The sequence below is a fragment of the Tachyglossus aculeatus genome, chromosome 17 (genome assembly GCF_015852505.1).
Source record: "Tachyglossus aculeatus isolate mTacAcu1 chromosome 17, mTacAcu1.pri, whole genome shotgun sequence".
NCBI lineage: Eukaryota > Metazoa > Chordata > Mammalia > Monotremata > Tachyglossidae > Tachyglossus > Tachyglossus aculeatus.
In genome coordinates, this window is record NC_052082.1 from 43,545,558 (window position 1) to 43,810,302 (window position 264,745).

Sequence of the window (264,745 nt, forward strand, 5' to 3'; positions counted from 1 at the left end):
CCAGGCTGCTCCTGTTGTTAGCAGGGACCAAGGAGAGAATGTGGTGACTTTGGATCCAAGCCAGGGATGTCAGAAAAGCTCTAGACTCAAGCAGACTCTGATAGCATCCCTACATTAAGCGGTGGGCTCAGGGTAACGCGCAGCTTCTCATGTGTCTGGGTGTCCAGTGTCATTATGTGGGGAGAGCCGGATATTTTTTTTTCTCATCAGAGTGGCCAACTGCACTTTCCCCATTCCGGGGGGTTTCGGGGGCTCAGCCTGAGCTCCCCGGCTCCAGATTGTCGGACCTGCTGTCCTGGAAATCCTCCCGACTGTGACCCCCACGCTCCGGCCTGACCTTTGCGGGAGTTGCAGTCGTCAAACCTTGCAGAGGGAGTCTTGAGACCTCAAGGTTGGCCCGGGCCTTGCCCTTCCTCCTTTCTCTCACATTTACCTCATCACTCCCTGCCATTCCCCTGGAGCCACTAGGTCAGAGAATCACCGACGACGGCTCTCCCTGAAGGGGGGACAGGAGAAGAGGGAAGCTGAGGAGGAGAACGGGCAAGCTGGGGTGAGGCGAGGAGGGAGGCCGAAGGGTGTGAAGAAGGGGCAAAATGAGGGGCAAGAAAAGGGAGGAGTTTGAGGGGCAAGGAGAAGAGCAAGGTGAGGGATCATCATCATCATCAATCGTATTTATTGAGTGCTTACTATGTGCAGAGCACTGTACTAAGAGCTTGGGAAGTACAAATTGGCAACATATAGAGACAGTCCCTATCCAACAGTGGGCTCACAGTCTAAAAGGGGGAGACAGAGAACAAAACCAAACATACTAACAAAATAAATAGAATAGATATGTACAGGTAAAATAAATAAATAAATAGGGTAATAAATATGTACAAACATATATACATATATACAGGTGCTGTGGGGAAGGGAAGGAGGTAAGATGGGGGGATGAGGAGAGGAAGGGATCTGACAGGCAAAGAGAAGGGACAGTGAGGAGAAAAGGAAATAAGGGGCAGGCTGAGGGGTGAAGATAACGGGTCTGAGGGATGAGGGAGAAAGAGGAGCTAAGGGATGAGGAAAGGAGGGAAACGGAGGGATGAGGAGAAGAGAAAGAGGAGCTAAGGGATGAGGAAAGGAGGGAAACGGAGGGATGAGGAGAAGAGGGCGATAAGAAATGAGGAAAAGAAGAAAACTGAGGGACGAGGAGAAAGGGGAGTTGAGGGGAGGAAAGGAGAGGAGCTGACGGGCAAGAAGAAGAGGAAACTGAGGGGTTAGAGGAGCGGGGAACTGAAGGATAATAATAATAATAATAATTGTGACACCTGTTAAGCTCTATGTGCTGGGCACTGTTCTAAGCACTGGGGGTAGATACAAGATAAATGGGTTGGCCACAGTCCAACTGTGGACTGAGGGGGAAACGGAGGGGCGAGGAGAAGGGGCAAGATGACTGCAGTCCTCAGCTGCCCAGATTTGAACTCCAGCTTGGTGCTTGAGATGGGGAACCTCCCCCAGGAGAGTGAACACTCCAGGCCGGGAAGGAACCCCAAGCCCAGAGAGGGCAGGGACATGCCCAGGGTCTCCGCTGGGCCCAGGCAGGACTCCCTGGATGGTTCCAGCCCCTTCCCCTCCGCAGCCATCTGTCCAAGCCCCAGACGTGAGTTCAGATTCCGTGTCTGGCCCGGGCGCAGCTAAAAATACCCAAGGCCCAGCCCAGTCTGCTTAGATGTTTCTTGGAAAATAAACTTCCTGCTCGCTTCCAGCTCTTGGTCTCCACACAAGCCCCCATTTCCTGATGATGAAGAGGGCCAGCTCAGGCCTCTCTGGTTGGGCCTGACTTCACTCTAGCCATCTGTGTGGTGGGGAGACCCAGGGACAACAGACCCAGTGACTCCATGGATCCTCTCCTCATTCTCAAGCCCAGCAGGATTTCATGGGAGGGGGCTCCAAAAGGGAGAATTATTATTAGTAATATAACAGAATATTACACTATCAATATAACACTTGTTAAGTTCTTACTGTATGCCAAGCACTGCATTACGCACGGGGGTAGATTCAAGATAAGTAGCTTGGACACAAACCTAAGGCTCAGAGTCTACATATCTATTCTATTTATTTTATTTTGTTAGTATGTTTGGTTTTGGTTCTCTGTCTCCCCCTTTTAGACTGTGAGCCCACTGTTGGGTAGGGACTGTCTTTATATATTGCCAACTTGTACTTCCCAAGTGCTCAGTACAGTGCTCTGCACACAGTAAGCGCTCAATAAATACAATTGATTGATTAAGGAGGAGGGAGAATGGGTGTTTAATTTCCAACGGATTAACCGGCGAAACAATGTGGCCTAATGGATAGAGAAGGCCCTGGGAGTCAGAAGGAGCTGGGGTCTAATTCTGGCTCCACCACTTGTCTGCTGTTTGACCTTGGGCAAGTCGCTTAACTTCTCTGTGCCTCTGTTACCTCATCTGTCAAATGAGGATTAAGACTGTGAAGCCTCATATGTGGGATGTGGACTGTGTCCAACCTGATCATCTTGTATTTACCCCAGAGCTTAGCATGGTGCCCGGTGCACAGTAAGCGCTTAACAAATATTGTTATTATGACTAACAGCAATAAATATAATTATTAGTTATATATTAATTATACTTATATAGTAATAGTAATAACACGTAAGGATAAACTTGGAGTGGACGAAGTTGGCCTGATATCTAGATTTCTGCGAGCGGCGGAAAAACACCCAGGCCAAGAGATTAAACCTGAGCCAGTTTCCCAGGGCTGAAAGGCCCCAACCCAGGCACCGCCTGGCCAAACTCCAGGCAAAGAGTGGGGAGGAGGGGAGGGTAGAGGTTATGGCTCCTCGCCGTCTGTCCGTCCGTCCCTCTGCACCCCATCCTCCAGCCTCAGCCCCTTCATCGCCTCTCCCTGAGGGAGGAGTGGGGCACACCACCTCAATCTCATCCATCTAAATAATAATGGTATTTATTAAGCGCTTACTACGTGCCAAGCTCTGTTCTAAGCACTGGGGGCGAAACAAGGTAATCAGGTTGTCTCTGGTGGGGCTTACAGTCATAATCACCATTTTACAGATGAGGTAACAAGCACAGAGAAGTGAAGTGACTTGCCCAAAGTCACATAGCTGACAAGTGGCGGTATCTCGCTACCAACCTCTCACCCACATCCTGTCTCTGGCCTGGCACACTCTCCCTTCTCATATCTGACAGAGAATTGCTCTCCCCAGCCCTTAAAGCCTTACTGGAAGCTCTTCTCCTCCAAGAGGCCTTCTCTAAGCCCTCCTTTTCTCTTCTCCCACTCCTTCTGCATCATCTTGAACTTGTTCCCTTTATTTATGCCCCTCCCAGCCACTCAGCACTTATAATAATAATAATAATAATAATAATGGCATTTATTAAGCACTCACTATGTGCAAACCACTGTTCTAAGTGCTGGGGAGGTTACAAAGTGATCAGGTTGTCCCATGGGGGGCTCACAGTCTTCATCCCCATTTTACAGATGAGGTAACTGAGGCCCAGAGAAGTGACTTGCCCAAAGTCACACAGCTGACAATTGGCGGAGCCGGGGTTTGAACCCATGACCTCTGACTCCAAAGCCCGGACTCTTTCCACTGAGCCACGGGATTGAGACTTGCGAGCCCCATGTGGAACACGGACTGCGTCCAGTCCAGTGAACTTGAATCTACGCAGTGCTTAGTACAGTGCCTGGCACATAGTATGCTTTTAACAAATATCTTAAAAAGTTAAAAAAAACTACGCAACTCATCCCGAGAAATGCAGGTGGACGGGGAGCCCAGGGCAGAGCTAGCAGGGAGGCTGAATTCCCGGAAGAGCTTCAAGGATCTGGCAGCTTCCCACCTGGTACTAACAGGAACGAGCCTCTGGCCTGTCTCTCTCACCTTCTCACTCTCCCTTCTTCTCCCGGGCTATGGCTGCTTTCCTAGGAATCACTGGGAGCAGGGGCGGGACGGGGAGAGAGGAAGTTGGGAGAGGGTGACTGACCCCGTTTGACAGAGCTCTGAGAGTATGAGTGACAGTGAGGGCAGGGCAGGACTGTATATGTTGCCAACTTGTACTTCCCAAGAGCTTAGTACAGTGCTCTGCACACAGTAAGCGCTCAATAAATACGACTGATTGATTGACTCCACGAAAGTGGTTCCCAGCCTTGGGCTCTTCCTGGGAAGGGTAACAGTCTCCCAGCTTTCTTTCCTTCCCCAGTCACCTGCCAGGCTGCACAGTTTTTTTTTTTTATGATATTTTTTCTGGCATTTGTTAAGCGCTTACTAAGTGCCAGGCACGTACTGAGAACTAGGGGAGTTACAAGCCAATCACATTGGACATAGGGCTCACCGCTTGAATCCCCATTTTACAGATGAGGGAACTGAGACCCACAGATGTTAAATGACTTGCCCAAAGTCACACAGCACACGGGGGGCAGAGACGGGATAAAAACCCAGGGCCTTCTGACCTCCAGTCCCATGCTCCATGTGAAGCGCTTACCATGTACTAAACACTGGGGTAGTTACAGGGTCATCAGGTTGGGCACAGTCCCTGGCCCACAGGGGCTCACTGTCTTAATCCCCATTTTTCAGAAGAGGTAACTGAGGCACAGAAATGTTAACAACTTGCCTAAGGTTATTCATTCAATCATATTTATTGAGCGCTTACTGTGTGCTGTGCTTACTGTGTGCTGTACTAAGCACTTGGGAAGTACAAGTCAGCAACATAGAGAGACGGTCCCTACCCAACGACGGGCTCACAGTCTAGAAGGTTACGCAAGCGCTTAGTACAGTGCTCTGCACACAATAAGCGCTCAATAAATACGATGGAATGAATGAACAGACAAGTGACAGAGCAGGAATTAGAACCCTGGTCCTTCCGACTCCCAGGATCGTGCTCTGTCCATTACTCCACGCCGCTTGGAACAGGCTTGCAGAGTAACACTAGCCCAAGCTCAAGCTTGGAAGGAGAGGAGAGTGGCTCTGCACAGAATAAGCGCTCAATAAATATGATCAATGATGATGATGATGATGGGACTCTCCCCATCCCCACCTGGGAATCAGCCAGAGGGAGAGGTTTCCGGAACCGGGATCTCGCATCTGGGCTCGATCTTGACGGGGATTTGCCGAAAGGGCTCGATCTGGGCCCCTGCTTCTAAAAACCGTGAGCTCAGTGTTGGCAGGGAATGTGTCTGTTACTGCATTGCACTCTTCCAAGCGCTTAGTACGTTGCTTTGAACCCAGTAAAAGCTCAATAAATACGATCGAACGAAAGAAATAAGAAAACCTGGGCTGAGAGCAGGCCCGGGGCCAAGATACTTGGCTTCTATTTCTTTCCCTGCCCTACCTCCCTGTCCCAAGGCTTCACTGTGAGTTTTACTCGGAGCAAAGCCCTTCCAATCTGCAAAACGGACGCAGGGAGCGAGCAACAAGACTGGAGCTTGTTAGGACTGTTCAAAAACCAAAGTAACTCAATCCGCCATCCGTCCTTTCCCCCAGGGGACACTTCTCTTTCTCTCTCCCGCAACCGGCTCTTTTAAAAGGAGAGACGCGCGCAGTATAGTGCTTTGCACACTGTAAAGCACTCGTTCATTCATCATTCATTCGTATTTATTAAGTGCTTACTCTGTGCAGAGCGCCGTACTAAGCACTTGGGAAAGTAGGCTATAACAACAAACTGATACATTCCTGCCCACAACAAGCTCACAGTCTAGAGGGAGAGACAGACATTAATATAAACAAATCGATAGATAAATAAATAAATTGCAGATACATAGAGGGCAAGTCACTTAATAATAATAATTATGGCATTTATTAAGCGCTTACTATAATAATAATGATGATGGCATTTATTAAGCGCTTACTATGTGCAAAGCACTGTTCTAAGCGCTGGGGGGGGGTTACAAGGTGATCAGGTTGCCCCACTGGGGGCTCACAGTCTTAATCCCCATTTTACAGATGAGGGAACTGAGGCCCAGAGAAGTTCAGTGACTTGCCCAAAGTCACACAGCTGACGATTGGCGGAGCCGGGATTTGAACCCATGACCTCTGACTCCAAAGCCCGGGCTCTTTCCACTGAGCCGCTTCTCCGAGCCTCAGTTACCTCATCTGTAAGACTGTGAGTCCCCCATGGGACAACGCGATCACCTTGTATCCCCCCCCAGCACTTCGAACAGTGCTTTGCACATAGTAGGCGCTTAACAAATGCCATTATTATTATTATTATTATTATTAGATATAACAAATATGTTTCAAGAATGCCTGAATGAGGGGGTGAGAGGGCAGAGAAGCTGGGAAACCCCGGCTCTCCAGCGAGACGGGAGCAGAGCTGCAAAGAGCTGAGATCGGGTCTGTGCAGCCCATTAATTTTTTGCAATTTTTTGCACCTGCTTGCCCCCACCCCAAGCCCTGGCGCTCTAAGTCTTTGCCCCTTTCTGTCCTACATCCCCAGTGGAGCATGGGCACCTCTGCCAGGCTTCGGGGGGCAGCAAGGCCCAAGAAGTGCCAGCCCAGGGCCCTGCCGCTACCGGAAACATGCTGTTCATTCATTCAATCGTATTGATTGAGCGCTTACTGGGTGCAGAGCACTGGACTAAGTGCTTGGGAAGTACAGGTTGGCAACATGTAGAGACAGTCCCTACCCAACAGTGGGCTCACAGTCTAGTATGTTTGTACATATTTATTACTCTATTTATTTATTTATTTTACTTGTACATATCTATTCTATTTATTTTATTTTGTTGGTATGTTTGGTTTTGTTCTCTGTCTCCCCCTTTTAGACTGCGAGCCCACTGTTGGGTAGGGACCGTCTCTATATGTTGCCAACTTGGACTTCCCTAGCGCTTAGTACAGTGCTCTGCACACAGTAAGTGCTCAATAAATACGATTGATGAATGCCATTATTATTATTATTCATGCCTGGCAGAGTTCAGGTGAAGCAAAATATAATAATTATGATAATAATAATAATAATAGTATTTGTTAAGCGTATGTGCCAAGCACAGTTCTAAGCTCTGGGGTAGATACAAAGTAACCAGGTTTGTACGCATTTATTACTCTATTTATTTATTTTACTTGTACATATCTATTCTATTTATTTTATTTTGTTGGTATGTTTGGTTTTGTTCTCTGTCTCCCCTTTTTAGACTGTGAGCCCACTGTTGGGTAGGGACTGTCTCTATATGTTGCCAACTTGGACTTCCCAAGAGCTTAGTACAGTGTTCTGCACACAGTAAGCGCTCAATAAATACGACTGATGAATAAACGCCATTATTATTATTATTCATAACTGGCAGAGTTCAGGTGAAGCAAAATGTAATAATTATGATAATAATAATAATAATAATAGTATTTGTTAAGCGTATGTGCCAAGCACAATTCTAAGCTCTGGGGTAGATACAAAGTAATCAGGTTTGTACGTATTTATTACTCTATTTATTTTACTTGTACATATTTATTCTATTTATTTTATTTTGTTAATATGTTTTCTTTTGTTCTCTGTCTCCCCCTTCTAGACTGTGAGCCCACTGTTGGGTAGGGACCGTCCCTATATGTTGCCAACTTGTACTTCCCAAGCACTTAGTACAGTGCTCTGCACACAGTAAGCGCTCAATAAATATGATTGAATGAATGAATGAATGAATGGACCTGCCTTCTGTCAGTCTGGGCACACGCCACCAAGTGAGTGAATGTCTAAGGGCGCAGGTTCTAAAGGTGAGAAAAACGAACGAGTGAAATAATAACGATGCTGTTAAGCGCTTACTGTGGCCTAAATGCTGTTCTAAATGTAATCAGGTTGGACACTGTCCACGTCCCATATGGGGCTCACAGTCTTAATTCCCGCTTTACCGATGAGGTAACTGAGGCCCAGAGCAGTGAAGTGACTTGCTCAAGGTCGCACAGCGGACAAGTGGTGGAGCTGGGATTAGAACTCACGTCCTCTGACTCCCGAACCGGTGCTCTGGCAGCTCGGCCGTGCTGATTAACAATCAACAAGGGGCCCGTCTCTCCTGTCTTCTTGGCCCGTGGCGGGGCTGGGGATGTGCCAGGGCTGGGCGGGAGGGACCGGTGGGGAAGATGGGAGGGAGAGGCCTCCGTCCCGATATTGTGGTCCCGCTCCCGGATGGACATGTGGCGTTTGGTTTAGAGAGTGCCGGGGAGATGCAGACACCTGCGGAGATTAAGGGCTGGGCTCAATTGTTCTGCAGGGCTGAGGAGGAGGAGGCAGGAAGGAAACCGCACAGCATGGCTAGGGACCGTTATTGTGCTGACCAGGGTCAGTGCGATCAGGTAGCCCCGGTCTGGCTGGGAGCCCACTGAGCACAGGGACTAGTCCTCTGAGAGGAGAATGATAATGATAATTGTGGTATTTGTTAAGCGTTTACTATGTGTCAGGCACTGTACTGAGCCCTGGGGTGGATACAAGCAAATCGGGTTGGAAACAGTCCCTGTCCCACGTGGGGCTTGCAGTCTCAACCCCGATTTTGCAGATGAGGTAACTGAGGCCCAGAGGAGAGAAGTGAGTTGCCCAAGGTCACACAGCAAGCAACTCCTCACCCTGGGCTTCAAGGCTGTCCAACCCCTCGCCCCCTCCTACCTCACCTCCCTTCTGTCCTTCTCCAGCCCAGCCCGCACCCTCCGCTCCTCTGCCGCTAACCTCCTCACCGGGCCTCGTTCTCACCTGTCCCGCTGTCGACCCCCGGCCCACGTCCTCCCCCTGGCCCGGAATGCCCTCCCTCTCCACATCCGCCAAGTTAGCTCTCTTCCTCCAGGAGGCCTTCCCAGACTGATCCCCCTCCTTCCCCTCCCCCTCCTCATCCCCCCCGCCTTATCTCCTTCCCCTCCCCACACCACCTGTATAGATGTATATATGTTTGTACGTATTTATTACTCTATTTTATTTGTACATATTTATTCTATTTATTTTATTTTGTTAATATGTTTTGTTTTGTCGTCCGTCTCCCCCTTCTAGACTGTGAGCCCGCTGTTGGGTGGGGACCGTCTCTAGATGTTGCCAACTTGTACTTCCCAAGTGCTCTGAACACAGTAAGCGCTCAATCAATACGACTGAATGAATGAATGAAAAGTGGCGGAGCCGGGATTAGAACCCAGGTCCTTCCGGCTCCCAGGCCCGGGCTCCGTCCACTACGCCGTGCTGCTTCAGCCCACTTCCCTCTCAGGCCCGCCCCAGGGGAACTAACCTAAACCTCGACTGGGCAACTCCTCCGCCGTGTTCCAGGGCCAGATCCGTGATAAGATACGCTCAGAAACCCCATCCGCAGCCCAGAGCCGGGACGTGAGCCTGTACACGCTCACCGTCTCCTAGTCTGGACCCTCCGTCCAGCAACGGAACCGCCCTTAATGATAACAATAAAATAATAAAAACGCTACGCACTGGGACAGACAGGAGATCAATCAGGTCGGACACTGTCACCGCCCCATGTGAGGTTCGCAGTTTGAATCTGCACTGCAGTTCAGTGACTCGTCCAAGGTCATACGACAGATAAGCGACGCAGCCGGGATTACCCCGGCAGCCTCCTCTTTCCCTTCTGCACCACCCTTGCACTTGGGTTTGTACCCTTTGGCACTTGATATTCGCCACACTGCACTTGGGTACATAGCCATAATTTATTTTAGCGTCTGACTCCCCATCGAGACTTTAAGCTCCTTGTGGGCAGGGAATGTTTCCATCAACATTGTACTGCTGATGTACTGTTGTACTGTACTCTCCCAAGCGCTGGGTACAGTGTTCTGCACTAAGTAAGCGCTAATTAAATACAATTGATTGATTATTCCCCCCTTACAAACCTAGAAATCTAATTTGGTGCTTCTTACACTAATTAAATACAACTGATTGTATTTCCCGGCAAGGGCCGGGAGGACAGGGGCAGGGCAGAGGGATGGGGAAGAGGAACCGGGAAGCTTCTTTCTTTTTCCCGAATGCCACCCCCATCTATCTAAATCTTATCCGTCGTGGAGTCAAGCCCGGCGGGTCAAGGCCGCTTCTAACCCTTTCCCTCCTTCCCTTTCCTCCCTTCTGTCGTGAGGTGAGGCAATGTTTGGCCACCGCTTGGAGCCTGGTGCGGGCCGCCATAGGGGACTCGGCAAACACGCTGCTCCCTGCCAGCTGGCACCGTTCTCTGGAAGACACTTCAGGCCGGGCCTCCGGTCAGGTTTGGAAGTGGGCAGCTTGGCTGGGGGCTCGGAGTGGTGGCGGGCCGGCCACTTGTCCTGCCCCAAGAGACGAAGCAGCCCCTCTCCCTAAGGCCCAGGGAGCTGAGCCACCCAACTTGGTCCTTCTCCTCCATCAGTCCTGCGTCTGTCGGCCGGGCAACTTGTGAAGCTGCCCACTCCCTGACACCCGGGGCGGGATCTGTCTCTCCACCTTCTCCCGAACTGCTTTTTTGCTAGGGTCCTTCGAAAAAAATCCTTGGGGTATGGGCTACGCATTGGGGCAGACCCACTACAAGCAGACCAGATGCGGCTCCCGTCCGACATGGGGCTCACAGTCCAAGGTGGGGGGAGGAGATGATAATAATAATAATAATAATTGTGGTATTTGTCGAGCACTTACTACGTGCCAGGCACCGAGCTAAGCGCTGGGGTGGCTACGAGCAAATCAGGTTGGACACGGTCCCTGCCCCATGTGGGACTCACCGTTTCAATTCCCATTTTACAGATAACTGAGGCACAGAGAAGTAAAATGACTTGCCCACGGTCACACAGCAGACAAGTGGCGCAGCAGGAATCAGAACCCATGACCTCCTGACTTCCGGGCCCGGGCTTTATCCACTACGTCATGCTGCTTCTCGTGAGGTGAGATTTAATTCCCATTTCACTCCGACCCCACCATTTGTCTGCTGTGGGACCTCGAACGAGTCACTTCATTTCCCCAGGCCTCAGTTACCTCATCTGGAAAATGGGGATTGCGACAGCACCCCACTTGGGAAAGTGACTGTGTCCAATCCAATTACCTTGTATCTACCCAGTGCTCAGTACAGTGTCTGGCACAAAGTAAGCACTTAACAAATACCATAAATCTTAATAAACTTAATATGGCTAAAACCGAACTCCTTATTTTCCCACCCAAACCCTGCCCTCTCACTCACTTTCCCATCACTGCTGATGGTACCACCATCCTTCCCGGCTCACAAGCCCATTACCTTGACATTATCCTCCAATCCACTCTCATTCCACCCACATATTCAAGCTATCGTTAAATCCTGTCAGTTCTACCTTCACAACATCACCAAAATCCACCCCTTCCTCTCCGTCCAAACTGCTACCACTTTAATACAGGCACTTATCCTATCCCGCCTTGATTATTGTATCAGCCTCCTTGCTGACCTCCCTGCCTCCTGCCTCTCCCCACTCCAGTTCATACTCCATTCTGCTGCCTGAATAATTTTCTTTCAAAAACATTCAGACCATGTTTCCCCACTCAAGAAATGCCACCTCCGCATCAAACAAAAACTCCCCGCTGTTGGGTTTAAAACACGTAATCACCTTGCCCCCTCCTACCTCACCTCACTACTCTCCTATGACAACCCAGCCCACACACTCTCTCCTCTAACCTTCTCACCGTACCTCAATCTTGTCTATCTCCCCGCCAATTTTTCACCAACATCCTACCCTTGGCCTGGGATGCCTTCCCTCCTCATATCAAACAGATAATTGCTCTCCTCCACTTCAAAGCCTTATCGAAGACACATCTCCTCCAAGAAGTCTTCCCTAAGCCCTCCTCTCCCCCCCGCCGCTCTTACTTGCTCCTTCATTCATCCTCCCTCCCATCCCCACAGCACGTATGTATAGATCTGTAAGGTATTTATTTAATCTATTTATTTATATTAACGTCTGCCTCCCCCTCTAGACTGTGAGTTCGTTGTGGGCAGGAATGTGTCTGCTTGTTGTTATACTGTACTCTCCCAAGTTGCTAAGTACTGTGGTTTGCACGCAGTAAACACTGAATAAATATAATTGAATGAATGAATAAAAAAATATAACAGAAGACTTGATTCTTGCCCACAAGGAGGTGTGTGTGTGTATGTGTGTGTGTCCTTTTGAGCTCTTAGTACCATCCTCCATCTGCCAGATCAACGGTATTTATTAAGTGATTACTGTGTGCAAACCACTGTACTTAGCAGTTGGGAAAGGACAACAAAATTGGAAGATATGATCCCTGCCCAAAAAGAGAGGTGTGGGTATGTGTGGTGAGGGGGAGTGTGTGTGTGTGTGTGTGTATCCATCTGAGCTCTCAACCCCTTCTCCATCTGTCAGGTCATCTGACTTCCTCGCCCCCTCCTACCTCACCTCCCTTCTCTCCTTCTCCAGCCCAGCCCGCACCCTCCGCTCCTCTGCCGCTAATCTTCCCAGACTGAGCCCCCTCCTCCCTCTCCCCCTCGTCCCCCTCTCCATCCCCCCCGTCTGACCTCCTTCCCTTCCCCACAGCACCTGTATATGTTTGTACATATTTATTACTCTATTTATTTATTTGACTTGTACCTATCTATTCTCTTTATTTTATTTTGTTACTACGTTTGGTTTTGTTCTCTGTCTCCCCCTTCTAGACTGTGAGCCCACTGTTGGGTAGGGACTGTCTCTATATGTTGCCAACTTGTACTTCCCAAGCGGTTAGTACAGTGCTCTGCACACAGTAAGCGCTCAATAAATACGCTTGATTGATTGATTGATTCCTGCCCATAATCCACAGCATCCACCCAGAACAATCTTGGGAAAGACCCTGCGGGACCCCAGATTTTCTGGGCCTCCTGAGGCCCCCCGGGACTCCACTCTCAGCTTGCGGACGGACAGCTCTCTCTCTCTTTCTGGCTTTTTAGTGAACCCAGGAGACCCAAGCACTTAGTACAGTGCTCTGCATACAGTAAGCGCTCAATAAATACGCTTGATTGATTGATTGATTCCTGCCCATAATCCACAGCATCCACCCAGAACAATCTTGGGAAAGACCCTGAGGGACCCCAGATTTTCTGGGCCTCCTGAGGCCCCCCGGGACTCCACTCTCAGCTTGCGGACTGACAGCTCTCTCTCTCTCTTTCTGGCTTTTTAGTGAACCCAGGCGACCCAAGCGCTTAGTACAGTGCTCTGCACACAGTAAGCGCTCAATAAATCCGATTGAATGAATGCACGACCCCAATGTTTTCCTGCTGCAACCAAGCTGGAGAGAAGCCCTAAAGGCAGGGAACGGCGCCACCATGTGGCCTGTACCGCCAGCTTGTCCTTCCCAAGCGCTTAGTACAGTGCTCTGCACAAAGTAAGCGCTCAATAAATACGATTGATTGATTGTACCGCCTCCCAGAAGGACAAAGTGGAACTAGGTTAGATGTAAATTCTCTTACTTTTCGGTGCCATTCAGAGGCTATAAATAAAGCAGTCGTCAACTCTTCAAACCTGTCCTTCTCAAGGTTGCCGTTCAAAGGCACTCGCGTGAGCCTTGGGACGCCGAGGGGAGCGTCATTTTATTAGTTTTTTGCCTTTTCAGAGTCTGTTCCTACTTTAGCTTCGTTTTATTCCATTCGTTTCTAACGTCCAGTACCTTTTTCTCAGCAGGTTTTGATATTTAGTATTCTCGCAACATCACAGTCAACAAAGCAACCTACTGACCCCAGTTTTCCCTGAATCAAGGCTGAATCTCCCCGTCTCCATCCCTTCCCTACAGCACCTGTATATATGTATATATGTTTGTACGTACTTATTACTCTATTTATTTTACTTGTACATATCTATTCTATTTTTATTTTGTTAACATGTTTGGTTTTGTTCTCTGTCTCCCCCTTCTAGACTGTGAGCCCACTGTTGGGTACGGACCGTCTCTATATGTTGCCAACTTGTACTTCCCAAGCGCTTAGTACAGTGCTCTGCACACAGTAAGCGCTCAATAAATACAATTGATTGATTGATACGATTGAGTCCACAGACCCTCCTGAGACTGACAGGGAAGGTAACTCTCAGATCCCCTCTCTCCCAGGGTCCCTGCCACTTGAAAGGGACTCCTACTGCAACCCAGTCGGCATGCTCTAACCTTCTCACTGTGCCTCATCATCATCAATCGTATTTATTGAGCGCTTACTGTGTGCAGAGCACTGTACTAAGCGCTTGATCTCATCTATCTCATCGCCAACCTCTTGCCCAGGAGAGTTTCCAGTCCTCTACCAGTCTCGGCTATGGGAGGGAGCGTCAAGCAGAGGCCTACCCATTCCATTCCTAGCTTGGGCGGTGGCTAGCGAGCGGAAGGCCATCGGCTACAAGTCAAAACTCACCTGTGCTGGACAGCCGCGGCACGGGAGAGAGTCGAGGGTGGAGACTCAAGTTTAACCGCGTTGTCAACCACTTCTGGATTTTTACCAAGGAAACTCCACGGATCCACCACCGGAACGGCTGCCGATGGAAGGAGAGACGTGTCCATGGAGTCGCCATGGGTCGGAGACGACTCGACAACGTAAGACAAAACAATGTGCCAAGCATGCTAAGCGCTGGCACAGATACAAGGTCATCAGGTTGGGTACAGTCCCTGTCCCGCATGGGGCTCGGTGTCAGAGGGGAAAGAGAAAAGAAATCAAATCCTCATTTTAGAGGTAAAGAGCCTGAGGCCCAGAGGATTAAATTGAACCTTCCAAGCGCTTAGTACAGGGCTCTGCACAAAGTAAGCGCTCAATAAATACGACTGAATGAATGAATGAAGTGACTTACCCAAGGTCACACAGCAGACAAGGGGCAGAGCTGGGTTGGGCACCCAGGGCGTCTGACTCAGAGGCAACTAGTCCAATTCAGCAGCATCACCTAGGCACCTGTGGGGAACAGTTTACAGGCCATTATTAATCAATTAATAACTGAAACAGAAGGCAGGGAATTCTGACTTCATACCTTCCCGTCAATCGAGGACACGGCTCACAGATGCATCCACAGTATTTAATTGGTTTGACTAATAGTTAAACAGGTTCACTCCATATACAATTACTGATACCTTTTTTTTATACAGCTCGTATTTCAATACATCAACACTATTTTATTTACACCGTATTTATGTACATACACATTTCTAGTCAGTGCATTGTCCATGAGTTTTATACAATAATTTACAAAGTGAATATAGTTAAGAGTTAATTTAATAAATTTCCTGTTAATCCATGAATTAATTTAATTAAAAAATTCATTACAACCGATATAACAAACACAGAGGAACAACATTAGTAGATTGTGCTACCTTCTTAAATAAAACACTTGTATGCAAATCATTTGAAAATCTTTCACTTTTCCACGGGGCTTGTTCAGGTAGGACAAATTTGTGGATTGCAAAATGCCAAAGCCAGAAATTCTGCATTTCATCATCATCAAAACTCAGCTCCAGGCGCTCTATTGCTCTTTCTAGAAGAGATACCTTACTACATAAGGAACCTCGCTTTTTTAGGTGGGAAACGACGTTAGCGCCTCTGTTTTCTTAGCAAAACATTCATCCTTGTCTGAGAGGAGTCCTCTCTCAGTGGCTCTTTAGCTATCACTGCAAAAACACGGCAAAAGGAAACTGGACCTTAATCAGTCCCAGAAATGAATACACAAATGAGCACTTTGAAGTTCTTTCATTAGCTGTTCCTCTACCTCAAGTGATGGGATGGGGTAGTTTGGGAGTCACTGGTCAGCATGGCAGGGTCTATCTGAACAAGAAATGGCTGAAAGAGTGAAACCGTAACCTCAATATAATAAAAAAAATTCACATTGGAAAAATAAAAAAAAAAGCCTCAAATAAATAATCCACATATCTTCGTCCCATCCCTGAATGATTCATGTAGAAGAATAACCAAGGGGGAACAAAGAAGTCTCAAAATCGGATGACTGGACTGTTAAAAAAAAATTAAAACATACAAATCAATGCCAAAACACGCACAGCAAGGAAATGGATGGAAAATACAGACCAAATAAAAGAAATAATCATAACCCAGTAGCGAAAGATAAAAATCATTGACAGGTATCAGAGCTACTTTAGCAAACATCAACGTTGAGTGGTGCCCATCTGCTGCCTTAAGATTCCATATGAAGGGAGAAAATGAAACACAAAAAAGCCACACCACCCAGTCCCCAGAGAGCCCTTACATCCCCCCAAACAGGTGAATTTTCCTTCTTAAAAAGTGCAAAATTACAAAATAACACTAATCATGAAACACATCCTAGATTTGCTGCTACTGTCCTTTCCAGGAACTCCATGTGCAATCTTTGCATGGTAAGACACATACAGATCATCACAAACCCATTTCAGCAACCCACCCCCACCCCCCGGTCCTAGCTTTATCCGTCTCTTTTCCTCATCTCGACACCGTTTTGGGTGTCTTCAAGTCCAAGACCCCTCAGCCCAGCGAGCCTTCTCCTCCTCAGTGGCAAGGTGTTGCTTGGAAGGCAAACACAACAAGAATCGACTCCTGAACAAGAAGACAACCTGCCCTGGCCACAGACAACTTGGCTGTGCTTCGAACGCAAGACAAAAAGAACGACACACGCAGTGGCAAAATGATTAAAAAAAAAAAAACAAAACCCACAACAAAAAAAAAAAAACACCCGACAACCTCGATGTCTGTCCCGTCCAGGTTGCCTGATCTCTCCAGATCTTACTTTCCCAGCCTTGCTAATAAAATGGAATAAAACTTCAGGAAAAAGGAGGTAGCATATCGTGTCGTCCCCTGACGACACTATCTTTTTTTTTTTTTAATTTTGACTTTAAGGAGACCCTAAGTATTGTTAGGATAATTGGTAAACTCTAGTTTTACTGCTCAGCTCTTGGCTGGGCTCCTGGCGTTTCAGCTCTTATTTGGTCCTAGTCAGCTCACGCCAAGCCGTTGGTTTGGCGGGCCGATGACAGCCTCTGTCCGGCAAGTCACAACAGAGCACTTTGAGAGCTTGTAGTGAGATATTTCACACGATAACAATACTATCTTTATGTTAATTGCTATTTAATTAGGCTTTTCACTTTGTGCTTCGGGGTCACAAGATCAAGTAACTCCATCCGGCTCGCACTGGTCACTCTCCGGCGACGCTTTTAGCCGAACGGCAGCCGCGCGGTGTCTCCTCCGCCTCGGCCCCAGAGACAGCCTGGGCTTCACTGTAACACGCAGTACTTTTTATAGTCGGACTCAAAGTCTTCGTCCATGCTGCTCGTGTCTGCCATCTTTTTGCCGTCGATCTTTGGCAGAAATTGTGCATAGTCTATCCCCTGCTGCTCATAGAAAAGAATGTAGGCAGAGTCGGTGTCAATTTCGTCCGGGTGGAGTTCCTGGGAAGCAACAGGGACATTCCCGTTAGGCTGAAAGTTCCTCCAGGGCTGTGAAACGTCTTTAGCATCTCTGAAATGTTCCTCAAGTGCTCGGTACTCACTCATTCAAGCGTATTTATTGAGCGCTTACTGTGTGCACAGCACTGTACTAAGCGCTTGGGGAGTCCAAGTTGGCAACATATAGAGGCGGTCCCTACCCAACAACGGGCTCACAGTCTAGGAGGGGGAGACGGACAACGTAACAAAACATGTCGACAGGTGTCAAGTCATCAGAACAAACGGAATTAAAGCTAAATGCACATCATTAACAAAATAAACAGAATAGTAACTGTGTACAAGTAAAATAAACAGAGTAATAAATCTGTCCGAACATATATCCAGGTGCTGTGGGGAGGGGAAGGAGGTAGGGCGGGGGAATGGGGAGGGGGAGAGGAAAAAGGGGGCTCAGTCTGGGAAGGCCTCTTGGAGGAGGTGAGCTCTCAGTAGGGCTTTGAAGGGAGGAAGAGAGTCACAGTGCTCTAAAAAAGAAGCCGATGATGACGATCCCAACATTTGGACCATAATGATAATAATGGAAGCAATAGTTCAAGCATTTACTATGTGACAAGCACTGTTCTAAGCACTGGGGTTGATCAAAAAATAGTATTTACTGAAGGCTGTGTGCTGAACCCCCTCTCAGGGTCCCGCTTGGAGAGTTCCCAGTACCCTGCCAGTCTCGACTACGGGAGGGAGAGTGAGGCAGAGGGCTACCCATTCCATTCCTAGCTAGGGCAGTGGCTAGCAAGTGGAAGGCAATCTCCTGCACCTCAAAACTCACCTGTGCTGGGCAGCAGCATGGGAGAGAATCAAGGGTGAAGACTCAAATTTATTATTATTATTACTATTAATAATAATGGTATTTGTTAAGTGCTTATTATGTGCCAAGCACTGTTCTAAGCGCTGGGGTAGATACAAGGTAATCAGGTTGTCCCACGTGGGGCTCACAGTCTTAATCCCCATTTTACAGATTAGGTGACGGAGGCTCGGAGAAATTAAGTGGCTTGCTCAAGATGACACAGCAGACAAGAGGCAGAGCTGGGATTAGAACTCATGCCCTCTGACTTCCAAGCCCGTGTTCTTTCCCACTAAGCCACGCTGCTTTGGAGGCAGTGGTAAACCACTTCCATATTTTTACCACGAAAACTCTCTGGTAGTGGTACCAGAACGACTGCAGATGGAGGTGGGGCGTTCTGGGAGAGATGTGTCCATGGCGTCGCTAAGGGTCGAAGATGACTCAATGGCATAAAACAAGTGGGCTGAACACTAAGCGCTTGGGAGGGCACAATATAACAACAGTTGGTATATGTGTTCCCTGCCCACAATGAGCTTACAGTCTACAGTTAATAAGACTGGACACAGTCCCTGTCCTTTGTGGGTCTCATGGCATAAAAAGGAGGGAAGTCAGTCCATCGTATTTACCGTGTGCTTCCTGTGTGCAGAACGACGTACTAAATGCTTGGGAAAGTACAATATACCAATATAACAGACGCATTCCCTGTCCACAATGAACTTACAGTCTAGAAGGGGAGATTGAATGTAAATAAATAAATTACAGACTAAGTAGAGGAAGTATGTCTGCTCTGACCATAGCCAGGCAGACATACTCCCCGTGAAGGCCTGCTGCTTGTCCTAGTTGGCCTGGCATTTTTGTAAAACGAGGGTATGGAATTCAAGGAGGAAATGCGGAGAGTTTTTAGAAAAGACCCTCGAGAGATTCAACAAGACCCTCGAGAGAACAGGAACCCAGCAGTCACATGACTGGAAGCCAGAAAACCTTTCTCCTCGCTAACGGGTAAAGAAAACGAACGGTCACACCTGCCTGGGCCCCGCTGGGAGTGATGGAGAATGGCGGGGTGGGTCAGAGGGCGGAACCACCGAGGCCTTGGCCCCTCGAACCCCCTCTCTCCAGACTGGACTAAGGAGGTGCTGGTTCTGGGGTTCGATACCTCTCCGGGCTCACTCTGACTTGGGGGAGGTGTAAAGAGTGGAACTACCGGGGCAGCAGGTTGTTCTGCTGTTTACATCCCTCCCACCCCATGCCAATCCCAGAGTCACCTCATTAGTCACCTGGGTAATTAGGTGCTGACATTGGTGGTCCCTTTCGTGGTCACCTTGAAAATCGGCCCTCAGTAAATGTGACCCAAATCTGGTGGCTGGTTCCCTGCTCTGCCCTGGGGGACCGTCCACTTCACCCATCCTTTCAGCCAGCTCTGCTCCCAACAGTAATAATGATAATAATAATAATAATGATGACATTTGTTAAGCGCTTACTATGTGCAAAGCACTGTTCTGAGCGCTGGGGGGGATACAAGGTGATCAGGTTGTTCCACGTGGGGCTCACAGTCATCATCCCCATTTTACAGATGAGGGAACTGAGGCTCAGAGAAGTTAAGTGACTTGCCCAAGGTCACACAGCAGACAGGTGGCGGAGCCGGGATTCAAACCCATGACCTCAGACTCCAAAGCCCGTGCTCGTTCCACTGAGCCACGCTGCTTCTCCGTTAGTGATAGTGGCGTTTGTTAAGCACTTACTAAATGCCACGCACTCTAAGCTCTGGAATAGACACAAGATAGGTCAGACATAGTCCCTGTCCCACATGGGGCTCACACTCTAAGAAGGATGGAGAACAGGTACTGAATCCCCATTCTGCAGATAAGGAAACTGAGGTACAGAGAAGTAACTTGCTCAAGGTCACCCAGCAATCAAGTGGCAGGAGCAGGACTAGAACCCAGGTCCTCTCTCAGACCCGGGCTCTTTCCACTGGGCCACACTGCCCTTCCTCTCTCATTCTGAAGGTAGTTATATAGCTGTCAACAGGAGTTTCCATTTCAGTGAGGGAAAGAGCTCATCATTTGAGTTTCCTTCCTTTATGGTACTTGTTAAGCGCTTACTATGTTGGAGGCACTGTACTAAGCGCTGGGGTAGATACAAGATAATCAGGTTGGACACAGTAGGGCTCACAGTCTTAATCCCCATTTTACAAATGAGGTAGCAAGCACAGAGAGGTGAGGTGACTTGCCCAAAGGTCACCCAGCAGACAAGCGGTTGAGCCAGGATTAGACACCAGGTCCTTCTGACTCAGGCCCACGTTCCATCCGCTAAGCCACGCTGCTTCTCATAAATAGGGATGTGTTTAAACGCACTTTCTGCCTCTCTCACACAAATCCATTTCCCCCGGATACTTACCTTACAGCTGCTGTCGTTGTAGCAGTACCACTTATTGTTTGGGTTTTTGGCATAAGTGACGTAATGACCCCCGCCCAAAATTCCTGAATGGCACTAAAAACAAGAAGATAAGAAGCATGTTAAGATGGACTCCTACAGGAAACCGAACCCCCTAGTCCCCAGATGAGACTCGGCGACGGCTGGGAATATGACCTTTAAAGAGACTATATTCTTCAGAGAAGTTGAAGGCTTCTCTAGAGACCTGTGTTTCCTGGCTTTGTCTGAGTGGAATCCCACCCGTTCCATGATTCTGCGGAACAGTCAGGGCCATGAGGCAGTGATCTTAAAAGAAGGACTTGGAAAGTAATTAACCAATCAATGGTATTCGTTCATTCACTCACTCACTCGTGTTTATTGAGCGCTTACTGTGTGCAGAGCACTTCACTAAGTGCTTGGGAGAATAAAACAGTAAACAGACATATTCCCTGCCCACAACGAGCTTACAGCCCAGAAGGGGAGACAGACATTAATAAATAAATGTATTACAGGTATATACGTAAGTGGTGTGGGGCTGGGAGGGAGGATGAAAGAAGGGAGCAAGTCGGGGCGATGCAGAAGGCTGAAGAAAAGGATAAGAGACCTTAGTCAGGGAAGGCCTCCTGGAGGAGATGTGCCTTCAATAAGGCTTGGAAGGGGGAGAGAGTAACTGTCAGTTTTGAGGAGGGAGGGTGTTCCAGGACCTGAACCGCCATCACAAAAGGACCAGTAAACGCTTCTGGGCCCTCAGAGATCGAGGGGGAATATGGCCAACCTGCTGAGAAGATTCCTCTTTCTAGCTCTTGATTCCCGAAAGTGTTGGCTTCAGCTCTGGGCAAGGAGTCTCAACCCAAACCGTCTATAGCCCACCCGGATCTCCTGAAACATTCCCAATACCCGCCACTTAACTCCGGTTAAAAAAATAAGATTAAATAAAAAGAAAGGTACAAGACATGGAAATGGTGGGAGGTTCCAAAAGAGGCCGACACAGATTATGTAACGGCTGGTAAACGGAAACAGGATTGTTTAACCGAAAGAGACCGCTGTGAGACAGAGAGAAGGTTAAGACTTCAGTTACATGAATATGGAGGAGAGTGATCTATTGATCTTTATTTCCACAAAGAAACCAAAGAAGATGGATGAAGTCTAGCAGACGGGACTGAGAATGACCTGAGCCGAGAGCCTTGTGTCAGCGTTGAGAGACCCTGGGAGAAGTGACCAAGGAATGGTGGAGATTCTTGTGTCCTGGTTCTACTGACCTAAAGGCAGACCCTTATCTTTTTGGGCTGGATTAACCCCAGAGGTTCCTTCAAAGTCAAGGACTCTCTCTCTCACTTACCGAAATTGCATATAGGTTGTAAATAGGCTTAACGCAGGCGTCTTCTCTTTGGTCATCGGTGATGTCTTCCTCACTGTAGCTTTCCATCTGACCGTTACTACAGCTGTTGGTGCATGCGTCCTGTCCCCAAAAGAATCCATTGGATACGGGCCCCTCGTTGTCCTGAGGCGTGAACAACTCCGGCTGGCTCTCCCCCAACACGTGCCCTCTGCTCGTGCCGTCGGCCAACTCAGAAGACCGCTCGGCACCGTTCTCCTTACTGGGGTCCAGGTTCTCCTTGCTCCCGGACAGTTTACTTCTGCTGCCGATCTGGGGTAGGCGGAGTCGCCCTTTACTCCTTCCTAAAGTTCGAGGGCTGCCATTTGGGCTGCTGTTTTTGCTCGAGGGGCAGCTGCTTCCGCTTCTTCTTGCTGAAGATGGAGAGCCTGAGAGAAGGAAACACATGACCGAGGCCAAAGTGAAGATTCCATTCAGTTGCTGGAAACCCACCTGAACGAGCGCCACACTCCAGCTACAAAATACAGGACGAGATTTGCTGCCATTTCCTTTAGAGGCACTACCTCAACTCCAGGACAGCTGAGTGGGGCTTGGACTCACTCGGTGGCCACAAGGGCCCCTCCAGGCAATGTTCCTGGCAAATGACTACTGTCACCCCGACACTAACCCGGAAAACGGTGGGAAAGGAACCTCTTTCTGCCACCGTTTAGAGGGAGAAACAACACCCATCTCCCAGAAGAAGCGGCAGAGGCCATCCCGCCATCGACCCCCAGCCCACGTCATCCCCCGGGCCTGGAATGCCCTCCCTCCGCCCATCCGCCAAGCTAGCTCTCTTCCTCCCTTCAAGGCCCTGCTGAGAGCTCACCTCCTCCAGGAGGCCTTCCCAGACTGAGCCCCTTCCTTCCTCTCCCCCTCGTCCCCCTCTCCATCCCCCCATCTTACCTCCCTCCCTTCCCCACAGCACCTGTATATATGTATATATGTTTGTACATATTTTTTTTACTCTATTTATTTAATTTATTTCTACATATCTATTCTATTTTATTTTGTTAGTACGTTTGCTTTTGTTCTCTGTCTCCCCCTTTTAGACTGTGAGCCCACTGTTGGGTAGGGACTGTCTCTATATGTTGCCAATTTGTACTTCCCAAGCGCTTAGTACAGTGCTCTGCACATAGTAGGTGCTCAATAAATACGATTGATGATGATCCCCACTCCACTGTCTTGCAAGTTGATGCCAAAAGCCCCCATGAAGAGAGCTGGGAAGATGACTGTCCCGGGCCAGTTCCTCCACACTCTCCGTACCTTTCGTATTATTGACAGTGTTGGTACTGAGCGAGGAAGGGCTCTTGCACAATGCGTCCCCTTCCCCGGGCGTGAACCCGTTCTGGGACTCCGCTTTCTTCAATTCTCCCGGAGGAGGTCGAGGCTCACAGGAGTCATCCCCTTGGGGCGGGAGGGTCTTGCGCTGGCAGAGTGCCGGGTCTCTGGGTACCAGAAAAGCACCGGGGTTGAAGTTTTCACGAGGGAACTTTACGATTTTTTGAGATTTGATCCAGCGGCCGTTCACAAACTGAAATCGTTTGAGGTGAATTATCTATGGAGAAAAACAGCAGAAAAGCACGTTAGCACCTTAAGTCGAAGGGGTGTGAGTGAGGGAACTGTCTACATAAATGGGATTTTCTAGGACCTGACATTTAGAAGTGACATTTTCTCTCTAAATACCCCGAAAGCATGAGGGGAATTTGGTTTTCGGTAATGGCCTTTATTACAAAGTATGTCTGCCACTGAATCTCAAAGCTGCTGTTTCCTGGACTATCTTTCAAAAGTTATTTTCAAGTACAGATTTAAGATCTGATTTTTTCCTCATTCCATGTTACAAGAGTCCTCTAGGTATAGATGAATGTGAACACTTAAAATTATTATTGTTGTGGTACTGGTTACACACTTACTATGCATAAGGAAATGTACTAAGCGGTGGGGTGGATATATGAGCAAATTGAGTTGGACACAATTTCTCTCTCATGTGGGGCTCACAATCTCAATCCCCATTTTTGAGATGAGGGAATTGAGGCCCAGAGAAGTGAAGTGCCTTGCCCAAGGTCACACAGCAGACAAGTGGCAGAGCCAGGATTAGAACCCACGACCTTCTGATTCCCAGGCCCTTGCTCTATCCACTACACCGTGCTGCTTCTCAACGCTGAATACCAGGTACCATAACCGCTTCTTTGGCACTATCCAATTTGTCTACTTAAGTTATTAATGAGATTATCATTCACCTTTAAGAGGGATAAATGTGGGATTAAGATGTCTGCTTTCACTTTAAACTCCAGCATCCTATAGCTCAGTTTCAAATGGGAATCTGATTGAAAAAATCATACACGACCCAATAAACAGTAGAGAGGCCTGCTTTGAAGTTTTCTGACTCACACGACCTTCAGCTGTTAGCGTGCAGGGAAGGGAGAACGCAGTGGAAGGAATAAATGTCATGTCAGTGTAGGAGAAATAGACAACCATCAGTCTCTCAGTGGACTGTGAAACAAAGGCTTCTGGTACACGAATCGGTAAACGCCCTTCTTCGGCAGTGTTGGCTGGCAACCGGCGGCGAGGGCAAGGCTCCACGCGTGGCCCAGGGCCAGCCATGCATCCGGCTGCCACTCGAATAGTTACTAACAATTAACCAAGGAGGAAGGAGAGTGAGCCAAGCGTGACAGAGGTGAGACAAGAAGTACGTGGTGAAGTATCCCAGAGTATCCTGAACCTCTGCAGCGGAACTCTAAAAATGGAAAGATCCATCCACCCAAATTCCAGTGGCAGCGAATTAAATCAGTCACGAATGCACAAGATGAAAAGGTGGCTTTCTAGATTGCATCAGAAAGATGAGCCATAAATTGCTCCCAGGCACTTTCTACCCCTTTACCACAGATAGTACCTTTTACAAAGTACCTTTACCTTTACCACATCCTTACTTGAACTTGAAGAAGTCTCAGAGTAGCAACAGTTCAGAGAGCCTGGGAGTGGAGTGGTAACTTGCTGCTGGATAGTTTGGGAAGAAAAAGGGCATCTCGGCCCAACCTACCAGGATGGGGGGGAGTCTCCAGAGATCCAGCTTCTTGGTGGCTAAACAATGGGTCTTGCACTTGGAACAATAATACATTTCGTCCTCGCCCAGCTCCTCCTCGTTGGTGAAGGCCCGCAGACAGTTGTCCAGGTTGATGGGTTCTGCCTGGGCCCTCCGGCTCTGCTCCACACTTTCGTGCTCTTCAACAATCTGCCCAAAGGTACAGCAAGGGAAGATGGATGCAGTTCAGTTGGCCACCCACCAGTGCTCTAACAATTTCCCCAGATTCCCAGGACTGCTCATGACTTGAAGTTACCTCTTGGAATGATCTGGGGGCAAGGGGTGTGAACTCAAGAGTTGGTGGGGGGGGAGCGTGGAGCAGTGGAATTTCATCAATTCTGGCTTCACGCTCAGTGCAGCTACCATTTGGTCAGTCAATCATATTTACTGAGCGCTTACTGTGTGCAGAGCGCTGTACTAAGCGCTCGGGAGAGTGCAATGTAACAGACACATTCCCTGCCCACAGTGAGTTTACGGTCTAGAGACTGGTCAAAAGCCCTGGGTTCAATGCTCTCAATTACATAGAAGAGAGTTGCAAATTGGCTTGAACTGACTCACGGGTGAAGTGAGAATGTAATCACACTTTCAAGGGAAAGCTGGCCACAATAGCCGAATGCCCGTCCGGCCTGGAATGCACCCAATAAAATAGCCAGGTCAATGTTTTTTGAAACCAAAAAATTAGAGACTGAAAATTTCCAGCCTTCCTCCTACCAGTGCTTGATCTTTTCCTCCTCTCCATTTTCCAGTTCAAAGAGTTCTGGCCATACATTTGGTCCTGGGTTCCACTGAAGCAGTCTCCTTAGAGGGTTATGCCTTCCCAGACTGAGCCCCTTCTTTCCTCTCCCCCTCGTCCCCCTCTCCATCCCCCCGCCTTACCTCCTTCCCTTCCCCACAGCACCTGTATATATGTATATATGGTTGTACATATTTATTACTCTATTTATTTATTTATTTATTTATTTTACTTGTACATTTCTATCCTACTTATTTTATTTTGTTGGTATGTTTGGTTCTGTTCTCTGTCTCCCCCTTTTAGACTGTGAGCCCACTGTTGGGTAGGGACTGTCTCTATGTGATGCCAATTTGTACTTCCCAAGCGCTTAGTACAGTGCTCTGTACATAGTAAGCGCTCAATAAATACGATTGATTGATTGACTGATTGATTGATTATGCAACAATCGCTTCTGGTAAGCGAATCAGTAAATATCTGGCTGTGAGAACCGCCCCCCTCTCTCTCTGGCAGTGTTGGCTGGCAACCAGTAGAGAGGAAAACCTCTTCTCCATTCTCAAAAATCCCAGGAAGGAGATGTCCCAGCGTTACCATTTTATAGATAGACAAAGGTTAAGTGGCTTGTTTGGTGTTAAGGTTCAAGACAGTTGCTCTTTACCCACTCTTCTGGTTAAACTCATACACCTAAAAAATCTTTCATTTCTGTGCCCAGGCTATGTTAGAGAAGCGGTGGGACCTAGAGGAAAGAGCAAAAGACTGCGACTCAGAAAAATGGGGTTCTAATCCCGGCTCAGCCATTTGCCCGCTGTGTTAATCTGGGGTAAATCATGTAAATTCTTTGTGCCTCAGTTTCCTCATCAACAAAATGGGGATTAAACTCCTGGCCTCCTTCACCCTTAGACTGTGAGCCCCACATGGGACAGGGGCTGTGTCTGCTCTGATCGCACTGCATCTGCCCCGGTGCTTAGCAGAGAGCTTGGCCTGGAGTAAGTGCCAAACAATCACTGCAGTAATTATGTTTTATTGCAAAAAGCACTCAGAGATGGTTGAACAGACACATTCATGTCCAGTGTCATGTCTATTAAGTCCTTTCCCAGCTCATTTTTAAACTTCTGTCATCTTTATAAAAGAACAACAGAGGACGGCTTCGCTGTATTTCTAAGTTCTGTTGCAAACGCAACAATGAAGCACGTTAGAAAGGAGGAGACTCTACATTTCACGACTGACATTTTCAGAGCAGCCCAATTGTTTGTTCCAGACAGAGAATTAGTATGCTACAGGCTTTCCACAGGCCAGAGGGGAAATAATATCGCTGCCGCGCAGAATCGAGATTTGAATTAAGCAGGAAAAGAAGCAGACACGATCAAAATGGGAAGGCAGCCATCGAGCCTCGGACCGCACAAGATAAGCCGAATATGCTCATCTGTTTCTTGAAACGCAGAGTTACCAGAAGGCCACCCGGAGTTTTGCCTGTTTCGTGGGGACTCCATTGGAAATCGCAGTAAAAAGTACGGGGGGCACCCTGAGAAAAGGCAAGCTGCCTTTGTTGAAAAGGTTACTACTATCTCTGCCTCTAGGCTTTGTTAACCAGTAAGATACCTGAGGACATTTCATTCTGTCCTTAAGCTGCTACTTCATACCTTGCTGCTGCCAGAAAGGCAAGTCAAGGAAGGGAGACCCTTAAAGGGGACTAGCCATCACTTTACCACATCAGTGAGAAGCGGCATGGCCCAGAGGATAGAACACAAGTCTGGGAGTCAGAAGGACCTGGGCTCTAATCCTGGCTCCGCCACATCTGCTGTGTGACCTCAGGCAGGTCAGTTAGCTTCTCTGGGCCTCAGTTCCCTCATCTGTAAAATGGGAATTAAGAGTATGAGCCCCACGTGGGACAGGGACTATGTCCCAACCTGATTAATATCTACCCCAGCACTCAGAACAGTGCTTGGCCCATAGTAAGTGCTTAATGAGTACCATTATTATCATCATCAATACCCAGGGTTATTTTATTCTGAAGGCAGAACCTCAATCAATTACCCTGAGGATGATTCCTCTCTTCTGGCAAAAGTCAGGCTCATTCCAGAAAACCTTCTATTATCCCTACAAACTATGCTGTCTTCACCAACTGAACAAGTTCCCTTTCCCAGAAAGGAGCCCAATTCATTCCCATCGATCCTCCCCACGGCACCCTTCCTACAAGCACGTTCCCCTCACGGGGCTCCCTCATATTCTGATTTATTTAGTGGGAAAGAGCATGTGGGACAGTGGGTCCTGCTCCCCTTGTGAGAATGCATTCTTTCTCCCTCTTGCTCTAAGACTTTTACCCTCCGTGGATGGGGGGGTGGAGTGCCCGGCTAACCTTTATCTTTCCTCATTTTAAAGTCTGACCTGCCAATGACGGGTTTATCATGCAATTAGGTCTCTTCATATTTCACCATTGCTCTGGGCTAAATAACCTTACTTGAAGGGAGAACTTTGGAATGAAACCAAAAATAAAAAAGGAAATTTGTCTTACCTTGGCAACTGTAACATTTTTTTTTACTGAACATATGGAACCTACAATAAACTGATTTCTGCTTTTATTAGTTTGGAGCTGGTTACCCACCTCAAAAGTTATGAGTTTCAAGACAGTTCGTGTCATCCCACACGCCTTGCTAACTTCTGGGTGGAGCTGGGGGAAAATCACTCACTGAAAACCTTCCACTCTCACCAGATTAGTGTAAGAGTGTCCATTTACTCTTTCCTTTTTTTAAGAATGGTATCAGGTGGATTTCAGGTCAATGATTCCTAGAAAAGGTTTAGGCCTATTGATTATTTCAGACCATCGACTTTCTTTGGAAGCCTCTGTATCCCCACCTCTAACCCTGGACCGTTTCACAGACTATTCTTGTTAACAAGGCAGAGACCCACTAAGCCCAAATGTCACCTTCCTAATATTCTCTTCTCTCCTACGAAACAACACCTTATCGTGGCAGGAGAGTTTGCAACCGCTGAAGAAGCTTAGAGCTCTGCCATATAAGGTTACCAGTAATGGCAAGGTCCAAGCTGAAGTGCCAGACAAAGTCGATTCACCTGTGCTGGGCAGCAGCGGCACGGGAGAGAGTCAAAGGCGGATGATCAAGTGATCAAAGAGTTGATCAAAGACAATGGCAGAGACTCAAGTTATTACTGCATGGAAGAAGACAAGGGGAAACCCCTTCTGTAGCTACACCAAGAAAACTCTATGGATAAACATACCAGAACGACTTTATGCTAGAAGATGGGATGTTCCGAAGAGGGTGTGTCCATGGAGTTGCTATGGGTTGGAAACGACTAGATGACATTTGAAGAAGAAAATCTCTTACTCTCATATTAACAATTTCCTCATTCACACTGTTGTCCCAAGAAGAGATCTTCTACTGCCTCTAAATCGAGTTCCTCTACCTGGGCCTCGGGATCCTACCCACTCCCGTCTCCTAAAAATATTTGATCCCTCTTACTGTGCTGAAGTACTCACCCTCCTCCGGTTCTATCCCTTCTGCCTTTTGACACACCCAACCTTCAACTCAAATACACTCACCAGCTCCTTTTTAATGGTACTTGTTAAGGGCCCTTGTACTAATCACTGTACTAATCACAGTCAATTAAGCTGGATAAAGTCCCTGTCCACCATGAGGCTCATAGTTTAATTGGAGGGAGGAGGATTTATTCCCCATTTCACAGTTGAGTTAACTCAGGCACAGAAAAGTGAAACGAGTTGGCCAAGGTCACAAGCAGACAAGTGGCAGAGCCGGGACTAGACCCCAGGTCCTCTGACTTGAAAGAGCCTTTGTTCTTTCCATTCCTTCCCAAACTGTCCAAACTTCCTGAATCATCATCATCATCAATCGTATTTACTGAGCGCTTACTATGTGCAGAGCACTGTACTAAGCGCTTGGGAAGTACAAATTGGCAACATATAGAGACAGTCCCTACCCGACAGTGGGCTCACAGTCTAAAAGAATGGACTGCCTGCATGTACCTGCTGCTTCCACTTCCTCACTCCCAATTCTCTCAAAGCCCTCTAGACCGTAAGCCCATTGTGGGCAGGGAACGTGTCACCCAACTCTGTTGTATTGTACTCTCCCAAGTGCTTAGTACAGTGCTCTGCACACTAAGTGCTCAATTAAGGCCAACGATTGATTGAACCACCACAACCTGGATTTTACCTTCTAGTGAGACCATGTTCATTAGAAGGCCTCCAATAACCTCCTCCTGGCAAAAATCTAATACACTCTACTCTGTCCTAATCCCCTTTGGCCCCTTGCCGCCATCAAAACTACCAACACCCTCTCCTCCTAGAAGTTCATTTAGACTGTGGTTTCACTGACTCCTTTGTCTCATGGTTCTCCTCCTAACTCTCTGATCGCTTCTCAGAAGTTTCTGATAGCTCTTCTTTCTCTCCTCACTCTGTAACTGTGTGTGTCCCCTAGAACTTTGTCTGAAGTCCTCTATCTTCTCCCTACATTCTCATTCTCTCTGGGAGCTCATGTTATGATGCGGTTTCACCTTATCTCACTCTCACCTCACCAACCCTGATCTCTCCTGTTTTAAAATCTTTAATCTCTTCTTGACTCCGGTAGAATTTTTCCAAATAAAACTCAAGGGCGCTTTAAATTTGATATGTCAACAATTAACTCATCTTCCCACTTCAAACTTCTCCACTTCCTAAATTTCTCAATGCTACTGATAACAGCATAATCCTCCCTGTTCCACAATCACGCAATTTTGGGTGTTATCTTTGACTCATCTCTGCAATTTCCCTCCCACATTCGGTCTGTCTCTAAATCCTGCTAGCTCTTCCTCTATTTCTCAACTCCACCCTTTCTCTCGCATACACCACCCTGGTTCAAACTCTCATTATCCCAGGGTGGTCTATGTCCTTACTGGTTTCGCTGCCAAGTTTGTTTTTTTTTTTCCCATGGCATTTGTTATGTACTTATTATGTGTCAGGCACTGTTCTCCGTGCTGGAGTGGATATAAATCAGGCTGGATACAATCTCTGTTGCACGTGGGACAAGTAGGAGGGAGAACTGGTACTTAATCCCCCCTCTGCAGTTGAAGAAACTAAGGCACAAAGAAGTTAAATGACTTGCTCAAGGCCACACGGCAGAGCCCGGGATTAGAACTCAGGTCCTCTGGCTCCCAAGCCCATGGTTTATTCACTAGGCCATGCTTGCTTCCTTTTTCCGACTCCCTCATCCTTGGGTTTTTCCCACCTTAGAGCCACCTATGCTACCTTTTGCAAATGACATTCGGCACACAGCATTTACATACAAATGTAAAACATGGAACCCATACCAGAAGTAAAAGGCTTAGTTCCTGATCTCCATGTGCTGACAATTAAATGAGGGAAGACAACCAGTCACAAATTGCAAATATACAATGAAAATGCAAAATTGCAAAAGCAATTGCACAGTGAAAATGGCAAAAGCAAATGTACAAAGGCTCGTGGCTTAGTGGAAAGAGCCCGGGCTTGGGAGTCAGAGGTCGTGGGTTCTAATCCCAGCTCCGCCACTTATCAGCTGTGTGACTTTGGGTAAGTCACTTCACTTCTCTGTGCCTCAATTACCTCATCTGTAAAATGGGGATTAAGACTGACCATGAGCCTCACTTGGGACACCTGATTACCTTGTATCTACCCCAGAGCTTAGAACAGTGCTTGGCACATAGTAAATGCTTAACAAATACCATTATTATTATTATTGTTAATAAAAACCTAATTAACTTGGCATTTATTAAGTGCTTATTATGTGCCAAGCACGAAACTAAGAGCTGGGGGTAATAATAACAATAATAATGATGGCATTTGTTAAGCGCTTACTATGTGCAAAGTAATGTTCTAAGAACTGGGGAGGTTACAAGGTGATCAGGTTGTCCCACGGGGGGCTCACAGTCTTAATCCCCATTTTACGGATGAGGTAACTGAGGCACAGAGAAGTTAAGTGACTTGCCCAAAGTCACACAGCTGACAGTAGGTGGTGCCAGAATTTGAACCCATGACCTCTGACTCTAAAGCCCGTGCTCTTTCCACTGAGCCACGCAGAAGATCATCAGGTTGGACACAGTCCCTGTCCCACATGGGGCTCACAGTCTTAAATCCCCACTTTACAGATGAAGTATCTGAGGTCCAGAGAAGTGACTTGTCCAAGGTCATGCAGCAGACAACTGGTGGAGCTGGGATTAGAACGCAGGTCCTTCTGACTCCCGTCCTGGGCTCAATCCACAAGGCCATGCTGCTTCAACAAAGGCCACTATTATTATATGAAGGCTAAGAAGATTGATGGGATGATATGACCAAGAAGGTGGGGATTAATCTGAGACTGCCTCTTGGGAAGAAGTGGGCTTTTAGGAGGGTTTTGAAGATAAGGAAGGAATCCCCCATATGGGTAAAAGCAGAGATTATGGGTTGGGCATAAGTGTCTGGAAGGAGGTAAACTAAGAGGGTTAGCTTTGGAAGAATGAAGAGTGCCCACTGTGGTGTAGCAGGAGAAGAGAATGGACAGACCAGAAGGAGAGATCTCCAGGAATATTATTAATATTATTATTATTATGCAATAATAATCCTGGTACTTGTTAAGTGCTTACTATGTGCCAAGCACTGTTCTAAGCGCTGGGGTAGATACGAGATAATCAGGTCGGTCACAGTCGGTATCCCCATTTTACAGATAAGGTAAAGAGAAATGGGTAAAAGCAGAGATTATGGGTTGGGCATAAGTGTCTGGAAGGAGGTAAACTAAGAGGGTTAGCTTTGGAAGAATGAAGAGTGCCCACTGTGGTGTAGCAGGAGAAGAGAATGGACAGACCAGAAGGAGAGATCTCCAGGAATATTATTAATATTATTATTATTATGCAATAATAATCCTGGTACTTGTTAAGTGCTTACTATGTGCCAAGCACTGTTCTAAGCGCTGGGGTAGATACGAGATAATCAGGTCGGTCACAGTCGGCATCCCCATTTTACAGATAAGGTAAAGAGAAATGGGTAAAAGCAGAGATTATGGGTTGGGCATAAGTGTCTGGAAGGAGGTAGACTAAGAGGGCTAGCTTTGGAAGAATGAAGAGTGCCCACTGTGGTGTAGCAGGAGAAGAGAATGGACAGACCAGAAGGAGAGAGCTCCAGGAATATTATTAGTATTATTATTATTATGTAATAATAATCCTGATACTTAAGTGCTTACTATGTACCAAGCACTGTTCTAAGCGCTGGGGTAGATACAAGATAATCAGGTCGGTCACAGTCGGCATCCCCATTTTACAGATAAGGTAAAGAGAAATGGGTAAAAGCAGAGATTATGGGTTGGGCATAAGTGTCTGGAAGGAGGTAGACTAAGAGGGCTAGCTTTGGAAGAATGAAGAGTGCCCACTGTGGTGTAGCAGGAGAAGAGAATGGACAGACCAGAAGGAGAGAGCTCCACGAATATTATTAGTATTATTATTATTATGTAATAATAATCCTGGTACTTGTTAAGTGCTTACGATGTGCCAAGCACTGTTCTAAGCGCTGGGGTAGATACAAGATAATCAGGTCGGTCACAGTCGGAATCCCCATTTTACAGATAAGGCACAGAGAAACAAAGTAAATTGCCCAAAGTCACGTAGCAGACAAGTGATGGAGCCAGGGTTACAACCCTGGTCCTTCTGACTCCCGGCTTGTGCTCTATCTATTACGCCACACCGTTTCTCATAAATCCATCAGGAACGTTTGTTGAAAGTGCAATGAAACGGGGAAGGGAATCAGCTGCTCTGAGTAGCATTTTATGAAGATGACTGAAGCAGCCCTATCTGGAGTAGGGGAGAGGTCTGGGTGGGGAGAGTCAGCAGGGAAGCTGTTGCAATAACTTAGCCTTGTGGGCAGGAGGATGGTTTGAACCTGAGTGGTTGGTGGCTGTAAAGGTGGTGAGGAAGGGTTGGATACGTGAAATACTGCAGAGGGAGAATTGGCAGGATCTGGACGCTTGATGTGGGAGGAAAAAAAATAAAAGTGAGGAGTTAAAAATAGTACCAAGGCTGTGAGTATCCAGGAGAGGAAAAATGGTGGTACTGTCAATGGCAATGGCAAAATTAGGAAGTTTCAGTATTAAGAGATGGGATGATGATTCCATTTTGGACAGACTGAATTGAAGGTGGTTGGGGGAGGTCATCTGGGAGAAATGTCTTGATGGTAAGAGGAGATAAAGAGATTGAACAGCAGGTGAGGGGTAGGACAAGGTTGGCGTGGTGAGATTTGTGGTTTAAAGATTTAAAGCATTCTATCGCCTTGTCCCCTCTTATCATATCTCCCTGATTTAGCTCTTTATAGGCAGGAAACCTGTCTGTTAATTCTGTTGTTTTGTACTCTGGAGCTTAGTACAGTATAATAAGCGTGCAATAAATACCACTGACTGATTGATTTCCTCCTACAACTCAGCCCACACACTTCACTCCTCAATGTCACCCCTACTCACTGGACCTCGATTTCATCTGTCTCGCTGCTGACTTCTCGCCCACGCCCTGCCTTTGGGCTGGAATGCCCTCCCTCTTCATAGTCGACTGACAATTATACTCTTCGCCTTCAAAGCCCTATTGAAGGCACATCTTTTCAAGAGGCCTTCTCTCTGATTAAGCCCTCATTTCCTCTTTGCCCACTCCCTTCTGTGTCCTCCTTGGATTTCAGTTTGCACCTTTTACTCACCCCTCTCTTGGCTCCATATCCGGTACATATCGATCATTAATTTATTTATATTGCCTGTACCCTCGACCCCAGACCGTAAGCTCACTGGGAGCAGGGAACGGGTCTTCGAACTTTGTTATACGATATACAATACTCTCCCAAGCGCTTATACATGTACGTAAGTACTGCAGGGCCGGGGGTGAAGTGTATACTAAATGCCCAAAGGACATAGATCCAAGTACACAGACCATGTAGAATGGAGAGGGAGTTGGGGATAAAAGGGCTTAGATAGACAGAAGGTGCAGTGGGGTTATTCCTCCACCAAATCCTCCCCCCCCACAAAAAAACCCTCTAATGGCTATCCATTTCTCCTCAGAAAGCAGAATCTCCTAATTTTGATTTCAAGGTCATTCAACTGTTATCTCCTTCTTATCTATTCACTCCCTTCCCTTGCCACACTCCAGCGCAAGTTATTTGCTCCCCCAAGCAAACTTTCCAACTGATCCACACAACTCCCCAGGTTCCAAGTCACTATGCACATCTTTTCCCTTGCCTAGAAAGCCTTCCCACTCGGTTTCGCCAAACCACACCCTTCCCACTTCAAATTCCTCTTAAGAAGTTCCTCTTCCGAGACTAATCCAACTTCCACTCCTTCAGCCAACTGTCATCGTGACTCCTCTCTGTTTTCTAATACTAAAATTACAGTATTTACAAAGGGTTAAGGGCTGGGGTGGGTACTAAATCTTGCTGGTTCCTAACTCATGCTGAGACGGCACTCTGCAAGGTTTCCTAGTATCACATCGGACACAGTCCCTCTTCTACATGGCGCGCCCAATTTTCCACTTTGGGGAAATTGCGACCATTCTTATCTTAAGTGTATTTGTATACACCTGTATTTGTTTCCGTGTATTCTAAGTGTCCTTCTCTGAGGGTGCATACCCTTATGGGTATTTGTCTCTGTCAGTAATAAGCATTAATATAAAGCATATTACTGGGTGCTGGAAGGTTGAAGACAAAATCCTGGGCTAGTTGGACTAAAGTTTGACCAATATGTATTGATCTGTATTTTTTTATGCTATTTGGTAAGTGCTTACTATGTGTCAGGCACTGTATTAAGTACTGGGATAGATAAAAGTTCACAGTCTCTGTCCCATGCAGGGCTCACAGTCCTAATCCCCATTTTACAGAAGAGGTAATTAGGGCACAGAGAAATGAAGTGTTTTGCCCAAGGCCACACAGCCGACAAACACAGCTGACGAGTGGTGGAGTTGGGATTAGAACTCAGGCCCTTCTGACTCCCACTGCTCCATCCATTAGGGCCAGTATTTTCTAAGTATTAATGATCTCAAGCTTTCAAAAACCTATTCATCTGTAGGTCACACTAAGAACTTGGGAAGTGCCAAATACAAGAATCCCTAACAAAGGTGTGTCTGTAAGCTCCCCGTGGACAGGGAACATGTCTACCAATTCGGTTGTACTATACCCTCCCAAGCACTTAATACAGCGTTCTGCACGCAGTAAGTGCTCAATCAATACGACTGACTGAGTGAGGGGTGGAGGAAAACCCGGATCCATTTTCTGGGACGTTGGTCAGCACCATGCTCACTTTTTCCCTCTGCATCAAGCAGAAGATCTAGACCACTGGCTGAAAAATTCTCCACTGGCTCTCTGACATCTCTGCTCCCTTCACCATTACTTCCTGGCTCATGCCTTTCACTCCGGCCAGGCTACTCTTTTTATCGTGCTTCCTTCTCATCTCTCCTGCTTCTGACCCCTTGCTCATAACTTTCCCCACTATTTGGGAATCCATCTTATTGGACTCCTTTCGTACGCTCTAATGGCAATTCCTTGGTGTTAACAGTCATGACTTTTTTCTTTTAAAGCACCCCAGAACAAGGAAGTACTACAGCATACTACCTCATTTCCTCACAAATGAGGAAATTCCTTATTTGCAAGTGATAATGGACTTTACCCACATCACGAGAGGACACGAAAAGACGTGCTTGGTCAATAGTCCAACTCACTGAATGACAGGTCCATAAAGGGTTTCCCTCTAAGAGGGAAAAGACAGGGGGCACTGAAGACTGAAGACAAAATCCTGGGCAAGTTGCCCTTGACCAATTGGTATCGGTCTGTATTTTCTTAGCATTTACAGTCTCCTGCTCTCAAAAAGCCACTTGTCTGAAATATCTAGAGCCACCCCACCTCCTCTGCCCTGATCCTCGTCCTGAGATACATCTTGGCCCATTTTGAAACCGTGGGACAAATGAGTTTTCTCTTTGAGGTTCCGTTTTCCCAACACTAAAGCTGCATTGATGAGGCATTGGGGAAGCAGTCAACATCAGCCTCCACCCCTCACTCTTCTAATATCAACCTCCTCACTGTACCTCGATCTCATCTATCTCCAGCCCACGTCCTACCACTGCCCTGGAAAAACACCCTCTCTCTCGATATCCGACAGCTGATCTCCCCGTCTTCAAAACCTTACTAAAGTCACGTCTTCTCCACGAGGCCTTTCTTGACTACGCCCTCATTTCCTCTTCTCCCACACCCTTCTGCTTCACCCTCATTTTCTCCCTTTATTCACCACCCTCCCCAACCCCCACAACATTTACGTACCTATCCTTAATGTATTTAGTTATATCAATGTCTGTCTACCCCTCTACACTGTAAGCTTGTTGTGGGCAGGGAACATGTCTACCAACTCTATTATACTGTACTCTCCCAAGCGCTCAGTACAGTGCTCTGCTCACCTTAAGCGCTCAATAAATACGATCAATCGATTGATTCTCAGAGGGGCCGGAGGGTTTGCTGCTTGCCTTTCTGAGCATGTGTCATTTAAGCTTACAGCTCTTATACATTAAATTCTCTTGGGGGCGGTTCTCTTCTTAGCAGTTCAATCAACTCAGAGGTTTGGAGTGTATTTGGTCCACAGGAAACTACTGTGCCTGTTACTGTGGGGGTGATACCGTGGTAAATGAGAGTAGGAAGGTGTAAGGGAATGATTGCTCCCCACCTTTGCATTTGGAAAAAAAAAACAATTAGCAGGGGAGCCAAGATGGAAGCTCCACCTTTTAATAATGATAATGGTATATGTAATAATAATAATGTGGTATTTGTTAAGAACTTACTCTGTGCCACGCACTAAGAGCTATTGCCCCGGGACAACTGGGACTGGAGTCCTCACTGATGCCACGGGGGCTGGGATCCTCATGGCAGAAACAAAGGCTGGAAAGTCCGTGGTGTGAATGTTTTTAGGTTTTTAGGGCGCAGGTTGGTGTCTCCCCAGTATGAGTGGGACGTCAGTCGATCGTATTTACTGAGCGCTTGCTGAGTGCAGAGCACTGTACTAAGCGCTTGGGAGAGTCCAGCGTAACAATGAACAGGCACGTTCTCTGCCCAAAAGGAGCATAGAGTCTAGAGAATTCTAGAGGGATGTGAGCACGGGCTTGCAATCCAGAACTGCGGCTATGGTGACGGGACTGGCACGGTCCTGTGACCTGGGGCATTTGGGGGGTGTGAGACCAGCTGGCGTGGGCCAAAATAGCTGCTCGGTCTGGCCCTGGTGAGGAGTGGGGTATGAGATGGGGGAGACTGATTCTTTCATTCACTCATTCCATCACATTCATTGAGCGCTTACTGTGTGCAGAGCTCTCTACAAAGCGCTTGGAAAGTACAATTTGGCAACAAAGAGGCACTCCTCCCTTCCCACTTTTTGTTTCCTCTTCCTTCTTGTCTCTTCCTTCCTATTTCCTGCTTTCCTTCCCCTCCACATTTCCCTTTCCTGTTCCCTCAAATCCCTGCCCCCTCAAATGGAAAAATCACCCCCCAACAAAAAAGAATTGGGGAGGGGGGGCTCAGTGATTTTTGAGGCCATCAAAGGCTGCAGTTCCACACTAACATTTACTCATTAGGCAGAATGCACTTATTTCTTAGCATAAGCCACCGCCATGAGCATTATCCCTTAATTACACCCATAGTTTTAGCTCGGGCTTTTTAAAAATTATTGATTTTTTTGTGGTCTTTAACAATTACTCTAACTGAGAAAGAACAGAAAACCCCACAGCAATTACAACACAAAGGCTTAAGTACCGGGAAGAATATCATCCGAATGGCCTCTCTGCTGAAGAGAAGGAGTGCTTAGCCCTGAAAAGGCACAGTATAGTTGCAATGAAATATATTTCAAAGCTAGTAAAAATTCAACCCAACCCAACGCTGTGCCGAGTGGGTTTGGCAGAGCGATTTATTTTACCCGTTCTTGTGACGTCTGGTAACGAAGGTGAAGGGCTGTGGGGTCCCAATCCACAGCAATGTAAGCATTTCCAATGTACGCGCTGTCTTCTCCACAGTCGATTTTACAGCCTCTGCAGAACCTAAAGGGAGAGAAGAGCGGCAAGAATGGATGAGGGGAAATGAGTTGTGAAAGAAACCAGTTTTGAGTTAATCTGAAAAACTCTACTTTTTCCATCCAGCTCCAACTCCCTCCCTTAAACACCCCAATTTCATCAGGCAAAAACTCCTCACCCTCGGCTTCAAGGCTGTCCATCACCTCGCCCCCTCCTACCTCACCTCTCTTCTCTCCTTCTCCAGCCCAGCCCGCACCCTCCGCTCCTCGGCTGCTAACCTCCTCACCGGGCCTCGTTCTCGCCTGTCCCGTCGTCGACCCCCAGCCCACGTCCTCCCCCTGGCCTGGAATGCCCTCCCTCCGCACATCTGCCAAGCTAGCTCTCTTCCTGCCTTCAAGGCCCTATTGAGAGCTCATCTCCTCCAGGAGGCCTTCCCAGACAGAGCCCCCTCCTTCCTCTCCCCCTCCTCCCCATCCTCAACCTCCCCGCCTTACCTCCTTACCCTCCCCACAGCACCTGTATATATGTTTGTACGTATTTATTACTCTATTCATTTTACTTGTACCTATTTATTCTATTTATTTTATTTGGTTTATATGTTTTGTTTTGTTGCCTGTCTCCCCCTTCTAGACTGTGAGCCCGCTGCTGGGTAGGGACCGTCTCTATATGTTGCCAACTTGTACTTCCCAAGCGCTAAGTACAGTGCTCTGCACACAGTAAGCGCTCAATAAATATGATTGATTGAATGAATGAATGAATGAATTCCCTCCCCTGCCCCAACTCTTGGGGCCCTGTAGCTTGTGAGCCCACTGTTGGGTAGGGACTGTCTCTATGTGGTGCCAACTTGTACTTCCCAAGCGCTTAGTACAGTGCTCTGCACACAGTAAGCGCTCAATAAATACGATTGATTGATTGATTGATGGGTATCTGACTTTGCAAGTGGTTATAAACACAAAATCAATTTGTAGGGTGCATGTCACGTGAAAAATGCGAGCTGTACAGGGCAGAAACGCGACAGGATTTGGTTTGGAATAACTGAGGTGGAATGGCCCTAGAGAATTGTAAAGTCAGTTGCTTAATACTCTGAAATACTGGGAACAAGAGGGGAAGAGCGGCTCGAGTTCAATTCGCCGTTCTCTTATTTGATCTTTTACCTCCGAGGCGCTGAAACCACTCCCCATACGATTCTCCCAGGTTGCAATTATGCTAAAGATTCTCCTTCGTGGGGTAACAGAAAAGACAATTACCTGTACCACGGGCACCATGCACAGGAATTCCCATCCTTCTGAACAACCCTTAGTGTAAATGGATACTGATAGCCCATGCTGTCGTCACTAAAACAGAAGAGCACACAAACCAAGCAGCGTGAGAACCATATTCACTTCCTGCTGCCTCCATCCATCTTCCTTTGGGCTGAGAACTGAGGGGGACTTTTGTTACTGAAAAGGAAAGTGCTGAAATTCAGTGAATTCAGGCATGGTGATGCACGTAGCTCACTGCTTAATGGGGCTTCCGCGACCCCATCAACCACAGTGTCAGAGGCTAAGGAGTTGCAGTCCTATGTAGATAACGAGGCTGTAATGTTCATGATGAGTTAGCTCAGCAGGGCAGTCATATTCGGCTGAGAAGCGGCACCGCCTAACGGATAGAGCCTGGGAGTCAGAAGGACCTGGGTTCTAATCCCAGCCCTGCCAATTGTCTGCTGTGTGACCTTGAGCAAGTCACTTCACTTCTCTGCGCCTCCGTTACCTCACCTCTAAATTGGGGAATAAGAATGGGAGCTCCATGTGGGACAGGGACTGTGTCCAACCTACTTTACTTCTACCTATCCCAGTGCATAGAACAGTGCTAGGCACACAGTAAGCTCTTAAAAATTACCATAACTGTTATTATTATTAGGCCAAAAGGCATTATCTCCAAAAGAGGCCAAGGAGGTAAATATTACAAGAAAAGTCCCCCAGATATACAGCTACTACACTGTTAGAATCTCAATCACATTTACTGACCGCTTTCCGTGCAGAACACAGTTCTAAGAGCTTGGGAGAGCACAGGAGTTGGTACACCAATCACTCAGTACAGTGTTCTGCACCTAGTAAGTGCTCAATAAAAACCACTGATTGACAGATGATTGGTGACCTCGAGGAGCTTACGGTTTAGTGAAGATGTTAAAATAATTTAGATAGAAAGAAGGAAAGGTGAGTGCTTAAATAATAGAATATGTAGAAAAGCGTTACAGATGGTTGTGAGAAAATGTGTGCGGCTGGTGCAAGCTTTCGGGATGGTAGTTGAGGGAGAATAACGACAGGGACCCCCGTGCTTAGGACAGTGCTCTGTACACATTAAGCGCTCAATAAATCCCACTGATGGCAGGAAATAAATCAGGGAAGGTCTCTGGCAGGAGATGTGATTTCAGAAGGGCTTTAGAGTCAGGGAGAGGATGTGATTCACGTTCAGCCAAAGTTATCACACTTTTCCACTAAAAGACCGTTGACACCGGACAAGAGGCCCAGAATCCGTAATGATTTTTCAAGATCTGGTTTGCTTGGTCACTAGGCAACCCTCCAAATAAAATACCTTAAGTGCCTCCAGGATACAGAAATATCCCAGTTAAGTCATCCCGGCTTCCAGAGCACCACAGCAAACATCTCCCTGGAGGGATTTGGTTTTGCCTGCCCTAAGCTACCAGACTTCGGCAGTCTTGTGATTAGGGAGCAAAGGTGGGCCAGTCCACTATATTTTAATACATGTGATCTCCCCGTGGGAATAAAAAACACCCAGAATCTTTTCTACTTACTAGATAAAGGCAGGTGGTAGTTTCCAAGGCTATTTTAAGAGCAAGCTTGCTACCAAGTGGAGAAAAGCTAACACTACAATGACTTTGGTTATGACGCTTAACCTCGTCACCCACTGGATGATGAGCCACAGTTCATTCATTCATTCATTCAGTCAGTCGCATTTATTGAGCGCTTACTGTGTGCAGGGCTCATGGTACCAGACAAAGCTGACCGGGCCATTTACAGCTCAACCCAGGATAACTGGGTAGCTGAAAGGAAAATGAAAGGGAGCTTGACGAAGGGACCAGTTTCTACGGTCGTGTCCCTGGAAGAGCAGATAAACTTCTAAAAGGGAGCAAAGGGATAATAATAATAATAGTAATAATGATGATGGTCGTTGTTAGGGCTTACTATGTGCAAAGCAATGCCAATGGTGGAGCTGTGACTTTGGACAATGCCTCTGAAATCGATTTTGTTCTGAGATGCGGCTAGCTTTGTGGCCAGTGATTTTCGGCCCTCACAATCATCCCACTCAGGTGGACATTGGGCCCAGGGGAAAGAAACACATTGTGCTCTGTCGAAAAGCTGAGCTGGACCAGCTCTTTTGAGTTCATGTTACTGGCTGACACTGTGCAGGTGATGTGAATCAAAAGGCTATGTCTTTTCTAGCTTCTTTGGGAAGGTAGATGAGCAAACGGAATTGGAAGAGGGAGATTTATTATAAAGAGGGGGTTTGATTGCAGAAAAATCTTTACCACGGGGAGGGAGGTTAGATGTTGCTACAGATGGCTACGGGGATCATCATCATCATCAATCGTATTTATTGAGCGCTTACTGTGTGCAGAGCACTGTACTAAGTGCTTGGGAAGTACAAGTTGGCAACATATAGAGACAGTCCCTACCCAACAGTGGGCTCACAGTCTAAAAGGGGGAGACAGAGAACAAAACCAAACATACTAACAAAATAAAATAAATAGAATAGATTAGATTAGAAAGTCACTATGCCTAGGTACCTAGGAGACAGAAGTTTGGCTGATGACCCCAGGTTGGTCCCTCAAGGAAGTCATTATGACAAAGGAGGGTACCATATTCATTCTGCAGACTTCAGGAAACCACCTGTCCCGGGAAACAACCCATCATCAAGTTTTGATGATAATAATAATAATAATTACTATGGTATTTGTTAAGCACTTACTATGTTCCAGGCACTGTACTAAGTGCTGCCGTGAACACAAGCAAATCGGGTTGGACAAAGTCCCTACCATTCATTCACTCATTCAATCGCATTTATTGAGCACTTACCGTGTGCAGAGCACTGTACTAAGCTCTTGGAAAGCATAGTACAGCAATAGACAGACAATCCCTGCCCACAACAGGCTTACAGTCTAAAGTGGGGGGAACCACGTGGGGCTCACAGTCTCAATCCCTATTTTGCAGACGAGGTAACTGAGAGCCAAAGAAGCGAAGGGACTTGCCCAAGGTCCTGCAGCAGACAAGTGGCAGCTATCCCCCATGCCACGCTGCTTCTCACGGGGTGGTCAGAACCCAGGAACATTCCCCAGACTCACCAGTCCTGGGCGTGATTACTGGCTTCCTGAGGAGGGAGTGGGCTGGCCAGTCGGGACACCTGAATCCATACTGCATCGTACAGGTCTTTTTTCCGGGTGTGCACCGTACACGGAACGATCAATGGCATTCCGAAGAGGCTGGGGCGATTCTTCTGAGATGATAGGAAGTACAGTTCTGTTCTCATCTGCATGGGCAGAAGCAATTAGAAGGGAAAGCTAGTTAGCACCATTCATTCATTCATTCATTGGTATTTACTGAGCATCCAATATGCACAGAACACTTGCCTTAAGCATTTGGGGGAGTACAAGTGAGAGAGAGAGAGGGAGTCCCTGCCCTTAAGAACTTTACAATCTAATGTAAGAAGTTGAGTGACTTGCCCAGGGTCACTGTGCTAAAAGGTGGTTTTGGACCACAGAGTTCTGGAATTACTTTCCAAGCTGGGTCAGGAATTTCCTCTCCGCTCTCCAGCTGGACTGTAGCCTCAGCTTACTGACTCCTTAAAGAGATAGGATTTATTTTTTTAGAACAGCCCTAGGGTCAGAAGGACCAGTACCATATTTAGTACAATGATGGAATAATGTCTCCAAACTCCCGAGGAACGTCAAGAAGAAAAACACATCTGACTGACAGTCAGAATCTGTTCTTCTAGAAGGGCGAGACAGATGCTCCTCCGCCCGCCTGCCACACAGTATTATTTCACTTCCTGACTGTCAGACGGCCTAAATCCCGACAAAGTGGTATCATAACTGTGGCATGTGTTGAGCGCTTACTATGTGCCAGGCACTGTACTAAGCACTGGGGTGGATACAAGCATATCAGGTTGAATACAGTCCCTGTCCCTCATGGGGCTTATAGTCTTAATCCCCATTTTACAGATGAGGGAACTGAGGCACAGAGCATTGAAGTGACTTGCCCAAGGTCATACGGCAGACAAGTGGTGGACCCGGCATTAGTACCCAGAACCTTCTGACTCCTAGGCCAGTGTTCTAACCACTAGACAACAGTGTAACAGCGATGGCTCATTTCGGAATTTGGAATTCATTTTGGAACGCTCACGGAGCTTCCTAAGGGAAGAGGTGAGAACCTGTGCAGGAGCCAAGACATTAAGCATGGAGATGACCCGTCAAGGATCTAACCAACCATTTTCCTGTGGACCGCAATGATGTAGCCTATGAAGGGGCTTCCGGGAAGCATTGTCGCGTGACCATTCACCATCCCGTTAGAGAAAGTCTTCTCAGTTCCACATGGCACGACGGTGTTTGGCATTCCATTGGGGAGGAGCGTCGGGCGGGGCAGGTCCCCACTGGTTGGGCCATTGAGGATTCCAGTTGCCGATGGGCTGGTGGCTAAGTCTGGGAATTCAAAGAGCGGTACGTAGTCAGTGGGATGCTGGTCCCATGTCTTTCAAGATCGGGACTGGAACTATGCTCCAGCGCAGTCCCTTGTCAAAAATGACTTGGCTGGGTGGCAAACGAAAGCTGAGTCAAGGGTCCCGAGGGAACTATACATACCAAATTACCCTGAGCTAACAGTTGCTGGGAATGGGGGAATCTAACGGTATCACCATCACACTACAACCCCTGGGCAGAGTCACTGGTTTATCGTTTTATCATTGAGGGCCTAACAAAAAGCAAAACCGATCAACTCCCGAGCCAATGTGCCTTGTAAATTCCATAAGGAAACCTCACTATCAGCTGGGTCATCTTCGAGTAACAAGGCAACTCTACATAAGCACCAGTGGAGAGGTATTTCTTCATCATTCAGAAAGAGCCGACTGCTTTTGGTGCAACCACTTGTGGTCAGCAGCACGATGAGGCCCAAGGGAAGTGACACGATGGCATGCTGCTCTGGCCATGCCACATTACCGCATCTAAAAATCATTACTTTGGTTGACAAATTACTCCCATTTCTTTTACTTGGGCACTTGGCCTTCAATTCTTGGGGTTTTGCTCGGCTATTCCTTGTTTGTTTTGCTATCCTTGTCTGATTCCTTATCCGGATTGACTAAGGAATTCCCAATGGACTTTTTTAAAAATAATATTTAAGCATTTACTATGCCAGGCACTGTTCTAAGCCCTGGGGTAAACAGCAGGTAATGAGGTTGGATACAGTTCATGTCCCAGACGGGGCTCAAAATCTTAATCCCCATTTTACAGATGAGGTAACTTGGGGCACGGAGAAGTTAAGTGACTAACCCAAGGTCACGCAGCAGACAAGTGGAGGAGCCAGGATTATTATTGTTATTAATAAGAATAATGATAATCATCATCATCAATCGTATTTATTGAGCGCTTACTATGTGCTGAGCACTGTACTAAGCGCTTGGGAAGTACAAATTGGCAACATATAGAGACAGTCCCTACCCAACAGTGGGCTCACAGTCTAAAAGACTGTGATGATAATGATGATGAAGGTATTTATTAAGCACTTCCTATGTGCCAAGCACTATTCTAAGCACTGGGGTACATAAAACGTAGTCAGGTTGTCCACGTGGGGCTCACAGTCTTAATCCCCATTTTACAGATGAGGTAACTGAGGCACAGAGAAGTTAAGTGACTTGCCCAAAGTCACACAGCTGACAAGTGCCGGAGCCAGGATTAGAGCACGCGACCTCTGACTCTCAAGCCCATGCTCTTTCCACTAAGCCACGCTACTTCTCGAACCCAGGTCCTTTTGACTCCTAGGCCACTAGGCCATGCTGCTTCCACCTCTTCTGAAGTATCTCCATGGGATCCTCTAGCTACAGTAACAAGCTCCAGAGACAAATACAAATCAAAGGCAGCACTACTGATTAATATGAAAAACAGAAATACTTAGCAGACCTGTTCATTTTATTTACCTGTCTGGACAGGGCTGGATGCCGAAGTTGGGGACCCTGGGGTGGGGATCTCAAACGCACACAAAAAGCCATTCACAGAAAGCCGTACCTTCTGGTTGTCCTGAGGAAAGTTCTAGGGGAAAAAGGAGAAAAACAAAGTCACAGACAGATGGCAAAAGCCTTTATCTGACTGCTACGTTAAATCAGTTCCCACACTGGTATCTTAGACTCGGCAGAAAGAAATAAACCAATCGACGCAATGACTATTTCCTTTCCCATTTCGTCTACCCAAAGATGAATCTGATAGAGATGACAGAGAGGATTCCCAACAAGATATGGCAGAATTCTGACTGTGGCGATTGAAAGAGAGAGGAGAGTCAATGATACTGTCAAGGTTATAGCCTTGAGGACTAGAAGGGAGATGACATTTTCAACTTAGGAAAGGTAAGTGAAGAAGAGGATTTAGGATGGATGGTGAGGAGTTCAGTTTTGGACCTTATCTTCACTAGGCTGAAGGAAAAATGTATTTACAAGGGTCAGTACTAGATTTTCTTCCAGGCATTTAAATCTTAACATGCCACCACCTTTTGGGAAAAGACAGATTTTCCCAGGTCTCTGTGATTCTTATACAGGTTGGGAGCCTTTGGCACTTCTTGGAATCATCTGTGGCTCTCAAGGACAGATGTCCCTGAGTGTACTTTGAGGGTGATGCCATTACCTTTGCCTCCGCAGTGAAAAGGCTATGCAGCAAACCAAGATGGGGGTCCTACTCCACCACACAACAGTGGGAGCAGGAGGTGCTTTTGCCTTCTTCCTTCTGGGATCAATCATATTTATTGAGCGCTTACTGTGTGCAGAGCACTGTACTAAGCGCTAGGGAAGTACAAGTTGGCAACATATAGAGACAGTCCCTACCCAACAGTGGGCTCACAGTCTAGAAGAGTGGGCTCACAGTCTAGAAGTGGGTGGGATGAACCTACCCACTACCACCAGGAGCAAGAAGCAGCAGCACTACTAGCAAGACGGTCAGTCATGCCAGGCAGGGAAGGAGACTGTTCACCTCCACCCAGAACACCGGGGGCAAGAGCAGTTCCCACTTCAGACAATTACTCTCCCCACTTTCAAAGCCTTGTTGAGGGCACATCTCCCTAAGCCACAATTTCTTCTTCTTCCTCTCCCTTCTGTGTCACCCTGACTTGTTCCCTTTGTTCTTCCCCAGCTCCCTCCCAGGCCCATGAAAGCATGAAAAGAGTTGAGAATCCAGAACTGATTCTTGAAGAACGTGGTCAGTTATTAAAAATTTTTTTAATGGTATTTATTAAGCGCTTACTATGTGCTTTAGGACTATCCTGAGTGCTGGGGGGTAGATACAAGTTTATTAGGTTGGACACAGTCCACGTCTCACATGGAGCTCAGTCTTCATCTCCATTTTACAGATGAGGTGGCTGAGGCCCAGAGAAGTGAAGTGACTTGTGCAAGGTCATGCAGCTGATCGGTGGTGGAGCCGGGATTAAAACCCAGGTCCTTTGATTCCCAGGCCTGTGCTCTTTCCACGTCTCAGTCAGAAGGTGAGGGGACAACGTAGAGCCAGTGAAGGAAAGAAAAAGAGTTGTTAGGAGAAATTTGTGTTGGTAAAACCAAACCCAGAGAGAGGTTCTAGGAGGAGAGTTTGGTCCAGAATAGACCTCTTTAGTTTTTGCCGGAAAGGCAGCAAGAGGACATAGAGGAAGAGATGGGGGTGATGATGGTAGCTACTACTCAACTGCCTTTTTCACTTCTTCAGTGGCAACAGCTGATGCCTTTGCTATAGCCATAACGGCCTTAGATAGGGCCGTGAAGAGACCGTGGTCAGAAATTCCTACTCATTAGAAATATGCCAAGTCCATTAATGCAATCCCAAGATTCAAAAATTGACCAACACATAAAAGATAGTTACACGATCAAACAGCAATGTCAATAAATACTAATAAAAGATTTTGAAATAGGTTATGTGTGCATATGTAAAAATGTAATTTTCCAAGTGTTCTTTCATGAACCAATCGTATTTATTGAGCACTTAGGTGCAGAGCACTTCCTTTGTGCAGAGCATGCTTGGGAGAGTACAATGTAACAGAGTTGGTAGACATGTTCCCTGTCCATAACCAACTTACAGTGTAGAGGGGTGGACAGACACTGATACAAATAAGTCAATTATGGGTATGTGCTCTAGGGCTGAGGGAGGGGCGAAAAAAGAGTGCAAAGCCGGGTGATGCAGAAGAGAGTGGGAGAAAAGGAAATGAAGGCTTAGTCGGGGAAGGTTTCTTGGAGAGGTGCTTTTAATAAGGTTTTGAAACTGGGGAGAGTGATTGTCTGTCAGATATGAGGAGGGAGGGCATTTCTGGCCAGAGGCAGGATGCGGATGAGAGGTTGGTGGTGACACAGATGAGATCGAAGTACAGTGAGTAGGTTGGCAGAGGAGTGAAGTGTGCAGGCTGGGTTATAGTAGGAAAGCAGAAAGGTAAGGTGCAAGGGGGCAAGGTGATTTGAGTGCTTTAAAACTGATGGTAAAGAGCTACTGTTTGATGCCGAGATGGAGGACCAGCCCTGGAGGTTCTTGAGGAGCGAGGAAACACGGACTGAACGGTTGTGTAGAAAAACGATCTGGGTAGCAGAGGGAAGTGAGGACTGGAGTGGGGTGAGATAGGAGGCACACAGTCCTTTGAGGAGGCTAGTGCAGTAGCCTATGGGCTATTCAGCAAAGAGGCAGGTAGTGTTAACAGACTAGAAATCTAGGCTAGTCATTACCTAAAGCTAAATTGAAATAGGCTTTCATCACTCAATTCGTCAAAATACTTTAAAGGGAGAAGGGGAAGGGGTGCTTATGCCAAAATGAACTATACAGTGTTACCTCTAAGCAAGAAAACCTGCTGGAAGATATACATGTGTTACAATGCAATAGGTTACTGCAAAAGAGAACTCAAAAGAGGGCTATATGGTATGGCTGAGCAGCGCTTTGCGCACAGTAGACGCTCAAATACCGTTGCCGGTATCACAGCACGTAAAGAATCCCGGCACAAGTCAACTCCGGTTACCTTTATGTTGGAGCCGTGCACTTCGGCAAGAAGAATCTGTTCTGGCTTCAGTCCACACAGATCGCTCAGCTGCTTTTTCAAGCCTGTGTACTTCTCATCCATATTCAGCCTCAGTCCATATCGAACAGGGGTAGTGCCATCTAGCTTAATAACTAAGAGAGGGAAGGGTTTTAATCAATAAAACGAGGGCCCCTCTTGAAAGCCGATAGACGTCTCCAACGTTCATTAAAGCGGTCTTGCAAATGAGGAGAAAAATTTCCCCAGGTTACCCTACCCTAGAAATCGCACAGGGAACGGATAATGAAATCATCATTCTTTACCACTGGCCTGACAGAAATCGCTGCTCGCCGAGTGAGTCACTTTCTTCAAGGCTGGTGCGAACTTTCTCATATGAGAAGCAGCATGGCCTAGTGGATAGAGCATGGGCCTGGGAGTTGAAAGAATGTGGGTTCTAATCCTGGCTCTGCCACTTGTCTGCCGTGGGACCTTGGGCAAGTCACTTCATTTCTCTGTACCTCAGTTCCCTCATCTGTAAAATGGGGATTAAGATGGTGAGCCCTATGTGGGCCAGGGACTGTGTCCAGCCTGATTATCTTTTATCTACCCTAGGGCCTAGAACAGTGCCTGGCATATTGTGCTTAACAAATACCACAATTATTATTTTCACATTCTCATGAATTGAGGGGGCAACAAGCAGGCGCACAAGGGCATTCCCCACAACAGGTGAGGGCCAAGGGCACAATGACACACAAAATATGTGTCGAGGACCACCTGCGTGTCCAAGGTGACACCAGTAAGCAGCTTGGGCTTAGCCTACTTTAACATTCGGCTTTTTCGGACCCGGTCTTCAATCTCGTACCTCCCACTATGAGGCAATAAACTGGGTCCGGAGCTCTTGGCCAAACAGGAGACTACATATTTCCATTAGAATTATGGAAGTGATTTTTCTTTCCCAAGGCCCTCTAATTTATTTGTTTAGAGTAATGTCTAGCTCCTCCCCTAGACTCAAAACTCGTTGTGGACAGGGAACTCTCTTCTAGTGAACTCTCCCAAGCACTTAGTACAATGTTCTGCACAATAAATATAGTTCACTGCCAGGATGCTTCGCTGATTAAAATGACCCCTGAGGGTAAACTATTTCCTGCAACTCACCTGTTATTTCTAAATGCATGTAGCTGTCCATGGGTAGTGGCAAAGAGAGAAAATTGAAAGGGTCGAAACGAACACTTATATGTCTGCAGGTTTTGCATCTGACTTGCGATCTTAGCTGGCCGTGGAACAAATCCACAACAATTGACCGGTTTCTTCTCAGATGGTTTTCCCAGGCCTGGGGAAGAGAGAGGGGAGAGCAAGCTATGAAGAATTATCTTCTCTACTTCGGAGAAATTAGCTAACTCTTTTAGAGTCTAGCAAGAAAACTAAAAACCATATAACCTTTGAACTCCCCCCCCCCCAAAAAATATCAAGAAAACTCTACGTCTAACAAAACTTTACTGAGTCAATAAATGTACTGTAAAGTTTAGCAAGGAAGCTGAGGCAATAGAAAAACGAGCTACTGAAAGAAGAATGATCCTCTTCATTCAAATGCTTTTACAATGATAAATATTGACAATAAAATTCATGTTTCTCTTGGCTTGTTCTGCTCCAGCATTATCTATAGGTTTTTAGTGTCTTTCTTCAGCAAATGCCAGGTGAAGCTTCTTATTCCCCTTTAGAGGCAAATATTTTTCTGGAAATGTTTCTAAGGAACCCTGCAAAAAAAGGTAAGAGTACCCCAGAACTACACATTCTATTTTTTCATGCTCACGAAAGAATCAAGTGGGAAAAAACCTCCTTTTCCTTGATTCCATATGGGATTTGACTGCAGCAGGTTGATTTGTCACTCTAAAGGAATGACCATAATATCAATCAATATTATTTGTCCATATTTATTCTATTTATTTTATTTTGTTAATATGTTTTGTTTTGTTCTCTGTCTCCCCCTTCTAGACTGTGAGCCCACTGTTGGGTAGGGACTGTCTCTATATGTTGCCAACTTGTACTTCCCAAGCGTTTAGTACAGTGCTCTGCACACAGTAAGTGCTCAATAAATACGATTGAATGAACGAATGAATCAAACGGTGACAATAATATCCAACCAACCTCGGCTGCTACCTCCCAATCTGGGCGACCGTCACTATCCTTCAGCTCCACGTACGGCTTCTCATGAACTCGATTGAGATCCTCGTGAAGACCATCCAAGAGAAAAGCCAGAAGCTCCTGGGAATCCTGCTGCTGGAAACCATTGAACCTAGGAGCGTACTTGGCTATTGTCCACTGTAAAATAAATTGAAACCAAAAATCACGAACAGGATAATCTCACTAAAACCCGTGAGAAGTAGCGTGGCTTGGTGGAAAGAGCACAGGCTTGGGAGTCAGAGGACGTGGGTTCTAATCCCACCTCCGCCACTTGTCTGCTGTGTGACCTTGGGCAAGTCACTTAACTTCTCTGGGCCTCAGTTACCTCAACTGTAAAATGGGGATTAAAAGTGTGAACCCCACATGGGATAACCTGATCACCCTGTATCTACCCCAGTGCTTAGAACAGTGCTTGGCACATAGTAAGCGCTTAACAAATACCATCATTATTATTATTTGGAGAAGCAGCATGGCTCAGTGGAAAGGGCACCGGATTTGGTTCAAATCTAGGCTCCACCAATTGTTAGCTGTGAGCGTTTGGGCAAATCACTTAACTTCTCTGTGCCTCAGTTACCTCATCTGTCAAATGGGGATTAAGACTGTGAGCCTCCCGTGGGACAACCTGATCACCTTGTAACCTCCCCAGTGCTTAGAACAGTGTTTGGCACATAGTAAGTGCTTAATAAATGCCATCATTATTATTATTACACTCACCCCATTCAACCAATATATATATTTTTAATGGTGCTTATTATGTACTTATTATGTGTCAAACACTCATCTAAGTGCTGGGGTAGGTCTCAGATAATCAGGTTGGAAACATTCCCTGTCCCAATATGGGGCTCCCAATCTAAATCAGAGGGAAGGGGATTTAATCCCCTTTTTACAGATGCCATGACTGAGGCACAGAGAAGTTAAGTGACTTGTCCAAGGTCACACAGCAGACAAATGGGGGAGCTAACCCAGATCCTCTGAATCCCAGGCCCATGCGCTTTCCCCTAAGGCATGGTTTGACTCAATGCCACTAGACCAGGCTTCATCACATAGTAGTGAAAAGGGAAATGTCTTTTACAGGAATCATCAAATCCTCCTGGTGTGAAAAATCATTGGATTGTGGACCAGGTATTTTTGCCACTCATGTGCATCAAGTACAGTATCACCCAGAAAAGCATAATTTAGTTTATGATAGTCATAATGAAAATTATGTTTAACTGCATACTGAATTTTCCACTCTACTTACCCTGTTCTAGGCTGAGACTACAGGTAAAATTCCCCTTTAACCATGCTGGAGAACCAATAATCCAATTCCTATTTGATTTCAATCACTGGTAACTGACCCAAATTATACAAACAGAACTATTAATTAAACCTATAGAAATAAAAAGTTCTCTCTTTTTTGGCTCTGTTATGGGTTGAGATTTTTACCTTCCATGTTTACACCCAGAGACTAGGGCTGTACCACAGTTTCTGATAACAAAGCAAATTCACGCATGAGCTCTTCATAAAGTGAAAAAATTAACATGTGAACGACGTGCCTTGTAAAGTGTCCTATTTAAGTCACAGTAGATATTATCAACTGAGAGGTTTAAATCATAGAAACCAAAAATTTGAATCTACTATGAATAAACAAAAAAGTACAAGGAACACAAAAAAAAGATCCCTGAGGGACAGCAATCATGACTAATTCCCACCTTTATATTCGGCATACTCTAAGCACTCAATAAATAATATTATTGCTACTACAAAGACAAAAACAACAAAAATCTAAAAAATCAAGGAACTGCCACAACGACTAGTCGACGGTATTAAGTGCCTATGTACAGAGCACTGTGTTGAGTGCTTGGGAGAGTATAATAGAATTAGAATTAGTAGACACCGTCTTTGACCTCAAAGAGCTGACGATCTAGCAATGGCGATTAAGGAGAAAAAAAAAGAAAAGGAAAGAAATATTAGGAAAAAAGGAAAAGGGGATAAGTAATGGGGTGCACGAGATAGTTATGTAAGGGCTAAAGGAGGTTGAGAGTACTTAAATGCTTTACAGGAGCAGTTGGGGGAATATAAACTGGAGAGATGAGAAATTCAACGGGGATGGGGGAGTCCTCCTGAAAGTTATGCAGTTTCAGAAAGACTACGAAGATGAGCCGAACTGTGGACTGTCATAGCAATCAATCAGTCGTATTTATTGAATGCTTACTGTGTGCAGAGCACTGAACTAAGCACCTGGAAAGTACAATTTAGCGATATTGTGAGACGATCCCTGCCCACACCGGGCTTACGGCTTAGAAGAGGGAGCATTTCCAGGCAAGGGAGAGGACGTGAACAAGAAGTTGGCCACGGGGGAGACAAGGATGAGCAACAGTGAGTGGAAAGAGTCCGAGCTTTGGAGTCAGAGGTCATGGGTTCAAATCCCGGCTCCGCCACTTGTCAGCTGTGTGACTTTGGGCAAGTCACTTAACTTCTCTGTGCCTCAGTTACCTCATCTGAAAAAAATGGGGATTAAGATTGTGAGCCCCCCCGTGGGACAACCTGATCACCCTTGTAACCTCCTCAGTGCTTAGAACAGTGCTTTGCACATAGTAAGCACTTAATAAATGCCATTATTATTATTATTATTAGTTGAGAAGGATGAATAGTGCTTGCTAAGGGGGTAACGGGAGAAGAGTGAGTAAGTAGGAGGGACAGAGCTGACAGTGCCTTAAAGCCAATGGTTCATTCATTCAATCATATTTATTCACTCATTCAATCGTATTTATTGAGCGCTTACTGAGTGCAGAGGCCTGTACTAAGCGCTTGGGAAGTACAAGTCAGCAACATATAGAGACGGTGAGAGCTTACTGCGTACAAAGCACTGTACTAAGCATTGGGAGAGTACAGTACAATAATAAACAGACACATTCCCTGCTCACAATGACCTTACAGTCTACAGGGGGAAAGAGGCATTAATATAAATAAATAAATTACAGATATGCAAATTACAGATATGGTCAAGGTCTGGAATGACAATACTACGCAACAAAAAACAATCCAGTGCTAAGCGCATGGTACAGTGCTCTGCACATAGTAAGAGCTCAATGAATATCACTGATTTCTTGACTGATTGATAGATGACGCAACGAATTTGGAAGCGAAGACCTGCGCATTGAGATGTTCTACAGAAAGGTTGTGGCTAAGCCGAATTTTATAAAGACATTACAGAATTGTTTGGGGTGTTGCGACTTGCTTACCCGTAGCTTTAGGGGAGCCACGTTCTTCTGAGTTCCACTCCACAACTCCTGAACCAGATCCCCGTAGCATTTGGCCATGTGGCCCTTCATCCCAATGGGATTTGTCCTGAAGTTTAGAGAGAAGATTCTTACCCAAAGGCTTTTCAGCAAAAGATTCCACAGACACTTGGACCCTTTTTTAGTTAACATCAACGCATCCCCCTCACTAGTCTGTAAGCTCACTGAGGACAGGGAATGTGTCTACCTACTCTGTTGCATAGTAGTCTCCCAAGTGCTTAGTTCAGTGTTCTGCACAGAGTAAGCTCTCAATAAATACCACTGTTTGATCCATCATTTGATCACCTGTCCAGTAGAAGAATGTAGAGTACCACCATCTGCTGATCATTCCAAGGGATCAAGTCATTAATATTGGGAGTGAGTGGGAGGTTGAGGTGGAAGAAGAATAAAAGGCATTCTGGTTCCGCCTTCCAAATCCTGAAACAATCTCTATTCCTTCTACACACCCCTTCCCACTGCTTTCTGTCCCTTGTCCTGAGCCTCATGCCACCTCCCAGTTCTACTCTCTTTTCTCTGCTGCAACCCCCTCCTTCCCTGTTTCAACCCCCTCATTTCTAAAGTAGAACTTTTCGCTTCCTTGTCCCATTTTCTTTCCCCACAAAGCCTCACTATTTTCCAACCCCTTGCCAATTCCGTACCTCTGTTCCACACGGATGAAAAAGTCTTCCTATTCTCTCCACTTCACCTTCTCGTTCTTCCCCACCCACTATCCACCTCTTATTCTCCTGGTTCCCAAAACAGTTTTGCTGTCACTACCCCCCATCCCAATTCCCAGCACCACTCCACTTCCTCACTGCCAAAATACATTTCATTCTCTTTCCCAGGTCTCAAAAGAGTCTTGCTTGCTCTCTCTTCTCAGTCTTAAAAATCCCAAATCCTTCCTTCCCTTGCCCCAACCCCGCTTCCTGATCCGTCTCCCTATTTACGAAATAATCCCACGTCAGCTCCTGTCTGTTCTGTCATCTTGTGCCATCCCACCCATCTTTGTGGGTTCACTTCATTCAGGTCTAAGTGCTGTTAAGGAAGATGCTATACTTCTTGTGTCCTATGGTTAAGGTAACTTGAACAAATATCCCATCCCTTCTAGCCTAATTGACATCCCAAGAGGGGAGAGTTATAATCAGGTCGATGAGCCCCATGTGCGACAGGGATTCTGCCTCTTCTTATTATCTTGCATCTACCCCAGTGCTTGGCACATCCTCTAGACTGTAAGCTCGTCATGGGCAGGGAATGTGCCTACCAACTGTCGCATCATACTGTCCTAAGTGTTTAGTTCAGTGCTTTTGCACACAGTAAGCGCTTAATAAATACCATCGCTGATAATACGTTCTCATGCGCCTTTTGGGAATCGCTGATATTTCAAACCACTTCAGGTGTTGTTAGGCTTGTGTTACAGACTACTATCAAAAGGCCTACCCAAAGTAGTAAAACACAGGAGACAACTGGGCCACTGGTGGATTACCTGTTGAGTTCGTAGAGGTGTCTTCCTGAGATGAAGTACTGAGTTAGTGGCTGGGTATTACTAACGCACTGGATGCTGGAGTTCATGAAGCACGTATTTCCCAGGTTACTCAGCCCTGTGGCACCCTTCTCAGTGGGAACTGGGACAGACACAAAATCAGAATGCTAGCTTTAGCTGTTTCACAGAGCTAACGACATCCCCCACTCAATACAACGGTTCTCATGATGTAGGAAGGAATTTCTGTGAACTCCAAAAGCCCCTGGGGTCTTTTCTTCCCCCGTACCTCCTCCTATCGCTTAAATTGTGTGAGGGTTCTACGTGCAACCTCCAAAAATGCCTTTTACAACCAGAACAATCCGCGTCATTCTGTGCTTCAGAAGCAGCGATCTTATTCTTGTAATTACCTTTGCAAATGCTTCCATATGTAATTCATTCAAATACAATTCTTGCCCCTCAATAATGTATGATTTTAGGAGTGAACAACAAATGAATGATAAAGTACTCATTTCAGAGGTAGAAGTAAACTGATTTTCAAAAGCTGTGATTCAAATCGCAGGATGCGCTCAATATCGCCTCTGAAGTACTAGCACATGATTACTTATAAATGGGAAACCTAAAACCTTTGGGAGCAATACAACCGAAAAGAAAGACGTACGATGAAAATTTAAAAAAGGAAGACACCCATTTTAAATTTCTACTTTTAAAATGCATTGTTTCCTACAAATATAGACTTACCCTTGTGTCTGTCTATTTTACTACTGTTGGCTATAAATGACATCTCCTCTGGCCAGCTCATGTCTTTGTTTCGAACTAGAAAGAGATACCACACCAGGTTAATTCTAGTAATGCTATTTAGTAGCTCCAACAGGTTTTTTTAATTTTTTTTTTTAAATTGAATCCCTAATTACCCATCAGCTTGTTGTTTAGAGACTGAAGGACAAGCTAATTTAGGTAATGAGCACTTATTCTTTCCTTACTGTAACCATTACCAAGGGAATAGTTAGGCTTCTTGAGTCAAATGGACTTTCCATTAGCCAAGTCTGTTACCGTGTTTATATACGAACCTCTAAGACAAATGCAACTTTGTTGCTGAGTTAAGTCTAGACACAATGCTTTCTCTTTGGCTTTGTGAAGCTCATCTCTAAAACATCACATCCCCCTCTTAAATCAATACTTTGAAAGGGTAATGTGTCTATAAAGAAAGGTAGGCACGGACCTTTCACGAATGAAGCTAGAGTACTGCTAATTTCATTAGAGTCAAAACTTTCCTAGGAGGTAGCCATTGTCAATGCTACCCCAAGATGCTAAAACGGGCTCCCCCACTTCCCAATTCGGGAGCAAATCTGGAAACTCCAGCTGCCCAAATAGTTGAAAAGTAATTAATCTATCCCAACCACCACCACCCCCCAACTTATCTAGGCTCCTCTGATGTCTTTTTCCAATTAAAACGTAGAATGAGTTTATTACCGGGACCGCACGAACTTGGCTTTAAAAATGAAATTTTCCATGCCTCTTTTTTTTCCAAATATAAGAAGCGGAATATTCCAGAAATACTGTGCAATTGCAGGGGCTTTTCCACTTTGTTAGCATAAAATAGTAATCTTCATGTTTAAATCTACTGTTTCAGGAACAACATAAGGGTTACTCTGAGGTATGTGATTCCAAATTTCACTTCATTTCCCATCCTCATCCTAGTCGGTATATCGGCATAGTCTAAGGATCTACCTTCAATTACTAAGTGCTGTTCATCCTGGATTTTCAGGTATTCTAACATATGGTCTTCATCATCCAGAAGAGTAAGGTAGTTCTGCAAGGAGATGGAAATGTTTTTGTTGCCATTGTGTTTACTTTAAAGGTAAAACAATCAACAAACTTAAACTTGGAGGGACAATAAGGCCTCATTCAATCAGCTCCCAGAATACAAGTTGTGTAGAGGTATGGTTAGGAACAAACATTAAATGTCAAGAATTAGCTAAAAAAATTATCTTTGCCCCTAAAACAAAAGCTACCCAGGGATCTTAGGCTGGACAATAACACAGCCCTGGCCAATTACTATATCGGAAGCAAAAACTAAGTACTAGATTTCAGGTGTTTGGAGACAAATTGGTAGACACAAGATTTCTGCGATGTGAACTGAGTGGAGAAGCAAGCAGTGGTATAGTGGAAAGAGCATGGGACTGGGAGTAGGTCGACCTGGGTTCTAGTCCTGGCTCCACCACCTGTCTGCTGTGTGACCTTGGACATATCACTTAACTTCTCTGTGTCTCAGTTACCTCATCTGTAAAATGGCGATAAGGACGGTGAGCCCTATGTGGGACAGGGACTCCAGCACTTAGTACAGTGACTGCCATATAGTAAGTGCTTAACAAATACCATTGAAAAAAAAAGAATTGAAAATCAAAACCAAACTCAACTGTCATGAGGTAAGATCTGAGGTAACAACAAAAATAATGTGAGCGTTTTATAATTGAAGCTTCTTGCAAACAGGGACTAGATTTTTTCACATTTTTTGCACATAGTTAAATACATACGTAACCATCGTTATTTAATGATAACAATATTAAAATGGAGATGTTCACTCCTACGTGTCTATTATCCACAAGTTTGTTATACGGCGAAAACAAAAGGTCCTAGAGAAAAAAGATCTTATTAAAAATTAATAATTATGGTAAAATTGTTAAACCCTCTATGTCACGCACTGTACTATGCATTGGAATAGACACAAGATCAATCGGGGTGTTTAATACAGTGCTCTGCACAGAGGAAGCACTCAATAAATACAATTGGACTGACAAAGTCCTTCTCCCACATGGAGCTCAGAGTCCAAGGAGGAAGAAGGACAAGTATTTAACCTCATTTTACAGATGAGGAAACTGGGCCATAGAGAAGTCGAGTGACTTGCCCAAGGTCACACAACAGGCAAATGGTGGAGCTGGGATTAGCACTCAGGTTCCCTTACCTGTGCCCTTTCCACTAGGCCACATTGCATTCTATTCCATTTAGCAGAGTTAGCCGCGAACCTAGGAATTTTAATTTTGCCTAGTTTGATACTGAGGGTCTGAGGGACTCCGAAACAGAGTTAATTGCTCATTCAGGCCCTACGATCCTTAGATCTGAAACCACTTGGGTAATTTAGTAAGCACTTAATAAATACCGTCATTAATATCTGTAGGCTGAGCATCGGGCTAAGAGCTTTAATAACCTGATCTGGGCCTAAACCTTCAATTGCTTTCAGCACTTCATTCCCCCTTGAGACTGTATGCTCCCTGTGGGTGGGACACATGCCTACCGACTCTGTTATATTGTATTCTCCCAAGCGCTCAGGACAGTGCTCTGCACACAGTAAGCGCTCAATCCATACCCCTGACACACCCTTACCTCACTGTTGTATAACCACAGGCGCATATCTTCTTCTTTGATGCGCAACCTCTGGGACAGATACTCATGAATTTCCTTGATGGTCTGCATGCGACTAAAGCAGCCCGTATACGCTAACACCCTCTTTAGAGGTGCATTTGGAGAAGGCACATTCCCTGCAGTGACAGTAATCACAGTAAGACAAAAATGACCCATGTCAAAAGAACAACAACGATAATCCTTATCTGAGGAGACAGTGCTCCAGAGAGGAGAGACGGTAATGGCTGCAGTAATTCTACTCGGGAAATCAAAGCCTCGAGGTGATGCCAAAATGCAAGGGAACATTCTACCTCCAAGCAAGTGGGTCAGAAATCCGGTTCCGTCTCTGGAAGTGAGAAGAGTGAAAGAGACCGAAGAGGCTCAAAGCTTTGCCAGGACTTGATCCCACTAGATGGAGGACGGCAGCTGGCATTAGCTACATGCCACCTACTGCTATCTGCCATAAAATAGTAGAATTCGGGGAAAAAAAACTGAATGAGAGGAATAGGAATAGCCACCTATGATAGGAAAAGAGCCCGAGACTTGCGCGAACCAAATTTTTAATCTGCCCTCAAAGAAACGCCTCCCCATCCTCGCCTCAATCACATTGCTGCTGTCCTCGCTAACCACCACCGCATAATGGGGTAGGAAGACTCTTGAGTTGGTGATGCACCCGGCCTCAAGAGGAGCGGGCACTCTCTCGGTGCCGTACACCAGTGCCTCAGTGCTCCTCCGAAGGTGAGATCCCATCCAGTGTCCGTCACTTCAAAAGGCAGCGGCTGAGATTCGGGGCTGCAGAGGCAGAAGGTGGAAGAGATAGTTTGGGGGACACTGCAGAATAAAAAGGAGGGGAAACTGCAGAATGTCGTAACTCCAGCCAGAGCCTGAAACAGTCAGGAAAGAGAGGGTGGAACGACAGGTGGGGCTTGCCAACAGGTTATAGAGACCAAACCGCTGAAAACATTTCCAGGAATGAAAGTCGTTCCCTTTCCAAATCAAAGACTTTTTTGTCTTTTGACTTTTCTGACACCAACAAAACGGTCACGGTCTTGTTTCTGTCTCACTGCCGGGATGAAAAGTTCACCTTGCATAATTAGGCATCTTTGATACAGTAAAACAAAAATCTAACTTTAATACACCAATACTGTCTCTCGATGCGGACAACACATTCCATACAATTTCTCACCATTCTCCTCATCATGTGCGCATCATTATCGTTCTTTATGCCAAGCATTTAGCTGTGGCTCAATTTACCTTGCCTTCACAGGTTGGTGAAGGCTGCCACCAGCAAGGTCCTATTTGGAAATTCTTAAAAAAATTAACTTGCAAAAATAATTGCTAAAAAATACAATTAAGGCAAAACTTTACTGGAACAGTCTTGCCTCTGCAGGAAGGTCTAAGCACTCTTATTTTTACATCTCTGTCACCTCAATGGGAAGAGCAACAAGGAGTGATGAAAAATTGAATGTTATGGCTACAGCAGAGCAAAACTGAACCGAAATGTTTTACGAATTGCAAAGAAAATGTTTTACTTTCAGAAGGCAAAAACAGAGCAAATCTCTACAACTGCACGAGAGAGGATTAATTGTAAGATTACAGCAAGAAAGCATACACTCGTAAACTTCAAATAATTAGTGCGGAGTAAAATTTCGAATCAAAACAATTTGGCATATTTGAAAACACATTCATCTGAATTAGAAGCATTTGCAAGTGCCCACACCAAACCATCTTTATTGTCTAAAGTCGAGTAAGAAAAATGTCTTGGACTCTAGACAGATTTTAAAGTCTAACTTGATCAAGCAAGCGGCCACTGATTATTCATAATTTTGTACTCAATTGTCATTGAGTAATTATGTGGAAATTTTGGAAGAGGCAAGAATCTACGATCAGCACAAGAATTGGAAATATTTATATACTGAAGAATGCCATGTACTTTTAACTTTCACTCAAATGGTGGCCAAGACAAAAAAAAAAGGGTCACTGTGTGGTTGGTAATAAAAATGTTAATAACTTTGGCATTTGTTAAGGGCTTACTGTGTGCCAAGCACTGTGTTAAGCTCTGGGGTAGATACAGAATACTCAGAATACTCAGAGCAGACCTAATGGAGAGTTAAATGAGATCACAAATTGTTGAGAAAGTCTGGCAGATAGTAGGTTGGTGAGGTTGCTTCCCTTCATTTTATATGTTTTCCTCGGTAATAACAGAAGCTCGGTAAAAAATTGGAGTCTTTGGTTTCAATCAAATTTACTGAGTGCTTACTGTGTGAGGAGCTCTGTACTAAGTGCTTAGGAGAGTACAATTTAAAAGAGTCGGTAGTTATGTTCCCTGCCCACAATGACCTTAAAGTCTAGAGGGAATTGACTGGCTGTAATTCGCTAGAAAAGGGTCTCTCCAAAGCACCAGGAGGTAAAAAACCTGGGAGCTTGACCAAGCTTGATGAATTATGTGGTCTGGCTGCATCGGGATGGGTGGCGTTCTGAAGTTTACGATATACAGAATCGGCGTACAGCGATGCGCTGAACTCCTCTGTTTTGTTTCATATGAAGGTTGGCTTCAAATATACTATTGGCAGGAGCCACTTAGAACAAGTCAAGCTTGATACTCCCCCCAAAAATTCAATATAACTACACATGGACACAAGGACTCATAAAAACCTCTCCCAACAGGGCAGAGAAGAGTTCTGGGGTAAGACAATCTAACACAAATTGATGATCACCAATCCAGTGCTTAGAACAGTGCTTGGCACATAGTAAGCGCTTAACAAATACCATTATTGCTATTATTATTACCAATATATTATTTTTAAAAGGAAGCTGTTTTACTGTGTTTCTCACACAGCATCACTATTCCTCACAGGTAGAACTTCATAGATGGTACTTGTGTTTTGGAAAAAATTAGGCACCGTGAGGTACAAGCACTGCTTTTTCAAAGCAAATGCACCTTCCTACTTTTACGAATATATGCCTGATGTCACCTATTGCAAGTTCATTTTTCCTGAACTACCCTTCAATTAATTCCTACCTGTTACAGTTATATATAAAGAGATTCTATTAGGGATAGATATAGTCTAAGAAAATGCATTAGCTTTTAGTTACCAAAACCCACACTGCGCATTTTGGGTTCTTTACTATGGACATGATCACAGAAAACCTGGAACCTGCCACTGATCTTTTATACACCACATATCCGTTGATGGAAAGAATGATCTCAGTGCAATGTGAAGAGCTGTCACCATAATTGTTTATATTTGTACAGATTTATTTCTCTATTTTACTTGTACATATTTCCTATTCTATTTACTTTGTTAATGACATGCATATAGCTATAATTCTATTTGTTCTGCTGATTTTGACACCTGTCTACATGTTTTGTTTTGTTGTCTGTTTCCCCCTTGTTGGGGAGACAGACATTGTTGGGTAGGGACCGTCTTTATATGTTGCTGACTTGTACTTCTCAAGCACTTAGTACAGTGCTCTGCACACAGTGAGCGCTCAATAAATACGATTGAATGAATGATGCCTAAAATGCAAATGGGAAGAAGAGCCTAATGTTTTATTAGAGATTTTTAATAGATTTATTCCTTTCAACAGTGACCCTGTCAATAGTGTTGATTGTTGAGAAGCAGCATGGCGTAGTGGATAGTGCCCGGGCCTGGGAATCAGAAGGTTGTGGGTTCTAATCCCGGCTTGTGTGCTGTGTGACCTCGGGCAAGTCACTTCATTTCTCTGTGCCTCAGTTATCTCATCTGTAAAATGGGGATTAAGAGTGTGAGCCCCAAGTGGGACAGGGATGTGTATAACTCGATTTGCTTGTGTCCACCCCAGCGCTTAGTACAGTGCCTGGCACACAGTAAGTGCTTAAATACCACAATTATTATTATCATGATTATGAGCAAGTGTTGGGAAACCACTGTAGGCAATAATGAAGCGGTTGCACCCTGCTTGATCCCAGGGTTATTACAGTGAATTTTCCACGATACCATCCGGTAAAGATACCAGGCTTTGGGGGTCCCTTCTCCTGAAAGATCCCGCATGTTGGGGTCAGAAACGTGGTCATAACAAGCTGCTTCTCTAGCCCTCCCCATTTGTACTTGCATCTGATCATAGATAAGAGCCCCCCCAAAACCAAGACATTTTACTGATCCTGCGTGAAAGCAGGGGGGGGGAAAAGAGCACAAGAAGTTTGGGCTTTTCTTAGAAATTGCAACGCTGAATTCTTGCTGCATTCTTAAGTTACCTCTCGGTAAATGTGGAGGGAACATTCTCAGTCTCATCATACCCATATTCACCCAGATGTTCGACTGCTGTGTCCGCGTGGCAGGCTGCTGTCTAAGGAAGAGGAGGTGGCGAGGAAACAACTCCAACTCTGGGATGTTTGTTTTGCTATTCTTGATCACCTGGGGAAGATAGGGGTTTCAAGGGTTAGAGCAAGTAACCACCCCAGAGGAAGTTCTTCACGTGACAAACCTTTTTTAAGCTATCGAGATTTAGCCCAAGGTACTGAATGATTGTTTCCCTGACATTCAACCTTTTAAAATGTCTAATTAAGTTAGTACCCGCTTGGGGGTAGAGCACAAGCAGCCATCTTCTATGTAATAGGAGTTCTTCACGTTCCTGTCTTCCAAATAAATAAGAATTATGGTATTTGTTGCATGCTTACTATGTGCCAAGCACTGTTCTAAGCGCTGGGTTAGATACAAGTTAATCAGGCAAGACAATGTCTGATTCACATGGAGCTCTCAGATTAGATTGTTGGAAGGAGAACAGGTATCGAAATCCCATTTCACCGATGATGAAACTGAGGAACACAGAAGTGAAGTGACTTCCCCAAGGTCACATACAGGCAAGTGGTAGAGCCAGGGGATTAGAACCCAGGTCCTCCATCTCCTAGGTTCGTCCACTTTTCCTCAAGGGGAAAGGTAAATACCTGATGGACGCTTGCAGATTTCTACCAGGTTGATGATGACTAAATCAATCACTGCTACTTACTGAGTGCTTACTGTGTGCAGAGCACTATACAAAGTGCCTGGAAGAGTGCAAAACAACAGAACTGGTAGACAAAGTCCCTGTCCCGCATGGGGCTCACTAACTACAAGGAAGAACGGTTAATAAAGATAAAATTGGGTAATAATAAGTATGGTATTCAGGTGTGCCAAGCATTGTACTGAACACTGGCGTGGACATAAAACCACCAGACTGGACCGTGCCCCTATCTCCCCCTTTTAGACTGTGAGCCCACTGTTGGGTAGGGACTGTCTCTATATGTTGCCAATTTGTACTTCCCAAGCGCTTAGTACAGTGCTCTGCACATAGTAAGCGCTCAATAAATACGATTGATGATGATGATGATGTGGGTCTCACAAGCTAAGTAGGAGGGAGTAGGATTTAATCCCCATTTTACAGATGAGGAGCCTGAGGCACTGAGAAGTTAAGTGACTTGCCCAAGGTCATCCAGCACGTAAGTGGCGGAGCCGGGATTAGAACCCAGGTCCTCTGATTCCCAGGCCTGTGCTCTTTCCACCTGTTTAGGGATTCCAAAACACCGGAGGAGTGGGGCAGATAATAAACCCGAGGACAGAAGAGAGATGGGAGAAGGGATGAGGTAGAGAAGACAGAGTAAAGAGCCCTTGAGGCACACACATTAAATCCTGGAGGGTAGAGATTGTTCTACATGAGCAAAATCTTCTCTGTCACCCTTTGTCTCTCTGTCTATCAGGTTTAGGCTTGTCGCCATCTATTCCATTCCCCCAGTTTGGGAATCCCAAACTCTAATGGAGGCTTAAGGTGCTTCCTTCAATTCAGACACCCCTGACACGCCAGCAGTGTATTCTAAAGCGCTGTGACGTGCCATTTGTTTGTTTTAATGGCATTTATTAAGCACTTACTATGTGCAAAGCACTGTTCTAGGTGCTGGGGAGGTTACAAAGTGATCCGGTTGTCCCACGGGGGGCTCACGGTCTTAATCCCCATTTTACAGATGAGGGAACTGAGGCCCAGAGAAGTGACTTGCCCAAAGTCACACAGCTGACAATTGGCGGAGCCGGGATTTGAACCCATGACCTCTGACTCCAAAGCCCGCGCTCTTTCCATTGAGCCACGCTGCTTCTCAATGCCATTTGAAGCACTTCTGGTGGGCAGGGGACACGCCTACCACTTCTGTTACATTGTACTTGCCCAAATCCTTTGTATGGTTCACTCCACACACTAAGAGCTCAACAAATATGACTGACTGATTCAATTTATAAGCCTTTCAACTTGTTCTCAAGTATCCACAGGAAATTCAGGCTAGAATTCATCCAACCCCAGATAGTAACCAATTGATGAAATGAAACAATACAATACAAACAATACAATTGAAACAATACAAATAAACAACACAAGTGGCTCTGCTACTTGTCAGCTGTGTGACTTTGGGCAAGTCACTTAACTTTTCTGGGCCTCAGTTACTTCATCCGTAAAATGGGGATTAAGACTGTGAGCCCCACATGGGACAACCTGATCACCATGTAACCTTCCCAGCGCTTAGAACAGTGCTTTGCACATAGTAAGCGCTTAATAAATGCCATTATTATTATTATTATTATTATTAAGAAATGAAACAATGAAAAAGAACTGCCTGGGGGAAACATGCACACCTGTAAAACAAACTAATTTCCTTTTATCAGAGTTTAAGATTATTTTTTTGGATAAAAACTTGTTAGGAATTTGGCAAATGCTGAACCAAAACTACATAATATGTCTCTGACAGAACAGACAGCACTAAGCAAATAGTTTTGTAATAAAATGTGTGTATTATGTGACAAGATACCTTATGAGCAAATGCATACTTATTAATGAATACCCATATATATATAAATTTCTCTTTTAGATAATCTTCGTTTTATCCATCCGTTTACCAACGATAAAGATACTCTTATCAACCTAGTCAGGGCAATAACTGCAATTCAAAAGGTTCCTGTGCAGCCAACCTCTTTACTTCCTAGGAACAAGAATTTAAAACACTCTTTGGTAAGCCTCTTGTACACTTTCATAAAGAAAAGCCACAGAAAGGCACCTTTAACTTCACCATGAATTTCCCCCATTGCGTCTACTGGTTGAATAGAATTATATAGAGCCAAAGAAAGAGTCTAGTGGGAATAAAGTCTGAGTCAGGGAGCTGAAAATACACCTGCCAATATTTGGAGGGGAAAGTAGAGGCTATTTCTATGACTGACATTCGCCCAACAGTGGAAGACTACTGACACCCCACCTTGACTCTGGCCTGTTGTGTGACCATGGCAAGCCATTTAATTTTTAAGGACCTCGGTTCCCTCATCTGTAAAAGCTTCTTCGCACCTCATGGGATGTTGTGAAGATGAAATGAGATAACTGACGTGGAAGGGCTATTATTAGATGATGGCTATACTTACTGGTCTGGGTAAGGCCAAGTTTGCTCCATACCAGTGATATAGAGCTCTCCATACTGGTTCTGGCACCATTTCATAGTCTCTCCCGTGAATTAGCTGTGGAATTCGTTTCAACCGTCCGCCTTCCAGGGTTAATGAAGTTGCCTTGGGAGAAATGGAATGTGATTGCCTGAGGATGACTGAAGCCTTGGATTTGGAAAAGCCAGCTCTACCAACACTGGAACTGAGGTGTCGCTGCCTGGATTTGCAGTTCACTTAATTTCATTTTCTTAATGAAAAGGGAGGGATTACTACACGTGGTTGACTGTCTTGAAAAGACGCAAGTTTTTTGGGGAAAGCTCTGGCTTCCAAAATAAACTACCAAGGAAAGTTATTGGGAAAAAATTATGTAAACTTGAATTTCTGGAAACCAGAGATATCATTTTGGCTAGGATCACTTTCTTTCTTACTAGACCATAAAATTACGTGATTCCTTTTTCCTAACACCGAACTATAAAGGGTATTCCCCTTTCCACTTCCCAAAGGTTGCAGCTATGTCCTGGGATCACTATATTGTACGTGGCTGAGAATATTAGAAATTCTACTGTCTTTCCCGGAAGGTTAAGTCATGAAAAGCACGTTAAGCATCTCGAGAACCGGGCAAGTCAACCTTTCTTGCTTGTTCCCTCCCAAACGCTTAACAGCCCATTGTTGGCAGGGATTGTCTCTGTTGCTGAATTGTACTATTATTTCCAAGCGCTTAGTACAGTGCTCTGCACCAGTAAACGCTCAATACGAGTGAATGAACGAACGAATGAATGAACAGTTGCAGTGCTTTGCACTCAATAAGTGGTCCACTGATCGACTAAGCATACACTTCCCAAGATATCTAGGCCTAGTAATTTATTGAGTCCTATGCACTAGCATTTTAAAATACAAATTTAGACAGTTTGAGAGGACAAATGTTTTCAGGTAAAATGTAAAAACTCTAATTTACCTTCACTGGTTCTTGGGTTACCAAAGGCTGGTTATCGATGGCCCCTGGTTTTTGTGGGTTGAATGGTAGTAAAATGTTTCCATTGGCTCCGAGCAAACACTGATTGTTGTTGTCAGAAGTGTTATGTTGCCTAGCAAAACACATATCTGCCGCAGGAGTGCTGGAATAAAGGAAAGCTGTGGAGGAAAAGAAAGTATTCATTCTCTATCTGGAATTCATTTTGGGAGGATTAGCATCTCAGAAGGACAGATGACTATTACTGAATGAGGGCTACCTATTGCTTCCTTCTGCCCCAAGGGAAACTTGAGCTGGCATTTCCCCTTCACTCTTCCTATCCCGATCCATCAATCAATCAATCAATCGTATTTATTGAGCGCTTACTGTGTGCAGAGCACTGTACTAAGCGCTTGGGAAGTACTCCTGCTCTGATTCTCTAGTGGAAAGGCTCTAGGGGAAGGGTCTTGGGGAAGCACTGGGGCCTAGTGGTTAAAGCACGGGCTGGGAGCCAGAGGATCTGTGTTCTAATTCCAGCTCCACCACTTGCCTGTTGTGTGACCTTGGGCAAACCACTTCACTGGGCTTCAGTTTCCTACATTACAAAATGAGGATTCAATACCTGTTCTCCCTCCTACACAGAATGTGAGCCCCATGTGGGACAGGGACTGAATCTGGTCTGATTGCCTTGTATCTACCCCAGGGCTTAGAACAGAGCCTGAAACATAGTAAGTGCTTAACAAATATCATAAAAAAGGGGAGAGGGGAGGACCGGAGATTACAAACAGGTCTAAGTTGGAGAAAATTTATATGTTTCAGTTTCATGGTGGTGGATTTTAAAGGATGTCATCCTGTAAGAGCATTTATTAAGCGGGAGCAAAAATAGGACCCTTATTGCAGGAGCATCCATCATCTCTGCTGCTGACCTAGAGCAATGAAATGAAGGGCAGAGACATCCTGCGGTTGAGAGGTGCAGTTCCAAACAAAATTCTTTTATTTGGAATGACCATCAGGTGTTCTGAGGGTGCCTTCATTCATTCAATCGCATTTATTGAGCGCCTTTCGCGTGCAGAGCAATGCAGTAATACTAACAACAATAATTGTATTTGTTAAGCACTTACTATGTGCCAAGCACTTTACTAATCTTCCCTGTTGTCACCCCAGGGCCATGAGGCTCCTAGTTGCTTGGCTCTCTCCTCCCCCAAGCCCTAGCCCTACTTCCTCCCTAATTTCTGCACCACCACTAAGCTATTTCAACACAACATGCCTTGAATTGCTTTTTACATCCCGGCTTTGGTGTCATACAAGAGGATAAAATAGTGTTGAAAGCGTTTAAAGGCATCTTTGCGCCTCTCAGCTTAAAAAGAGAAAGCCAAGTGAACGTACATGATCACAAAAGTTGACCAAATTTTACTGAGGTGGTCACCGACATTTTCGAGATTTCAGACTGGTCCTTCTCTGCCATATTTGAATGCTGTGGTGGCTTGGGTCAGCAAAGTAGTCGTACAAAATGTGTTCGAAAGAAAAAGGCATTCTCTACCACTGGAAATGGCACTCAAATGGCCATTTCTTCCTCGAGATTAATGACTCCTTGGAGTTAATGAACCTTCAGAGTAACACAAGCTATCAACTCCTCCTTAGCAGTCATTAATCTTATGAAAATACCCTGCCCCTCAATCCTTGAATAAAGGCCTGAACTATTCCTATTGCACCACTGGAACACTATTCCCCCTCTCCATCCCCTCATCTTACCTCCTTCCCTTCCCCACAGCACCTGTATATATGTATATATGTTTGTACATATTTATTACTCTATTTATTTATTTATTTTACTTGTACATATCTATTCTATTTATTTTATTTTGTTAATGTGTTTGGTTTTGTTCTCTGTCTCCCCCTTTTAGACTGTGAGCCCACTGCTGGGTAGGGACTGTCTCTATATGTTGCCAACTTGTACTTCCCAAGCGCTTAGTACAGTGCTCTGCACACAGTAAGTGCTCAATAAATATGATTGATTGATTGGATTGATTGGAACACTCATCAAAAACCAGGGAAAACAAACACCTGGAAGGTCTTTAAGGGGCATGAGAACATCCTTGGATTGATTTATGGGAAACTCAAACGATTTGCAATTGTCAGAGAACCAGAAGGAGAGGCATGGGCTGCAAATGAGGAAAGAATTTAGAAAAAGACTGAGTTTACATTTCCTCTAGGCTTTAAGTTCATTATGGGCAGGGAACGTGACTGCTAATTCTGTTGTATTACAGTCTCCCGAGCGCTTAGTACAGTACTCTGCACACGGGTAAGTGCTCAATAAATACCACTGATGGATTGACTACAGGTAGTGGAAATCTCAAAGCCAAAGGAAAAACAGCGTGGATCAGTGGAAAGAGCCCAGGCTTTGGAGTCAGAGTTCATGGATTCAAATTCCAGCTCTGCCAACTGTCAGCTGTGTGACTTTGGGCAAGTCACTTCACTTCTCTGTGCCTCAGTTCCCTCATCTGTAAAAGGGGGATTAAGACTGTGAGCACCCCGTTGGACAACCTGATCACCTAGTAACCTCCCCAGCGCTTAAAACAGTGCTTTGCACATAGTAAGTGCTTTATAAATGCTATCATTATTATTATTATTATTGTTAAAGGGGAAGGAAAAGCCACAGACCAGAATCTCCCACTGATAGTCCAAAGTACAATAGAGAAGCAGCCTGGTCTAATGGATAGCACACAGGCCAGGGACTCAAAGGACCTGGGTTCTAATCCCGCTTCTCTCCATGTCTGCTGTGTGACCTCGGCAAAGCCAATTCCTTCTCTGTGCCTCAGTTATCTCATCTGTAAAATGGGCATTAAGACTACGAGCCCCATGTGGAACATGGACTGTGTCCAACCTGATTAGTCTGGATCGACCTCAGCGCTTAGTACAGTGCTTGGCACATAGTACATGCTTAATAAATATCATTGAAAAACACAAACAAAACTAGGGCTGCTGCTAAAGAAAGCCCACCCACAGAGACCCCAACAGAATCTATTCCAACCCCTCCTGGCCGCCCAGAAGAAATGAGTTTCCCCAACTGGGATTAATGGCATCGATTCGAAAAGACCATAAAAATGGACTTTTTTCTTTAGATATGGAAAGAAGAAAGTTGGCAGATCTTGGCCCAAACCTCAGTAAAACAAGAGTAAATACAATTTTACCAAATACTTATTCTGAATATTAGTGCACTTCATCTTCACGATCACACATGAAAGCATTACCTTTTCTCCACCGTACTCCCTCACAATAATGAGCCACAGTTTTTTATATTATGGTTTACTTGTCATCCCCCTGCCCCCCCGCAAAAAGTCCCTGTTTTTCAAGGGGCTTCTGAACCTAAAGGTCAGTTGTGCGTCCTTATGCTTATATATATTACTTCAGTGGAAATAAACAGGAAGGTGAAGTGGAATCTAGTATACTAGTGGCCCCCCAAATGGCGGGTTTTTGTTGGAGTCTCAAAAGGAAAGAACAGACCTCAAATTGGGAGAGGAATCAAGTTGGACTAGAAAAATACATTTTTTCCAATGAAACCCTCAAACCTATTTAAAGCAGTGAGGCCGAGTGGATCGAGAACAGGCCTGGAGGTCAAAAGGACCTGGTTCTAATCCCAGTGCCGCCACTTGTCTGCTGTGTGACCTTGGATAAGTCACTTCACTTCTCTGTACCTCAGTTCCCATATCTGTAAAATGGGGACTAAGACTGTGAGCCCCATTTAATCAATCAATCAATCAATCGTATTTATTGAGGGCTTACTATGTGCAGAGCACTGTACTAAGCGCTTGGGAAGTACAAATTGGCAACACATAGAGACAGTCCCTACCCAACAGTGGGCTCACAGTCTAAAAGGGGGAGACAGAGAACAGAACCAAACATACCAACAAAATAAAATAAATAGGATAGAAATGTACAAGTAAAATAAATAAATAAATAAATAAATAGAGTAATAAATATGCACAACCATATATACATATATACAGGTGCTGTGGGGAAGGGAAGGAGGTAAGATGGGGGGATGGAGGGGGGACGACGGGGAGAGGAAGGAAGGGGCTCAGTCTGGGAAGGCCTCCTGGAGGAGGTGAGCTCTCAGCAGGGCATTTAGGACACGGACTGCGTCCAACCTGATTAGCTTGCATCTGTCCCAGCACTTAGTACAGCGCTTAGCAGAGAATAAGCGCTTCACAAATAGCATTATACTAATTCCATTATTTCATCTATGTCTCACCAGCGATTTCACTACGAATGCTCCTTATTTCAGCGCTTTCCAGCTACAGATGTTCTGGAGATTCAACCTAAACAATACTTCGATGGAAATAAAAGAATCTGCTTACTGCTGCTAGCTGATTCTGAGGCTTCAGACGCAGAAGAAATATCGTCGGAAAACTTCTCTTCCGTAGTACTCAAACAATCAAGGCCAGCACCGCCTGTTTTGTCTTCACCCGGTTCCACAGAGTGAGCTGTTGTGGGGAGTGGGTTTTTCCCCCCCATCAAAAGAGATGAAGGCTCGATCACAACAGGGTTAGCATCCTAAAACCACAAGAAGTTGTTGGGGTGGTAGAATGAAACACAAATTACGGTCAGGAAATGGACATTCCTACTTTTGCAAAGGAGGATGCCAAAAGCTAGAAAAGATCATAGTAATGAAATTAGCCAGGATTGATAACCCATCCCTTTGGGTGACGGATCTCAGCCCAATGCAACGCAGAGAAGCAGTGTGGCCTAGTGGATAGGCACGGCCCGGGGAGTCAGATAGACCTGACTTCTAGTCCTGGCTCTGCCACATGTCTGCTGTGTGACAGACATGTGCTTAGTACAGTGCTAAGCGCTAAGTACAGTGCTCTGCACACAGTAAGCGCTCAATAAATACGACTGATTGACTGATTGTGACCTCGGACAATTCCCTGGGCCTCTTTACTACCGATTCACTTCTCTGGGCCTCATCTGTAAAATGGGGATTAGGACTGTGAGTCCCATGAGACACAGGGATTACCTTGTATCCACCCCAGCGCTTAGATCAGTGCCTGGCACATACTAAGCTCTTAACAAATCCCATTAAACAAGGTCAAAGCATCACTATAGGAGCAATAACTCTAATTCCAACTCCTAAACTCAACACTTCACAGTGTCTCCAAGAGGTGAGTGACAATGCCAAGGACGACTCCGAGAAAATAGGTGTTGCGGAAGTATTTTCCCAGAACTGAGTTTCCTTCAACTTCCCGAGCAAATGGGATGGTTTCTCTATTGGGTTCTGGCTCTTCAGAACAATTTATTAACTCGGTGTGGAAGGCAAGTAGAAATTGCTGGCTCACAATTTTAGTAAAAGCAAGCATGCAATGCATTATGAAATTACGCTTGGGCTCAACAGGATGTTGAATATTTTTGACCATTTGCTCAAGCGGTCCAGGCCATGAGGACAATGAAATGACAAGCCTGGTCAATACGATGGAAAACGTCAGTTGGATTAGATAAGTTTCTATAAGACCGTAAGCTCCTCTGTGGATTGTGAGTTCCTCAATAATGATAATAATAATGGTACTTGTTATGCACTTACTATGTGTCATGCACTGTTCTAAGCACTGGGGTAAATACAATTTAATCAGGTTGGACACAGCCCCTGTCCCCCGAGGGGGCTCACACTCAGTCCCCATTTTACGGATGAGGTAACTGAGGCGCAGAGAAATGAAAGGACCTGCCTAAGGTCAAACAGCACACAAATGGCAGAGCCAGGATTAGAAATTAGGTCCTTCTGATTCCCCAGCCTGGGCTCTATCCTTTAAGCCAAGCGTCTTTATTCTGGGCACGGAACCTCGCTCCCAACTTTACTAGACCGTACTTTCCTGAAGCGCTTAGTGCTCTACCAGTAATAAATGTGCAATAAACTCCATTGATCGATTGATCATATTAGGGACTGGCAACCTCTGGTTTGTGTGCCACATGGCTACCCGCCCTCTCAGTTGGCATCACAAAAGTGATGCGTTGCATCCCACTGTGCAGGAAGCTGGGCAGAAAGTAGTGTGCACCTTTGTCTCCCTGAGGTAGAAAGGAGCTAAATGGCAAAAATGGCAGCTTCCTCTCCCATTTACCCCTTCACTGACTCCTACCTCTCCTTCACTCCCACATAAAGTCTGCTGCAGCATCTCACTGATTTTTCTTCCACAACATTTCCTGGCTCTGACCCTTTTTCTCCATCCAAATTCATTCATTCAATCGTATTTATTGAGCGCTTACTGTGTGCAGAGCACTTGGGAAGTACAAGTTGGCAACATCTAGAGACGGTCCCTACCCAACAGTGGGCTCACAGTTTAGAAGTCCAAACGCCCAACACCTCTAGACCATTAGTTCGTTGTGGGCGGGGAAAGTGTTTGTTTATCGTTGTATTGTACTCTCCGAAGCGCTTAGAACAGTGCTCCACACACAGTAAATGCTCGATAAATATGACTGAGTGAACTCTGTCCATTCATCTGTCACATCCCCTGCCTCCTGATTATATTGATCCTGCCCAGGCCCTTAGTACACTGCTCTCCTCACAGTAGGTGTTCAAAAAATATGACTGACTGATTGATGGCTTCCATTCTGAGGGGAGCTGGTCTTCTTACTAGAATGCAAATTGCCCATGGTTTGTCGGGTTCAAAATTTAAGTTTCCCAGGAAACAAAAAAGAAATCATTTTTTATATATTTTTTAAAATGGCATTTATTAAGCGCTTACTATGTGCAAAGCACTGTTCTAAGCGCTTGGGAGGTTACAAGGTGATCAGGTTGTCCCACAGGGGCTCACAGTCAATCCCCATTTTACAGATGAGGGAACTGAGGCACAGAGAAGTTAAGTGACTTGCCCAAAGTCACACAGCTGACAAGTGGTGGAGCCATTTCTTCACAGTTTTTCCTTTACTGTGCTTTTCTAAATGTACTGTCTTTCTGCCCAGCTCGAGTCTGGAAGCTCGTGTGGGCGGGGAATGTGTCTGTTTATTGTTGTACTGTACTCTCCCAAGCACTTAGTACAGTGTTCTGCACATAGTAAGCACTCAATAAATATGACTAAATGAGTGAAAAGACTCATTAGTATAGAAAATGTTCATAAACCGTGTTCAAATCTAAACCCTCAGTGTTTCAGCTTCAGTCTTTTCTGGAGGACTTAGTATGAGTTACCTAAATATCTCAAGGAATGTCATTTTCATATTCTAACATGTGAAACGGAAATTAGGCGAGATGTTAGTCGAAATCCCTGCTGATACAAAGAAATACTTTGCTACAGTTTTCAAACAGAAGGGAAAACACACACAGAGCACAATGGAGCAGAACAAAAGAGATTTCTCCAATCCTCCCCTTTTTATAATTCAACAGGGAGATTTCACCGGGCCAAAAAAAGCCTGAATTGTTATAAAAGGAAAACAACAATTAGAGCCCTATGAGCAGTGAAACAATCAAGTATTCAAGTCTGAGTGGATCTCAGCAAGCCTGGGATAAATGTACTTCTTAAACAGGAATCACCTGACTGCCAACTTAAAAGCGCAGGCTGTCCCGATCTGCTTTCTTTCCACCCAATTCCCCCTCCAAATACTATGCCACTCTGTGAATCCTAAAATTTCCCTCCGGCAAACGAATGACTCATATAGGTCACAATAAAGTTAATAAGCAAAATTCTCGATTGGTAAGGTACCCGTTGGCTCAATAAGTAAGGACAAGATGAGAAACTTTAATTATCCAGAATCTCAAGCCAGTCTAAATACCTATTAACCCAACCATTCCTAAGTTACTGAGCCAACAGGAAAGCTACGCTAAATTCACTAATTAATGGTGCATCCATTTTGATGGTCTTAGTAGAGGGAAATCACTATCTTAAGTTATCCCCTTTTTCTAATTAGTATGGTTCTTCAAATAGGATTATAATGGAATTTACCACTGAACAAACCCTCCTGAACAAGTTCTCACACTTTATTTTCCAGGAAGAGAAGCTAGTTTATCATTTACCTAGGCCTTCCCAGACTGAGCCCCTTCCTTCCTCTCCCCCTCGTCCCCCTCTCCATCCCCGCCATCTTACCTCCTTCCCTTCCCCACAGCACCTGTATATATGTATATATGTTTGTACATATTTATTACTCTATTTATTTATTTATTTATTTTACTTGTACATATCTATTCTATTTATTTTATTTTGTTAGTATGTTTGGTTTTGTTCTCTGTCTCCCCCTTTTAGACTGTGAGCCCACTGTTGGGTAGGGACTGTCTCTATATGTTGCCAATTTGTACTTCCCAAGCGCTTAGTACAGTGCTCTGCACATGGTAAGTGCTCAATAAATACGATTGATGATGATGATGATGATGATTTACCTGCGCTCTAGTCCCAGCTCTGCAACTTGCATGGTGTGTGACTTTAAGCAAGTCACTTAACTTCTCTGCGCTTCAATACCTGATCTCCTTCCCATTTAATCTGAGATCTCTATGTAGGACAGGGGCTGTGTTTCACCTTACTATCTTATATCTACCCCAGAGCTTAATAAAGTGCTCGACATACTAAGCGCTTTAAAAAATACCATCATTATTATCATTTAGCCTCTAACTTGCAAGGACAACCACATAAGCAGACTTCGAAGTTTTCACCCAGGCAGCCAATACTTCACTCTGCTACCTGGATCATTTTTCTAAAAACATCATTCTGCACACATCTCTCTACCCCTCAAAACCTCAAACGTTTCCCTTCCTCCCCAAATCAAACAGACAATCAATCAATCAATCATATTTATTGAGTGCTTACTGTGTGCGGAGCACTGTACTAAGCGCTTGGGCAGTACAAGTTGGCAACAGCGTGGCTCAGTGGAAAGAGCCCGGGCTTTGGAGTCAGAGGTCATGGGTCCGAATCCCACCTCCGCCACATGTCTGCTGTGTGATCTTGGGCAAGTCACTTAACTGCTCTGGGCCTCGGTTACCTCATCTGTAAAACGGGGATTAAGACTGCGAGCCCCACGTGGGACAATCTGATCAGCCTGTATCCTCCCCAGCGCTTAGAACAGTGCTTTGCACATAGTAAGCGCTTAACAAATGCCAATTATTATTATTATTAGAACATGTAGAGACGGTCCCTACCCAACAGTGGGCTCACAGTCTAGAAGCGGGAGACAGAGAAGAAAACAAAACGTATTAACAGAATAAAATAAATAGAATAGATATGTACAAGTAAAATAGAGTAATAAATAGAGTAATATTTATCCGCTGTCCATTCTCCTGCCTCTCCATTCTTCTCCTACCATACCCAATTTGCGCTCTTCATTCCTCTCAAGCTAATCAACTCACACTCCCTCCTTCTTATCTCTTCCACCATCCTCTTGCTCCCAATCTTCCCTCCTGCCTGGAATTTCCTTCTCCCTTCACGTCTGACAGATTACTGCTCTGCCAATCTTCAAAGCCCTCCTGAAATCACATCTGTGACCAGTGCTTGGCACATAGTGAGTCCTTAACAAATATAAAAATGGTAATCTCTACCAGGGGGCCTTCCCTGATTAATTTCTACTCTCCTCACATTATATCCCTCAACTGCCACACCATCATCATCATGACCAGAGATGTTTATTGAGTGCTTACTTCATGTACACCACCTGAATACTCAATCACATTTATTGAGCACTTACTATGTGCAGAGCACTGTACTAAGCACTTGGGAGCGTACAATACAACAGAATTAGGAGACATATTCCCTGCCTGTAACAAGTATACATTCTAGAGCCCTCAAGTAGAAAAGCAGCATGACATAGTGGATAGAGGACAGACCTGGGAGCCAGAAGGTCATGGGTTCTAATTCTGGCTCCGCAATGTGCCTGTTGTGTGAGCTTGGGCAAGTGACTTCACTTCTCTGGGCCTCAGTTATCTCCTCTATAAAATGGGGATTGAGATTGTGAGCCCCATGTGGGACAGGGACCGTGCCCAACCCGATTTGCTCGTATCCACACCAGCGCTTAGTACAGTGCTTGGCCCACAGTAAGTGCTTATCAAATACCATTATAAATTATAAGGACTCAGAGCCCTCACAGAACTTGTAAACAAATATATCCTTACTCTATTACATCGCACTTCGGTTCATCTCTTCACACAATTACTCCGCCACCTGTCAGCTGTGTGACCTTGGGCAAGCCACTTAACTTCTCTGTGCCTCAGTTCCCTCATCTGTAAAATGGGGATTACGACTGTGAGCCCCAAGTGGGACAACCTGATCACCTTGTAAGCCACCCAGCGCTTAGAACAGTGCTTTGCCCATAGTAAGCGCTTAACAAATACCACCATTATTATTATTATTATTTCTCCTAGAGGTAATTTATTTTAGGGTGTCTCTTCCTCATTCGACTGTGCAAAATTACTGATGGCAGGGATTATGTCTACTAATTCCTTAGTACTCTCCCAAGTGATAAATAGAGTGCTCTTCACAAGACAGGCACTCGATAAATATCGACTGACTGACTGAGCATTACAGATGGGCATGTAGTCTGACATCTCCATCCTCTTATCTCCTGCCTCTAAAGGTAGGAATCCCGCGAGGGCACAGGATGCAACGCGGAACCGAAGACCAACGTGTCAGAGGAGAGTAGTAACAGCCTGGCCCAACTGCTTATTACAGTGCCTGGCATACAGTAAGCACTCAATAAATATGACTGATTGATTGTCAGGCTCTTAAGAGCACGGTTTAGGTTCCTTCTCCCCGGAGTTAATTCAGCATGCTGTACTGGCGAACCTGTCCTCAATGGAGGCTTTCTGACGAGCCAAGTATCATCATCAACATCAATCGTATTTAGTGAGCGCTTACTGTGTGCAGCGCACTGTACTAAGCGCTTGGGAAGTACAAATTGGCAACATATAGAGACAGTCCCTACCCAACAGTGGGCTCACAGTCTAAAAGGGGGAGACAGAGAACAAAACCAAACATACTAACAAAATAAAATAAATATGTATGAGAAGGGTAGCCCTGAGGGGAGGCATTTTTGCAACTGCCTCAGATTCTGGAAGATGGCAGACCCCATCGGGTCTGGCTCTGCTCCACTAGGTTGGCCGGAGTTGGCCGTCGCAAGCTGGTGGTCGCCTGGTGACGTGTATTTTGCGGCACGATAAATCCAAACTAACTTTCAGTACTCTGAAGGCATCCTCTGGCTTTTTCTTCATCCGTTCTCCCAGTCACTGCTCGCTCCATTGCCACAATATTTGTCCTCTGATGAGTTCTCACTTTCGGTCAATCCAGTGACCCCAACTAATCCATTATGTACAGAGGCAGTGTGGCCTAGTGGAAACAGCTTGGGCCTGGGAGTTAGGAGACACAGGTTCTTAATGCTGCTCTGTATTGTGGCTGCTTTGTGACCTTGGGCAGGTTGCTTAACTTCTCTGTGCCTCCGTTTCCTCATCTCCTTCCCTTAGACTGTGGGCCCCTTGTGGACCAAGGGTTATATCATCATCAATCGTATTTACTGAGCGCTTACTATGTGCAGAGCACTGTACTAAGCGCTTGGGAAGTACAAATTGGCAACATATAGAGACAGTCCCTACCCAACAGTGGGCTCACAGTCTAAAAGGGGGATACAGTATAGTATCCTGTATCTTTCCCCTTGTGTCAAATCCGATTAGCCTGTATGTACGCCAGCACTTACTACAGTGCCCGGCACATAGTAAGTTCTTAACAAATGCCATTATAATTATTATTACTTGGAACATCAGTGCTTAATAAATGACATCATTACTATTGAGTAAGAGTCATATTAACCTGGGAAACCAAAAAATCTGGGTTTTGGCATTAAGGTCAGGTCTCCCATAAATGCAAGATTTACTGTCGATTTTGGAAAAAAAGGCTTGGTTCTTGTGAAAATGTGATGCCGGAGGAAAGAGCTGGGAGTATGTGCAGGGCGTTCATGGGGTGAATTCTCTAAGGTGAGCTTTCCTTAATGCTAGGGCCTTCGGAAATGCAACCTCTGCCTTGATGGTACTAACTCAGGGAGGATGATGACGTCTTAGTAGCGGTAACATTTATTGCAGCATGGACTAGTGGGTAGAGCTCAAGCTTGGGAGTCAGAAGGATCTGGGGTCTAATCCCACCTCTGTCTGCTCTGTGATATTGGGCAAGTCACTTAACTTCTCTGTGCCTCTGTTACCTCATCTGTAAAATGGGGATTAAGACTGTGAGCCCGAGGTGGGATAGAGACCGTGTCCAATCCAATTAGCTTGTATCTATCCTAGTTCTTAGAATAGTACTTGACACACAGAACTTGCTTAACAAATACCATTATTATTATTATTATATGCGAAGAGAGAACTGCACAATCCAGATGCCTGCTGCCACTTGGAAACGGTTCTATAAATCAACTGGGTCTTTCAAAAGAGAGGATATTCATTCCTAACACTATTCTTGAGATTTCCTTTTTTCAAAAATTCAGAAAAAAGTTTTCCACTCTTCCAGTTCTTGAAATCTACGTAGGCTCAAGTAGCATAATATCCAAAACATAAAAATTTGCTTATCCAATGAAGGGGAGACACTAAGGAATTCATCATGTCTGAGGTTTCGGGTCGTACTCACATATTTGACATATTCTTTCCACTGCTGCCACCACTGCATAGAGATGATAAACCAGTTGTGTCCTGGCTGCAGGCCGTACCTACTCTCTCGTTCGAGCCAACCCCTACGTGAACAAATACAAGCAAACGTTTTGTGTCCGTTAGAACGCAGGGAACTACAATAGCAATAAACCAATAAGTGCTGAAAGGTGGAAAAGAATGCGGTTAATTGATTTTTTTTTTCATATTTCTCTTTAGGCGGGAGTTTTCTAGTTCCATTATCATTAATGGGACACCACTGTTACCACCAGGAATCTGGGCCAGATACTCAATTATCAACACTCGCTTAGAAATGAAAACTGTAAATTTCACACCCCCTAGTTCAGGAAGCAATTCTTTCTACATGTAACTTGACCTAGTATTAACTGGACTCTTCCTCTTAGAGGAATTTTTCCATTCATTCACTCAATTGTACTTATTGAGCACTTACTGTGTGCAAAGCACCGTACTAAGAACTCAGGAGAGTACAATATTACAATAAACACACATTCCCTGCCAAAAAGGAGAAATCCCTCAGCCACTGGGATGTTCAGGAATCAGAAGTGGTAATACACAATTATATTAGGATTTTTTAATATTTATATTATATTAGGATTTTTTCTAAGATAGCTAGCAGGTAAATTAGGTAACATGCTGTGAGCACTTGTAGGAAAATTACAGCAAAAGTACAATAAATAGACTAAACAACATATAACTAAACATACAAACAAATATTTTACGCATCATTATGGTTTGTTATAATAATAATAATAATAATGGCATTTAGTAAGCGCTTACTATGTGCTGGGGATTACAAGGTGATCAGGTTGTCCCACATGGGGCTCACAGTCTTCATCCCCATTTTACAGATGAGGTAACTGAGGCCCAGAGAAGTGAAGTGACTTGCCCAAAGTCACACAGCTGAAAATTGGCAGAGCCGGGATTTGAACCCATGACCTCTGACTCCCAAGCCCGGGCTCCTTCCACTGAGCCACATATAATGGGTTCTAATGGAATACAGTGCCATAAGGAATATGCCATATTATAAGAAATAAGCCACAAAAACTCCAGGTGACAATCACTTTACAATATCTCATTCTTGCATATTCTGAGTTTAATTTTATTTTGTTTACTGAGAATTAAAATCAGAGATCATACTAGTCAGGCACCACGTGTTACCATTTGAAAGCTACAAATAGGGAGATTCAGAAAGAGAAAATAAGAGACAGTAGCCAGGGAGAACAGGGAGTTGAAAGGTTTAGAGAAAGACAGTCTAGGAATGGGTAACACTGTGCTTAAAATAAGAAGAGGAGTTTATTTTTTTAATAGCACAGTTGAACCACTTGTCCAGAAAAATCACCTGCAAGAACAGACTTCAAAGCTGATTCTCAAAGGTTCACCCCTGTTACTTAGTGTTCAAATGTGCCATGAAAACAACTGAACAACATTCACGTTTTCCCCAAATCTATTTGCTACTATTCTACTCTGGAGTTTTAAAATGATTTAAAATGATAGAAATTTCCGTTTCAGAAAAAACAATGCAAAGAGCCACTTCAAAATTGCTTTCCGATACTCAAGTCACTGGTGCATAAATACTCCAGATCAGAAAGTATGCAGGATGACACTGGGCATTTTAAATGGAGGATTCTTTTAGAATCTTAAGATATAACTGACACTGCATATTTTTAGTATAAGCTCACCTGATTATTTGTCCTTCTTCTTCTGGAGTAGCTGGTCTTAAACCCAAGACTATATGGCACACCTAGAGGAAAATAAGGAAAAGGAAAACCGTTATAATCAGGTTAAACTATCTATCTAATGGGGCAAAAGAATGGAGACCACGTCTGACACAAAGCTATGGATCTGAAGTGACTTTGGCCAAATAGATCACACAGAAAAACTTTAGAAAGGCAACTGGGGTGGAAATTTTGGCCTTGGTTCTAGTCAAGCGAGCAAGTCAAATGGAAACTAACGTCGAAACTCACCCTGTGAAATGGGGAAAAACATACCTCTTTCAGAGTGCTTAATTAATTTGCAAACTCAAAATTGGCTTATATTACTCTTTCCCTTTCAATCTAAAACTATCTTGACCTAAAAGCTTGCAATTCTCTCAACAAATCGAGAGCTACTGATAATAATGCTGCATAGCACTTAGTACAGAGCTCTGCACATGGTAAGCATTCAATACCACTGATTGATTGATATTTATCCTGGGGCTCAGATGTGCTTTATACGTATTAACTTAATAAACTTCTCTCATTTTCCAGCTAAGGTATGTGGCGAATGTCAAACACTCAGCCGACGTGCTCAGATCCTCCCGTGCTGTTACCTCTTTTCCAAAAATCTGCCTTCTATATTGATGAAAGTATACATAAAGCAGGGAGAAAGATGATGCAAAGTAAAGACTGCCTTCCAGTGAAAGGTTGGAGGGGTGGGGCGGGGGTGGTGGTGTTGTCTTCAGGATATTGTTCTTACGAAAGGTTGATTGACAGATTATAATATTATATAATAATAAACAGGGTCAAGATTAGGACCTTGAAAATAAAGTAATGCCTCAAGCCACTCATTTCAGAAAGTACATACAGAAAATTTTCAACCGTTCCTGACCCCTGGAGGAACTCAGGTGGTTCGGTAGGAAATTGTAGGAAAATTACATCATATTACATACATCAAAAAATACCTAAATGGAACGGTATCTTTCACCACTCACTCATCTGGCACTGAAAAGCAATGTGGCCTAGTGGAAAGTACTCTATTTAACTACTCTATTTATTTATTTACTCTATTTATTTATTTTACTTGTACATATCTATTCTATTTATTTTATTTCCACTCACTCATCTGGCACTGAAAAGGCATGTGGCCTAGTGGAAAGTACTCTATTTATCTACTCTATTTATTTACTCTATTTATTTATTTTACTTGTACATATCTATTCTATTTATTTTATTTTCTTAGTGTGTTTGGTTTTGTTCTCTTCTCTGTCTCCCCCTTTTAGACTGTGAGCCCACTGTTGGGTAGGGACTGTCTCTATGTGTTGCCAACTTGTACTTCCCAAGCGCTTAGTACAGTGCTCTGCACACAGTAAGCGCTCAATAAATACGATTGATTGATTGATTGAAAGAGCATAAACCTGGGAATCAGGAGACCTGGGTTCTACTCCTCGCTCTGCCACCCGCTGCGAAAAGCCACTGAACTGCTGTGTGCCTCAGTTTCCTCATCTACCCGTTCTCTCGCCCCCTTAGATCGCGAGCCTCGTGTGGGGCAGGTACTATGCCTGATTTAGTTGCACTCTATCTTCTCCAGTGTTTAGCACAGTGCTTGGCACTTGGTAACTGCTTAACAAATAGTTATCGTTCAGTTCTTATTTGTCCAGGAAAACTAGACCAGTGGCTGGTTTTTACAGGTAGAGCAATGCTTGTCCAGGTAAAAGATGCAGCCAGTATCAGAGAATTTCCACATAATACCAGCAGTTTACACCTGTTAAAGGGATTTGTAGTACTGGAAAGTGTTGCAACTGCTAAAGAGGATGGGAAATGAGAAGTTGAGGGGAGAACGTCAACCAGCTGTGTTACATTATAAGGCCGGGATGATCCACAGGCTGAAATATAAACCGAAGGACGGAAACTACTTAATATAAGGGGCGAAGCAGTCGATTACATAGACCGACACATACATATATGTTCCACTAATGATATGACTGTAAATGAGATTAAACTGGCAGACGAATGGTCAGTTCAAAGCATTTCTCTGACTGGTGGTGATTTACAACATTTTTTGTATAGTTTTATGAAGCCATAAATTTGAATTCCAGCTGGAGATTTTAACCACATTTAGGGTAACTGATTGATTTAAATTGATATTACAGGCTTGTGAGATTTTATTCTTTGTTCTGAATAAGAGCTAATCAGTCATTAACTGCCAGGAAGGGCCTGATTTTGCATTTATCCTAGCGCAGCTGTTTCAGTCAAGTTGCAACCTAAAAAAAAAAGGCGGTATTGTTAGCAAACCTCAGTCTCAAATTCTTCAAAAATAGGAGATCCTGATGGGTATTAAACCACTCTTACAGTCATTGATCTTCTCAGAGACTGCACTTCAGATGAATATAAATTTTAATCCTAGCAGTTTTTGGTTTCTTATGCCAGAGAAAAGAGAAGAAAAAGAAATACCGGATGCTAACAAGTCATACCTGCTAGCATACCTGTTTAGACCAATGCGGGGAAAAAAACTCCACAGCAGTGTGGCCTAGTAGAAAGAGCAGGGGCCCGGGACTCAGAAGTTCTGGGTTCTAATTCTGGCTCTGCCACTTCTTTGCTGTGTGACCTGGGCCTTAGTCCCCTAATCTTCAAAATGGGGATTAAGACTGTAAGACCCAGATCATCATCATCATCATCATCATCAATCGTATTTACTGAGCGCTTACTATGTGCAGAGCACTGTACTAAGCGCTTGGGAAGTACAAATTGGCAACATATAGAGACAGTCCCTACCCAACAGTGGGCTCACAGTCTAAAAGGGGGAGACAGAGAACAAAACCAAACATACTAACAAAATAAAATAAATAGAATAGATATGTACAAATAAAATAAATAAATAAATAAATAAATAGAGTAAAAAATATGTACAAACATATATACATATATAAAGGTGCTGTGGGGAAGGGAAGGAGGTAAGATGGGGAGGATGGAGAGGGGGACGAGGGGAAGAGGAAGGAAGGGGCTCAGTCTGGGAAGGCCTCCTGGAGGAGGTGCGCTCTCAGCAGGGCCTTGAAGGGAGGAAGAGAGCTAGCTTGGCGGATGGGCAGAGGGAGGGCATTCCAGGCCCGGGGGATGACGTGGGCCGGGGGTCGATGGCGGGACAGGCGAGAGCGAGGTACGGTGAGGAGATCAGCGGTGGAGGAGCGGAGGGTGCGGGCTGGGCAGTAGAAGGAGAGAAGGGAGGTGAGGTAGGAGGGGGCAAGGACTCTGTAACCAACCTGATTAGCTTGAATTTACCCCAGCGCTTAGTTCAGTGCCTAGCACACAGTAAGTGCTTAACAAACACAGTTACCGAAACAAACAATGCCCCAACCACAGTCCTACAAGAGCAAGGGAACTAATTTTCCACATGGAAACCACAGAAAATATGCCCATCAATGGCAATGGTAGCAGATTTGGCCTACTGATAAGTGAGGCTCTGCAGGGCAAGAGCAGCTGTGGGAATTTCTCCATTTGTGCCCTTGTGGTTGAGCAACTGATGACAGCACCTGTATATATGTATATATGTTAGTACATATTTATTACTCTATTTATTTATTTTACTTGTACATATCTATTCTATTTATTTTATTTTGTTAATATGTTTGGTTTTGTTCTCTGTCTCCCCCTTCTAGACTGTGAGCCCACTGTTGGGTAGGGACTGTCTCTATATGGTGCCAACTTGTACTTCTCAAGCGCTTAGTACAGTGCTCTGCACGCAGTAAGCGCTCAATAAATACGATTGATTGATTGATTGATTGACTGAAAAACAAAAGAGAGGATTGGAGAAGTGGGGCATTGGGCAACTTCAGGCAAGAATAATAATAAGTTATGTTAAGCACTTACTATGTGTCAGACACTGTAGTAAGCGCTGGGCTGGATACGAGCCAATCAGGTTGGACACAGTCCCTGTCCCACATGGGGCTCACAGACTTGAGCTCCGTTTTACCGATGGGATAAATGAGGCTCAGAGAAGTGAAGTGACTTGCCCAAAATCACACAGCAGGCAAGTGGCAGGGCCGGGATTAGAACCCATGACCTTCTGACTCCTGGGCCCGTGCTCTGTCCACTAGGCCATGCTGCTTCTTGCATGTCTTGCCTACAGAGAAGCAGCGTGGCTCAGTGGAAAGAGCCCGGGTTTTGGAGTCAGAGGTCATGGGTTCAAATCCCGGCTCCGCCAACTGTCAGCTGTGTGACTTTGGGCATGTCACTTCACTTCTCTGGGCCTTAGTTACCTCATCTGTAAAATGGGGATTAAGACTGTGAGCCCCCCGTGGGACAACCTGATCACCCTGTAACCTCCCCAGTGCTTAAACAGTGCTTTGCACATAGTAAGCACTTAATAAATGCCATCATTATTATTATTATGCCTTGCATCTTTCCAAGCTGGTGCACCCGTGTAAATTACACAGTGGGCTATGCAATAAGATGATGCTAATGTGAGATGAATAAAGAAAAATATTTCGCGTGGACTTTCTTAAATTCTATTACTCCCTCTTTAGTAAACCCAACTTCTAAAGAAAGGTTGAAGAACTATGGAGACAAAAGGCCTGATGCATTATGTTTTCAGGAAAGAAGAGAGTTCATCGTGGCTCAATGGAAAGAGCAGGGGCTTGGGAGTCAGAGGTCATGGGTTCAAATCCCGGCTCCCCCACTTGTCAACTGTGTGACTTTGGGCAAGTGACTTCACTTCTCTGTGCCTCAGTTACCTCATCTGTAAAATGGGGATTAAGGCTGAGCCCCACATGGGACAACCTGATCACCTTTTATCCTCCCCAGCACTTAGAACAGTGCTTTGCACATAGTAAGCACTTAAACACCAAAATTATTATTATTATTATTATTATTATTATCTCCTCCAGGAGGCCTTCCCAGACTGAGCCCCCATTTTCCTCTCCTCCTCCCCATCCCCACCCGCCCTACATACCTCCTTCCCCTCCCCACAGCACTTGTATATATTTGTACAGATTTATTACTCTATTTATTTTACTTGTACATATTTACTACTCTATTTTGCTAATGATGTGCACAGAGCTATAATTCTTTATATTCTGACAGTTTTGACATCTGTCTACATGTTTTGTTGTCCATCTCCCCCTTCTAGACTGTGAGTCTGTTGTTGGGTAGGGACCGTCTCTATATGTTGCCGACTTGTACTTCCCAAGCGCTTAGTAGAGTGCTCTGCACGCAGTAAGCGCTCAGTAAATACGATTGAATGAATGAATGAAAGAAAATACCTGGAAAAGGAGGTTTAAGAATTCATTGGCAAGAACATTCTTCACACTCCAGATCTGATAGTCCTCTAGAGTGAGATGCCCCATCTGTGAAAAAAAAAGAGGAGGAAATGAAAAATGAGCTGTTTCTAGTGGGCTCTCACTTTTTTTTTTGGAAAAACAGCACAACTGGATTAGAAAACCTATAAAACCCTTGTTCCCAAAGGGAAAATAAGTAATTAACCGTGAGCACTGAAAGCTTTTTCTTAACAAAAATACTGAATATCAAACAATGAATAATAGGCCATGCAGCCTGCATTAAGCCCCATTTAAAATATGAAAAGATACGGTGTTTATCGGGTATTACAACTATTTCAGTGTGGGCACGAATCATTTCCTTTTTCTATTTCAAGCTAAAAAACATCATTTTAAAACATTTCCAGTGAGGGACTATATATCAAAAACCGCATTATGCCAAAGACAAAGTATTTAACTGGTTAGAGACGCAAATGCAGTCATCTCCAAATTACACTCTTTTTTTTAAACGCAAAATTTCCTTAGAAGAACATACTGAAAGCATCAAAGTAGTAGTCATGTTGCCAACTTGTACTTCCCAAGCGCTTAGTACAGTGCTCTGCACACAGTAAGGGCTCAGTAAATACGATTGATTGATTTGGAAGCCGAAACTAGTAGGGACGATTTACAACGCAGAGGTAGGTGTCACATGAGGGGTTGTTTAAACCTTTGCTGTCAGCGAAAATACTGACATTTGCCTCAATAATTATACTGCAAAAAGTCCGTCTGTCTGTCTGTCCGTCCTAAAGCTTGTCTGTCCGTCCGTCCATCTGTCTGTCCTAATGTCCATCTGCCTGTCCGTCCGTCTGTCCTAAGGTCTGTCTTCCGTCCATCTGTCTGTCCTAATGTCCATCTGTCTGTCTGTCCGTCCGTCCGTCCTAAGGTCTGTCTTTCCATCCATCTGTCCGCCCGGCCGCCCAGGGCAAAGGGATGCTGTGCGATCTTAGGCGGATCACTGCACTTCTCTGTGCCTCAGCTGCCTCATCTGTGGAGTGGGGATTGAGACTGTGAGCCCCACAGGGGACAGGAACTTTGTCCAACTCGATTTGCTTGTATCTACCCTAGCGCTCAGGACACTGCCTAGTACATAGTAAGCACTTAAATATCACAATTACCATTATTATTATAAATAAAATTACAGATACATACACAGCAATCATGATAACAATGATTATAATCCCAACAACATCAATAATAATTACAGTGATAACCACTGCCACCTCCTCCCTCCCCTCCCTTCTCCCCTTCTCCAGCCCAGCCCGCACCCTCCGCTCCTCTGCCGCCGCTAACGTCCTCACTGGGCCTCGTTCTCGCCTGTCCTACCGTCCACCCCTGGCCCATGTACTACTTAGAGAAGCAGCGTGGCTCAGTGGAGAAGAGCCCGGGCTTTGGAGTCAGAGGTCATGGGTTCAAATCCCGGCTCTGCCAACTGTCAGCTGTGTGACTTTGGGCAAGTCACTTCACTTCTCTGTACCTCAGTTACCTCATCTGTAAAATGGGGATGAAGACTGTGTGTCCCACGTGGGACAATCTGATCACCTTGTAACCTCCCCAGCGCTTAGAACAGTGCTTTGCACATAGTAAGTGCTTAATAAATGCCATTATTAATTAATTACTTCTGGCCTGGAATGCCCGCTCTCTTCTCCCCTTCAAAGTCCAACTGAGAGCTCACCTCCTCCAAGAGGCCTTCCCAGACTTAGCCCCCCTTTTCCTCTGCTCTTCCTCCTCTCCTCATCACCCCCACTCCGTCCCTCTGCCCTAGCCTCCTGCCCCACAGCACTTGTGTATGTATGTATGTTCCTTATCTATAATTCTATTTATTTATATTAACACCTGTTTTACTTATTCTGATGTGAACATATCTCCCTAATTCTATTTATATTAATGCTAACGATGCCTGTTTACTTGTTTTGATGTCTGTCTCCCTCCTTCTAGACTGTGAGCCCACTGTGGGCAGGGACTGTCTCTGTTGCTGAACTGTACTTTCCAGGCGCTTAGTACAGTGCTCTGCATACAGTAAGAGTGCAATAAATACAATAGAACGCATGAATGAATAAAGGAGGGTGAGAGAGACATCGATACAAACAAAACCGTTGTTGGGTACAGATTGTCTCTGTCTTTTGCTGAATTGTACTTTCCAAGCACTTAGTACAGTGCTCTGCACACAGTAAGCGCTCAATTCTCATAAGTACCATCAATCGTATTTATTGAGCGCTTACTGTGTGCAGAGCACTGTACTAAGTGCTTGGGAAGTACAAATTGGCAACATATAGAGACAGTCCCTACCCAACAGTGGGCTCACAGTCTAAAAGGGGGAGACAGAGAACAAAACCAAACATACCAACAAAATAAAATAAATAGAATAGATATGTACAAGTAAAATAAATAAATAGAGTAATAAATATGTACAAACATATATACATATATACAGGTGAAGTGGGGAAGGAAAGGAGGTAAGATGGGGGGGATGGAGAGGGGGAAAATAATCATTCGATAAATATGATCGAATGAACTAGCCGACTAAAATTCACTCATTCTGATCATTTCCCAAAGTGTCAGTTACGTAGCTTGAAGCCTTGACTGACGAAGGGATTTTCTGGAAGCACAGAACAGACAACCTCTCCCTCTACCCCCAGATACTCAGGAGGTTAACTAGGTACAAATTTACAAAGTGCACTGATCGCTAGAGGGATTGTGTGGCTCATATTTACTATAAATACGTGAACGCTTATGGGGTGCAATTTCGTGGTATTTCCACCATATGTGCAAATGTACAAGCATCAGTGTATTTGGTCGCCTACAGGGAAAATGTATTCATGGTCGCTATCTCTAACTCCCCTATTATTCTCCATCATCTGTAAACTCCTTCCATTAAATTGTAAACTCCTTGATGGCAGAAAATCATATCTATAACAGTGCCCAGTGCTTGCAACAGTTCTTTGTACATAGTAAGCGCTTAATAAGTGCCATTATTATTATTATTATTATATAATTATTATTATTATTATCATCTAGCAAGCACTTAGTATAGTACTATACACGCAATAATAATGAGTAGAGAAGCAACGTGGCTCAGTGGAAAGAGCACGGGCTTTGGAGTCAGGGGTCATGGGTTCGAATCCCAGCTCTGCCAATTGTCAGCTGTGTGACCTTGGGCAAGTCACTTCACTTCTCTGGGCCTCACTTCCCTCATCTGTAAAATGGGGATTAAGACTGTGAGCCTCCCGTGTGAGCCCACTGTTGGGTAGGGACTGTCTCTATATGTTGCCAATTTGTACTTCCCAAGCGCTTAGTACAGTGCTCTGCACACAGTAAGCGCTCAATAAATATGATTGATGATGATGATGACAACCTGATTTCCTTGTAACCTCCCCAGCACTTAGAACCATGCTTTGCACATAGTAAACGCTTAATAAATGCCATCATTATTATTATTTTCCCCCTTCTAGACTGTGAGCCCATTGCTGGGTAGGGACCGTCTCTATATATTGCCAACTTGTACTTCCCAAGCGCTTAGTTCAGTGCTCTGCACACAGTAAGCGCTCAATAAATACGATTGAAAGAATAATAATAATGGTGGAAATTTTTAGGCACTTCCCCCTGTACTAAGGGCTGGGATGGATACAAGCAAATCAGGTTGGACACAGTCCCTGTCCCACATGGGGCTCAGTCTCAACCCCCATTTTACAGATGAGGGAACTGAGGCCCAGAGAAGTTTAGTGACTTGCCCAAAGTCACACAGCAGACAAGTGGCAGAGCTGGGATTAGAACTCACGTCCTTCTGACTCCCACGGTCCAGGCTCTCTCCACTGCTCCATGTTGCCTCTCTAGCATATACCAAGAGCTCAATAAATGCCAATGATTGATTACTTTGAATTTTATCTATTTATCTAAATAGATTTATAGATATCCATATAGATACACGGAGATCTATTCATTCATTCATTCAATTGTATTTATTGAGCGCTTACTGTGTGCAGAGCACTGTACTAAGCACTTGGGAAGTACAAGTTGGCAACATATAGAGATGGTCCCTACCCAACAGCGGGCTCACAGTCTATGTATCTGTAAGCCAAGCGCTTAGTACAGTGCTCCCTCTGCCCATCCGCCAAGCTAGCTCTCTTCCTCCCTTCAAGGCCCTACTGAGAGCTCACCTCCCCCAGGAGGCCTCCCCAGACTGAGCCCCTTCCTTCCTCTCCCCCTCGCCCCCCTCTCCATCCCCCCCCATCTTACCTCCTTCCCTTCCCCACAGCACCTGTATATATGGATATATGTTTGTACATATTTATTACTCTACTTATTTATTTATTTTACTTGTACATATCTATCCTATTTATTTTACTTTGTTAGTATCTTTGTTTTTGTTCTCTGTCTCCCCCTTTTAGACTGTGAGCCCACTGTTGGGTAGGGACTGTCTCTATATGTTGCCAACTTGGACTTCCCAAGCGCTTAGTACAGTGCTCTGCACACAGTAAGCACTCAATAAATACGATTGATTGATGTATCTGTAGATACATAGTTTATAACTTGGGTACATGGTTTTATGAGAAGCACCTTGGCCTAGTGGATAAAGCATTGGCCTAGGAGGCAGAGGACCTGGGTTCTAATTTTGGCTCCATAACTTACCTCCTGTGTGACTTCGGGCAAGTCACTTCACTTCTCTGTGCCTCAGTGACCTCACCTATAAAATGGGGATTGAGACTGTGAGCCCCATTGTGGGACAGGGACTGTGTCCAACCTGATTTGCTTGTATCCACCCCAGCACTCAGTACAGTGCCGGGCACATAGTAAGTGCTTAACAAATACCACAATTACTACTATTATTATTTTAGAAATGGTCTCTTTTCCCCATAAGAATCTGCTCTCTGCTTCAGGGGTTCAAATAACTGCCACTAATCTCTTTCTTTAGTATTTTTTTTCATCTTTATATATAGCAGAGCTTTCTTATGGACAATGATTTAATCTAAAAGATACTTCAGTATTGGCCTCATTCAGTCATTTTTGATGGTTTAGTAAAAGTGCCTCCGTAGACAAATGGCAGGAGAGATTTTCCTTCTTCCTACTTTAAAAATGTCTCATTTTTTTCCCCTGAAAAACCAAAAGAAACTGATTTCTGACACTGCACAAAACTATGATTCCTGGAGAGAATAAATGAGAAAATTAATCATCACATGATAGTCTAATGGGTCTTCAGGCAATACATGCTCTGATTAATTTCAGTTTATTATGTAAATAATAAACTCAGTGGAATGAGTTTTAATATCCAAAAGACCTGTGTAGGAAATATTGGTTAACAACAGAAAAAGGACATGTCTTTCCAAACCGCCTCGTGCCATGTAACAAACCTTCCTGTCTTGAAGAATCAATTTATAAATACTGTTAGAAGTTTAGTATCGATTGAAAAGGTTAACAGCTATTTAAAACTCGCAATTCTACTGTATTTAACATTTGGTACAACAGATGAACATTTTGGACTGCAGCAAACATAATGAGCAACAAGAGGGTAATCAATTACCCTTTTAATATCACACAAATTCGACCACTGACTTTATATACGTACATACAAAAATGGACATAGTGTTGCTTAAGAATCACTTAGCATGTGTGTTTAGTAAGTTTCTTGGATGAGAACCACTTATAGCAAGATACTTAAGAAAGCTCATGCCTCGAAATGAGATGCAGATTCATTATTTGACCGAATGTTTAAATTTACAGAGGGAAAAATAAATCGGGAGAGGGGACATGGATATGAATGCAGTACAGCAGAGATGCTGTTTGAAAGGGTTTTATTTAGAAAAGGAATACAAAATAACACCCCGTGTTTCTGTGACCATGGTGTCTGTTTGATGAACTGTTTCGCTAATTTGAAGGCCTTTATTTTCTGATGGCAAATTTTTCACACCATCATTGTTCAGCCTAAGACGACTGCCTATCCAGGAAGCTCTTGGCCTTTATTTTAGCTCTTCCCCTCAGAATGGTTCCATGCCATTAAAAGGTATCAGAACTATTTTGCTCTGGGTTATCACTTTGCAAAGCTATTCAAACTTTCCATTTTTCTACGGTGACAACATGCAAAAACTCATTAAGGGTTTATAGCCACACTGGAGTCCCTTGGGTTCTGTCCTGAGGTATATACCTAGGTTTATCTTGCAGATGAAATGTCTGTAGCAACAGCCCGTTGAGAGGAGGCTTTGTGTACTGGCCCCCGAGATGTCACCAGCTGATAATTCTCGAACACAAAACTCATCCTGGGAATTTATACAACGATAGCTTCTAAAAATGGAAGTAGCACTATCTGAATGTAGATTTAAAAAAAGAAGAGAGAGCCCCTGGGGAATTTCTCCCTGTTGAATTAGAGAATGAATGTGTGTCCTGGATATGAACAGAAGGGATGGAAGCTCCCTGGCGTTAGTAACGAACAGTGGCAAGACTTAAATAAATAATGATGGCATTGGTTAAGTGCTTACTATGTGCCGAGCACTGTTCTAAGCGCTGGGGAGATATAAGGTAATCCAGGTTGTCCCACGTGGGGCTCACGGTCTTAATCCCCATTTTTTACAGATAACTGAGGCACAGAGAAGTTAAGCAGCTTGCCCAGGGTCACACAGCAACCAAATAGTGGAGCTGGGATTAGAACCCACATCCTCTGATTCCCAAGCCCGGGCTCTTGCCACTGAGCCACATGTCTACATTCCTAATGATCACATAGGATGCCTCCTGACCTTTATTCTTTCATTATCACTCAGAGGCTTCTCTATCACCCTAAGAATTTTAATTATAACATGCTGTACCTTTTCCATGCCTGAACTGCCCTTATTATTCCAGGTCGTGACAGAACAAACGATGCTTTGCTTTTCTCCACCCTTCCTGGATAACAATAAGAGCATTTATTAAGATGTCTACAATTCCGCTGGGCTCTCTGATGATTTGAGGGTATACTCTACGAAGAGCTTCAAGATTCAGTTCCTCAGTTGGGACCAGGAACTCAAAGGAGTAGCTCTTTTTGAGCAGAAGCTATGAGAGAGGCCTGTTAGAAGTCAAAATGAAAACAGCGCCGAGCCCTACAAATAGCACGGGGGGACTATTTTTATGCACACCATCAGCTCTGCGTCAGCCTTTTCAGTTGCTTTCACACCTACAGATCAATTGCTCTGTCAGTGGTGTCATCTTGAATACGGACAACTTCATAGTTTGGATTATTTTTCCAGAGGTGTAATCTCTAACACTTGCTCACTGGGAGGTGATGAGCTAGAAAACACATTTTCTGAGATGGAAAACGTTGGATGGTTTCCAGTAAAACTGTTTATTTATAGGGGAAGCTGTATGGCAGAGTAGAGGGATTCTTAAGCCTTCGACGCAAGGACTTGGAAGCCTTGACAAATCATTTTTAAACCACCTCTCTCAAGTTCTCCACTTCTGCCATGATACAGTTAAGAGTTTAGCACCTGTCCCCTCTCCAATACTGTGAGAAGTGGGGGTAAAATCAAAATAAATGATTACATACCCAATATACAGGTATCAATATCTGTATATACGCCTGTATAATACATAAGGGTGTAAAGCATTCTGAGATTGGTGGGAGAAAGGCACTAGAGTGAAAAACAAGGAACTATTATTGTTTTAAACCATTTTAAACAACTAACTTCTACGCAGGACTCCCTCTTTGGGGAAGCTCTTTTCCATTTTAGCTGGGCCAGCATCCCTATTCCCTTTGGTTTCATTCCAGATCCCCATAACACCCTGATAATGTGAAAGACGGCAGATGGCTTTTTATCCCCAGTTTTTAATGCAGTCACGAAGAATTAACCCCCCAGAAAGTCTCACCTTCGTGGTGTCGTGGGCATTCAAAATGCTGTCAACGATGTCAGACAATTTCATGTGCAATTCCTTTAAGACAATAACAAAAAAAATTAGAAAACAGTGAGTGATCTTCAATTGTACTATTTTTTTTCGTGGGCCCATAAGGGAGGAGGAGGGAGAGGGAACACCCATATGGATTGTACATCCTTAACTGCAAACACAGAGAAGAATCAAAATGCTTCAGGGGAGGCAGCAAGGCCCAGTGGATAGAGCATGGTCTGGGGAGTCAGAAGGACTTGAGTTCTAATCCTGACTCCAACATTTGTCTGCTATGTGACCTTGGGAAAGTCACTTCTCTTCTCTGTGCCTTCGTTACCTCATCCGTAAAAGGGGGATTAAGACGGTGAGTCCCACATAGAACAGAGACTGTGTTCAACCTGATGAGCTTGTATCTACCCCAGCGCTTAGAACAGTGTTTGACACATAGTAAGCGCTTAACAAATACATTATCATTTATAATAATAAAATACCAGGGTGGATTCCTTTACTCCAGACCCCATTATTCACAACTCTGCTCTCAACTGGAATATTGCGGCAGCAGATTAGGGAAAGAGAACTTACAGGGATATCATCAGTGCGGTTATCCTTCCAGACCTCCAAAAGCGCAACCACCATATCTCTCAGTTCAGTGTGAGAGAGAACTCCATCACGATCAACATCGAATACTTTGAAGCAAACTGATGAAAAACAAAATTAGAGCAAGAATTAGTTTTCTTTAGAATCGACAATATACGCTTTGTTCCATGGGGCTGTTACTGAATAGTCAATCTAGCACTCTACTGTGAAGAAAGGTGGTCTTAACAGATTTTTTTTTTTTAAATACATCACCGTCTCAGGCCTAGTTCATTATTTTAAGATTTGGTTTGTTCTTTCTTGCTTAAGCTAACTCTTCCTTGCAAAGTGAAAGAGTTGAATCCTACTTCCACAACACAAGTTTGTTATTTTTAACAATTGTAATAATAATGATGATACTTGTTAGGTGTTTATTATGTGCCAGGCACTGTTTGAACTGCTATGGTAGAAAAAAGGGTTATCAGGGTGGACTGAGTCTCTGTATGGGGCTTACAATCTAGGAGCCAACAGCAGCTATAACTTCGATGATGCTGATTTTTAAAGTTCTTCATTGGACAATTGTTCAGAAAGTTGTAATGCTCCAATCCAGTTGCGACTGGGGCAAACAGCCTGAAATACCCAAGTTAGAAGAAAATTCATCCAGCTTCAGCAATGTCTCCAATGAGGAACTTTATTTTCCCATTATACCTGTATAAACTTTGTTTTGTAAACCTTGTTTTCCTATCACTCCTATGCCTGGACACAGGAGAGTTGTCAAAAACAGTTTCCGCTTCAGCACATGAAAATTCATAGGCTTTGTGCCTATGCCATTGGTATTTTTGTTAATTGCTGTCTCCAAGTCATTTATTCTAGTAAATGGGTTTCATAAACGCTTTACTAAAATTAAGACCAGAAGAGGCTTTCCTTAAGGAACGAAGAAATGAATTCTCCCAATAGAAAGGGAGGTGCTCTCCTGGAAATTACTAAATTAGCCTCGTTTGTTAAAGATGGAAAAAATAATTCAGTAGAATATTGAATAAAGTGTCCTGCCAGGATCTGGGTTAATCCCTAAACAAGGGTACCAAAAAGCTAAATTGTAGCAATGAATCCCTGCTCTGAAAACGTGATAAAGACTCAAGTGACCAAGTTAAAAGAATTCTTTCATCCTCACTTCCAAATCATGAATCAGTTACTAAATCAATTGTATTTATCATCATTGATATTATTTAAATTGAAGATCCACCCAGCGCTACACAAAATTTGTAAAACTGCTGTTTATAAGGCACAGAAATAATCTGAGTTAGGTTCAAATGAAACACAAATAGATGTGGTTTCTTAAAGAGGGTTAAGATTTAGTAATGTAATGTATTCTTACTAATAAAATATATTCAAATAAGCTTTTCTGCTAATCCTGCTGGTTAAATACATCTCATTTTAATCTGCAATAAAACTGCTTCGATTATAAAGTTTATTTTCCCAATAGGACATTATTCATGCAAGGAATATAAGCATTTCTAGGTCTTATGCTTAACTCAGATGTTTATCCTACAGATTAACCAAGAAATACTACCCTAACGTTTCGAAATTTTGAAATCCATCAAGGCAATATAACCCAGTGATGCTAGCCATTTAAAATCAAATTCCGTTACAAAAATCAACCTTACTGAAAAAATTTCAAACTGCTCCATAATAAAAAGGAATATGTGAATGAAAAGAAATTGGTTAAAAAATACCTTGTAGAAACAATTCCTATAACCTGAGCAATGCCATCCATGACAATTTGCAAGCCGCTTTCCATCATTATTATTCTATCAAAACCCAAATATACGTATTTCAGCTTCATCATCAATAGCATGTATTAACTGCCTTCTGTTTGCACATCTTCTCAAGAAAATCAACGGAGAGCTGGTTTCACCTGACAAGCTTCTTGAAATTCAAGTAAAAGGAAAAATCATATGACTTTTCAAATGGAGCAAAGTCAGCTTTCTCCTCAATTTGTGGACTTCACACACTCACATTTTTGTCTTTCGGCCAAGGGTCCCCTGCAACATGCTGATAACCCACAGGAGATCTCCTTAAAGTCTATGTGATTGTCACGGTTTTCATCAAAGGCATTAAACAAACCTGTAAGATACGAAAGCATCACGACATACCATGTCTAGCCGGTCAGATTTCGTGATATTCAACAGACATGTATGTGCATGATTAGAAACGTGTCACCTCGCTTTCCAATTTCCTACTGACTAGCCCGTCGTAGTTTTGAAGATGATGTGCTGGCCCAGGATGCAAAACTCTCCCGTGTAATGGCTTCTTTGGGTCTTTGCTGAACTTGGTCCATCAGAATGGTCTAATTATGGAGCTCCCCAATCTGGTGTAGATTTAAGAACTCTTTTTTTTTTTTTAAATGGTATTTGCTAAGCACTTACTATGTGTCAGGCACTGGTCTAAGCACTGGGATAGATACCAGCTAATCAGGTTGGACACTGTCCATGTCCCATGTGGGACTTATAGTCTCAATCCCCATTTTACATGTGAGGGAACTGAAGCCCAGAGAAGTTAAGCGACTTGTCCAGGTTCACACAGCAGACAAGTGACAGAGCTGGGATTGGGACCGAGGTCCTTCTGAGTCCCCTAGATCATGCTGCTTCTCAAGAGTGGGGTGGAGTCCATTTTTAAGTGGATTCCAAAACTTCTGGGGCACCATCTTGGAATGTGCAATACATGTACAAGTTTGTTCCTCAGCTAAGCAAATGTGCAATAATTGATTGTACTGCAATAATTGTACTGATTGGTAGTACCCAGCTAAATAACGTTTCAGACTTTTCTAGTGTGGCTTAAACCTAAATAGTAATTCCTAACGCTAATTCCTTGGAGAAAGCAAGAACTAACAGTAAGGGTACTAGTGTAGTAGCATCCGAGATGTCCAGGTGAGGTTAAAATGAAGGAGAATCACAGGACCTTTCTTCCGGATCAGTCCTTACACTTTCATTCACAACCCCTTTCTCCAGGGCAATGGAGAAAAGTGGGGAGAAAATAAGAGAAAAAGTTCAATTCAGCTGCTTACTGGATGAAGATTCACAGAATGTTATGTTACCAAAATACTGAGGTACTGTCAAACTATGGTGGGAGCCATGTGAAGAACTGCATTTCACACACAGATGAGTCCAAGTAGAGCAATGCAACTTCTTCACTCCTGCCTGAAAAAATCCGTCACATAGGAGGGTATTTTCCTAGTGTTCTTTTGAGATTGTCTCTACCCTCAACTTCTGTTGTACTCAGCAGTGGGGAAAAACAAAAGTTATCATCCAAAAAGTAAGAGTATGGTATTTCTTTTGGCAGGTTTTTAGAGTTATGAAGCCTCCGTTAGAAATGAGGTTAATAAAAAGCCTTTTCGAGGATGCCGATGGGGCAGGAACAGAGCAAGTCTGGCTGTAAATGGAGGGTCGCTTACCTTCACTCAGCGACGGATGAATAGGCGGTGAAACCAAAGGGCTAAATGTCTCCAGATCGAAGCGGCCGGTCCGGGACTGAGCCTTCAGCAGCCAGTAGCGCTTCTCGAGATCGATGATGTCAGATTCTTCTACTGCGAAAGAGACAGATTGAATATCGTCAGCTCCTCAGGACTAACATCTAAGCAGGAAAACACCACCTAAAGGAAACATTCTGTTCTCCCCACACCTGAAAATGGGACCTTAAAAACCTTCCAATTCATTGCGTCCAAAAACCACACAATGAAATGAAACCAATTACCCCCAATGTTATAAGAAAAGAGATTCTGAAAGATGAAACGTTCAAGTGCAGACAAAAGCTTGAAATTGAGACGTTGAGAAGGCTGCCGCCCCACTAATAAAGCTCTTTTAATATGACGTAGAAAACGTTATCACATTTGTAGCAGGCATTTTAATCTTATACTTTGCTGTCATAAGTGTGAAATAAAGTATTCCAGGCTACACTAAGAAAAAAAAAAAGCCATGATAGATGGTAAATTCACGTTTACTCAACACAAATACAGAGTGCCATCCTCCCATAAAAGAGGAGGAAGAGAGAGCTAGGCAGAACAATGATACATTTTTGGCCTTAGATGCATTAAATTTCACACGTATTTTCCTCTTCAAGTGGAAAAATATGGAAGTATGGGAGTACCCATACAAGGCATTTAGTGTTATGGATGCATAAGTAGCTGAGATGCCAAAGCAGAATCCACAGTCCTGACTACACAATGCACACACAAGGAATTTGGAAAAGCAATTGTTGTGCTGACGTTTGAAGTTTGCAGCCCCTGGTGCCCTGTTAACTTCTTCCTGCTCTCTCTCAATCCTTATGATGTATCTGCCCCAAACAGGCTCTCCTGTTTTGATTTGTAGCTTGCCATGCTGGTCTTTCTATAGATCAATCAATCAACGGTATTTATTGAGCGCTATGTGCAGAGCACTGGACTGAGTGTTTGGGAGCGTACAATACGAAAATAATAATTCTGGTATTTGTTATGTGATTACTGTATGCCAGGCACCATAGTAAGCGCTGTGGTGGGTACGAACAAATCAGGTTGGGCACGGTCACTGTCCCACACGGGGCTCACAGTCTTAAATCCTGTGAGGCAACTGAGGCACGGAGAAGTCAAATGACTTGCCCAAGGCCACAGAGCAGACAAGTGCTAGAGGTGGGATTTTGATATTTGTTAAGCGCTTACTATGTGCGAAGCACTGTTCTAAGCGCTGGGGAGGTGGCAACATATGTGGCCAACTTGCCCTTCCCGAGCTCTTAGTAGAGTGCTCAGCACACTAAGCGCTCAATAAATACGATTGAATGAATGAATGAATAATAATAATGATGATGATATTTGTTAAGCGCTTACTATGTGCAAAGCCAACATTATCATTATTATTATTACATTATTATCACCTGTATATATGTATATATGTTTGTACATATTTATTACTCTATTTATTTATTTTACTTGTACGTATCTATTCTATTTTATTTTGTTAGTATGTTTGGTTTTGTTCTCTGTCTCCCCCTTTTAGACTGTGAGCCCACTGTTGGGTAGGGACTGTCTCTATATGTTGCCAACTTGTACTTCCCAAGCGCTTAGTACAGTGCTCTGCACACAGTAAGCGCTCAATAAATACGACTGATGATGATGATTAGAACTTAGGTCCTCTGATTCCCAGGTCCAGGCTCTTTCCACTAGGCCGTGCAGCTTGCCGTATAGTTTGCATCTGACTTGCTTATATATCCCTTTTACCAATGTAGCAGAATCTAATACAGTGGAATTTCAGAAATGGTGCAACGACGATTGTGTCTGTGTGTCCGGAATTGGCGGGGACGAAGGTGCCAATTAGTGGGTGCAATAAAGGGAGAGTTTGGCTCTTCCACTCAGAGAAGGTTGGACATCACCGCTGAGCTGTAGGTCTTTAGTTGGGTCTGGAACCTAATACTGCACTGCAAAAATGATCCTTAAAATCCCCTCTCCAAGAAGGCCAGCAGCCTGGAGACTGGAAAAGTAAGACTTTCAAGCTCAACTTCTCTGTGCAGTTTAGTGGAAACAACACCAAATCATTGCTTACTTGATAATAATAATAATAATGGCATTTGTTAAGCGCTTACTATGTGCAAAGCACTGTTCTAAGCACTGGGGGGGGATACAAGGTGATCAAGTTGTCCCACGTGGGGCTCACAGTCTTAATCCCCATTTTTACAGATGAGGTAACTGAGGCTCAGAGAAGTTAAGTGACTTGCCCAAGGTCACACAGCAGACTTGTGGTGGAGTCGGAATTCGAACCCATGACCTCTGACTCCAAAGCCCGGGCTCTTTCTACTGAGCCACGCTGCTTCTCGATGCTAGTGGGTCCCCAAGTCACAATGCTCTGATGTGTACAGGTGGCCTGGTGTCTCATTTTAGGGACGTGAAAATTAATTTCAAAAAATCCTCTCAATTCCCTAGTATTTCAGTGAACAATAATAATAATAATTATTATTACTGTAGCATTTTGTTAAGTGCTTGCTATATGCCAGGCACTGTACTAAACGCCGGGGTAGATACAAGATAATTGGATTGAACACAGTCCCGGCACCACATAGGGCTCACAGTCTTAATCCTAATTTTACAGATAACGCAGGCACAGAGAAGTGAACTGAATTGCCCAAGGTCACACAGCAGCAGACAGGGTTGCAGAGCCGGGAGAAGAACCCAGGTCTTCTGACTCCCGGGCACGTGCTCTTTCCATGAGGCCATGTTGCTTCTCAAGATGAGATGTAGGAAATCTGGTGGCTCCTCTAATCAATCAATCATATTTATTGAGCGCTTACTGTGTGCAGAGCACCGTACTAAGCGCTTGGGAAGTACAAGTTGGCAACATATAGAGACAGTCCCTACCCAACAGTGGGCTCACAGTCTAAAATGTGGAAGTACATGAACTATGAGCATTAAGTCAATCGCATTTTGGACTTTCCAAAAATGAAGGGGCTACGTAAATAGCATTTACATTTTATTGTTACTTCAGATCACTCAGTTTAGCTTTTTAAAGTACAACATATCCAAAAAAAAAAAAAAAAGGAATCTTCAAGTAAATCACAGAACAGAATACTAACCAGATCTGTGCCTCTCGGTTATTGCAAAACCATCTTTTCTGTTCTAAATTAGTGGCAACTGCTAAAAGGAAGTTTTGAGTTTTTCTGAAAAGACAGAGCAATAACTCAATCTTAAGCTCATTTAAGGCAAACATTTTGACAAACTTGATAGCCTCAAAAAGAGGTAACAGGGTACATTTTTATCCCCTTCACATTACTATATGAGTAACAATTTACATGCAACTAGGACTTAGATTACAGTGAAGTGAGTGTTTCACAAATACCTATTTGATAAGAAAGCTTTCTATATTAAGCAGAGCCACGGGTGATCTTATTTTCCAGATGCTCTGAGCCTTTAAATCTACGCCAGCTTCCTAATCGGATTTAGCTTCAGCTACTTGGACCCAGGTGGACTTCAGAAGCAAATTGCATGAGATTCCAAGGATCGCCAGCATTACTCTGGGAAAATCCATACATAATCAACCAATTTAGTTTATTAATTCCTGTTATCCTTCATTTCTTAGTCTAAGTTCCACATGAAAATGAAGTATCTTTTTTTTTATATAAACAGAGGTGAAACAGTCTAGAACTAGACCAACTGTCTTTGAGTGCTTAGTCTGTGCACAGCACTCTACTAAGCGCAAGGGAGACTATTTAAGACTGTGACCCCTATGTGGGATGGGGACTGTGTCCAATCTGATTAACTCATATCTACCCCAGAGCTCAGAACAATGCCGAACATATAATAAGTACTTAAAGACAAGTGCCTTTGTCTTTACAGTCTACAGAATTTCTGAATTGAGTACCTTTTTTAAAATGACTCTTTATGTTTTTGGTTTGGGGGCCTTCAGGATTGGCCATTCCTGTCCTCTTGACACCAAATAAAGACTACCTTCAAGGATGTGATCCTGCAAAATTGATGTTTGGCTCCCTTTTTAATCAATTAATGGCTCCAGACTTATTTAAATGGACATATCCCTCAGCTGTGGTGAGAAATGGCATTTTGACTTGGGGGCTAAAGGCCACAGCTATCAGAAAATACTATCAATCCCAGCTTCAAATAAATGTGATCCGATCCAAGAGTACATGTTGCAGTGTCAAATGTGTCTATTTGGTGCATAGCACTGCACTATCCATTCATTCAATCGTATTTATTGAGCGCTTACTGTGTGCGGAGCACTGTACTAAGCGCTTGGGAAGTACAAGTCGGCAACATATAGAGACGGTCCCTACCCAGCAACGGGCTCACAGTCTAGAAGGGGGGGAAGGACAACAACACAGAACAAGTAGACAAGTGTCAATACCATCAGAATAAATAGTATTATAGCTATATACATATCATTAATAAAATAAATAGACTAATAAATATGTACAAATATACACAAGTGCTGTGGGGACTATGTGAGCACTATGTGCTCAGGGAACAGACAAGAGAAATAAAAGGGGTGACTTCCTGCCCTTAAGGAGTTCAACTGGAGGTAGTTAATATAAGCAGATGAATACACATACCAGAAAATGATAGATACAAGCGAATAAATATAAGTAGCTAAATTGCGATTATAATATATAGTAATTTATATAATATAAATATAAGTAGTTAAATTGTGAGCCCTCGGATGACGGGGACCATGTCTGATTCCCACCTGCATATTCTCTCCTAGTGCTTCGTACTTTGAACAGTTTAAGCGCTTAATGCAATTACTAGTAAATACATGAGTGTTGAGGGGACTGATGAGATTGCAATACTGGGAAGATTCATCAGAGACACCAGACTTTCTGAGGTGGGGGCCACTACATCCCCTTGATATTCTGTTGGCACATAGTAAGCACTTAATGAGTACCATAATTATTATTATTATTACTTAAAAAGCCTTCCCTTACTACTTTTTCTCCCTTCTGTGTCACCCTTGCGCTTGGATTTGCTCCCTTTATTCACCCCTCCTTCAGCCCCACAGCACTTATGTATATATCCATAAGAAGCAGCGTGGCTCAGTGGAAAGAGCACCGGCTTTGGAGTCAGAAGTCATGGGTTCAAATCCTACAACTGTCAGCTGTGTGACTTCGGGCAAGTCACATAACTTCTCTGTGCCTCAGTTCCCTCATCTGTAAAATGGGAATTAAAACTGTGAGCCCCCTGTGGGACAACCTGATCACCTTGTAACCTCCCCATTGCTTAGAACAGAGCTTTGCACATAGTAAGCGCTTAATACCATTATTATTATTATTATATCCATAATTATTTATATTAATGTCTGTCTCTTCCTCTAGACTTTAAGCTCATTGTGGGCAGGGAATACCAACTCTGTTGTATTCTACTCTCCCGAGTGCTTAGCACAGTGCTCTGCACATAGTAAGCACTCAAATACCATTGATTTAAAAATACAAACAAACAGGTCTGAAAGATCTACCAAGGTTTTAGATGCTGAAGCTACGTTTACAAGAGAGAAGATAAAACCTCTACCTTTCGCTCTTCAGCTCTAAGTATCTTCTAAATCTGAGTGTACCCTAGTGAATCCTCGGGAGAAGGAGCAGTAAAATGCCACATTAGTTATTTTGACTAATTCTATTTAAAAAAAAGAAAGATAAATCAGTCACAAGGATTGCCAAAACAAGTTATTTTGCTCTGGATGCTGATGGGTTGGCCTAGTAGGACCAAAGCACCCGCTAGACTGTAAGCTCATTGTAGGCAGGGAATGTGCCTGTTCATTGTTATATCGCACTCTCCCAACTGCTTAATACAGTGCTCTGCACAAAGTAAGTGCTTACTGAATACAGTTGACTGACTGACTTCCTACTATTGACTCAATGAAGAGGAGACCTGAGTCTTGATTGCCACAAGATTGATTGCCTCAAGGCTGCACGCTTGTTTTAGGCAGGGAATGCCTCCACCAACTTGGCTGTACTAGACTCTCCCAAGCGCTTAGTACAGTAAGCGCTCAGTAGATACCACTATTTATTTTATTTTGTTAGTATGTTTGGTTTTGTTCTCTGTCTCCCCCTTTTAGACTGTGAACCCACTGTTGGGTAGGGACTGTCTCTATATGCTGCCAATTTGTACTTCCCAAGCGCTTAGTATAGTGCTCTGCACATAGTAAGCGCTCAATAAATACGATTGATGATGACTGATTGAATGAATGACAATGTTTTTGGTCTGGTCAAGACCTGGGCATTACCGTGGGCACTTCCTCTCTCAGAACCTCTCATCCTCTAGGATCTCGGCTGTAGTTCTAAGCGCCTGAACTGATTTTGGGTAAAAGGTGAGAAGACAGTAAGCTCACTGAGGGCAGGGAATTTGCTTCTTGTTTTATTGCACTCTCCCAAGTGTTTAGTATAGTGCTCTGCATGTAGTAAGCACTCAATAAATAAGAATAGACTGTGAGCCCACTGTTGGGTAGGGACTGTCTCTATATGTTGCCAATTTGTACTTCCCAAGCGCTTAGTACAGTGCTCTGCAAATAGTAAACACTCAATAAATACGATTGATGATGATGATGATGAATGAATGAATCAGCACACAAATATACACATTGCTGTTTTGGAGCTCCCTCCCCCTGTACCACGGAGTCGTCCCAAAAATTCAAACCCAAAGATAATAATGATGGCATTTATTAAGCATTTACTGTGTGCAAGGCACTGTTCTAAGCGCTCGGGAGGTTACAAGGTGATCAGGTTGTCCCACGTGGGGCTCACAGTCTTAACCCCCGTTTTACAGATGAGGTAACTGAGGCCCAGAGAAGCTGAGTGGCTTGCCCAAAGTCACACAGCTGACAATTGGCGGAGCTGGGATTTGAACCCATGAACTCTGTCTCCAAAGCCCGGGCTCTTTCCAGTGAGCCACGCTGCTCCTCAAAGATGGTATGCTTGTTATGGGCAGGGAATGTGTCTGCTACTTCTGTGGTACTGTACTCTCCCAAGCGCTTAGTACAGTGTTCTGCAAATAGTGAGCGCTCAATAAATATCACTGATTGCTTTCACACAGGGTTGATGGCCTCAGTGTCATGTGGTTATAAAGTGGGAAAAGATCCATGTGTGAATTTAAAGGGTTAATAGCAATAATTAATCCCTAAGAGTAATTAAGGAGATCAAACCTACATGAAGTTATGAAATGGGTATTTAGTATTAGGCTTCTCTTGTAGCATCTTAATTGCTTGTGTTACTTTGGCCTTCAAAAGAACTATTTTCACCTGATATTTATTCTGCCTTTTGCGAACTTGTGTTGTGAAAATCAAGGATACTGAAATAAATGAATTGTTTCCTTTTCATCACTTCTAGAAGAATAAAAAAGGCATACGTATGAAGCTGACAAACGGTGTATATTTTGTTTCTATCACAATCTCCAAATTAATACTTCACATTTCTACCTTTAGAAAGCTCTGGCTCATTCATTCTATGATGTAGTTTTCAACAGGCAACATCTTACATTCACGTTTCATTTTTTCAACGTGTGGGTCACTATTTCTTTTCTGAAATTTCTTTGGAATTCCCAGGGAATTGATTACCCTGGAAGCTGTGCAGCCCCAAAATATCAACGGGTTCAAGAAAAGATTGGATCAATTCACAGTACAGGGAAGGAAGGAGGAATGTGTCAGGATTATTATCCTTACTATTTGTTAAGCACTGTCCTAAACACTGGGGTAGATACAAGTGGAGGTCACATCCTTTGGTGCCACGATTTGAGAGAGGTCACTAAGAACGATGGACTGACCCAATAAGGAATTTTGATTGTTCTTTAGCTATTAATTGTATATTGAATGGGAAATGATTCAAAATTTTAGAACTGGTAAAACAGCAAATAATGGTAGTTTTAACCCTGAAACATTCAATTCAATCATATTTATTGAGTGCTTACTTGTGCACAGCACTGTACTAAATGCCTGGGAGGGTACACTACAACAACAAACATTTTCCTCACCCACAACGGGCTTACAGTCTTGGGGAGGTAGGGGGGAGAGAGACAGACAGGAATATAAATTAAAAAATGACAGATATGTACGTAAATGCTGTTGGGCTGGGAACGGGGAAGAGTAAAGGGAGCAAGTCAGGGCGATGCAGAAGGGAGTGGAAGAAGAGGAAAAGGGGGGGCTTAGTCAGGGAAGGTCTCTTAGAGGAGGAGATGTGCCCTCAATAAAGCTTTGTAGGAGGGGAAAGCAACCCTACGACCACATGAACACACTCAGACTCCCAGCCTTGCAATGCAAATTTAGGAATAACGACTGCGACCTTTGGTTCCATAAGCCCAACTGAAAGTAATTATCTCTCAAGTACAGGGGTCCCTGCAGAATGTACTACTGCAATTCTTTTGGGTTTGTAATGTAAACTGAACGGCATCTTCTATCCGAAAAACAGGTGTATAGTACCAGAAAAACCTGACCTAAAGTAGCTGTAAATAAAAGATAGACAATATTCATTAATGCTTCAACAGCAAAACTGCAGGAAAAAAAAATGATGATTTTCCATTTGGTAAAAACATCCAAATCATAATCGAGTTCTTTAAGTACGAACTTATTTATAACACTGCAAACTCTCAACGCATCTATCCTTCGGAGCTACGGTAGAGGACTATAATGTTACTTGCTTTTATTATGAGTGGCAGTCAAGGTAAAATTGCTTTTTGAATTGGACCCATTCTATAAGTAGACAGCCATCTATTTAAGCATGTTTTACTTCATCTAATTGAAGTGTCCACCTCAACTAAGATTATTGGAATTTATTAGATAGGGAGAAAGGTATTTTGAAATGACAGCATTAGGGACACAGTTTAGAAAAGCTGCACTATCTAAACAGTGTGCTAGTAATGACAGTTTCCCTAATTCCTCCATGGTATAGACATGTAGCTTTTTGGATAGCATTTTCAAACAAACTATTACTGTTGCCCCAAACGTTTACCCTCTTAAATCCTTCGAGTCCACTTCTCTAAAGCACCCCTGTTTTCTAGTTCAAGAAATGGAGACAGAGGGAAGAGATTTTCCAAACACTGAGCCATGAATTACACTGTGAGGAGAAAAGACAAGTCTGATTACCATGCTGTGCCATCATGGTAAAATCCCCCAACTGCACATCAAATACCTGGAGTTGGGAGAGCAAAAACTAATGGTACTATTACTTGAGCACCCACTTGGTGCAAAGCACTGTGCTAAACAAAAGCAAAATAATGTCAGGGTCCTTGCCCCCAAGGGGTTTACCCCCTAATGGGGCAGTTTAGGATAGTTTCAGAAGAAAATCAGTACTGTACTCTCAGAACTGAGAGTCCATTAAAAATCAATGGAAATACACTTTCCAGGCGCTTACTACAGTGCTCTGCACAAAGCAAGCACTGAATAAATCCGACTGAATGAACACTATGAAAAGGACTTTGGGATTATGAGAATGATTATGTGAGGATGGCAGATTCCTTACAGGTGAAGGGGTTTGCTGAAATTTTTTAAGAGCAATAGTTAATCAAGTCATAGCTCAATGCCACTCTTGCTGCCCCACAATTGAAAATGAATTTGGAAAAGGAAATAACTTTATCTTCATTTAAAGAAAATCTACCAGTCAAGAGGCCCCGACTGTTGAATTTTCAATTGTACTTAAGTGGCTTTAAACTGGAAATCTAGCGACAAACACTTAACTGCATACTCTGTTAGGAAAAAAAAAAAGAGGATTTCACCCACCTATAGGTACAATTCTCTCAGGTTCACAACAGAAGAAGCATACCATATTCTTAACATTGTACCTACCACTTGGCTAGAACTTTCTTCTACCATCATCAAGTCCCACCTTACATCTGTCCCTGCTACACAAAATGCTCTTCAACTCCACAGGGTCGGGCCACTACCAAAAAATAATCCAGTCACGAAATCAGAGTACTTTGTACAAATCGCAGCTCTCGAGCCCTCTGAAGTAAACAGCAGGGCTCCCGATGACCTTCTCAGAACTGCTTAAAGCAAGCAAGACCCAGCCTCCGTAAGAGGATTTGGAAATAGTGAAATGCAGATTTAGCCTCAGAAGACAAGCTTACTGGGCAGGTACTCTATTAAAATACACGACTATGAGGGGAGAGTGTGAACTTTAATGTGCAAAGTCTCGAAACTACAAAAATACTCTTGCCCAGGACATGACAGTACTGCAAGATGGTAGCATGGGTACAGAACGCAAGTATATAGAAAAATACCCAAATTTCCCTCATAAAACACCACAGAACGGGAACTGCTCGGAATGATACAGATTGTCTTAAGAAAAAAAAAAGCAGATGAAATGGTAAGACTTCCCACTTCCAGGAAAACAGAAAACAAAAACAGATTCCTGTTGATAAACCTCCCAAAAGACAAACATGAGACTATGGCAAAGTTCCAACCAACCCAGTGGTCTGCCTGTGGCAGTGGGAAAAGGAAACACAGAAAAAGTGGGATAGTAGCTCTCCTGGCCATCTGACCTATTGGTTATGAAGAATAATTATAGGACTTGTAAAGCAGTTACTTTGTGCCACGCGCTGTACTAAGTGCACGGTTAGTGTACTAAGTGAACAGTTCCTGTTCTTCATGGGTTCATAAATGGATGATCAAAGCAATATCAACTTCTCTGTCTATGGATGAACTGCATATACAATTGGGCATTCATACTTGGGCCACACACTTAAAAAGATGCAAATGGAAAGTAATTAACCGGTTCAATTATCAGTATCCTAGTGCAGTCATTGATAAATAGAACAGAGAAGCAGCGTAATTCCGGCTCTGCCACTTGTCTGTTGTGAGACCTTGGGCAAGTCACTTAACTTCTCTGGGCCACAGTTACCTTACCAGTGAAATGGGGATTAAGACTGTGAGCCTCATGTGGGACAGGGACTTTGTCCAAGTTGAGTATCATGCATATGCCCTAGCCCTTAGAATAGTGCTTGACACACAGTAAGTGCTTAATGCATTCATTCATTCAGTCATTTATTGAGTGCTTACTGTTTGCAAAGCACTTTATTAAGCACTCGGGAGAGTACAACAGACACATTCTTACATCAGTAGAAAATTGTGTCACAGTCTTCGCATAACCCAAGAACAAATCACAAATGTCCAACTTTTTCTTCTCCATTTCTAACTTCCCCACTAGTAACCTGTTACTAGGCTATGCATATTTAGGCTTTAACCTGATTCTTCTCCCATACATATATATATATATATATATATATATATATATACATACAAATTTATGCATACACACATACATATATACATACATATATACATGCATACATATATATGCATATATACATACACATATGTGCATACACACATACATATATACACACATACATAGATACATCTATACACACACATGCACATATATATACATACACATATTTACATATATACATACATATATACATGCATATATACATGCATATATGCTTATATATGTATGCATATATATATGCATGCATACACACATATATGCATATATACACACATATATGCATATACACACACGCATATATACATATACACACATATATACATATATACACACATATATATACATATACACACACATATATATACATATACACACACATATATATACATATATACACACACATATATATACACACATATATATACATATATATATTAAATGAAGGTTGAAGTTGAAGTTTTCCTTATTATTTGCATTGCCAAAATGTACTTGTCACTTCCTGAACCCACTCGACTTCTGCCATGGTAAATTACACTGATTTAGCCGAGTTGCGCAATGAATTGTCAATATTTCCACTTGATGTCAACAGAATAAAAATGTACTTAGCAATTTGGTCACAATGTCACAATTTCTTTTCCCCCGGAGGATAGGCGTTTTTCCATTTTATAAAGTGTCTGGGGGTTCCCTTGAGTAACTGGCAGTCGTTTTTCTTTCTTTCTTCCTTTTCTTTTTAATTCTATCCCTCTCCTCGCTCCTGATCTCGACTGAGATTGATGCCGGAGTCCAACGGGCAGAGTTGCCTTAATATTGCTCCGAGCGTCCATGGGGAGCTGCGACAGGAACAGCCATTTAGCCATTTGTTTCCTTGCAAACCACAGAAAGGAGTAATGGCACCCAAGTAACACTTGTCACACAGACGTTGCTGCATATGAATCATAAAAACCAAAACCAAAATAGAAACCAAGATTCTTAACATCGAAAACCCAGTTCTTATCTGAATTGAAAAATGAATAACACCGGATAATTACCCACAGAATTATACAAGTTCTTAAACCTGAAAAATGCATCTCATGTTCATCTGGGGCCTTTCATCCATGAATTTATTTATACTTCCCTTAAGCCTAATGATATTTTCAGCTTGCACAAGCTCCTGTGATAAAGGACTCCGCATCCTGACCATCTGCTGTGTGAAGAACTGTTTCCTTTCATTTGTTTTGGACCTACCAGCTTCAAGCTTCAATGGTCAGCTTCAAGCTTCAATGGTTGCCCCTCGTCCTGGTGGTGTGAGATACAGAGAACAATTCTGGGTTCGTTCTGCCCACTCTCCTTAAATCTAGACTCCTAACAAAATAATAATAATGATGACAATGATAATAATGGTATTTGTTAAGGGCTGGGCACCTAAACAAGGTTAGAAATAATGGGTACAGACATAATAATAATAGGATTGGGCAAGTGCTCACTATGTGCCAGTCGCTGTATTGAGCTGTACGGTAGATACCAGCTAATCAGGTTGGACACAGTCCCTGTCCCACATGAGACTCGTAGTCTTAAACCCCATTTTACAGATGAGGTAACTGAGGGCACAGAGAAGTGAAGTGCCTTGCTCAAGGTCACACAGCAAACAAGTGACAGAGCCGGGATGAGAACCCAGGTCCTTCCGACTCCCAGGCGCAGGCTCTATCCACTAGACCACTCCGCTTCCCCGTTCGGTGTTTTTCCATATACACGGTTGATTCTGGGAAAGACGATTAAGATTCAACTTTTGGGTTAAATCCCCACCAGAAAAATCCCTAGAGCACAATGGTTTCAGTTTCTTGCTGACTATTTCTTGTTAAGCTCATTTTACTGTTTGTGCTTACGCAGCTGCATAATAATTCTTCTTGGAAACTCAGGAAAAGTATGATAAAAAAGTAATCATTTGAAGTAGCCTGGGGGACAAAAGGGAAATTGGAAAAGCGAATTTGTGACAGACAAAAGGCAGAGGATGATGGCACACCCGTGCCACAATACCTCTGGACTTGTTTTCGCTCTCAATTTGATGGTTGCACACATCAGATACTTTAAGATATATTGGTATACATGGATGAAATCTCACCAGTGACTTCATCTTGGAATCTGAAGGACAGCAATGTGAAACAGTGCCCACCCCCAACCCGCCGGTACACACATAAAATTTGCTTCTAAAAGACAAAATGACCAAAATTGCCTGCGCCCAAAATAAACCCCTCTTCCTCGGGGTCCTTGTAGAAAATGCCACTGTCAGAACCAGCTCCCTAAAATATGTAGACATTATTTTTTTTACCAAAAGCGTATCTAAAATGTTAATTATTTTCATATCCTATTTTTGATACCTAGGTGCCTGAAGAGTGCTCCTTGAAATTCTCTAGGCTATTTGAATATCAAATGTAAATAAGCAATATCCCATACATAACATTTATGTTGCGTGCAGACGGCTTTAATTATCGCAGCATCAAAAACAGTCAGTATCTGCCAAATAAATAAGTCATATAGAGCATCCCATTTGACATAATTAAAAAACAAATTAAAACATAATCTAAGTCAATTCTCAAACAATCCCAACGACGCTCCTCTTACGATTAAGTCCTGAGAAGTTCTGGCTTGAGTTAGTGCCTTGTACAGTTACCCAAAAAGCTAAAACTAACCGCAGCACTGAATTCACAAGAATATATATATAGTGTCAGAGTAAAACCTAAATTCCCAGCAAATCAAGCCAGTAAATTATTCTCCTAAAATTAGACTGAAATAGCTATCACTGAACTATATTTATAATGAAATGAAATGGAACACCATTTGATTAAAAATGGCAACGCGTGCAACTTGCTGTGACTTCCAAATGCATTTTATAATTGTGTGTAGGAAAGTAATTAAAGGCATCTGCACTCTAACGTAAATGTCATTTACGAGTGAAAAATTAGAATTCTCTCATATTGCCTGGATATCTTGGCTCATTTAACTAATTTAAATGGAGGTGCTGAGGCTTCACAATGAATGTTTCCTGTCCATTTTAAAAACCAACGTGAATATCTTTCACTGTGTTAATCACAGGGAACTTTCACTTTCGACGTCCCATTTGAAAAGTTTAATGTACCAAATGTTTCTGAATCTAGCACACAGCAGAACAGGGCAGCAGCAGAAAAAAGCAGAAGCCAAGCATGGGTTTGCAAGTGACGGATTATGGTATTTAATTATGGTATTTGTTAAGCACTTACTATGTGCCAGGCACTGTACTAAGGGCTGGGGTGGATACAAATAAACTGAGTTGGACACAGTCTCTGTCCCACGTGGGGCTCACAGTCTCAATCCCCACTGTACTAATGAGGAAACTGAGGCACAGAGAAGAGAAGTGACATCCCCAAGGTCACACGGCAGATAAATGGGAGAGCTGGGATTAGAACCCATGACCATGACCCAGGCCTTTGTCCTATCCACCGTGCTGTGATGTTTCTCCCATTGATAAGACACCAATAGGTTACATTTTGGGGTTTTTTTTTAGGAATATGATTCAAAACAAAATGCCAAATGAGCAAGACCTTTTGATTTGAAGCGGCATTTTTTGGCTTCCTAGTTAAAGGATTATTTTTAAGCAGATATTTACATAGTTTGGGCCAGCAATTCTTAAGCACGGTAGTAATAAGTTACCCTGATCTTTTTTTTTCCTCTTGTCTATTACCATAACAGAAGTCAATCTAGTTGTTTTGTGTTTTTAAATTGTTTTGGAGTGTGTGGAGCTGTTGCTTTTTTTATTTTGGATGGACTTACCATGGATTCACATGAAAAATCTTGCTTGATGAAATTCAACAGCCCTTCAAGAAAACGCCTATCAGAGTCCAGAAACTCCTCAACTCTGGCTTTAAGGCACTCGATCACCTTGCCCCGTCCTACCTCATCTCTCTACTCTCTTACGACAACCCAGCCCACACACTGCAATCCTCTAAGGCTAACCTTCTCACTGTACCACATTCCCATCTATCTCGCCACCGACCTCTTGCCCACAACCTGCCTCCCTCCTCATATCCGATGTACAATTACTCTCCCCTCCTTCAGAGCCTTATTATAAGCCCACCTCCTCCAAGTGGCCTTCCCTAAGTCTTCCTTTCCTCTTCTCCCACTTCCTTTTGGGTCACCCTGACTGGCTCCCTTTATTCATCCCCCCTCCCAGTCCCACAGCACTTATGTCCATATCTGTAATTTATTTATTTCTATTAATAGCGGTCTCCACCTCCAGACTGTAAGCTCGTTGTGGGCAGGGAATGTGTCTGTTCATTGCTATAGTGTCCTCTCCCAAGCGCCTAGTACACACAGTGCACACAGTGAGCGCTCAATAAATGTGACAGTGGCTACTTTAGGGAGTTCTCATAGTGGCGGCTTATATTGGTTAGTATGTCATTAAGCTCTGCAAGTTCATTTCTTAATTTTAATTAAGGAGTTAATAGTGATGGGGAGAGGGAATGTTAAGTAGGACTGCCGGCCCTGGAGGTGGGACCCAGTGCGAAGGGGCAAGTGACTGCATCTAGCAACTCTACTGTACTAATCTCCCAAATGCTCAGCACAGTGTTCTGCACAAAGTAAGTGCTAGTTAACTACCACTGACTGATGATGAATTTGGTTGGGTTCCACGGCCATTAGAAAGCAGAGGAGATTTTTTTTAAGTTTCACAGTACACTTTCTTAAAACTGCGGCAGTCCAACACCAACGGAACCAACGTCCCGGTGACATTGTGAAGACATGAGAGGATAGGCAAAACGTCTGTGGGAAGATCGAAAGAAGGCCACTGATCCTCATGAATTACACTTGCTTTCCTGCTCTGCCAGAAGAAAATCGTTCTATTGTGTATTACTTCAATGCTGCTGGGTTTACTGATCAAACAAAAGACACTTTAAGTCCTCTACGGTACAAAAAAGGTCAACAAGTTCATCTTATAGGATAAGAAATACTGCAGAATAGGGAGGACCATTTATCCATTTTTCAGCCCGTCTGCCCCGTGTCCAGTACTGATTCAGCACCAGACACCTGGGAGTGAGAAGGTCATGGGTTCTAATTCTGGCTCTGCCACTTGTCTGCTGCGTGAACTTGGGCAAGTCGCTTCACGTCTCTGGGCCTCAGTTCCCTCCATCCATAAAATGGGGATTAAGATTGAGAGCCCTATGTGAGACAGGGACTGTGTCCAACCTGATAACCTTCGATCTACCCCAGTGCTTAAAACAGAGTCTGGCACATAGTAAGCGCTTAAATACCATAATTATTGTTATGATCATTATCACTGCAGCTGGTACTTTGATTTTTAAATGGCCAGCCTCCCTCCACCTTGGCCCCTGTGGCTGAATCTCACGGCTTAGAAATGGTAACTGTTTTCTCAGGGACCTGGGAAGGGCACATACAAGGCTCTGGAGCAAGGAAGAACACATCTAGACTGCTGGCTCGTCCCTAGATTGTAAGGTCATTGTGGGCAGGGAATGTGTCTGTTTATTGGCGTATTGTACTCTCCCAAGTAAGCACTCAATACAATTGAATGAATGAACAGGCGCTCCATAAATATGACTGAATGAATGATCGCCTGCTGAAATCCTCAGCCACTCTAGAGATTTTGCCAATTTCCTGAGTCCTTTTGGTACCGTTACTAATGTAATATAAATTCCATTAAGGCATCGGCAGGGAGGTGCCCGGAATTATTTAGTGAAGCTCGTTGTCACTCTAGTGACAAACAGACAGCAGCTATTTTTCCATCTATTTTATTCACGTTGTTTTCTGTCATAAGGAAATTCTCATCATCCACCTTCCGTATTTCATTTCAGCCACCTAACTTAGCTCTGATTTTACATGCCAGGTACAACTCATTCCCAATCCCCTCACCTGCTTTTATAAATAACAAAAACACTTTATTTAACATATTCCTTATACGGCTATTCAGATAATTTAAAGGAATATATAAATTTAGCAAACTCCCTTTACTAGCTTTCCCAATTAATGAGGTTGCCCAGGTTCCTTCTAGTATTCTGCTTCAGATGGGCCTGTATTATTAGTCGGAATCATTTTGTTCAACTTTTTAAAGGAATCGGTGTTTCGTTTTACAGAGAAACAGGTATCTAAGAGCCTACCAATAATTCAGGGGTTTTTTATGGTATTTGTTAAGCGCTTTCTCTGTGCCAGGCACTGTTCTAAGCGCTGGGGTAGATTCAACAAAATGAGGTGGACGCAGTCTATGTCCCACTTGGGGCTCACAGTCTTAACCCCCATTTTACAGATGAGGTAACAGGCACAGAGTGAACTGACTTACCCAAGGTCATGCAGCAGACATGTTTATTAATAAACCATCACCACTATGGACACAGAATCAGTTCTCCCCTTTGAGGCGTTTTCACTCTGCAGTCAGTTCTCCTATTTAAGGTGTTTTCCCGCTGAGCTTTGGCTAGGATACCTTCGGGGAATTATGGCAGCACTTCCGACAACATACATATGCCTGGAGAGACTGTGATGCAATGATGGAAAAAAAGAAAAACTATCGGTAGTAAGCATCAGTCGGTAGGCTTACTACGAAGCTACTTCTCCCTAAAATGGGGATCCTGAAGGATGTAACTCCCACACCGTTTGGAGACCGGGCTACAGGGATTTATCAATTACAGTGAAGAGAGAACAAAAAAGCCCCATCTTCCCTGAGACATTATCATTAACAATCTCTAAAACAGAAATGTAATTCAAAAATCAGTCCTCACCTAGGAAACAGAACTATGCGATGGAATTCCAAATGGGGTCCACCACACTGAACATTGCTCAAAGGCAAATGTGAAGAAGTCTATTAACTACAAATGATTTAAAAGTGTGGCGAGTCTATGGGCTGACACCACAACAGGAAACGCCCTTTGTGAGTGCACAATATGACCAGGACAGTGGATTCCACATTGGCCTTTTCAGTCAAACCTCACCCAGAGGTGAATTTCCCCGGCAATCCCATTTTTGAATATTTGGGATTATCACTATTTAGCATATTTGCCTGCATCCATGTGTCTGTTTTAAGGGGAAGGCTAGATTTAACAGCGATCCAGAATACTCTACTAATAAAAAGAAAAATATTTATCGATAAATAGCTCTTGGTACCAAGCGGCAAAGAAGAACTCTTCTTTACACTTCTTCATCATCATCAATCATATTTATTGAGCGCTTACTGTATGCACAGCACTGTACTAAGCGCTTGGGAAGTACAAGTTGGCAACATATAGAGACAGTCCCTACCCAACAGTGGGCTCACAGTCTAAAAGGGGGAGACAGAGCACAAAACCAAACATACTAACAAAATAAAATAAATAGAATAGATATGTAATAAATAGAATAGATATTCTTCACCGTTTCTTCTTTAACTTCTACATGCTATTCAGCTGAGCGAAATGCCCTCAGTCCCCAACCACTGTGGCTGAGGGCAGCTTTATCTGCCCCTGGCTTCTCCGTGCCCGCCGGGCCAGGAGATAAAAGCCAATGCTCTGTCATCTCGGCCCTTCGTCGCCTCTGGAGCCGAAGCGAAACCCGCGGCATTTGCAGCCTGGCCTCCTCGGGTGCTCTCGGACTCTCCCAGGTGCTTAGCACACAGTAAGCACTCAATAAAGCGCTTAGTACAGTGCTCTGCACATAGTTAGTGCTCAATAAATACGACTGATGATGAATAAATACTGCTGATTGATTGATCGAGCCAACTGCCTTCCCTTCCCGCCACCCGGGGCCCACCCATCAAGGTGACCCCTATCCCATCCTGCTCTCTATCATCCCAGTGGGGATTCATTCATTCATTCATTCAATCGCATTTATTGAGTGCTTACTGTGTGCACAGCACTGTACTAAGCACTTGGGAGAGTACGATACAACAATATACAGACACATTTCCTGCCCACAATGAGCTTACAATCTAGAGGAAGAAGGACGAACTTACAGCCTAAGAATTATATTGGGAACCCCTCAAGGGACAGGTTCATGTCTAATTGTCAACTGTTACGCTTTCCCAGTGCTTAGTGAGGTGCTCTGCTCATACTAAACACTTAATAGATACTTCTGCTACTACTGAGAAACAAATTTAATGCATAAATCCTTTGCCCAATTATTAGAATGCGCTCCTTCTAGACTGTCTGCTCACTGTGGGTAGGGAATGGGTCTACCAACTCTGTTATACTGTACTTTTCCAAGCATTAAGTACAGTGCTCTGCACACAGTAAACACTCGATAAATAAGGTTGATTGATCTTGATTTTTCAGAAAAGAAAAAAAAAGTCCACAAAAGATGATAAATTCCTTAACTACAAAGACTATACCAAAAACATCACATGATATGTTCCTGGTTTATAGCATTAAATAGAAGCAACTATCACAGTCAGTTCTGTTTTAACATGTTTTAGCAATATCTTCGATGGAATCAATCAATCAATTGTATTTATTGAGCGCTTACTGTGTGCAGAGCACTGCACTAAGCGCTTGGGAAGTCCAAGCTGGCAACACATAGAGACAGTCCCTACCCAACAGCAGGCTCACAGTCTAAAAGGGGGGAGACAGACAACAAAACCAAACATACTAACAAAATAAAATAAATAGTATGGATATGTACAAGTAAAATAAATAGAGTAATAAATATGTACAAACATATATACATATATACAGGTATGCAATGCAATTTTAGAGTTCGGGAATGTTTCCAGGCAACACATGCCTGCAAAGGGATGTAGTAGTGGAAGAAACTATTACGCACAATCACGTGGTGTCGGACCGGGCAAGAGAATTACGAGGCAATATTTGGTGAACCTGAGGTTCTTCAGGAATACAAGGCTCGTGTGAACTGACTGAACTGTGTGCTCAGAAACCGTCCCCAACTCGGATGTTGTCTACATCCAAAGTGTCACCACTAAGGCAATTTTGAATCCCATTACAAATAGTGAAATTTGAAAATAATCAACTTGAAACATTTCCCAAAATGAAAGAGACCCACTCGAAAAAAAAGCATGGAATGGATTTTCAGAAGAAGAGAGTCATAAAACAGTAACATTTTTGAGCCATTTTCAATGGTAACTGGCTAGTTTCCAGACCTATCTTCTCTGTCTTTATTTATAAAATCAAGACTTTTTCCAGACGGAATGGCAAGTACTCATAAGGCACATGCAGACAAGACGTTTATCTTAGCAAACCAGCTAACTTCTCATTCTCAGAGAGTAATTACAATTACAATCAACAGTAGCAGTGACTAATTCACTATATACTCATAGGAGGAGACTGGATTTCCAATTTCTCCCAGCTCTCCAGTTTACCAAAGATGCTGAATGGGTAGTAAGAAATGAGATCGCACCAATAGTGGATTGAGACAGGACATAAATGGCTACTAATCACTCCCTTTATTCGAGAAGGGGCACAGGGAGTTTTGCACGATGGAAATCAGTTAGATGAATCCATGCTGAAACTCACATTCCCACAACTTATTTGATTTCTGAAGCGGGGTCAATTAAGCAAGTCATTGTTGAGAACTCCATTACTCCCTCCCAAGAGTGAACGAAAAAACTGACACATAAAAACACACACACACACACAAGTGTACAATTTTGGTTGTGCTACATCTCCAAACAACTATCCAAATGTATCAACAGCCCCACTCATTCCCTAGCAGAAGTCATTCCTGAGAAGCAGCGTGGCTCAGTGGAAAGAGCACGGGCTTTGGAGTCAGGGGTCACGGGTTCGAATCCCAGCTCTGCCACATCTCTGCTGTGTGACCTTGGGCAAGTCACTTAACTTCTCTGAGCCTCAGGTCCCTCATCTGTAAAATGGGGATTAAGACTGTGAGCCCCACGTGGGACAACCTGATCACCATGTATCCCCCCCAGCACTTAGAAGAGTGCTTGGCACATAGTAAGCGCTTAACAAATGCCAACATTATTATTCCTCCAATCACTCCTTCATTCAATTGTATTTATTGAGTGCTTACTGTGTGCAGAGCACTGTACTAAGCGCTTGGAAAGTACAGTTCAGCAACAGAGAGACAATCCCTGCCCAAAACAGGCTCACAGTCTAGAAGGGGGTGGGGGGAGAGACATATCAAAACAAGTAAACAGGCATCCACAGCATCAATATAAATTGATAAGCAGCGTGGCTTCTCATTGAGAAGCAGCGTGGCTCAGTGGAAAGAGCATGGGCTTTGGAGTCAGAGGTCATGGGTTCAAATCCCGGCTCCGCCACTTGTCAGCTGTGTGACTTTGGGCAAGTCACTTCACTTCTCTGGGCCTCAGTTCCCTCATCTGTAAAATGGGGATTAAGACTGTGAGCCCCACATGGGACAGCCTCATCACCCTGTAACCTCCCCAGTGCTTACAACAGTGCTTTGCACATAGTAAGCGCTTAATAAATGCCATCATTATAAATAAATAGAATTATACATATTCACCAAAGCAAGTAAACAGGCATTAATATAAACAGAATTACAGATATGTACATATATACGCAAGTGCTGTGGGCTGGGGGGCGGGAGGGGTAGAGAAAAAGGAGCAAATTGGGACGATGGGTTGCAGGGTGGGGGGAAGCTGAGGAAAAGGGGGGCTTAGTCTGAGAGTCTTAGTCTTCACTATCCTTCCTAATAAGAAGATCACAATGAAACTACATTTTTACTTACAGTGGGTGACTCCAGCCAGAGTCTGGTAGAAAGTTGGGGTATCACTATCATCTGTGAGTGTTACATATACACCTCCAGAGAGGAGCCATCGGGAGAAAGTGAAAGCGTCTTTGTTTAGAAGTAACCAGTTTCTAAACTTCTCATAGTTCACCTTTTCACCCTGAAAATAAAACAAAGGAAGAGTAAGCAGGGTAGCCTACATTTTTTTTTTTGCCGCTGAATGTGCCAAGTCTTCCTCGTCTCAGACGTGCTTTTACCTACAGATCACCGTTTCCAATGCCAACGATGGGCTCAGCATCCACATTCAATTTCTGTCTACCAGAGTACAGAGTTTTCGGTAGCCCTGATTTTATGAAGGACGTTACCTGCTGTTTCGAGCCGGTTGGGCTTTCCCTGGCTACCTCTGGAACTTGGATAGCATCGCACGTCTTCATTTACGGATAAGTAGCTCATAGACTATAGGTCACACTTATTAACTGGTGGCTGTTCAATCATGCTGTGGAGTAACTGTGTCCTTCCCTTGCAGCAGAGGTGGGGAGAGGTGTGTGGTGGACATGGAAGGGTGGCATATCCAAATCGCGGGCTTCCAGACTCTCGTGGCAAAAGTTAGAGGTTTTTCCAAACTCAAGGGAGGGAAATGTGGTTCCCCGACCGTCCACTTGCAATGAAAAAGGTGGAAGTCCCTCCTCCCAACTGGCTGCATGGCTGCTCTGTTGACTCACCAGGTAGTGAGTCATGGATGGCAGACATATGGCCTATCAGGAGGAACAGTGTTCAGCGCTTAGTACAGAGCCTGGCCCACAGTAAGTGCTTAAATACCACCATCATTATTATTAAGGACTCCCAAGAATGATATGGCACAGATGAGAGATTTTTCATCTTGGGAATGCCACCGTCATCTTGGGAATGCCACCGTGTCAACTGGTCAGATGGGAAGCAGTTCAGGTAGCACGGGTATTTAAGCATTAGGTTTTTCTCCTTAATGCTCGCTTTCGTGTAGGAATGCCATCAGATCCAAGTACTTTTCCACTGTTCAAGGCTTTGCAGAAGTAACTTCAAAAGGTGACGCTAAAGGCATTTTGGGCTAGTTTTCTGGGTTTCAAAGGACTTCTCCCTCACAACTGTTGCTATTCCCAGCAGGAAGCCAAAGGTAGTAAGTATGGAAACTGGGAACTGCTTATTAGGGTTCCAAAGTGACTATGCTGAGGGATGTGGCTTTGGCCAAGAGAAACTGGGAAAGGCATTTTGAAATTTAGGAAGAAACTGAAAGACATAGGACTCACTAGAATCAATCAATCAATAGTACTGATTGAACACTTACTACGGAAAGGGCACTGTCCTAAGCGCCTGGGAGAGGACAATACAACTAAATTAGCAGGTACGTCCCCTGGCCACAACGAGCCTACAGTCCAGAGGATTAATGTGTAACCACCCCAGCACTTAGAACAGTGCTTGTCACTAAGTGCTTAAGTCATAATTTAAAAAATAGGATCAATAGTAAATATTTTATTGAGTGCTTACTCTGTGCAGAACACTGAACTACGCTCTTGGGAGAGTACACTACAGTTAGTAGACACAATCCCGGCTCTGAGATGGCTTATAGACTATCGAGGCAAGTGGCCTAAAATAAATTACAGGTAGGGGGATGCAGAAGCGTTTAAAGATGACAGTGATGATGGTATTTGTTAAGTGCTTACTATGTGCCAGGCACTGTACTAACTGCTGGGATAGATTCAAGCTAATCAGGATGGACACGGTCCCCTTCCCACATGGGGCTCCCAATCTTACTCCCCATTTTCCAAATGAGGTAACTGAGGCCCAAAGAAGAGTGGTGACTAGTTCTGGGGTCTGTGACAGGGCTGGACCAGTGTTCGCCACCTTCCTCCTCTCACCCTCAAAGAAACAGAGGAGACCATTAGGGGATAATAATGTATTAAGTGTTTACTATGTGCTAAACACTGTACTAAGCGCTACGGTAGATACACGACACAGTCCACACAGGGCTCACTGTCTTAATCCCCATTTTACAGATGAGGTAACTGAGGGCACAGAAAAGTTAGATAAGTTGTCCCAGGTCATACAGCAGAGAAGTGGTGGAGCCAGGAAGAAGCCAGGTACTTCTACTCCCAGGCCCATGCTCTAGTCACTAAGCCACACAGCTTCTTAGATGGAGGGGGTAAGGGGTCCCGGGGACCATTATTTTGTGTCTGAATCCTCCATTAAAGGGTGAGCTTCTCGTTGGCAAGGACTGCCTCTCATTCAACTCTCCCAAGGTGATCTAATATGATGATCAGTTAGTTCCCTGTACATCAGTCCAAAGAAAGATTTATTTCAATAAACCCCATCTAGGTGGGGTCTACAGTTCACCCAAAAGTAGAATCAACTGGAGGGTACGAAGTTCAGATCTTGACAGTGAGTAGACGTCCCGGGGGCCGCGTGGAAAGAAATACCTCAGAGAAACATCTCCTGAGTGAATCTGGGACTTTTCCATCCACCAAGTGGAGCATTCTCTCCATTTCTTCCCGGATGACATAGCTTCCAGATTCGTTAGAAAACAGACTAAAAATGTCTACAAGAAAAAAAAGAGAGATTTGAATTTGTTATGCAATTGCTGCACTATTCCAAAGGCTCTAATTTTTAAGTAATTCGTAATCTCTGAATGGCAAATTAAGAGTCAGAGTGTGACCTATTTTTTGCTAAGCACTGGCATCTTTGAGACTAAAGTGGGTTAAGAAGCCGAGGTCATATGTTTGCCAAAGGAGCATCTTTCAATTCAGATTTTCTTCCCATTACACTGCAACTAATTAAAGAAGGTATTTTGGAAAGCTTTTCAATTTGCACTGTTCTAAGCGCTGGCGTAGATGCAAGCTAATCAAGTTGGACACAGTCCCTGTCCCATATGGGGCTCATAATCTTAATCCCCATTTTACAGGTGAGGTAACTAAGGTGAAGAGAAATTGAGTGACTTGCCCAAGGTCATACAGCAAATGACGGAACGGGGATTAGAACCCAGGTCCTTCTGATTCCCAGGCCTATGCTCTCTATCCACTCGGCCACAATGCTTTTCATAACGCTTTAGTATTCTATAACTACCATTCTTACTCTCCACAATTTTGGCCAGCTGTGATGAAAAAGGTTTCAATACCGATTTTCAAACAATCACAATTGAAAACCACTTGCCGAGAATGCTCAAGATATTTATTTAATACAACAACGTACATTTCTTAATTCGTGTTTATGTTGTAAAGCAAAGATCAAGTGATTCAACTTTCACAGACACTGTAAAAATGTTCATCATAGAGTTGGGGAACTGTTGGCAAAGCAATAGTGGTACTTACATTTTGCTTTCTCTTCATCTCTGCCTCTTGTTAGGAGGACAAGTCCAACAATTAAATTATTGAAGTGTAGCCCTTTAGATGTTCCACCAAATGAACAGTAAATCACCTAGGTGTAAGGGAAGGAAGAGATGAGAATGGTAAACCAATTTGTGAAAGCAAGTGTGACAACAGAAATAGCTCACTTTCCTGCATCTTTTTAAGTTGGGGTTATTCTGTTAGTTTCTTCTAGCAGAATACACTTGTTGTTAATGCAATGTCACATCTACCCTGAAACAGAAAACTAACTGCATAGCCATTTCCTCTTCCATGTTTGAAGTACAGAGATGGTTGTCAGATCTTCGGGAAAATCAACTCCTCCCTTTCACCTTGAGTGGTACTAAGAAGGAAAAAGTTCCTTTCAGAGAACTGCTGCTGCTTGTAAAAAGGCTTTAGGTCAAGAGGAACTGACTCTGGAATCAAAAAGGCAATTGAGATCTGGCAATTGAGTCTTCTACTTCAGTGACAAAGAAAAACAAGACAGATATTTCTCTAAACTCTCAAAAATGAAAAGGTGTTAGATAAGAAACTAAGAAGAATAACCGCAGTACAATGAGGTTTTTGATTCAGTATATTTCCCAACTATTTACATGCAAATTTTATATCATCTGATAATTTGATGAGAATATACCATCATAGTTCAGATCATTTAATAAACAATAAGTAATATGATAACTGCCTCATTTATTTATATTAATGTCTGTCTCCCCTTCTAGACTGTAAGTTCATTGGGGGCAGGGAACATATCTGCTAATTTGGTTGTACTCTCCCAAACGCTTATTTCAGTGGTTTGCATATGTGGGCAGGCTATGTGTCTGTTCTTTGGTGCATTATACTCCCCAAGTGCTTAGTACAGTGCTCAGTACAGAGTAAGCACTCAATAAATACGACTGATTGAATGAATGAATAAATACCACTGATTGACTGATTTAAAGAACCAGCTCCAGGACACAACTCCAGCTCTGACAGATACAACCTGTCACAAGATCATAAGACTCAAACCCCGAAACCTTGCTGATCGAAATCCATCCTTTTTTTCCCTTTTAGTCTTCGACTACTTCTTTCCTTCTAATTTATTCCAGTTCAAGTTCAAAGAACTTTCCCTCATAACCCGTATTGCGTAGATTATAAACACACACACTTCTTCATAGCTACATAGAAGGACAGATGCCTGAAACAGCCAAATGAAACAGTTTCATCCTAGCATATGGATTTATTCAAGACTAATTGATACCTGTAAAATATTCATGTACTTTTTGTGTGTGCCCCTCCACCTCTTCCTCTCTTCCTAAGCTCCTCTGTACATGCACTCTGCATAAACAAAGACTGGACAGTAATTATACAAAACCTCTAATAAATCTTTGTTCCAAGCATCAAAGTCTATTGGGTTAATGTCGTTCTTCACAGCTTAAAAGCCAGCCAATGGAGGGACTAGATTTCTCTTTTGAGAAAAGATGGGATTAGAATGTATTGTATCTGCAACATTTCTAAGATCAATGGCTACACAAAATGCCCTGTTAATTTTATAGGTCAGTAAGTGCTTAACCCATGGTAAACTCTGCAGCTATAATCTATCACAATATTTGGCCCTATAGCCAAAGAGTGCTAGAAGAAGAGCATAATAATCAATTACAAAGGCTGAATTCAAATGTTTGGGATACCTGCTTGCTCACCAGAAAGTCAGTAGGGAAAGAAAAGCTTCCTGGAAAACAGAATAATCCTGTGCCCTAATAACTTGGGTTACTTATCTTCTTTGGTTTTGCTCTATCACAAAAGAGTAGATGTTTACACTAATTCTAGCAAAGGCAGCAATGTTTACAAGATTAAAGTCAGTTTTTCTACTCAAGTGTTTTTCCTTCATATTTTCACCAGGATTCTGTTAAGGAATTAGGAAACAATCTTCAAAGAACAAGCATACAGAAAACAGAATGTGATGGGATGTTGGAAGAAATGTTTGTGCGCATGCATTGTGGCTCAAATGATGACACGGCTCTCCTTACTGAAAACTGTGTCATTTGCCAAGCCCTGCAATCAATCAATCAATCGATTGTATTTATTGAGCGCTTACTGTGTGCAGAGCACTGTACTAAGCACTTGGGAAGTACAAGCTGGCAACATAACTGGGGTAGATAGAAGATAACCGGGCACAGTCCCTGCCCAACACGGGGCTCACAGTCTAAGTTTGCAGAACAGCAAAGAATCCCCATTTTTACAGATGAGGAAACTGAGGCACAGAGAAATTACGTGACTTGCCCAAGGTCACACAGCAGGCAAGTGGCTTGGCAAGGATGAGAACCCAGGTCTAGCATCTTCTGGGTCTGTGCTCCTTCTTCTAGGTTGTACTGTTCCCCTTACTGTGTCTTTGTTCTAGACTATAACTGCCCTCTAATTGGAGAATTGACTATTTGGCACAATCAATAACAGTTTTTCCTCTCAGAGAAAATCCACATAGTTGCTAATGATCTGGTCAAAACTGACCTGAGAAAAAGTTTTAGCAATCTGAGGATTGGAGAAGTACATATACTTCAGAAACAGATACAGGTTTTTGGATGAGAACATGAGATATCCGCTATCTATACCCAAGTTTATGGGTCCCCCCCAACCCACAAGGAAGGACCTTCCCTTCAAGGTTCTCTTCTGCCGTTTTCCAAAATATGCACAGAATATCTTAATGGGGGCCCAAACTGTTGAACAAATGTCAGAAATGAGTAAAAAGAAACAAACATCACAGATGTGTTTTTGAGGGCTCAGTCTCAATCTGTGAATATTTAATCACAGGTGTGAAACTAAGCAAGAGGTGAAAAAGCCATCCGATAAACTCAAAACCCACGTATAGATTCAAAATTGCAACGAAAATGATAACCACAGAAGGAAGGGACATTTTGGACCTTTTCCAAATCTTTTGGATGTCATTTATTTTGTTAGTATGTTTGGTTTTGTTCTCTGTCTCCCCCTTTTAGACTGTGAGCCCACTGTTGGGTAGGGACCATCTCTATATGTTGCCAACTTGTACTTCCCAAGCGCTTAGTACAGTGCTTTGCACACAGTAAGCACTCAATAAATACGATTGATTTGATTGATTGATTGATTGATTCAGGAAGCAGTGTGGCTCAGTGGAAAGAGCACGGGCTTTGGAGTCAGAGGTCATGGGTTCAAATCCCAGCTTTGCCAATTGTCAGTTGTGTGACTTTGGGCAAGTCACTTCACTTCTCTATGCCTCAGTTACCTCAACTGCAAAATGGGGATGAAGACCGTGAGCCCCACTTGGGACAACCTGATCACCTTGTAACCTCCCCAGCGCTTAGAAAGGTGCTTTGCACATAGTATGCGCTTAATAAATGCCATCATTATTATGCTCATTTCACATGGCTCACATCACATTTCACAACAGAAAATATACACAGTGCTTTGCACATAGTAAGCGCTTAACAAAATACCATCATTATTATTATACACAGTAGTTTTTTTAGACATCTTTTCCAACTACCACCTGAATAATGAATTTCCCTGAAATCCGTAACACTTGACCTGGGTGGCTTTAACTGTGACAAATCAGTGCACCATTGCTCTGAATAGGGAGCTCTGCCCAACTGATCAGTGGTATTTACCACTTTTAGACTGCGAGCCCACTGTTGGGTAGGGACTGTCTCTATATGATGCCAATTTGTACTTCCCAAGCGCTTAGTACAGTGCTCTGCACATAGTAAGCGCTCAACAAATACGATTGATGATTTACTGAGGGCTTACCGTGTGCATTTCACTGTACCGAGCGCTTGGGAGAGTACAACAGAATTAGCAGACACGTCCCCTCCTCATTATGTGCTGAGCTATTTGATCTGATCTTCAAATCTTTATCTTCTCCGCCCATGAAACAACGTATCAGTGTACCAATGCACATATCTGAGAATTTGTGACAGTTTTCTGGAGTTTTATAACAAAAATCCCATTACATTCTGAAGGCACTCGTGTGAACCTAGGATTAATTTCCTTTGCCCATGCATCTATGAGGCAATGCAACGTTGAGTGTTATTGTCAGTGAAAGCATTGCTGCACTTAGCACATTGTCTTTTTTGATTTCTCAATCCAATAGCTCAATACTGGAAAACAAAACCAAAAACAGATTAGGCTGTTGAATTTCTCTTTAAAAGCCAACCAAACACTCTTCTGGAAAATGCTGGCATAGAATAAGGCGGCTCAGATTTAGCAAGTTTGGCTCTAATGAAATCTATTCTAGCAATTGTGAATACAAAAAGGGGGGGGGGGTGTTGAGAGAAAGGTGTGGTAGCAAAGGGAGTTTCTGACAACACAACAACCCTGTTGCAACAGAATTCATAATTACTGCAGTGTCTTGAAACAGCTCCTTGCAAAATGAACTTTTTAACTAACATAAAATAGTATCTCCTCTCATACAATAATAATTATCAATCAATCAATCAATCAATCGTATTTATTGAGCGCTTACTGAGTGCAGAGCACTGTACTAAGTGCTTGGGAAATACAAGCTGGCAACATATAGAGACAGTCCCTACCCAACAGTGGGCTCACAGTCTAGAAGGGGGAGACAGAGAACAAAACCAAACATACTAACAAAATAAAATTAAATTAAATTAAAAATAAAATAAAATAAAATAAAATATTATTATTACAGTACCTATTTTAGTGCTTACTAGGTGCCAAGTGCCGTTCTAAGCACTGGGGAAGATACAAGTCACGTTGGACACAGTCCCTATCCCACATAGGGCTCACACTCAGAATTTTTCCCAGTCACAGATTATCCACAGGGATAAACTGTGAGCCGTGAACTTTGGAGTTAGAAAAGGCACTATGAATAACAAAAAGAGCAAGAGGACAGCATTTCTAAAAGGTCCACATTCTAAACGAAGATGTGAGGAGGAACTATGTGTGAAATCATGGGGAAGCATGCTACGAATCAAAGATGTGACCGTCGAGGTACACGGTGAGATTGTCGGACAAATGATGAGAAGCAGTGTGGCCTAGTGGAAAGAGCCTGAGAGTCTCCATCCCCCCCATCTTACCCCCTTCCCTTCCCCACAGCACCTGTATATATGTATATATGTTTGTACATATTTATTACTCTCTTTATTTATTTATTTATCTTACTTGTACATATCTACTCTATTTTATTTTGTTAGTATGTTTGGTTTTGTTCTCTGTCTCCCCCTTCTAGACTGTGAGCCCACTGTTGGGTAGGGACTGTCTCTATGTGTTGCCGACTTGTACTTCCCAAGCGCTTAGTCCAGTGCTCTGCACACAATAAGCGCTCAATAAATACGATTGATTGATTGATTGATTGATTGATTGAAGGACCTGGGGTCTGATCCTTGTTCTGCCACTTGCCTGATGCTTTTATGTGACTCTGCTCAACAGCATCAGAGTTATAGCTGAAGAGAAATCAAATCAATGCCTGCTTCTGTGATGCTTTCTCCCAAACTGTATACGTCCATAAACAGATACATACACCCAGTTCAAAAGGAGAGTGGCTTCATCCAATAAGCCTACATCAGATGGCTGCCCAGAAGGACGAATAACCTCTGGAACATTAAAATATTATGTATACAATACACATCGAAGAAGCAGCGTGGCTCAGCGGAAAGAGCAAGGGCTTTGGAGTCAGAGGTCGTGGGTTCAGCTGTGTGACTTTGGGCAAGTCACTTCACTTCTCTGTGCCTCAGTTACCTCATCTGTAAAATGGGGATAAAGACTGTGAGCCCCCTGAGGGACAACCTGGTCACCTTGTTGACTGTGAGCCCAATGTTGGGTAGGGACTGTCTCTATATGTTGCCAATTTGTACTTCCCAAGCGCTTAGTACAGTGCTCTGCACATAGTAAGTGCTCAATAAATATGATTGATTGATTGTAACCTCCCCAGTGCTTAGAACAGTGCTTTGCACATAGTAAGCACTTAATAAATGCCATTATTATTATTATCATTATTATTATCTAGCTTCCCATTAAGTTAAGTCGCAAAGCAAAACATCCAACGCAGAAGTAGTGGATCTGTGGCATCAAAACTCTTCCTGGAAAATCACTGCTAGGAATTGCTTAAAGAACTATTTTTAAAGCTTCATATAAAGCTCAGCACCACTGTGTTAAAATTCACGCCACGCCAAATGGCACTGCTTACTCAGGACACGTTTACTCTGGTGCTTTGCACAAAGTAATGCTCAATAAATACAACTGCAGGAAATACGACTGAAGGACCCTCGCAGTGAATCCCAGGCTCAACCTGCCTTCCCTCGTCTGGAAACCTTGGACAGAGAATGTGACCCACACACCTTAGGCCCACAGAAGCAAGGAGTTAAACTACAACTCTCCCTGGTCAACTAAATCTCCCAAACCCAAACACAGACATTATAAAGGCTTTCAAGCAAAGACAAACCAATGTTTAGGTAATGAATGCACTCAGGACAGGAAAGCAATTTCCCCTGCCTCCTTTGATATATTTTAAAAAAAACAACAGTCACAATTGGGCTGCATTCCTAATTTGAATAGAAATTTGATAAGCAAAGAAATATATTCTCCCAGCAGACCCTTACCAAGATTTTCAAACATGTGAAAACAGGAGGAGGAAAATATTTTTAACTGCTATGTTTTAAAGGCTAAATAATTAGGAGTATTTGCTCACTAAATCTGTCCCCCCCAAAAATCAGTTATTCGGTCAAAAAGCAGGTTTAAATAGCTCTGCTTACAAGATCATTTTTCTTTAAGCTTTTTTCAGTTGGACTGAAAAAGTACGCAGGGTTGGGTTCATCCTCAATAGATACTTACACCAAGTTGGTTTTTCAATTGGGCAGTCACAGACAACTGCCATGTTTTATAAATCCTATTACTGCATCTCACACTGGATGATATTGGGAAAGTTTACAAGCTTCAATCTAAATCAATCAATCAATCAACCATATTTATTGAGCGCTTACTACGTGCAGAGCACTGTACTAAGCGCTTGGGAAGTGCAAATTGGCAACATATAGAGACAGTCCCTACCCAACATTGGGCTCACAGTCTAAAAGTCTAAAACCTAAACTGAAGGGCACTCATTACAAGGAGGACAGAAATAAGAAGATAATAGTTCTTCTGGTCATACTGGTTTGTTATTTCACGTGACATGATGTAGAAAGGCAGAAGGGCAACACAGAACAAGGAATAACTTGGAGGTGAGGAAACTAAACTGACAAACTCAACTGTGGAAGCTATTTCTATGCCTATTCCTATTAAAAAGCACTTTAGATATTGCTTTCTTTTGTGTGGCTTTTGTCCAAATGCTTGGTGCACGTAGAAAAAGGTGCCCACAGAGAGAGCTCCATCTTCCTCTCCTTGGTTCCAAGGAAAGGAATGAAAAGGATTAAGTTGTTGATTGTGACCTTTGGAGAGGTCACCCCTCCATCCATTATTTCTCCACTGACGAGAGAGAAAACAAGATGTCGCTGCCATGCGTTATGTCTATGTGACAGAAGTTCATTAGGGATAAACTCTTCCTACTTCACAAGACACAAGAGTGCCCTAACCCCCCCACAAAAAAACCTGGCATGAGTTAGGGAATGGAAGGGAGAGGGAAAGAAGGAAAATGGGAAGAGATATGGAGGAAAAGATTTTCAAAAAGGCAAAAATAGAACAGAAATACAGGAACCATACTGGGTGACAGAGAAGGAATAGAGCGAAGGCTGAGGAGTCACAAGGGCTGGTGGGGAGTCAGAAGGACCTGGGTTCTAATCCCGGCTCTGCCATAGGTCCGCTGGGTGACCGTGAGCAAGTCACTTAACTTCTCTGGGCCTCGGTTACCTCATCTGTAAAATGGGGATTAAAGCTGTGAGCCCCACGTAGGACGTATGGGACAGGGACTGTGCCCAATCTGATTAGCTTGTACCTACCCCAACGCTTAGTACAGTATCTGGCACATAGCAGGCTCTTACATACCATAAAAAAACGTTTTTGCCTTTTGTGAAATCCTCCAATTTATTCTGTAAGAAGATCGATAAAGATATTTATTGAGTGCCTGCTGGGCCTTTGGGAAAGATTGAGTAATACTGATATTCAATGGGTGTTTTCTGAGGGTAATGCACTGTACTAAGCTCTTGGGAAAGCACAGGGGATGCAAGCAAGAAACAGATTTTCTGCCTACAAGGAGCTTCCAGTTTAATGGACAAAGATCACTATCAAATCTTTAAAAAGAATGTGAGCAGGAGGATGAGTAGAACGAATATGCAAGATGAAATACTGGAAAAGGTAAACGTACAGCTGAATTATACATACACAAATAAGTGCTGAGGGTGCCTATAAATGGGCATAAATGCATAACTGCTTAACTCCTAGGAGTGGTCAGCATGAGCAAGGACTTTCTCAAGCAATATTCAAGAAAAGGATTCAGAATTAAAAGGTCACTGTGAAAATGTACAGACGCTAAATTCAATCAGAACCAGGAACCAAGGAAAATTTGTCACGTGAACAGAGATTGATGGTCAGCAGTAAAGGACATTTCATTTAGGTGCCATCTTCCAGACTTATAAACTCGGAGGAATCAAAATATCAAGAAAACCAGGGTCTGCTGATTCTACAATGTTTTGATGACTTCATTTTTCTTTTTCATGGTATTTGTTAAGTGCTTACCATGTGCCAGGGACTGTTCTGAGAGCTGGGGTGGATACAAGCTAATCATGCTGGAAACGGGCCATTTCTTATGAGGGACTCAAAGTCTCAACCCTGAGCAGCGTGGCTCAATGGAAAGAGCCTCGGCTTGGGAGTCAGAGGTCATAGGTTCAAATCCCGGCTCCACCAATTGTCAGCTGTGTGACCTTGGGCAAGTCACTTAACTTCTCTGGGCCTCAGTTACCTCATCTGTAAAATGGGGGTTAAGACTGTGAGCCCCCCGTGGGACAACCTGATCACCTTGTATCCTCCCCAGCGCTTAGAACAGTGCTTTGCACATAGTAAGTGCTTAACAAATGTCATAATTATTATTATTATTTTACAGGTGAGGTAACTGAGGTCCAGAGAAGTGAAGTGACTTGCCCAAGGTCACACAGTAGATGAGTGGCAGAGCAGGCATTAGAACCCAGGCCATTTAGCCCACTCATTCTAATTTTTCTACCGTTACCCTGGTTTAGCCTTCTCTTCTTCCCTACCCTTTCAATGAGAAAATCCCACTTCCCACTCATAGCTCCTTTAAATCTCACAGTCATTTTCAAATCAATACCTAACATCCTTCAAATCCTTCGGGGAAATACATTCAGATTAAAAAAATACGGTTTATTCTTCCAGCTGCACTTTCAACAGGCCACCATGAATGAACATCCCAAGAGTGGAGTATAGTCAAACCTGGAAGAAAATATTGGTGCAATTCAGTGAAGTCTGTCGACCACGCCGCACAGACAGCAGAAGAAACTAAACTTGATTATTTTGGACACTTGCTTTTTGGAACTGCCTGCTCGCTCAACCGATCAATGAATTGTTTCTCACACCGCCTAGAAGTCCACAGTACAAAAGGAGGAAAGATAAAGGCGGGTCATAAATACAACACAGAGATTTGATTGAACCAACAGGTTTTTCTCTCAGTTACCTTGCTTCACAAGATTAGAACCCAGGCCATTTAGCCCACTCATTCTAATTTTTCTACCGTTACCCTGGTTTAGCCTTCTCTTCTTCCCTACCCTTTCAATGAGAAAATCCCACTTCCCACTCATCCCTCCGTTAAATCTCACAGTCATTTTCAAATCAATACCTAAAATCCTTCAAATCCTCTGGGGAAATACATTCAAATTAAAAAAATACGGTTTATTCTTCCAGCTGCACTGTCAACAGGCCACCATGAATGAACATCCCAAGAGAGGAGTACAGTCAGACCTGGAAGAAAATATTGGTGCAATTCAGTGAAGTCTGTCGACCACGCCGCACAGACAGCAGAAGAAACTAAACTTGATTATTTTGGACACTTGCTTTTCGGAACTGCCTGCTCGCTCAACCGATCAATGAATTGTTTCTCACACCGCCTGGAAGTCCACAGTACAAAAGGAGGAAAGATAAAGGCGGGTCATAAATACAACGCAGAGATTTGATTGAACCAACAGGTTTTTCTCTCAGTTACCTTGCTTCACAAGATTAGAACCCAGGCCATTTAGCCCACTCATTCTAATTTTTCTACCGTTACCCTGGTTTAGCCTTCTCTTCTTCCCTACACTTTCAATGAGAAAATCCCACTTCCCATTCATCCCTCCTTTAAATCTCACAGTCATTTTCAAATCAATACCTAAAATCCTTCAAATCCTTTGGGGAAATACATTCAGATTAAAAAAATACGGTTTATTCTTCCAGCTACACTGTCAACAGGCCACCATGAATTAACATCCCAAGGCAGGAGTATAGTCAGACCTGGAAGAAAATATTGGTGCAATTCAGTGAAGTCTGTCAACCACGCCGCACAGACAGCAGAAGAAACTAAACTTGATTATTTTGGACACTTGCTTTTTGGAACTGCCTGCTCGCTCAACCGATCAATGAATTGTTCCTCACACCGCCTAAAAGTCCACAGTACAAAAGGAGGAAAGATAAAGGCGGGTCATAAATACAACGCAGAGATTTGATTGAACCAACAGTTTTTTCTCTCAGTTACCTTGCTTCACAAGATCCATCTCTGAACATGGCCATTTAGGCAACTGAGGATCAATTATCAAAGAGGAGTCGAGACACCTTCGAAAGCACAGACCGGGCAGTCTCGAGAAAGAAGCCAAAGGTAAGCAGCAGCGTGGCTAGTGGAAAGAGCTCGGGAGTCAGAGGACCTGGGTTCTAATCCCGGCTCTGCCGCGGGAACTTGAGCACGTCACTTCACTTCTCTGTGTCTCAGTTGCCTCGTCTGTAAAATGGGGATTGAGACTGTGAGTTCCATGAGGGACCTGGACGAGATCTAACCTGACTAGCTTGTAGCTACTGCAGCACTTCGTACAACGCCTGACACAAAATAACCCCTTAACTAATACTATTTTTAAAAAAGGAAGGGTAATGACAAGGAAAGGAAAACCACGCATGGGCGAAAAAAATTACAACCAAACCACAAAGATCTTACCTAACAAAATATCAAAATGGCACAAAACTGATTTCAGACATGGCCCTGAATGAGATATTTTCTGTGGTATTTGTTAAGCGTTTACTATGTGCCGGGCAGTGTGCTAAGAGCTGGGGGCAGATACAAGATAATCGGGTTGGACACAGTTCTTGTTTCTCATAGGGCTCACAGTCTAAATCTTCATTTTACAGACGAGGCAGAGCAGAAATTAGAACCCAGATCCTTTGATTCCCAGGCCTCTGCTCTTTCCACTAAGCCACGCTCCAGTACATATCAAGAGCAAGCAGGAAAATTGAACAGTTCACACGTAGAAACAGGATTCTTCCCAGCAGTCTACCTTGGAACAAAGTTAAGACCGATAAGGAAAGAGAGGGGATGCACTCAATAGCCTAATATGGTCTTGTAAGATTAACCAGAGATTATAAAATCTCCTATGGAGATTAGTATTTTCACATTTTCATATATTAATTTTTCATCTGTCGCCTTGCTCAGTATAATCTCCAACTATACAATTCACCATCCCCACTCTGCAATCCAATCTGGTTGCAACACATGATTCAACAGTGTTAAATTAGCTCCATCACAGCACAAGTGAAGTTAAGCTAACCACACCTTGGTGCATTGGAAACAAATATTCATATTGAGGGAAGGTGGAAGTGAATTTTAAAATATAAACTTGGTTCCTCTTGGGGATGAATCCCTGGCTTCAAATTGGGAGGAGCAGAGAGAAGAGTGATGCAGAAACAAAGTCTTGTCAACATAATGTAGACTTAGTTAAAAGTGCACTTAAGCATATTCCAGGGGTGAATTAATCCAAATGGTCCCATAATTAAATTTCTCACCCTTGGTCACACTCTAACACTTTTTACCTTATTCTTGGATCCTCTGATGACAAGAAACAAACATTAATTCAGTACAGTGTGTAAAGTGGTTGAGTGTGTAGGGGGAACGGGGGGGGGGGGTGTGTATAGGCATTGACATTTTTAGAATTCAGCAAAATTTTCTTTTAGCATAATAAACCATTCCCTTCACCTAAACCCTTTGAGGATGAACCCCGAAAGGGCAGTAGGATGCTGAGTTTGAAGATGTCTAATTACGAGTGAAGGGAGAGGGAGGGAATAAAATCCTCTGTCGCTTCTTTTCCTGTTAAATGCTCCAAGGTGAACTGTTATGACATTAGACATTCTAAATTAACAATTCTACTGAATGGAAACATTTTTTAATGTAAGCGTCAGCTCTCAATTCCCTTCCAGGACAGCATGAGTGGATTAAGAAAATGCCATCTGAATCCAAATGCAAGGAGCATTTAAAATTAGGCCACTAGGCAGTTGTTTGATGCAGTTTAAATAACCTTTCAATTGAAAAAGCACCAGAATTAAAATTCGAGGCAAGAGTTGCGATAATAAACATTATAAATAAAAATGATCGTACGTGGGCTTCCGTTGTGGTAGCCACATGCTTCTCATAAACTAGCCTTCATCTTGCAGTTATATATCACCTCAATATCCACAGTTTCTCCCCCAACCAATTGTCCTGAAGTCATTTATCATAAATTCCATGAGAGGAATGATGATGTAAAGATACGTTGCCTGATGGGGCTCTCAAGTAATAAAAGCTCATTGCTTTGAAGTGGTGTGTTAGGTGGCTAAATATGTTAGTACTAAATTGGAGTCCCAATCACACATTAGCCCTCATCTGGGTGTCTTGTAATGAAATAATACCAAAATGGTGACATGCAGGCCCATATTTGAATGGACGTTTATCGCTCTTAAAATGATTTTTTTATGGTATTTGTTAAGCACTTTTACTCTGCTCCAGGCACTGTACTATGCACTGGAGTAGATACAAGCTAATCAGGCTAGACACAGTCCATGTCCCACCTGGGGCTCACAGTCTTAGTTCCCATTTTACAGATGAGATAACTGAGGCACAGAGAAGTGAAGTGACTTGCCCAAAGGTCCCACCCAGGCCCGGGCTTTATCCACTAGGCCACACTGCCGACTCTGTCGCAAACTTCTAAGAATTAACTACTTTATAAAATGAGCCTTCCTGTTCATCTCTCCGCCTTCAAAGCAATGCTTAGAACAGTGCGTGGCTCACAGTAAGCGCTTAACAAATACCATGATTATTATTATTATTCTTAAGATCACATTTTCTCCAAGGGGCCTTACCCAATTAAGCCCTCTTTCCCCCACCTGCTCTCCCTTCAACAGTGCTTTGCACATAGTAAGCGCTTAATAAACGCCATCATCATTATTATTATTATTATTATTATTCAGCGTCCTCTGTGCGCTTGGATCTGTGACCTATGGACATATGAAGTTTACCCCACCACCAGAGCACTTATGTACATATCTGTGGCTCAGTGGAGAGAGCACGGGCTTTGGAGTCAGAGGTCATGGGTTCAAATCCCGGCTCCACCAGTTGTCAGCTGTGTGACTTTGGGCAAGTCACTTAACTTCTCTGGGCCTCAGTTACCTCATCTGTAAAACGGGGATTGAGACTGTGAGCCCTGTGTGGGCAGTGACTTTGTCTTGCCTGATTGGCATGTATCTACCCCAGTGCTCAATACAGTGCTTTGCACATAGTAAGTGCTCAATAAATACGATTGATTGAATGAATGAATAAATACAAATTCCTCCAAAAATGACAGGTGTCCCCTTGCCAAATACTGAAGACCATCTCCATGGCTACATAATCAGTTTAGGATTCTACACTCAGCTACAGTTAAACTTTCTCACGTACCATATCCCAGACAGGAATGATTACCTCAAGTCTTTCAAAGCGCGTTAAGATATGTTCCTTGTTCCAAATCGGAGCTTGGTTTTTCCATGATTAGCACTCCTTCTCTTCAAGTAAATACACTTTGAGGATTCCCTTCCTTTGCAAGATTACTTAACCATTTCTAAGCTAGGCTCAAGTCATCCTACTAGGCAAATCCACTATGAGCGAATGAGATTATTTAAATGGACAATCGATACCCTGAAATGGTTCCATTAAATGCCGAGATCAGAGGCCAGATACCACCACAGTTACAAGGAGTTTTTTGAGCTCTAAGGGGAAATTGTTATCAAAATAGCTTTTAAGAGTAAAAAAAATCCCAAAGCATTACAATTTATATTTTTAAAAGGGAAAAATTGAACCTGAATAATATGACTGTCCGGATATGGCTTGAAAAACCAAATTTCAAAGTGGTATTTAATTTCCTCCATCTGGGTCACATATAACAACTCAATAATGATCACTGCGCTGTTCCACTAAAGTAAATTTGGGAGTAAAAGCTTCTCGTATCTACATTAAGGTAAACCGAACCTCTGTTTTTTTGTTCATATTAAACAAACCGAAACCAAAAATTAGGACTGCTTTTTCAGTCAATGCTTTCTCTTAGTAGTGCTGGCATTAAAGTACTTTGCTGGAATTTTGTGTCAGTAATCAAACTCAAAAAAGTAGAAAAGACCTTAATCATTTTCAGTATCCTTGCATTAGTCATGTATTTACCACCACCCAGTTGCACAGATATTGTTTTCTGACTGTGACCCTATCCAAAGACTTTTTTAAAAAAAAGTCTCCATCAATAATTACATTAATAATTCTTTTCTCTTGCAAGAAAAAATCCCAACTCGCACAAAACAGAGTTGACTGCACCTAGCACTTGACTTCACCTAATGGAGCCAGGCAGGAAACTTAACTTTTCGGAAAGTGAAAAATCAATAGCTGTTAGCATATAGAGATGATCCGGTGAACTGGAATTATTGTTTTAAGATGGCCACCAAAATTCACTTTTGGGGTTTAAAAAAAATCCTTTCAAGGATCACCCCAATTACTTGGCAGTACACGATCCTGAATGTTTCCTATGTACGCCCGTTGTTGGGTAGGGACCATCTCTACATGTTGCTGACTTGTAATAATAATAATAATGATGATGGCATTTGTTAAGCACTTTGTGCAAAGCACTGTTCTAAGCACTGGGGAGGATACAAGGCCATCAGGTTGTCCCACGTAGGGCTCACAGTCTTCATACCCATTTTACAGATGAGGAAACTGAGGCACAGAGAAGTGAAGTGACTTGCCCAAAGTCACACAGCTGACAATTGGCAGAGCTGGGATGTGAACCCATGACTTCTGACTCCCAAGCCATACTCTTTCCACTGAGCCACGCTGCTTCTCTTTACCTTTGTACATATTTATTTTTCTGTTTATTGTATTAATGATGTTCATATATCTATAATTCTATTTATCTATTTTGATGTTATTGCTTCGTTTTGTTGTCTGTCTCCCCCTTCTAGACTGTGAGCCCGTTGTTGGGTAGGGATTGTCTCTGTTGCCGAACTGAACTTTTCAAACGCTTAGTACAGTGCTCTGCACACAGTAAGCGCTCAATAAATACGACTGAATGACTGAATACATAACAGAAACACAACTCAAGGTGGATCAGTGGAATTTACTGAGTCCCTTCTTTGTGCAGAGTACTGCACTAAGCACTTGGGAGATTACAATTCGATGGGTACTTCCCAAGCGCTTAGTACAGTGCTCTGCAAACAGTAAGCGCTCAATAAATACGATTGATTGATTGATTGATAACAGCCCTCAAGGCTCAGGCTCCTTCTACTAGGCCTCATCCACAGGCATTAGTTTCCATTTCTTGCCCACTTGTGATAATAATAATAATAGTTATTATTATCATGGTATTTGTTAAGTGCTTACTATGTGCCAGGCACTGAACTAAGTGCCGGGGTAGACACAGGGTAGTCAGGTTGTCCCACGTGGGGCTCATACTTTTAATCCCCATTTTCCAGATGAGGTAAATGAGGCCCAGAAATTAAGTGACTTGCCCAGCAGACGAGTGGCAGGGTGGGGATTAGAACCTATGTCCTCTGATTCTCAAGCCCGGGCTCTTTCCAATCAATCAATCGTATTTATTGAGTGCTTACTGTGTGCAGGGCACTGTACTAAGTGCTTGGGAAGTACAAGTTGGCAACATATAGAGACAGTCCCTACCCAACAGTGAGCTCACAGTCTAAAAGTCAAGGCCCTGCTGAGAGCTCACCTCCTCCAGGAGGCCTTCCCAGACTGAGCCCCTTCCTTCCTCTCCCCCTCATCCCCCTCTCCATCCCCCCATCTTACCTCCTTCCCTTCCCCACAGCACCTGTATATATGTATATATGTTTGTACATATTTATTACTCTATTTATTTATTTTGCTTGTACATATCTATCCTATTTATTTTATTTTGTTAGTATGTTTGGTTTTGTTCTCTGTCTCCCCCTTTTAGACTGTGAGCCCACTGCTGGGTAGGGACTGTCTCTATACGTTGCCAATTTGTACTTCCCAAGCGCTTAGTCCAGTGCTCTGCACACAGTAAGCGCTCAATAAATACGATTGATTGATTGATTGATAAAAGTGAGCCCACTAAGCCATGCTGCTGTATTGTACTCTCCCAAGCACTTAGTACAGAGCTTTTCCTACCAGAAGCGCTCAATGAAGACGACTGAAAACAGACGCTGTACTTAGCGCAGGGCTCTGCGCTCAGTGAATATGATTGATTCAGAGATCTACAGCAGTCCTGGATGTGGGTGGTCACCTCGTTTTGGTTTGCATTTACTGTGAAACCCTGGCACTTGTTGCCTGGGCGCCTTAGTCCTGCACGTAGCCTTTGAGAGTCGTCTTCTTGGTCAAACTCTTGAAGGTCCACAAGGTGTTGAGGAGACACTGCTTGGTTTGCAGCCGGAGGCTTTTCATCGTTTGAATCCTACGGTGGCCAAGTGGAAAGAGCTCGCAAGCCCGAGTCAAGAGACCCGGCTTCTTGTTCCAGTTCTGCCGCTGAGCCGCTGCGTGTCCTTGGGTAAGTCACTTGACAGCTGGACGATGACCTTGTCAGTCAAGTAACACTGCTTAGGTCTTGCAGCCTTTCTCCAATGTGGTAATGTGCTGGTTCACACTTCATTGCTCTTTTAGACTGTGAGCCCACTGTTGGGTAGGGACTGTCTCTATGTGATGCCAATTTGTACTTCCCAAGCGCTTAGTACAGTGCTCTGCACATAGTAAGCGCTCAATAAATACGATTGATTGATTGATTGATTGATTGCTCCTGGGTGAATATCTGATTCTCTTGAAACCCAATCCCAGATCATCATCATCATAATAATAATAATGATGGCATTTATTAAGCGCTTACTATGTGCAAAGCACTGTTCTAAGCACTGGGGAGGTTACAAGGTGATCGGGTTATCCCACGGGGGGCTCACAGTCTTAACCCCCATTTTACAGATGAAGGAACTGAGGCCCAGAGAAGTTAAGTGACTTGCCCAAGGTCACACAGCAGGCAATTGGTGGAGCCAGGATTTGAACCCGTGACCTCTGACTCCAAAGCCCGGGCTCTTTCCACTGAGCCACGCTGCTTCTCTAATCTGATCTAATCTAATCTCTAATCTTCTCTAATCTAATCTAATCTGATGATGATCATCATCATCAATCGTATTTATTGAGTGCTTACTGTGTGCAGAGCACTGTACTAAGCGCTTGGGAAGTACCAGTTGGCAACATATAGAGACAGTCCCTACCCAACAGTGGGCTCACAGTCTAAAAGGGGGACATAAAGAGGGGCTTTATTTAAATAAAACTACGCAACTCTGTAAAACAGTAAGTGCTTGAAACTAAATGGGCCTCAAAGAAATTTAGAAAGCCTCTGCCCCTCACCTATCTTTTGGTGCCATTTTGGTGACTTTTAAAGAGAGTTTGCGTTCAAAAGAGCCAAATGCATTTGGCTCCTGGTATTTCATTACCTGGGGCAGAATGCCACTTGGCACTGAAGTTATCAGTTCATTTCAAAATCCACTTTTGACTGTGACCATTCAGCTATTAATTAAAAGCAATCCCTCTGAGCTGTGGTTGCCAACTCTTCACTTGGACGGAAGAGATCCAGTCATCCGGTGATTTAGGCTACTGTCTCGCTCTTCCGTTGAAGAAGATCCTTTGCTCTTGGCGTGGCTTCATTTTAAAATGTCGGGTTTAATACACAAATACGTAAAATAATCCTGAGGATCTCACATAGATGTAAGGGTTTATTAGAAATATAGGAGAATCAGAAAACTTTGAGATTACCTTATAGAGGATCATGAATCACATAAGATTATGAAGTTGCTGAAGAAATAACGGAAGTTTTCAAGTTTTTGAGTAACTAAGCGAGTCTTTAAATGTGTGCGCCAGCATAGTGCAGTGGTTAAAAATTTAAAAGATATCCCAAGACCTGAGGATTTCAAACAGTGATTACAGACTTGCTTATAAAAGTAGAGAACAATCTCCTTGCACTTTAGATGCAGTTTGGCAGAAGTCTATAATGGAAGAGGATGTAAAGTTCACCATCATACATCACTTCCGATGAGAGGAAAAGCAGGACTATGTACTAACCAACTGGTGGGCTGCAACCTAAGTATCCATCGAAATAAAGTGATTTCTTTGTTTAGATTTTTTTTTAAATGGTATTTGTTAAGCATTTACTCTGTACCAGTCACGGTGTTAAGCACTGGGGTAGATACAAGCTAATAAGGTTGGACACAAGTCCATGTCCCATGTGGGGCTCACGGTTTTATCCCCATTTTACAGATGAGGTAAATGAGGCCTAGAAAAGTGAAGTGACTTCCCCAAAATCACACAGCAGACAAGTGGAGGAGCTGGGATTAGAATCCAGGTCCTTCTGATTTCCAGACCCGGGCTCTACCTGCAGCCTTCTCCACATGCTCCCACATTCCTGAAAGGCTATTCCCACTGCAGAATCCCCTCTCCGCTCAAAAAACTTTGGGTCAAAAGACATTACATAAACTGAAATGCACAGTAAGCAAATATGCCCCACTGTTGGGTAGGGACTGTCTCTATATGTTGCCAACTTGTACTTCCCAAGCACTTAGTACAGTGCTCTGCACACAGTAAGCGCTCAATAAATATGATTGATGATGATATGCCTTAATCAGGATCCCAGGGTGTACAGACAGCTGTTTTCAGTTATGTGCAGTTGCTTGTTGAAAGTTTCTGAACACTTAAGCCGGTTAGACAAGTGTAGTTTAGAGTGTCTCGGGTGGGGTCCTTTAAAATACTGTTTACTTCCTGACATTACCCCAGAATTTCCTTTCATAAAAGCCACTCTTGAGTAATCGGGTCAACTATATACCTTGGTACACTGAGACTCAGACTACGGCACATGTATGACAAGATACATTCTCCCGGAGATTTACAAGCAACTAGTTAGGACCAACCCTCACATGATATCTGTACCTTCGGGTAAGTAAAAATTAAAGTATAAATACTTTCCTGACCCTTCATCCCCTTTCCCTGTTGCTACCCAGTGGTTTTCCTGGGTCCTGGTGGCTACCATGGAGCCCAGCAAGGACCTCAATAAATATGATTATTTATATTCATAAATCTGGGGCTTCCAGACTGAGCCCCTTCCTTCCTCTCCCCCTCGTCCCCCTCTCCATCCCCCCCACCTTACCTCCTTCCCTTCCCCACAGCACCTGTATATATGTTTGTACATATTTATTACTCTATTTATTTTACTTGTACATATCTATTCTATTTATTTTATTTTGTTAGTATGTTTGGTTTTGTTCTCTGTCTCCCCCTTTTAGACTGTGAGCCCACTGCTGGGTAGGGACTGTCTCTATATGTTACCAACTTGTACTTCCCAAGCGCTTAGTCCAGTGCTCTGCACACAGTAAGCGCTCAATAAATACGATTCATGATGATGATGATGATTGAATGAATGAATGAATGAATATTTATTTTACTTGTACATACTTATTTTATTTGGTTAACATGTTTTGTTGTCTGTCTCCCCCTTCTAGACTGTGGGCCCACTGCTGGGTAGGGACCGTCTCTATGTGTTGCCAACTTGGACTTCCCAAGCGCTTAGTCCAGTGCTCTGCACACAGTAAGCGCTCAATAAATGATTGATTGATTGATTTTCCTGCCCTCTATTTGCATCCCAAACTCACTCCCAACCTCCCAGTTGACCCCTATACTTCAGATATTGGGGGTGTGTGTGTGATTTTAATCACAGTAAGAGCTGTTGTTATCACAAACACTGACATCGCCCCACCCGCTTCCCTTCCAGGCTTTCAGTCTCACCTCTTCACCTTGGCCAAGGCCCCAGGACAGGGAACCATGACCGAATCATCCTCATCAATCGTATTTATTGAGCGCTTACTATGTGCAGAGCACTGTACTAAGCGCTTGGGAAGTACAAATTGGCAACATATAGAGACAGTCCCTACCCAACAGTGGGCTCACGGTCTAAAAGCTACAGGGAGAAGCGGCGTGGTCTGGTGGAAAGAGCGTGGGCCCGGGAGCCGGAGGACCGAGGTTCCAGTCCTGGCCTGCTGCGTGAACTTGGACAGGACTTGAACTTGGACAAGCGCTTAGTACAGTGCTCTGCACACAGTAAGCGCTCAATAAATACGATTTTCTCAACTGCAAAATGGGGCCTCAATACCTGCTGTCCCTCCTACTCGTCTGGGAGCCCCACGGGGGATGGGGACTGTATCCGGCCAGACCAGGTTGACACATAATGAGCTCTTAATAAATACCATAAAAAGGAGGGGAAGACTGGGGGTGGGGGGGGAAGGAGGAGAAGGAAAATGGGGCAAAGGACAGGGAAAGAGAAGGAGGGAGTGGTATGAGAATTAACTTGCTTGCTGGGACTGGGCATAACAACAATCAATCAGTCGTATTTATTGAGCGTTTACTGTGTGCAGAGCACTGTACTAAGCGCTTGGGAAGTACAAGTTGGCAACATAAAGAGACAGTCCCTACCCAACAGTGGGCTCACAGTCTAAAAGAGGGAGATGGAGAACAAAACCAAACATACTAACAAAATAAAATAAATAGAATAGATATGTACAGGTAAAATAGAGTAATAAATATGTACAAACATATATACATATATACAGGTGGTGTGGGGAAGGGAAGGAGGTAAGATGGGGGGATAGAGAGGGGGACGAGGGGGAGAGGAAGGAAGGGGCTCGGTCTGGGAAGGCCTCCTAACACGGTGGGGCTGAGTTAGAGAAGCAGTGTGGCTCAGTGGAAAGAGCCCGGGCTTTGGAATCAGTGGTCATGGGTTCAAATCCCGGCAATTGGTGGAGCCTGAAACATCTGTGTTTACCTGCTAACATCCTTTCTAACGTGCAACAAATTTGGGCTTACCTGTTAACACCCTTTCTAACATGAAACAAAGGGTGTTAACAGGTAAGCCCAAATTTGTTGCACGTTAGAGAGGATGTTAGCAGGTAAGCACAGATGTTTCCGGCTCCACCGATTATCAGCTATGTGACTTTGGGCAAGTCACTTCACTTCTCCGGGCCTCAGTTCCCTCATCTGTAAAATGGGGGTGAAGACTGTGAGCCCCCGGTGGGACAACCTGATCACCTTGTAACCTCCTCAGCGCTTAGAACAGTGCTTTGCACATAGTGAGCGCTTAATAAGTGCCATAATTATTATTATTATTAAATCAGCAAATAGCCAATTATATTTATTGAGCACATACTATGTGCAGGGCACTGTACTACGCACCTGGGAGAGTGCACCATAACAATATAACAGATACACTCCCTGCCCACAAAGGGCTTACAGTCTAGAGGCTGGTAGAGGCCATATTCCTGGGGTGGTCAGCCAGTTGTACGCCTGTGTAAGACAGCAGAGATTACAGGGAAAGCAGAAGGAAATGAGGCCTGTTCCGCATAACAAATGCCATTATTATTATTACTATTATTTTTAATAAGGGTGGAGCAGATCAGGGCAAGGAGCCTTTGACCTGCACAGTTCCTGAGCCCCCCCGGAGGTGGTGTTCCACAGCAGGGTAGACTAGACCAGGATGTTTTAGACTTTTAGACTGTGAGCCCACTGTTGGGTAGGGACTGTCTCTATATGTTGCCAACTTGGACTTCCCAAGCGCTTAGTCCAGTGCTCTGCAAACAGTAAGCGCTCAATAAATACGATTGATTGATTGATTGATGTTACTTTCTGTTCACTTGCCCCACAGAAGCTTCAAGGAGACAGGGCCAGAGGGAAAGGAGAGAGGGCCGGGGGAAACAGGGGGTGGCTGGGTTTTTACAAAACCAACAGAATCTGTGTCCTCTGAGATAGGAGAAGTGGGGCAGAAGAACAAGGCGGGACAAACAGGGGCGGTGGAATGGGGGAAGATGAAAAAAGAAGCCAACAGCAAGAAGGAGGAAAGGTGGAAATGGGGACTGTCTCTATATGTTGCCAACTTGTACTTCCCAAGTGCTTAGTACAGTGCTCTGCACACAGTAAGCGCTCAATAAATACGATTGATGATGATTTCCTTACGCAAATCTCCGGGGTGGGGCAAGGGTTAAGGTGAAAGAGGAAAAGCGGTATGGCCAAGTGGATAGAGCACGGGCCTGGGTGTTAAAAGGTCATGGGTTCTAATCCCGGCTCCGTCACTCGTCTGCTGTGTGACCGTGGTCAAGTCACTTCCCTGGGCCTCAGTTACCTCATTTGTAAAATGGGGATTGAGACTGCGCACCCCACATGAGACAGGGACTGACTGTGGCCAATACAATTTGCTTGTATTCACTCCTGTGCTTAGTACAGTGCCAGGCACATAGTTAGTACTTAAGTACCATAATTATTATTTACTGGCGGCCTTTAACTCTTTGGCTTTGTCTTCCTTGTCTGTAGTTTTATGGTACTTGTTAAGCGCTTACTATGCGGTCAGGTAGCAGCATGGCTCAGTGGAAAGAGCCCGGGCTTTGGAGTCAGAGGTCATGGGTTCAAATCCCGGCTCCACCACTTGTCAGCTGTGGGACTTAGGACAAGTCACTTCACTTCTTTAGGCCTCAGTTACCTCATCTGTAAAATGGGGATTAAGATTGGGAGCCCCCGGTGGGACAACCTGATCACCTTGTAAACTCCTCAGTGCTTAGAACAGTGCTTTAGACAGTCTTCTAGACTGTGAGCCTGCTGTTGGGTAGGGACTGTCTCTATGTGTTGCTGACTTGTACTTCCCAAGCGCTTAGTACAGTGCTCTGCACACAGTAAGCGCTCAATAAATATGATTGATTGATTGCTTTGCACATAGTAAGTGCTTAATAAATGCCATCATTATCATTATTAAGTAGATACACGTCAATTAGGTCAGACACAAGTCCCGTCTCTCATGGGGCTCCTGGTACTAAGTGGGGGGGGGGGGGGGGAGAACAGGTCTTGAATCCCCATTTCACAGTTGAGGAAACTGAGGCACAGAGAAGTGAAGTGACTTGGCCAAGGTCACCCAGAAAGTAAATGGCAGGGATGGTATTAGAACCCAGGTCCTCTCCCTCCCAAGCCTACGCTCTATCCACTAGGCCATGCTGCTTCTCAGGGCAAATGGGAGCCATTTCCATTACAGAGACTTTTTCATATACTTGGTGGCTCTTGTGGCTAAACTCTGTCAAACTTCAACCGTTTCTTAAAAGACCGGGTTAATCTTGGCAGTCATCATCATCATCACCAATCGTATTTATTGAGCGCTTACTGTGTGCAGAGCAGTGTACTAAGCGCTTGGGAAGTACAAGTTGGCAACATATAGAGACAGTCCCTACCCAACAGTGGGCTCAGTCATCAGTGAAATTCATCTTGACGTGCTGGAGGGCTAGCGACTGAGGAAAGCACATTTGGAGTGAAGAGCCTGGTCATGGCCGTCCAAGTAAAAGGTGAATTCTTCTCTTGCCTGCTTTGTCCACGACAGGACAGACCAAGGAAACGGCTTGCCAAAATCCAGAGCAACAGAGTATACACATAGGCACAGTGCTCTGCACATACTAAGTGCTCAATAAATATGACTGACTGAATGAATGCCTATATAGTGACACTGACTATGAGTGTTTTTCAGTATCCAAGTACACTTCTGCTTCAAGTAAACACCATTTTTCTTACCCAACACACCCCTTGCAGCATTAATTCCATAACGTATTTGATGTGATGTTTTATACAGGACGCTCGCTAGCCCTATTGCGCTTAATGACAAGTCAGCGCTTGCCCCATAAACCCCGTTTTGGGAATCTGTGATGTTGTTTTAAAAGTCACTTTATGCTAAAAACTTGCCCGTTATGAACCACGAAGTCAATAATGTGCATTTCTAAAAGTCCATTTATGTGTACTTATATGGGAAGTGTGGTTGCCCTTGTGCCAACAGACAAAGAATATTTTTTTTTCCCTTTACACAGTCACACAATGGGCAGTGAAATTCAACTCCTTGAAAAATGTTGAAAGGCAGGAAAACAACTCAGGGAATAGAATCAAATCTGTGGTCTGGTGGAAAGAAAATGGGTCTGGAACTCAGAGGGGCTGGGTTCTAATCCCAGATCCGCCATCTGTGGGACTCTGGGCACGTCACTGCACTTCTCTGTGCCTCAGTTCCCTCATCTGTAATATGGGGATTAAGACTGGAAGAACCCCCTCTAGGCTGTAAACTCATTTTGGGCAAGGAACGGGTGTTACATGCTGTATTGCACTCTCCCAAAACGCTTAGTACAAGTGCTCTGCATGCAGCAAGCACCCAATAAATATGATTGATTCACAGGGACTGTTTCCAACCTGATTAGCTTGTATCTACCCCAGCGCTTAGTACAGTGCCTGGCACATAATAAGTACTTGAATATCGTTTAAAAAAGTTGTCAGGTCAAGTTCTAGACTGTGAGCCCGCTGTTGGGCAGGGACCATCTCTATATGTCGCCAACTTGTACTTACCAAGTGGTTAGTACAGTGCTCTGCACATAGTAAGCGCTCAGTAAATACGATTGATGATGATGATTTATAAAATCTCTGCATGTAAAATGGAAATCGTTGCCATCTCTGAACACTGGTGGGATCGGGATTGTCGGGGAGGTCTGGGGCTTGGAGATGTGAACCCGGCAAACACCCTCCCCGTGCCACCTCCCATGTCCTAACCTGACTTCATCCCCATCCTCCGCCTCCATCCTACCCTCCGGAACAGCGGGATGGCAGCCAGCAGCGTGGCTCAGCGGAAAGAGCCCGGGCTTTGGAGTCAGAGGTCATGGGTTCATATCCCGGCTCCACCAATCGTCAGCTGTGTGACTTTGGGCAAGTCACTTAACTTCTCTGGGCCTCAGTTCCCTCATCTGCAAAATGGGGATGAAGACTGTGAGCCCCACGTGGGACAACCTGATCACCTTGTAAATTCCCCAGTGCTTAGAACAGTGCTCTGCACATAGTAAGCGCTTAATAAATGCCATTAAAAAAAAAATGGTCACTGGCTTTCCTTTCCCATCCTGCCGGGGATCACCACATCCATCCCACAATCCCAGCCGCCTCAACCCGCACAGGAATTTTGCACTCTCCCCGCCTTAAAAACCTTCTTGAAAGCCCATCTCCTCCAAGAGGCCTTCCCTGGCTAAGCCTACCTTTCTTCTTCCCCCACTGTCTTCTACATCACCCTAACTTATTCCCTTTATTCATCCCCTCTTCCAGCCCCACCGATCTTATGTACATATCTGTAATTTATTGATTTTACTTTTACTTGTACATATCTATTCTATTTATTTTATTCTGTTAGTATGTTTGGTTTTGTTCTCTGTCTCCCCTTTTAGACTGTGAGCCCACTGTTGGGTAGGGACTGTCTCTAGATGTTGCCAACCTGTACTTCCCAAGCGCTTAGTACAGTGCTCTGCACACAGTAAGCGCTCAATAAATACAATTGATGATGATGATGATGATGATTTATTTATAGTAATGTCTGTCTCACCCTCTAGACTGTAAGCTCGTTGTGGGCAGGGAATATGTCTGTTATACTGTACACTCCCAAGTGCTTAGTATTGTGCTCAGCACACAATAAGCACTCAATAAATATGACTAACAGGAATGAGACGGGCTAAATCCAAGGACAGAGACCAGTCAACTGCTACTCTTTGCTCTCCACACCAAAACAGCACAGCCTCTAGTATGTGATAACAATAACTAATAATACTAAATAATAACAGTAATAATAATGATAATGGCATTATAGTAAGCACTTAAGAAATGCCATTAGAATTTGTTAAGTGCTTACTATAATAATAATAACGACGGCATTTGTTGAGCACTTACTATGTGCAAAGCACTGTTCTAAGCCCTTCCCCACAGCACCTGTATATATGTATATATGTTTGTACATATTTATTACTCTATTCATTTATTTATTTATTTTACTTGTACCTATCTATTCTATTTTATTTTGTTAGTATGTTTGGTTTTGTTCTCTGTCTCCCCCTTTTAGACTGTGAGCCCACTGTTGGGTAGGGACTGTCTCTAGATGTTGCCAACTTATACTTCCCAAGCGCTTAGTACAGTGCTCTGCACATAGTAAGTGCTCACTAAATACGATTGATTGATTGATTGGTTAGAACAGAGCTCCAGAGCTTAGGACAGTGCTTTGTACATAGTAAGCGCTTAACAAATGCCATTATTATTATTACTATTACTATCACACCAGTAATAATAATAATAATAATAATGATGGTATTTGTTAAGTGCTTACTATGTGCAAAGCACTGTTCTAAGCGCTGGGGAGGTTACAAAGTGATCAGGTTGTTCCACGGGGGGCTCACAGTTTTAATCCCCATTTTACAGATGAGGGAACTGAGGCCCAGAAGTGAAGTGACTTGCCCAAAGTCACAAAGCTGACAGCTGGAGGAGCCAGGATTTGAACCCATGACCTCTGACTCCAAAGCCCAGGCTCTTTAATAATAACATACAGAGATATACTCTGTGCACAATGGCCCAGAATATCTCCATTAACCGGAGAAACTAAGTGAAACTGGGGCCTATAAAGCCAGCAGCATCTGACATTCACTCATTCATTCATTCATTCATTGGCATTTATTGAGCGCTTACTGTGTGCAGAGCACTGTACTAAGCGCTTGGGAAGTCCAAGTTGGCAACATTGAGAGACGGTCCCTACCCGACAGCGGGCTCACAGTCTAGAAGGGGGAGACAGAGAACAAAACATATTAACAAAATAAAATACACTAAATATGGATGAATAAAATAGAGTAATAAATACGTGCAAGTTGGCAACATCTAGAGACGGTCCCTACCCAACAGCGGGCTCACAGTCTAGAAGGGGGAGACAGACAACAAAACAAAACATATTAACAAAATAAAATACACTAAATATGGACGAATAAAATAGAGTAATAAATACGTGCAAGTTGGCAACATCTAGAGACGGTCCCTACCCAACAGCGGGCTCACAGTCTAGAAGGGGGAGACAGAAAACGAAACAAAACATATTAACAAAATAAAATAGACTAAATATGGATGAATAAAATAGAGTAATAAATACGTGCAAGTTGGCAACATCTAGAGACAGTCCCTACCCAACAGCGGGCTCACAGTCTAGAAGGGGGAGACAGACAACAAAACAAAACATATTAACAAAATAAAATACACTAAATATGGACGAATAAAATAGAGTAATAAATACGTGCAAGTTGGCAACATCTAGAGACGGTCCCTACCCAACAGCGGGCTCACAGTCTAGAAGGGGGAGACAGACAACAAAACAAAACATATTAACAAAATAAAATACACTAAATATGGACAAATAAAATAGAGTAATAAATACGTGCAAGTTGGCAACATCTAGAGACGGTCCCTACCCGACAGCGGGCTCACAGTCTAGAAGGGGGAGACAGACGACAAAACAAAACATATTAACAAAATAAAATATATAGAATAAATATGGACAAATAAAATAGACTAATAAATACGTGCAAACATATATACATATATACAGGTGTTGTGGGGAGGGGAAGGAGGTAAGGGGGAGGAGGGGATGGCTCGCTCGTTTTCTGCTCCCGATTCTAACACGATTGGAGACGCAGCGTGGCCTAGGGGCTCGAGCCCGGGCCTCGGAGTCAGAGGACCTGGGTTCAAATCCCAGCTCCGCCAAGGGGCTGCTGTGTGGCCTTGGATGAGTCGCCTCACTGTGCCTCAGTTCCCTCATCTGTAAAATGGGGATTAAGGGAAGCAGCGTGGCTCTAGTGGAAAGAGCACAGGCTTGAGAGTCAGAGGTCAGGGGTTCGGATCCCAGCTCCGCCATCTGTCAGCTGTGTGACTTTGGGCAAGTCACTTCTTGTTGGCTGACCTGAAATCCCAGCACAGATGTCCCACGGGAGCTGGCTTAGGAAACTTTATTTTATTTTGTTAGTATGTTTGGTTTTGTTCTCTGTCTCCCCCTTTTAGACTGTGAGCCCACTGTTGGGTAGGGACTGTCTCTATATGTTGCCAATTTGTACTTCCCAAGCGCTTAGTACAGTGCTCTGCACATAGTAAGCGCTCAATAAATACGATTGATGATGATGATGATGATGAGAGTCCACTGCAGTGCGTACAAGGAATTAAAAGTGAATGAAGGAGCAGCAGCCACCACTGGCTGATCGATGTTAATAATAATAATAATGGCATTTGTTAAGCGCTTACTATGTGCAAAGCACTGTTCTAAGCGCTGATGTTCTTAACCAGGAGATTCTGGGTTCTAATTCCGGCTCCGCCACTTGTCTGCTGTGTGACCTCAGGCAAGTCACTTAAATTCTCTGGGCTTCAGTTTACCTCAACTGTAAAATGGGGATTAAGACTATGAGGCCCCTGCCGGGACAGGGACTGTGTCCAACCTGACAAACTTGTGCCTACCCTACTGCTTAATATAGTGCCGGGCACATATTAAGCGCTTGACAAATTCCATTTAAAAAACAAAAAAAAACAAAAACCCGGCTCTTATAAGATCCAGGCTGGAATATCCACCTAGCCAGGAGCTCCTGCTTCATGTACACATATATTCAGTCTCCTTAGTGCAAAAGAACTAAGGAGGTGAAGACCCCCAAAGGGACACAAGGATCGAATACAAGTTGCCCATATACATGCGAATATATCTATACATATCTATATATCGATATATTTATATATATAAATATATACTTATAAATATATGTTATATATATATTTTTTATATATTAAATATATATTTTTATATATCGATATATATAGATATATATTGATACATATATATCCAACTTGTACTTCCCAAGCACTTAGTACAGTGCTCTGCAGACAGTAAGCACTCAATAAATATGACTGAATGAAAATATATATATAGATCCCCTCATGCCTCCGTTATCTCCTATACATTACGGATTTGGGTGACATTCGATCAGCACGCCTAGTAGATAAAGCACCAGCCTGGGCGTCAGAAGGACCTGGGTTCTAATCCTGACTCTACCACTTGTCTGCTTGTGACCTTGAACGAGTCACTTCACATCTCCGGGCCTCAGCTACCTCATCTGTAAAATGGAGATTAAGACTATGAGCCCCATGGCAGTCATGGACTGTGTCTAACCTCATTAGCTTGTATCTCTCCCAGCGTTCAGAACAGTGCCTGACATTCAGTAAGTGCTTAAATACTTTTTTTATTATCATTATGACTATTGTTATTATTATCGCTTTGTCTGGAGGGGCTTCCCACTGCCTTACACCTCTCACACTCCTACAAACCGAGAATTCATTTAATCGTATTTATTGAGTGCTTACTGTGTGCAGAGCACTGTACTAAGCACTTAGCACTGAACTAAGCGCTTAATCTTCCCGCTAGTTACAATGGGGCTGTGGACAGAACGGTATAAAGGGAAATGAAATTGGGTTTCACTGGTTTATGCCAAATCAGCTATTTCTGAGTGATAACTTGGCCTAGATATTGAACTGAAGAAAAAATTCATCAGGACGTACAGACCCTGGCAGTCATCACTACATAAGGTATTCCAAAATCCAAATTAAAGTTTACTTTAAATGGGGCTTCATCTTGAGTTTCAAAGGGGTTAAAGTCCTCACCCACGGTTGTCCAGGATTTAGCTGAATACCATGATCGTGCTAGAAAAAACCATTAGCAGGAAGGGGGCTCATAATACAGACGAGTGCCCATTTTCTCGGCTCTTCGGGTGATGCCTGGAAAGCACCTGGTCTCTGACTTGGAATCAAAGTAGAACCACCGAACTGGGAAAAACAACCAAGAGCAGAGAGAAAGCAAAGGAAGCAGCCAAATCTCCAGAACGGAAATCGATTCAGGAACGGATGCAAGCCTGCCTAGTTATTAATAAAAGCCTAGCCGGGAAGCGTGTCAAAAGTCTCACGTGAACAGATTTTTCGGCCTGCCTTAAATTCTCATCACCTCACGATCGGTCTGCTGTTATCTGCTGCCTCATCAGTCTCCCTGCTTCAGTTTATACTACAGGCCGCTGCCCTGGTCATTTGGGGCATCTCCTCTCACACGCCTCAAAAATCTCCAAAGCTAAACCTGCCCCGTCACCTGCTCCTTATCACTGGCTTCAGTACTGTCGTCCAGCTTCTCTTCACACATGGCTTCTCCTCACCCTTCCACATACTTCTCTATCTCTTGCCTTCCACATACTTTGGAACTCACTCCCCACTTCAAATCCACCCCACTAAAGCTCTCTTCCCAGCTTTAACAGCCTGCTCTTTCAAAACACCTTTCCTTTTCTTCAGCATCCAAGCGTTTGGGTACTCACTCCCTCACATTCCCGCTCCCCCAGAGCGCTTACCTACATGGCCTCCCACATTTTAAATTCTCCCCCCCGCCACCCCACCAGGACTGTAGGTAAGCTCCTTGAGGGCAGGGATCACGTCTACTCGTTCTGCTGAACGCTCTAAAGCACTCAGTAGTTGTCTGCACACACGTAGGACACTCGATAGATACTGCTGATAGACTGATCATCATTGATGGCCATTAAATAATTTCTAATCTCACGAATTCTGCGATCCCATTCTCCGGCCACCACCTCCTAACCTGCCTACTCACCTCCACTTCTCCCGACCTCAATCCTCAGCCCAATCAATCAATCGTATTTATTGAGCGCTTACTATGTGCAGAGCACTGTACTAAGCGCTTGGGAAGTACAAATTGGCAACATATAGAGACAGTCCCTACCCAACAGTGGCCTCACAGTCTAAAAGTCACAGTCACAGTCTAACAGCCCAGATTGTTCTCTCCCCACCCAGAGACTTCCAATTCCTTAGAACCCTTCCACTAATCCGAGGCCATCGCGTCTCACTTGAACTCTCTCAACGTCCTCTCTCCAGCACATAAATACCCTCGCCACTGTCCTCTCCATCCAACTCAACTCTCGTTCTCCGTCTCCTTCCACCCACCTCCCACCACCAATCCCCAGCCCTGGATCACTGCCACATCACTTCCATTCATTCATTCACTCAGTCGTACTTACTGAGCGCTTATTGTGTGGAGAGCACTGTACTAAGCGTTTCGAAAGTACAATTTGGCAACAAATAGAGACAGTTTCTACCAACAATGGGCTCACAGTCTAGAAGCGGGGAGACTGCGTTACGTCGCCTCTGTTTCCTGTGCTTGGGCCATAAAGCACAGTTGGTGGAAATCCAGGCCCTGGACTGACTCTGGCCACTTTAAATTCATCCTTACTTGCAATATCTCTATTCTCTCTTCCACTTAGTGATATTACTTCTCGTTTCTCATAGACTCCCACGCTCACGGGCCTCGCCAGTTAGCCAAGCCCTTTAACCTCCGCTTGAAACCGCCAGGGCCCCCCGCCTCCTCCACCCTCGATGGGCTCACTAAATACAAATTAAATTGGAGTAGGAAGTAGCCAACTTTCACATCACGGAGCACGTACTTAAAACAGTGTTTCGTATTTCTTTAGAAGACTTTTTTATGGTATTTGTTACGTGCTTACTATGTGTTAAGGACTGTACTAAGCACTGGGTTAGACACAGTCTAATCAGGTAGGCCACAGTCCATTTGCCAAATGGGGCTCACGGTCTTAATGCCTGTAAGCTCACTGTGGGCAGGTACTGTGTCTGCTTATTGTTACATAGTGTACTCTCACAAAGGCTTAGTGCAGTGCTCTGCACACAGTAAACGCTCAATAAATACGACTGACTGATTGACTCTGTCCTGGACCTTCTGACAAAAATGGGTAGGTAGCGGACCTCTCAAGAGTTGCAGAAAGACCTCGGTATACATTCCATGTTCTCAGCAGGTGAACGACCAAGTCTGCTTTCTCTGCCAACGGGCCAGCAATTCCTTACCAGAATTTCACTGTTTTAGCTGAGAACAAATTCTACGTCCATCGTATCCATCCAGACAAAGCCAGTAAAACCCTAGCCAAACTACATTTTTGCATGGTATTTGTTAAGTGCTTACTATGTACAAGGCACCGTATCAAACGCTGGGGTCGGAACAAGCTAATCAGGCCGGACACAGTCCACGTCCCACACGGGGCTCATGACTTTCATCCCCATTTTCCAGATGAGATAACTGAGGAACAGAAGTGAAGTGACTTGCCCAAGGTTACGCAGCAGACAAGTGGCAGAGCCGGAATTAGAACCCAGGTCCTCCTGATTCCCAGGCCCGTGCTCTGTCCACTAGGCCACACTGCTTCTCCAGTTCCCCAACTCTTGGGTGACTTAACAAGCGCTTAGTACAGCGCTCTGCACACAGTAAGCGCTCAATAAATACGATTGCTTGATTAACAATTCCAGAACTATTAGAGGAGAGAGAACCTGAAAGGGCAGGCTGAAGCAAGGGATAACTTTGGGTTCCTATCCTCCTATATGTGTTACGATTATTTAGCATCCAAGTAGCATCGTAAAAAGAGGTCTGCTTGTCCCTCTTCAGCTATTTCACAAAAATGGAATCAAAATATCCCAAGACTTCAGTCTCTCAGCCCTGTTAATACAGTGGAGAGACAGGGTTATTAAATAGATTTGTGTCCATGCCAGGGTGTCCGTATCTTTAGGGGGGGAAATGTTATCCTCTGGAGTAAATCTTCAACAGAGGAAAACTGAAAGTGAGGGCAAGTGTTTCAGGCTGCTCAAGACCACACGTCTACCCAAAACAAGCCCATAAAATCTAGATATTCATTAGAGAGAACAGCGTGAATCGAAAAGGCACAACCCAACCTTGAACTAGGGATGATAATTATAAACATCAAGGAATGGACTGAGTCTGCATTTAAGAGCTAAAGATGACTTATTGATTACTCATTTATGGTTCTTTTTCTTGCATTGTACCCTGAAACTGCATAGTTTCAGTCTTGAGTGTTTCCATTAGCATATGGGACTAGAGCACTTTGTTTTTGTTTTTTTTTTTTAAAAAAAAACAACAATCCTTAGACAAACTTAGCACTTTTTGTTTCTGGCTATGATCCAGAAGGGTACAGTATCGAGGAGAATCTAAATGAGCCTGTGCAAGTTGTATTGGGTAAGATCTTCACAATATTTTCTTCTTAGAATCGGCTGAGTCACGGCACAAGAGGAGGTTAGAGCCTTTTAAAAACAACATTTATAAGAAACCTCTCCATTGCGGAGACTGTACCTCACGGACTTAAGTGACAAAAGACAACTCATTTTAATCCAGGAATTCATTTCTTTTCTAAGAAAGACAGACCTAACAAGTCTCAGATTTCTCATCAGTTCCCAGAGTACTAAGGACTTGAAGAACAGCAGCAACAGAAAGGCCTGTTTCTTGTAGCTACTCAGGACTTCTACTTTACCTCCCCAAACACAGGGCTTTTGGCACCCTAACAGAGGAGTCTTTTACTTTTCCCCTTAAAAAAAAGGGAGGGAACCAGGCTAGAAATAAGAGTAAATACATGAAGACTGAAAGAAAACCATAGGAGCCAGCGTCAAAGGCAACCACCCCAAAAGGCAACAGAAAATTAAAATTACCTCAGCAACCTTAGGTGGAACTCCATCTCCAAGAACTTCCCTAATGAAGCATTGCTGGCCCATGTAACAGGAGAGTCCGCAAGTTCTCTTGAAGGCATCTTTAAGCCGCTTCAACTCTACATCTGTTACTGTGATTTTTTTTAAAAAAAAAAAGAGAAGAGAGATATCAGAACAGGGGAAAAAAAAATTGAAAAAAATTTTGAACTCCTAAAGCTCAGTCCCCAGGAAACCACATTTGTGAACTATATTGGAAAATGCTTTAAAACATGGTCTTCTCTTTCTAGGAGAGAACCGGTGACTTTTTACTCATTTAAGCATTAGTTTTGCCAGGTCTATGAAACAGGGATGAAGCGATCAATTAAATACTAAATACTGAATATTAGTGGCTTTATACACTGAGTACTTGAGACTCTGGCCAATACGGCAGCAGAGTCAGGCATCAGAATAATTATAATGTTCTAGCTAGAAACAAGCTGGAATGACACATACTTAAAGTACACAGAAATTTACTGGCGTAAGCATCGCGGAGGAAAATTAAATGGAAGATAAAATCCCTCAGTTGCCATATTATCAAAATATAAAGAAGAAATATTTAGACGACTTATCACGACTAATGGGTTTCCTAGTGACTGCAGTGACATTACCGAGATAACACCAAGAGCTAGATATAACTTAGTACTGCCAGATTCCATGAGACAACTGAGTTATGCTCCTTGAATCAGAAATGACTGTACTGCGGGTATTTCCCCTTAGAGTTCTATGATACAAATTGGGATGATTTACTGTTAAACATCTCTAAACTGGTTTTAATCTTTGCTAAAGTAATTCAGAGCATACCACAAACTAAATGAGGAGTTGTAATGTGGTTACTTCAACCTTGCCGCAGTCGCCTCCTACTCCAGCCCAGCCCGCGCCCTTTGCACCTCTAGGGCCAGCTTGCTCGCTGTACCTCCACCTTGTCTTTCACCTCCGACTCCTTTCCCATATCCTCCCTGTGGTTTGAGACTCCCTCCCCCTCCATATACTCTCTTCACCTTCAAAGCCTTATTAAGGTCAATCAATCAATCAATATAATAATAATAATAATAGTAATAATGATAATGGCATTTATTAAGCGCTTACTATGTACAAAGCACTGTTCTAAGCACTGGGAGGTTACAAGGTGATCAGGTTGTCCCATGTGGGGCTCACAGTCTTAGTCCCCATTTTACAGATGAGGTCACTGAGGCACAGAAAAGGTAAGTGACTTGCCCAAGGTCACACAGCTGACAATTGGCGGAGCTGGGGTTTGAACCCACGACCTCTGACTCCAAAGCCCGGGCTCTTTTCCACTGAGCCACGCTGCTTCTCATCAATCGTATTTATTGAGCGCTTACTGTGTGCAGAGCACTGTACTAAGCGCTTGGGAAGTACAAGTAGGCAACATATAGAGACGGTCCCTACCCAACAATGGGCTCACAGTCTAGAAGGGGGAGACAGAGAACAAAACAAAACATATTAGCAAAATAAAATACAGTAGATATGTACAAGTAAAATAAATACACACACCTCCTCCAAGAGGCCTTCCCCAATTAAGCCCTCTTTTCCCTGGCTTCCCATCCCTTCTGCATCATCTACGTACTTGGGTGAGTGACCTTCAATAATAATAATAATGATGGCATTTATTAAGCGCTTACTAAGTGCAAAGTACTGTCCTAAGCGCTGGGGAGGTAACGAGGTGGTCAGGTTGCCCCACGGGGGGCTCACAGCCTTAATCCCCATTTTACAGATGAGGTAACTGAGGCACAGAGAAGTGACCTGCCCAAAGTCACAGAGCTGACAATTGGCGGAGCTGGAATTTGAACCCATGACCTCTGACTCCAAAGCCCAGGCTCTTTCCACTGACCCACGCTGCTTCAAGCATTTGGTATTCATTCATTCATTCATTCAATCGTATTTATTGAGCGCTTACTGTGTGCCGAGCACTGTGGCATTTATCTTTAAATTATACATTATAAATATTGTCTGCCTCCCTTTCTAGACTGTAAGCTCACAGTGGGCAGGGAATGTGCTCAACAACTCTTGTATTTTACTCTCCCAAGCGCTCACCTTGGCAAGACCATGCAGAAGTCAAGCAGTGGTATTTTACTGAGTACCTACTTTACACAGAGCGCTGTGCTAAGCACTTGGGAGGGTATAATAGAATTAGTAGAGATTGATTCCTTCCTTTAAGAAGTTAACAATCTAGCAGGGGAGCTAGACTCGAAAAGTAACTACAGTCAGGAGGATGAGTGAGTTAGTGCACAAGTTGTAGGATATGTAGTTACAGATTGTGAGTACTGAAATGCTTAGATTATGCAGAAGAGCTCAACAGGCACTATAATAATAATAATAATAATGGCATTTATTAAGCACTTACTATGCGCAAAGCACTGTTCTAAGCGCTGGAGAGGTAACAAGGTGATCAGGTTGTCCCACGGGGGGCTCACAGTCTTAATCCCCATTTTGCAGATGAGGTAGCTGAGGCCCAGAGAAGTGAAGTGCCTTGCCCAAAGTCGCACAGCTGACAATTGGCGGAGCCGGGATTTGAACCCATGACCTCTGCCTCCAAAGCCCAGGCTCTTTCCATTGAGCCACGCTGCTTCCCAGGGGAAGCACTAGGGGAACGTAAACAGGGGAGATCAGAAATTCATTGAGCAGGGCCTCTTACAGGTGTCTGAAGCTGTGGTCTGTCAATCAATCAATCAATCAATCGTATTTATTGAGTGCTTACTATGCGCACAGCACTGTACTAAGCGCTTGGGAAGTACAAATTGGCAACACATAGAGACAGTCCCTACCCAACAGTGGGCTCACAGTGTAAAAGGGGGGGGGGGGGGCGGATTTTGAAAGGGAGGACAGCTTCAGGTAGAGAAGAAAAGCGAGTAAGGGGTTGGCAGCAGAGGCAATAAGAACCAGGTAGGTTAGCTCGAACGGGACGGAAGACTGTGAACTGAGGTACAAGAAGGAGGAAGACAGTTTCTCATGGGCCTCAGAGCCAAAGGCTATTTATTACTTTCTGCCTGACGTGGAGATGAACGGGTAACTATTAGAACTGTTTGAAGAGTGGGGAGTTGCGGGCCCAACAATGTTTTCCAAAAAGGACCTGAGCAGCAGAGGGAAGTATGGACTGGAAAGGGGAAGGGCGAGAAGCAGGGAGACCAGAAAGGAGGCCGGTGCAGTAGAGAGGCCGCTGGACGAGTGGCTGGACTAGCCGTGCTGGTGGTGGTTGCCTGGATGGAGAGGGAGAGGCGGGTGCCGGAAACGCTCCGGAGGACAAACCGCCAGGGTTTGGTGACAGGCGGGCTATGGGGATTGACAGAGAGGGAGAGGGCCAAGATAATGCCAAAATGAGGGGCCTCGGAGGCGGGGAGGAGAGCGACGCTGCACAACGCGATGGGAAAATTCAACAGGACAAGTTGAGCTTGTTTCATTAATTGCGGTGGTAGTTTTTGAAGTCTAGCGGAGAAGGTGTCCAACTCTGGTTGAACAGGAGCCTTCTGGTCTTCAAATAAAATACTTGGTAGCTGACTGACTCCTTTTGAACACCTCTGCACTTTTGAAGTCTAGCGGAGAATGTGTCCAACTCTGGTTGAACAGGAGCCTTCTGGTCTTCAAATAAAATACTTGGTAGCTGACTGACTCCTTTTGAACACCTCTGCACTTTTGAACTCCTCGGGACTGAGCCATACCGGCCCCCCCCCCGGCCTCCCCTTTCAGTGCCCACCCCACTCTCGCCTATCATCATCATCATCAATCATATTTATTGAGCGCTTACTATGTGCAGAGCACTGGACTAAGCGCTTGGGAAGTACAAACTGGCAACATATAGAGACAGTCCCTACCCAACAGTGGGCTCACAGCCTAAAAGGGGGAGACAGAGAACAAAACCAAACATACTAACAAAATAAAATAAAGAGAATAGCTATGTACAAGTAAAATAAATAAATAAATAAATAAATACATAAATACATAAATAGAGCAATAAATATGTACAAACATATATCCATATATACAGGTGCTGTGGGGAAGGGAAGGAGGTAAGATGGGGGGGATGGAGAGGGGGACGAGGGGGAGAGGAAGGAAGGGGCTCAGTCTGGGAAGGCCTCCTGGAGGAGGTGAGCTCTCAGCAGGGCCTATCGCTGGCAGCTTCTCTACCCTCATTCCCCCTCACAGCTTTCCCTACGGGCTACACTCTATAGAGTACCGTGCACGATTTGGGTTTGTGCTTTCATGTTTTGTTCTCCAGCTGGCACGGAGGCTGCATCACCTCCCCTCCTCCATCTCCCTTTCGCTGGCTCGTGGCTCCGCTTTCCTGGGGGAGCCCAGGCCTTGGGAATGTTGGCTGGGTGAACTGGGGAAAAAGAGGAGGGGCACGAGTTCCCTAACTCCCGCCACCTCCCTCCCTCCCTGCCCCCTGGAGCTTTGTCCCTGTTCCCACCGCTGGGCCTGGGGTGGAAGGTAGGGCCAAGAGAGGGACTGGGAATGCAGTCCCTTGTTCCATTAGAGTTAGTTTAAAAACACCAGGAAGTAGGCAGTGCATTTTAGGAATCAGAGAGTTGAAGTGGTTGCCATGGAATCTACTTTATTTATTATTAGTAATGATAAAAATAATAATTGTGGTATTTAAATGCTTACTACATGCTACTACAGGCACTGAACTAAGCACTGGGGTGGATGCAAGCAAACAGGGTTGGACACAGTCTCTGTCCCATGCAGGGCTCAAAGTCTCAATCCCCATTTACAGATGAGAGAAGTAAAATCAATCAATCGTATTTACTGAGTGCTTACTGTGTGCAGAGCACTGGACTAAGCGCTTGGGAAGTACAAGTTGGCAACATATAGAGACAGTCCCAAGCCAACAGTGGGCTCATAGTCTAGAAGGGGGAGACGGAGGACGAAACCAAACATATTAACAAAATAAAATAAATAGAATAGATATGTACAAGTAAAATAGAGTAACAAATATGTACAAACATATATACATATATACAGGTGCTGTGGGGAAGGGAAGGAGGTAAGACGGGGGGGACCCAAGGTCACACAGCAGATATGTTACATTATATTACTTCATATATTATATTAACGTCTGTCTCCCCCTCTTGACTGTAAGCTCATTGTGGGCAAGGAATGTGTCTGTTTCATTATGTTGGACTCTCCCAAGTGCTTACTACAGTGCTCTGCACACAGTAAGCACTCAAATACGACTGATTGAGTCCTACGGGCCACCTCTTCTGGGGCGATAGGATATCTTCAGAAGGTAGGAATTCGAGGGATGGGATTCACTCGTCGCTCCCCTCAACCCAGCTAGGCACTTGGTGTTCTCTCAGTAACTCTACCACGTTCATGAAGAGTAAATGGTTTCCAATCGATCCATGGTGTTTCCAACAGACCAGCCACACTATAATAACAACAACAACAACAATAATAATGGTATTTCTTCAGCGTTTACTATGTGCCAGGCACTGCTGTAAGCTCTGGAGTAGATCCAAGCTAATCATCATCATCAATCGTATTTATTGAGCGCTTACTGTGTGCAGAGCACTGTACTAAGCGCTTGGGAAGTACAAATTGGCAACATATAGAGACAGTCCCTACCCAACAGTGGACTCACAGTCTAAAAGCTAATCACCTGGGGCTCCCACTCTTAATCCCCATTTTTCTGATGAGGGAACTGAGGCCCAGAGAAGTGACCTGCCCGAGGTAACACAGCAGACAGGTGGCAGAGCCGGGATTAGAACTCGGGTCCTTCTAACCACCAGGCCTCAGTCGGGTAGGACCGAGCCGGCTGGGTGGGATGATACCAATAGCCGCAGCCTCTCTGATGGCCGCTCTCGCCCCCTTTTAGCCCGCGCCCTTTCCGGTTGCATAATGGGAGGAAGGGTCTTCGTTGGCGAGGGTTAAGCATCGTGCTCACCTAACTGAGGTTTCCTTTGCCTCGGAGTCCTTTCACTCATTCAAACGTACTTATTGAGCGCTTGCTGTGTGCAAAGCACTGTACTAAGCGCTGGCCTCCGAAGAGGCACTCTCTCCCAGGCCCCCCTATCCCTGGCAGGGAGCTGCCCCATGACCCTTCTAGACTGTGAGCCTGCCATTGGGTACGGACCGTCTCTATATGCTGCCAACCTGTACTTCCCAAGCGCTTAGTACAGTGCTCTGCACACAGTAAGCGCTCAATAAATACGACTGAATGCATGAAGGACCCTTCTCCCTCCAACGCCACAGCCATCTGCCCCTGGCACCGGCATTCCAGTTAGAAAATCATTTCACTTTCGCCTTCGTATAAACTCATCAGCTATCTTTAGCCCTTATATACTTTTTTATGTTCAGGACTTATACAGTCTGCTGAGCCCTGCTGAGAGCTCACTTCCTCCAGGAGGCCTTCCCAGACTGAGCCCCTTCCTTCCTCTCCCCCTCGTCCCCCTCTCCATCCCCCCCACCTTACCTCCTTCCCTTCCCCACAGCACCTGTATATATGGATATATGTTTGTACATATTTATTACTCTATTTATTTATTTTATTTGTACATATCTATTCTATTTTATTTTGTTAGTATGTTTGGTTTTGTTCTCTGTCTCCCCCTTTTAGACTGTGAGCCCACTGTTGGGTAGGGACTGTCTCTATATGTTGCCAATTTGTACTTCCCAAGCGCTTAGTACCGTGCTCTGCACATAGTAAGCGCTCAATAAATACGATTGATGATGATGATACAGTCGACTTGTACTTGGTCAATCGTGCAGTCAATTTGCTTATTTTATCTGTAGATAATTTTCATACCCATTTCCCCCATTAGAGTGTATGCTAATGAGAAGCAGTGTGGTCCAGTGGTTAGAGCATGGGCCTGAAAGTTAGAAGGACCTGGGTTCTAATCCCAGCTCTGCCACTTGGCTGCCGTGTGACCTTGGGAAAGTCACTTCACTTCTCTGGGCCTCAGCTACCGCCTCTGGAAAAGGGGGATTATTACCGTGAGCTCATGTGGGACATGGACTTTATCTAACCTGATTAGCTTATATTTGCCCCAGCGTTTAGTACAGTGCCTGACATATAGTAAGTGCTCACCATACCATTAAAAAAAAAACTATTTGTAGGCAAGGGGATATTCACTTCTGCTTTGTACTTTGCAAGCATTCAGATTTAGGGACTGCAATCAATCGATGGAATTATTGCGCGTACAGTAGTGTGCATAGCACTGTATTAAGCACTTGGGAAACAAAACAGAGTTGGTAGATGAAAGCCCTGCCCACAAGGAGGTTACAGTCTCTTGGGAGAGAGAGTGCACCCAGCAGGTACTCAAGAAACACTACCACAACATGACAATGGTGACTTTTCTTAGTGTCTAATATTTCTATATATACTTGCAAATTCCATTTTCTAATAGAAAAAAAAAATCTACCCTAGAAAGGAGTTTCTGAGAAGTGCCTGAATAATAGCAACATTACTATTAAACAGATGTGGATGAGTGACGTTTACTTTAAAATTCTAACGGATTATTGCCACTTCTTGTCAAACTGACAAAACAATGAGAACTGACTGGCAAGCGAGTGTCTCAGAGGAAAAGACATGTTGGGTGCATAAAAGAGTCATGAACAAAAAAAACAACGATATTAATATATTCAATTTCCTTATTTTTCCAAAGAAGGGGGAAGTACGGGGAAGAGATACATAAGTACCTGTTCATCAACATAACTGTCACTCTCACTTGACAAATCTTCCCTCCCAGCAGAAAGGGAGAGAATCCTTCATTCCAGAAAAAAGAAGACGCATTACTGATGTACTGGAGCGAAACGGTTGACTGATTCATAAATGCATTTTTTTTCCCAAATGGAAGATATCTCTTAGACTTAAATTAAAAGAAGCACACCTACAAAGCCCAGGAAAACATGCTGGCGGGCAAATCAGAATGGAGGCTCAGCTCATCAGAGGTCAGGAAAAAAAGTTTAACTGCACCACGCAGCCCTCAAACATGAAATAAGTCTCTCGAGATTTTAAATAGATTACCTTTTTAAATTCTACTCTACTCTTTTGATATTTTATCCAGTTAAAAAGCACACATTTAAGGCCACCTTGGATTAGAATTATGTGTTCCTGTCTAGTTACAGTAATGCCCTTTGGCCTTTACCCTTAAGGAAACAATGAAAGGTGAATTACTCTACCCTCAACCTTCAATCTTTGTTTCAATGGTTGAACAGATAATATGGGGAAATAAAAGACTCACAGTCCAACTTGAAAATGATGAGTGTTAACATATGCTCTATATAAGGAGAATAAAAAGTAAAATAAAATAAAAAATGTTATCACCTTAAAATAGACCACAAAATTCTTAAAGGTCTTCTAGTTCTTTATCTATTCTGGCTCTACATCTTTAACGTTTCCCTCTAGTATCCCATTAGGGATGGCCTGTCTGCGCTTCTATCCAAGCCCCTCTTGAACCTGTTGGTATTTTTTTAGCCTGTGCAATTTCCTGCTATAAATTCTACATGCTTTCCACCAATTTGGTGGAAAAGTGCTTCCTTTTTGATATGGGATACGGTGCACAAAAATTCCATACCAGCTCTTCATTCAAACCTTCTATGATTCTGTATACTTCAAATTATGCCCCCTTTCAAATTGCACGTCTCCAAGTTGCTGGGGTTCTTACCCTCTCGGTCCCCCTCCGTAAGGAGGTTCCCCTAATAATAATAATAATAATAACGGCATTTATTAAGCGCTTACTACATGGAAAGCACTGTTCTAAGCGCTGGGGAGGTTACAAGGTGATCAGGTTGTCCCATGGGGGTTCACAGTCAATCCCCATTTTACAGATGAGGTAACAGGCACAGAAAAGTTAAGTGACTTGCCCGAAGTCACACAGCTGACAATTGGTAGAGCCGGGATTTGAACCCATGACCACTGACTCAGCTGACAGTTGGCGGAGCCGGGATTTGAACCCGTGACCTCTGACTCCAAAGCCCGGGCTCTTTTCCACTGAGCCATGCTGCTGCTCACGCTGCTATATGTTGCCAACTTGTACTTCCCAAGCGCTTAGTGCAGTGCTCTGCACACAGTAAGTGCTCAGTAAATACGATTGAATGAATGAATGTCTGAACAGATTTATTACTCTATTTTGCTTGTACAGATTTACTTTTCTATTTATTTTATTTTGTCAGTATGTGTTGTTTTGTTGTCTGTCTCCCCCTTCTAGACTATGAGCCCGCTACTGGGTAGGGACTGTCTCTATATGTTGCCCACTTGTACTTCCCAAGAGCTTAGTACAGTGCTCTGCACGCAGTAAGCGCTCAATAAATACGATTGAATGAATGGATGACTCCAAAGCCTGTGCTCTTTCCACCGAGCCACCCTTCTCCAACTCTATTATGTCCTTCCGAAGGCCCAGAATGCACACAGTATACTTGGAGGGAAATTACTGAAACCCAACCTTAAATTTACATCTCGTTTCCCCCACTAGACTGTAAGCTCCTTTGGGGCAGGAATCGCATCTCCTAACTCCACTGTACTGTAACCCACCCAAGCGCTTAGTAGTGTTCAGCGTACAGTAACCGCTCAAATCCCACTGTTTGATTTGGGAGTGGTTGAACCCCAAGTCTGGTACTGAAAGGGGAACACAGAACCATCCGGAGGGGAGACACCGACAGGTAAATCACACAGCATCTTGTCCTAACCAATACATCAACTGTATCATCATCATCAATCGTATTTATTGAGCGCTTACTGTGTGCACAGCACTGTACTAAGCGCTTGGGAAGTACAAATTGGCAACATATAGACACGGTCCCTACCCAACAGTGGGCTCACAGTCTAAAAGGGGGAGACAGAGAACAAAACCAAACATACTAACAAAATAAAATAAATAGAATAGATATGTACAAATAAAATAGAGTAATATCTAGTAGTATCGAATGCTTACTCTGTGCAGAGCACTGTACTAAGCGCTTGGGAGAGGACAAGCACCTGTACCTGTATACCAGCACCTGTATAGCCCCACAGCACCTGTATATATGTTTGTACATATTTATTACTCTATTTATTTTACTTGTCCATATCTATTCTATTTATTTTATTTTGTTAGTATGTTTGGTTTTGTCCTCTGTCTCCCCCTTTTAGACTGTGAGCCCACTGTTGGGTAGGGACTGTCTCTGTATGTTGCCAACTTGGACTTCCCAAGCGCTTAGTCCAGTGCTCTGCACACAGTAAGCGCTCAATAAATACGATTGATGATGATGGTGATGAATGAATGAATACTTATTTTACTTGTACATATTTATTTTATTTGGTTAACATGTTTTGTTCTCTGTCTCCCCCTTCTAAACTGTGAGCCCGTTGTTGGGTAGGGACCGTCTCTGTATGTTGTCAACTTGGACTTCCCAAGCACTTAGTCCAGTGCTCTGCACACAGTAAGCGCTCAATAAATACGATTGATTGATTGATTGACAATGTAACAGACTTGGTGGCGACATTTCCTGCAACAAGCTTGCAGTTTAAGGCAGAAATAGCTGAAGTACAGACTGGAAATTATACCTGGTGACTGGAGCAGAAGGACTAGTGTTTAGTAAGTACTTCTGTAAAGCACTTTACTGAGAGTTGGGGGAAATGAAACAAACTCAGATGAGCATCACACAGGGTCGCTGGCCCCAGCGGGGCACACAAACGTCAGTGTTTGAATCAATCGTATTTATTGAGCGCTTACTGTGCGCAGAGCACTGTACTAAGCGCTTGGGAAGTACAAACTGGCAACATGTAGAGACGGTCCCTACCCAACAGTGGGCTCACAGTCTAGAAGACTGTGACTGTTTCCCGGGTTAGAACAGGGGGAGGGAGAGGAGGAAGAAAGGAGGAAGGGGTCCAGTTTCTCCTCCCTCACGGCAGGCCTCCGAGGACTGAGAAGACCACCTGTGGACTCAACGCTGTAGCCAGTGTTTAGAGCAGAGCCTGCTGGCACCGAGAGGGGAGGAGAGAGAGGGAGGTGGCGGGGAGGGGGACAGATGACTTTCATTTGAACTTTTCCCAGGTCAGATTCTCCCTGCCGGGGCCAGTACATTTTGAAATAGTGCCCCTTCATTCCCACTGCACTGTTAATTCTTCTATTATTATTTGTGATCAATCAATGGTGTCTACTGTGCATTTCCTGGGTGCAGAGCACCGTACAGGGTACTTGGGAGAGTACAATTCCCTGCCCTCAAGGGAATCCTAGTGTAGGAGGCCACATTTAAAATAAATTACAATCCATCAATCGTATTTATTGAGCGCTTACTGTGTGCAGAGCACAGAGGGGAAGGAACTGAGATGTACTTTTTGCGGGGGGAGAGAACTCAATCTTCTTTCTAGCATGCTAATTTTAATAATAATAGTGACGGCATTTATTAAGCGCTTACTATGTGCAAAGCTCTGTTCTAAGCGCTGGGGAGGTTACAAGGTGATCAGGTTGTCCCACGGGGGGCTCACAGTCTTAATCCCCATTTTACAGATGAGGTCACTGAGGCACAGAGAAGTGAAGTGACTTGCCCAAAGTCGCACAGCTGACAATTGGCAGAGCCGGGGTTTGAACCCATGAGCTCTGACTTCAAAGCCCGGGCTCTTTTCCACCGAGCCACGCTGCTTTAATTTATTCCATTCATTACACCATCGTGTGTCCTCTGACCCTCTGAGTAATAACAAGTGCATCATAGCAGGTCTTGTAAACAGGCAAAGGCTGTGGCTTTTAAAAATATACCACCTTGGATAATACTACCTCTGAGCCTGCTCTAAGACTGTTAATAAGATCCCACCCTTTATTTATAATTTGCCCCACTAACATCCAGCGAATGAAAACCAGTTCTGCTTTCAGTCCTACAAAACAAGCAGACCGCGGTCATTTGTTGCTAATAGATCAAGTGTTTCATCGGTAGTTTTTCTGCCAATTCCGACAACAATTTGGTTGACGCCTCGTGGCAGAATCTTCGACGTGCTCCAGGGCCTCAGTTTGCTACAACTACAGAGTTGTCGTTGTTGGAAGTTGTAGTTGGAAGCAGCGTGGCTCAGTGGAAAGAGCCCGGGCTTTGGAGTCAGAGGTCATGGGTTCGAATCCCTGCTCCGCCAACTGTCAGCTGTGTGACTTTGGGCAAGTCACTTCACTTCTCTGTGCCTCAGTGACCTCATTTGTAAAATGGGGATGAAGATTGTGAGCCCCCCGTGGGACAACCTGATCACCTTGCAACCTCCCCAGCGCTTAGAACAGGGCTTTGCATATAGTAAGCACTAAATAAATGCCATTAAAAAAAAGTTCCATAATTGATCTCAGAAAGGTCAGGAAGACAAAGTCATTTAAGAATCCCAATCAAATCACCTGCCGCCCATTTTGGAGAGAGTATCCTGTCACAGGATATTTCCGGATAAAGTGCCTGTACTCCACACAACTACCGGGTGCTTTTCAGACACTAACAGATCCAAGGTTGTCGTATTCCAAATTTTCCAAGTAATAGTTTTAGCAGGAAACAAAAAGACAGTTTAAGTGACTTAGGCCTACTCCTGATTGATTTAAAATCTAAGTTCCTTCATATTTAGCAAGCGTTTGTTCCAAAGGCTCGAGACAACAAATAAGGATGCAGCCCTCGAGATGCTTCCATTCTCAAAGAGACAAACAAATGTAACCTGGGAGACCCATATTATAAATACAAGAGCCACATTTTACCTTTTTCCCCCTTATTATTATTTTCTCTTTCATGCTGGGTGGGGAAGAAATGGGTTTCACTGAGCACCTTTTCTCCCCTCATGCAGGCCCCTTGAGCTGTTCTGCAAGGTCCATTTCCACTGTAAACCGAGAGGCTGGACTGCATTTTCTTACTGGAATCCTGCTGCACCCGTCAGCCAGTCAACTGTATTTATTGAGCGCTCACTGTGTGCAGGGCACTGTACTAGGTGCTCGGGAGAGTACAACAAAATGATAAACACATTCCCTGCCCTCAATGAGTTTACAGTCTAGAGGGGGGCTGCCCAAGCAACGGGGCTTGCCACACATTAATCAAATTTTTTTTGACTGTAATAACTGTGGCATTTATTAAGCGCTTACTATGTTTCAGGTATGGTATTAAGCACTGGGGTGGATACAAGCAAATAAAGTTGGACACAGTCCCTGTCCTACACGGGGCTCACAGTCTTCCCCGTTTCACAGATGAACTAACTGAGGCCCAGAGAAGTGAAGTGACTTGCCCAAGAGCACCCAGCAGACAAGTGGCGAAGCCGGAATTAGAACCCATGACCTTCTGACTCCCAAGCCTGCTCTATCCTCTACGTTATGATCTAGAGAAGCAGCATGGCTCAGTGGAAAGAGCCCGGGCTTGGGAATCAGAGGTCATGGGTTCTAATCCTGGCTCCTCCACTTGTCAGCTGTGTGACTTTGGGCAAGTCACTTCACTTCTCTGTGCCTCAGTTTCCTCATCTGTAAAATGGGGATTAAGACAGTGAGCCCCACAGGGGACAACCTTGATTACCTTGTATCCTCCCCAGCACTTAGAACAGTGCTTGGCACATAGTAAGCTCTTAACAAATACTGATACATTATTATTATTATCTTAGGAGAATGGGAACCGCCGCATCCGTATGTCGACTTTCCAGTTTAAGGCACCTTAACCATAGAATACTATTCTACTAAAGATGAGTCAGACTTTAAATGACTCAAAAGCTAGGAGCTACAAAAACAAGACGGTGGACATGAGAATTTCATTCATTCATTCATTCAATCGTATTTATTGAGCGCTGACTGTGTGCAGAGCACTGTACTAAGCGCTTGGGAAGTACATGTTGGCAACATATAGAGACGGTCCCTACCCAACAGTGGCCTCACAGTCTAGAAGGGGGAGACAGAGAACAAAACATATTAACAGAATAAAATAGAATAAATATGTACAAGTAAAATAGAGTAATAAATACGTACAAACATATATACATTTACATATATTTCCTGCAAGACCAAGGAAAAACATGATTTAAGACTGACCAAGGGAAACAATGGACCTCTTCAGAGTCTAGGACTGACAATATCATCAATCTTATTTATTGAACGCTATGTGCAGAGCACTGTACTAAGCGCTTAGCACTGTACTGACTTGCATTCTCAGGAGTCTCCCTTCTAGACTGTGAGCCCGCTGTTGGGTAGGGACCGTCTCTATATGTTGCCAACTAGTACTTCCCAAGCGCTTAGCACAGTGCTCTGCACACAGTAAGCGCTCAATAATTACGATTGCATGAATGAATGAATGAATCTGCTGTGAGACATAGTTAAGAATGATTAAATGGGCTTGCCCAATCTTCCATCTGCAAATGAGGGCAAGTACTACATGTTTCCTGACTGCCTTCCATGGGTGTTGCAAGGACACGCGAGAGAAAATTAATCTGTATAAGAGGTGTGTGACCCTCAGAAACCACAACTAAATAAAATGTAAGGGGCTGTTCATTAAGATCCTATCGAGTGCACGGGAATGGGTGTTGGACCAATTCTGTTTGCCTCCTGCTGACTCACTGACACACCTTGGGCAAGTCATCGCTACCGTGTTTTCCAGCTTTGCCGTCTGGGTTTCCGAGCCCTGCCGCTTGCCTAATGTTCCAGCAAACGACGTTTGCTGAAGCAACTTGAAAAGGAAACACGCTCGACATGCCTGTTATTATTAGATTAATTACAACCTCGGCAGATCCCTCGGCTGCTTTGTCTGCAATCCCCACGATGAGCATGCCAGATTTTGGAATCCTTTTTCAGGCGTTATTTTGAAGTTCTTTGGCACTGTCATGAACGTGACACTCTCATTAGGCCTGGATGCATGGGCGAGAGAATCCTTTCATAATAATAAAAGTTTCTGATCTATTATTCCGTGAGCTAACTGGTGACTTGCTCCGGGCTCAGATTAGGAGTGGAGGATTTGCTGTTAGGCCAGCACTGTCCAAGTTCGAGGGCGATGGCAAGCACTGTGCCTGCTGCCTCCGATTTTTGGTCCTTTAGGCTGGAAGCTCCCTGTGGGGAGGGAAGGTGTCTACCTCTGTTGCACTATACTCTCCCAGTGCTCTGCACCCAGTAAGCGCTTACCTTTGATTGGGAAGCAGCACAGCACCGTGGATAGAGCAAGCACCTGGGAGTAAGAAGGTCACGAGCTCAAATCCCGGCTCGGCCACTTGTCTGCTGTGTGACCTTGGGTAGGTCACTTCACTTCTCTGGGCCTTAGCTGCCTCATCTGTAAAATGGGAATTGAGTCTGTGAGCACCGCATGGGACAGGGACTGTGTCCAACCCTATTTGCTTCGATCCACCCAAGCGCTTAGTGCAGTGCCTGGCACATAGTATGCACTTAAAAGATACCATCATCATTAATAGACTGTGAGCCCGTTGTGGGGTAGGGACCGTCTCTATATGCTGCCAACTTGTACTTCCCAGGCGCTTAGTACAGTGCTCTGCACACAGTAAGCGCTCAATAAATACAGCTGAATGGATTATTAGCTCCCTTCAAAGCCCTACTGAGAGCTCACTTCCTCCAGGAGGCCTTCCCAGACTGAGCCACCTCCTTCCTCTCCCCAACCCCCCGTCTTACCTCCTTCCCGTCCCCACAGCACCTGTATATATATTTGTACGTATTTATTACTCTATTTATTTATACATATTTATTCTATTTATTTTATTTTGATAATATGTCTTCTAGACTGCGAGCCCGCTGTTGGGTAGGGACTGTCACTATATGTTGCCAACTTGTACTTCCCAAGTGCTTAGTACAGTGCTCTGCACACAGTAAGCGCTCAATAAATGCGACTGAATGAACGAATGATTGCCCCACCCCATATTTTCCGGCAACTTGACTGTATTGCTGTCAATGCCCATAATCCCCTGGGGAAAGGGAGTCTACATGAGAGACATTCAATCACATTTACTGAGTGCTTATTGTCTCAATAAATGCAATTGAATGAATGAATGAATGATTGCCCCACCCCATATTTTCCGGCAACTGGACCGTATTGCTGTCAATGCCCATAATCCCCTGGGGAAGGGGAGTCTACATCAGAGGCATTCAATCACATTTACTGAGTGCTTATTGTGTGCTAAGCCCATGGGAGAATACACTATAACAATAAACAGACACCGTCTCTACCCACAGCAAGCTTACCGTCTAGAGGGAGAGACAGGCATTGGTATAAACGACAGATAACAATCAATCGTATTTATTGAGCGCTTACTATGTGCAGAGCACTGTACTAAGCGCTTGGGAAGTACAAATTGGCAACATATAGAGACAGTCCCTACCCAACAGTGGGCTCACAGTCTAAAAGGGCTCACAGTCTAAAATGTACATATGTACAGATATGTACATAAGTGCTGTGGGGCTGCGAGGGGGAACAAATAAAGGGAGCAAGTCAGGGCGACACAGAAAGGGTGGGAGAAGAGGAAAGGAGGGCTCAGTCAGGGAAGGCCTCTTGGAGGAGACATGCCCTCTCTAAGCCTTGGAAGGGCGGGGGAGAGTAATTGTCTGTCAGATATGAGAAGGGAGGGAGTTCCCCGCTCTACTGATCCCAACTCTCAAAAGCCCCTGTCCAGATGAAGACAGGGAGGGAAGGAGGGAGAGGAGCCTTTCACCGGGGCTGATTAGATATCTGTTTTATGTCATTTATCCCCATAAAACCGGTGTTTACTTCGCCAATGTTTGTTCCTTCATTTAATCATATTTATCGAGTGCTTACTGTGTGCGCATATGCACCTGTATATGTTTGCACGTATTTATTTATTTTACTTGTACATATCTATTCTATCTATTTTATTTTGTTAGTATGTTTGGTTTTGTTCTCTGTCTCCCCCTTTTAGACTGTGAGCCCACTGCTGCACCTGTATATGTTTGCACGTATTTATTTATTTATTTTACTTGTACATATCTATTCTATCTATTTTATTTTGTTAGTACGTTTGGTTTTGTTCTCTGTCTCCCCCTTTTAGACTGTGAGCCCGCTGTTGGGTAGAGACTGTCTCTAGATGTTGCCAATTTGTACTTCCCAAGCGCTTAGTACAGTGCTCTGCACACAGTAAGCGCTCAATAAACACGATTGATTGATTGATTGATTTCACCTCTCCCTTACACTCTTTCACACGTCCTGGGCCACGGCAGTGGGGCGAGCTGTAACGTCTCACCAGTCACGGGGCAGCAAAAATTAGACCATAACAGCCTCTGCCCTTAAGCAATCCCCTGCCCCTAGACTCTACCTCAGCTGCGCCAGCCTCATCTTAAAATAGCGCCGATGGTCCCAGGGAGGGGAGGATACACCAGCTTTTGAACGGGTGGGAAGGGAATAGACTCTATCAATCAATCATATTTATTGAGCGCTTACTATGTGCAGAGCACTGTACTATGCGCTTGGGAAGTACAAATTGGCAACATATAGAGACGGTCCCTACTCCACAACGGGCTCGCAGTCTATTAATGATGATGGTACCTTTTAAGTGCATACTATGTGCCAGGCACTGCACAGGGAGTAATATGCCCAGAGCATTTCTGGACAAAGATAATCCGGGCAGCAGCATGAAGTATGGATTGAAGTGGAGAGAGACACGAGGATGGGAGATCAGAGAGAAGGCTGATGCAGGAGTCCAGACGGTATAGGATGAGAGCTTGAACGAGCAGGGTAGCGGTATGGATGGAGAGGAAAGGGCGGATCTTGGCAATGTTGTGGAGCTGAGACCGGCAGGTTTTGGTGACAGCTTGGATGTGAGGGGTGAATGAGAGAGCGGAGTCGAGGATGACACCAAGGTTTGCGGGCTTGTGAGACGGGAAGGGTGGTAGTGCCGTCAACAGAGATGGGAAAGTCAGGGAGAGGACAAGGTTTGGGAGAGAAGACAAGGAGTTCAGTCTTCGACATGTTGAGCTTTAGGTGGCGGGCGGACATCCAGATGGAGATGTCCTGAAGGCAGGAGGAGATGTGAGCCTGGAGGGAGGGGGAGAGAGCAGGGGCAGAGACGTAGATCTGGGTGTCATCACACTCAAGCCTGAAGGCTCCTGGACCTGCCAAACACGCTCCTCCGTTTCCCCGGAGCTCTCCCGGGAAGCGTGCCCGGATCCTGGCCGTATGCATAACTTCCGGAAATTTCTGACGGCAAACCAGGATCGGACGCTGCCGTCTTTTGACTGATCGATTGATCTTTCGGCATTACTAGGGCGGAATATTAATCCCCAGTGAGATCTGCCGGCTCAACACCAAGCCAGACCAATAATCCCTCTAGTAGCTGGACTCACGCTGCATATATACTACATAGGCACCAGAGGAGGCAAGAGTGGAAATGAGAGCACTGTAGATTAGAAGAGGTATCTACCAGGTACGCTTTAAGGAGCAATCTTCTGATGGAAAAAATCCAAAAGAAACTGCAAGAGTTTCTAAGCAGAGAAATGGTCTGTGGGCCCATGACAAGTTGCCTCTCCTGAAAGAGTACCAGCCTGGGAGTCAGAGGACCTGGGTTCTAATAATAATAATAATAATAATGATGGCATTTGTTAAGCGCTTACTATGTGCAAAGCACTGTTCTAAGCGCTGGGGGGGATACAGTGTGATAAAGTCCCACGTGGGACTCACAGTCTTCATCCCCATTTTTACAGATGAGGGAACTGAGGCTCAGAGAAGTTAAGTGACTTGCCCAAGGTCACACAGCAGACTTGTGGTGGGGCCGGGATTCGAACTCACGACCTCTAACTCCAAAGCCCCTGCTCTTTCCACTGAGCCACGCTGCTTCAATCCCAGCTCTGCCACTTACCTGCTGGGTGACCTTGGGCAAGTCACTTCACTTCTCTGTGCCTCAGTCCCTCATCTGCAAAAAGGCGAACTCATTCTCCCTTCCACTTAGACTATGAGCCCCATGTGGGGACTTGATTACCTTGTATAGTGACAATAATTATAATTATGGTATTTAAGCACTTGCTAAGTGCCAGGCACTGTACTAAGCACTGGGGTGGATACAAGCAGATCAGGTTGGACACAGTTCCTGTCCCCTGAGGGGTTCACAGACTCAATCCCCATTTTACAGATGAGCTAACAGGCACAGAGAAGTGAAGTGACTTGCCTAAGATCATGCAGCAGAGAAATGACAAAAATACAAGACGAGACAAAAACACAACCTAAAGAAAAAAAACCAGTCCAAAAAAAAAAAAAAAAGAAAAAGAAAAAAGCACGGGAATGAAAGCGAGAGGACCTGGATTCTAATCCCAAATAATAATAATAATAATAATAATAATAATAATAATAATAATAATGGTGGTATTTGTTAAGCGCTTACTATGTGCAAAGCACTGTTCTAAGCACTGGGACGGATACAAGGTGATCAGGTTGTCCCACTTGGGGCTCACATACACCACTTGCCAGCTGTGTGACCTAGGGCAAGTCACTTCACTTCTCTGGGCCTCTGTAAAATGTGGATTAAATACCCATTCTCCCTTCCCCTTGGTCTGTGAGCCCCGTGCAGGATATGGACTGTGTCAGATCTGATTGAATTGTATCTTCTCCAGCACATAATAACAACAACAATAATAATTTTGGTATCTGTTAAGTGCTTACTATGTGCAAAGCATTGTTCTAAGCACTGGGGAGGATACAAAGTGATCAGGTTGTCCCACAATCTTAATACCCATTTTACAGATGAGGCAACTGAGGCACAGAGAAGTGAAGTGACTTGCCCAAAGTCACACAGCTGACAAGTGGCGGAGCCAGGATTTGAACCCATGACTTCTGACTCCCAAGCCTGTGCTCTTTCCACTGAGCCACGCTGCTTCTCGCGCACATATACGACGCTTAAATACCACACCACAATTTAAGGGCACTTTAGCAGCCCACCTGAGGAAACGTTAGCCTTGTTATATGGAGAGCAAGACCACCCATTTTCTTTCATCATCAATCGTATTTATTGAGCGCTTACTGTGTGCAGAGCACTGTACTAAGCGCTTGGGAAGTACAAATTGGCTTTCCTGAAGAACTGTGTTACTTCCCCATCACACGACAGAATGCCACAACCAACTGTGCTCCCAAAGCGATGAAGAAGATGGATTCCCCAGATGGCACCGTAATCACTCTAATCGGAAACCGTGGCTTAGTGGAAGAGGGTACGGGCCTGCGAGATGGAAGCACCTGGGTTCTAATTCCGACTCCGCCACCCGTCCGTTCATTCATTCATTCATTCAATCGTATTTATTGAGCGCTTACTGTGTGCAGAGCACTGTACTAACCGCTTGGGAAGTCCAAGTTGGCAACATATAGAGACAGTCCTTACCCAACAGCGGGCTCACAGTCTAGAAGGGGAAGACAGACAACAAAACATATTAACAAAATAAAATGAATAGAATGAATATGTACAAGTAAAATAAATATTCATTCATTCAATCGTATTTATTGAGCGCTTACTGTGTGCAGAGCAGTGTACTAAGCGCTTGGGAAGTCCAAGTTGGCAACACATAGAGACGGTCCCTACCTAACAGCAGGCTCACGGTCTAGAAAGGGGAGCCGGACAACAAAACAAATTAACAAAATAAAATAAATAGAATAAATATGTACAAGTAAATGTTCATTCATTCATTCAATCGTATTTATCGAGCGCTTACTGTGTGCAGAGCACTGTACTAAGCGCTTGGGAAGTCCAAGTTGGCAACATATAGAGACAGTCCCTACCCAACAGCGGGCTCACAGTCTAGAAGGGGAAGACAGACAACAAAACATATTAACAAAATAAAATGAATAGAATAAATATATACAAGTAAAATAAATATTCATTCATTCAATCGTATTTATTGAGCGCTTATTGTGTGCAGAGCACTGGACTAAGCACTTGGGAAGTCCAAGCTGGCAACACACAGAGACGGTCCCTACCTAACAGCAGGCTCACGGTCTAGAAAGGGGAGCCAGACAACAAAACAAATTAACAAAATAAAATAAATAGAATAAATATGTACAAGTAAAGTAAATGTTCATTCATTCATTCAATCGTATTTATCGAGCGCTTACTGTGTGCAGAGCTCTGTACTAAGCGCTTGGGAAGTCCAAGTTGGCAACATATAGAGACAGTCCCTACCCAACAGTGGGCTCACAGTCTAGAAGGGGGAGACAGACAACAAATTAACAAAAGAAAACAAATAGAATAAATGTGTACAAGTCTGTTGCGTGTCCTTGGGCAAGTCACAACTTCTCGGTGCCTCAGTTACCACATCAGTAAAACAGGGAGAAGAGCATGAGCCCCATGTGAGGGACTGTGTTCAGCCTGATTAGCTTTTATCTACCACAGCGCTTAGAACAGTACTTGGCACATACTAAGTGCTTAACAAGTACCATTATTATTATTATATTATTAAAACTGCGGAAACCAAACCACAAAAGGCGGGGCAGCGGGGGAGCTAGGAAGGGCAAGACTCTCCCTTACTATTTCACCTATCTTGAAGTGCTTTATTAGGAGCCTAACTCTGTTCAAAATCACTCCACGGTATTTACTGAACACTTACTGGGTGCCAAGCGCTATACTAAGCGCTTGGGAAAGGACAATACAACAGAATTGGTAGAGTGAACTCTGCCAGGAAGGTGACAGATGCTAAAAGAAATCACAGATCATCCATTAGAAACCAGCACGAGGACGGAGCATCCACTAAAAAGAAGCACGAACAGTCTTCCTTTCTCCCTTGACTACACATGCTTACATGACTTAAGTCACATGATTAATGGGACTTTACTGAAGGATTATACTTGGCATACTCCTCCGCAAAACTGATGAACGCATCCCCTTCACAACAGCATTCCTTTCAGCTGCAGCCGGGATGAGTCACAAGACCTAACTAATCTTTGGGAGAAAAGAATGAGGGAAGGCTGCCAAGCCGACGGCCCGAGCAGCAAACTACGGCAGTTGAATTTTCCTCTTAACGCACCAAAAGAAGTACAAAGGATAAAGAAAAATGCCCCACAGACACAAAACATACTCGGGAAAGAACAGCCTCACCTGAATTAGTAGTAGGAATAATAATATTTATTGAGCACTCACTGTGTACCAAGAACTGTACTAAGCCCTGGGAGAAAACACACAAGTGGGCAATATCAAACAATGGTATTTATTGATTTATTGATTTATTTTATTTTGTAGCATTCTCTGTCTCCCCCTTTTAGATTGTGAGCCCACTGTTGGGTAGGGACTGTCTCTATATGTTGCCAATTTGTACTTCCCAAGCGCTTAGTACAGTGCTCTGCACATAGTAAGCGCTCAATAAATGCGATTGATGATGATGATGATTGAGTGCTTACTGTGTGCAGAACACTGCACAACACTGCAATTTGCTTGTACCCACCGCAGTGCTCAGTACAGTGCCTGGCATATAGTAAGCGCTTAAGAAATACCATAACGCTTTTTCCCTAGATTCCTAGAGGTGTTGGGACCCATCTCTGAAACTGGGGTCATTAACCAGTCCTTTCAGGAGGATCATCAAATCCCTCTCCACAAATCCCTTAAGATCCCACTTGAAGGCTGGCAACAAAAATGAAATACGCAATTTCGAAAGGACTCAAAATCTGCATTCAGTCCTGGTCATGTTTCCCATTCATGAGGCTCCTGGGATCTAGGTCCTTCAGTGCTTTGCACGTAGTGAGCGCTTAACAAATACCAACATTATTATTATTATTATTATTATTATTATTATTATTATTATTGTTATTCAAAACCACAAATCCACCCTTAGCTGTCCTTGGTGTGGCTTCGGAAACCAAGTATGAACTCCGCTGGAAAAGGTGTGCTGCTCCCGAGAAAGAAGTGTAAAGACAGGCAGCCAGCTAACGGTAGCCAGCCGTCTGGGACTAAGACGGGAGGCAGCATGGCCTAGTGGAAATAACACGGGCCTGGGATTTCTGAGGACCTGGATTCTAATCCTGGCTCCACTTACCTGCTCCGTGACCTTGGGCGAATAGTAATAATAATGGCATCTGTTAAGCACTTACTTTGTGCTAGGCACCATACTAAGCACAAAATGGGTTGGATGGGGTCCCCGTCCCACATGGGGCTCATCAGTCTCAATCCCCATTTGACAGATGAGGGGACTGAGGCCCAGAGAAGTGAAGGGACTCGCCCAAGGTCACACAGCAGACAAGTGGCAGAGCCAGGATTAGAACCCGTGACCTTCTGACTCTCAGGCCTGTGCTCTAACCACTACGCCACGCGGAACTTCTCTTCTCCGTGTCTCAGTTCCCTCATCTGTCAAATGGGGATTCGATACTGTTCTTTCTCCTACTTGAACTTTGAGCCCCCTAAGGGACAGGGTTAGGCTCCTGGGATCTAGGTACTTCAAACCACAAATCCATCCTTTGCTGTCCTTGGTATGGCTTCGGAAACCAAGTATCCACTCCACCTCCATCTACAGCCTTCATTCTTTCACTGTTGCATTTTTCTTTCCCTTCTTCTCCTGCTCTCCCACCCCTTTCACTTAAAATGAAGGATGTGAGATTCCAAAAGCATTTCTTTTGCAGAGAACAATCCCTAGAAATGTTATCCTAATTATCGGTATTTTATTGTATAATGATTGTGGTATGGGTTCAGGGCTTACTATGTTCCAAGCCCTGTACTAAACACCGGGGGAGAGAGATGATTAGGGTTTTCAGTCATATTAACCCAGCAACCATATCTAGTATTTATTTACGCCTATTCTAGCATTTGTATATGCACCATACATTCAATGATTTATTCTGGTTCCAGCTGCAGTATGTCAACTCCTTGAGGGCTAGGATCATGCCTGCCAACTCTGTTGTACTTTCCCAAGCACTTAGTACAGTGCCTGCACACAAGTGCTCAGTAAATATCTTTGATTGATTATAATTATTTTTACATCTGTCTCCCAGAAGTGCAAGCTCTTGTAGATAGGCAGTGTGGCTCGTGCTTCTGTAATACTTTCCCAAAGGTTTAATAGCGGAAACTGCATCCAGTGGGTCCTAAATAAATACGATAGATTTATTACTATTGGATCTGTGACCCCTGAATATATGATATTCTCCCATCCCCCCAACTGCACAGCACTTATTTACAGATCTTTAAATTATATATTGTAGATTATTTATTCATATTAATGTCTGCCCCCCACTAAACTCTAAACTTATTCTGTAAGCTCGTGTCGGCCAATTCTGTTACACTGTACTCTCCCAAGTGCTTAGTACAGTGTTCTGCACCCAAGAAACGCTCAATACCACTGATTGATTAGTAAAAATGACAGTTCTCCTTACTTTCCACATTTGACATATACAATGGTTGTCATATCACACTGAACAATTTGATTAATGGCCACCTCATCTGCTTCCCCCTGAAAAATGAAATTAATAACCATCAAAATGACAACCCAATGGTGACAGAGGGCCAAACTGTCCTATTCAAAGTCCGGGCTCCCTTTGATTTTAATTTTCATGTTTGATTGCTCCAGACAGCAAAGTAATTCCTGCAGACTTCTGCCTCGAAATGTCAATATGGCACTATTCAAGTTATACGTTAAAAATACAGGATTTAGTGGTTTGCTATTTGGACTTTTGAGAATTACAGTTGTTTGTATTGTAAGTTTCCATAAGCAATCTTCTCATTATGGGCAATATGCTAAAATCCTTCATTAAAAGAAAAATAATTCCTTTTCCTTTGGGGTTTCCTTTTAATTTAATGAAGGACTTCGCGATATTGCCTAAAGGATTTCAGGACAGTCCCAGGAAAAGTTGATTGGATAAACTGTCAACTCTCCAAGAACCTACTTGGGCCAATTTTTTTTTGAAGACAAACCCTTTTAAGAGTACTTTCGCTGGCAGGTTTGCGATCACTTAAAAAAGAACTGAACGGAGGATTAGCACTGCATCATTTTCTCCACCTTCCCTGGAGTTTGGCTGAATGCAAATCTTTTGTAGTTTAACTGAGCTTTAGTGAAACTGCCTCCTCAGCTACGAATTACCTTGTGCAATAAGTAGCTGTACTGAACTTGCACTCAATCTGATTGAGAATGAATTTTTCATTCTAAAAGCCCAATAAAACCTGAAACTAGAGCTTTGTGATTGCCCTTTCATCCCTTACGCTCTAGTTATCGAAACTGTTTCATGCTAAAACCAAAATGCTTATGCAGTTGATCAACGCATGGTATTACCTGGACGGTTACTGTGTGCAGAGCATTGTGCTAAGCCCTTGGGAGAGTACAATATAACAGAGTTGACAGATATATTCCCCATCCAAGCCATTCAGCAATAAGGGAACTGAAAAGAAAGGGAAACTACTTCCCACCCCCTGACCCCAGTTTGTGAGCAAACTAAAGGAGTAATGACAAGATTCAATTTACTACCTAACCTGATGCTTTTAAATTAAATTATAAACATTTATAAGGCTTAAATTTTTAAAAAAATCAACAGGGCTATGTTAAAATAACTATGTATGTTTGTTGCTGACAGACAATAACCGTGATATACAAACTTGCCGTTTGCATTAGTCATATTTAAATGTCTTGCTTTTTGTGGGGCTGATGTACTCCAAAATAATAGAGCCAAAATATCCCTCACCTATCAGCGTTTAATCCAGTGAACTGGAGATTCATTCAATTGTATTTATTGGATGCTTATTGTGTGCAAAGCACTATACTAAGTGTTTTGGAGATCACACCATAATAATCAACAGACACATTCCCTGCCCACAAGGAGCTTACAGTCTAGAGATAGAGTAAATCTTCCCTAATTTGGATGAAGGAGCCTCAATTCTGACAGACAAATGTTAGGCTCATCTTATTAATGAGAAACAGGAAGATTTGGGACAGAACTGTCTGCTTGAGAAGTTATGAAGAATTATGAAGCAAGCATCTTAAGCATCACTATGAGACTCCAGGATTCAACCAACTTGCCTTTAAGAAGAGCAAATCTTGCTAGGTAAATTTCTATGACAATGAGCTTGGCCTGGAGAGCAGGAGAGAAGCATTGATTATCTACAAAGATTTTAGTAAGGCTTTTGATTCTTTCCCACATGCATTTCTATTAGATGGGCTGGGAAAGTATGGATGCTTAGATGATTTGAGGACTACACTCAAAAGGAAGTCATCAACAGCTTGGTGTAAAACTGTGGGATGATACTGAATAACGTTCCAAAGAGATCTCTCCTGGGGTTGGTTCAGTTTAAGTCCTTACTGATGACCTAGGCAAAGAAATCGAAAGCACTCCCATCACGTTGACAGTCGATGCTCAATTTTTCCTGGGCTTTTCTTTTCACCATTGTAAACAGAAACTGGACCTGCTGCATGTTGAGAACAAAACTGCCAGTCCATTTTTTTTATGGTGTTTGTTAAGTCCGCACTATGTGTCAAGCACTGCTCTGAGCGCTGGAGTTGATACAAGTTTATCAGGTTGGACACAGTCTCTGTCCCACATGGGGCTCTCAGACTTAAGTAGAAGGAAGTAGGACTTAATCCCCATTTTACAGCTGAGAAGCTGAGGCCCAGAAACGTTAAGTGCCTTGCACAAGGTCACATAGCAAGCAACTGGCAGACTCGGGATTTGAACCCAGGTCCTCTTGACTTCCAGGCCTACGGTCTTCCCACTAGGCCAGAGTTAAGATGCTGCTTCTCATTTGCTTCCATCAGTTTCTTCAAATAGCAGATACACACACCCGCACACCCACCCTCTTCACAAACCAGAAGCAATGGGATCAAAAAGCTGCTCCACTTGGAATAGGTTAAAGCAGAGGGGCATTTCCAAATCCACGTGTATGTTCAAACAGCAGTAAAAGGTTTATCATTATCTCCTGCCTATAGACACCAATATTGAGCCCAAACCTTTAACCGCTGTTAAACAAAGCTGGTATATTAAGAAAGGTAAGTCATAATATTGAAAAGATTTTAGCTAATTACAGGAGGAATAAGAATCTACAGAAAAGACCACTTAAACATGAAATAAGTATCCATTAACAGAGCTACTGCGTTATGCAAAGCATCATTTTACATTAAGGTGAGTCACTTTGATAAAGGTTGGCTGTCCTATATCTAACTGTCCTTTAGAGCCCAAGCTTGGGAGCCAAAGGACCTGGGTTCTAATTCATTCATTTGTATTTACTGAGCGCTTACTGTGTGCAGAGCACTTTATTAAGCGCTTGATTCCAGCTCTGCCATTTGCCTGCTGTGAGACTTTAGGCAAATCACTCCACTTCCCTGGGCCTCAGTTTCCTCATCTTTAAAATGGGTATTCCATACCTGTTCTCTCTCCTACTTGGACCGCGAACCCCAGGATGAGGAACGGGCTGTGTTGACCTGATTGTTTTGTATCTATCCCAGCATTTAGTAGAGTGTTTGGCACAGAGTTAACAACAGCATTATTATTGCTATAACACTGTAAGACAAAGACAACTATACTGACAGTGAGATCCTCCCCCTGTGAGTGCAGCTGAAGAGACTGACACAAGACACGGAAAACAGAGTTGACCTGCTCTCCAACATCCCTGTACAAAAGCTGAGCCCTGGAAATAAAAGCCATCTTTCATTAAACATGAACGAGACGGCCTGCTGTTGCTTCTACTAAAGCATACCGCCCACACCTTGTCTCAGCAAAATTAGGCCTCAATTTCCATTAAGAAAATCCTACAGAAGACAAAGGCAGGACTCCTGCCCCCCGCGTCCCCCCTCCCACTGAGAGTCCTGTTCTGGCCTTGTCTCATTTAACGTATGTCTTTAGGTACCCTTCTAGATTAGAAAACAAGCCATTTCTATCAGTCATGTGAACACTCCTCTTTAAAATACACTGTGACCCGAAGGCACAACGACATGTATTTTTCAGTTGGTCGAAAACTGAAATGTTTCCTATGTTCTGCTTGCTATGCAAGCCCCAGAATAAACTGCGCATAAACTAAGACCATTTTATAATTCTCCTAAGCAAACTGGGAAATGAATGAATATTCTCTCGGCTGCTGTCGCTTGGGAAAAAGGACTCCTGGCAACAGCCTGGTGTCTTGGCATTGACTGTGCTGTCACATAAAGAAGTGACAGCATTAGTCTTCACGGTAAGAACACATAGGGTCTAATGGATTTTTGCAAAGAATATTCCTCTAGATGGTACACGCAATCTCATAAGGATAGATGGAAAGAAAAAACAGACAGATATGATCACTATAAAGGCCTGAATACGTTAAAGAAATACATTGTTAATGTTAAACTAGGTCCTAGCTTTATACTTTACACTCTTATACTTAGAGAAGCAGCGTGACCAAGTGGACAGAACACCCGCCTGGGAGTCCGAAGGCCCTGGGTTCTAATCCCAGCTCCGCTACCTATCTGCTGCGTGACCTTGGGAGACCCTGTGCCCTAGTTACCTCATCTGTAAAATGGGGATGGAGACTGTGAGTCCTATCTGGGACAGGGCCTGGGTCCAACCCAATTACCTTGTAACTACCCCAGTGCTTAGTACAATGCCTGGCACATAGCAAGCACTTAATAAATACCACAGTTGTTATTATCACCTTCCCAAGAATGGTTCAGCAGCAAGTGAAAGTTCAGGTCAAACTAAGAATACATTCTAATCTGAAAATGAAAATTTAGTGGTCCAATAAAAACCTAACCATTTTTCTACAGAAAGGCTTTCATAAACACTTTAAATTACGTGTTTTCTGCTAATCCTGCACTTTACAAGAGATACGACATACGCTCTTCCTAAGATGAATTTGTAGCACAACGTTCAGTAAGGGTGTTTGAGACCAACCCCATTAACAAAAATGGGAGGCCAAAACGGCCCAAGGCCCAGAGCTATTTCTAACCAAGTTTAAAAAACACCCAAAAAACCACACAACAAAAATCCAGATGTTTGGGTGGTGGGGAAAAGTGGAATGAAATGATCACTTCCACTGTGTTAACTGATGGAATTAATCGTTCCCAGTAAGTGCCCCAGTCCTCCAAATTCCTTGATAAATCAGCACATTTTCGCTTTCCCACTACTCTGTGAAGTCCTTGAGGGCAGAGATTGAGTCTACCAACTCAACTGTACTTTTTTCTGAGGCATTCAGTACAGTGCTCTGAACACGGAACATGCTCAACAATTACGCTGACTGAATAATTTTCCCCTCTCTAAATAATTCAATCAATTTTCAGACCACACTTTCACCGGCTGTTTGCCATCAATGGTACTGACTGAGTGCCTAGTGAGCGTGTAGCGTTGTACTAAGCAATTAAAAGAGTACATCAGTAGCGAGACACACATTCCCTTCTGTCAAAGAGCTCTCAATCTAATGTAGTCACAACAGGAGTAGTGAAATTCAGGGACTTGCCAGCATCCTCACCACTTTGTGTCTCTATTTTAAAGCTAATTTTAATAATGGAAAAGGCCTTTCTATTCTCCAGTCTTGCCCATAAATTAAGCTCTTCCTCAGTTCAACTCCAGGCTTTAGTAATTCTGCTAATGTTATTTTACGGGCGTCTTTTTTAAAAATGACTTCTCTTTGCAGATTCAATATCAAACTTACAGGCATATAATTAATCTGTAACTAGAGAATTACCTTCCCTGTAATCACTCACTCAATATCTCCCCGAGGAATCTGTGCCCTCGTTATGTGAGGAAATTTTATTACTTTTTTTCATTACTCCACAATGTGACTTCACGATGGTAGTTATGAAGTTGTCAAGGAACAAAGTAATTACTGAAAACCTCCATTCAGAAAGGAAGGCTTCTAAGAATGGGGATACCTGTGTGTAGCTGTGAGCAAAATATGTTAAAGAATAATCCCGCAAGAGGCAAACTGGGATAACAAATAAATAACTCTGGCCCTGCATTTTAATTGTGCTTTTATCCCATTCTCTTTTGGCTCACTCATCAACTTGTGCAGTGGGCTCTGAAAACCTGGCAAATTCGATAATTCAAAACTCCCAAAATATATCTGGACTCAAATTATTGCTGATAGGCTTACAAAAAACAAGATTTCTCATCTCCGTTCAAATTTCAGGTATTTCACGGAGAGAGCTGGTGCATTTCTCATTGTCGTGAGACATGCATTCTCATTTTGCTGTGGGGTTTCATCATCATCATCAATCGTATTTATTGAGCGCTTACTATGTGCAGAGCACTGTACTAAGCGCTTGGGAAGTACAAATTGGCAACATATAGAGACAGTCCCTACCCAACAGTGGGCTCACAGTCTAAAAGGGGGAGACAGAGAACAAAACCAAACATACTAACAAAATAAAATAAATAGAATAGATATGTACAGGCAAAATAAATAAATAAATAAATAGGGTATCCTCCTAGCCCTTAGGTACCTGTCTGTTATTTATTTTAAATGTCTCTCTCCCCCTCTAGACTGTAACCTCCTTGTGAGCAGGGCACATGTTCACCAACTCTGTTTCACTGTATTCTCTCGAGCGCTTAGTGCTCTCCACACACAGTAAGCACTCAATAAATACTACTGATTGATTCAAAAAATAATATAGGATGCTCTCTCCATGCAGGCTTTGCTGCTTCTCACTTAGGGCCCTCTAGCAACAAGGGGAGAGGGAGGAAAAAAGAAAAACAAACCCAAAAAACAGGAGCAAAGAAGGGGAGAAGCATGAAGAAGATAAGAGGGCAATTTAGCTCTAGTCCACTCTCCCAGATGCTGCATACAACTGAACTAGATGAATTGGTCGGTCAGTCAGTCAATTATTGAAATGCTTACTGTGTGCAGAGCACTGTACTAAGCACTTTGGAGAGTACAGTATTACAATAAACAAACATATCCCCTGCCCACAAGGACCTTACAGGCTAGAGGAGAAGCAGCATGGCTCAGTGGACAGAGCGTGGGCTTGAGAGTCAGAGGTCATGGTTCGGATCCTGGCTCTGCCACTTGTCAACTGTGTGACCTTGGGCAAGCCACTTAACTTCTCTGAGCCTCAGTCACCTCATCTGTAAAATGGGGATTAAGACTGTGAGCCCCACGTGGGACAACCTGATAACCTTGTATCCCTCCCAGCGCTCAGAACAGTACTTTGCACATGGTGAGCGCTTAATAAATGCCATCATCATCATTATTATTATCATCAGAGGGGGAGACGGACATTAATATATGTAAATTTCAGATACAGACATAAGTGGAAGTGCTGTGGGGCTGGGACAGGGGACGAATAAAGGGAGCGCATGAGGGTGACAGAGAAAGGAGTGGAAGGAAAATAGGGCTTAGTCAGGGAAGGTCTCTTGGAGGAGATGTGTCTTCAATAAGGCTTTGAGGGGTGGGGGAGAGAAAATGCCTGTCGGATACGAGGAGGGAGGGTGCTCCAGGCCAGAGGCAGGACGTGGGCGAGATGTGGACGGCGAGATAGATGAGAGTGAGGTACAGTGAGAAGGTCAGCACTAAAGGAGCAAAGTGTGCGGGCTGGGTTGTAGTAGGAGAGGTGCGAGGTGAGCTGGGAGGGGACGAGGCGATTGACTGCTTTAAAGCCAATGGCGAGGAGCTTGTGTTTGATGAGGAGGGGGAGGGCAACCACTGGAGGTTCTTGCTGAGTGCGGGGGAAACATTAGGGTCATCTCCCCCATCGGACCCCATGTGCATGCACATTTGAAAAAGGAAACCTCTGGCCTCAAGCTGCATCCTGCGTGTCCTGACCCTACCTTTCTTCCCCCCCTAGCTGCTCTCACCCTTGCAAATAAGGTATGTTAAATCGGAAGTAAAACAGATGTGACAACAGTCCGTGGTGACTCTGCCTGGAGAGTCTCTCCTGTTCGGACCTCCCTAAAAGTAAACTTCCCATCCTGCTGGGAAGCAGCATGGCACAGTGGATAAAGCATGGGCCTGGGAGCCAGAGGGTCATCATCATCATCATCATCAAAATAATAATAATGATGATGGTATCTGTTAAGCGCTTACTATGTGCAAAGCACTGTTCTAAGTACTGGGGTGGTTGCAAGGTGATCAGGTTGTCCCACGAGGGGCTCACAGTTTTAATCCCCATTTTACAGATGAGGTAACTGAGGCACAGAGAAGTGAAGTGACTTGCCCAAAGTCACACAGCTGACAGCTGACAGTTGGCGGAGCCGGGATTTGAACCCATGACCTCTGACTCCAAAGCCTGTGCTCTTTCCACTGAGCCACGCTGCTTCTCATGGGCTCTAATCCCGGCTCCGGCATTTGTCTGCTCTGTGACCTTGGGCAAGTCGCTTGGCTTCTCTGGGCCTCAGTTACCTCATCTGGAAAATGGGGATTGAGACTGTGAGCCCTACAGGAGACAGGGACTGTGTCCAACCCGAATGTCTTGTATCCACCCCAGCACTTAGTACAGTGCCTGACACATAGTAAGCGGTTAACAAATACCAATATTATTATTCCGTCCCTAACCCCAACTCCACTCCAGCTTTTACGATTTCCCTCTTTCTCTGTTTCTTCCAGGATTCCTTGGAAGTGACTACCCCCGATACTACTGTAGCTACTTTCATAAAGGAGGGTAATATTATAAGGTTGAAATGACAAGTTGTAAAATTCTGAGTCAGATGACCTGGGTTCCAATCCGGACGTCACCACTTACCCACTGTGTGATGTGGGCCAAGTCGGTTCACTTCTCTGTGTCTGAGTTTCTCCAACTGCAGAATACCTCCTGTACCCTGGAATCAATCAATTGTATTTATTGAGCGCTTACTGTGTGCAGAGCACTGTACTAAGCGCTTAGTACAGTGTGGAAGCTCACCGTGGGCAGGGAATGTGTCTATTTTGGTAATGTACTTTCCACAGTGCTCTGCATACGGTAAGCACTCAATTCATTCAATCGTATTTACTGAGCGCTTACTGTGTGCAGAGCACTGTACTAAGCACTTGGGAAGTACAAGCTGGCAAAATATAGAGACGGTCCCTACCCAACGCTTACACTGTGAGCCCCAAGTGGGGCAGGGACTGTATTTGCCCTAACTTTTATTTCCCCCATTGCTTAGAACAGTGCTTGACACATAGTAAGCGCTTAACAAATGCTTAGTACAGTGCTCTGCACATAGTAAGCGCTCAATAAATACGACTAACAATTACTGCCAAAAAAAAAAACCCCTTCTCCCTCCCTTCCAGATCATAAACCCCATGTGGGGCAGGGACTGTGACTGATCTGATTATCATGCAATTACCCCAATGCTTACTACAGTACTTGGTACATAGTGAGCACTTTAAAAATATTACAACTAGGATTATCACTAGTATTGTTATTATTAGTAGTAGTAATAATGATAAGAAGTCAAGGGTTGCTGGTAAATATATACGTACTAGAGTGACTGATGGGATGGCAGGATCAAGAAGGTAGTGGCTAGGGTGAGAATTAGTCAGACTGCTTGACACATAGTAAGCGCTTAACAAATGCTTAGTACAGTGCTCTGCACACAGTAAGCGCTCAATAAATACGACTAACAATTACTGTGAAAAAAAAAAAACCTACTCCCTCCCTTCCAGATCATAAACCCCCATGTGGGGCAGGGACTGTGATTGATCTGATTATCATGCAATTACCCCAATGCTTAGTACAGTACTTGGTACATAGTGAGCACTTTAAAAATATTACAACTAGGATTATCACTAGTATTATTATTATTAATAGTAATAATGATAAGAAGTCAAGGGCTGCTGGTAAATATATCCGTACTAGAGTGACTGATGGGATGGCAGGATCAAGAAGGTTGTGGCTAGGGTGAGAATTAGTCAGAGACTACCTCTGAAGGCCGCGACAGCTGAGGCATACAAAAGAGTCCCGCATGCGCCAATCAAGAAAAGAGGTAGCTTTTCTTGATCAGAAACTTCAAGATGATTGTGAAACGGAACGGCAAGATGCAAAACAGCACCAGGTACTGGCAAAAGAAAATTGATCAGCGCCACGGTTCAATTTAGTCTTTATGTGCCCACCATGTGAAAAAGACTGTAGGCCGTTCATCTGCCTTTTAAGCCCCTGCAGATATGAATCAATTTCACCATCAATGCTGTCATCTTCAAATATTTAGGACAACCCGATGCCACAAGATACTTATTTGGAGATTTCATTTTTCTGAGGTTTTTTTCCATCTTTTTCTCAGACAATTAAAAAGTCCTAGAGACCCCACCATCCGAACCATAGTACAGTGATATTAAAGACACAATTCTTAACACTTCCCTTAAGTGTTAACTAGTTATTTGAGCACACTGAAGCTTGCAACACAGAAAGGAACTGCTGACCAGACTAAATGTAGCCCTACCAAAATAATGTTCTCAACTTTAGATCAACAGTTAAAATCTCTAATCTGATTTTTTTCTAATGTTCCTCCCACTGATGGACACAAACCTTCCCTTCAAGAAAAACTGATTTATCTCCTTTAGTTTACAGTCGAGACCACGGTAAGTTCCTTGCGGGCAGGGATCGTGTCTAGACTTCGGGGTCCTGCCTCTATCTGCTCTCCACAGCTCTTGAATTAAAAAACCGTGTCTTGGTCAGCCTGCAACACAATCTTAAATTCAAAATGACATGACAACCAAGCAACAAAGGGAATAGGTGGCTCCCATTAAAACTGAGGGAGGCCTGCCTAGTTTCTGATGGTTAGAATAACATCAGAACACCCAGTCGACAAATCTAACACGTCTATCCGGAATGGGTTCTTTATTTGGAAAGAATATGCAAAACGATGCAACATGTTGATGAGGAATCTGTACGATCTAATAGTCACTACAACTTCCCTAACTGAAAAGTCTGGTGCAATTTTCCTATTTTTCTTCCAGGAACTGAACCCCCTCTCCCCAACCGCTTCCCCTGCACCCCCCAGCCACCAAAGCTCCCCACTTCCAGGACACACCCTTCTACACACCTTAAACCCTCTGCCCTTCAATAAAATGAATATGCCTGTTGGCAAGGGAAACTAAAGAACTGATTGCTATCCAGTGCAAGTTCAACCGGAGTTAAAAATACAATTTTTAAATATAAGCATTCAGGTTCTGCCACTTCCCCTCCACCCCCACCCCAAGCTAAATACGAGACTAATGGAGCCTTCCAGGTTGACCTTACCAAACAGGTCTTGCTGATTCGAGACACTCAAATTTAAAGGTTCAGTGAAAAGCAGCACGCTCATTTGACTGCTTGGTACTGACCCTCTGCTGGACTGTAAATACAAACCCCTCTGATGTTTCTGAAGACGTGGCTTTTATTTTATTTTATTTTATCTTTCGCAAACCAAAAAGCTGCATTACACAGCTCGGACCACAGTAATAAGTCCTGGAGCAAAGTGTTAATTTTCTGAAATACTCTTTCAGAATGTTCGCTACAAATACAAGGGGATTAGAGTCCTAACTGTAGAACGACTTTATCACTTCCCCATAAACATAAACAGTAAATATAGAAATAACAACGTTACACTTTGTTTTCTCTGTTGCACTTCCGTTAACCTCGGTGACAACATTTTTAAGGACTATTACACAAAACAAGAACTCTGAACAACCAAAGCAGAACAAAGTATCAAATCATGTTAAATAAGGAAGTTTTTTTGGTTAAGCAACACAAGATTCTCACGAAGGTACGTGAGGTCCATGACCATGCTGTTACTGAGAGCAGACTTGTTAGTTGTTTAGCTTTTGATTGGTAGAAATGGCTTTTACCAACTCTGATATCGGAGGTTACCCTGAAGTTAAACCTGTTAAGACAAAACAGCAACACTAGAGCCAATACTCAATAATCAGCTGTATTTCTTGAGCGCTTGGGTCAAGGGGCTGTCTAAAAATCATTATCGTTTCACTATATTAATCAATCAATCATATTTATTGAGCGCTTACTGTGTGCAGAGCACTGTACTAAGCACTTGGGAAGTCCAAGTTGGCAACATATAGAGACAGTCCCTACCCAACAGTGGGCTCACAGTCTAGAAGGGGGTGACAGACAACAAAACCAAACATACTAACAAAATAAAATAAATAGAATAGATATGTACTAGTAAAATAAATAAATAAATAACTAGAGTAATAAATATTAAACCTTAGCCTACAAACTTTCCCATTTAGCTGCTTGCTTTTTCTTTAGTGCAACTGCTAATATCAACATTGGCTAAAAAATATGCAAATGTGCACACCCACCAGTAATATTACCTTAAGAAGGCTAAACTCCAAAATGGAACTAAATCTGTACCAAAACACCAAAAGCAGCAGACACTAGAACACACATCTATACAAGTGCTGAACAGAATTTGTCACGTAATAATAAGTGTGGCATTTGTTAAGCGCTCACTATCTGCCAAGCATTGTTCTAAGCGTGGCTTAGTGGAAAGAGCTCGGGCTTGGGAGTCAGAGGATGTGGGTTCTAATCCTGCCTCCGCCACTTGTCTGCTGTACATCAAGAACCAGGATTCTGTGATCGCATTAGCGCGTCCTCTAGACCGCACGCTCATTCTGAGCAGGGAACGTGTCTAATTCTGTTGTACTGTACTCTCCCAAGTGCTTAGCACGGTGCTCTGCACATGGTAAGTGCTCAATAAATACCATCGACCGATTGATAAAGGAGGAGCTGAAGCCAATCATTCCAGAACTGCTGAAAAATCACCATGAACACTGGAAACACGTTTTCAGACCTCATAATCCCACTCCGCTGAATAATTTCTAAGTGATGAACAAATAAAGACAAATGGAGGCACTGGCTCTTTAACAGAAAGCCCAACAGTTGTCCTTGAGCAACCTGGTGTTCAAAACACAAATGACATTTAAAGAACTGAGCTCATAAATCCACAAAGGCTCCGTAACTGGATATCAGAGTTGACAACTCCGGCAGCCTAACAAAAGTAGTGTGACTGTTTCAGTAATCCTCTGCAAATGTGGAAAAAAGAGAGACAGCGATATTGAAATAATAATAATAACACCAGCTAAGCGCTTATGATATTTGTCCAGCACTGGAGTAGATGATAATAATAATGATGATGGCATTTATTAAGTGCTTACTATTAAGCGCTTACTTGTACATATCTATTCTATTTATTTTATTTTGTTAGTATGTTTGGTTTTGTTCTCTGTCTCCCCCTTTTAGACTGTGAGCCCACTGTTGGGTAGGGACTGTCTCTATATGTTGCCAACTTGTACTTCCCAAGCGCTTAGTACAGTGCTCTGCACACAGTAAGTGCTCAATAAATACGATTGATTGATTGATTGATTACTATGTGCAAAGCACTGTTCTAAGCGCTGGGGAGGTTATAAGGTGTTCAGGTTGTCCCACGGGGAGCTCACAGGCTTAATCCCCATTTTACAGATGAGGTAACTGAGGCGCAGAGAAGTTAAGTGACTTGCCCCAAGTCACACAGCTGCTAATCAGGTTGGACACGGTCCCTGTCCTACGAAGGGCTCACAGTCTTAATCCCCATTTTACAGATGAGGTAACTGAGGTGCAGAGAAGTTAAGTGACTTGCCCAAAGTCACACAGCTGTAAATCAGGTTGGACACAGTCCCTGCCCTACGAAGGGATCACAGTCTTAATCCCCATTGCATAAATGGAGGACGCGAGGCACAGAGAAGTTAGGTGACTTGCCCAACGTCACACAGCGGCCAAGTGATGGAGCCGCAATTAGAACCCAGGTCCTGTGACTCCCAAGACTGTGCTCTTTCCACTAGGCCTCGCTGTTTCTAAGAATTGAAATAACTGGTACTGTCCGAGTGATGGGAGTCTCTCGCTGAGAGGGATAGGTGAGCCTGCGATTTGCTGACAGGCAAGCTGCCCCGAGAGAAGCAGCACTGGAGCATGCATTGGGGAGCCTTCAGGGAAATCACTTCACTGCTCTGTGCCTCAGTCTTCCCACCTACAAAATGGGGATTAGATACAGTGCTCTGAACAAAGTGCTCCATAAGTCGGACTGACTGATTGACTTCAAATTGCTCTTTGATATCTGGATGGTCATTCTGGGCAGGGAACCTGTCTGCTAATTCTGCTTTATTGTATGTGCTCCATAAATACCAATGATTGATTGACACCCATTCTCCCTCCAATCAATCAATCAATCGTATTTATTGAGCGCTTACTGTGTGCAGAGCACTGTACTAAGCGCTTGGGAAGTACAAGTCGGCAACACATAGAGACAGTCCCTACCCGACAGTGGGCTCACAGTCTAGAAGGGGGAGACAGAAAACAAAACCAAACATGCTAACAAAATAAGATAAATAGAATAGATATGTACAAGATGAATAAATAGAGTAATAAATACGTACAAACATATATACATATACACAGGTGCTGTGGGGGAGGGAAGGAGGGAAGGCGGGGGGGATGGAGAGGGGGAGCAATCTAGGTCAGATTGCTATTTCTGGTCAAATAAACCTGAGACAAATAATAAGAGATGATGATTAGCTACCGCACCTCGGAAAAATGAAATTACGAGAAGACTGGGAACTATCTAAGCCTAAGGCTGGTCCGGGTATATGCCCATTTGACTACTGTCGGCCTGGCACTGTGAGCCCCACGTGGGGCAGGGACTGGGCCCGACCTGACAATCCTTCCCAGCGCGTGGCACATAGAAAGTGCTTCCAGACTTACCACCTCTATTATTCCTATTTAGCTTGAGGGAGCACATTACTGGGGAGCAGAGCCAGGGCAGAATGGTCCAGATGATAGGCGGGGAGGGTCCTCAAGTCCCCCGCTCCAAGGCAGGGACAAGTCTATCCCTGCAGCAACGGCCGACTGGGCCTGGGATTCAGAATAAAACTGGGTTCTAATCCTGGCTCTGCCACTTGTCCTATGTGTGACCTTGGGCAAATCACTGTACTTCTCAGTCCCTTGGTTACCTCGCCTATAAAATGGGGATGAAAACTGTGAGCCCCATGTGGGGCTGGCCTGATTTGCCTGTACCCACCCCAGCGCTTAGTACAGAGCCTGGCGTCCAGTAAGTGCTTAATACCATTAAAAAAACAAAAAAAGAAGATACAGAAATTGATTCTGGCAATGGTGGCTTTGGCAGGGCCTATTCAAACTCTCTCAACCCTACCATTCAAGTTCCTGCCAAGGCACGACACGCAGAGAATGGGGCGGCGAGGGAATGCAGCACGCTGTGAGGTGGACCAAAGTTTTCTTACATGAACCTCCCATTTTCAGTCCAAGTCACCAAAGTAGGGTTCCCGCACACTGTGCTCAAGTGCCATGACCCAACAGGCAGTCGCCTAGCTGGCCACTGATTTTTTTTTGATGTCTGTTAAGCTGTTCAAACCCCTAACTCCCACAGAGCTATCCAGATGTCTCAAACTTCAAAAAAAAAAATTGAAAATCAGAACCAAAAAGGCTACAGCTAATTGAAACCACAGGATGACCAAATTATGCTGTGCTCAGCGTTTCCTGCTACCTCCGCATGTGAACTCCTGAGGTGGGGGGTGAGGGGGCTGTGAATGAGACCGCGCCTGTGAACGCTGAACAACAACTGCTGGCAGAAGCAGTGTGGCCCAGTGGAAAGAGCACGGGCCTTGGAGTCGAAAGACCCGGGTTCGACTGCTGTGTGACTCAGGCAAGTCACTTCTCTTTTCTGGGCCTCAGTTCCCTCATTTGCAAATGGATAGTCAATACCTGTTCTCCCTTCTACTTAAGACGGTGGGGCAGGGGCCATTAAGTCATATTTATCGAGCGCTTATTGGGTGCCAAGCACTGTACTAAGTCCTTGGGAGAGTATGATATAACAACAGACACATTCCTGCCCACAACGAGTTCACAGTCTAGAGGAGGAGACAGGCATTGATATAAATACATAAATAAACAAACTGTCGGTCAGCCAATCGTATTTATTGAGCACTTACTGTGTGCAGAGCACTGTAGCAAGCACTGGGGAGAATACAGTGTAACAATATAACAGACACATTCCCTGCCCATAATGAGCTTATAAGCTACAGTCTAGACCTTGTCTGACCTGATTATCTTGCCCCAGTGCCTCAGTACAGTGCTTGGCACAAGGAAAGTGCTTAAATAACGCAAGTTGAATTCCAAACAATAATAGTAATTTTGGTATTTAACTGTTTCCTATGCACCAAACACTTTACTAAGCTCTGGGGCAGGTTCAAGATAATCAGGTTGGACAGAGTTCCCTGCTCACAGTCTAAGTAGGAAGGAGAACGGGGAATGAATCCCCATTTTTCAGATGAGGAAGCTGAGGCACTGAGCAGTTAGATGGCTTGATCCAGGTCACAGAGCAGGCAAGTGGCAAAGCCAGGATTAGAACCCAGCTCCTCCAATTCCCAGGCTTGGGCTTTTTCTACTAGGCCATGCTGCTTCTTCAAAAGAAGAAGAAAATCTGTACGGGAGAGATGCACACCACGTTCTTCCTAAATCTGCATGAAACCATCTGCTCTCGCCCGGCTTCTTACAAAATCAACATTAAAAACTCAGCCATTGCTCAATATTACGCAGCAGAGTTTAAGGTTTTCCTCAGTCACTATGCCGTATAGCACCATCATCCTTTACGATAACACTTTTGCATCATCTCGTTGTTTTGAAGACACCTCTGAGATCGGCAATTTATTTTCCTTCTGTGAGTAGAACCCATCTAGACTGCATCCTCTAGACCGTATGCTCTTTCTGAGTGGGGAATGTGTCTGTTTATTGTTATACTGTACTCCCCCAAACAGAAAGTGAAGAAAGCTTGAAGGGCTTATTATTAAAAGCTAAGGAACAGAGAAAAAAGATGGGCCTATATTTGAATGTCAAGAAAACAAAGATCATAACAATGGAAGTTTTAACACATTTATAGTGGATGGAGGGAAGATTGACACAGTTGACAATTTTCCTCTTCTGGGATCGATAATCAATAATAAAGGAAACAGTAGCCAAAAAATACACCAAAAATTTCACGTTAGGAAGACTTGCTATGAAGAGCCTGGAAAAAGTCATGAAATGTGCTGATGTAACTAATGCCACATTTCCAGTGACAATGTACCTCCTTCCCCTCCCCACGGCACCTGCATATATGTTTGTACAGATTTATTACTCTATTTTACTTGTACATATTTACTATCCTATTTATTTTATTTTGTTAATGATGTGCATCTAGCTTTACTTCTATTTATTCTGATGACTTGACAGCTGTTCACCTGTTTTGTTTTGTTGTCTGTCTTCCCCTTCTAGTCTGTGAGCCCGTTGTTGGGAAGGGACCATCTCTATATGTTGCCAACTTGTACTTCCCAAGCGCTTAGTACAGTGTGTGCAGAGCACTGTACTAAGCGCTCAATAAATACGATTGAATGAATGAATGAATGTTTGGATCCGACAGCTGAACAGTGAAAAAACAGAATAGAAAGAACATTGATTCTTTTGAAAAGTAGTGTTGGAGACGGCTTTTGCGAATACCACGGACTGCCCGAAAGACTAACAAATGGATTTTAGAGCACATTAAACCAAAGTGGTCTTTGGAAGGCCAAATGACTCGACTTAGATTAGCATATTTTGGACACAAATCAGGAGGACTAATTCTCTGGAGAAGACACTAAGACTAGAAAAAGCCCAGGGAAAGCGTGGAAGAGGCAGCCCGGCAGCTAGATGGATAGAGACCATAACAACAATAACAGAAGAACCATTAGAAAGGTTACGTATTATGGCAGAGGACGGGACATTCTGGAGAAAGTATATCCATGGAGTCGCTGTGAATCGGCAACAACTTGACGGCACTTAATAATAACACTTTCCCAAATGCTTAGTACAGTGCTTTGCACACAGTAAGCGCTCAAACACGACAATGAATGGATTCATTACATCTGATTTTGCTTCCGTTTGTGTTTCGGGCAACTCCTATTTCTACGTTTCAAGGAATTTAGCTTCTTTGTGCCTTTGTTCCCTCATCTGCAGAATGGGGATTCAATCCCCATTTTCCCTCAGACTGTGAGCCCCATGTGGCATCTTCTATGATGATGATGGCATTTGTTAAGCTCTTAGTACAGTGCTCTGCACACAGTAAGCGCTCAACAAATACGACTGATTGATTGATTGACTGATTAAGCGCTTACTAAGTGCAAAGCACTGTTCTAAGCACTGGGGGGATACAAGGTAATCAGGTTGTCCCACGTGGGGCTCACAGTCTTAATCCCCCTTTTGCAGATGAGATAACTGAGGCCCAGAGAAGTTAAGTGACTTGCCCAAAGTCACTCAGCTGACAATTGGCGAGGCCGGGATTTGAACCTGTGACCTCTGACTCCAAAGCCCGGGCTCTTTCCACTGAGCCACACTGCTTCTCTCTACCCCAGGGCTTAGATGGCACATGGTAAGCACTTCACGAATACTACAAGTAGTCTTATTACTCTCCCAAGCACTTAGTACAGTGCTCTGCACACCGTAAGTGCTCAACAAATACTGAGGTAGTCAGTCCGAATGGCTACAGCCTTGCAGTGTCGGGGGATGACATCTAATTTATTTTTTATCTGTTAAAGATTTGATCAACATGCTGTATAAACATTAAGGCGGATTTGGCAATGGTAGCCAAATGGCAGAAAGAACCACTCATTTTCTAAACTTAAAAGAAAACAGAAACACTTAAGAAGAGTCACCCACTGCTGAAGATAAAACAGCAGCACATGAATCACAAGAAGGCACCACTGACTTTCGGCTGTTTTATACTCAAAATGTTTTCAGTTTAGCAACATACCGTGGAAAGAATGAAATTCAGATTTTATGAACGGCATCATATTAAATCTTTAAAGAAATTCTACTTTCACGTTTTTCCTCTGTTTCAATCACGTTCCGCCAGAAGCCTTCTTCATTTCATTAAAAGACCTTTTGGTGGAAAAATTAAATGTTAAAGATGCCTATCATAGGTACAGCATGCCGAACATCAATCAATGGCATTTACTGAGCATTTACAACGTGCAGAGCACTGGACTAAGCGCTTGGGAGAGTATGATGCAGTAGAAGTGGCAGACAGGTTCCCTGCCCAGGATGGGCTTTCAGATATCAAATAGAAATTTGAAAACAATCGTATTTATTGATCACTTTGTGCAGAGCACAAGTACAACAGAATGGAATTGGCAGACATATTCCCTTCCTACAACGAGCTCACAGTCTGTATCATTTGGTTTCGCTCAAAGAAAAGGCACCTAGTCTAAGTTTTGAATACTAACACGGCAAATAGAAAAATACTGAAGGGTCTTGCCCCACAGTTTAACAATCTCTAGGAAGAAATGAAAATGGGCCTTCCCTCATCTCTAAACTAAGAGAAACATCCCATTTTCACTTCAGCACAGGCGGCGGAGTTTGCCCAAAGCGCCCGAATCTTACAGTTCGTTCCTCAAACGAGTCCCGGCCACAGCAAATGTGTTTCCTGATCCAGAGAGTTTTCAGAGCAGCTTCCCTGCTTCTGAAGCCCTCTACTCCCCGGAAGACGCTCTCTGGACTGACTCGGCACTTGTTCTGTCCCGGGCTCGCTGGAGCAGAGCTGACACTTGGCAAATTGAATTAGATCTGGTCAATGGATTACTGCTCTCTGAGCTGGAAGTGCTCCAAGTCACTGCACCTGGGGTTGCGAGTGGCGAAGCACGGCCTCTCTGTGCAATATCTTCCCTGTCCCGGTACAGAACGAGTCGGCAGGGCCAGCCTGGGCCTTGAGGGAGGTGATGAATGCCTCAACCATTCAAGCAACGAGGCCTACTGGATGGAAGGAAGTCAGAAGGACCTGCGTTCTAATCCTGACTCTGCCATTTGTCTGTCTGCTGTGTGAACCTGGGCATGTCGCCTCACTTCTCTGGGCCTCAGTTCCCTCATCTGTCCAACGGGGATTAAGACCGTGAACCCTGTGGGGGACAGGGACTGTGTCCAATCTGATCATCTTGGATTTACCCCAGAGTTTAGTACGGTGCCTGAGACATAGTTATGCGTTTAACAAATACCATTGGAAAAAAAAAATCCATCAAACAGAATTTAGGCAAGGCATTCAAGTTTAAGGGATACTTGGGTAAGGCATAAAACTACAAACTAAAAAAAGGAGCTTCAACCAATACTAAATCCAGTCCTGATGGTTCTGCTGGTTTTAATATTTGGTGAAATTTGACAGGACAATATGCTACATGAAAACCATACTTGAAAGTTGATCTGAAGGCCACAAATACAATTGGTCTTCCCCGAAACCATCTGTCACATCAATGCTACTAACTCTTGCTCTTCACTTTCTCCTTCCTCTTCAACACAGTTTCTAGAAAGTGAAAAATGCTGGACACGAAAACCTCAACAAAACCAAATTTATTCAATAGACTGTTGCCCAGGATCTGACTGGTGATTCCTTCTTTCATACCTAGATGTGTTTGCCAGTCTTTCTGATTGATCTTATGAATGTGAAACAACAATCCCGAAGGGGTTGTTTGGCGATTCTCTTGGGTCCTATGGAAAGTCTAAACAAGCTCACTTATGCTTTCTAAAGAACGCTACCTTATTGGAAAGTTCCAAAATAAAGGTTATAGATAGCATACCCAGAGCTGCCCTGCTTCCAGGCACCTAAACATCTACTCCTCAAATTTCCTTAAAAGATTTATTCTGCATTAAATCATCTTGGCCCACATCTTTTAAACTCATTCAATTAATCAATCAATGGCATTTGGGTGCTTACTGTGTGCAGAGCACTGTCCTAAGTGCTTGTATGGCCACAAACTAATGCAGTGCCTTCTATGATGGGTTCTGGAGAAGTCATGGGAGGGGATTTGTCACGGGATTCATGAAAGGAGATATAGGATCAGAGTGAGCAGAAAATCAGTGCCTGGGGGAAAGAATACTGAAAATTGACAAAGAAATACTCCTCGAGCACAAGACTATAGGTTAGTGATATTAGACAGCAAAGAAGCTGAGGATTAATGTAGTGCATGCATGTGTGCATATGTGTGTACCGCTGTTTGTGTTCAAAGAAAAAGGTACTGGATTAAACTCTGTGTGCAAATATGGCTGAAGAGATTATCATTTAAATAGTTCTTAGAAGCAAACAATAATAATTCCTTATTATTATTATTATAGTGGCATTTGTTAAGTACTTACCATACGCTAAGCCCTGTGTTAATCGCTGGAGTGGTTAAATATAAGCCAATCAGACACAGTCCCCATCCCACATGGGGTTCACAGTCAAAAAGAGAGGGAGAACAGATATTTTACCTCCATTTTACAGGTGAGGTAAATGAGGCACAGGGAAGTTAAAAGACTTGCCCAAGGACACTCTGAAGGCAAGTGGCAGAGCCAGGATTAGTCCTCAGGTCCCCTAACTCTCAGGACCAGGCTCTTTCCTCTAGGCCATGCTGCTACTGTGCACAGAAAACTATATTCAGATTTTGGGAAAATGCAAGTAACAGACATGGACTCGGCCTTAGAGTTTACAATCTCCTTCATAGTGAACATGGAAAAACCACCCTTTCTTAGTTACTGTACATTGCATTGTTATAAGGTCTATTTCGTGTTATCCCAATCCTTCTAAAGCACATCCCCATTCTTGACGGCAACATGTAACAATGGTCTTTTCACTGCTGGGGTCTCCCTGCAGTCATGGGGGTAAAGGAGCAACGACGACAGGACAAAATAGAGCAAGAAGCAACCGTATGAAGTGAAAACACCAATGTCCTCCCTGTCCCAGAACCTGGTCATCTCTGAGTCACCTCTGACTCCTGCTTTCTTTCATTTCCCGCATTCGGTCCATCTCTAAGCTGTCCGGTTCTCCTGAAAAATATTTCCCAGATCCTTCCCCTTTAGCCAAGGATCACTACTGTGGTTCAAGACCCAATCACCTTCTGGCAGGACTACTGTGTTGACCGCCATATCGGTAGTCCTCTAGACTGTAAGCTCATTGTGGACAGGGAATGTCTGTTTATCATTGTACTCTCCAAAGTGCTCAGTGCTTAGAACTTTGCTTTGAACATAGTAAGCACTTAACAAATGCCATCATTATTATTAGTAGTGGTAGTACAGTGCTCTGCACACAGTAAGTGCTCAATAAATATGACTGACTGCCCCCGCCTTCAGCAACACACTGCTGCCTGGATCATCTCTTTAAAACGCTGTTCAGAACACATCATTTTCCTTTTAAGCTACCCCCAATGCTTTCCATTTCTCGCCCCTAAACTCCTGACCACAGGATTCAAAGGTCTCCACTGGATGTCTCCTCCTTTCCATACCCGATCTCTTCACCTGCAACAGGCCAGCTTGTACTCTTTGCCCTCCCTGACTTAACCTCAACCGGATCTTGCTCTCGGCTCACTCATCTCCAAACCATTCCCTGGACACATCCTTCCCCCTCCAAGGAAGCCTACCAAACCATGTCCCTTCCTCCTTTCAAAGCCTGCCTCAAAAGATATCTTCGGGAGGTACGTCTGATGGGGAGGGCACCTGATGGGAAAAATGTGGCTTGTAGTTACACAGGAGCCTGAGTGTCGGTAGTTTGGGATTTTACTCGGGGCTACAATAGTAATTTTCTTCACTACTGAATGCTCATGCATGTGCAGCGTAGAAGCCTTCCTAGAGAGAAGCAGCGTGGCTTAGTGCAAAGAGCCCGGGCTTGGGTTCTAATCCCGGCTCTGCCACTTGTCAGCTGGGTGACTTTGAACAAGTCACTTCGCTTCCCTGTGCCTCAGTTACCTCATCTCTAAAATGGGGATGAAGACTGTAAGCCCCATGTGGGACAACCTAATTGTCCTGTATCTACCCCAGCGCTTAGAACAGAGCTGGCACACAGTAAGCACTTAACAAATACCAATGTTATACTATTATTAGAGCCTGTAGTTGATCATTTTTAACAGAAATCAACAACTATGAGCATTTGAATTAAACCTAAAGAAAAATTTCAGTCTATTCCAAAATTCCTCTCTCTCACTCTCTCTCTGTATATATATAATAAATACAGATAGAATAAAGACAACACTGATGAGAAATTTTACCTATGCGTGCCAGAACAGTAGAAGAAGCTGGTCACACCTGATCACACCACGTGTCCTTTGTTGGGCTAATGCGTTAGAGGCACCTGATCCTATTTTTGCTTCAGCTCACAACTCTCTTGAAGTTCTCATCGCTTGCACTTGGGTACCAAGGAAAACAGCTTTGAAAACACTGGACTGGGTGATACCACTGTTTCATCCAACAAATGCATTTCTTCCCAGGGTGAAAATGAACCAGAATAGGCCTCAGGGCAGAGTGAATGGTGGGCCTTCTCTTAACTACTGCAGCTGTGATGAATAAGGGAGAAAATGGTAATTCTCTTCTCCGACAGGCCTAAACACCAAGGTATGAGCCTCACAACAGGACCTCTAGCCTACATCTTATTGCTCCCAGATCTTAAATCTTGTTCCAGATCTTCTTGGCTCAGGTTACACAGTACCTCCCTCTCTGGACTTTCAACCTTCCACGTACTTGCAGAGTATCAATCATTCAATAATATTCAAGCGCTTACTATGTGCAGATGACTGCTCTAAGCGCTTGGGAGAGTACAACAGAATTAGCAGACTCGTTCCCTGTCGATAATGAGTATCGTCGGGGTTCCCATGCCGGTTATTCCTCCTGATCTCCAGGAGCTCCTCGATGCCGAACAATGTCAGGAGAAAACAAAACTAGACGGTCTGAAGTAGGAATGGGTTGGATCGATTTTTTCGTTTAATATTCGCTAAGCGCTTACTCCGTGTAGGCACTGTACTAAGCACTGGGCTAGGTAGATACAAGCTAATCAGGTTGGACATAGTCCATGCCCCACACGGGGCTCACAGTCTTAACCCCCATTTTACAGATGAGGGAACTGAGGTCCAGAGAAGTGACACGGCAGAAGTCGCACAGCAGAGACGTGGCGGAGCCGGGATTAGAACCCAGGTCCCCCTGACTCCTAGGCCTGTGCTCCTCAAAATAAAGGCCCAAGTGAGAATTGAACTCACGACCTCTGGTTTACAAGATCAGTGCTCTCAGCCCTGAACAGAGGTTGAGCAGCTCACAAGGCACAGGTCAAAGGCCCGAATTATACGAGGCTCAGAAAATGAAGGCGATTTCAAAGGCACCGCCTCGAGAGGACAGCAGGCAATACTTCAGGCTCAGGTTGCACTTGTTTGAAAGTGAAGCAATACCAACCACACTGGACTCAGAAAAACAATGAACGTTTCCCCATCCTTGCGGCCGCTTTTACCCGAAATTCCTCCCCTCCTCCGGTAACCCTAACGTTTTGCATCTTTTCGGTATGCAGTCGCATCACCCCACAAGCATTCTTCCGCTCCCCAGAGCACATCTTCCCAACTCCCAACACGGCAGTTTTGCCCTGATAAGCAACCATGGCACTTTTGTACATCACCCCCTACAAATATTCCGCTATTTATACCGTTACCGAGTCACCCTGTCTAACTTTTCATTCTCTTCATTCCCATCTTTATTTTGGGTCCGTCTCCTCCTCCGTTCGCTAGACTGTAAGCTCGTTTGTGGGCAGGGAATGTGTCTGCTTATTGTTATACTATATTCTCCCAAGCGTTTAGAACACTGCTTTACACATGGTGAGCACTCAAATTTGACTGACTTCATTGGACTGGAAGCTCGGGAGAACAGGGGTCATGTCTCCTTCTTCTATTGTACTCTCCCAGCATTTAGTATGTTACTTTGACCCACAAGGTGCTCCGAGTCAATCAGTTGGTAGAAATGATCCCCACCCACAAGGAACTTTCATGCTCGTGGGGGAGGGAGACATCAAAATACACTGCATAAAGGGAAAAAAGCAGAATTTAAGGAAATGTACATAAGTGCTGAGGGGGTGGGGTGGATATCTAAGTAGCTAAGGGACACAGACACAAGTGAGTAGTTGACAGAAGTTGGGGACAGGGAATGTGTCTTATACTGTTGTGTTGTACTCTCCCAAGCACTTACTACAGTGCCCTGCACATACTAAGTGCTGAATAAATATGACTGTGACTGTGGGTGAACAGGGAGGTGCTCAAATATTGTTGAGTGACAGACATGCACCTAAACAGACTGACGATAATAATCAAAGCCAAAACCAGACACCTCCTAAAGCTTCTGCCTGCCAGTCACCACAAAGTAACCCTAGGCTAACATTCCACCTAAACAGGTTTTTAGCCTCACACATCCCGTGCGTTCAAAAGATAAAAATAAAAATACAATTCTGCATGTCATGGACACTCAAGCTCATATATGGGTCTGAGAAGGCTGCAAGTCCAGGAGCTAGTTTCAGGATTATTCATTTATTCACTCATTTAGTCAATTGTATTTGAGCACTTACAGTGTGCAGAGCCCTGTACTAATTGCTTGGGAAGTACAATTCAGCAATAAAGAGAGACCATCCCTGCCCACAATGGGTTTGCAGTCTAGAAGGTGGGGAGACAGACATCAAAACAAGTAAGCAGGCATCAGTAGCATCAGTATAAATAGAATTATAGATATAAGAGGAGAAACAGGTAATAAATCCCATTTTACAGATGAATTGAGGCACAGAGAAATTAGGTGACTTGTCCAAAGTCACACAGCAGGCAAGTGGTGGAGCTGGGATCCTCCTTCCACATTCTCCCACCCACCAGTGCCAAAATCTTTCTCCTACTTAATAGGATCCTCCAAATTCCACTACAGTCGTATTTATTGAGCGCTTACTGTGTGCAGAGCACTGTACTAAGCGTTTGGGAAGTACAAATTGGCAACATATAGAGACAGTCCCTACCCAACAGTGGGCTCCTTGGTCTTCGATTATTAGATGCTCTCCCTTGTCTTGAAAATTATCCACATTATTGCTAGGAAGAACCACTCTGGATCAAGAAAATCCTTACCCTGTCAAAAAAGTTCTCTAAAAAGAAAAAAAACCCAGAACATTCAAAGGTACTCTGCTACAACTGAGTTTTAATGTAGTGAATTGTTCTCTGCTAAATTAGCAAAACCCCCTTAATAGGTATTGTAAGATTAATAAATCAGCCAATCAATCAAGTTCAAGTCACATGGGATCTTGGTAATTAAATATTTGTTAGGCAAAACTGCCAAAGTTGGGGAAAGAGTTTGTGGATTAGCAAAATGAGAACTGCTGAAAATGAATCCATTTCCATGATTCATCTAACTGTCATCTAAGGTATCCTGTAGATGAGTAAGAATCTACTGAGTTACGGGGATGAAGGAACCGAGGTAGCCTGGAGAGCAATGATATTCATTGATTTATGATTGCCTGGGAGAGGCAGACACACACACAGTCTCACATGCACACACTTAATATGACTGTACAATTGCTATTTTATGTAATGTTAAAACATTTCTATTCTTTAAAAAGTATCGGCTGTCAAATTTACCTCTGCAAAAATGTTGGAGGAATAGGAAAGGGGAGCAAGAATCTAATAAATGGCTCCAAATTGGCCAAACACCCAAATAAGTAGTTGGAAAAATGTTTAATACAACTGCATCTTTCACGAGCTTGGTGTAGGGTGGTTCTTTCCATCTTTTTTAAAATGGCATTTGTTAGGCACCTATGGATCGAGCACCGTTCTAAGTGCTGGAGTAGTTACAAGTGAACCAGGTTTGACATGGTTCCTGTCCAACATGGGGTGCACAGTCTAAATAGAAGGGAGGACAGGTGTTTAATCCCCATTCTGCAGATGAGACAACTGAGGCAGAGTTAAAGCAATTTGCCCAAGGTCACACAGAAGGCTGTTGGCGGAGTAAGGATTAGAACTCGGGTCCTCTTTCCACTAGGCCATGCTGCTTCTCAAACCTACTGCTATTGCTTCCCTCTTCCTCCTCTTGTCACCTTCACTTGCTCCCATGGGGTATATGTGGGGGGGCGGGGTAGGTAGTGTGGGATGAGGAAGAGGAGAAGGGAGGGAAAGGATGAAAATGCAGCAGTAACTGCCCATTCAAAACTTTCATAGACAAGAGGAGGCTCAGATGTGCAGCCGCGCACAATGTTCACAGCGGCAGCATCCAAAATTCCCAAAGCATCAAGGCAAACTCCTCACTCAAGAACCCTTCAAGTCAACTGATCAGTCTTTGGTTGTAGAAAAGTGGCCAACACACACACACACACAAGGGTGCCAAAGGAGGCTTTAAGCAGGAAATGTTTGGTTTCCAACGTGTGCAATGTACAGTTCCCTATTTTTTCATTTATATTAATGGCTGCCTCCACCTCTAGACTTTGAGCTCCTTGTGGGCAGGGAATGCGTCTATCAACCCTGTTGTACTGTCCTCTCCCAGGCGCTTAGTCCAATGCTCTGCACACAGTAAGCACTCAATAAGTACCCACTGATTGAAAGAGAAGGGATGCAGTCTGAGTTGCTGGGGTTTTTTTAAACATATTTAAAAAGTTGGGTGTTGTAAGGATGCCCGGTGGCTGGATCACAACACAAAGAGGCAGTAAAAGGGAGCTTATTATGCGTGTCCTTCCTCACAATCAGCTTTAACGTTCTTCACCACCGATCTTGCACATCAGCCCTCTTCAATCAACCGCTGGACTCTATTGCGAGTTGGCAGACACGATCCCTGCCCACAAGAAGTTTACAGTCTAGAAGGGGAATCAGGAGTTATTAGTTACAGTTAAGGGAAAGGGAAGAGTAGAAGTGCTCAAAAGGTACAGCTTCAAGTGCATAAGTGACTCGGAAAGGAGGGCAGGTAGGGGAAATGACGGCTTAAGTCAAGGAAGACCTCTTGGAGGAGATGTGACTACGAAGGGGGAGGGAGTTTCAGGCCAGAGGGAGGACATGGGCCAGGGGTTGATGGGGAGATAGACGAGACCGAGGTACAGAGAGTAGGTTGGCATTACAGGAGCAAAGTACACGGGCTGGGTTGTAATAGACCAGCGAGGTAAGGTAGGAGGGGGAGAGCTGATTGAAGGAGGCAGCTGATTCACCCATTCCTGTCCGACTCACTCTCTTCATTCCCCCCGAGCCAACCTTCTAGCGCTTCCTTGCTATTGACTCACCACCTCCATAACCTCCCTCACGCTATTTCATCGGCCTGGAATTCCCTGCCAGCGCCATCCAACAGGCCGCAGCTCTCCCCACCTTCAAAACCCTCTTAAAATCCCACTTCCTCCAAATAGTCTTCCCAGATTAACTCCCAGAGCCCAAGTCGGATCATCCCCTCAGCACACCTATTTATTTTTATCCTCCCTCACGGGTATATGAATGAACGCTCGATTCAGTCAAATCAATAGTATGTCATCAATGCTTACTGTGTGCAGAGCAAAGTACTAAGTGCTTCAGAGAACATAATCTACTAGAGTTGGTAGACACGACCACTACCTACCCGGAGCTGACAATCTGGTGAGGAGCTGGACACGAAAATAAATTTCAGAGGAGGGATGCGACAGAGGATAGATAAATAAGGGTAGTAAGGATGGAGTATCAAAGCACTTAGGGGTGCAAATGCTTAGGTGGTCAGAAGGAAGGGATAATAGCGTGATGAGATGAGAGGTATTTTGGTTACCCCAGCTGTATCATTTTTACTTCCATTACTCCTATTATAATGTAATTTCCTTTTGGGCAGAGAATAGGTCTCATGCTTCTGTTGTACTTTCCTAAACGTTTAGTGCAGTGTATTGCCCTTAGAGGGCCCTCAAATACCTTTACCACAATTATTGCTTCCTTCCTGCTTGAAATTTCCAATTCTAGTATGGGCTTAAGGGGTTTCCCAAATCTACTTCAGCTGGAACCAGGAAATGGCCCCTGTATCCCTAGTTTCAGAGGGAGAGAGACTCCACTTCTCCCCACCCCGCCCAGAGATGTAGTGAGCAAGTGTTCGCTTAAGCCAGTCAATTGTATTAAGTGCTTACTGTGTGCAGAGCAATGTACTAAATGCTTGGGAGAGTACAGTGTAACAGTAAACAGACACATTCCCTGCCCACAATGAGCTTACAGTCTAGGTCATGTTTCTGATTACTTGGGGGTGTGGAGATAAAGGAAAAACAAGAGATGAAGGAAGCAAATGGAGGCAGGAAAAGTTCAAAGCTGAGATCTCTTTCAAAGGTTGGCCCTCCTCAAGACGATCCAAAAATACATGCAGAATAAAAAGCTGTTACTATTCAAAGAATTTGAGAATAAAAATACTTCAGAATTCAGCAACCTTTAGAGGCCGGGCCCGCATCTACCATTTCCTTCCACATCAAGCAAATACTGCTTGCAATTGGCTTCAAGGCTCTCCACCAATTCACTCACTTGACACATCTGCTCTCTTCCCCCACTACTCTCCAGCTCGCTCTCTTTGTTCCTCCAGAGTTAACTAACTGGGCTTCACTCTCGACTCTCCCACCGCCATTCTCTTGATCACACGGTTTCCCCGGCCTAGAACTCCCTTTCTCCCCAAATTCAACAGACCACAACACTCAGGATAATCCAGGTCCTGCTAAGACCCCTCCTCTCCCAACAAATTTTCTTGGAATAGTTCCCCAAATCCCAAGGTATAGTAAATCCGCCAGCCATCTCTAGCACGCGAACATTTAGACACAGCCTCCTCACTTCTGTATATATGTAAAAGTAACAACAATTTTGTGCCTGTCATATGTATTGTACTGTATTCTCCCAAACCCTCAGTACAGTGCTGGACACGAAGTTAACTATCAAATACAACTAATCACTTAGGGTATTTGTTAAACACTTGCTAAGTGCAAAGCATTGTACAAAGAACTGGGTTAGATCCATTATAAGCAGGTCGGAAACAGTTCCTACCCCACGGTCTGAGGGAGAGGAGGAAAACAGGTATTTAATTCCTAATTTACCAATGAGAAAAGTCAGCCTGTGTGCTGAGCACTGAGGTTCACTGAAGTTAAGTGACTTGCCTGACGTCACACAGGAGGTCAATGGCTGAGTCAGGATTAGAACCCTGCTCTCCTACTTATAAATTTGCATTATTCTGATTCCTCTACTTGTAAATATTTTTATGGCTCCCTCCCTCACTAGCATGTGGATGGGGAAAATACCTTTTTTTTTCCCTGCTATACTTTCCCAAGTGTTTATTACGGAGAGCCCAGTGTGGCTAAATAAACACCACCATGACTTTGATCATTTGAGGCCAGAATCAAGTGTTAACAGTTTAATGATCGTTATCAACAATTCTCAGCTATTAGGTCCCAATTTAGGCTCACCTCTTTTGCAAGTTCTGTCATTTCCATTATATTTCTTTCAACATCCTATTTTGCAAGATAAAATCCCTGGCAGTTAAGCATTTGTTATGGCAATGAATGTTACGGAATGTATTTTTAAAAACTTCCCCGTCAGCAATCCTGGGTGGGATTTCCCGGTGTTCAACACTCTCCAGGAATATGAGAGCAAGTTCAAACCACATTAACTTCCACATTATGCATTTAAAACTTGGAATCCGTTAACCTCAAATGAAAAACCTCAACATGACAAGTGGATAATCACGAGGAATATTTCAGCAATTAGTTAAAACATTATCTAGCAAAGACAGGGTCACGCTAAACAAGACTTTGCTGTTTTGTTTATGAAAAATGTCCTGTCAAAGACAACTTCTACTACCCCAAGCAAGAGAGTTTCTTGAAGCTCTAGCGTTACAAAACTGAACAGGAATATCAAGGCTGACATTTTCCAGAAAGCACAAGCACTACTATAGGAAAGAGGGAGGCACTAAGAATATTAATTGCCAACTCTGGTTTACATTCAAAAATGTTATTCTTTCAACTTATTTCCTCAATTCCTTTCATTGAATTTGCCTCCTGCATCACACTGATAAAGTACAAACAGAAAAAGAGGCGTACTAGATAAGGTTTCGTCCGCTACTTCTCTGTTCTTTGAAATACCCGTTTAACCTGAAAGTGCTAAAATCCAAAGGATGACTATTTTAGGAAAAGTAGCAGATCTAAAATGGGATTCAGTGAAGTTCACTTAGTGGCCAATAAAGTAAAACCAGCAGCTTCGCACTCATTAGCAGGGATACCATCTTTCAGACGCAAATGAGGCCTGGCGCAAAAGTTAAATTTGTGTGAGCTGTGTGAGCCACGTTATTGCAGGTAACGATCCATGAACCCCTCGTCCCCCTCTCCATCCCCCCCATCTTACCTCCTTCCCTTCCCCACAGCACCCGTATATATGTATATATGTTTGTACATATTTATTACTCTATTTATTTATTTTACTTGTACATATCTATTCTATTTATTTTATTTTGTTAGTATGTTTGGTTTTGTTCTCTGTCTCCCCCTTTTAGACTGTGAGCCCACTGTTGGGTAGGGACTGTCTCTATATGTTGCCAATTTGTACTTCCCAAGCGCGTAGTACAGTGCTCTGCACATAGTAAGCGCTCAATAAATACGATTGATGATGACGATGATGAACCCCTAAAGTTCAGCAACCCACACCAAGTAAAAGCACTCCTATCCGAGTGCTCTCCTTTCTCGGACTATTTCTGGACTGGGGCTGAAGACGTGGAACAGCTCACTGCCCTGTGGGAGAAAAAAACAACAAAACAAAAAAAGGCACCAGAAGTGCCCGAAAAGGGAGTCATCCCTCCCTGTGGAAAGATAACCACCGGGGTCAGAGGAGGAGAAAGTGCTGATGGACTCTGTTCCTACACCTACTCCTGGTCACTGTGTTAAAGCAGTGGTTGTCACTCTGAATTCACAAGCCCCTGAGAATACTTCCAAACCCTGCAGGGGACACAGTTATTAGAGCAGGCCGTGGGCACAGAAAATGGGAATTCTGTGGCCCAGCAAGAAGCAAACGGTAACACAGAAGCCAGGAGCAAGTGACAGGCTCAATTCCTTGGGCTTTTCTCCACATTACCTGCCACCCGAGAAAGCTTCGCTCCAGGAGGTATTTTTGGATGTGTGAGTGGGGGAGAGGGGGAGTGTGTAGGGAGATGTTTAACGGGGAGGAAACTAAAAGGATACCATTTCTAAAAAAAGGTTGAAAGGCCCTGCTTTAAAAATTGGGATACACAGACCTATTTGAACCATATCAACCAATCGAGGGTATTTTTTGAGTGTGTGTTGGGTTTACAGCACTACACTAAGCGCTTGGGAAAGAACAATACAGAGTCGGTGGATACAATCCCTGCCCACAAAGAGCTTGGAGTCTAAAGAGGGTGGACGGACATTAAAATTCCTCTTGCTTAAAATATTAACTATTTTTATTCTTTTCATTGCTGCCTTCTGTATTGACCTTCATCTCTTCCAGCCTGAATAGAACAGATTTCTGAACTTTGAGGCTGTACATCAGTTTGACGGATTTCCTCTGTCATGTCATATAAGCACATTGTCTAATAGAGGCCGGACCTGTCAGGTTCAGGCAGCATCCTGGAAATGACTGTACTAGGGCTCAAGACAGCAAGAATTTCAAATACTTCTATTTATTGTGGGGCGGGGGGGGAGGTTAAAAGCGAAAGAGAGTGAAGTTGTCTGCCTAAGGTTTAGTAAGAATTTCACAATAGTTAAGGTCAGCACAAGAACACATTGAGCACATCCTGATTCTTCTAACACTACATTTTGCCCGCAGAGACACCCCAGATCTTCTCAATTCTTCTGCAAGTGGTTCTCAAACCAGTTAAAGCATCTTCCCACTTGGACTCGAATCTACTTCTCCCTACGGGTCCCTCGGTTACTACAGCCAGGACCTAGAGGAGGGTTTGGTTTCCTCTTTTAGAAACCTACTAGCCGTTAGCACCTAGCATCTATTCTGTAAATGTTCTCTTCATCCTCCCTACAATAACATCTGCAAAGCACACATAAACACACGAGACAGAAATCCTGGCCATGAGAAAAATAAGCCACACACAGACTATCCGTCACCTCCAGTTAATATGTGCACGAGTGAACATGGGCAGCAGCTGCACGATAAATAGTAGGGGGGTTGGGGGATATTAATAACAGACTGGGTTTTGGAGCCGAGTGACAGGCCCAGCGCTGCTGAGGGAGGCAGCGAGCTCATTTCTATAAGGAGCTCTACGACCTCAGAAGGCAGGAATTCCAATTGCCATTTTATTCATTCATTCAATCGTATTTATTGAGCACTTACTGTGTGCAGAGCACTGTACTAAGCGCTTGGGAAGTACAAGTTCCTCCCGGAAGAGCGGAAAAGGGAGGAAAGCGCGGCAAAAGGTAAAAGCCGATGGTGCCCGCTCCTGGCTCGAGCAGGACACGGGTTTTGTGGCACCACATCCTACATATCCAGTTTCCTCTCGCCTCAAAAATCTTAGATTTCCCAATGTCCTCACCCCCACGGCCCAGCAGAGAGTAAGGAAAAACAAGGGAAGGGGGTGGCGGGTGGCACACGGAAACCATTTCGTGTGTGTGTGTGTGTGTGTGTGTGTGTGTGTTTGGGGTCTGGGGGCGGGGGCTAGACTGCTGTCGATAGTGCAAGGAAGAGTTTACAAGTGACTGTAAGCTCACTGTGGGCGGGAAACGTATCTACAACGTCTCTGTGCCTCAGTTACCTCATCTGTAAAATGGGGATCACGACTGTGAGCCCCATGTGGGACGGGGCCTGTGCTCAAACTGACTAACCTGCTATCTACCCCAGTGCTTAGAACGGTGCACGGCACATAGTAAGCGCTTACCAAACATCATCATTACGCACAATGGAAATGTTCGATAAATACCACCGAGTGGAAGCTCGTGGTGGGCAGGGAATGTCTCTACCAACTCTGTTAGACTGGACTCTCCCAAGCACTTGGTGCTTGGCACAGAGGAAGCGCTTAACACAGACCATCCTTATTATTGGCCTAGTGGATACAGCCAGGCCTGGGAGTCGGAAGGTCACGGGTTCTAATCCCAGCTGCACCACTCGTCTGCTGTACGACCTTAGGCAAGTCACTTCACGTCTCTGGGCCTCAGTTCCCCCATCTGTAAAATGGGGATTGAGACTGTGAGCCTTATGTGGGACAGGGACTGTGTCCAACCCGATTATCTTGTACCTACCCCAGCGCTTAGAACAGGGCCTGGCATACAGTAAGCGCTTACCTAGTACCATCATCATTATTATTATATACTGTACTCTCCCAAGCCCTAAGTACAGTGCTCTGCACACTGGAAATGCTCAATAAATACCACTGAGTGGAAGCTTATTGTGGTCAGGGAATGTCTCTAGCAACTCTGCTAGATTTGGACTCTTCCAAGTGCTCAAGACAGTGCTCTGCACACAGTAAGCGCTCAATAAATATGACTGATGGGCAAGGGTCTTGAACCCCACCCCACCCCAATGTCCAAAGCTGCTGTGCCTCCTGACAACGACCTTGAGGCCGTTTTTGAGGCTCTCTCCCCTCTCAGGCAGGAGCTGACGGGCAGCAGTAGGGCAGAATGGACAGAGCACAAGCCTGGGTGTCAGAAGGCCATGGGTTCTAATTCCGACTCTGCCACTTGTCTGCTGGGTGAACCTGGGCGAGTCACTTCACTGTGCCTCCATTCTCTCATCTGTAAAATGGGGACTGCGCTGGTGACCCCCATGTGGGACAGAGAAGCAGCGTGGTTCAATGGCAAGAGCCAGGACTCGGGAGTCAGAGGTCATGGGTTCTAATTCCACCTCTGCCACTTGTCAGCTGGGTGACCTTGGGTGAGTCTCTTCATTTCTCTGTGCCTCAGTTCCCTCATCTGAAAAATGGGGGTTAAGACTGTGAGCCCCACGTGGGACATCCCGATAACCTCGTATCTATTTCAGTGCTCAGAACAGTGCTTGGCACATAGGAAGCGCTTAACAAATACCATAAGTTTTATTCTAGTGACTGAGTCCTGCCCAATTTGGATCGGCCCCGGTGCTCAGTAATAATAATAATAATAATAATAATAATAATAATATTTGAGAAACAGTGTGGCTTAGTGCCAAGAGCCCAGGCTTGGGAGTCAGAGGATGGGGGTTCTAATCTCTCCTCCACCACTTGTCTGCTGGGTGACCTTGGGCGAGCCACTTAACTTCTCTGAGCCTCAGTTCCCTCATCTGTAAAATGGGGATTAAGACTGTGAGTCCCACGTGGGACAACTTGATCACCTTGTATCCACCCCCAGCGCTTAGAACAGTGCTCTGCACATAGTAAGCGCTTAACAAATGTCATCATTATTATTACCCTAGCGCTTAGAAAGGTGTTCGGTACATAGTAAGGGCTTAAATACCATCAAGATTATTCTAGAAACTGAATCCAGCTCGATTTGGATTGACTCCAGCGCTCAGTAATAACAATAACAATGGGACTTGTTTAAGCGCTATGTGCCAAGCGCTGTTCTGGGCGCTGAGCAAATGCCACAGTTGGGATGTGGGGAAGGTGGTATACAGAGGGGGTGCAAAAGGGGGAAGAGAGGCGTCCTGGGTCACTTCCAATACACCGTCCCTGCCCCAAGCGGGGCACAGACCGTTTCCCTTTGCCAGGGGAGCCCGCTCTGTGGGGGCTGCCGCCCTGCCTCCTGGGCCTCCCCGCAGGAGCCTTCTGCTCGCCTCAGATAGGGCAGGGAAGGCCCACCCCCCGCCGCCAACTCCCCCCGGGGCCCTTTCCCAGGCGACCCACACCCCCAACCCCAATTCCTCCTCCTCCTGCTGCTGCTGCGGGGTGGATCTGACCCCCCGGCCAGTCATTCGGCTCTTAGGACAGTGCTTGGCACAGAGTAAGCGTTTAACAAATACCATCAGTAGTATTATGATTATTATTCTCCTCCTCTTTCTGCTGCTGGGCGGATCTGACCCCCGGCCGGTCATTCGGCCCTTAGAACAGTGCTTGGCACAGAGTAAGCATTTAACAAATACCATCAGTAGTATTATGATTATTATTCTCCTCCTCCTTCTGCTGCGGGGAGGATCTGACCCCCGGCCAGTCATTCGGCGCTTGGAACAGTGCTTGGCACAGAGCAAGCGCTTAACAAATACCATCAGTAGTATTGTGATTATTATTCTCCTCCTCTTTCTGCTGCTGGGTGGATCTGACCCCCGGCCAGTCATTCGGCACTTAGGACAGTGCTTGGCACAGGGTAAGCGTTTAACACATACCATCAGTAGTATTATGATTATTATTCTCCTCCTCTTGCTGCTGCTGGGCGGATCTGACCCCCGGCCAGTCATTTGGCACTTAGGACAGTGCTTGGCACAGAGTAAGCGTTTAACAAATACCATCAGTAGTATTATGATTATTATTCTGTATATATGTATATATGGTTGTACATATTTATTACTCTATTTATTTATTTATTTATCTTACTTGTACATTTCTATCCTATTTATTTTATTTTGTTGGTATGTTTGGTTCTGTTCTCTGTCTCCCCCTTTTAGACTGTGAGCCCACTGCTGGGTAGGGACTGTCTCTATGTGTTGCCAATTTGTACTTCCCAAGCGCTTAGTACAGTGCTCTGCACATAGTAAGCGCTCAATAAATACGATTGATTGATTGACTGATTGATATTCTCCTCCTCTTTCTGCTGCGGGGTGGATCTGACCCCCGGCCAGTCATTCGGCGCTTAGAACAGTGCTTGGCACAGAGTAAGCATTTAACAAATACCATCAGTAGTATTATGATTATTATTCTCCTCCTCTTTCTGCTGCTGGGCGGATCTGACCCCCCGCCCAGTCATTCGGCGCTTAGAACAGTGCTTGGCACAGAGTAAGCGTTTAACAAATACCATCAGTACTATTATGATTATTATTCTCCTCCTCTTTCTGCTGCTGGGTGGATCTGATCCCCCGCCGGTCATTCGGTGCTTAGGACAGTGCTTGGCACAGAGTAAGCGTTTAACAAATACCATCAGTAGTATTATGATTATTATTCTCCTCCTCTTTCTGCTGCTGGGCGGGTCTGACCCCCGGCCAGTCATTCGGTGCTTAGAACAGTGCTTGGCACAGAGTAAGCACTTAATATATACCATCAGTATTATTATTATTATTATTATTATTCTCCGCCCGGGCGGATCTGACCTCCGGCCAGTCATTCGGCGCTTACAACAGTGCTTGGCCTATTATAATAATGACGGTATTTGTTAAGTGCTTACTATGTGCCAAACACTGTCCATATAGTGAGTGCTTAACAAATACCATCAGTATTATCATAATTATTATTCTCCTCCTCCTTCTGCTGCTGGGTGGATCTGACCCCCGGCCAGTCATTCGGCGCTTAGAACGGTGCTTGGCACAGAGTAAGCGCTTAACAAATACCATCAGTATTACTATAACTATTATTCTCCTCCTGCTACTGCTGCTGGGCGCATCTGATCCCAAGCCAGTCATTCGGTGCTTAGAACAGTGCTTGGCACAGAGTAAGAGCTTAACAAATACCATCAGTAGTATTATTATTCTCCTCCTCCTCCTGGGCGGATCTGAGCCCCGGCCAGTCATTCGGTGCTTGCAACAGTGCTTGGCCTATTATAATAATGATGGTATTTGTTAAGCACTTACTATGTGCCAAACACTGTCCATATAGTGAGCGCTTAACAAATACCATCAGTATTATTATAATTATTATTCTCCTCCTCCTTCTGCTGCGGGGCGGATCTGACCCCCGGCCAGTCATTCAGCGCTTAGAACAGTGCTTGGCACAGAGTAAGCGCTTAACAAATACCATCAGTATTATTATAATTATTATTCTCCTCCTCCTGCTGCTGCTGGGCGGATCTGACCCACGGCCGGTCATTCAGCGCTTAGAACACTGCTTGGCACAGAGTAAGCGCTTAACAAATACCATCAGTATTATTCTCCTCCTCCTGCTGCTGCTCCTGGCCAGTCATTCGGCACTTAGAACTGTGCTTGGCAAATAGTAAACGCTTAACAAATACCATGAGTATTATTATTGTTATTCTCCTCCTCTTGCTGCTGCCGGGCGGATCTGACCCCCGGCCAGTCATTCGGCGCTTAGAACAGTGTTTGGTACAGAGTAAGAGCTTAACAAATACCATCAGTATTATTATTAATTCTAGTATTATTATTATTCTCCTCCTCTTGCTGCTGCCGGGCGGATCCGACCCCCGGCCAGTCATTCGGCGCTTAGAACAGTGTTTGGTACAGAGTAAGAGCTTAACAAATACCATCAGTAGTATTATTATTACTAGTATTATTAGTATTCTCCTCCTCCTGCTGCTGCTGGGTGGATCTGACCCCTGGCCAGTCATTAGGCGCTTCAAATACCATCAGTATTATAACTATTATTCTCCTCCTCTTTCTGCTGCTGGGCGGATCTGACCCCCGGCCAGTCATTCGGCGCTTAGAACAGTGCTTGGCACAGAGTAAGCGCTTAACAAATACCATCAGTATTATTATAATTATTATTCTCCTCCTCCTGCTGCTGCTGGACAGATCTGACCCCTGGCCAGTCATTCGGCGCTTAGAACAGTGCTTGGCACAGAATAAGCGCTTAACAAATACCATCAGTAGTATTCTCCTCCTCCTGCTGCTGCTCCCAGCCAGTCATTTGGCGCTTAGAACTGTGCTTGGCACAGAGTAAGCGCTTAACAAATACCATCAGTATTATCATTATTATTCTCCTCCTCCTGCTACTGCTGGGCGGATCCGACCCCCGGCCAGTCATTCGGTGCTTAGAACAGTGCTTGGCACGGAGTAAGCGTTTAACAAATACCATTATTATTATTACTTTTATTGTCCCGCTGCTGCTGCGCGTTTCTGACCCCTGGCCGGTCACTTGGCGCTTAGAACAGTGCTTGGCACACAGTAAGCAATTAAAAAATACCATCAGTATTATTAGTATTATTATTATTCTCCTCCAGCTGCTGCTGCTGGGCGGTTCTGACCCCCGGCCGGTCATTCGGCGCTTAGAACAGTGCTTGGCCCAGAATAAGCGCTTAACAAATACCATCAGTAGTATTATTATTACTTTTATTCTCCTGCTGCTGCTGCTGGGCGGATCTGACCCCCAGCCAGTCATTCAGCGGCTAGAACAGCGCTTGGCATGGGGTAAGCGCTTAACATATATCATTATTATCATTACTTTTATTCTCCTGCTGATGCTGGGCGGATCTGACTCCCGGCCGGTCATTCGGCGCTTAGAACAATGCTTGGCACAGAATAAGCGCTTAACAAATATCATTATTATTATTATTTTTATTCTCCTGCTGCTGCTGGGCGGTTCTGACCCCCAGCCGGTGATTCGGCGCTTAGAACAGTGCTTGGCACACAGTAAGCGCTTAACAAATACCATCAGTATTATTATTATTATTATTATTATTATTATTATTATTCTCCTCCAGCTGCTGCTGCTGGGCGGCTCTGACCCCCGGCCAGTCATTCGGCGCTTAGAACAGTGCCTGGCCCAGAAAAAGCGCTTCACAAATACCATCAGTATTATTATTCTCCTTCAGCTGCTGCTGCTGGGCGGATCTGACCCCCGGCCGGTCATTTGGCGCTTAGAACAGTGCTTGGCACACAGTAAGCGCTTAACAAATACCATTATTATTATTAATACTTTTATTCTCCTGCTGCCGCTGGACGGTTCTGACCCCCGACCGCTCATTCAGCGCTTAGAACAGTGCTTGGCACACAGTAAGTCCTAACAAATACAATCAGTATTATTATTACTCTCCTCCAGCTGCTGCTGCTGGGCGGATCTGACCCCCGGCTGGTCACATTCGGCGCTTAGAACAGTGCCTGGCCCAGAATAAGCGCTTAACAAATACAATCAGCATTACTATTATGATTATTATTCCCCTCCTGCTGCTGCTGGGTGGCTCTGACCCCCGGCCGGTCATTCGGCGCTTAGAACAGTGCTTGGCACACAGTAAGCGCCTAACAAATAGCATCAGTATTATTATTCTCCAGCTGCTGCTGCTGGGTGGCTCTGACCCCCGGCCGGTCATTCGGTGCTTAGAACAGTGCTTGGCACAGAACAAGCGCTTAACAAATACCATTATTATTATTATCATTATTATTACTACTATTATTATTATTACTTTTATTCTCCTGCTGCTGCTGGGCGGCTCTAACCCCTGGCCGGTCATTCGGCGCTTTGAACAGTGCTTGGCCCAGAATAAGCGCTTAACCAACACCATCAGTATTACTATTATGATTATTATTCCCCTCCTGCTGCTGCTGCTGGGCGGCTCTGACCCCCGGCTGGTCATTCGGCGCTTAGAACAGTGCTTGGCCCAGAATAAGCGCTTAACAAATACCATCAGTATTACTATTCTCCTCCTGTTGCTGCTGCTGCTGGGCGGATCTGACCCCCGGCCGGTCATTCGGCGCTTAGAACAGTGCTTGGCCCAGAATAAGCGCTTAACAAATACCATCAGTATTATTATTATTATTATTACTTTTATTCTGCTGCTGCTGCTGGGCGGCTCTAACCCCAGGCCGGTCATTCGGCGCTTTGAACAGTGCTTGGCCCAGAATAAGCGCTTCACAAATACCATCAGTATTATTATTCTCCTCTTGCTGCTGCTGGGCGGCTCTGACCCCCAGCCAGTCATTCGGCGGTTAGAACAGTGCTTGGCACACAGTAAGCGCTTCACAAATACCATTATTATTATTACTTTTATTCTCCTGCTGCTGCTGGGCGGCTCTGACCCCCGGCCGGTCATTCGGCGCTTAGAACAGTGCTTGGCCCAGAATAAGCGCTTCACAAATACCATCAGTACTATTATTATTATTCTCCTCCTGTTGCTGCTGCTGCTGCTGGGCGACTCTAACCCCCGGCCGGTCATTCGGCGCTTAGAACAGTGCTGGGCCCAGAATAAGCGCTTCACAAATACCATCAGTATCATTATTATTATTACTTTTATTCTCCTGCTGCCGCTGATGCTGCTGGGCGGCTCTGACCCCCGGCCGGTCATTCAAGCAATCAATCAATCGTATTTATCGAGCGCTTACTGTGTGCAAAGCACCACTGTACTAAGCGCTTCGGCGCCTAGAACAGTGCTTGGCCCAGAATAAGCGCTTCACAAATACCATCAGTATGATTATTCTCCTCCTGTTGCTGCTGCTGCTGGGCGGCTCTGACCCCCGGCCGGTCATTCGGCGCTTAGAACAGTGCCGGGCACAGAATAAGCGCTTAACAAATACTATTATTATTATTACTTTTATTCTCCTGCTGCTGCTGCTGCTGCTGCTGCTGGGCGGCTCTGACCCCCGGCCGGTCATTCGGCGCTTAGAACAGTGCTTGGCACACAGTAGGTGCTTCACGAATACCATTATTATTATTATTACTTCTATTCTCCTGCTGCTGCTGCTGGGAGGCTCTGACCCGCGGCCGCTGATTCGGCGCTTAGAACAGTGCTGGGCCCAGAAAAAGCGCTTAACAAATACCATTATTATTATTATTATTACTTTTATTCTCCTGCTGCTGCTGCTGCTGGGCGGCTCTGCCCCCCGGCCGGTCATTCGGCGCTTAGAACACTGCTTGGCACACAGTAGGCGCTTCACAAATACCATTATTATCATTATTATTATTATTATCATTATTATTCTCCTCCTCCTTCTGCTGCTGGGCGGCTCTGACCCCCGGCCGGTCATTCGGCGCTTAGAACAGTGCTGGGCACAGAATAAGCGCTTAACAAATACCATTATTATTATTATTATTACTTTTATTCTCCTGCTGCTGCTGCTGGGCGGATCTGACCCCCGGCTGGTCATTCAATCAATCAATCGTATTTATTGAGCGCTTACTGTGTGCAGGGCACCGGACTAAGCGCTTCGGCGCTTAGAACTGCTCGGCCCAGAATAAGCGCTTCACAGATACCCTCAGTATTATCATTATTATGACTACTATTCTCCTGGTGCTGCTGCTGGGCGGATCTGACCCCCGGCCGGTCATTCAATCAATCAATCGTATTTATTGAGCGCTTACTGTGTGCAGGGCACCGGACTAAGCGCTTCGGCGCTTAGAACTGCTCGGCCCAGAATAAGCGCTTCACAGATACCCTCAGTATTATCATTATTATGACTACTACTCTCCTGCTGCTGCTGCTGGGCGGATCTGACCCCCGGCCGGTCAATCAATCAATCAATCAATCGTATTTATTGAGCGCTTACTGTGTGCAGGGCACCGGACTAAGCGCTTCGGTGCTTAGAACTGCTCGGCCCAGAATAAGCGCTTCACAGATACCCTCAGTATTATCATTATTATGACTACTATTCTCCTGGTGCTGCTGCTGGGAGGCGGCTCGACCCCCGGCCGGTCATTCAATCAATCAATCAATCAATCGTATTTATTGAGCGCTTACTGTGTGCAGGGCACTGTACTAAGCGCTTCGGCGGTTAGAACTGCTCGGCCCAGAATAAGCGCTTCACAGATACCCTCAGTATTATTATCATTATTATGACTACTATTCTCCTGCTGCTGCTGCTGGGCGGCTCGACCCCCGGCCGGTCATTCAATCAATCAATCAATCAATCGTATTTATTGAGCGCTGTGTGTAGAGCACTGTACTAGGCGCTTCGGCGCTTAGAACTGCTCGGCCCAGAATAAGCGCTTCACAGATACCCCCAGTATTATTATCATTATTATGACTACTATTCTCCTGCTGCTGCTGCTGGGCGGCTCGACCCCCGGCCGGTCAATCAATCAATCAATCAATCGTATTTATTGAGCGCTGTGTGTAGAGCACTGTACTAGGCGCTTCGGCGCTTAGAACTGCTCGGCCCAGAATAAGCGCTTCACAGATCCCCTCAGTATTATTATCATTATTATGACTACTATTCTCCTGCTGCTGCTGCTGCTGCTGGGCGGCTCGACCCCCGGCCGGTCAATCAATCAATCAATCAATCGTATTTATTGAGCGCTTACTGTGTGCAGGGCACTGTACTAAGCGCTTCGGCGCTTAGAACTGCTCGGCCCAGAATAAGCGCTTCACAGATACCCTCAGTATTATTATCATTATTATGACTACTATTCTCCTGCTGCTGCTGCTGGGCGGCTCGACCCCCGGCCGGTCATTCAATCAATCAATCAATCAATCGTATTTATTGAGCGCTTACTGTGTGCAGGGCACTGTACTAAGCGCTTCGGCGGTTAGAACTGCTCGGCCCAGAATAAGCGCTTCACAGATCCCCTCAGTATTATTATCATTATTATGACTACTATTCTCCTGCTGCTGCTGCTGCTGCTGGGCGGCTCGACCCCCGGCCGGTCAATCAATCAATCAATCAATCAATCAATCGTATTTATTGAGCGCTGTGTGTAGAGCACTGTACTAGGCGCTTCGGCGCTTAGAACTGCTCGGCCCAGAATAAGCGCTTCACAGATACCCCCAGTATTATTATCATTATTATGACTACTATTCTCCTGCTGCTGCTGCTGGGCGGCTCGACCCCCGGCCGGTCAATCAATCAATCAATCAATCGTATTTATTGAGCGCTGTGTGTAGAGCACTGTACTAGGCGCTTCGGCGGTTAGAACTGCTCGGCCCAGAATAAGCGCTTCACAGATCCCCTCAGTATTATTATCGTTATTATGACTACTATTCTCCTGCTGCTGCTGCTGGGCGGCTCGACCCCCGGCCGGTCATTCAATCAATCAATCAATCGTATTTATTGAGCGCTTACTGTGTGCAGGGCACTGTACTAAGCGCTTCGGCGCTTAGAACTGCTCGGCCCAGAATAAGCGGTTCACAGATCCCCTCAGTATTATTATCGTTATGATGACTACTCTTCTCCTGCTGCTGCCGCTGCCGCCGCGGGTGAGCGGGCGCCCGGAGCAGGGTCTGGCCCAGAGGGAGCGCCTGACCAACAGGCCCCGTCCGGGCGGGACGGTGCTCCCTTCTGCCGCCGGGCCGGGTCCGCCCGCCCCGCGCCCCGCGCCCCTCACCTCTCCTGAGCGCCTCCTCGTAGCTGAGGAATCCGATCCGTGACTCCTTGGCGCCCATCCTGCCCTCATCCCCTCGGCCGGGGCCGGGGCTGCTCGCCGCCCTCCTCCTCGTCCTCCTCCGTCCTCCTCCGTCCTCCTCCGTCCTCCTCCTCGTCGTCGACGGGCCCAGGTGTCTCGTCAGGACTCCCGCGTCAGGCGGCCGCCTCCTCCATGCCGAGTCACGTGACCGCCCCCGGAGGGGGCGGGGCCACCTGACCCGCGCCGCGCCCCGCTCCCGCCAATGGCCGCCCGGCCCGTCCGTCTCACCGCCCGCCGTCCCGCCCTCCTTCTGCGCACGCGCGCGTCGAAGAGTGGGCGGGGCCTCCCCCGCCCTGGTCACGCGCCCGCGGGCCCTCTAGCCAATCAGCAGCGCGCCGCCCGCCCGAGGGGTGGAAATGGGCGGGGCGACCGCCCTGTTCACGTGCCCGCGGGCCCTCTGTCGATCAGCAGCGCGCCGCCCGTGGGAGGGGGGGGGCAAATGGGCGGGGCGACCGCCCTGGTCACGTGCCCGCGGGCTCTCCGCCAATCAGGAGCGCGGCGCCCGTCGCACCCGGCTCAGGGGAGGGGGGAAAATTGGGGGGGGGGGGGCGATCGCTCTGGTCACGTGCCCGCGGGCCCTCCGCCAATCAGGAGCTCGCCGCCCGTCTGACCCGGCCGAGGGGGTGGGGGAATGGGCGGGGCGACCGCCCTGTTCACGTGCCCGCTGGCGCTCCGCCAATCAGCAGCGCGTCGCCTGTCTGGGGGGTGGGGGAAGAGCAAATGGCCGGGGCGATCGCCCTGGTCACGTGCCCGCGGGCTCTCCGCCAATCAGGAGCGCGGCGCCCGTCGCACCCGGCTCAGGGGAGGGGGGGAATGGGCGGGGCGACCGCCCTGTTCACGTGCCCGCGGGCTCTCCGCCAATCAGCAGCGCACCGCCCGTCCGAGGGGGGGGGAAATGGGCGGGGCGACCGCTCTGGTCATGTGCCCGGGGGCCCACTGCCAATCATGAGCGCGGCGCCCGTCGGACCCGGCCGAAGGGGGGGAATGGGCGGGGCGATCCTGTTGGTCACGTGCCCGCGGGCCCTCCGCCAATCAGGAGCGCGGCGCCCGTCGGACCCGGGCGAGGGGGTGGGGGGGAATGCGCGGGCCCTCCTCCAATCAGCAGCGCACCGCCCGTCCGAGGGGTAGGGGTGGAAATGGGCGGGGCGGCCGCCCTGGTCACGTGCCCGCGGGCCCTCCGCCAATCAGGGGCGCGCCGCCCGTCGGACCCGATCGAGGGGGTGAGGGGATGGGCGGGCCCTCCGCCAATCAGCAGCGCGCCGCCCGCGGGAGGGGGGGAGGGAGGGAGGGAGCAAATAGGCGGGGCGATCGCCCTGGTCACGTGCCCGCGGGCCCTCAGCCAATCAGGAGCGCGGCGCCCGTCGTACCCGGCTGAGGGGCGGGGAGGAATGGGCGGGGCGACCGCCCTGTTCATGTGCCCGCGGGCCCTCCGCCAATCAGCAGCGCCGCCCGCCCGAGGGGTGGAAATGGGCGGGGCGACCGCTCTGGTGACGTGCCCGCGGGCCCTCCCCCAATCAGGAGCGCGGGCGCCCGTGGGAGGGGTGGAAATGGGCGGGCCCTCCGCCAATCAAGAGCGCGGCGCCCGTCGGACCCGGCCGAGGGGGGGGAGAATGGGCGGGGCGACCGCCCTGGTCACGTGCCCGCGGGCCCTCCCCCAATCAGGAGCGCGGTGCCCGTCGCAGGGGTGGAAATGGGCGGGCCCTCCGCCAATCAGGAGCGCGGCGCCCGTCGGGGGGATGGGCGGGGCTACCCCCGGTCACGTGACCGCGGGCCCTCCGCCAATCATTCAGTCGATCGCATTTATTATTAACAATAATAATGATGGCATTTATTTATCCCTTGCTGTGTGCAAAGCGCTGTGGTGGTTACAAGGTGATGATCAGGTTGTCCTACGGGGGGTTCACATTCTTCATTCCCATTTTAATAATAATAATAACGGCATTTATTAAGCGCTTCCTATGTGCAAACCACTGTGCTAAACGCTGGGGGTGGTTGCAAGGTGATGATCAGGTTGTCCCACGGGGGGCTCACAGTCTTCATCCCCATTTTAATGATAATGATACTAATGGCATTTATTAAGCGCTTACTATGTGCAAAGCACTGTGCTAAGCGCTGGGGAGGTTACAAGGTGATCAGGTTGCGGGGGGGGGGGGGCTCACAGTCTTCATCCCCATTTTACAGATGAGGGAACTGAGGCACAGAGAAGTTAAGAGACTTGCCCAAAGTCACACAGCTGACAATTGGCAGAGCCGGGATTTGAACCCACGACCTCTGACTCCCAAGCCCCTGCTCTTTCCACTGAGCCACTGCTTCTCATTTTACGGGTGAGGTAACTGAGGCCCAGAGAATAATAATAACGATGGCATTTATTCAGTGCTTACCAGGTGCAAAGCACTGTTCTAAGCGCTGCGGTGGTTGCAAGGTGATCAGGTTGTCCCATGGGGGCCTCACAGTCAATCCCCATTTTACAGATGAGGTAACTGAAGCACAGGGAACAATAATAATAATAATAATAATAATAATAATAATAATAATGGCATTTATTAAGTGCTTACTATGTGCTCCCAGGCTGAGCCCCCTCCCCATCCCCCTCGCCTTACCTCCTTTCCCTCCCCACAGCACCTGTATATATGTATAGATGTTTGTACATATTTATTACTCTATTTTACTTGTACATATTTATTCTATTTATTTTATTTTGTTAATGTATTTTGTTTTGTTGTCTGTCTCCCCCTTCTAGACTGTGAGCCCACTGTTGGGTAGGGACTGTCTCTATATGTTGCCAACTTGTACTTCCCAAGCGCTTAGTCCAGTGCTCTGCACACAGTAAGTGCTCAATAAATACGATTGAATGAATGAATATTTATTCTATTTATTTTATTTTGTTAATATGTTTTTTGTTTTGTTGTCTGTCTCCCCCTTCTAGACTGTGAGCCCGCTTTTGGGTAGGGACCGTCTCTATATGTTGCCAACTTGTACTTCCCAAGCGCTTAGTACAGTGTTCTGCCAACTTGTACTTCCCAAGCACTTAGTACAGTGCTCTGCACACAGTTAAGCACTCAATAAATACGATTGAATGAATGAATGAACTTGACTTCTCTGGGCCTCAGTTACCTCATCTGTAAAACGGGGATGAGGACCTTGAGCCCCCCCCCCCCCCCCCCCGGGACATCCTGATCACCTTGTAACCTCCCCGGCGCTTAGAACGGTGCTTTGCACATAGTAAGCACTTAATAAATGCCATTATTATTATTATTATTATTAATAAATACGATTGAAAATGAACGACTGAATGGGAAGGAGGAAAAAGGGGCCTCAGGCCCACCCCGGCCGGAGGCCCAGAGTGTGGGAGGGGTGCGAGACGCGTTGCCCCGGCGCTTAGAACAGTGTTTTGCACGTAGTAAGCGCTTAATAAATGCCATCATTATTATTATTATTAATAAATACGATTGAATGAATGACTGAATGGGGAGAAGGAAAGAGGGGCCTCAGGCCCGCCCTGGCCACAGTGTGGGAGGAGCGCGAGATGCATTGCCCTGGCGCTTAGAACAGTGCTTTGCACGTAGTAAGGTCTTAATAAATGCCATTATTATTATTATTATTAATAAATACGATTGAATGAATGACTGAATGGGGAGGACGAAAGAGGGGCCTAAGGTTCACCCCGGCCGGAGGCCCAGAGAGCAGGAGGGGCAAGAGATGCATTGCCCCGGCGCTTAGAACAGTGTTTTGCACGTAGTACGTTCTTAATAAATGCCATTATTATTATTAATAATAAATACGATTGAATGAATGAGTGAATGGGGAGGAGGAGAGAGGGGCCTCAGGCCCGCCCCGGCCAGAGCGCGGGAGGAGTGCGAGATACGTTGCCCCGGCGCTTAGAACAGTGAACAGTATTATTAATAATAATAATAAATACGATTGAATGAATGACTGAATGGGGAGGAGGAAAGAGGGGTCTCAGGCCCGCCCCGGCCAGTGTGCGGGAGGAGCGCGAGATGCGTTGCCCCGGCGCTTAGAACAGTGCTTTGCACATAGTAAATGCTTCATAAATGTAATTATTATTATTATTATTATTATTATTAATAAATACGATTGAATGAATGAGTGAATGGGGAGGAGGAAAGCGGGGCCTCAGGCCCGCCCCGGCCGGAGGCCCAGAGAGCAGGAGGGGCAAGAGATGCGTTGCCCCGGCGCTTAGGACAGTGTTTTGCACGTAGTAAGCGCTTAATAAATGCCATTATCATTATTATTAATAATAATAATAAATACGATTGAATGAATGAGTGAACGGGGAGGAGGAAAGAGGGGCCTCAGGCCCGCCCCAGCCGGAGGCCCAGAGAGCAGGAGGTGCAAGAGATGCGTTGCCCCGGCGCTTAGAACAGTGTTTTGCATGTAGTAAGCGCTTAATAAATTCCATTATTATTATTATTATTAATAATAATAATAAATACGACTAAATGAATGACTGAATAGGGAGAAGGAAAGAGGGGCCTCAGGCCCGACCCGGCCAGAGTAAGGGAGGAGCGCGAGATGCGTTGCCCCGGCGCTTAGAACAGTGCTTTGCACGTAGTAAATGCTTCATAAATGTAATTATTATTATTATTATTATTATTAATAAATACGACTGAATGAATGACTGAATAGGGAGAAGGAAAGAGGGGCCTCAGGTCCGCCCCGGCCGGAGGCCCAGAGCGCGGGAGGGGCAAGAGATGCGTTTCCCCGGCGCTTAGAACAGTGTTTTGCACGTAGTAAGCGCCTAATAAATTCCATTATTATTATTAATAATAATAATAATAATAAATGCGATTGAATTAATGAGTGAACGGGGAGGAGGAAAGAGGGGCCTCAGGCTCGCCCCAGCCGGAGGCCCAGAGAGCAGGAGGGGCAAGAGATGCGTTGCCCCGGCGCTTAGAACAGTGCTTTGCACGTAGTAAATGCTTCATAAATGTAATTATTATTATTATTATTAATAATAATAAATACGACTGAATGAATGACTAAATAGGGAGAAGGAAAGAGGGGCCTCAGGTCCGCCCCGGCCGGAGGCCCAGAGCGCGGGAGGGGCAAGAGATGTGTTGCCCCGGCGCTTAGAACAGTGTTTTGCACGTAGTAAGCGCTTAATAAATTCCATTATTATCATTATTATTAATAATAATATTATTATTATTATTATTATTATTACTAATAATAATAATAAATACGATTGAACGAATGACTGAATGGAGAGAAGGAAAGAAGGGCCTGAGGCCCGCCCCGGCCTGAGGCCCAGAGCGCGGGAGGGGCGCGAGACGCGTTGCGGTGCGCAGGCGCAGGAGGCCGCGATAGGCGGGGGGGAGGGGCGGGGGGCCTGTGATCTCGCGCGATCGTGCGCGAGGGGCTTCTCCGTCAGCAGGTGGATCCCTGACGAGGCGGGGACTTTCCTCAGGGGAAGCTGTGAGGGGAAGGGGAGGCGGCGGGGGGATCGATCAATCAATCAATCAAACAGTCACTCAATCGTATTTATTGAGCGCTTACTTTGTGCAGAGCACTGGACTAAGCGCTTGGGAAGTCCAAGTTGGCAACATAGAGAGACAGTCCCTACCCAACAGTGGGCTCACAGTCTAAAATGGGGAGACAGAGAACAAAACCAAACATACTAACGAAATAAAATAAATAGAATAGATATGGACAAGTAAAATAAATAAATAAATAGGGTAATAAATGTGTACAAACATATATCCATATATGCAGGTGCTGTGGGGAAGGGAAGGAGGTAAGATGGGGGGGATGGAGAGGGGGACGAGGGGGAGAGGAAGGAAGGGGCTCAGTCTGGGAAGGCCTCCTGGAGGAGGTGAGCTCTCAGGGCCTTAGAACAGTGGTTTGCATGTAGTAGGTGCTTAATCAATCAATCAATTGTATTTATTGAGCACTTACTGTGTGCAGAGCACTGGACTAAGCGCTTGGGAAGTACAAGTTGGCAACATATAGAGACAGTCCCTACCCAACAGTGGGCTCACAGTCTAAAAGGGGGAGACAGAGAACAAAACCAAACATACTAACGAAATAAAATAAATAGAATAGATATGTATAAGTAAAATAAATAAATAGGGTAATAAATGTGTACAAACATATATCCATATATGCAGGTGCTGTGGGGAAGGGAAGGAGATAAGATGGGGGGATGGAGAGGGGGACGAGGGGGAGAGGAAGGAAGGGGCTCAGTCTGGGAAGGCCTCCTGGAGGAGGTGAGCTCTCAGTAAGGTCTTGAAGGGAGGAAGAGCCCTTTCATCTTCCCCGCAGTCTCTAAAACAAAAGGAGCTGACAGGAAGGAAAACCATATATCCCTTGGAGTAAGAGGGCAGAATCACAGCACATGATGAATTGACACTGAAACACCACTTCCGCTGAAATGATGGCATGAGCCAAACAACCGAGTGGCATCATGACTTATCGTGGTACCATCCAAAGGGAAACACTCCCATCTTGGGCCAAGAATTACCGTTTAAATGATGACAGCAAGAGAGTGCACTGAAGACCTTTAATCTGAAGGTCTAGAAGGTCTAGAGTAAATACCTATTCTCCCTTCCCCAGACTCTGTAAACCGTGTGGGATCTGAATATTCTGTATCCACCGCAGTGCTTGGCATATAGTAAGCACTTAACAAATACCAGTTATCTGGGCCTTTACTTTCTCCGAGCAATCATTCCCCGCATCTGCCTAAATGGAAGTCCACGACTGCATACCTAAGAGCCTGCGATGCTTTTTAACCATAGTTCTCAAACCTTATGGTCCTCTACCCCAATAGCAAAGAATGGGAAACTTGTCCGGAAATTACCTTCTACAGCTATCTGATGCTGTGTTTGAGTTTCATTCAGAGAACCAAGGGTGAAAGGGCTATGCAAACACCATTGGAAAACAACCCTAAAGATTAGTTTAAATATATGAAAAGGTTGTGTGCTGAGCTGAGCTGTCAGCTAGGGAATTCAAGATCTGTGAAAAGCCAAAGGTTCTAAGGCAAGTAAATTTTAAGATCTCCAATTCGGGCCCCCTGTGCAGATGATGGTGTTTGCCCTACTTTTCCAGTGTCGCCTTTCAGGATATCCAGACACACAGTCCTAATCTATTAGGGGAGACAGGAAGTCATATGGAGGTACATTTGGCAAGAGTATGGAAAAAAGTGGGGAAAAAAAAATGTGATTCAAGATATACATTGGAGGGCTATATCAATATTTGCCCAAGCACTCTCCTAAGTGCTGAGGTAGAGAAGAGATAATCAGGTCAAACCCAATCCCTGTCCCGCACTGGGCTCCCAGTCTAAGCAGGAAGGAGAACAGCTACTGAATACACAAGCGGCTCTGGGGATGACAAGATGGGAGAAATTAGATGGGGACCTTTTCTTAGAGGAGGTGGATTCAAGAGAGAGGGATTTCCAAGGGAGGGAGTGACCATAAAAAGAGTTGGTACACCCCCCCACACGCACTCTTTCCGGTTACTTGTAAGTTTTCATACTTTCGATTTGTTTCTCTATTCGCTGTCTGAGTCAGAGGCTTAGGAGTGCTGTGCCACGCTTCTGATTTCCAAATCTGGTGAGGAGAGGCAGAAGCTTCTACCATCTTTTGGACAAAAGTAATAGTAGCGGTAGTAATAGTTCAGCCCTTACTGTATGAAGAGTACTCTGCTAAAGCACTGGGAAAGAATACACAGGTGGGAATTAGACAAGGACCCTGTCCTCCGGAGGGTTCACGGTCTAAAAGGCTTTTGGGGCTCTGAGTGAACCAGCTACTTAATATCTGGAGATTCGCAACCAAAGACTAGTTTTCAAGACAGTTGTCAACAAGCAAGAACTTCAGAAAACTCAGGTGCCTCCCCAGATTAAGCCCCACTTTTCCTCTGCTCCCCCTTCCCTCAACCCACTGCCTCTGCTCTACTCCCCTCCCCACGACACTTGTGTATATATGTACATATTTATAATTATAATTCTATTTATTTTATTAACGATGTGTATGTATCTACAATTCTGTTTATAATGATGCTACTGATGCCTGTTTACTCGTTTTGATGTCTGCCTCCCCCCTTCTAGACTGTGAGCCCGTTGCGGGCAGGGACTGCCTCTGTTGCTGAATTGTACTTCCCAATCGCTTAGTACAGTGCTCTGCATACAGTAAGTGCTCAATAAATACTATTGAATGAATGAATGAGATTGTGCTAAAGCTACCCTTTCTGCATCCCAAGGGAAAAAGTACAAGGATTCCCAGTTCTAACACTCTTTGGCAATGACGCTATCTTGGACTTTGTGCCAGAACAGTCAGTTTTAGAATGCAAGCATCACGTTCGTGATGAACCCCTCATTAAGGAAATCTCACATTATGATAATCAGGCTGTCCAATTCCACACACACGACAATTTCCTCTCACACCACATTGCATTATATCTAGGCAGATGCACATTATGCTGTTACACGTAGAACCGACTGTTTTTGAGCTCTCTCCCCTCCAGAAAACATGGGTTTTACTTCAGCAGCATGTAAAGGTTACCTTAGCTCAAATATCCCCCCTTCTTTCACTCTTCCTCTCCCTCTCGGCTTTGGAAGCATTTTGTCTGACTTGAACAAAGAAATTAAAGCCCATTCCCACATACTTTTTCTCTAACAATGAATTGGTGGCATTTACCGAGCGCTTACTATGTTTGCCGAGCACTGCACCAAGCACTCAACATAGAATTCAACAGAGTTGGTAGACACGTTTCCTGCCCACAGGGAACTTACACTTTAGAAGGAAGGAGAGGTGGTCATATAAATAAATTACAGATATGTCTATGAGTGTTGTGGGAATGAGAGTGGGGTGGATGTCAAGTGCTCAAAGGATACAGAGCCAAGCGCTTAGGTGAAGCACAAGAGAGGAGGAGTCAGGAAAAAGGAACTATCAAATGTTAATGATAGCTCCCTAATCTACTAGCACCATGTGCCTTTTGGTTGAGTAGAAAGAAACTAAATATTTACATCGTGCCTATTTAATCATGTAACCAAATTGGTGTTTAATAATCACAAACACAACTTGTACTTCCCAAGTGCTTAGTACAGTGCTCTGCACACACTAAGCGCTCAATAAATATGATTGATGATGATGATGATGATTTTCACACCTGCACCCATGGATGAGTTTCATCATCAGTGACATCTTTTTGGGTAAATAACAGATGTTGTTTTGGCCAATTTTTTTTTAAATCTTGAAAACACATCAATGCACTTTACATCCTTTTTTATGGGAAACTACACTTTGTGTGGCGCTGTCACCTAACCCTCTGTATTCACAGAACCTATTAAGAACTCTAGCCAGGGAATAGCTCTTCCGAAGTTGAGGCTCCCCTCCTCAGTCTGCCACTGACATTTGGTGTCCTTGGCCAGGTTTCTTATCTCAGAGCAATTTCTCCATCTGGAAGTTGAAAATAATGTAGTCCACCTACCTCACGGGAACAGAAAATGATGGTAAGCACTTGGCAAGTATAAACCACTGCACCGTGTATAAATTGAGGATTTCTTGTCCTTTCCTTCAAGCACACAGTTGACTTTAAAGCTCTTAGTCTTGATACATTTTCCTCCTAATTTTTTTTTTTTGCTTTAATTTTTCATTTCCAGTCAAAATTTTCTAAAGATTTAGTATCCCTAAAATAGTTACAGGTTGGGAAAACAAATTGAAAAAGGCTCGTTTCAACTTTATCCAGGTTAAATTAAGCATATTATTCAATGTACCGAAGAAGGCAGTTCGTGTCTGATGAGATTTTTAAATGCTACATTAGAATTAGAATCATCTTTCCTCCTGATCTGTATGGCAATTTACTAAAGTGCCAAAATACTCCATTCTTTGAAATTGAAAACATCTAAATCCAGTGGATTAAGAACTGTGAGCCCCATGAGGAACAGGGACTGCATCTAACCTGATTACCTTGTATCTACTCCAGCACTTAGAACACTGCTCAGCACACAGTACTTAACAAATACCACAATTATTTTTATTAGCAGGTTGGATACAGTCTGTCCCACTTGGAGCTCACCGACTAAAGGAGAGAAAAAACAGGTAATTCATCTTTATTTTAGGAAATAAGGAAATTTAGGAAACTGAGGCCCAGAGAAGTGAAGTGACTCGCTCAAAGTCACACAGTAGGCCAGTGGCAGAGTCGGGATTTGAACCCAGGTCTCCCAACTCCCAGGCCTGGGCTCTTTCAATCGGGGCCCTTATTTAACCTGCATAGAGCATGGGCCTGGGAGTAGGAAGGTCACGGGTTCTAATCCCGGCTCTGCCACTTGTCTACTGTGTGACCTTGGGCAAATCACTTCGCTGGGCCTCAGTGACCTCATCTTTCAAATGGGGATTGAGACTGTGAGCCCCATGTGGGACTGGGACTGTGTCCAACCTGATTAATTTGTACCTACCCCAGTGCTTGCCATATACTAAGTGCTTAACAAGTACCAGAATTATTATTATCATTACATCATATTTCACTCCACTGAACTTCAACAACTCTGAAAATTTTGCTAACCTCTTGGCTCTAAGGAGCAGACTGCACCACCACAAACCATATTTTGGAAGAGAGGTTTGTGCTACGATTGGTTCACATTCTAGCCCCCTGTGAGTAAGTAATGGCAGTGAAGTAACTCCCTTCAGATGCTCACTCCTAACCAAAAATAATACCCTGGAATGAAGAATAAGAGAAAGGAAAATATATTCAAGGAAGAGCCTGGGTTGTGTTTTGGGCAGCAGGAAGGCTACAGCTAGAGAAGGGGGTCTCTCTAGTTAAATCAGAATTGGAGAAAAAAAAGTTATTCTGGGCACTGAATAAGCACACAGTATTTGTGAAGAGTAACACCATCCCTAAAAGGTCTACAGCATGAGCAAGAATGATTCGTTGGTAGGTCCTTTCCTATCCCGTACCTCCAATGCTTCTCTTTGGAAGGAAAAGATGATGTGTAACTTTCGTTTCTGCATGTTACCATCCTAAAACTGCTGGAGATTTCCACTTTTATCTTGAGTGCCAAGGGAACGTTTCCCTAAAGCCTCTGAAAGTTTCGGTTTTACGCCCAGGGTGAAGCTGAAATCAGGAAGTTGGCAGGCAGAGCATTCAGACCAGGGGGCCTGACCTTTCATTTCTCTAGCTGTGCTGTCATCTCCTTTTTTACCTCAATCTGACCATTCACACTGAATTTGTGAAAAGGTATTTTTTTAGCGTGCTCTGGCAGCTTTCTTCCAATCTATCTGTACGTCTTTTTGCACTTTCACTCACATTTGATGTGCTTTAGATTTTTATATACCTAAAAATGTTGCCAACTTGTACTTCCCAAGTGCTTAGTACAGTGCTCTGCACACAGTAAGCGCTCAATAAATACGATTGAATGAATATCCCTAAAGCAGAGACCAGAGGCAGAATTATCCTTGGGTACCTGCCCCAGGACTCTTGGGGACCCCCAGTAGGAAAGGGGAACAATCAATCAATCATATTTATTGAGCACTTATAATGTGCAGAACACTGTACTAAGTGCTCGGGAGAGCACAATCAAACAGAATTAGTAGACACGTTCTCTGCCCACAATGAGCTTACAGTCCAGAGGGGAAACAGACATGTCTTTAATGAATAAAGACATTAATATGAATAAGGGCTTACTGATTGATGCATAGACCACTATTAAGTCCCCATGTAGAAGTGGAAGGGTTTAGTCGCACCGGAGTGAATGCTGCCATGGTGGAGAGCATGATCATTCCTTCATTCAATCATACGATTATTGAGTGTTTACTGTGTGCAGAGCACTGTACTAAGTGCTTGGGAGGTACAATTCCAGCAACAAATAGAGACAATCCCTGTCCACAACGGGCTCAAAGTCTAGAAGGGGGAGACAGGCATCAGAACAAGTATGCAAGCATCAGTAGCATCATTATAAATAGAATTATAGACACACACATCATTAATAAAAATAAATAGAATTATAATTATAAATACGTACATATATACACAAGTGCCGTGGGGTGGGGATGGGGGGTAGAACAAAGGGAGCCAGTCGGGGCAATGGGGAGGGGAGGAGGAGCAGAGGAAAAGGGGGGCTTAGTCTGGGAAGGCCTCCTGGAGGAGGTCATCATTTAGCTTGTTGTAGGCAGGGAATATTGGCCCCCAACCATCATCATCAATCGTATTTATTGAGCGCTTACTGTGTGCAGAGCACTGGACTAAGCGCTTGGGAAGTACAAATTGGCAACACATAGAGACAGTCCCTACCCAACAGTGGGCTCACAGTCTAAAAGGGGGAGACAGAGAACAGAACCAAACATACTAACAAAATAAAATAAATAGAATAGATATGTACAAGTAAAATAGAGTAATAAATATGTACAAACATATATACAGGTGCTGTGGGGAAGGGAAGGAGGTAAGATGCGGGGGATGGAGAGGGGGACGAGGGGGAGAGGAAGGAAGGGGCTCAGTCTGGGAAGGCCTCCTGGAGGAGGTGCTGCTGTTATACTGTATTCTCCCAAGCACTTAGTATAGTGCTCTGCATTCCTTAAGTGCTAAATAAATAGGATTCATTGATTGATTTTCTCCAGCCTCTTCTAGTTTAGAGAGGGCCTTGAGGGCAGAGGATTTCTGAGGAGGGAGAGGGTTGTTTTGGTGAATGAGTAGAATCCCCAGCCAGCCTGACCCACTCTTTGTAAACTTGCTTTTTTCACACAAAATATCTGCAGAGGCAGAATGGTCTCGGCAGGGGCTTCTGGTTAGGGGATTACTTCAAAAACTCATACCATGAACTTCATTTCTTTTTTTTTAAATAGCATTTAAGTGCTCACTATGTGCTAGGCACTGAACTAAGCGCTGGGGTAGATGCAAGATGATCAGGTTGGATAAAGTCCACGTCCCTCACGGCACTCATTTTTAATCCCCATTTGACACATGAGATAACAGACACAGAAAAACTCAGCAACTTTCCCAAGGTCACCCAGCAGCTAAGTGGCGGAGCCAGGATTAGAACCCGGGTCCTTCTGATCCCAGGCCCTTGCTCTATCCACAAGGCCACGCTGCTTCCGCACTATTTTTGTCAATATTATTCTATTTGGGTTACCTAAATGAACGAGTTCTCCTCAGAAAGCTGCCCTCATTGGATCAGGAAAGAAGTTCATGTCTTGGGGCAATTAGGATGAGAAATAACCTGATGACTAATTTGGCAAAGGATTCCGAGTTTTGGCAAACACACATCCCTGGCAAGCACCTGGCTCTTAGAATTCCTTTCCAGAAGTGAGGCGGCACGACCTTTACACAAGAACTATATTAGATGCAGTGTAAGAGTCGGGATTCACAGCGTAGGCAAAACGGTGATGGGTTAAAGTCAGATGTCACCAAGCGCTGTTGATTCTTTCCACCCAATATCTCGAAAATTCCCAAAGCTTAGAGCGGGATTTAAAGACGGAGAGTTTGGAGCTGTATTTGAAAATGCTGGAGGGGAAAAAAGCATCCGATTTGTTGTTCTCACTGAAAGCGGAGAGTGCTCCCATTAAAAACCGCAAATTTGACGGTGTTCTTCATACTTTCAGACTGTGAGCCCACTGTTGGGTAGGGACTGTCTCTATATGTTGCCAATTTGTACTTCCCAAGCGCTTAGTACAGTGCTCTGCGCATAGTAAGCGCTCAATAAATACGACTGATGATGATGATGATACTTCCTTATTTCTCGAGCCCCTTCCTTCCTCTCCCCCTCGTCCCCCTCTCCATCCCCCCCCATCTTACCTCCTTCCCTTCCCCATAGCACCTGTATATATGTATATATGGTTGTACATATTTATTACTCTATTTATTTATTTATTTATTTATCTTACTTGTACATTTCTATCCTATTTATTTTATTTTGTTGGTATGTTTGGTTCTGTTCTCTGTCTCCCCCTTTTAGACTGTGAGCCCACTGTTGGGTAGGGACTGTCTCTATGTGTTGCCAATTTGTACTTCCCAAGCGCTTAGTACAGTGCTCTGCACATAGTAAGCGCTCAATAAATACGATTGATTGATTGATTGATTGATTCTCTGGATCCCTGGTGCTCCCAGCAGTCAGTAGGCAGGATACCTGGACAGCAGGTAGACCCTGTGTCAGAAGCATTGTCTGCTCTACTGGTTCCTCCACCCCCAATTGGCAGGCAATCGCCCCAGATCCTGTGCTATCAGGGAATGTGTCTGTTTACTGTTCTATTAAACTCTCCCAAGTGCTTAGTACAGTGCTCTGCCCACCGTCAGTGCTCAATAAATACAGATGTGTGAACTAAACTAATCTCATTTCTCATTTTTAATGCATCTCGCTGGGCTATTCGTAAGAGTCATCATGGAGGTGGGACGGAAGCAGTCAAGGAAAATGTTCAAACGAGCTGCAGAATTCCAAATGCGAAAATGGTTTCTATCCAAGTCCCGCAGGTGTTGTGTTTCTCAGCCGTGGAAGGAGAACCATGCCACCAAGGGCCTAATAACAGTGTTTTCTTTAAAACCGAATACCATATTTTCGAAAGAGAATCAGAAGGAGGGGTACGAAATGAAAGAACTTAATTCAGTACTGTGACTTTGACCTGAAAGATTCCTGCAAAATCTACTCATGTGTTAACAGCAGGGACTGTATATATGTATATATGTTTGTACATATTTGTTACTCTATTTATTTATTTTACTTGTACATATCTATTCTATTCTATTTTATTTTGTTAGTATGTTTGGTTTTGTTCTCTGTCTCCCCCTTTTAGACTGTGAGCCCACTGTTGGGTAAGGACTGTCTCTATATGTTGCCAACTTGGACTTCCCAAGCGCTTAGTCCAGTGCTCTGCACACAGTAAGCGCTCAATAAATACGATTGATGATGATGATGATGATGAAATGTCAGCCTAAAAATAGAGCTCCGATTCAGCGGTACAGAAACAGGGCTTTGGAAAGCAGAGACGGAGGTGATTTCTCTGCTCTCTGGCTAGGACGCTGGTTGATAAGTGTACTAGCTTCAGTGGGAACAGGGAGGATACTGTGTGCTCTGCACACAGTAAGCGCTCAATAAATACGATTGATTGATTGATTGATTGATACCCTACATAATCTGAGAACACACTGGGAACAGCGCTAGCTTTTTCTTTTTTTTATGGTATCTGCTAAGCGCTTACCATGTGCCACGCGCTGTTCTCAGCGCTGGGGTAGATACAGGGTAATCAGTTTGGACCCAGTCCTCATCCCACAAAGAGCTCACGGTCTTAATCTCCATTTTACAGAGGGGGTAACTGAGGCCCAGAGAAGTGAAGCGACTTTCCCAAGGTCACACGGCAGGCTCGTGGCAGAGCCAGGATTAGAACCCAGGTCCTTTGCTCTTTCCACTTGGCTACGCAATGTTAGTTCTCATGAAGTGGGCAGTGAGCAGACAGTGTTCAGTAATAATTCATTCATTCATTCATTCATTCATTCATTCAATTGTATTTATTGAGCGCTTACTGTGTGCAGAGCACTGTACTAAGCACTTGGGAAGTACAAGTTGGCGACACATAGAGATGGTCCCTACCCAACAACGGGCTCACAGTCTAGAAGGGGGAGACAGACAACAAAACAAAACATGTGGAGAGGTGTCAAGTCGTCAGAATAAATAGAATTAAAGGTAAATGCACATCATTAACAAAATAAATAGAATAGTAAATATGTACAAGTAAAACAGAGTAATAACAAGTAAAATAGAGTAATAATAATAACAATAGTATTTGTTAAGTGCTTACTATGTGGCAGGCACTGTTCTAAGCGCCGGGGTGGATCCGAGCAAATTGAGTTGGACACAGTTCCTGTCCCATGTGGGGCTCACAGTCTCAATCCCCATTTTTCAGATGAGGTAATTGAGGCCCAGAAAAGTGAAGTGACTTACCCAAGGTCACCCAGCAGACAGGTGGTAGAGCCGAAATTAGAACCCGTGACCTTCTGACTCTCAGGCCTGTGCTCTAGCCGCTACACCATGCTGCTTGAGCTGCCTTCTCCCCAGGACACAGATGGGGAAGACCGAGGCAGCAGCGCTTCTGCACTACTGGTTAGGCACCTTGAGACCGATAAGTCATAAAATTCCATGCTTTTTTTTCCCTCCGACTATGAGCCATTCAAATAATACCAACATCCTAAAAATCATTCCTGTTTCCTCCAAACAGCCTCGCCGGAGTGGATACGAGCAAATTAAGTTGGACACAGTTCCTGTCCCATGTGGGGCTCACAGTCTCAATCCCCATTTTCCAGATGAGGTAATTGAGGCCCAGAAAAGTGAAGACACTTGCCCAAGGTCACCCAGCAGACAAGTGGTGGAGCCGGGATTAGAACCCATGACCTTCTGACCCCGGGCCTATGCTCTTTCCACTTGGCTACGCAGTGTCAGTTCTCATGAAGTGGGCAGTGAGCAGTCAGTGTTCAGTAATAATAATAATAATAATAATAATAATAATAATAATAATAATAATAATAATAATAATAATAATAGTATTTGTTAAGTGCTTACTATGTGGCAGGCACTGTTCTAAGCGCCGGGATGGATCCGAGCCAATTGAGTTGGACACAGTTCCTGTCCCATGTGGGGCTCACAGTCTCAATCCCCATTTTCCAGATGAGGTAATTGAGGCCCAGAAAAGTGAAGTGACTTGCCCAAGGTCACCCAGAAGACAAGTGGTGGAGCCGGGATTAGAACCCGTGACCTTCTGACTCTCAGGCCTGTGCTCTAGCCGCTACACCATGCTGCTTGAGCTGCCTTCTCCCCAGGACACAGATGGGGAAGACCGAGGCAGCAGTGCTTCTGTACTACTGGTTAGGCACCTTGAGACCAATAGGTCATAAAATTCCATGCTTTTTTTCCCCTCCAACTATGAGCCATTCAAATAATAATAATAATAATAATGGCATTTATTAAGCGCTTACTATGTGCAAAGCACTGTTCTAAGCGCTGGGGAGGTTACAAGGTGATCAGGTTGTCCCCCGGGGGGCTCACAGTCTTCGCTCAGTGGAAAGAGCCCGGGCTTTGGAGTCAGAGGTTCGAATCCCGGCTCTGCCAAATGTCTGCTGTGTGACCTTGGGCAAGTCACTTCTCTGAGCCTCAGTTACCTCATCTGTAAAATGGGGATTGACTGTGAGCCCCACGTGGGACAACTTAATCACCTTGTATCCTCCCCAGCGCTTAGAACAGTGCTTTGCACATAGTAAGCACTTAACAAATGCCATTATTATTATTATTCTTATCCCCACTTTCCAGATGAGGGAACTGAGGCCCAGAGAATAATAATAATGATAATAATGGCATTTATTAAGCGCTTACTATGTGCAACGTCCTAAAAATCATTCCTGTTTCCTCCAAACAGCCTTAGGGAGGGTGTTTGCAGGTTTTGCACCTGAACCCCGTAAAATAAGGCTGAAACCCCCCTGAGTGAACCCACAAAGCTCAGCACTAGTCACGGACTCAACTGCACTGCACTTAGTCCCCTTTCTGTGTCTGGCAGGGTGAGGTCACCGATGCAAGCGGTGTGGCCTAGTGGCTAGAGCCCGGACCCCGGAGTCAGAAGGACCTGGGTTCCAATCCCAGCTCCGCCACAAGGCTGCTGTGTGACCTCGGGCTAGCCACATCACTTCTCTGTGCCTCAGTTACCTCACCTGTAAAACGGGGATGAAGGCCGTGAGCCCCGCGTGGGATGGAGACCGCTGCCCAACGTGATTAGCTCGCAGCGTGGCTCAGGGGAAAGAGCGCGGGCTTGGGAGTCAGAGGTCGTGGGTTCAAATCCCACCTCCGCCACTTGTCAGCTGTGGGACCTTGGGCAAGTCACTTAACTTCTCTGGGCCTCAGTTACCTCACCTGGAAAATGGTGATTAAAGTTGTGAGCCCCACATGGGACAACCCGATAATAATGGCATTTATTAAGCGCTTACTATGTGCAAGGCGCTGTTCTAAGCGCCGGGGGTATACAAGGTGATCAGGTTGTCCCTCAGGGGGCTTACAGTCTTCACCCCCATTTTACAGATGAGGTAACTGAGGCCCAGAGAAGCGAAGTAGTGTGGCTCAGTGGAAAGAGCCCGGGCTTTGGAGTCAGAGGTCATGGGTTCAAATCCCAACTCCGCCGCTTGACAGCTGCGTGACTTTGGGCAAGTCACTTCACTTCTCTGTGCCTCGGTTATCTCATCTGTAAAATGGGGATTAAGTCTGTGAGCCCCACGTGGGACAACATGATTACCTTGTATCTACTCCAGCGCTTAGAACAGTGCTTTGCACATAGTAAGCGCTTAATAAATGCCATCATCATTATTATTATGAAGTGACTTGCCCAAAGTCACACAGCTGACGAGTGGCAGAGCCAGGATTCGAACCCATGACCTCTGACACCATAGCCCGTGTTCTTTCCACTGAGCCATGCTGCTTCTCTATCACCTTGTATCCTCCCCAGTGCTTAGAACTGTGCTGTGCACACAGTAAGCGCTTAGCAAATACCAAAATTATTATTGTTACTATCTACCCCGGGGCTTGGTAGAATGCCTGGTACAGAGTAAGTCCTTAACAGATCAATCAATCAATCAATCGTATTTATTGAGCGCTTGCTGTGTGCAGAGCACTGTACTAAGCGCTTGGGAAGTCCAAGTTGGCAACATATAGAGACAGTCTCTACCCAGCAGCGGGCTCACGGTCCAAAAAAAATACAAAGCAGAATTCTACGTTTGCCGATGCCGACCGGAAAAAACGGTGGACCAGAAAGTGGACGGGATTAGAGAAGCAGCGTGGCTCAGTGGAAAAGAGCCCGGGCTTCGGAGTCAGAGGTCATGGGTTCAAATCCCGGCTCCACCAATTGTCAGCTGGGTGACTTTGGGCAAGTCACTTCACTTCTCTGGGCCTCAGTGACCTCATCTGTCAAATGAGGATTTAGACTGTGAGCCCACTGTTGGGTAGGGACTGTCTCTATATGTTGCCAATTTGTACTTCCCAAGCGCTTAGTACAGTGCTCTGCACATAGTAAGCGCTCAATAAATACGATTGATGATGATGATGATTAAGACTGTGAGCCCCACGTGGGACAACCTAATCACCTTGTAACCTCCCCAGCGCTTACAACAGTGCTTTGCACATAGTAAGCGCTTAATAAATGCCATTATTATTATTGGAGGAGGGTGGGGGGAGTCTCCAAGCTCTCCTCATCTGCCCCTCTTCCTACAGACGGGAGCTTATTCAACTCCCCCAGAGCCCCTCCTTGTTGGAGTCCCCAGTGCAGCACAGACTTTATCCGTAAGGCAAGGAGTCGTCGTTGGCCGAAAGCCACGTAACTGCGGAGCAGGATTTGCCTCTGTTTCAGAACGGTTTTAGAGACTGAATTCCGGCTCCTGCTCGGAAAGCTTTCTTTCCATTCATTTCAGGATTTGTGCTTTTATCCAAGAACACTTTAAGCTCCAAAGTATTTCCTTCAGGAATCACTCTATTCAAACCTTTTCCCCACTTTAGGCTATCTGATTATGTTAAGCGCTCTCAAAGGCGCAGGCTCACCTAAGAAAATTCTCTTTTCAGTCCTAGGGGGTGATGATTCCCCTTGAGTAGCATCATCATCATCAATCGTATTTATTGAGCGCTTACTATGTGCAGAGCACTGTACTAAGCGCTTGGGAAGTACAAATTGGCAACATATAGAGACAGTCCCTACCCAACAGTGGGCTCACCGTATTTCCTATCTCCCCCTTTAGAGCATTCTTGCACCAGGCATGCGATCATTTTCCAATTGCTATCCAAGAGGGATTGCAGTGACCTCTTAAATCAATCAATCAATCAATTGTATTTATTGAGCGCTTACTGTGTGTGGAGCACTGTACTAAGCGCTTGGGAAGTACAAGTCGGCAACACGTAGAGACAGTCCCTACCCAACAGCGGGCTCACAGTCTTAAAGCCCAGGAATCCAGGCATAACAAGAAGCTTCAGATAGTTTGTGGGCCATCACATTTCTTACGATAAGCTTTCCTTTAGAGAAAAAAAAAAGCCTTAATTTTACAGAAGATCATCATCAATCGTATTTATTGAGCGCTTACTGTGTGCGGAGCACTGTACTAAGCGCTTGGGAAGTACAAATTGGCAACATATAGACACAGTCCCTATCCAACAGTGGGCTCACAGTCTAAAAGTCTAAAAGAAGATGAGAAAATTAGGAGAAACTAAAGCATTTTAAAATTTGCTACTTGACCTGCACCACTCTTATGAAGGCCCTTGTTGAACCCAGGCCTCAGTGGGCATGTTTTTGGAGTTTTTTTTTAATGATATTTGTTAAGTGCTTACTATGTGGCCAGGCACTGTACTAAGTGCTGGGTTCGATACATGATGATCCATTTGGACACAGTCCATGTCCCACATGGGGCTCCCAGTCCCAATCCTCATTTTACAGATGAGACACAGAGGAGTTAAGTGACTTGCCCAAGGTCACACAGCAGACAAATGGTGGAGCTGGGATCAGAACCCATGACCTTCTGACTCCCGATGGCTTGTAATCTTCCCATAAGAAAGGAGATCAAGTCCGCTTGAAACGTTATTTAGGGAGAAAAAAAAAACTCGAGGCATTTACTGAAAATCTGGAGATTTTCATTGACAATCCGGAAACTGGAAATTGCTTGAAATCTGGAGACTTTGGTTCAAGTCCAGAAAGATGGCAACTTTATATGGCAACCTAGTAAAACCATGCGTGTTTACGCTTAATTACGATCTTTTCTCTTTCGCGGTAGTTGTGCTCTTGAAGAAATGCGTTAGGTATAAATCACATTTTAGCAACCACTGAGTCTATGGAAATTCGTGAGTTGTGGGATAGATGGTTCCAAGATGCCATCATTACTGATATTTTTCTATACGAATTCTATCGATCGGCAATATTTAGCGAGAGCACTCGCTCTGAGCAGAGCCCTATATTAAGTGCTTTGGGGAGTTCAGAGTTCGGCCCCTCTAGACCATTTATATTTATAAATAATAAGTAAATTTATAAATAAATACATTTATAAATGTCTGTCTCCTCCTCTAGACTAGAATGTAAACTCATTGCGGGCAGGGAATGTGTCTGCTGATTGTTATACTGCACTCTCCCAAGCACTTAGTACAATGCTCTGCATATAGTAAGGCGCTCATTAAATATGATTGATTTAGAGATAGACAAAATCCCTGTCCTCAATGGGCTTCCAGTCTAGTCGGGGAGATACTCATTCTTTAAAGTTGCAAAAGCACCAGATAACATGCAGATTGGGAAAGTGGAGGCAGAGGCAAGGCAATAGCTGCACTCCTTGACTGAGGCCTCGCATACACGCCCTACTGATTCGTCGTACACTGAATCTACTCCTGCCAACATATGGATCGTATTATACCGCAAAAGACTTCCATCATGGGAAGGATGTTTCCTAATTCTTCCACTGTGCCGAATCGAAATCCCCAAATGAAAACACGTCGAACTGACTCTGGGGATTTAGTCCTCCAGCAGGCAAAGGACCAAAAGATTTCCAAGCAGCCGCAAAATGTTCACTCCCCGACTAACTCCAAATCTCCCCCGTAGCCAAGCCAAGTGTTTTGAGTTTGGGCTTCGGTCCAGGGTAAGGCGACCAGATTTCTTTCCCGCACTTCCGAGGGTGCTAATTTGTGTTTTGCATTCAGAGTTCGGGAGGGAGCCAAGGAGATTCTTTACCCCCTGCACACAATAAGAGAAAAACTGGTGGGAATGGAGAAGAGTGGAGCCCAGTGGTCCTAACCCTAGAGCCCTGCAGAGTATAGAGATCCGCAATCTGGCCCAGATGAGCCAAATTGTGGAACGGGCTTCTTTGTCCTAGATTTTTAAGGTCCAACCTAACCCAGCCCAATGAGTGTTGAAAGAAGGAGGTTTGGACTTCCCAAACCCCCTGTGGTTTTTAAGTTTGTCTGAGCAGCAGGACACCATTTTCAGGAGTTGAGGCCATGTAACAAAAATAATAATAATAATAACGGCATTTGTTAAGGGCTTATTATGTGTCAAGCACCGTTCTAAGCGTTGGGGTAGATCCAAGCTAATCAGATTGGACACAGTCCCTGTCCCACAGGGTCTCACAGTCTTAATCCCCATTTTTCAGATGAGGTAACGGAGACACAGATAAATTAAGTGGCTTGCCTAAGGCCACACAGCAGACAAGTGGCAGAACCAGAATCAGAACCCAGGTTCTCCTGCCTCCCTATCCACCGTGCCACGCTGCTTCTCAGGTTGCCAGCACGTCCCAACACCCGACCACCTCTCATCAATCAATCAATCAATCGTATTTATTGAGCGCTTACTGTGTGCAGAGCACTGTACTAAGCGCTTGGGAAGTACAAGTTGGCAACGTATAGAGGCAGTCCCTACCCAACAGTGGGCTCTCATCAGAGACAGCTCAGAGTACAGAGTCCAAACCACAAGGCACGAGAGCGGGAATATCACTGATTTCGAGGGTTCCCCTGAGGCAGCAGATGATTTCCCCCTGGATTGCTGTCTGTGCTTGCTGCCCATGTCTGCAGCTGACTGAATTAGATGTTGGGGATTCACTCCTGCTGAATTCACGCTCGCCGATCTGACTCCGGGGCTTTACCGGGCTTTCAGCTCTGAATGCGGAATCGACTGAAACTCCCATCAATCATCATCATCAATCGTATTTATTGAGCGCTTACTATGTGCAGAGCACTGTACTAATCAATTTAACAATGGTACTGACCGAGCACTTACGGTGCGCGGAACACCGTGCTGAGTGTGTCCAGAGATACCTGCCTGGTCTCCACAGAGGAAGTGTCAAGAAAGTAATCTTAGCCCCACGTGGGACGGAGTCCGTGTGCGACAAGATTAGCTCTTAGAACAGTGTTTGATGCATAATAAGCACTTTCCAAATGCCATATAAAAAAAAAAAAGAGAAAAAAGGCTGCTTTTCCTTGTGTGTGGCCCAAAGGAAGGTCAAATTAAGGCCCTTTCTTTCCCTAGCTCTGTGGCTTCTCTCACTGGTCTCCTCCCTGGCCTCGCCCATCATTCAACTATCTCGGGGAGGAAAAAAAGCCAGGAAACCAAACTGTACTTTAACACGCGCTCAGGCACGTCATTAAGCTACCGATCAGCGTGCAATAAAGATTATTCTGGCAGTCTTCCAAACGTTCCTTCTTTCCCGCATCAGGCAAGTGTCATCACTCGTGCAAGTCCAGAAATGCCGCAATTATTATTACTATTGCTAAGAATGCTACCGACAGCCAGAGTGGGACAACAAACTCCGTTCCGGCTTAAATTCTGGCTGGATCAGCAGTTTCCCCACGGCAGCGGGAGACTCCTTCGAGCGCTGAGGGAGCTGATAGGAAAGCTGTCCCTCCCTCCGTTCCGGATGGATGGTTCCTAGGAGCGATTTCCAACCACGGCACTTTGCCGAACAAGGGCACCGTTGAGTCCAAGGATGATGGTGACAGTGTTTGTTAAGTGCTTACTATGCGCCAGGCACTGTTCGAAGTGCCGGGGTTAGATACAAGATAATCAGGTCGGACACGGTCCCCGTCACCCGTGGGGTTCGCAGTCTTAATCCCCATTTTACAGCTGAGGGAACTGAGGCCAGAGATGTGAAGTGCCCCCTTAAGCCCCCAGAGAAACACTGTAGGGTCAGAGGGGTTCAAACACTTCAATCAATCAATCGTATTTATTGAGCACTTACTGTGTGCAGAGCACTGTACTAAGCGCTTGGGAAGTACAAGTTGGCAACATATAGAGACAGTCCCTACCCAACAGTGGGCTCACAGTCTAAAAGACTAAAAAGTCTAAAACACTTCCACTTGGCATCGCCACCTTACGCCAAATTCATTCAGTCATTCAATCAATTGTATTTATTGAGTGCTCACTGTGTGCAGAGTATGGAACGAAGCACTTGGGAGTGGACAATATGTGTCTGTTGTTGTATTGTACTGTGTTGTAAGAGAAGCCGCATGGCTTAGTGAAAAGAGCCCGGGCTTAGGAGGCAGAGGTTGTGGGTTCTAATCCCGCCTCTGCCACTTGTCAGCTGTGTGACTTTGGGCCAGTCACTTCACTTCTCTGTGCCTCAGTTCCTTCATCTGTAAAATGGGGGTGAAGACTGTGAGCCCCACGTGGGCCAACCTGATTACCTTGTATCTATTCCAGCGCTTAGAACAGTGCTTGGCACATAGTAAGCGCTTAACAAAAACCATTATTATTATTGCACGCTCCCAAGTGCTTAGTACAGTGCTTTGCAGACAGTAAGCACTCAATAAATAGGACTGAATGAACAAATACAACACAACCATAAACAGACACATTCCCTGCCCACAACGAGCTTGCAGTCCAGAGGACAAGCGCACCCAGCACAACGTAACAACAGTGTCACGCAGAAGGGGAGGGGGCAGCCTACCATCTGAAGCCGGCCCTGACGGCTACACAACCAAAGGCCATCTTTGTGTGTGCACGATCGAGTCAGGACTCGCGCTGACCTTTCAGCTGCCCACATGTCCGACGATGAATTTTACTGTCGGTGCTGTTCTCTTGGAGTAAACTTAAACGCGATTAGCATGAAAGACCAACGAAGAGGCTGTTACAGTCATCTAATTATGAGAAGAGTCTGAGCCAGGGTGGTGGCTGCCTCCTTCTTGCCTGTCCCGCCGTCGACCCCTGGACCACGTCCTACCTCTTGGCCTGGAATGCCCTTCCCCTCCTCAAATCCGCCAAAAAATCACACTTAACCCCCTTCAAAGCCCTAATGAAGGCTCACCTCCTCCAGGAGACCTTCCCAGACTAAGCCCCCCTTTTCCTCAGCTCCTTTTTCTCCCCCACCTCGGCCAGACTAGCTCCCTGCCCCACAGCACTTGTGCATATATGCACATAGCTATAATTCTATTTATATTAATGCCTTTTTTACTTATTCTGATGTGTATATATATATCGCTAATTTTATTTATTTTCATTGATGCTATTGATGCCTGCTTACTTGTTTTGATGTCTGTCTCCCCCCTTCTAGACTGTGAGCCCACGGTGGGCAGGGACTGTCTCTCTTTGTTGCTGAATGGTACTTTCCAAGCGCTCAGTACAGTGCTCTGCACGCAGCAAGCGCTCAAGAAATACGACTGAGTGAATGAGTGAAGCGCAAGGGTGACGCTAAATTGTAAAGCGGCTCTAGGGCAGGGGCTGTGTCTACTTACTCCGTTGAATAATAATAATTATGGTGTTTGTTAAGCGCTTACTATACGCCCGGCACTGTACTAAGCGATGGGCTCTCTTCGGCACTTAGTACAGTTCCCTGGACAGGGAAGGCACTCAAAGAGTACAACTGATTGATTATTGAATGATTGGGGGCAGACCCTTTGTCTTTCATTTCTGGTGCCTGTTCCCACGATCTCACAGCACCCTACTGTACCTACTCAACTGACACGGTTCAGCGGCGAGAATCACAGGAACGCTGCCCCCCATTACCTGGGCTTCCCTCCCCCAAGTCCGGCAACACGCTTTGGGATCCCTGAGCCACAGTCCAAGGCTGGAAAGACCCTATGTTCCCGTGTTGCCATGGTTTTCCCTGGAAGTTCTAGAGCCAGGCCCTTCCCCACTTCCTCTCTGAGCCGCCGCCGCGCCCGTTAAGGAACCTGGAGGTGACGGGCGGACATGGAGCCCTTGGTGGAGTCAGGGGCCGAAGGGGACAGGCAGACGGAGAAGGTGAACCGGTTGAAGATTCATGGGCTCTCAGCGCCAGGGAAATGGGGATCGGGGGAGATGGGGACAGGCAGAGCACAAAGGAGAGTTTGGAGTAGAAGGAGCGTGCGAGACGCCAGGCGGGAGGCCTCTGCTTCCAAGGGCCCCGATGGAGAATTTCCCTTTCAACAGGACCAGGCCCAACTGACTCACAGCACATGGGATTTGGGTGGGGAGGGAAGAAAGGGCGGCCAAGGGCCGGGCCATTGAAAAGATGGACAGACCTGCGGTCACCTTGGGCCCGTCACCTATTATCATCATCAATCGTATTTATTGAGTGCTTACTGTGTGCAGAGCACCGGACTAAGCGCTTGGGAAGTACAAATTGGCAACATATAGAGACAGTCCCTACCCAACAGTGGGCTCACAGTCTAAAAGGGGGGACAGAGAACAAAACCAAACATACTAACAAAATAAAATAAATAAAATAGGTATGTACAAGTAAAATAGAGTAATAAATATGTACAAACATATATACAGGTGCTGTGGGGAAGGGAAGGAGGTAAGATGGGGGGATGGAGGGGGGAGGAGGGGGAGAGGAAGGAAGGGGCTCAGTCTGGGAAGGCCTCCTGGAGGAGGTGAGCTCTCAGCAGGGCCTTGAAGGGAGGAAGAGAGCTAGCTTGGCGGATGGGCAGAGGGAGGGCATTCCGGGCCCGGGGGATGACGTGGGCCGGGGGTCGACGGCGGGACAGGCGAGAACGAGGTACGGTGAGGAGATTAGCGGCGGAGGAGCGGAGGGTGCCGGCTGGGCTGGAGAAGGAGAGAAGGGAGGTGAGGTAGGAGGGGGTGAGGTGATGGACAGCCTTGAAGCCCAGGGTGAGGAGTTTCTGCCTGATGCGCAGACTGATTGGTAGCCACTGGAGATTTTTGAGGAACTGGGGCAAGGGGCTTCCTGGGGAAGACCCCAGTCCGGCCTCGGGGGCTTGGCTCCCATTCCTGTGAAGGAGGGCCCTGACCACACACGGTCCCCGCAGGCGGCCGAGGTGACCCGTCTGGAGAGGAGCGCACGGAGCCCCGCCGGGGACTCCCTCATCCACTCCGCTGAGGGCTTGGGCCAAGACATCTTCAAAATCGTGAGTGAAGAGAACGCTCCCACCTAGACTCGGGTCCTCTGCCTAGCGGGCCCTGCGAATGGTGCCCAAGCCCGAAAAGCGGCGTGGCTTCGGGGTTAGAGCACGGGCCTGGGGGGGGCAGAAGGACCTGGGTCCTAATCCCAGCTCTGCCCCTTGTCTGCTGTGTGATCTTGGGCAAGCCACTTCACTTCCCTGGGCCTCGTCTCTGAAATGGGGATTAAGACTGGGAGCCCCATGTGGCACAGGGACGGTGTCCAACCTGATTAACTTGTATCAATCAATCAATCAATCGTATTTATTGAGCACTTACTATGTGCAGAGCACTGTACTAAGCGCTTGGGAAGTACAAATTGGCAACACATAGAGACAGTCCCTACCCAACAGTGGGCTCACAGTCTAAAAGGGGGAGACAGAGAACAGAACCAAACATACCAACAAAATAAAATAAATAGGATAGAAATGTACAAGTAAATAAATAAATAATAAATAGAGTAATAAATATGTACAACCATATATACATATATACAGGTGCTGTGGGGAAGGGAAGGAGGTAAGATGGGGGGGGATGGAGAGGGGGACGAGGGGGAGAGGAAGGAAGGGGCTCAGTCTGGGAAGGCCTCCTGGAGGAGGTGAGCTCTCAGCAGGGCCTTGAAGGGAGGAAGAGAGCTAGCTTGGCGGATGGGCAGAGGGAGGGCATTCCAGGCCCGGGGGATGACGTGGGCCGGGGGTCGATGGCGGGACAGGCGAGAACGAGGTACGGTGAGGAGATTAGCGGTGGAGGAGCGGAGGGTGCGGGCTGGGCTGGAGAAGGAGAGAAGGGAGGTGAGGTAGGAGGGGGCGAGGTGATGGACAGCCTTGAAGCCCAGGGTGAGGAGTTTCTGCCTGATGCGCAGATTGATTGGTAGCCACTGGAGATTTTTGAGGAGGGGAGTAATATGCCCAGAGCGTTGTATCTACCCCGGTGCTTAGTTCAGTGCTTGGCACATTGAAAACACTTAACAAATACCATAAAAAGAAGACCGAGGGGCATGGTCAAGCGCCTTCTCGCCATCAGGGAGAGGCAGCTAGGCCTATGACAGGGTGGGAGGCTGGGTTCCCAGGACTTCACAGACCAGAGGCAATTCTGACAGCGTTTCGGTCCGCCACAGGGAGGGTGCCAGTGACTTGGCTGCCAGGACCGGGAGACAGGTACCTAAACTGCCCTCAGAGGTCCAGTTCCCCTCTCCGGTAAGGGCTGCAGGACCCTCTTCTCACCAGATTTGAGTTCTGCCTCCTCTCATAAAACTCGCTCTCCCCCAAGTGCAAAGAATACCTGAGGCCGCTGAAGAGATTCTTGCGGAAGCTGTGTCTGCCCAAAGACCTTCCCTGGGAGAAGCGAGTGAGGTGTATGAAGAAGAGTCTAGTGGTTCTAGGGAACCACATCGACACTTTCGTGCAGCATTACTGCAGAGCGTGGGAAACCAAACACTGGAAAAAGTACGTCCTCTCACCCTCTCTCCTCCCACCGCTCAGCAGCCAAACTGGGGGCAAAAGGACCAACCTGCGAGGTTACCCTTGGGTCGGGGAGAAATATATTGGGTTGAGAAGATGAGGGCCCTATTCTCATTTAGACTGTTGTATTGTAATCTCCCAAGTGCTTAGTACAGTGCTCTGCACACAGTAAGTGCTCAATAAATACAACTGAATGAATGAATGTGCAGGCAAGGAGGATGGGGAGACGCATAGCTCCTTTGGGGACTTACCGGGGTGGTCATCATCATCATCATCATCAATCGTATTTATTGAGCGCTTACTATGTGCAGAGCACCCCTTTCCCTGAACCCTAGGGTGGCCAGATTCCCCAGATGAGCCCTGACCAGGAGGCTGATATACCAATCAATGGGATTTACTGAGCACCTCCTGTGGGGAGAATCCCGTTGCTAAGTGCTAAAAGGGAAGGACAGGATGGTGGTGTTGGAAAGTTAGGTGGAGGAAAAAGAGCGGGGAGGAAAGACGAAGACTTTAGTTTTAGTCACGTTGAACTTAAGGCACCATGGGACATCCTCGTGGAGATGTCCTGGAGGCAAGAGGAAACGTGAGATTGCCATGAAGGAAAAAGAGATCGGGGCTAGCGAGAGGCTTGGGGGTCATAGATTTGGGAGCAGAAACCGGGGTAACCGATGAGTTTCCCGAGGCAGTGAGTGCAAAATAAGAGGCGGGGGTCTAGACCAGACCCTGGAGGGACCCCCTCGGTTAGGGAGTGAGAGATGGGAAGATGAGTTCAGCACAATCTAGTCCCCCAGTCCAGCCCGCTCCCACCCCTCTCGGCGGGGAGGATCAGGACCATCTCAACCCAACGGCCAAACTCCGCTCTCCGATCACTGCCCTCTCGGGACAGACACAGCTTGTACCTTCCCTTCACCACCGAAAAGATGAAGTCTGTTGGAGCTTCTTCATCCTCCAGCTTCCTGGTGGGGTGGGGGAGAGAAATACAATCCCTGGCCGTGGTCTGAGCTCCCGGGCGGGAGGGACCCTCCTTCCCACGATTGGGGTCCCTGAGGTTTCTCACCTCTGACGGCAGGATGCTTTGGCGTTTCGTCTCACTCTTCTCCGACTTGGATGCCAAGCAGCTGCGCAGACTCTACAGATTGAGCAAGAACAACCAGGCCGCCAAGTTTTTGGTAAGGCAATGGGGTCCCTCCCGCTTTCCCTCGGCAGCTTCTGGGCATCGTTTGGGGCATGACCTAGGCCTCCCAGCCTCAACCGGGGACACCTGCAGCTCGGACTGGGACCCGAGGAGGAATCCAACCCGGGGAGAGGGAGGACTTCCCGCCGTCACCCCCCGATTCCCCATCGCCCGTGTGGGCTGATGACTTTCAGACCCGAGCGCTCACGTCTGGGCAGCACCTTCGAGCTGGGGATTCTCGGCAGAGGGAAGGGCCATCGGGAGAGCCACTTCAGGTGGGAGCCCCAGGGAAGGAGGCCGAAGCCCCGACCCCTCACCCGGGGTGTTCTTTGGCAGGTGGCATCCTCCCCTCTGAAGCCAGCCACCTTGGCGGAGCTGGCCGACCCCCTGTCAAAGCTCTACAGTGCCTGGGGCTTGCAGGGGGACAGGAAGGCCATGCCGGAGGGGCTGACCAAGAAGCAGGCCGGGCCACCAAAGGTCACCCTTTCCAGGGACAAGGGACATGTCCAGAAGACCCAGAGGGGTAACGGCAAGGCTGTCACTGGGGGAGTGAAGGGGAAAAGGAATGGGAATGGTCCCGGGGAGGGACGGCCTGCGCTTAAGGTGGCTGTCAGGAGCTCTGGGGCCCTACCTTGTTCCGGACGTCGTCCGCAACCCTCACTGAACCATCTGGAGGCGGCCCCCTCTGCCAACGTCCAAAGGCCTTGGGCTCGGCAGCCGTGGCGGTTCCTAAGGGGAGGGACAGGAGGGAAGATGAGCGAGGGTTTGGAAAAGCAGAGTCTGGGGCCGAGATCCCCAGCTGCCCATCCCTCTCTCAGGCTCCATCGGAACTTGCCGAGAAGGCCAAGCCAAGGAAAAGGGCAGCAAAGGAGAAGACCCGGCGGCGAGGAGCCCCGGCTCGGGATCCAGGCGGGCCCGAGGGCCTGGCTCACCGCCCTCCCGGGCTGCAGCACCTCTCCTTCGCCCTCCTCCCCTCCCACGTCCCCAGACTCCCTCATCGTCCCAAGTGATTGATTGTGGGGGTTGGGGAGAAATGATGGAGCCTTTATGAATGACACTGAGGGGAAAATTAAAACACTGAGAAACCACTGTCCGTCTGGCGGATCTCTTTGCAACAGTCTTTTCCTACCAACATCCAGGAGCTGGGACAGCAATGTACCCCACCCTCCTCCCTTCCCCACCTCTTCTCACCAGATCCCACTGCTCCGGAGGAATAGCCCCCCTAAATAATAATAATAATAATAATAATAATAGTAATAATGATGGCTTAACAAATGCCATCATCATTATTATTATTATTTAGGGGGGCTGTTTCCCCCTCAGGGAAATGCTGCGTCGGCCAGTTTAGCAGCATGAAAAGAAGTGGGGCCCAGTGGAGTGGGAGTCAGGAGACCTGAGTTCTAATCCCAGCTCTACCACTTGCCTGCTGTGGGACCTTGGGCAAGTCACTTTTCTGTGGGCTAGTTTTCTCACCTGATTTCTCGCCTCCCTCTTAGACTGAGAGCCCACGAGGGGCAAGGGCTGGGCCCGACATGATCAATCAATCAATCAATCATATTTATTGAGCACTTACTGTGTGCAGAGCACTGTACTAAGCACTTGGGAAGTACAAGTTGGCAACATATAGAGACGGTCCCTACCCTACAGTGGGCTCACAGTCTAGAAGGGGGAGACAGAGAACAAAACATATTAACAAAATAAAATAAATAGAACAGATATGTACAAGTAAAATAAATAAATAAATAGAGTAATAAATACGTACAAACATATACACATATATACAGGTGTTGTGGGGAAGGGAAGGAGGTAAGGTGGGGGGGATGGAGAGGGGGAGGAGGGGGAGAGGAAGGAGGGGGCTCAGTCTGGGAAGGCCTCCTGGAGGAGGTGAGCTCTCAGTAGGGCCTTGAAGGGAGGAAGAGAGCTGGCTTGGCGGATGTGGGGAGAGAGGGCATTCCAGGCCAGACCTGATCATTATCGAGAAGCAGCGTGGCTCAGTGGAAAAAGCCCGGGCTTGGGAGTCAGAGGTCATGGGTTCAAATCCCACCTCCACCACTTGTCGGCCGTGTGACTTTGGGCGAGTCACAACTTCTCTGGGCCTCAGTTCCTTCATTTGTAAAATGGGGATTAAATCTGTGAGCCCTCCCGTGCGACAACCTGATCACCTTGTAACCTCCCCAGCGCTTAAAACAGTGCTTTGCACCTAGTAAATGCTTAATAAATGCCATTATTATTATTATTATTATTATCATCTCCGGTGCTTGGCACGTGGAAAGTGCTTCCAGACTTACCGCTACTATTATCACTATTATCTAGTTTGAGGGAACACGTGATGGGGGAGCAGAAGGAGGGCAGAATGGTTCGGATGACAGGTGGGGAGGGTCCTCAAGACCCCCCTAAGAGATGATGATGATGGTATTTGTTAAGCGCTTACTATGTGCAAAGCACTGTTCTAAGCGCTGGGGGGGATACAAGGTGATCAAGGTGTCCCACGTGGGGCTTACAGTCTTCATCCCCATTTCACAGATAGGGGAACTGAGGCTCTGAGAATTTAAGTGACTTGCCCCAGGTCACACAGCAGACATGTGGCGGAGCGGGATTCGAACCCATGACCTCTGACTCCAAAGCCCGGGCTCTTGCCACTGAGCCACGCTGCTTCTCAAGGGGACAAGAGGGGGACATGCCTAGCCCTGGCAGCCCCAGCAGGTCGGAAACCTGGATTGAGCCTGCCAGAGCCCCCCTTCTAGACCGTGAGCCCGCTGTCCGGTAGGGACCGTCTCTAGATGTTGCCGCCTTGTACTTCCCAAGCGCTTAGTACAGTGCTCTGCACACAGTAAGCGCTCAATAAGTACGACTGAAAAAAGTGGCAGGAGCACCACCTGGAGGCTGCCGGGAGCACAATGGCAGCCTCCTGCTATCCATCCATCCATCCATCCGATTTATGGAGCGCTTACTAAGAGCAGAGCACTGTACTAAACGCTTGAGAGAGTACAGTCCAACAGAACTGGTAGGCACGTTCCCTGCCCACAACGAGTTGACAGCCTAAAAAGGAAGCAGCGTGGCTCGGTGGAGACTGTGAGCCCGCTATTGGGTAGGGACCGTCTCTATATGTTGCCGACTTGGACTTCCCAAGCGCTTAGTCCAGTGCTCTGCACACAGAGAGCGCTCAATAAGTACGACTGATTGATTGATTTCATTCATTCATTCATTCTTCTAGACTGTGAGCCCCCTGTTGGGTAGGGACCATGCCTAGATGTTGCCAACTTGTCCTTCCCAAGCGCTTAGTCCAGTGCTCTGCACACAGTAAGCGCTCAATAAATACGATTGATTGATTGATTCTATTTTCATTCATTCATTCATTCAATCGGATTTATGGAGCACTTACTGTGTGCAGAGCACTGGACTAAGCACTTGGGAAGTCCAAGTTGGCAACATATAGAGATGGTCCCTACCCAACAGTGGGCTCACAGTCTAGAAGGGGGAGACAGAGAACAAAGCCAAACATATTAACAAAATACAATAAATAGAATAAATTTGTACAAATAAAATATTTACTCTGATGGTTTTGACACCTGTCTACATGTTTTGTTGTCTGTCTCCCCCTTCTAGACTGTGGGCCCGTTGTTGGGGAGGGACCGTCTCTATGTGTTGCCTACTTGTACTTCCCAAGCGCTTAGTACAGTGCTCTGCACGCAGTAAGCGCTCAATAAATACGATTGAATGAATGAATGGAAAGAGCACTGGCTTGGGAGCCAGAGGTCATGGGTTCTAATCCCGGCTCCGCCACATCAGCTGCGCTCCTTTGGGCAAGTCACTTAACTTCTCTGGGCCACAATTACCTCATCTGTAAAATGGGGATGATGACTGTGAGCTCCACGTGGGACAACCTGATCACCTTGTAACCCCCGAAGCGCTTAGAACAGTGCTTCACATTCATTCATTCATTCATTCATTCAATCGTATTTATTGAGCGCTTACTGTGTGCAGAGCACTGTACTAAGCACTTGGGAAGTCCAAGTTGGCAACATATAGAGACGGTCCCTACCCAACAGGGGGCTCACGGTCTAGAAGGGGGAGACAGAGAACAAAACAAAACATTAACAAAATAAAATAGAATAAATATGTACAAATAAAATAAATTCATTCATTCAATCATATTTATTGAGCACTGTACTAAGCGCTTGGGAAGTACAAGTCGGTAACATGTCTAGTGATGCAGGGAAGCAGCGTGGCCTGGAAGAAAGATTTATCTATTTATTTTATTTTGTTAGTATGTTTGGTTTTGTCTCCCCCTTTTAGACTGTGAGCCCACTGCTGGGTAGGGACTGCCTCTATATGTTGCCAATTTGTACTTCCCAAGCGCTTAGTACAGTGCTCTGCACACAGTAAGCGCTCAATAAATACGATTGATGATGATGATGGAAGAAAGAGCAAAGGCCTGGGAGTTGGAGGACCTGGGTTCTAATCCTGACTCTGTCACTTGCCTGCTGTGTGATCTTGGGCAAGCCACTCTGGTACCTCACCTGTAAAATAGGGATTAAATCTCTCCTCTTCCGCTTTAGACCGTGAGCCCCAAGTGAGACAGGTACTGTGTCCAACCTGATTACCTCGTAATAATAATTGTGGTATTTGTTAAGTGCTGACTACGTGCCAGGCACTGTACTAAGCGCTGGGTTGGACACACTTACTGTCCCACATTGGGCTCTCAGTCTTAATCCCCATTTTACAAACGGGGTAATCGACCCCAGTGCTTAGAACAGTGCTTGACCCGCAGTAAGCGCTTACCAAATACCCTTCAAAGGATGGACAAAGATATAAAACCAAATCAGGAAGCCAAGTATATTTTCGAGGAGAGTGTGGGGAGTTCACAAGGCATTAAAATTCAGACCAGTAAGCTCCTCTGTTGTACTGTACTCTCCCAAATGCTTAGTTCCCGAGGAGCACGTTCAGTAAACGCCATCCCCACAGCACCTGTATATATGTTTGTACATATTTGTTACTCTATTTATTTTACTTGTACATATCTATTCTATTTATTTTATTTTGTTAGTATGTTTGGTTTTGTTCTCTGTCTCCCCCTTTTAGACTGTGAGCCCACTGCTGGGTAGGGACCGTCTCTATATGTTGCCAACTTGTACTTCCCAAGCGCTTAGTACAGTGCTCTGCACACAGTAAGCACTCAACAAATACGATTGATGATGATGATTGACTGATTGCTCTGAGCTCTTCAAAAACAGTCCCAGGCCACTGTCCCACATGGGGCTCTCAGTCTTAATCCCCATTTTACAAACGGGGTAATCGACCCCAGTGCTTAGAATAGTGCTTGACCCACAGTAAGCGCTTACCAAATATCCTTCAAAGGATGGGCAAAGATATAAAACCAAATCAGGAAGCCAAGTATATTTTCGAGGAGAGTGTGGGGAGTTCACAAGGCATTAAAATTCACGCCAGTAAGTTCCTCTTTTTTTTTTAATGGCGTTTATTAAGCGCTTACTATGTGCAAAGCACTGTCGTAAGCGCTGGGGAGGTTACAAGGTGATCAGGTTGTACTGTACTCTCCCAAACGCTGAGTTCCCAAGGAGCACGTTCAGTAAATGCCTTTGACTGATTGCTCTGAGCTCTTCAAAAACAGTCCCAGGCTTGTCCTCGACAGTGCAGTAGGCCCGTTGAACCGTTCAGCAGTGGCAAAAACAAATGCCAAGTTTTCCACCCCAGGCCTACCTTTCCCATCACAAATCCCAAAGAGGATGGCTGCCTTCTCAATACGTTACCTCAAACAGGTCACCGAGACAAGCCACGCTCCCACCATGGGGTTTCCTCATCGTATGCTGTCATCTTGTATATATGTTTGTACATATTTATTATTCTATTTATTTACTTACATATTTATTTATTATTATTCTTTCTTTCTTTCTTTATTTATTTATTTATCATTATTCTATTTATTATTTATTTATATTGCTCCATTCATTCATTATTTATTTATTATTGCTCTATTCATTATTTATTTATTTTACTTGTACATATCTATTCTAGCTATTTTATTTTGTTAGTATGTTTGGTTTTGTTCTCTGTCTCCCCCTTTTAGACTGTGAGCCCACTGTTGGGTAGGGACTGTGTCTATATGTTGCCAACTTGGACTTCCCAAGCGCTTAGTCCAGTGCCCTGCACACAGTAAGCGCTCAATAAAAACGATTGATTGATTGACCCATAGCGACGCCGTGGACCGTGAGCCCACTGTTGGGTAGGGACCGTCTCTATATGTTGCCAACTTGTACTTCCCAAGCGCTTAGTCCAGTGCTCTGCACACCGTAAGTGCTCAATAAGTACGATTGAATGAATGAATTTATTACTCTATTTTACTTGTACATATTCTATTTATTTTACTTTGTTAATATGTTTTGTTTTGTTCTGTCTTCCCCTTCTAGACTGTGAGCCCACTGTTGTGTAGGGACCGTCTCTATATGTTGCCAACTTGTACTTCCCAAGCGCTTAGTCCAGTGCTCTACACACAGTAAGTGCTCAATAAGTACGACTGAATGAATGAATTTATTAGTCTATTTTACTTGTACATATTCTATTTATTTTACACTGTTAATATGTTTTGTTTTGTTCTCTTGTCTTCCCCTTCTAGACCGTGAGCCCACTGTTGTGTAGGGACCGTCTCTATATGTTGCCAACTTGTACTTCCCAAGCGCTTAGTCCAGTGCTCTGCACACAGTAAGTGCTCAATAAGTACGATTGAATGAATGAATGTATTACTCTATTTATTTTACTTGTACATATTCTATTTATTTTACTTTGTTAATATGTTTTGTTCACTGTCTTCCCCTTCTAGACCGTGAGCCCACTGTTGGGTAGGGACCGTCTCTATATGTTGCCAACTTGGACTTCCCAAGTGCTTAGTACAGTGTTCTGCACACAGTAAGCGCTCAATAAATACGATTTAATGAATGAATGAATGAATGAATGGACGCATCTCCCCCAGATCTCTCCCATCTCCACCTGCCTTCGTTCTGGTAGTGCATCCTTCGAGTTTTCTTGGTAGACTGTGAGCCCACTGTTGGGTAGGGACTGTCTCTGTATGTTGCCAACTTGGACTTCCCAAGCGCTTAGTCCAGTGCTCTGCACACAGTAAGCGCTCAATAAATACGATTGATTGATTGATTGGTAAAAATATGGAATTGGCTTACCATTACTTCCTTCTGTGCAATAAACTTGAGTCTCCGCCCTCGGCTCTCCCTTGCCGCTGCCGCCCAGCGTAGGTGAGTTTTGACTTGTAGCAGATGGCCTTCCGCTCACTAGCCACCGGGCAAGCTAGGAATGGATTGGGTAGGCCTCTGCTTGACTTTTCCTCCCGTAGTCGAGACTGGTAGAGTACTGGAAACTCTCCAGGTGTGACCCTGAAAGGGGATGGAGACTCCTACCTTGCTCTAGTTCCATATCCACCACTGTGCTGCTCACCTCCCCCCAATGTCCAGTATAAATAAGGAAGGTAGGGGTTGTGTCAACCAACTCTACTGCACTCTCTGAAAAACTCAGTACGGGGCTCTCAACGTTGCCGACTCGTACTTCCCAAGCGCTCAGTACAGTGCTCTGCACACAGTAAGCGCTCAATAAATACGATTGAATGAATGGATATCAATCAATCGTATTTATTGAGCACTTACTGTGTGCAGAGCACTGTACTAAGCGCTTGGGAAGTACAAGTTGGCAACATACAGAGATGGTCCCTACCCAACAGTGGGCTCACAGTCTAGAATATCTAGATACACGGATATCATCATCATCATCAATCGTATTTATTGAGCGCTTACTATGTGCAGAGCACTGGACTAAGCGCTTGGGAAGTACAAATTGGCAACATATAGAGACAGTCCCTACCCAACAGTGGGCTCACAGTCTAAAAGGGGGAGACAGAGAACAAAACCAAATATCCTAACAAAATAAAACAACAAAACAAAATATCACCGATTGACTGAAAAAATGCCACCGATTAATTGATAGTACTTACCAGTGCTTCAGATTCAGGAATGGCTCTCTAGCTTGGAGTCCAATTTGGGTCAAACGGGACATCCTTCCACGACTACTTTCTGGAAGGATTCGCTTCAAACGGGTGAAAACAGTAGCATTACAGAGCTTTTTCAAGGCTTTTCTGGCTCCCTGGGATTTGGATATGTCTGAGCTGGGAGTCCGAACTTCCCTCTAAAACTGCCAAGCTGTTGGAAGATTTCCACTCCCCTCTCATTAAGGTGGCTCCTGATTTTACGCCCTATTCAGCCCTTTCCTCATTTTTTCCTTATTGGATGGAGCCAGTCTACATTCTCAGCATTTGAGTAAAACCACAGCAGATCAGAAACCAAATTTACAGTGGCCTTGATCCTCCCACACCTTGTTATATGGAGCTGCAACTTCTGGAAGACATTTAAAGTCCTGCAAAAAACGCCATCAGTGCTGGCCGCGGGGGAGTCTTCAAGTCAAATATGAGCACGTACTAAAGAGAGCATCTTCTTTCGGGGGAGTTCAAGCTTGCTTGGAACAGCGCTTGGCACATAGTAAGCGCTTCACAAATAACATCATTATTATTCATTATTATTATGTTGCCAACTTGTACTTCCCCAAGCGCTTAGTCCAGTGCTCTGCACACAGTAAGCGCTCAATAAATACGATTGATTGATTCAAAGCCATGACTGTCAGTCACTTGGGAAAGTACAACTATAGAGAAGCAGCGTGGCTCAGTGGAAAGATCCCAGGCTTTGGAGTCGGAGGTCATGGGTTCAAATCCCGGCTCCGCCAACTGTCAGCTGTGTGACTTTGGGCAAGTCACTTCACCTCTCTGAACCTCAGTTACCTCATCTGTAAAATGGGGACTAAGATTGTGAGCCTCACATGGGACAACCTGATCATCTTGTATCCTCCCCAGCGCTTAGAACAGTGCTTAACAAATACCAAAATTATTATTATTATTATTACATGGCAGACCTAGCGCATAGTACAGTGCCTGGCACAAAGTAAGCGCTTAACAAATACCGTGGCTCAGTGGAAAGAGCCCGGGCTTTGGAGTCAGAGGTCAGGGGTTCGAATCCCAGCTCCGCCACTTGTCAGCTGTGTGATTTTGGGCAAGTCAGTTCACTTCTCTGGGCCTCAGTTCCCTCAGCTGTAAAATGGGGATTGAGACCGTGAGCCCGTGGGACAGAGACTGCATTCAACCCGATTTGCTTGTATCCACCCAAGCAAATAGTAAACGCTAGTAAACGCTTAACAAATACCATAATTATTATTACCGACGTTCAAAACCTGAAACGGCTCAGGCTTGCGGCACAGTACGCATCCGACTAAAAGACTTTCCTGCAGAATTTTCATCTTATCTTTCTTAACAAAGGCCTCTAGTGAATTTCCAAGTAACAAAGGCTGCTCCAATATTTGCCATCTGGACGTTTTCTTGGGAATCGAGAAGAAAGGAGTATATTCTCTAGAAGTTACTG

The 264,745-nt window shown here is 44.8% G+C and overlaps 2 protein-coding genes, 1 long non-coding RNA gene and 1 other non-coding gene across 5 annotated transcripts; 2 read left to right on the top strand and 2 right to left on the bottom strand.

The window, feature by feature from the left end:
• Positions 1-14,990: 14,990 nt before the first annotated feature.
• USP32 (ubiquitin specific peptidase 32) lies at positions 14,991-225,865 on the bottom strand. 2 transcript variants are annotated; one of them, XM_038759026.1, is made up of 34 exons: positions 225,751-225,865; positions 158,240-158,367; positions 124,369-124,474; positions 123,481-123,599; positions 121,031-121,190; positions 99,102-99,233; positions 97,667-97,774; positions 95,660-95,775; positions 95,063-95,125; positions 87,188-87,271; positions 81,915-81,976; positions 80,198-80,300; positions 71,987-72,182; positions 67,635-67,810; positions 66,662-66,802; positions 63,532-63,649; positions 59,235-59,389; positions 57,582-57,663; positions 56,592-56,666; positions 55,857-55,995; positions 54,338-54,443; positions 51,078-51,251; positions 50,088-50,262; positions 48,936-49,087; positions 45,886-45,997; positions 44,187-44,398; positions 43,046-43,230; positions 39,951-40,037; positions 38,610-38,730; positions 24,918-25,109; positions 23,144-23,435; positions 21,845-22,269; positions 20,491-20,583; positions 14,991-17,264 (listed from the first exon to the last, which is right to left on the bottom strand). In XM_038759026.1, the coding sequence occupies exons 1-34, from the start codon at positions 225,806-225,808 to the stop codon at positions 17,091-17,093; spliced, it is 4,821 nt and encodes a 1,606-aa protein (XP_038614954.1). In that variant the 5' UTR covers positions 225,809-225,865; the 3' UTR covers positions 14,991-17,090. The 2 variants fall into 2 exon arrangements, with proteins under 2 accessions (XP_038614954.1, XP_038614953.1); XM_038759025.1 differs by having other exon boundaries at positions 63,490-63,649.
• On the top strand, positions 44,327-47,150 carry LOC119939195. The gene is made up of 3 exons (XR_005454652.1): positions 44,327-44,416; positions 46,159-46,308; positions 47,084-47,150. It is a non-coding gene; the product is annotated as an uncharacterized LOC119939195 (long non-coding RNA).
• A 25,477-nt stretch (positions 225,866-251,342) lies between the features above and the next one.
• On the top strand, positions 251,343-256,300 carry C17H17orf64 (chromosome 17 C17orf64 homolog). Its single transcript, XM_038759855.1, is given in 7 exon segments — positions 251,343-251,489; positions 252,500-252,598; positions 253,899-254,074; positions 255,159-255,258; positions 255,600-255,792; positions 256,082-256,272; positions 256,274-256,300. Coding segments are annotated over 7 exon segments (933 nt in total).
• A 6,235-nt stretch (positions 256,301-262,535) lies between these two features.
• On the bottom strand, positions 262,536-262,673 carry LOC119939801. Its single transcript, XR_005454764.1, has one exon. It is a non-coding gene; the product is annotated as a small nucleolar RNA SNORA7 (small nucleolar RNA).
• Between the last annotated feature and the right edge of the window lie 2,072 nt (positions 262,674-264,745).

Coding starts and splice junctions, on each gene's coding strand:
- USP32 (XM_038759025.1), bottom strand. CDS start 225,808: ATGGGCGCCAAGGAGTCACGGATCGGATTCCTCAGCTACGAGGAGGCG. Junction 87,272..95,062: donor ATGCCCACGACACCACGAAG/GTGAGACTTTCT, acceptor TTTTTTTCACAG/ATGGGGCATCTCACTCTAGA. Junction 81,977..87,187: donor TCTTAAACCTCCTTTTCCAG/GTATTTTCTTTC, acceptor ATTTTCCTCTAG/GTGTGCCATATAGTCTTGGG.